This window comes from Apus apus, chromosome 1, assembly GCF_020740795.1.
Source record: "Apus apus isolate bApuApu2 chromosome 1, bApuApu2.pri.cur, whole genome shotgun sequence".
NCBI lineage: Eukaryota > Metazoa > Chordata > Aves > Apodiformes > Apodidae > Apus > Apus apus.
Genome location: NC_067282.1, coordinates 17,965,893 through 18,187,693, shown reverse-complemented (window position 1 = coordinate 18,187,693; position 221,801 = coordinate 17,965,893). Strand labels below are relative to the sequence as shown.

General features: G+C 38.0%; 5 protein-coding genes across 17 annotated transcripts; 2 read left to right on the top strand and 3 right to left on the bottom strand.

The window, feature by feature from the left end:
- Positions 1-17,382: 17,382 nt before the first annotated feature.
- On the top strand, positions 17,383-81,998 carry PSPC1 (paraspeckle component 1). Of its 11 annotated transcripts, none has more exons than XR_007888503.1 (11): positions 17,399-17,880; positions 21,130-21,431; positions 23,812-23,907; positions 25,766-25,962; positions 30,875-30,959; positions 31,958-32,066; positions 50,104-50,161; positions 54,740-54,909; positions 76,804-76,908; positions 80,198-80,410; positions 81,202-81,998. XR_007888503.1 is itself a non-coding variant. In XM_051609318.1 (9 exons), the coding sequence occupies exons 1-9, from the start codon at positions 17,506-17,508 to the stop codon at positions 57,728-57,730; spliced, it is 1,578 nt and encodes a 525-aa protein (XP_051465278.1). In that variant the 5' UTR covers positions 17,383-17,505; the 3' UTR covers positions 57,731-58,019. The 11 variants fall into 11 exon arrangements, 4 of the variants coding, with proteins under 4 accessions (XP_051465278.1, XP_051465303.1, XP_051465317.1 ...); XR_007888504.1 differs by having other exon boundaries at positions 80,198-81,383; positions 81,726-81,998; XR_007888508.1 differs by lacking the exons at positions 50,104-50,161; positions 54,740-54,909; positions 80,198-80,410 and adding exons at positions 70,486-70,515; positions 73,576-73,819.
- A 1,985-nt stretch (positions 81,999-83,983) lies between these two features.
- Positions 83,984-105,542, bottom strand: MPHOSPH8 (M-phase phosphoprotein 8). The gene is made up of 16 exons (XM_051608251.1): positions 105,507-105,542; positions 104,603-104,797; positions 104,045-104,461; positions 99,502-99,657; positions 97,795-98,637; positions 95,146-95,248; positions 93,797-94,042; positions 93,221-93,346; positions 93,046-93,134; positions 91,771-91,911; positions 90,946-91,032; positions 89,215-89,369; positions 87,553-87,707; positions 85,949-86,076; positions 85,141-85,224; positions 83,984-84,301 (listed from the first exon to the last, which is right to left on the bottom strand). Exons 1-16 carry the CDS (start codon positions 105,540-105,542, stop codon positions 84,260-84,262), a joined length of 3,003 nt encoding a protein of 1,000 aa, XP_051464211.1. The 3' UTR covers positions 83,984-84,259.
- Positions 105,543-105,888: 346 nt separating this feature from the next.
- On the bottom strand, positions 105,889-155,154 carry PARP4 (poly(ADP-ribose) polymerase family member 4). Of its 3 annotated transcripts, XM_051627251.1 has the most exons (37): positions 154,936-155,154; positions 153,793-153,902; positions 151,044-151,176; positions 148,051-148,246; positions 146,973-147,084; positions 145,764-145,833; positions 145,123-145,236; positions 144,238-144,384; positions 142,887-143,024; positions 140,768-140,941; positions 138,582-138,742; positions 135,926-136,063; positions 135,398-135,496; positions 134,998-135,181; positions 134,145-134,307; positions 133,496-133,620; positions 132,970-133,101; positions 132,659-132,745; positions 132,025-132,189; positions 131,191-131,237; positions 128,991-129,072; positions 128,437-128,574; positions 126,259-126,454; positions 125,954-126,024; positions 124,268-124,455; positions 122,115-122,214; positions 121,139-121,309; positions 120,662-120,742; positions 118,794-118,874; positions 117,925-118,020; positions 114,184-114,330; positions 112,301-112,960; positions 111,826-111,921; positions 111,074-111,175; positions 109,147-109,249; positions 108,141-108,273; positions 105,889-106,772 (listed from the first exon to the last, which is right to left on the bottom strand). In XM_051627251.1, the coding sequence occupies exons 3-37, from the start codon at positions 151,167-151,169 to the stop codon at positions 106,622-106,624; spliced, it is 4,974 nt and encodes a 1,657-aa protein (XP_051483211.1). In that variant the 5' UTR covers positions 151,170-151,176; positions 153,793-153,902; positions 154,936-155,154; the 3' UTR covers positions 105,889-106,621. The 3 variants fall into 3 exon arrangements, with proteins under 3 accessions (XP_051483211.1, XP_051483222.1, XP_051483232.1); XM_051627262.1 differs by lacking the exon at positions 153,793-153,902; XM_051627272.1 differs by lacking the exons at positions 105,889-106,772; positions 109,147-109,249 and having other exon boundaries at positions 108,150-108,273.
- A 1,723-nt stretch (positions 155,155-156,877) lies between these two features.
- Positions 156,878-172,030, top strand: CENPJ (centromere protein J). The gene is made up of 16 exons (XM_051608360.1): positions 156,878-157,300; positions 159,250-159,373; positions 160,857-160,998; positions 162,446-162,551; positions 162,833-164,452; position 164,547; positions 165,876-166,008; positions 166,887-167,052; positions 167,619-167,858; positions 168,661-168,757; positions 169,718-169,818; positions 170,502-170,597; positions 170,675-170,815; positions 170,925-171,009; positions 171,104-171,224; positions 171,775-172,030. The coding sequence occupies exons 1-16, from the start codon at positions 156,878-156,880 to the stop codon at positions 171,965-171,967; spliced, it is 3,789 nt and encodes a 1,262-aa protein (XP_051464320.1). The 3' UTR covers positions 171,968-172,030.
- A 988-nt stretch (positions 172,031-173,018) lies between these two features.
- On the bottom strand, positions 173,019-220,052 carry RNF17 (ring finger protein 17). The gene is made up of 37 exons (XM_051608240.1): positions 219,979-220,052; positions 219,258-219,349; positions 217,926-218,026; positions 216,322-216,377; positions 214,970-215,069; positions 212,765-212,845; positions 211,217-211,317; positions 210,210-210,381; positions 209,345-209,421; positions 207,078-207,152; positions 205,695-205,972; positions 204,428-204,505; positions 201,855-202,016; positions 200,770-200,959; positions 200,156-200,321; positions 198,939-199,129; positions 197,773-197,890; positions 197,155-197,308; positions 196,378-196,493; positions 193,966-194,086; positions 193,127-193,241; positions 189,343-189,564; positions 188,440-188,590; positions 187,274-187,392; positions 186,482-186,572; positions 185,373-185,488; positions 184,750-185,057; positions 183,380-183,543; positions 182,466-182,585; positions 181,402-181,482; positions 180,540-180,662; positions 179,052-179,162; positions 177,040-177,196; positions 175,851-175,986; positions 174,409-174,598; positions 173,956-174,057; positions 173,019-173,200 (listed from the first exon to the last, which is right to left on the bottom strand). The coding sequence occupies exons 1-36, from the start codon at positions 220,050-220,052 to the stop codon at positions 173,959-173,961; spliced, it is 4,806 nt and encodes a 1,601-aa protein (XP_051464200.1). The 3' UTR covers positions 173,019-173,200; positions 173,956-173,958.
- Positions 220,053-221,801: the final 1,749 nt, after the last annotated feature.

Below are 221,801 nucleotides of genomic sequence, written 5' to 3'. Positions count from 1 at the left end.
GTTGCAATGATTCCAGTGCCATATAAGGTGGAATTATTTCCTGTGTCTTACAGACTGAATTCTTGTTTATCCACCTGGTAGATTTTTTTAACACCATTTTATGTTGGTTAATACAGCAGGAGTCCCACATCTTTCTTTGTAAAACAGTCACCTTAGCACTCAGTTTTTCTCCATCCTACATTCAATTTTTTTTTTGCCCAAAGGTAGCATCTTGCACTTTTCCCTGTTGAGTTATTTATTTATTTATTTATTTATTTATTTATTTCCTACCACCCCCCAGGTTATTTATTTATCTAGTTTACTAATTTAAATTCTAATTCTGACTAAACATGCTAAAAATCTCTCCCATTTTTTGTGTCATCTGCAAAGCTGAATTTTCTATTTAACTACTCAGGTACCTTTTCAAATAGTGAACAATACTGGACCCTGCTTCTGCAGGACTATAGTCAATATACTCTCTACTCTCCCACTTGGACAGAGAACAATCAATAACAACTCTATTAGTACAGTTTTGCATTGCAGTATTTTCATCTAGGTCATCTTTCTCTAGGTTATTTATTAGACTTTCACATACAGGAATATCAAACCCAAATCTAAAATCAGTATACAAAAACATCACCTGGTTCTTCATCTCTAAGACCCATATACCTGACATCATAGAAAACAATTAAATGAGCTTGGTATGGTCTGCTTTATGCTGGATGTAACTTTTGTTCTTTCTGATTCTTATAAGTAGTTTGTTCCAATATTTTTACAGGAAAAGGCATTAGGCTGACTAGATTAAAATTCCCTGATTTCTCTTTTTCCCCCTTTTAAATAGAAGTATGATGTTTTCCCTTTTCTAATCTCTCACTACTGAGGTTCCTTGGGTTCAGACAATTTAATAATACACAATTCTAAATATTTTTTAATCTGTTCTTTCTTATTCTACTCTGAGTATTTAGTCCTTTAACTATGGCATGGTGCTACCATCTGATTGAAACTGACCTTGGTGATGGAAGCTGATCCAAAAAAGGCATTAAACTGTTAGATCTATTGATAACTTTCTTATGAACTAATCAGTGGGTGAATGCTTTTCTTAACATTCATGTTATTGGTAATGTACTTAAATATATATGTGGTCTTGGTTCACTGCCTCCTTTTTGTATGTGTGGGTCTTGGCCTCTCCAAATTTTGTACGTCTGTACTTCTGTTATATTTTTCATTTTGTCCTTGGTTACTTGACCTATTTTGCACTTTCTCTGTGTTTTTCTGTTGTTAATAAAAATGGAGAACACATTGTTTAAACAGGTTGGTCTTTTTGTACGTTTACTGTCTTTCCTACACAATGAAACAGTTAATCTTGTCTCCAATTTCTGCCTGTTCTTATTTTCCTAAGGATCTTGAATTCCCGTTTCCTAGTCCCTCCTTCCTAGGTGTTCTCCTAACTTTCCATTTTCAATCAGTTCTTCAGTTGGTTAAAAATCTGTCTTGTAGAAGCTTCCTTCAAGGTGCTTTCCCCAGCTGCATCACAAAGTTTTCATCAGAGCATTGTGGGACCTTATTGGACAGTCTTTGTCCCCCTATGTTCTTTTCCCAACAAATAATAAGTCTAATTAATAATCTACATTACTATCAAATAGCTGCTGTGAATCACTTGTCTACTTGTCCACAAGTAGTTACAGTTTTTGTTTTGCTGATCTGTAGTAGGTTCCCACAGTGGCAACACCCATATGTATTTCCTTTATTCTGTGTCAGAAAATCTTCAGCAGAAGATGTCCCTCTACCATCTAAAACACATAGCAAAAGTAAGTATTTCCTTATTTCCTTATCTGTCTTTCTAAAACAGCTTTTACCCCATTAGTATTCTAGTTCTCTGAAAAATAATACAGTCTGTTATACCAATTTGATCATAACTTGGACTTTAGGCACAGCCATTTGGAACTCTCTTCTGTTTAAGTGGAGGCATGAGGGAATGTGGTGTTCATCTTCTGAGCATCAGGTGAAGGCTGAAGATTCGTGACTGCTCATACTATCCATAAATACTCAAGGCTTCTGGTTATTTTAAGATATCCTGATCATCCAGTAAATTTCTACACTGCAAAGACCCAGAGGCTCCACTACTCTTTTGTATTCTACAGTTGGGATCAGCAAGTTCTCAGCATAAAAGGCCTTCATCACAAATTCTGGTTATGCTATCCTTACATTTTTGGGGCACCTTCTCCTAGCCCTTGAAGTAGTCTATGAGCGAGCTCAGGTGTATCACGACATGAGGTTTCCATTAGCATTTCTGTGGCTACTCTACTGGAGCAGTGCTGGCAGATGTTGCCTTCCCCACCATGCTGGCAAGAACAGTGGCACAGACTCTGTTATCTACTCTCAGACAGGCCTCAGGGGATGGCTCCTCTCTGGAACAAAGAAGTCAGTACAGGAATCCTCACCTCCCTTCAGAGAAGAAGCAGGAACAGGAAGAGGTATGCATAGATAGCACTTCTCTGTAGCCAAGCTATGCATGTGTGTGAAAGAAGCCATCTGTGCCTTCTTTGTTCACATAGTTCTTTCACTAAGTGCTAGTTGCAGCTCACACTTCTTATTTGGACTAGGAGATTAAACACCCTGAATCAGTCATACCTAGTCTATGACCTTCCTTCACAACCAGGAGACTGGAAGTTTGCTTTTTAAATTTTCAACACAAGTCAGAGATTTTTATGTAAGTACATTGTTCCAGGAGGTAGTCAGTGGGGACTGGGATATAATATCTATGCTTTAATCCTACCATAGTTAAAGTTAGCTGTCAATGTCCTAGAAAAACTCTAAAATGCATTATTCAGATGAGGTAGATCATCTATGATGTCATTTGGTAGGCTAAGAGTAAGATAGTAAGGTAGACATTGAATAAGCAACTGTATTTTCAAAAGTGACACCTGATAGTTCTGAATGAACTTACTGGTAGCTGTTGATTCCTATTGCCCCAAACCAATCTATGTATTTAGAAAACAAAATACAAAGAGAAGATGCAAATTCTAGACTTCCATTAGAAAACTGATAATTTTTTGAAGATCTGTCATATAACTGTACAATCAGTTTTTCGGTTTACACACCAAAAAACTACTTCTGCACTCTGAGATGAATCAATGGGCTTTCCATGTGACATATTGTATTGAGAATGAAAAATTACTTTAAAATGTCCCTTTAAAAGTGATTTTCCCGGTGCACTAGCTCAGAATAATTCTCGTTAGTAATCTTCATACAGTGCAGCTGAAATTGATACTCAGGTGCTTTAATAAATAAATAAATAAATAAATAAATATCCTGTAGATGGTTTCTGAGGACACTTTTCCTCTGCTTGATTGATAGGAACAGACCATAAGGCCACAGTTTCACAAGGTTGTCAATCTCTTTTAGGAAATCTAGTAGTAATGGATTAAAAAGAATGGTGGTCACAAGATGCAAAGTCCTGAGCTCATACAAACTCACCATGAAGTTAAAATGTATATAAAAATGTGAAGGTAAACTCTGTCCTAGAGTATTTGGTATTGGATCAGGTATTATCCAATAAGCTACTTTTGACTTCTTGCTGAATCAAACATCTTTCATCTTCCTCTAGGTAGTATGAAAAAGGACAGCCATCATAAAAGAGGCATAAAGACTGTATCAAGAGCTCTGATAGTGTGATGGAAATGCAGTGCTGTATTCAGGCTTGATCTGGATTAAATCTGTACTGAAAGATGATCCAGCATGCACAGATTTGGACCAGGTCCTAAGGCTTCTCCTGATCAAGAGAAGTATTCCAGTAAATGATCATGATGCTTTTTTGCACTCATTATACATTATTATTATTATTTATTATGTCTATTTTTACTTAATTACAACCTCTGATAAAGAAAAACATCCCATTCATTATTTTTGCAGGAGTTTTAAGAGTAGAAGGCAAGTTAAAATAGTAATAGATCATTTTGAACTAGTGGATCATAAGCTCCAGATCCTACAAGGTATTTGGCTATGAGACTGTAGGGGCTATCATTCCATATAACTTGAGTAATTTTAGTTGAAGCAATTTTAAAACACATGTCAATGTTGCACAGTATGAAGATTTTATTTCTTCATCATCTGGAATTCAGAAAGAGTCCATTCAACTTCTTAAGTGAAACAAATTTACTAAAATAAAACAAGACAGGACTAAAGACAGAATTTAGATGGAAGATTAGTTGTGCTGACAACAGTTCTACAGTAGCAGTACAGTTTCTATAGGTAGGATTGAACTAATTGAGTTGTATATTTAACTACAGTGAAAACCAATGTATGCTAGTGAAATAATCAGGAAATCACGAGACATGTCCCAGCTTCAGTTGAGTAAGTGGAGATCTAACATTCTGCCACTTAACAGTCAATAAAATAACCACAGTTACTTTTTACTTTACAGTTGCTCCCAGTCTGTCTCTGGGAGGAGAGTAGAAATAGATTTGTAATTCTAACTAGGAAGAAACGTGTAACTTTAAAAACCATGTTGTCTGGAACACGTGTTATTTGGGTACTAGGCATGTATACCAGAGTGTCTTTGTAGGTTTGTGAGCAGTTCCCAAACAGCTATGTAAATCTTTAAACCTGCTGAATGCAGACAAATGCAAAGGCAGGACACCTGCTCCTATAACAACGTTGACTGGTGGCAGCTCGAGTCCCCAAGAGCAGCAGCTAAGCAGGCTGATGGATGTTCTTCCTTCATCATTATTTCACTGTGTAGCACAACTAGCTGACTGTGTAGTGATGATCTCTGAGCCACTTTTCACTGTAATTCCTGTAATTCTATATCAAATAACTTTGCATAATCTGCCTAGGTATTTCTTCACTGAGACTTCATTCAAGCTTGATCTCTCTATGCCTTTCATCCACTCATTTAAGCTACTTGAAGAGCAAGTTTCACAGTTCTGTCTCTTTCGGTGAGTTTAGAGAGCCTTTTCCATACTTCTACAATGTGCTTGGTTTTCCTTTTTGTTCTGTCTGCTACTCTGATCCTCAAGTATTTCTTCTGGGAGAAGTAAGAAATTCATACCAGAATATGGAATATATTTTTTTAATTCTTGATTAACCAAAACTTTTATCACACTCTCAAAATGATTTGCAACTGTGGATGCTGAGATAGGCTCCCTTGAAGTGATTTTGAAACACACAAAGAATGTTTTATAACAGTAAATACAGTGCTTCTCACAGGCAGCTCTTCTCTAGGTTAAACATTCACACTGTCTGGATGGACTGCAGTCTGTGTTCACAGATTTATGTGTATTTTTAAAATACAGTATCACCCATTTTGCACAGTATGGTCTTCTGAAAGTTCACTTGGCAAGAAACAGTTCTTGCTAAGTATGAAGTGTGAAATCTGGCATAAAATTTTAAGTCAAACCCAGCATTTTTCAGCCTCCGTCCTGGCAATTGCTACCTTGCTAAAAAGTAGCAATTTCTAGACAGTATTGTGTGTTGCAGCATAAGAGGGTGTAACTGAATGTTCATCTTTCTGCATTTATTAATATGAACATTTGTTTTATAAGTTATAAGATCTCATAATGCAATCTTGTATTGGTAACAGATTATTTACGTAATGTAATGTTTTAATTTCCGTTACTTAAGAGTATCACTTAGCCCCACTGCATTCATAACTTTATAAACATCTTAATACCTCTTCCAAATTATTTACGTTTTAAGTATGTTCAGTTTAACTTTATACAGTCTTAACATACTAACTAATATCGGGCTTAAAAGGAGTTCCATGACATCAATCAATACCTGCTGTAAAGTATACTTCAATTATAGTTTTAAAATTAATGAAATTATAGAAATTGTCTAAAAGAAAGTGTGTATATTCATGTAATATCTGACTTAGGCTTCAGAAAGAAGAAATTAGTTGAAGATATATATGTATTTACCCAAAACATTGCACTTCAGCTTCCCCAAGATCCACATTGCTTTTCTCCTCCACTCTCAGAATTAGCTTGAGGCAATCTTAAAAAAAAAAAGGACAGCATAAAGTTCCCATTAGCTATTTGGGTGAATATTCCTAAGGAACATTTAATGTATTTCTTTTTCAGACTTTTGAAAAATCAGTATGTGCTATAATAGTTTTTCAAATATAGGTATTGTTTTTAATCTATCCCTTACTTCAAAACATCACTTTAAATAGTGTAATTAGATAACAACGAATTAAATACTGAACTTTTAGCACATTAGGATTTATATTTGTTTTGGAACTTTAGGAATTGCAATAGCTTGTATTATCTTCTATTTTTAAAATTGCTGTACAATTTATGCAAGAGTTTCAACAAGTAAGCCAGAAATACAAGCCCTTCTGATGGATCAGTCAGTGGAACCTAAAAACTGTAGCTGTTGAAAGCCCAGTCTGCAAGTGCCTTTATTTGTTAAACCTTGATCCTACGCTTGCCTTTAGAAGTTGTTCTGACTCAGTTGTGCTCAGCGTACTTCCAAGAAGTATTTTTAAATTAAAAAAATAAATTACTTGTTTCATCCTTCTACCTCTGACCATAACGGTCATGCAGTCCAAACCCTCCGCAATAAGCAACTTCAACTAGATCAGGTCGCTCAGAGCCCCATCCAACCTGACCTTGAATGTTTTCAGAGCTGGGGCATCATCCAGCACCTGAGAATAAATACGTGCTGGGGAGTCCCAGCCCAGTCACCGCCAAGGTAAGCGTTCTGCCGGCTGAGAGGATCCAGTGTCGGGAGACATCCCTGATGTTTCCAGGCATGAACAGACATATTGGCATCGAGTCAACTTCTTTACAATATATAAAACAATAGAGAAGATACTTGTGAGTATTCCAGTGCTCTTTTCTTCAGTACCAAGTCAGTTATAGGATTGTGTAAACCAATTACTTAGCCTAGAAGTTAAAACTGATTATATCTATAGTTTTCTGTACTGTGTATATGCTTACTCTCCCAAATATTGTCCTAATATGGAAACAAGGTGGATCTTTCAGATTCCAACACTGTTGAAAACCACTGGGACCTCAATGGTCGCAGTGTTCCAGCCGGGGCTGCTCTCGGTTGACGACCCTTTCTCCGTGTCCCCAGGTGCAAATGTCCACCCTCCACCGGGGCCGGAGGCTCCACCAGCGCCCGCTTTAAAAATAGTGGCCAATCCACCGTGTTCTCGACCAGAGTGAAGCTACCGTCACCTCAGGCCTCTGTGTTGAGAGCGGAGGCTCGGTGGCCGGCGGGAACAACGGCTCGGGCCTGGAAAGCGGGAGAAGAAAGCCCATCAGCCTGTGACCTCGGCCCCGCCGGGAAGAATGGTAGCGTGGGTATTGTGGAAGGGATTGGTTATTCATGAGGTTTCTCACAGACGACTGCGCGCCAGGCTCTGCTGGCGGATAAGCCTCCAGTTGTAGGGGGGAAAAAACCTAATATTTTAAAAAAGGAATTAGACCATCAGAGCTCAGTAAGTATTTTAAAAGGCAATGTGTGGTAGGGAGCACATTTATGAAAAAAGATGTTAAGAGATTAAAATAAAAAATGTGCAATCCTATGCAAAGCTAGATGGATGTAAAGGAGATAATTACAATATATGTAAAAAAAAATGCATGTGCTTTGTAACATACACAGAATAACTGCATGAAAATAATTCACACTTCAAAACCAAAACTGACCATTTACTGCAAGAACAGCTAGATCTATTGCTGCCTGCATAGCCCAGCTCCTTCCCCAAGGTCTTTCTGCTGCCCACTCTACCTCCGATTTTTGTGCCAGTTGTGTCGTATTTTCCTTTTAACACTGTTAATTCTTCTGGCTGGCGTAGAAACATTCACTGCTTTCTGGGCTGGAGGGTAGTTGAGTACAGCCTGTGCCAGAGATCATAGCTTCAACCCTTGATGTGTTTTGGTATTTTGAGCAACTGTCTTGGCATTCTCCAAGTACTCTCTTGGGCATCTCCCACTAGCAGCAGAAACACAGAGAGGGTGATGTTCCTGTTTCATCCTTTCAGTGCACTTGCTCTGCAGTTTGTCTCATGCTAGCTCCTTAGATTGGTCATGCACCTTTTTTCTGCTTTCCTTCCATGTCAGGGCAGATTATGTTGCATTTGGTTCTCTGTCATCCATGTTCTAGACTTAGCCTTATCTGTCTTGAAAGGTGGGCTGGATGCCACTGTTCTCCAGTTATTTTCCATTTTTTCCATTTATCTATACTTTTCTCCTATGATTCATACGGCATTGCAGCTTGGTAAGATGCCTTTTGCCACTCTTCAATGTAACAAAGTGATGATTTACTGTAATAATATCAAGTCTTTGTCTCTGATTATACTAGGTGGTCTCTTTTGCCTTCTCTTAATACAAACATGCTATTCAAGGTTCTTTTGCTTTTCTTACTGAAAACAGAGTATCCTGCTCTGTAGCCAGTCCACTGATTACCAAATCAAAGCTGTAGTGCCTGAAAGGATGCATGGTTCAAAATTACCTAGCAGCACTCCAGTTCTCTACTTAGCTTTTGATATTCAGTCACACAGCTGTCTTTATGGCCAGTATCACCTGTGCTCAAATTCTATTCAGTGCAAAACTATTTAAGTTCTGCTGCAATGCAGCAAGGTAAGTACCTTGTTTGAGTGTGGCCACCAGCCATGTTTCGGTGACCTAGTCCAGGATCAGGTCACATAAAGATCCCATCTGGTCATGTGAGAAAGCAAAAGTAAAAATAAACACAAGGAGATGATTGTTTCTTAATTTCTTTTGTGTCATGACAAATACTGAGAAAGAAAATATTTTTGCCACAGAGAGCTCAGGCAGGAGTCATCATTGGAAGCCAAATAAAGCAAGCTCCTCTCACCAGACCTATTTTTCATACATGGGCTCAGAGATAGCAATATCCCTTCACACCTGGACCCCAGCCAGTCTATTCTCCCTCCCCACCAACAGACTTGGCCTCTCCTTTTTAGGGCTTTGCTGAAGTCTGACATATCTTAGAAAGCATGTGCAGATGTCTGAAGAGGCTCTCCTCACTGTATTCTGCATCTCATCACTCTCAGCATAATATGTCAGGATTGGGCTAGTTTGAGAAAGAGTATCTCCTGTGTTCTGGTCACAGTTCTCCCTTGAGTATCCACCAAAAAAAGTTCATCTGCAAAAAGCTGAATTAGTGACTTTTTGTGACTGTATAATTCCAGTTTGGTTTGACTATATCCAGAGGAATTGGACACAGGATATTCGACATTTCCAGATCCTGGAATGTCACTGGGCTCCAATGGTGCTTCTGGATCATGGCATGTTTTTCAAACCTCACAGTATTTCCCATACACACGAAACAAGGTATTTACCCCTAGGCAGGCTTAGGCACGTGCGCATCCTACTGTGCAAATGCTGTGGGTTGTTGGTTTTGCATGTGGGCTGCTTTTTACATTGTACACGGCAGTGTAGGTTGCATTGAAGATGCCTCTTTGTGATGCATCAGGTGACCACATGAGCTGATTTGCGGAGTTGGAGCAGGGGTATCCAGCTTTTTTTTTTTTTTTTTTCCCCTAATTCTTTCTAGTCCTGTTCCTACAAGAAGTACTTTCTGTCCTGATAAATAAATGACCACAGTGTCCCGGTTTTTCTCAGATTGGGAACACCTAATGAACATCACTTGCTTTGGGGATTTGTCCTGATCACATTTCTGCCATAGGATAACTGGGATTCTGTGTGTGATAATACACTATTAATCTTGGGGATTTATATGTGAACAGTTCTTTTTCATATGAGGACTCAGAGTACTTAGAAGTTAATTCACATTACATTACCCTTGTGAAGCAAGTAAACATTTCCCACAGTGCAGAAATGGACATATTAAGAAGATCAAGACTTTGTAGACTGTAAGTCTTGTAAACACCTATATGCAAATGCAAAATGGTCTTATTTTGAAGGTAGTAAGTACTTATGGCTTCCACGGATCTTAGCCTTTAGCTTTTATCACCTGCTTTTGAAGACACTGGCTTAAGTAAATTGCCGTGGGTCACAAAGTAATGTGTTAAATGTGTTCACAGGAAGTATCTGCCTTTGCTTGGTCTGACATTCAAACAGAAACCTTATTTTAACTCACTTTAGTCTAGTACTAGGAAAAAAACATATCCAAAAAAACAAACAAAAAACCCCCCAAAGACAAGCTAATATATGCAGTCTTATCTAGAAGCTGGCAAAATATGATGTTATGTCTTAAATGTCTATATGAGGCAGTATAATTCCTAACAGATTTCTTCATTGCTGGGCAATGAAGAAATCTTGCTGTTCTGCAGGTTTAACCACTAACTAGCAGTTAACTGTCTAAGTAGCACCACGAGGACCAGTAGGAGCAGTTTATTCTACCCTGTAACTAATCAGCCCACTGGTGCAGGGAAGCACTCAGGGAAACAATTCTCTGCTAGTAGGCTTAAACTGGATCCCAACAGAAGTAAGAGCTGGCTGGCTACAGGAATGTTGTCTTTAGGTGCAAGAGGCTTTCTCTGAGACCAGGCTATGACTCTAAGGCTGCCTGACCTGCAGGCATGAATCGTAGTTTATTGTATTTGTTTGTTGAATGAGCTAAACTGCCCTTTATTTTGGGATTAAAGCTTGCTTGAGAGATTAACTGGTGAGCCTGTGGCCTTCTTTATTCTCTATGAACTATACAGGACTATTACATGGACTGTAACTTTGGCGGTGGAAAGCAGACCTACATTTAATGTTTTCACTAGGCTAAAAGTTTATGGTTAATTTTACTGTCATGATTTTGTGTGTTACATTTCTCAGCTGCCCTCCTGACAGCTGAGCTACCTCCTTGCCAAGATAATTTTACCTTAATCCCAAGAAGAGCTGGGAGCAAGAAATATCTCTCATTTGTTGCAGTTCAGCCTACTATTTCTGCTCAAGTCCACTTCGATGAGGAGTGTACCAGAAAGCTGGCAAGACTTGGAAGATAGATGGCTGACACAGGGATAGAAAGATTTTAAAATGCAGCAGGATCTGCTAGGATTCCTTCTCAAATTCCTGAAATGGTTGTTACAAGAACAGTCTTTGTCATGCTCACGCACATGAATGCTTGTAAATTATGGATATCTAAGGAGATGGTACTTTAGGAAGTATTTCTTCCCTCCTCTCAGGGAAGATGAAGCCTCTAACAGATGCTGTTTGAGACTAGAATGAAATGTGGTCTACATTCATTCAGTTTAAACTCCTTCCCTTGCCAAAAACAAAATCCAATTCTAGACCTAGAAAGGAAAAAAGAAGACCACAGACATATGTCTTATACTTTTCCAGATCATAGTCACTGTCTATTGCAAGGGCTCTTAAATTGTTCAGATTACAGAACATTTTCAGCCCCAGTGGCATTGTGGAAGAGTAAATCAATTTACAGAGGAATATTTTTATGCCCCAATTTGAAATGAATATCAAAAGAAGAAAATAGAGTACAGGGATGAACCATGCAAAAAAATTTACAGAAGATATTAGCTTGATCAGAGACGATACAAGTAATCAAATACAAGAAAGGGATTTTTCTACAGATTGTAAGAGAGATCATTTGGACTAAAAGACAACCAACTGTTGGCCATATACCACCTCTTACTGGACATGAAGTGATTCGTCCCTGAAATGAAAGGAAGTCTTTAAAAGCCACATAGTTCTCTCTGTAGCGCTACCTGCCGGCTGGCTCACAGAATCACAGAATCACTTAGGTTGGAAAAGACTTCCAAGCTCATCAAGCCCGGCTATTAGCCCTTCTCTACCAAGTCCAGCTCTAAGCCATATTCTCAAGCATCACATCTAGATGACTTTTAAACACATCCAGGGAAGGTGACTCAACCACCTCCCTGGGCAGCATGTTCCAATGTCTGACAACCCTTTCAGTGAATAAGCTTTTCCTAATGTCTAGTCTAACCCTCCCCTGGTGCAGCTTGACGCCATTTCCTCTTGTTCTACTACCGGTTACTTGTGAGAAGAGACCAGCACCTACCTCTTTACAAGGTCCTTTAGCTGAAAAAACTTTCAGGTAGTTGTACAGGGATGATGAGGTCTCCCTTCAGCCTCCTTTTCTTCAAACTAAACAGCCCCAGTTCCCTCAGCCACTCCTCATAAGTCTTGTTCTCAAGGCCCTTCACCAGCTTTGTTGCCCTTCTTTGTGTACACTTCAGCACCTCAATGTCTTTCTTGTATTGAAGAGACCAAAACTGGACACAGTATTCAAGGAATCATAGAATTATAGAATGGTTAGAATTGGAAGGGACCTTAAATATCATTGAGTTCAAACCCCCATGCATGGGCAGGGACACCTCCCATTTGAGGTGTGACCTCACCATTGCCGAGTACAGAGGGACGATCACCTCCTTGGTCCTGCTGGACACACTATTTTTATTTTTATTACTGATGATCTCGATAAGGACACAGAGTGTATTATCAATAAGTTTGCAGATGGCACCAAGCTAGGCGGGAGTGTTGATCTGCGTGAGGACAGGGAGGCTCTACAGAGAGCCTTGGATAGATTGGATCATTGGGCTGATGTTAATGGTCTGGGCTTCAACAAGGCCAAGTGCTGGGTCCTGCACTTGGGCCACAACAACCCCAGGCAACACTCCAGGCTTGGGGAAGTGTGGCTGGAAAGTGTCTGGCAGAAAAGGACCTGGTGGTTCTGATTGACAAGCAGCTGAATATGAGCCAGCAGTGTGCCCAGGTGGCCAAGAAAGTCAATGGCATCCTGGCTTGTATTAGAAATAGTGTGACCAGCAGAAGAAGAGAGGTGATTGTGCCCCTGTCCTCAGCACTGGTGAGACCACACCTGGAGTGTTGTGTCCAGTTTTGGGCACCTCAATTCAAGAGAGATATCGAGGTGCTGGAGCGAGTACAGAGGAGGGCAACAAAGCTGGTGAAGGGCCTAGAGAATAAATCTTATGAAGAACGCTTGAAGGAGCTGGGAGTGTTTAGTTTGAGGAAGAGGAGGCTGAGGGGAGACCTCATCAGTCTCTACAACTACCTGAAAGGTCATTGGAGAGAGGTTGGTGCTGGTCTCTTTTCACAAGTAATCAGTGACAGAACAAGAGGGAATGGCTTCAAGCTGCAACAGAGGAGGTTTAGATTGGACATTAGGAAAAATTTTTTCACAGAAAGAGTGGTTAGACACTGGAATAGGCTGCTCAGGGAGGTGGTTGAGTCACCATCCCTGGATGTGTTTAAGGGTCGTTTAGATGTGGCATTGGTGGAGATGGTTTAGGGGAGAACTTTGTAGGGTAGGGATGATGGTTGGACTCGGTGATCCCAAGGGGCTTTTCCAACCTGAGTGTTTCTGTGATTCTATGATTCTACAGAATAGGCAAAGACAGTTTGCCGGAAAATAATAAAAATTAACTGCATTGTATGCAGTGCTTATATTATTGGGGAAAGTAGCTTTGGAGAAGTTAGGTAAACTGCGTCAAATCTAAATGTCCATCTGACAAATACATTTTCACAAACAAATATATTTTCCTATATTTTCAGTCCTCGTTTCCTTGAGAACAGTTTTGTTTTAAGGAATAATTCTGTCTTCTCATACTCGGATAATTCTGAAATACTGGTTTTCACTCACATAAAAAAATCTATTAATATTGCAGGCATATAAATTATTACTAACCATATTAGGTTAGGTTTTACAGATTATTATATATACATGATTCACATACATTTCTCTCCATGTAAAATCAATAAATGTATCTTATTAAATAATGCTAATATTGAGGAGAACAGTGAAAGGACGCCTGCACACTAGGTTTAAAAATAGAAAATCCAAGTCATCCCCTTCATCTGGGACCGGAAAGATAATTCTATTGTAGGTTTCCCATCTTTATTTCCGCTTACTCAAGTTCTAGTGATAATTCCAGTATTTGTCACCAGGTGGCACTGCAATGACGTTACCTTGTACCCACTCAATGCCCGAGTAGTAGCTTAATGAGGTCGTCACCAGATAATCGCAAAGTATGCAGCACTTCAGATTGCATTGAGTACTTACTTCTCCACACTGTTATATTATATCACCAGGCTTGCTGGCACAGCTATGACAGCTACCGTTTTTAATATTCTTAGTCAATTTAACCTCGTAAGAAAAACTCAGTAGTGGAGACCAAAACCTACCCTAAGTTTCATTTGTCCTGATGCCATGAGTAATACTGCAGGCAAACTCTGTCTGTAATGGCAAGAAATGAAGAGCAGCAGCAGCAGCTCCCACCTGTGTCAGGTCACACCTCAGTTCCCTGACCCTGCACGTCTGAACAGAATCCCAACATCGGGTCGTTAACCACTGCCTACTGCCTTCCCTGCTTTTTCGGTGCAGGATGTAATGCTTTCCCTTGTTTTTCTCCTCCTCCCAAATGGAGCATCCCCCTCCATGCCCTAAGTTACCTCTCAGCTCTAGGGCTCCCTAACATCTGGCTGGAACAGCCTAGCAGAACTCCCCCCATTATATGAGTTGCAATTGGTAAATAATAAAAAATTAAATGGATGTTTATAACAGAAGGAAAACATTAGAACAAATACTTCAAGGCATCTGTTTTGTCTCCTTTCAAAACTTTTTATTTTTTTAAAATGGTATCACTGGCAATTGACAAAGATTCTGGGCGGTTAGGTAGGAGATGAACTGTCTAGGGTTGTCCTGATGAAGGAGTAAAATATGAAATAACATATTGCAAATTAAGGTGAGGAAGTGACTGAGCACAGCAGCTATCAGGTTCTTTTTGTATATAACCCTAAAATGTTTGGCCAATATGTAAATTGCTCCTCTCAACAAAGTTTAAAAACAGTGCAAGTACACCCATTATGTTTACACCATGACTCTGACTAATGAAGGTAGCTATGAATGTGTTAGCATACTAAATAAATATTTATCTTTTTTTTTTTTTAAAGATATAATAGTAATTTTCTTTTTCTCTGGAAGTTGGAATTTTATTGATCTATTTTACTGGACTATTATTTACCACTGAGATGTTACTACAGCTAAGAAAAGGTAAGAAAAAATATAGGATTCATAGACACTCCTTGCTGCCTCTATTGACTTTTTCATAGTACACAGGAAATCACGGTTGTATATTTGAATGGTTGTAGCTTTTATTACTAACCTGATTTGAAAAGCTGTGTCTGAAAGCCATGGCAATTTTATTACACAGCATTGACAATAACTTAACAAGCAGAATACTACACATCTGCTTTTTCCCACCTACTGAGCTTTTGCTCTCTGCAATGTACAGTCACATCATGTCTAACATATATTGTAGTCCTTTTACATGGCTACTAGTTTTAAAAAGCTCTTAGTTTGCTGTAGGTCATTCATTCCTTTTTCGTCTTAACACGTGTTACTGAATCCTAAATATACCACAAACCATAGCTCTTTTGACAGTCAAGGTGATTAAGCTTTATGGATCCTATACTGCTAATACCTCCCTCATGTTCCTACACTGCCTGATTTCTGCCTTTGCTATGAGTAGATACTTTTCCTTCACTACCAGTATTTTCTGATTTTCAAAGGTTTAAATCTGGGTTTAGTTCAATGTCCTAACAATAGGATGGTAAGTTATTACATGTTGTCTGGGAGTTCATGTTTTCTCCAGATCCTGGTCCAAGCTCAGATACAGAAGGAAAGGGACTGAAATCTTTATTGTGCCTCAAAAAACAAAACAAGACAGAGGAACTTAAAATACTCCCTGATGGACATGGAAATCCCTGAGCACTGGATTCATGCCTGTTGTAGAAGTAACTTTTTCTTGAATACCATGCTTGATACTGCTTTTTCAAAAGAGCAGTAGATGCCATGCATTAGCTGAAGTAACTGTTAAACCCATGAGTTTATCTGGACTTTTCCCATGATATAGTTGTATTAATAAAACAAAGAAGACAGTTAATTTCTCCTGAAGTCTTACTCTGTTTTCTTGGAATTCCCTTGCATGATGCAAAGCTACTTGGGCACCTGAAGCACTCAGGCTACCACAGTAATGAGTCAAGAACTGGTTATTACTATGTGTAGCAGGACACTCCATCTCGGTGTGCCTGCCTCAGTTTCCCTTTGTGATTCAATTGCTCTCTGTCTCTTTTTACAGGCCCGAGCCTGAAGTGGAAAGATTCCCACAGGAAAGGAGAGGGCCTAGCAAACTCTGAGCTGGTAACAACTTTTGAAATACAAATGGAAGGCCAAGTTGATGTCTGTAACTCCAGCTACTCTCGTGTCAAAGAACACGGAGCTCAGCCTAGCCACAGCTAGGCCAGAGACAAAACAAGAATGAATAGTTGGTTCAGTTGTTGAGACCCCAGTGCTGTTTGTAATAAATCTTGTTTTGTGCATGTACATCTCACCTGCTGTCTCGTCCCAGCTGGGACAGCAGGCTTTCTGTGAGGCCCCAGGCAGACTGATGAGCTCTTTGTCTGAGGAACCACGTTCCAGTTCCATTACTGGCTGAAGCACACCGATCAAACTGAGCATCTGGCAGGTGAGGAGAAAACCGCAGTCTCGTGCTGCAGATGACAGATACTGGTCCCCAAGGAAGGAAACGTTTACACCTCTCCAAAGTGATTACCTCTATAACGAAAAGAAGTCGTTCTATGAGCAGCAGACGTAGCAAGGCCTCTCTCCACTCAGACTTGTCTCCCACATCTAACTTGGTGAATGTTTTACCCTGCGCTGTCGGCAGGTCCTCCCTCTCATCTCTGCCATCCTGCAGTGCCCGGGTGTTCCCCTGCAGGCTCAGCAACTCCCGCGTTACGCCTGCTTCCCCCTCCCGCCCCAAGACACCCCACCGGGCACCCCGTCCGCCCGCCTTTCCCTCAGGACGGGCTCTGCCTGCGGACGGACCGTCGCAAACCTCACGGGTTGTTTGCTGCTTGCTCTCCGTGCGGGCGAAATCGGGCACCGAGGGAGCGGAGCTAGCAAGGAGCAACAGGGAAGCCTTCGAGGGGTTATCCTCTCAGGCAGCGCAGCCCGCGGGTACGCGGCTGTCTCTGCGGTTTGAGTAAGGCTCGCGAGCACACCAGAGCTGAGAAGGAGGCCCAACACCCGAAAGCTGGGGACACCCCGCGCACACAGACCCCCCGGGGCACACAGACCCCCCCGGGCACAGAGACCCCCCCCGGGCACACACAGACCCCCCCGGGCACACAGACCCCCCCGCGCGCACACAGACCCCCCGGGCACACAGACCCCCCGGGGCACACACAGACCCCCCGGGGCACACAGACCCCCCCGGGCACACACAGACCCCCGCGCAAACAGACCCTCCCGCGCACACAGGACCCCCGGGGCACACAGACCCCCCGCGCACACAGACCCCGGGGCACACAGACCCCCCCGCCCCGCAGCCCCCGCCCCGCAGCCCGCGGCCGGCAGGGAGGCGGGGCAGCGGCGGGGCAGGCGGCGCGGGCCGCGCAGGGCGGGGCTTTCCTCAGGGACGTTACAACTCGTCGGGGTTGGCGGCGGCGCCATTTTGAATGGGCTGAGGGTCGGCGGCGGCGGTTGCCGAGCAGGGCTCCGTGTCCCCTGAGAAAGCCAGCGGGAAAGGCGTGAGGTCTGAATATGGCAGCGAATAGGAACCTGAAGCAAGTGCGGATCGAGAATAGCTCCCCAGCGGCTCCGCTGAGCTTGGTGGGGGGTGGTGGCGGCAACCTGAAGGGATTGCGGGGCCTAGAAGCGGAGAGTGAGGCAGCGGCGGCCATGGCGCTAGTGCCGAGCAAAGAAGGTGGAGATGAAGAGCAGGAGGGTGGATTCACCATCGATATCAAAAGCTTTCTCAAGCCTGGCGAGAAGAGCTACACGCAGCGCTGCCGGCTTTTCGTGGGGAACCTGCCAACTGATATCACCGAGGAAGATTTCAAGCGCCTTTTCGAGCGCTATGGGGAGCCTAGCGAAGTCTTCATCAATCGGGACCGTGGCTTTGGCTTCATTCGCCTGGTGAGGGTTCGCGTCAGCCTCGGTGGCTGCCCCGTTTAGCCCCGGGGTTGGGAGCGGGATACCTGCCCACCGATGTCTCCTGCCACCCCCCTCCCCTCCTACCCCCCCAGCGTTTGCGGTCTTGTCGGGCGGGGGTGAAAAGAGGCAGTAGCTGCCCTTCATTCTCTCTCCGTGTCGCTAGCGCTGTTCCCTCGGCTTCCTCATTCTTCTCCCCCTCCCCTGTTTGCCTCCATACACGCAAGCCAGAGGCCGGCATTGTGAGCAGCCTTCTGGCCCCTCCACCTGCCTCTGCGCGGTGCTCCGCTGCTTTCAGGGCCGCTCCGCCAGGCACCGCTTCACGTGCTGCTGCCGCGGGAGCTTGTGCAGCCTGGTAGTTCTTCAGCGAGTGGCAGATGTGGCTGCGCGGTCTGCTTTGTTCGTGTAATACCTGTGTAAAGGCTTTCTGTGTTTAACTGGGAGAATTTATCGTGCTTTAGGACTAGAGAAAACACTTGCGGAACAGCAAATTTCAGCCTGTGCTGGTCATTATGAGTATGGGTTTGCTGTATGAAAACATAGTTAATTAAAAAAAACTGGACAGGATTATTTCAAAATACCACTGCTCTCACGTCGTGAAAACAACATGTAATCTCAGAACTGTAAAGAATCACAAAGAAACGGAACCTTGGATGGTTTAAATTGCTCGTGTCCAGATAAGACTACATTTTTTTAGGGATAATACTCTATCGGATATGCTCAAATGAGCACCCAAAAAAGGAATCGGATTGAAAAGCTTATGATACTGTATTTAGACGTCAATTTAATGTGCAGGATTAGTTTTCATGATTGCCATGGCTAAAATGCACTGGTTTACATCATTCTAGGAATAGCTTCAGAGTGCTTTGGGTGCCTCTAGTTACGATTTTTCCATTTATTTTACTGGTTAGGAATTTTGACTTTTTGCTTGTCATCTTAAAGATAAGTTTCTGCCCTACGTCTTTTTTCCTGAGAATAGCCTGAATTAGCAATTTTCTGGAGGAAGTGTGGTAGATATATATGTCATTACTCAGTTTTGTATGTGGTATAGATTAGATACAGCTTTTATCTGAACTTCCCTTTTCTGTTATGTTTAGGGAATATGTTAATTTTTAACAGTTTATCTAGTCAGTTGAAATGTGGACAAAATGGCTACGATGTACAGAACAATTTCTTTAAATGTGAGAGATTGCAGGTGTCAGACTTAGTGAAAATCTCTGATATGAGATAAAAGGCAGTTGTTGATGCAGTCTGTCTCATGGGTGTGGGTACAGAAAGCTTATGAATGTCAGAAGAATGAATACATGAGCAAATACGATAATTTTATCATTTGTAAACCGGGTGTCACGAGTGGTCTGACAGTCTGGTGAGGTTCCTGCTGATTGGAAAAAAAGGGAATGTAGCCCCTATTTTTAAAAAGGGAAAAAGGAAGAGCCAGGGAACTACAGGCTGGTCAGTCTCACCTCTGTGCCCCGCAAGATCATGGAGCACATCCTCCTGGAAAGTCTGCTAAGGCACATGGAAAATAAAGAGGTGATTGGTGACAGCCAACATGGCTTCACTAAGGGCAAGGCATGCCTGGCCAATCTGATGGCCTTCTGCAACAAGGCTACAGAGATGGTGCATGGTGGCAGAGCAACTGACATCATCTACCTGGATTTGTGCAAGGCATTTGACACTGTCCCACATGACATGCTGGTCTCCAAACCAGGAGGCAGGTGACAAGTGGTGTCCCTCAGGGATCAGTACTGGGACTAGAGCTGTTTAACATCTTTGTTGGAGACATGGACAGTGGGATTGAGTGTATCCACAGCAAGTTTGCTGATGATACCAAGCTGTGTGCTGTGGTTGACACCCTAGAGGGAAGGGATGCCATCCAGAGGGACCTTGACAGGCTGGAGAGGTGGGCTAGTGCCAACCTCATGAAGTTCAACAAGGCCAAGCGCAGGGTCCTGCACCTGGGTCGGCACAACCCCAGACATAAATACAGCCTGGGGAGAGAATGGCTGGAGAGCAGTCCTGAGGAGAAGGGCGTGGGGGTGGTAGTAGATGAGAAGCTCGACATGAGCTGCCAGTGTGTGCTGGAGCCAGCTGCATCCTGGGCTGCATCAGAAGTGTGGCCAGCAGGGCTAGGGAGGTGATTCTGCTCTGATGAGACTCCACCTGGAGTATAGCGTACAGTTCTGGTGCCCTCAACACAAGAAAGATACGGACCTGTTGGAGAGGGTCCAGAGAAGGGCCACCAAGATGATCAAAGGCCTGGAGCAGCTCTGCTATGAAGACAGGCTGAGGGACTTGGGGCTGTTCAGCTTAGAGAAGAGAAGGCTCCGGGGAGACCTTATAGCACCTTCCAGTACTTGAAAGGGGCTACAGGAAAGCTGGGGAGGGGCTCTTCCTCAGAGAAGATAGTGATAGGACAAGGGGTAATGGTTTTAAACAGAGAGAGGGGAGATTTAGGCTAGATATTAGGAAGAAATTCTTCACTACAGGGGTGGTGAGGAACTGGAATGTGTTTCCCAGGGAGGTTGTTGGTGCCCCATCCCTGGAGGTTTTTAAGGCCAGGTTGGATGAGGTTTTGTGCAACCTGGTCTAGTGGTAGGTTTCCCTGCTCATGGCAGGGGGGTTGGAGTTGGAACTTGATGATCTTTAAGGTCCTTTCCAACCTTAATGATTCTATGATTTATTGATGAAATTAGAACTGGGTATCCATTGAGAGTTTATCTAATAATGGAAATGAACAAGTGTGATGCTTTTTGGTTATTTTTAAAAGAACAATCAAACAAAAACAAAAAAATAAACACCCCAACAAATGAAAACATCTTAGATACAGTAGTGTAATCTCTGAAAATAATGTTTTGTCCTATATGGAACTAGGGATGCAGAATATAAACATCTGAGTAGGTAAATGTGAAAAAGCATTAAGTTTTCAACTTTGCTGAAAGCCTTTGCAGAGCGGCGCAAATATAAAATGAGAATTTGTTAATTTCTGTAATGTGCAACACATTTCTTCTCCTCCATAATTTTTTAGACTAAATCATAGGGAATGGCCAAGGCATTTATTTATTTTTCAATCAGTACACAGGAAGTTTGGGTGTTATTTTTTTTTGGAAAAAAAAAAAGTCTAATGATCCTTAGTGTGATCAGATATGGGGAAAAATTGCTGCTGTGTGTGTAAACGAAAGTGATACTGTCTTTGAAACTAAAATATATAAAATATTTTATATCTTGAAAAAGGAATCTAGGACACTGGCTGAAATAGCAAAGGCTGAACTTGATGGTACTATTTTGAAGAGCAGACCACTTCGAATTCGATTTGCTACACATGGAGCTGCCCTAACAGTGAAGAATCTTTCACCTGTGGTTTCTAATGAGCTGCTGGAACAAGCATTCTCTCAATTTGGGCCAGTGGAAAGAGCTGTTGTTGTAGTAGATGATCGTGGCAGAGCTACAGGAAAAGGTTTCGTAGAGTTTGCAGCAAAACCTCCAGCACGGAAAGCTCTAGAAAGATGCAGTGATGGAGCATTCTTGCTAACAACGTAAGTGCACAGGCTTTTGTTTGAATTTATGTGAGTGTATGTTTCTGATGTGGAGGAAAACTACATTAAAGAGTATTCCCTAGTTCTTATTTTCAAATTATGAAAGCCATGAGGTGAGAAATGCACAAATACCCTAAATACTCTTAATTTTTTCCCTTTTTTCTGAGGAAGAGAATATTCTGCTTACTTTTTGGAAGACTTGTAATTACTGTATGAAAGTCTGATAGCAACGTTTTGCTTTTCCTTGTCTGTATGCAATATTACTTTTCCTTCTCTGTCTGGTAGAGCTTTTTATAGTGGCACTTGATTTTCATTGGTTGCACTCTTCCTGGTCACAGTAACACAGTGACAACATATTTAGCAAAACACTATGCCACATAATTGCTTCTATTTCTGTAAATTCAGGAAAGTCTTCTGGTGTTGTTTTTTTCTCAAAAGTTTTATTTGTAACTTGAAAGGCCCTCTTTTTTTAAAATTAAGTCTTAGATTCTGCAGAAGTTTGTGGCAATGGTATCTGGAAAACTGTTTCAGGGGCAAGCAAGCGTGCAAATTACAGCACTTCTCCCTTACATCTCTATTTCTGTACTTGCTGAAAAGAGTTGTTAACTGCTGTGCTTTGACACATTTACTAGTGACATTTTCAAATGCTTTCTTAAGGACTGTGTGAAATGATAGATACTCAGGATTCTTTTTTAGTTTTTATTTTTCTGTTTCTCATTTGAGATGATAAGGCTGTGGTTCTACAGTATAGAAGCTTTCTGGGTAAATTTTTTCTCTTTCTGCCCTGGAAAGCTGTGCTGTTGGTCTTTGATACTTCCATAAGCCAGTTATGTTTGCTAAAACAACAGAAAAATATACAGCTATTTTTGTTGAGTTCACTGGTTAAGCATGTGAGGGTGCTTTCCAGCATGGGTGCTATGAACATAAGGTCCAGCAGAGGATAGTAAGGCAGGAGAAAATGTTGTCAGGGGGATGTTGAAGGTGGGAAAGGGGTCTGGAACGTATCTTTCTCATGATAATCTCATAAATCATATATACCATGGAACTGACTTGGTGGCTATGAAGTAAATTAAATCTGAGTAGGTCTTTATTGTTATCAGGAGGTGCCAGCAATTTGTTCTTGTCCACTGGGTTTTCTTGGCATTAGTATGTGAATAGAAGCACAGTGAGGCAAACCAGGGTGCTAATCTAGTTCAGTGTTACATGCATGCTATTCTTGGCATGAGAGATGTGGCAGGGAAAAAGAAGCTGGCTTATAAAGGCGAGTATTCTTGTTTTACCAGCTGGATAGATTTGTTGGATTGATAATAAGCATCTAACCATGGCCTGAGTAAACAAAAAGCACTTGGATCTTTATCTTGCTTAGATGGCTGATGTGTTCCCTGATGTACAGTTGCAAAGATAATTAGCATGAATCTACTGCCATGATGTTTTTGATGTTTTGTTCCAGAATTTAAGATTTTACATCTTTAGCTGAAAAATTACTGTCTGATGAGAAGAAAATGAATTAGTGACCTAAATATATCAAAATTTGGCATTTGAAACATTAATGTAGAGATTTTAAAATGTTGTTTTAAATCATAACTTGTTAACATAACCGTTCTGTTGCATTTAAATAGCAGAGCTTCCAGCAATTGGACTTATTTTCATTCTGCACTCAATGCCCAATTTTCTTTTTCAGCTATTGATGTTGTTAAAATACATTGATTTTTTTTTTCTATGAAAAGATCTGTAAAGTGAAATAAAAGTTTGAATGAATAAATAAACACTGATATTTTGAAAACTATGTTTCTAGCTCTAGGTGTGCATTACAGGGTATTCTCCCAAGACTGGTGCAGAAAGGTTTTTACACAGTTCAGGATCCTTATACTGCTATCCTTGGCACTAGTGGCTAATCCTTGCCTCTCATTAATACAGATAATGAGAATTCAAGAAAGATATTTTCAAAGATACAGTAGTAAAATATGAATAGTTTGTATTGCTTCATTTTGGGTTTGTTTGGTACTTTCTTAATATAATCATGGCTCTTGTGTTGCCTTACTGATGAAAAGAAAAAGATAGTTCCTTCCTAAATAGTTTGTAATTGTTTGTAGATGGTTTTGAGATTTTTTTTTTTTGCAATCTTTAAATGCTTTATAGGAAACAGAACTGCATCGAGTAACTGGTTTCTAGGCAGAAGAACAATTTTGGGTGTAGAAACAGTTATTTCCAAAGATAATTCTTAAAATTAGAATTCCCTGAAATTCGATAATTGTAAGAATTTGCAAGACACAGGAACTACAGCTAACATGTTAACTTTCTGGAGTGTTTATCAAAATACTAAAATAACTTTTAATTGTTTCATTTATGATTGAATTATTCAATTGAAACTGTCTTCCAGAACACCTCGACCTGTTGTTGTGGAACCAATGGAGCAATTTGATGATGAAGATGGGCTCCCAGAGAAGCTAATGCAAAAAACACAACAGTATCACAAGTAAGTTTTATTTAGCTTTATTTTCTAAAATATTATTTGTTACTTAGTTTGGTAAGTAGGTGATTTTTTTTTGAGTTTGTGTAAAAAAAGTATTATTTTGTATATTGTGCTGTTTTGCATCAAAGGAATAATAGAACTTTGCCAAGAATTTCTAATCACAATAAAATAAATTGTTGTTTAACATTTTGTGCATTTACGTAGATTCCTGGTCTAGGCTGAAATCAGCTGGAGCTTGTTGCCAGCCAGGCTGTTGTCTTTTAGGGATTAAGGGAGTGCTCTAATTCTGCAGAGCCTTGTATACCCACTGATTTTTTTTTCTTGTTCTCTGAATAGTCCCTTAACTGTTTGTAAAGTCAGTGGGATATAAATCTTTGCAGCTTCTATGGTTCAGATAAAACTTTAGAGTGTGACAGGAGAAAGTGAGTCTTGATCGTGAGGTGGAAGAGAAGTCAGAATCACCTCCCTCAACCTACTGGCCATGCTTCTTTTGATGGAGCTCAGGACACAGTTGGCTTTCTGGGCTGCAGGCACACACTGCCAGCTTATATTGAGCTTTTCATCAACCAGCACCTGCAGATCCTTCTTTTCAGGGCGGTTCTCAATGGGGATTTTCTTTCCCCTTTTCCAGTCAGTGGGAACTTCACCACAGTGCCATGATTTCTGAAATAAGATGGATAGTGGCTTAGCATCTTCATCTGGCAGTTCACTCAGGTCCCATGAGCTTGTGCACCTTCAGGTTCCTTAGGTGGTCTTGAGCCTCATCTACCCCTACCATGCATGGTTCATCGTTTTCCCAGTTTCTGCCTTTGCCTGGTGTAGCTTGAGCCCTTGCTGGGGAAGACTGAGGCAAAAAAGTCATTCAGTACTTTAGCCATGTCCATATCATGGGTAGCCAGTTGTCCTGTTTCCTTCCTGACATGCCCACATTCTCCCTAGTCTTTGTTTTATCACCGATGTGCCTATAGAAGCTTTTCTTGTTACTCTTGACCTCCCTGGCCAGATTTAATTCTACCATGACTTTAGCTTTCCTAACCTGGTCCTTGTCTGCTCAGAAAATTTCTCTGTTTTCTTCCCAAGCTACTTGTCCTTGCTTCCACCCTCTGTAGGCTCCCTTTTTGTGTTTTAGTTTGTCAGGGAGCTCTTTGTTCATCCATGCAGGCCTCCTTTTTTTGCCTGACTTTATTTTTGTTGGGATGCATTGCTCCTGGGCTTGGAGGAGGTAATCCTTGAATATTAACCAGCTTTTTTGCTTTGTTGGGCTCCTCTTCCCTCCAGGGCTTTGTTCCATGGTACTTTACTGATCAGGTCCATGAAGAAGCCAAAGTCTGCTCTCTTGAAGTCAAGGGTAGTGAGCTCACTGTGCATCCTTCTCACTGTCTTAAGGATCTTGAGCTCCACCATTTTGTGGTCACTGTAGCCAAGGCTGCCCTTTATGCATCATTGTTAGTTACAGTGTTAGTGTTAGAATTTTTAATGTTTAGAGGTTCTGACTAATATTCTGAAGTGTCTAGTAAACTTCAGTATTTTTTAAAATAACTGCTTTAATGAATTGATTGCTAGCTTTAAAAGGCTGAACACAGTTATTGTAGTGTTGCAGTGTAGTCTTTTTACTGATTTAAATAAGAATTTTTACAATAAATTTATATAAATAGAACAGATTTTTATTTGGACAATTTTGCTGATCATTTTACTTCTATAAACAGCTGGTTTAAGCTTTGACTGGTTTAGAATATAGTCATCTTACAGGTTGATTTAAAGTGAGATCTACACTTCAGTGTTTGTTTATAACTTCTTGGGCTGTTACAGTGTTGATCTAAATGTGTTCTTCTGTGCATTTTAACTGCAAAATTTTTATTAGGGAAAGAGAACAGCCTCCACGTTTTGCTCAGCCTGGAACATTTGAGTTTGAGTATGCTTCACGGTGGAAGGCTCTTGATGAGATGGAAAAGCAACAGCGTGAACAGGTTGACAGGAACATTAGAGAAGCCAAAGAGAAACTAGAGGCAGAAATGGAAGCAGCTAGACATGAGCATCAGCTAATGTTGATGAGGCAAGGTAAAATTGGATCATCTACTAGTATTACATTTGTTTTGTTACAGATTTTCATTGTGTAGCATGTTGAGCTGCATGTTAAACTTAGAGATTTTACCAGACACTGTTTAATTAAATGCATTGAACTGAGAAAAAAGAAATAATATTTCTCTTTATACATATTCCTTGGTGATTTGCAGAGATGTATTAAGAAACTGAGAAAGGAGTGATTGTCTAGGTCTGTTTTTTTCTCTGCTTAAGTTTGTTAGCGTAAGCAGTTAATGTAGCAAAATTAAATGGTAGCTTCACAAATCAGTAAAATTATTTTCCATTTTTTGTTTTGCTTATGGTAGGAATAAATCCTGTTTGTGGGCTATGTGCAGGAAAAAATATTATACCTTCTACTTTTTTTGATCTTTGCACCTCTGGTATGATTTTAAATGTTACAGTGGCTAATTTTACTTTTTTTTTCCTTTGAAACTCGGCTGAGAAATCTGATACGTGTATATAGCATTTAGAGTTGCTAGGTACATGTAATAACTCATTAATAATAACTCATTAATTTCAGTTCTTGAAATTTTAAGATCATGTTTTCCCTCTTTTTTTATAATTGTTTGACCATCTTGTATTTTGCTAGTGTTGGGGGAAAAAAATTTTCTCCAGCAATTACTTTCAAGCCCTATAATTAAGGAGCTGGGTGGAGCCTGTGATTTTCAGAGTGGGCAGTAGCAGAGCGAATGATACTTGCTCCTTGTTAGCCTTCTCCCCAAACCACGTTTTTACTAAAGTATTCTGGACATGCAGTCACTGCTTTTGAGCTCAGAACTATTGAACTACTACTTGACTTTTAGTTTCCTCTCTATGACTGCTAAATTGCAAGACTTGAGTAGATAAAATTTAAATGTATTGCAAGTCTGTTGGAAATAATATCAAGGTTTGTTGCATGAAAGAAACACTGAGGTTTTTTAATACTTTTTAATTTAAGACAGATTGTGGCTACCTAAAACAATCTTACCGGAAGAGTGTTAGATCATCAGACAGTGTAATAACTAGCTTGATAGGCTCAATAAGAGTGCCCTGTCATTTTAAAAGGGATTTGAACTTGAGATTTGAAGTAGTGAATGCATTTCAAAACTTAAACCCAGGCAACTCATACAAGTTGTCTGCTGCAATTAATACTTACTCTTAAGAAAGGGCATTTTTGTTGGTAGTATGACATCCCTGTGTGAGACTGGGTTATTGTGAGTGTTTTTGCTGACTTAAATGATGTGTTGAAAGTATCTGTATCAACTGGATTAGAGCATTCACTAGATTAGTGGAATAAAGCACCTAAGTGCTTGGACATACTGAATGTAAACACACAGTCTTGAAACATTTTCATAACTGGAAAAATACATATTAAAGGAGCATTTTTTTATATTATGTTCTTCAGTCTACTGCAACTGGAAGTTGTTATTAGGAAAAACTTAATGTAGCCTGTTTTTTCTTAATAGGTGTGCTTGCTTTTAGTGTGAAACCGTACTGTTTATATCTTGTACTGAAATATCGAGCATAATAAAAGAAACTGTTTCAAAATGCCAAATAGTTACTGCAGCACCTGGAATGGCAACTGTCAAGTTGTTTCTTGGTTTATTTCCCAAGCAAAAAATGTTAAAGCATTTGATTTGCATGTAAGCATACGTATATCTTACAGTTGCAGAATGTGAATGTTAATGTGATATCACAGCAATACTTTTAATACACAGCACAGCCCTCCCTTTTCAATTAGACACACATTTAAACTTATCTGTGAATGTATGACTGATATTGGTAAACATTTTCAGTGCTGAAGACACAGTTTAGATAAATTTACCGTTGTCTTAACTGTTAACATCTGACAGGTAGTGATCCTGTTATAGAACTTACACTCTTTAATATTTAAATTTTTTTTAGCATTTATCTATCTGTTGCCTATATTTGATGGCAAGGTTAGGGATTACTTTTTCCTAAATTACAATGCCTTAATTGTCTTTTAAACTGAGACAAGAAGGCAGTGGCCTGTTCAGTAAAATGGAAAAGAACCTGATGGTAAAACGTGGGAGGAGAGCTTAGGTGTGTTCTGTGGATATTAGTGTTTCTTTTAAGGACTCTGTTAAGGAAAAAAAATTTCTTTTTTTTTTTTAGTATCTGTTAAGCTACGCTATTATATAGAAAAGGAAAATAATTACTCCTCCTTTTGAAGAGCCACTAGAATATGAATGCTTTTGGTGTTTGTATTCCAGTGAGGAAACATGCTTTTTGTTAGTGTGGGAAGAGCGTTTTTTTGTTCTCTGTTTAACAGGGTACCTCTCTTTGGTACCAAATAACTGGGAATGTTGTTCAGATAATTAGATTTCTGCATACTCACCTGCAGATGTTTAGTTAGTCAGGCTCTATGGGTCAATAACATTACTTCTGTCTATCTTGTCAACTGTCGAGCTTCAGTATGTATGAAAATAAGGTATTTTGGGTTTTTTTATTGTATTTATTTTCAGACATGAACTGTTTTTAAATCTTGTTCATCTGGACAGCATTTCTGGGTGTAGGTTCAGACCATACCAAGAATATTAGTTACATTAATGAGATGGTATCACAGGGTTTTAAAGAAAGATGCAGTGAAACTTTTGAGACATCAGAACCCAGTATATTATTTTTGTATACCTGAGGTACACACCACAGATTTACAAGTGTATTGAAATAGTTATTCTGAAATAGGAAATGCAGTTGATTGTCAGGAGCTAAAAAGATTCAAAGGGTGAGCTTACTAGAGTCTGTATATTGCAGGTGAAGGTTTTTTTAGAAATTGCTTTATAAGAGCTGGTAGGACTTGAACTAGAACATGTTGGCTTTAAGTACTCAGGCTTTCTGATGTGTTATTAATACTGAAGGTATAATTGATTCTTATGATACATATAATTTTTTACTTTCAAGTGTCATGTTTTGACAGATTGAGTCAGAAGTAATTTGTAAAGCAGAATACATGTTTCCACGTGTAAGTAAATTGGCATGATGAAATGTAACCAGAAGTTTCACTCTTTAACAGGTTATGTGGAAGCTGGGCATTTGTTTTCCATTTTTAGAACGCGAAAAATCAGCAGCCAGAACAACTTAAAAATCTTTTTGAACTTGGTATTCCTGCTTGTAGGATTAATTTCTTTGTTGAGAGTACACATTCACCTTTGGTCCTCTGCTCTGCAGAAGGTTGAGGATAAAATGAAGATCTTGCCCTTTTTTAAGCACAAGAAAGTGCAAAAGCTAGTAATAGGCTTTGTAATTTTTTTTTTCTTCACAGCTGCTTTATTGCAGGTTTTTTGTATTCAGAGAAAGGGTCTGTGTCCAACAGAAGTCAGTCCAGAATTACCAAAATTGCAGATCTTTTAATATGAGTGGCTCTATGCAGAGCCCAAACCTCTAGATATTTATTTTCATCTGGCTAGTAAGGGGCTTCGTGCCAAGATCATGTAATTGCCAAATAATACTGGATCTTAAATTCGTGTGTTGAACTTTAAAACACTAATAATTTCAGGAAAGGCAATAATCCAAACTGTGCTGTGGAAAAAAAAATAAGAGGACACTGGGAAAAATAAGTCTACATCTTAAGAATAAAGGGGAGAAAATAATAAAATTTGTAGCAGTTAGTGGTCAAAAGTAGCAAATCCTATGCTAGTCTAGTAACACAAAAAGGGAATGCTAAATAAATTTGGAAGAACAAAAAACTGGCAAGGAAACTGGCCTTCAAGCTTTGTGACTTAAATTAATCTTTAATGTAATAATGTTTTATTGAAGTGTGAAATGTGTTAATTTTGCAAAAGAGGTAGGAAAAGTAAGCCAGCAAAATGTTCTTGAGACAGGACTTCTAATGTCAATAAGGATGCTGTGAGAGTAAAAATCTGCTGATCATCTTTGTTAGAAATAAATGTGTGATACTTTGGTTAAATGTGCTCATCATTTTAGTTGTTTCTGGATATTAAAGGAAAAGGTTAAGTTGTAATAATATATGCTGGCGTAAATTTGAGGAAAGTGATTTGCATAGCTTGAAAGGTACTTCAATTAGTATAGTGAAGAAAGGCATAGAGAAGTGTGTGGAGCATAAAAGGCATATAATAAGTGGCATAGTGGAAGGTTCCTCATGGTTACAAATCCTGTTATGTGTCCAGTAGCCTCTGAAGATAGAAAAGGCAGACAGCTGCATTCTGACAAAAAGCAGAATGAATATTCATTGAGGAGAGCATGAATTTCCATGCAGAAATCAGTAACGTGACTGGTCAGAAGCTAGTACAGCAAAAAAAATTAATTGAACCATGCTTTTAAAGAGTATTTTAAGAAGACATGGCTGTTCCTCTCTGGAACTGTTAAAGAGTAATAATTTGTAAGTTGCTGCAAGCAGAGTCATGTGATAAATCTGCATGGAGGCTCAGATTATGTGCATGTGAAGGTCGTATCACTTTTTTTCTGATGTGTGCCATGCAGTGGTCTGCAATAGGTACTGGAGTGTATATGCTCATGTACAGTGTACTAGTTTTCTTGTTTGTGTGACTTTAGTGATATACAGCATGGTGAGAAAATTGATCCCTTGCTATATGTGTAAAACAGGAGTATGATTTAAGAGGTTCGGAGGTTTCCTCCTCCTTTTATTTGTTTGAGGACTTGAGATTTCTGTTTCCATAACCTGCTTCAGAGGCTTTCACAGTCCTTTGTCTTTCTGTCTTTCTGTGAGCTGTGGATCTAGTCTGTTTTTTCATATACTAAACTTGTCTTGGTGGGAAGAAACTAATTAAATTGTAAATGATAATTAAAAAGTGAGAAATTTCTTTAAAAAGGGAATATTTAAACTGTGATCTGACAGTAATAGCACTTTTTTATGTTGCCATATGGTTGATTTTTAGCTATTACCTTTGTTACATTTTAATCCTGTTAGATCTCATGAGACGTCAGGAAGAGTTGAGGCGTTTGGAAGAACTTCGAAATCAAGAACTTCAAAAACGCAAGCAGATACAATTAAGGTATTTTGTTTTCTACTGTGCAAAGGTGTGGCATGCAGCTGCTCTAGGCCTGCATGAATTTAGATACTTCAGCTTGTAGAGCGTGCTTTTGATAGCAAATAAAAATGTTTCTGCTTCTAAAAAGCTGCTTATGAGAAGCGTAATATGGGATGTTTCTGTTAATGTTGTTGAACATAAAAGGGATCACTTATGCTACCATAAAAGAATGGTTTCAAGAATTTATTGATTTTTTTTTTTTTTTTCCCCGTTTATTCCACTTCCGCTAAATCTTTTGTAAATTTTGGAGCTTTCTAAATAGTGTGGAAATGTCTTCACTTTTTTTTGTTGTTGTTTCATATTATTTTTTTAAATTTGTGACTGAACCATAGCAGTAGTAGATACCAACATGCTTCTAAGATTTATGGGAAGGTAATTGCCTGTGTAAAAGTAGCATTGCAAATTTATAGTCTGACATGAGATTTTTGAGGCTATTTTCATTTGATATTCTGGTATCTTGCAAACAGTTTTTCCTTTAAGATCTGATTAATACAAATACTTGTTTTTATGTCTCTGCTAAAATTCAAGAAAGTAGACCTAATATTGTCATCTTGATTGAGTTTTAAAATTTTTGATAAATATCAAAAGAAATGTAGATAAGAAAAAAGAACAAAACACAAACAGCTTGCAGAGTTAAAATACGTCTTTTGACAGTATTTAAATATTGTAATCCATAGTGGTTTGTTAAAAACTGAAGTATTTTAACCTGCTTACCAATATGTAGCCAGAAGAAGAGTTATGGAATGTACTGGTATTGTAATTGCCTGTATTCCAGTTAAAAACAACAATAACAAAACCATAAATAATACTCAAACCCATCAGATGGAATAGATTAGTGCTTTACACTATAATTGAAATAATTGCCAGTTTTGTTAGCATGCTTGATCTTGTCTCCTGAGACTGAATACAAGCCTGAACAGGTCAGGAGTCTATGTTGACATAATTTTTGAAAAATATTCTAGACATGAAGAAGAGCATCGACGTCGTGAAGAAGAGATGCTACGCCAGAGGGAGCAGGAAGAATTACGACGGCAGCAGGAGGGAGGATTTAAGCCAAATTTCATGGATAATGTAAGTAAAATTCTATTCCAAAACTCCAAATCGTGAAACTTTTTAAAATTAAAAGTTGTAATATATTTGTTTGCTGTTTTTCCTTCAGTATTCCATTGTTCTTGTGCGTGGATTGGTACAAATGTAGCAGTGCAGTTATTCTCTTGTACAATGGCACCACTTTTCATACAAGCTAGTGATGTAACACTTCAGCTAAGTGAAGGTGTTCAGATGATAATTTGACTTTTTTATTTGGGAAATTAATTTTCCCAATAAAATAATAGAATTTTTACAACTGAGAGGTCATGGGAATAAGTTTCCATGAAGAGGTGGCCTAGTTTGACTGAAGGTTTAAATTTTAAACCAGTTCAGGCTTTTAAGCATGTTTGAATTGCTTGTTTTGTTTTTTGCTTAACTTACTAAGATTAATATACTGCAGAAAAAATATGGGCAGTATTAACTTCATATAGAGCCTAAAATCACTCTCCCCCTTTATCCTAATGTAAAACTAGATGAGGAAAACATTGAAAATATTTACTAAAGGACTCTGAATGCAACCTTATTGTGAATGCTTTGGTGTTATGTGAGAAAGATACCTTTTACTGCTACAGCTCTTCTTAGTGAGGAAGCAATGAATAAGCAATTCACACAATACTCATTTACATTATCAAAACAACTATAGAGTACAGGATGGAATTTTACCTCTCTTTACAGGTAGAATTTGATACATGAATCAAAAATAATCTGCTGCTTTCAAAGCTACTTTCTGAAGTAGATAACTGTTTTACATTCTATACCATAACATTTTCCGCTGGGTTGAGAAGGATATATGTATTTCTTGAGACATCCTAAGAGAAGTTAGAAAATAAGATTTCCTGTTCTCAGCAAGACGTATTTTTCCCATCCTCTGTCCCTTAGCATTTTTAGCAAGGATGGGAGGAAGCAAAATTGTTCCTTTGATATTACTAACAGGTATCATTTGATTTTGCTGATTGTGTTTTGAGAAACTTGCAGCAGAAAGCAACTGATCATTTATTTCCATATGTGCTCACACTGTGAAAGGAAACTGCTTTCAGCATATCTTTTCTTTGGGCTGACGAAGATCAGGAATTCAAAACTCAGTGTTCTTTCGTGTGTTCCCACATAGTATTAAACATACTTTGTGAACTAGCACATAACAATTGTCTGATGTAATTTAGAAATAGCACTTATTGATTGTGACTTCTGTAGCGCCAACTACGAAATTTCATTTCACCTTCATGTCTTCACGTAGCATCTTTTGGGGTGGCCTGACTTCCTGACCCCATAAGCTACCTGTCAAAGTCCTCCTGTGGCTGATCTCTGAGACCCATGCTGCTTATTGCAGAGAACTGCAGGAAGAGGAAGCTGGGGAGCTGACCTACAAGCTTCAGATGATGGTAGCTCCCTCAGATTCCTTTTCTGTTAAAAGATTATGGCCTGTACCCTGCATCTTGGGGTGCTGGGAAAGCTAGATAATGTTGGTCACAGTAAACTGTGCTGGTTTTCTTGTTCCAGCTGCCTTGAGATGTAATTTAGCTTTTGTGCTTGAATTGCCTGCCACAGTGTGGCCAATCCTCGTGCTTATCTGCATCTTTAAATTCCGCCGAAACCTGTGTGAATAGAAACTGTTCAAGTTGGTGTGGATGTGGCGAAAATGTAGTGCAAGAGGGAAGAGGAATGGTTCAAATGGAAGGCACTTCAATCATGATGCTTAATTTTTGCGAGTTTTATACAATGAAATTTTTGGGGGGTGAAGGTGAAAGAATACTTTGAAGAGTGTAGTTTTCCCATGGAGTTGTGTTTCTGGAATTGTGTATTCATCTGGAACTGATTAATACACCGCAAGAATATATAGATGTAGCTGTGCAGTGACATTACGAAAAATGATTTAAATTATATAAATTAATATATAGTACAGGTGGTGTCTTTTTCATATCATACGAAGTCGAAGTGGCATATACAGTGGTTTAAAACAAATGTTGTCTGTAATTGTCAGACTACTCTTTAGTATTCTGGTCATGTGTTCACTTTTTTACTTCTACTGAACTTTAGAAGAGGAATTGAAACAAAATTGAAAGTGATGAATTTACATTCTTTAGCAACTCTTTCTAATAAGAGCAGCTATGTAACTTTCTAAGCATGGCCTCTCATTTTATAGGTGTTCATTATAACATATCTTTAAATAGCTGTACTTAAGTTGCATAGTGTGAATGGGTGTTTGGAAAAGCCTTTGCATTTTGCAGCAGAAAAGAACTGTAAACCATTTCTGGAGATGGCAAAATCATGTATCAAATCTTTTTTCAATTTAGTAGAATTTCTTATGAGACTAATTTTTAAAATTTATTCTTATTAATAGTTGTTTCCTGTGAACAAACTCCATTTGGTAATTACTTCTAGTCTCAGATTACCATTGTACCTGCATTGAAAAAAGTTATTCTCTGCTTTAAGAACTTAAAAGTTGCCTCTTGGTGAAAATTGCATTTCATGATACTGGTAGATAGTTTGTACTATATCAGATCTTGATAAACACTTTTGGTATAATCCTTATATTAAAATATTCTGCCAACCATGTATTTAGAAGGAAAATAATAGTTGTTTCTAATCTTTGTTTTTGTTTCTTGAAAGCTTTGAAAAGTAAGTTTCCTTCACTTTTATCCTATGCCTTTTTACTGTTCAGTATAAAAGAAGGACATAAATGGTAAGTGCAATGACAACCAGAATTGGAATCTTTCATAAAAGGCTGCAGTGTTAGGCTTTCCTGTTTAAAGTTTCTTTCTGTATCTTTTCCCTAACTTGATAACCTTTGATTTTTTCAGTGTGACTACTTTTGAAAAACATCTTGTGATCAAGTTTAATGCAGTTACCTTTTACTTGATTTAATTACAGAGAAAAATGTTTTCTGTGTGAGGAATACTCGTTCTGAAAGATTCTTTTCATGGTGATGTTGTACATTAAAAATTTGGTTGCATTGATTTTTAATCTAATGTACAGCCTAGTGATTCCTAAATAATTGATTACTCTAGTTGTGTGATCTCTATTAGAGAAGTTATGGATAAGCACTTGGAGGGCTTTTCCCACGTCCTCTAAAAGTTGAAAATCTGCTGGTGCAACTCAGTATAAATGTGCAGTAATTTTGTGATAGCTCAATCAGGACATGTGTTTGCCTGCAATATTCTACTGATTTTAATTTTGTATACATAATTCTTTCTAAAAGATGACCTTACTGATGCTGATTGGAAGCAATATTTTATTTCTCAGCAGCACAAATATTTTTTTTAAAATATAGTACTTCTAAGGACTAGTAATATGTTAATAATACAAACTGTGCAATTGTTACTATCCTACTGTGAATGGCTTGCATAGATTTACATTGTTACATCTCCATCAGAGCCTTCTTACTAAATAATTCTAGTTCCATGAACTGCTTTTATTCATGTCATCAACATAGAAGCATGAAAAGAGCGTGATTTGGATTTAGTTTATTAAAATAGCTTTCATGTGTCTACCAAAATACATAGTAGTCTTAGTTTTATGGTACACAGATTTAAATCTGTAGTAGCACTGCAAAATAGTGTAAAGTGGGTATGGTACTTCTGAAAAAATAGCTGTGATACTGGCATACAGCTTGTTTAAAGAGGGCATTGAGATTTTTGGGTGTCCTTGTCCCCTTCCCTCCAAGATAATTCTGTTCTTCAGGTTTAACATGAACATGTAAGGAGCTGTTTCTGTGTTTCAACACTTTCAACTTCTAAATGCTTACTATTCTTTCATGTAAGATTGTATATTAAATATTTAACTCTTTTTTAATGTCCTAGTCTTTTCAATAATTGATTCTAGGTGTTGTTTTGCTTTCCTTTAATTTTTCTTACACTGAAGTTCTGCTGCTCAACTGTGTTTTGTAAGTATCAGCATAAAGTGGCAGCTGCTAAACCAGTGGAGATTGCTTCAACAGCAAGAGATTGTAGTGGATTTCAGTTAAAAGCTGTAAGACAGATGAAAGCAAGGTGGTAAAAAAGCACGTTCCAAAACAACAAAGTTCATAGATTCAGGAGTTCCAGAAACTAAATAAAAAAATTAATCTTTCTTATGTGACTTTTGTTCTTTTTTGTAGCAGTTTAGAAATACACCTTCCTGTTTCCTTATTTTGAGCTTAATGAGGCATATTGTATTCTTCACTTCCACGTTGCAAGTTAATTGGTAGACATTTTTGAAAGGAAGACTATCAGTTAGGTTTCCTAGAATTCTGTAATTTAAGAACAGTTTTTTTGCAGTTCTTGGCTCTTAAGTGACTAGAACTGCATGTGTCTTTTTCTGTCTTGTGGTGCCATTATGCTCAAAAGGCCCAATTCACTGAATGCAGACTTGTTTCCCATCTTACTCAAAAGTAAAGTAAGCTAAGGCAGATTTCCACTAATAAATGAATTAATATTTTTTTCCAATGATCTTTTCAAATTTGATCTGTTTCCTACTAATAATACATTTTGGTTATTTTATCTTGACATCCTAGTGTACTTAATTAAGCGGATGGCAGTGAAGTTTGGTGAGGTTGTACGAATATAGTTACTGTTTCTTAACAAACTGCTATAAAGCTAAGCTTTATAAAAGCTCTTTTGTAGAGTTTGGTTGGGAGAGAGGAATTAGCTCCTTGTTGCAATCCAGCATGCACTCACAGAGAAAGTAAGCAGTTCATGTTTCACACCTTAAAAGTCTTTTAAGGTAAAATTAACTTGAAGAAATGCAGATCATCAAATGTAGAACTGAAATTGAAACAAACAAACAAAAACAACCAACCTGTCAAAACATTCCTGCTTTCTTGGCAGTGGTTTTATTTCAGTGATTGAATTTCTTCCTGTGCATAAAGTAGCATAGGATAGGCCTTTGAACAAGCAGTTTATAAATACACAATTTGTGCTTTTGTGGGTGGTCTTAGTTCTGGCTGAACAAATTTTTTTTTTTCCTTTTCCAGGATTGCAGTGATATGTATAAGTAGAGAGGTGCTTAAATCTTGCAATTCTTCTCTTTCCTCTAACAGTGTTTTTGATAGAGAATTTGGTGGTTTAGGCAAGAATAATAGTGCCTAAACAGGCCTTAAAATATCCACGTTGTATTATTATCAGAAACTAAAAAAAAAGTCCTTCCAACACTTAATTACTCTACAAGGTATCAAAACTATTTTAACTGTCATGTATGCTTTTAGTATGAAAAGACATTGCCTAAAATTCAGAGCAGAACTTCAGCCATCTTTTTGTAGTTTATTATGTGTTTGTATCCATAAACCAAAGCTTTTTGTGGAGTAAGGTAGTTTTTAGTTGTATTTCATGACCATTTAAGGATGATTCAAAATTGACTTTCTAGATTGTTTTTACATGTATGAAGGATGCTACTAAGGTAATTTTTCAGTAATGAAGCAAATAATAATTACATTTAATGTATAACTTTGTATTTAATTGTGTGTGAACTATGAATATTTAGCCTGATGTGATAAATTTTCATTGCGTTATGTTATATATATTTATAGATATTTAGGAGCCTAAAATCTTTGTTGCCATGGTTTCCCAATGATTGCACAAAATGCTTTAGAACATAATATTTCATGTGAACTTGCAAACAGAACAAGTGACCATTCATACATAATGTACAGTCAAAAGTGCTTAGTTTTCCAGTACAAATTTAGGTGTTGTAGTACTACTTTAAGCATTCACAGGTTTGTTCTCTTTACAGTAACTGATAAAGAATTTTTTGTCTGTTATTTAGATTGTGTTTTTGCTTATATCTTAATTTTCTTTCAGTAAGACTAATGGATCAAGAAACTAAAAGAAAACTTTTTTAAAGATACTTAATGTGAGATTGCAAAACGACATCAGTCTTTGCCAGTCTTGGTATTTCATGAAGCCTCAGATTCTGCAGATGCCATTTTTGTTCAATTATTAACAGAAAGACGTAAAATGCATCTGGTGTGCTCGTTTATAGAATACTCCATTGGTGTAATTAGCTTCTCCTATTTCATTAATTTTAGAGACTAAGAAATAATTCTATTAAAGAGCAAATGTAATAAGTCTATATTTTTAATTTATGAAAATTTTTACTGCTCACAAGTTAAAAAAACCGTAACTTGAGTTCTCTAAATAGTGAATTCTTCAATTTTCCGTCTTCTGACAAGTAAAAATATGGTGTTTATAAACAGTTTGGAAAAATAATTTGTTAATGTAATTGTTTGATAAATGCCCTATATATTTTGAAGAAGCTAAAATTACTGTTTGCTCTAATAATTTTCATTTTTTCTTCCTCAGCTACTGGAGTTAAGTTTGACTTGGAGTTTGTACACGTATTTATCCAGACTAAGAAGAGATATACTTTCAGTTTCAGTTGTCTGCTTGGTACCTGTTTTGGACTCATCCACCTTTCTAAATCCTGAGATCTTACTTGGTGGCATTGAGACTTGCAGCTAAAATAAGTTCCTTTGGTTAGAAAAGTTTGTCTTTATTCAAAGGGTCTGTTTAATGAAAGAAGAAAACACCCCAAAAGCAATAAGTGAGTCTGTAGACAGAGAATTTTTGATGTGACGAAACCTGTTAATGGATCTGTTACTTAATGTGAGGAAAGCTTATTTATGAATCTAGTTTCTCTCTCAAGAGCAGTGCCTTTTGAGTAGTTTTTTTCTCAGTTTAAATAGTAAGCCTCTGACCTTTTGCTTTAGTAACTCTCATGGAGTGAAAAATTTCATTAGTGGTAATTCAGTAAACTGAGACATAGAAATTAAGTTGTCTTAATGTGCCTGCCTGTCTTTTGATACCAGGCTAAATGCTGGGGGTTTTTGTTCAATTAAAATATTTGGGGTTTTTCTCATTCATATTTCCCCAGCCTCCTTTCTGTAGTGTAGGCGTGAGGTAGGTTTATATCTTACTAGAACTAATGCTTGTTTTTGGTTAAGTCTTCTATGAGGAACAAGGAATTTAAGTCTGATGTTTCTGTATTCCATCAGGTCTTTCTTTATGTTCCACTTCAATGTGCCAGAAATTAGGTGTAGATTGTTAGAAGAATTAGCATTTTTAAAAAGTATGGTCTTTTTTAAAAAAAAAACGACAGAAAAGAAAAAAAAAGAGTTTCTGTTGAGCTGTTTTTTAACTGTTCAGGTGGGGACTGCTTAATAGAAACTAATATTTAAAGAGTCAATTAGATTTATTTAAGGTTTGCAATTTAAAGATGTTTTTCCCAAACATTATTATTTTTTACAGTGAGTAATGGCTCACTCTTTCACGTGTAGGGTTATGTAGGATGAAAGAGTATTTGGATTAGTTTTGGTTTGTATATGACTTAAAGCACACTGCTTTTACTAGTGTTGTTGAATATAGGTTTGTTGATACGCTTGAGGCAGGTTAGCTTCTTAATTGTCTTTCCTAAATGTATTCATACAAAAGGTGTTAAAAAGTATGTAAAAACTAGTGCTAATTTTTATAATCCTTTAAAAATTTGCTGATCTTCTGGAGTCTTTGTGTGTCTTCTCCCTTGCCCTTTCTGAATTATGAAACATTTGTTAATCCATAGGAGAATTTTTATGTCCTTCAGGTAAGAGCTATATATTTTTGTTTATCCCCATTTATTGCTATTATATCCCTAACATGATTCTGACCTTGGAGTCTATACCACATATATGTAATAGATTTGGTTAGGGATCTTTTGATGGAAGTGGACAATGTAGCTTAAGAGTTTCTGTGTGTGGACTTGGGTCAGGGTATTCAACTAGAAAAGAGGTTTTCTAAATCCATGTGGATTTTTTTCAGTTGACCAGTTTCTTAAACTTTTGATTAAAATACTAGAATTCTTTAGTACAATATGTGTTGATTTTCTTCAGTATTTATTCAAATGATAAGTATCTATATTTGTTCAAGCCTACATCATCTTGGTCCTGTTTCACATTAAATAACCTCCGGGTTGTATAAAACTACTACCTGGAAAACTATGGAGAACTGGAAAGCTGTGGAGGCTGATTACATGCTGGGAAGTTTAATTGATGCTTTTTTATTAATGTTTTGTGTTTTTTAAGTGCTGTATGTGTGGGCAGGTCAGATGTTTTGGAAATAATAAACATTGAACTATTCTGATTGTAAGCAACATTCATAACATTCATAACAAGTATTATAGACTGTATATGTATCTTAGAAGTTTCTCCTACAGGACTCCTTTGTAGTGATGAAAGTAAGCTTTAATCTTGGTTTAAAACTTCAGGTTTCAGCTTCATTTTTGCAAATACTTGCATATTTTACTCAGTTGGCAGCTCAGATCAGTTTTGGGATAGCAATTACAATTGGACTTTGTCGTGCTACAATTTAGTCAGCATATGTCATATCTATTTGGAGAGGAAAGTTGTTAGTAAACCAGTCAGGAGATGAGTCATACTTAGTGTACTGTGGCTATAACTAGTGCTGCTTTTAAAGTGTTTTAGGTTGATTTTGCAATGTTATATTTGAAATTCCAATTAAAAAGTAGTTAGATTTTTACGTGAACACCTAATGATAAAGGATATTCTTGGCTGGTTAACTTTTGTTCTAAGAAAACACTGATGACTTTCAATTCATCTCATCCTTAATCTTGCAGCTGGGCAAAATGATTATTTTGAATCAGTCCAGTGTTCACTCTTTTTGAATATGTGCCTAGATTTGTTTCATGTGCAAGGAAAATGTACCATTTTGGAAACCTAAAATTCAGCTTTGTTTATAACACCTAATTTTCAGTTAAATATTTTAGTGTATATCTGCATAATACTACAGTTAGCCCAAACTTTGTTACCAGTTAAGCAGCTCTTCAACTCTATGCCCACCTGGGGGAATTTTTGAGTGCATCTTAATTTATTTACAGCTTGTTCTGTGAAAGTAAGATATCCTCTATGGTTTTATGGGTGTCTGTTTTGATGCTTTAATTCTAAGCTGCAGCATAAATTCTCTAATATGCATCTGAAGATGTGAATATATTATGAATGCTGTATGATTATACTAGGTGTATCAGTTGTGAATGTGGAGGATTTATGGTGGATATTGCTTTCAGAAAGTAATTTTGCAGGTAAGTAAACAACTAAGTGCCTTAAATTGATTACAAATGAAAAAAAAAGTGTTATGTTCCGCTGTTGAACTACATTCAGGTGATATTTTTAATATCATTACTGCCATTCAAAAACTGAAGCTAATAGAAGAGAGAAAGTGTTTTTATATATTGGTTCCATGGACCTAAAGAGGCTCTTCACTCCAATGGAACAAAATTAATTAACAGAATGTTGTAATGGGGAAATTGCAATCAAGAGAGTTAATATATAGATATCACCCTTTTTTTTTTTTCTCTTCAAAAAAGGATTTCCAGATCTGTTGTAGTGGTCACCTTCTCAAGCACCCTTGTCTTGTGAAAAGTTTACCTTAAAATATTTGAGAAGCAGATTTTTGTGTTCACTGTGAGTATTAGTTGTTAGATCAAGGAGAAATTCTGACAATACATTTCTGTTCTTGTTTGCTCTCAAATGGTCAACAGCAATGGCATTTGGAAAAAAAAAAATTAAAAGTCCATCTTTATATCTCAGTTACACCCTCACAGAGTGCTTCATCTCTGTAGCCCTATCCAGTGAAGGGACAAGGTAGGATTTTTCTTTACCTGAACAGATGACATGGAAAGGGATTTAATAGAGGAATGGAATTGAAGTCTTTGGATTTTATGCCTAGCTACTGTTCATATGCAGTTCATTTGGGGACAGATTTTGCTATCTATATATATTAATTTTTTAACTAGTGAATAACATTTTCCACAGAATGTCAGAAAATGAGGAACTATAGTTAACTTGCCTTTTCCGTGAGTTTTATTCTGTAGGTGTTATATACACAATTTTTACTATATTACAGCAAATGAAAGTGGGAGAGATGGGAAGAAAACTCAGGAAATAATGATCTATCAATGCAGTGTTTTAAATGCAGTATTAACATTCAGAGAAGCAGCAAGTAACTAAAAGACAGAACAGTGAAGCAGAAAAGATATAAATCTTAATATGGAGCAAAATTCTATAATCAGCAGGTAGGCTTCTGGAAAAGTTTAGTGTCTAAGGTCACTAGATAGAGCCATTCAGAAAAATCTCTGTAGGCACATAGACAACTTCTGCAGTAGTGGTGGTCAGTTTTTAATACTGGAGGTGAGTGAATATCTCTGCATACAAATCAGTGACTGAATTCTCAGTTGTCTCTGTGATAAAGTGTCTATTCATGAATGTCTTAAAAAAAATATGTTAAACTTAATTTTCTGGCTCAGACAATAACTATTCCTTTGTTCACTTGTTCTGAGATGAAAACCAATAATGATTATTCACATTATTTTAACATAATTTTGAATTTTCTTTGTCTTTTCTAGTTTGTTTGCCTTATTCCTGTAGTTCAGAGCAGTGGTTATTTTCTGCTTCTCATGATACAGAAGTGAGAAAACATCTCCATTGTTTAACAGTTGAAAGCATTTTGTTTTCCTAATCTAGTTTACTTTCTATGCCAATCTCAAAATTTTGGAAAAAAAAAATAAATAAATTGACAGTACTTTTAACAGTTTGCTGAGGGTGACACTCTCCCACAGACAGTTTTAACTCTTAAGGTATTAGTCGTTTTCAGTTGACTCTTTCTCGAAACAGGTTCAACCAGCTCTTAACTTGCCTTCTTCCTTCAGTATTTTTCCACAAGATTTTTTACTTCTCTGTTTGCTAATTTTGAGGTAGTAGCTGAAACATTTCCAGGCTGGAACAAGCCCTGTCTGCCATATGGAGGTTGGTGAATAGCAGGAGCGTTTGGGAGTCTTTTGTGTTGTGAAAAATCAATCTACTTTCCTCTTTGAGTGGTGGTGGTTTGGTCCACGTTTTATGAAAAGAAAAAGATTTTTTTTGAGCCAGTTTTATATTTTTATGTATGTACTCATGTTCTACAGGATGTCATGGGTTGCTCTTACATGGTGGAAGTAATTAGAAAAATGTTGAATAAAAAAATCAAATAAGTGAAAGGGACCTGGGAAATGTAGATAAAATCTGATAGATTACAAATGAAAGAAGAGCATTGGAGTGCTGTCTCAAACATCAGTTGTATTTGGAAAGTATAAAATAACCATTTTTCTTGGTCAGATTCAAGAACACTAAATATATTAATATACTCAGCTGTTCTTTTCCTCAGGCTTTGAGAAAAACTTAGTCTTTCAAGTCATGTTGAAATGAGTCTTAAGAAAAAAAATTACCTGTAGCAAAATCTTTTGAGATTGTAATGGTTGTTCATATTTTAATGTTTTTTTCTTTGTAATCAGATTGCATTAATATATATGGCTTTGCAGCTGCTAGAAATGACAGTCTTTTTGAGAGCTAACAGGTAAAATGAGATTTACAGTATAGTGCTAAGTAAAAATGCAATTTCTGGGATCTTTCAGTCTGATGCTCAAAAATTTGAGAGGCCTCCAGGTGATGTGTGGGCTTACCTCTTTTAGATTAAGCCCAGTGGCTGTCTCTTCTGTATTAAATGCTGCTTTCTTTCAGGGGATTATTAAATGTTGCTTTTTAGTGATATGTCCCCTAAATGTCTTTGTAATATGACTAATATTAAAGCAATTCAGCTTCTTTCTCTTCCAAAACTGCCAGTGTAGACCTGACTGAAATATCATGTGAGAATTGATGTGTTGAATGGAAGGCAGCTTTTCTTCAGATTGGGTTTTGCATCTAGCTGTAAGAGGATGACTTAAAAAAACAAAGCATACTGGGAGGATCAGAGTTATTTAGTACTGCACTCTTCCCCCCCCAAAAAAAAACCAGCTTGCATTTTTTGGAAAGTAGAAGCTAGTTTTACCTAAATGAAGGAGGGTCTTTCATTGTCTTCCATCTTGTAAAGATCAGAAATGGCTTGTATTAAAATAAAGGTGAATTTAAGAGAATATGTAACTTTATTCTTGAAAAGTTTTTTTTTTCTAAGTCTGTAAGGTGTAAGTGTTCAGTGTGTGTTCTCTTTCACACATAAAACTGCAACCCATTTCTGTCTTTTCCAGTGTTAATGTGTTAAGTGATGCACTGAGATGCTTTTCAATACTTAGTTAATGAAGTTGTCTAATGGAGTACTGTTGTACCCATTTTTTTGTTGATCCTGTGTAAAGTATACTAGTATGTGCTACAAGGCATTTTTCATATACTATGGTAGCTGTCTGGCACAGTAATACAAATTTAGTATTTTTTTATTACAATATATCTGTGTTTTTAAAACATTGTTCAAGGTAAATTTTGTGTGTTTTGAAGAGTAGATTCAGCTTAGAGTAGCAGTGTTTTTGTCCTGTTTTAACTGCCTGTGGTGTTTCTTCTGTGGGATTTAGGTGTTGAGGACTATCCTCAGCAACTGAGTGCTCTCCGAAAGATAGATAAGGGAAATGAAGAAAGGCCCCACAGCTAAAACCTTTCTTGTTGGTTCTCAGAACAAAAAGAGAACAAAGATCCTAATGTATGGAAGTTTTTCTCAAATACATTCCTATACTTTTGCAGTTAATTAGTTTTAAAAGAATTTCCCCTATTGTAATAACATTGATACTTCCTTGACAATATTATTGAAATAATGGAATTATTTAGGAGATGCACTGGATTAATAATAAATCTTTTTTGCATTATGGATTTTTTTTTTGTCAACAGTTATAATTAACATTGTTACTACAATTAGGAATGTTTTTTCAACTTGTAGCATTTACTGCAATTAATGTATCTGCATATTATGCAGTGTGTATTCCTTTTTTTTGCTGATGTGATAGCTGTTTTTAGTGTATAGTTTTTTAATAGTGTAACTTAGTCATCTCCATCAACTTTATTAATGACTTGAGACACCAGAGAGGAAATTGACTTTAACTATCTGCTCTATCCCTGTTATAGTGCTTTTCTCAAAGACCAAGTTCTGTTGACAGCTATAAAACCTGATAAACATTCTTGTCATTAGTTCTCCTATTTAAAAATAGAGTTGTGTAGTTTCCTGTGTTCTACAAATTTTATAGCTACGTTTTCTTTAGCTGTTACTTAGTTTAACGTATTGTGTAACTTTGTGTGAGGTAAGAGAGCTTTATTTTTCAAACTCCTGGATGGGGTCTGTCATGCAGTTAGTAGACTTCTTGAGTAGTTTAAGCTGGAAGAGATCTCTGGATGAGAGATCTAGATCATCATCTAGTATGATGCCCAACTCAGAGGAGGGATTAGCTCTGGATTTAGGTTGCAGTGCTCAGGAGCACACGGCAATTTTGCATTTTGAAAGAAGAGCAGTATTTTTATTTAAAATTATTTAATGTTACTGGATGTAATTTAGTAAATTGACCTGTTTTGGGATAATGTAACTTTCAGATCATATATACAGATGAATTAATGGATAAACCACTGGCAGCTTAACTTCCTAGTTAAGAGTGAGCTAGCCATTGGTTCAAAGTAGTAGAATATTCTGAGGAAAATAATAACACAAGCAAAAGCATCCCCCAAATTCAAGTTTACAGTGCCAAACTATCAGCTTTAACCACTTTTATGGTTTATGTGTTATAATATAGGCATCTTCCAGTCAATTACAATTTTGTGTAAGGTTTAAGGGACTTAACACCTCCTGAAGAGACATTTGGAAATAATTTTCCTTTACCTGGAGGGACCTTAATGAAATACACCACTGTAGAAGGGAGTGGTGAATTCTAGTACAGAAATTTCTTACCATTTTGGACAAATATAAGGTCTGCTAGAGAATTGAATTCAGTTTCCTTGTTAATGAAAACAGGTGAGAGTCATCAACACTGTGAATTACATTTTGCGCTAGAAGTTAGAAAAGTTACTAATTAAGTCATTGATTTTTAATATGCAAGGGTAAGTTTATAGGGCAACTGCTCTCTTTTATATATATAATTTTATAGGGGATTTTTTTAATGCCATGTCTTAACATTATTTTGGCCATCATTCCTTAGCTGAAGTTGAATGAGTAGTCCTGTTAATGGAGATACCCATCTCCTGGCCACAAACAGTTGAAGAATGTCTGATCTGTCATCTTAATATTTCTGTTCATATCTTGCTTTTTGCTTCTAAAATATTCAGTGCTGTATTTATTCCATACTATAATTTTTGGACAGTTTTGTTACCATGAAAATTGCATAATTTTCATTTTCTTCAGGCTGCTGCAATTGCAAGGCAAAAAAAAAAAGGACTTTTAGTTAAGAAGAAATGAAACAGTTCTAAATCAACTTGCATTTTTATTTTCAGTCTGAGAAGGGAATTGCATCCAATACCTCCTCCTGTATCAATTCTTAGGTATCTTCTCAAAACAGTTTGCTTCATGGTTTTATAGAGTAAATTTAAAATTATACTATTATATTTTAAAAAAACAGAAGAGTTATCTTGGCACTTCTCTGTATACTGGTATCAGTGGTGATTGAGGTGTAACAATGTTGCACATGATATACCTCAAATGCTCAAGAAATCTGGTTTATAATACTTGTAAAAATGGGATAATCTGTACTATATTAAATACACAGCGTATATATAATTTGAAAATGGCTGACTTCAATACTTTTCTGTAGATCTACTTTTTGCAGTCGACATTAAAAGGAGCTAGAATTGGGAGGAAATCTCATTTTTAATGCTTGTATCTAAAGTAATTAGCAAGTATAATGCTATAGTAGCCATTATAGCAGGTTTCCTAAAAGCAGATTACTCAGATGAATCACAGCTGCTTGAGGTTTTTTAGCGTTATTGAGTTCTGAAGTATTTTACAAGTATCCTGCAACAGAATTTATTTGGAAAGCTTTTGAGTTGTGTGTAAAGAACTATCTTTTTACAATATGATTATATTATTTCTTGTTTCCCTTTGTTTTTGAGTTGTGTGTTGTTTGCTCTAATTTTCCCAAAGCTTAAATCGCACTTTACTGCACAGCCTTTTTCGTACTGCTTTCTTTTCCCCTTATAATTGCCAATCACCCATTTTTCTTCTTCTCTTCCAGTTTAAGTTATTTTTCCCAGGTACCAGGTGACTTCAGAGGTTCTTAATTGCCTCCCTAATATTTCTGTAGTAAAAGTGTAGCCCTCCTGTCTCGCTGCTCAGTTTTAATGCCCTGGTAATGGGTAGTTATGAGTGGCTTCTGGGCAGCTGCTACTCATTGGAAGAATGAGCAGCTGTATAGTGAGGAAAAGAAGCTCTGAGAAGATAATGTGATCATTGCTATGTTCTGCAGAGGGTTTGAGTATCCAACAATGAAGCTTTCAGGTGGGCTAAGAATATAAACCAGCACTGGTTTGGCCACTCATGACTGCCTGTTGGTATTCCTTTCTCTGTCATATTTTGGGCAAAACCCTCTGCAATAACTTCTTACTCTCATGTAGTGAATAACTGTCTAGGATATGAAGTTTGTGGGATAGGAGTGAATTTTTGTTACCATCTGAACTCCGGCAAATACAGGTTTTGGCAAATTATCTAAGTACGTGTTTTTATAGTTCATACCTGAGGCATTTAATTGCATTGTTGATGTATGCTGTTTGTTAACTTTTTCAATCAAGTGTTTTCTATGATGCTAATTCCATGTTAACTACAGAGATGAATTTCCTCATGCTGAAAATTCAAAAGAATGTGATGAGTTATGAATGTGCAACAGTAGGAATAGTAATAATTCTTGTAGGCATGTGGATAGATAAACAGGCAGCAGAGATAATAAGGCACATTTATGGATCTTGAGTCCATAACTGAAATGTTTTTTAAAATATTAATATTTCAACACCAAATTTTAAGCTACAAAATGGCAAATAATTGCTTAATGTTTTTGTTAAGTTTGAAGGTTTAGATTAGACTAATAAAAAAGAGTAGAAATTACATGTTATACACCTCTTTCTTGTTGCACTTATTAGTAACTAAAGACACGTAGCATTTCAGACTGAAAAAAATAGTGGTTTGTTGCTAGAAGGAAGTGTAGTTTACTTTTTAAAAGAAGTATATGTTACAGCTTGCCAATGCTTCTATCATTTGCTAAAACAACCCCAGATTAAGTTCTAGTAACCAGTACAGATTTATAGCTCTGTATTTAACATCCTTATCTAGCTGATGTTGCACTTGGCCCTGCCTTATATGGCATGTTTCACATGAAAAAAATTCACCCACCGACAGTTGGACCTGAGATACTTCAACTAAGTTATGTGAAGTAATTAAAAATCTGCTACTTTCTCTTGCACTAAAGAGTGTCTTGTTGTTTGTAGCATATCCTGTTGTCTCACAGGCAGATACACACGTGCACACACAGTCTGACTGACATAAACTGAGACCCACAATGTGTTTCTAGTATGTTGGGCTAGGGATTGACATTAGGGATGGCATACTGCTTTTCCTTCTGCTTCTTCATGTCAAGGCTGAAGTGTAAAAGCAGACTAATACCAACAAGGTTACAAACTGCTGATTTTGTGACTGACTCATTGGTATCCGTTTGTGGGTATGATTGATCCTAACAGGGCTGCTGATTTTACTTGAAGGGTCAGTTGACATTACTGTGAGAGGTCTGACAAAGTGGTTGCATCTTCTGTTATAAGGGTTGAACTTGGGTTCTAGAACCAGAAGAAAAGGTCCTTCTTTGTGTTCATCAGCAGCCCTTCCTATCTGGATGTTAAAACTGTCTTTGAGTTGTGAAGCCTTACTTTTCCTCTCCACACTAAATCATATTATTTAAAAACAGTGGGTAATCATCTTAGGTTAAGTTCATTTTATCGGTATGAGAAACAAATTTATTGAGCCTTTTGTCATGTATCTTAGGACAATTTTGCATACCAGAATATTTTACAAAACTATTGACTATTCTGTCAAATGCTGGTGTCTGCTTTACATGTGTGAAGACGGAAGACTCAGTTTGGAATCCCAAACATGACTGAACAGGAGTTTTGTTAAACCATACATATACTGTGAATATATTTTGATTTGATTAATATTTCAGTTCCAAGGTTGCTTTTAGTAAGACTGATTCAGTTGCCTAGTATATGGAATTGTTTTCTAAGTTCACCTGAACTTATACTCTTAAATGACAAATGGAATGATTTTCAGAGTCAGGTAAATTTTTTTGCATATGCTTATTGTCTGCATGTGTTCACTCAAGAATGGAATGTGCATTAACATTCTTGCAGAAAATGGAGAAAAATGTTTTGGTGTAAGTGTCATTAGTTTTCATTTTGAACTGCGAATTTGTTTCTATTTCATCCTTTTGATGTTAACAGCAATACTAAAATCCCTTGGCATTATCTGTGATGTGCTTTGTTTTCCCCTAAGTGTTGATTTTTGCCACTCTGGGTACTATCTTGAATATTGTTTCACATCAGGCTGTGGTTCATGATCAGTAATGTCAGAACTCTTTTGCTGTTGGATGACTGAGCATTGATTGAATCTGGATCAATTTGACATGTTATTTGTCTCTTCAGTGTAAATGTTATATAGTTCATGTTGATACTCCATTTTTATGCTGGTTTCAAAAGAATGGTCAATATTTGAACGCATGATTTAATTTATCAAAAGAATGCACCAGCACCAAGTTAAGTCAAAACTATTTGAACAAAGATGAACTGGCAGATTGAGTTTATATACCATAATATAACACACCAGAACTTGGTTTCCAACCAACAAAAGTATTTTTGAGTTGTAAAGCCAGATGAACTGTATTATTTGAACCACAGCCTTTAGGCAATTCTGTAATAAGACCTATTTACAGTTAAAATGTAAATGTATTCCTTCTTAATAATGAAAAACACTGCGTGAAGATGAATTCATTTGCAGTTGATCACAGAACTATGTGGGAACTTTAGACTGCTGCATCTGATAATTCAGCTTATGATATTTAACCTGCCATATTGAAGTAACCATTCCATTTTATTTTGTAAGAACAGGGGAGTATAGTTTACTTTATTCCTTGTGCATTTTTGTAATCAGTGGAAAATTTTGAAACTTGAAAATTTTTATTTTCATTGAATAAATGGGAATGTTTTAAGTTCTAAGAATAATAGGTTGACCATGAAAAATATGTTTACTTTCAGAGAGAACAGGAAATGAGAATGGGTGATATGGGTCCTCGTGGAGCAATAAACATGGGAGGTAGGGATCTGAAGGATAAAGGCTTCTGTAATGTAACATTTATTTTTCTTTGGGACTGTACATGTTACTCAAGCACTAATAATTAGTGACAGCTACTGGCAAAAAGGAGTAAACAGTATTAGGAAATTTAAAAAATTGACATATTTTGCTTCCAAATAGCTGTTTTTTTCCCCAGTGCCTGTTTTATTGTTTGACTACCTGTGGGAGGAAAATATGATGTTCAAATTAACAGAAGCAGTAAAGGCAGGGAAGTGTAGTGGTCTAGGAATAATCTGGTACAAAAAGGAATTTTCTAGTCAGAAAGTAATTGGCATTCTCTTGAAAGGACTACCTATTCAGAGAAGTTGCATGCAGTGAAATGATGTAGAGCTTAAAATCATAGAATGGTTTTGATAACCTGTTGTTAAAAGTTCTTGTACCTGACAAAAGATTAATTATGTTGTTGGTGTTCTGCTAATTTACTGCAAGTCTATATTTGCAAGTATTCTTAGTTCACTTCTGTGAATTAAAATATTGTCACTGCTATAAACCTCTACTGTGAAGTCTAGAAAAGTACATTCTTAAGAATTAGTCACTGCTTCATATATGCAAACTGAAACAGTTTAGAATCCTATATAACCAGAAAATCTGCTTTTAAACAAGCAAACAAAACAGAATACTTCTTAAAAACAAACTTACTAAACTGTAGTAATCTCTTGGAAGCTTTCTGATGTTCATTTAAGTAAATTAACATTATTACTTTAAGAAAAGTTAATACTATTTTTGCATATTTTAAATTTGAAAATACAAGCAAAATTTAGTAAACACTGTCACTTGACCTTTTGAGTAATGTGAATTTGTAGGCTGATGAATCTACTCTGTCCAGGTCTTAAAATGCATTATTCACCATTTCCGTATAAATTGAGACACATTTATAGCCGCAAAATAGAAATAGGCACTTTCTTTCAGTGTAGATATGAAGAGCTTTAAAAAGAATTATAAAAAAAGACATTATGAAGTTACTTAAAACTAATGAGGTGAAATATACATTTTTACCTTATAGTTGTACTTCTGCATATTATTGCAGTCTACTTGAAAATTTTGTTTAATTAGGAGGCTTTGTAAATATTGATATTGTGAAAACTAGTAACGCCAGTTGTCCAGATCCTCAAGATACATGTTTTATGTACAGATTTTAAATGTTTATTTATAGCAATCAGTAAACAGCCCTTTTCTTGTCGGATTTATAAATGCTTAAGAGTGACATTCATTGTCTCACTTGTAAACTTTGTGCTATGATTTTGCTTTTAATCTTAATACAAATGATTTCAGAAATAAATATGTAGTTCCAAAAGAAGCTAGTAACAAAAGTAACAGTGAACTACTATAAAAGGCAAAAAATATGCATAGCAAATAGGTACGTACATACAGTGTTTGTTTCTACAGTAGCTGGATTTTAGGTTAGGTCACTGTAGAGATTATTTTCTTCCTCCAGCCCATTAACAACCCCACCAATACAACAAAAAAAACACAACAACTGATCCCCAAAACCTATAGTAGACCTTTAATTGCTGGTTTTAGCATCTTTTCTCAACATTTCTGTTGTAATTCCAACTTTATTTTTAACTAGTCTTTATCTGCCATTTGTGGCTTTTCATCATGTGGGACACTGGAGTGCTGGAGTATCTTCAGTAATGGTAATAACCTGCATGATAATGTTATTAGAAAGCAAAGTACCTTAGCAACAGATTGGGCTGACTTGTGCAGGACCACTCATTTTTACATTGTTTTCTGTGACAAATGAATTCTGAGAAAATCTTCCTCACTGTAGCGCTTAGCTGGACCTGTAATGCTGGGTGCAGCCGAGCTTTTCAGTATGGGGGAAGACTTTTTTGAGAACTGTCTCTGCACTGATGAGGATGATTGACTGTGATTTGTTGCTACCTCTGCCCAAACCTTAGCAGACATTAGGACACTGGGAGAGTGCTTTTTCAGCCCTCCAGATTGCAGAAAAAGACTTTTCTATTTTTTCAATGTCTGCATTGTGGCATGAACAGTGGATGACTACTTTCCATTTGTTACTGGACCTGGTCCAGGGAATTACCTGCTAACATCAGTGTCCCACATAAAATAATGGGTAATCAAGTGGTTAGCTCTTAGGGTCTCCTAGGAGGACCTCTGAGACATAGCTAAAATTCCATAGTGGAGTCTTGCTGAAACTGTGCAGGGCCTCTTTCTCACCTTTGCTGAACACTGTCCAGTTGTCCTCTCCTGTCAGAGCTGACTCTGCCTGAAACTGGCGTCATAATATAGAATTTTGATAATCTAGGTCACTATGCATCACTCTAGAAGCAGTATCAGAGAATCATATGGTTTGGGTTGGAAGGGTCCTTAAAGATCATGCAGTTTCAACCCCCCTGGATGGGCAGGGACACCTTTCACTAGAACAGGTTGTTCAAAGCCCCATCCAACCTAGCCATTAACACTTCCAAGGAAATTTCTACAACTTTCCTGGACAAAGCTGTTTAACCCTCGCAGTGAAGAATTCCTTCGTAATGTCTAACCTAAATCTACACTCTTCCAGTTTAAAGCCATTGCCCCATGTCCTATCACCGCTATGTGCCCTTGTAAAAAGTCTTTCTTCAGCTTTCCTTTAGGCCCCCTTCAGGTAGTGGAAGGATGCTGTAAGGTCTCCCCAGAGCCTTCTCCAGGGTGACCAACTCCAGCATTCCCAGTCTGTTTTCGTAGGAGATGTGCTCTAGCCCTCTGATCACCTTCATGTGGGTGTGTGTGTATGATATAGAGGTTAAGAACTTTGTTGCAGTTGAAGGATAAGTGAACACCATCTGAGTGTGGCCAACTGGCTAAGTTTAATTAGAAGGCTAAGTAAACCAGTAAGAGATAATAGAGCATTGGTTGCTTTTGGTTGATGGCATTACTACTAGCACTACCATCATGATAGTCCTGCAGACTATTTCTAGCCTCTGAAAAGAAATGTTTCTCCTCATATCGGCAGTTTAGACTTCTCCATTTCCTTCCATATTTAGCCACCAAATGGATGACACTAAAAAAACCAAACAGTTTCAGTGCATTTTCAACTGTAATTCTCTTGAATTGTAGCACAGTCTTCTACTTGCTACATGAACTGATAATGCTTGTGAGTAGGTGAGAAGCATCCAACTTGTGTATACCTTTGTTATAGCTCAGTGTCGTATGGAGAGGCGTGGGAGTTTCTCATTACTAAGCTCAAATGAGTTCTGCTTTTCAAAATAAGAATATTTTTCTGTATTGCTTCTAATAATCTTGTAGCATGTTGCATGGGTTGTTTTGGATAAGCAATTTGCAGTTGGCATAATGAGTGTGATCAAGCCCAGCTCTGCAATTTTAGCATCAGTATCTTGGATGCTTAAGTGCTGTGATATTTGTACTCAGGGCAGGTAATAAAGATGTAACTTTGCATACCTGCATGTAGTCATGGTACTTTATTTGTGCTAAATGGCCTGTTTACAGTGATGTACATTTATATATTAAATACTAAAGAAGTTACAATTCTGATGAGAGGTTGATTTTTGAAAGAAAGTTTATTAGTCTAGCAACATCTCAGATTTCATTATATTCTTGGATGTTTTCATGACTTAAAACATAGGCTAGATTCCAAATGCATGTCTTCTTCCATTATCAAATTTTGGATGCACACTTCTGTCTGAAAAGGGTAGAATATCGTTGGGAGGGCAGGGCAGAATGCATCACCACCAGTCTTAAAGTTGATATTTCATAATAGCAGATGTGATGTTAAAATCACTTTTTTCTTTCCTTTAGCAGCATGAGAAAATGTTATTAAGGCAATTTTAACTGCCTGTTGAGTATGCTAGTGGGTAGTGGCAGAGTGATGTTTCCTAGCTCAGTATTACAGCTAAATGATCTCCTCTAAAGATGTCTTTAAGCTTTTCTTCTACCTCTTACTGTGAATCAGAATTTTGGAGGAGACTGTTCTGTCACTTTCAGTTCTAACAAAACTTCACTTAGCTTCCTGGTACTTATACTGTAATAAATTACATTAAATGCAAGATTTATTTATGCCATATTACAAATAATTTATTGTAAATTTGAGTGCTGTCTTTTGTGTTGCTTTTAGACACTGGAATAATTTACTCTTAACACTGTATACAGTTAACCTAATACTGGTACAACAGTTCTTGCAAATGTGTCCTTAATATCTTACGATCCCTGAAGAGCCAAGTTGCCTTACAGCTGCCAATTACTTCAAAATCACTTGAGATTTTGCTATTTCTTGGTGTGCATAATGCATATATATGCTATATGAACACTTTCTGCACAGAAACTGTACACCTGTATTTGGCTGTGTAGTTCAGGATTTTCAACTACACAAGGTAGATTATGTAATGCAAAATGATAGAGATCAATGAAAATCCGTTTAAAGTCAAATGATTGAGATAAATGTACAGTCTCAAAGAATTTTTTATTTTTATTTCAAGTATTGGAAGTCTTGTACCTTTGGCTTTTTAAATACTGTAAATTGCTTGTTTATTCTTGTAAAATTCAGATAGGACAGCTCTAAGTATAGATTGTTTTGCATAGATGCGTTTAGCCCAGCACCTGCTGGTAACCAAGGCCCTCCTCCAATGATGGGTATGAATATGAACAACAGAGGAACTTTACCTGGCCCTGCAATGGGTCCTGGTCCTTCCATGGGACCAGAAGGAGCAGCAAATATGGGAACACCAATGATGCCAGATAATGGAACAGTGGTAACGTATCACAAATTTAATTACTTTGAATAGCTTTCATGTCTCATGGCCCATTTTTGTTACCAAAGATATTTTCACACCAAATAAGAATATGTTGCATGTTTTGAATCTGTTTAAAAAATAATTGATAAAATTTGTTAATGCAAATAATTTTCAACACAGAAGGGGAATCTTTTATTTGATATTACTGTGAAGGTCCTACTTCCCTTAGGAATGGGGTGAGGTAACCAGACTTGAAATTGAAGTTAGAATATACAGCACAACCTGTCATGAAAATCTCATTGATAGGAGGAAAACACTTCTGTAAAATGAAGAAGAAACAGCATACCATAGTATTCTGTAAACTCAGGAATTTGCTGGTTTTGTGTTTTGGTGTTTTGGTTTTTTTGTAAAACTAAATTCTGTGTATTGGTTTGTTTGGGTTTTTGATGAATAGTTAAATGTTGGAAGCTATGTAGTGTGAAGATATCTTTGTGTAAACAATTTAATTTTTTTAAAGCAATAGTGTTTTTTGTATTTCCTTTCTAACAGTGTTGAAAGCATGAGATTATGACACTAAATTATGCCACTTAAAAATTGTGTGCCAACAGCTATTGGGTATAACTGTTATATCAATATAGGGAAAACAATATTGCCCAGTAGCCAAAGGTAGTAAGGAATGTCTTGAATACATCCTGGAATATTTTATCAGTACCAGATAATCCACTGGGATGCAGTTAAAGCAGTAGCTATTTTTGCTCTGTTCTCATAGCCAGTCACACTTCCTAGCTATAATGTCTTACGAAGGGAAACAACTATACAATTTTAAATCTGATTTTTACGTATTTTTCAGTATTATTCTGTAAATAGATATTTTAAATGTTCTAGTTGTGGTGTGAGAGAAATATTCCATTATAGTCTTAATAGAAGTCAGAAGTATTTTGTAGCTGTATTTTATTTATATATATGCCTTCTGAACAGTATCTGTGATTGAGCAATCTGTAGAATGAAGTTTGGACAAAATCCTTTGTTCCTTAGAGGCAAATGAGATTTTGATTGAGCACAATATACATGATGACTCTGGTCTTTACCAGTTAAAGAAGAGGGTCTGATTTCACATTGTACAAGCCAGCTCATTCTATCCCTCACAAAATGTAGGGATACTTTTCATAAAATACTGTTTTCAGAGATGCTTTTGCTGGAGACTAGTGTGTTACTGGTCACTTCTGGAACATTCTCTTGTGATTATATGGACACTTAAAAAAAGTTGTAAGGAAAAGAACACGTATCCTAAATCAAGGTATCTATCTCAAACTGTTGGTTTTCTAATAAAGTCATTCCAGGCATGGAAATGTAGAGAACATGCTGACACTTAGAAATGCATGTTTTAAAAAAAATTATATATATATTTTTCTTCTATTTTATTCTACATGCTACTGAAGGACAAATTAGATGCCCTTTTTTGTTTCTTTTCCATTTTGGACTGTGAAGATTTTTAATTTGGGGGAACAGGCCCCTTACTGTATTTTTGCTACTGTTGGAAAGACACTTTAAAGATCATTTGAGGATTCTCTCCTAAAACACTGTAAGAGTTAATTTCAGTTTCCACTGAGAGAATTGGACAATATGTTTTATAGATCAGAAATACAGGTTTTGTTTTCTTTAAATTGGATGATTTTTTGAAGTCTTTCTGGAGACATTTGGAGCAATCTTCTTTTTGTTTTACTGCAGTCTTTTCAAACATTATCTTTGAACATAAGATTTTAAAAATAGCTTTAACCCATAAACCTAGTATATGTTATGCTGAGTTACTGTTTTAAATGTCATCATGTGGGGTTCTTTTTTTAAACACTTGAATAAATACTGAACTATAAGTGCTCAGATGCATATTTTAGGTTTTAATTGCTATAGCCAAATCTGTGTAAACATGTATATCTTTATTAATATTGATCACAGAACTACAGAAAATAAATATGGAACATTAACTGGATTATCATTTTACATTGATATTTCTGGTTAAGCTTTATATATATATGTAGGGTTTTTTTAAACTGGGCATAGTCCAGTTATGCATTTTAACACTAGTTGTGTCAGTTTATCTGGACTGGATTTTAACTCCTGAAGTGCCATACAAAAGGCTGATGCCAGGTAGCACAGCCTGAAATACACTTTATACACAGATATGTGGGTATATAAGTTAATTTTGCTATTAAAAAAATGAACTTGCAGTCTCTAGAAATACAAAAGTGTTGGTTTTTTTTTTTTCCTAGATTGGCAATATTTGTGTGTCTAAAGGAGAAGCATTGTAGTTGGTATGTAAGGCAGAATAGGGCTCAGGTATAAAATTGTTTGCTGTTTCTTCTGTTACATAGAGAATATGTATTGCTTCAGATGTGTTTGGAAGGATGAAGTCAGATTCAGCATGAGGGTTGGTCTTAGTACTTAAGTTTTAAATTTTTAGTTTACAAAGTTGGAGCCTAACATTAGCACTCTTTAATTTCCAGCTCTTTTTCCATAATAACTAATTGAATTGCTCCTTTCTTCCCTCTATGTGTGATCCTGATTCTGCTGGACTATCTGCTGAACTCCATGACAACTTCACTTGTGGTTTTTGTTGTAACTCACATTTGGCGTATTCCAAATGGACTTGTATTAGCATAATGAGAGATTCCCTCAAGGAGGTCCATCACAGATGGGTTCACCTCTGGTTAGTAGAACGGGCTCTGAAACTCCTCAGCCGCCAATGAGTGGTGTAGGTGCCGTGAGTGGTGGACCTGGTGGCTTTGGTAGAGGAAACCCAGGGGGCAACTTTGAAGGACCTAACAAGCGTCGCAGATACTAAAACTTATTTCATTCCTTACTGTTTAGAAATTCCAGTAAAAATATACAGTGATATGCCTTTATAATTTTAGCTGTTATCTGGAAATGGTTTTATTGTTATTGTAGTCTTTAAAACAGTTTCTTTTGTAAAACTTTTTTTGTATTCAGTTGTAGGCTTTGTAGTATAGAGGAGAAATTATGCAGATCATTATGTAAGGCAATGTGTTTGTGACTAGCAAAATACAATGTGTGACTATGCTGTAAAACATGCAGTTATCTGATTAAAATAAAATACAAAAATCACCAGAAAGAATTTTGGGAATGTTATTACTGATAACGGGTGAGAATAATGTTGCACTTAATTAAAAGGGCATCATTTTCATTCTTACGTAGTTTTTTCTGTGTGTCTGTGATGAATCTGTTTAGCTAATCTGCATGTTGCAGTACATGCTGTGAATTATTTATATCAAAACTGCTTTTGTTTGTTTGTTCTTTTGAAGAGCATAAATTGTCCTGATACCTTAGTCTCCCTTTGCAAACTTAGTCATGATAGGCTTATCAACAGAGTATTATCTGTTACTCAAATTATTGGAAAATTTAACTTGGGCCATAGAGGGGTGGGGAACTTCGGAAAAGGAAATCTGTATTGCGCTTTATTCATAACAATATGAATGAATTTACCTAAACCATGCTTCTGCAGGAGGAAAGTTGTTGTGACATCCATGCATTCTGCTGATCACTAAACTATCTTGCCGCTGCAAGAAAGGAGACATTGGGCAAGCTGGTTTAAAGCCTTCTACTGTGTAATGCATCATTATAAGCATGCATTTCCCCCAGTGGTTGGTTTGAATAGAACCAAGTTTGTTATCAATTATTAACTGTTTAATAAGCAGGCAGACACGTTTTCCAGTTAAACTTATTGTTCACTTCTAGTAGACTAATATGTATTTAGAAGGGATTGCACATGAGTATTCTTGATAATTGTTTTACAGTGGTGAATATGAAAAATATCTATTTTCAGCAAAACTCAGGCTAGATTTGCTGATGGAGTCTTGAAATAAAACTGGTGATAATGCGACTAAAAAGCTTAATATTTTGTAAGCTTAAGATTCTGTAATATGATTCAGATTTTTTTGGTCATGGAAGATGATGGAAAAGACCTATTGGTTCTATTCCTGTATGGCAAGAAAGTAGATGATATTTTTGGTTACTGTTGCTTTTTTACTGTGCAAAATAGTTGTAAAATATTAGTGTTTCTTTTTTTATCATTTCACTCTCTTTTTCAGAAATAGAAATTACTAAAATTTCTCTGCATGAATAGTGATACTAAATGGACTAAAACCAGGTTTGTGATAACATGGTCCCCTAATTAAATCAGAATGCTGTGTATGTGGCTCAAAGCACAGGGTGCAAGAAGCAGAGAGCCCATGCATGTGTTACCTAATATAGCAGTGATGGTCTTGGTGAATTGAATTGTGAGCAAATGGTAACAGGAGAATTGAGGCATTGTTGGCATTCTAGAAGTACCCCGTTATTTAAATTGCCAGTATATATGGCTTTAAGATATTATTTCTTACAGTTCAGGAGTTATCACATGTGTACCTCCTTTAACTGTTGAGCATTTTCCTTTAGACTTGTCTTTAATGTTGCCATTTTTTGCTCGAGATACATGCCACACTTAATGGTTAGTAACGCAATACCAAGTTAGGTTTAAAGTCTGTAGTTCTCTTTCTCCTGCTTGATCCATGCTTCAAGCTTCATTCTTAAAAAAAACAAAACACCTTGCAACTTGTTTGGGTTAGCACGTTATTCCTAAAACTCAACATTTGGGAAAATCGCTCGGTTTTCACTAGGTGTGAACTAGTTTGTGCATATAGCAACTACTGAAATTCTCTGCTTTGGTCTGCTGCATTCAGTTTAAAATGCAGTTTACATCAGTGTCTAGTAAGGTGATTAGATGACTTCTATCTCATCTTTTCTGCCCTTGTACATGGCATTTTTTTATGGTGATTGATAAAGTACTGGTGTGAGCTGGTAATTCTAAACTGTAAGGCCATAAGGGGAACATGTTCTAATACAGTTTGAATTGGATTCAAGAGGTCTGTTCCGTTTTTCAAATGAAAAGACTGTGTCATTCAGGCCTGCTGGCTAACTTCTGTGTATTTCTTTAGGTATATAGACCATCACCCTGTTGTAGTACCTGAGTATGTTTCACAGAAGTACGTTAAACATACCAAGTCTGCAATAAGTCATTTATTCTTTTGCCAGCCTCATGCTATTTTAAATGCTTTTGTTACACTGTGTTTTTGCTACCAAGCAGCATTATGTATGTATTTGAAAATTACTGTGGATTTTAATTGTTATTAGTGATTGTTATTCCACAGTTTTGAGCTACTCTTTCTGTAAAACTCTTCACTCAGAGGGCTCTGCTGCATGGTAGCAGTGGGTTTGTCTGCTGTCCTTATTGCAGAAAGTCATCTAATCTCTTCTTAAATATTTATGAACCAAGCCTTAAATACTGAAATGTTGAATTTGGCCACACTTTGGCCACAAAGACTTAATGAAGAATTTTTGTAGCTGATGACAGGCTGTCAAATTCAGCTCTTCATAACTTTAGTTGTAGGGCTGCCTGGCCATGACTGTGTTCATCTCAGTGCTAAAGGCAGTGATTTTCATTTTGTCAAATAAGGTAGTAACTGACTCTAGCTAAACAATCAACACATAATTTTGTTAGGAAAGGTATAATCCCAGTTTAGTTCCTAAAAATTGCATATAGAGGCAAGATTATTGATTAAAAGTACTGCCCATGTGCTGGAAGTAATTGATCTTTCTTGTTCCTTATCTGGCCGATCAGTTTATATTTTTTTCTGTGTACACATGTACTTAAGTTTTTAATGGCCTTTGTTCTGTTAGACTAGAAAGCAAAGTGAAGTCCTGACTCTCTCTGCTATGAGCTATGATAAAACATAAGCTTGGAAAGGATATAAAGTTAACAACTACAGTGCACTCATTTTTAGGTTGTGCTGAGTTTTTAATTATTCCCAAAATGTCAGTCTAAACTGCTTAGTTTTGATGTGAGATACAATTTTAATACTTAAAGATAACAAAGCTTTTCTATTCCATTTAAGTAAAAAAAAAAAATCACACAACTAGAAGCCAATTTGTCTAACTGCATTTGCATTTGTCACCTCAGCCATTTGAAGGGGAGGTATTTGGCACTTGAAAAAATTAAATTCATTTTGGTTGGTTGTGAGTTAATTTCGTTGTAGTTCTGTCCAGCATGCTCATTAGATAAAGCACTAGATAAATTAGATAAAGCTTGGCAAGCTTGGTGCCGATTCAGATTCAGTTAACTGTGTTTCTTTCCTTAGAAAATACTTAAAAATTGCTATGGATTTCTAAGTAAGAAAATTCCTCACCTTAAGTTGCTTTATCATTGTCCACATCTGTTTTATCCAATTGGACATAAATGTACAATGAACTGGAGACTTTCATTAGAACAAAAGGTTTACATAGATGGTAAGAAGACAGTATGAACTAAATGTTACATTAATTTTAACTGTAATCCAACAGAATTTTATCTGTATATGTATGCATCCTTTGAGGAGCATTCTGATCTAAAGTGTGCTGTCATATTTTAAAATGTTATACCAAGCTATTTTTCCCCTTCTCCATCTTTGATTTTGGATTTTTTAACTTGAAAAATAAATTAATCTGTAATTACAAATTCTTTTGACATATACTAAATACAAATGCATTGACTTTTGTGAAGTACGGATTGTTAAACAGTCACAGCCTGCCTCAAAATAACTTGGCTCAGAAATGACAAAATGACTTGATCTAAAGGAAGATTCTCAAGTGAAAAACAAAACCCAGTGGGGTTTTTGAAGGGGGAGGATATGCTTTGAGCTGAGATGTTCAGCAAATGAGTGGTGTGCTTTCATGGCATGAAGCTCATTTAACATAAATACGTTGTGGAAGCTGATTTCTTTGTATACTTAGTATATAATTTTTGTATAATAAGTTGGATTGTAGTTCTTAGTGAAGACAAGTTAAAGTAAACTGTAATTGAACTACTAAAATGGTAGGGAGGGCTGGGTAGCAACGAATGGAATCAGTTAATATTAGACTGCAATATAAATGGATTCTCAGTCCCATTCCTGAGACTTGAAGTTGTGGTATATCATAGGTAGTTTTACAGAGTGCATCCAGCATCTCTTGTTAGCTTGTGCTTGGGACCAAGACTGGGGAACTTGGGAGAGCACACATTTAAAATGGAATTTGTCTTCTCAAGAGTCCTGAATTTATTAATTTGGGCACTGTGCTATCCTAAAATGCAGAACCATGTTGGGATTTGATGCTTTTCATGGGCTGTTAGCTCACTCCTAGCATGAGGGAATATCTATCCAAACTTCCCTGATTCTTGAATAGTGAAGAGAGAGGGAGTGTGGCCTATGGAAAATACAGAGGCTGGACATTACTCCTTTAGATTATTGGCTATTCAGTGATAGTTTAGTGGCAAATGGTCCTCTGCATTATCCCAGAAGCCTTTGTTTTCTTAAGAATCCATTCAATGAAATGTGACAACTTGTCAATAGAAGGGTTGATTGAAAGCTTGCAGGTAAAATCTTTTTCCATTGGTTTGGCTTTTTGTTGTCTTTTGGGATATACTGTAAAAATCTACTTAGTCTCAGTAGGTGGTCTCACAAATCTGGTGGTCTGCTGTTATGAAGAAATCTGTCTTGTTAATAGTTTTGGGGTTTTCACAATAAAACACTTTAAAAATCATAGCTGTAGGCATTTCAGGTTTGTTTTCACAGTAATCCATGGAATACCGACGTTTATAAAAATGAAGTTTTATGTCTGAAATGTAAGTTGTAGAATAGATAAACTGAACATTGAATTTTCATGAAAACAATACTTCTAATGTTTTTAAACGCATGGAAACAAGCCCTCAGTGTGTTTAAGTTAGTTTTCAGACATTTAATAGGTCTTTTCCATCTTGAACTTCCTTGAGCAACTATGAAAAGTAATATAATTTAAATGTGACGGTAGGCGTATTAATGACTTCAGCCTGACTTCTGAAAGCAGTAAGAGATGTGTTTCCTCAGGAAAGCAGTTTAGAACAACAACCAATTTTTCCTAATTGAAGGAACTATTCCGAAAACTTTAAAGTTCAGAGATAAGCATAACATACTTTACAGGTAAAGCCAATTTAAAAAATTGCTTTCATATGATGATTGTTTCAAAAAATATTAAAAGAAAAAAGTACCTGGGTAGATGTGGGTAAAAGCTTAACTGGTTTTTATGTAGTTACTCAAATAGAGGACAAAATGCTCATAATAAGAGGTATGAGATTCAAAAGGAACTTAACTGTGTTACTGCATCCAAGTGTTGATACGTTTTTTCCATTTGTTTTGGTAAATGGTTTGTCTAGAGTGGCTGTTGTTCCTAGCTTTAGTAGTGTGCTTTTATATCTTAATTTCTGTAGAGTAAAGCATAGCTGTATAATTTGAATTTACATGCTTAACTGTATGTGGGATGTGAAGTGCTTGACTGGGAAGAAGCACAGTGAGAATAAAGATACTGTTCTTGCCTTTTGATTTCTCAGTAAAATAGAACCTTGAGCAGGAATAAGTGTGAAGAGTCCTGTATGTAAATTGAAAGAAGATGGGGAGAGGGGAATAAAGTAACATAATGAAAATGGGAGAAATGTGGTTTAATGTTATATCTGCAGATTCACAAAAATAAAATTTGTTATATATGAAAACCACAAACTAAATAATTTTTAATGGAAAAGATGGAAATACCAGTTACATTAATGCCTTGGATTTTTTTGAAACTTCGGAGTTTAGTGCTGTGCAGATGGCCAAGGAATATCCGACAAACTGGAATGAATTGATGGTCTGAAACATTTTAATATTCATGGGACATGGGATGGGGTCACTGCAGTTGGATGTATTTCTTCTGTGTTGTTATGAAGTTGTTCTGTAGGACTTGACTTTTGTGGCTAAATACAGCAACTGTCTCATGTTGTTGTAAGTATGAAACGACTGATTTTCACATTGTTAGCCTCTCATCAAACCAGTCAGAACCCGAACTTACACGTGTGTCTTAGCCAGAGAAGCACCAAACAGAAGATGGTGTAAAGGAAGTAAAGTAGTGAATATTTAATAGTAATTATGGGATAGGATTAAGAACTTTTCATTAGGTTTTCTGCCTTAATTTCACTGTCATATTTTTTATATATGTGAAAGTAATCTTATTTCTAAGTGAGTGTTTGAAAGAAACACCAAAACACCCCTCCCAAAAAATCAAAACTAGCCTAATGCCTAACCCTCTCCAAGCAAAACAGGTTTTAGTTCTTTACTACATATACTTAAGCAAGATTGAAAAGGAAATGTAATAAATCTAAAAAGATGTAACAATCATCACAAGGATTTATTTGAATTCTTTTTGCAGCTGTTTTCTGTAGGTGTTTCAGGCATTTTAATGTGTTTTTCATTTTAAGAGCTCTATTAGTGTTCACCATTTGCTGTTAAAGGATTTACTCTGCAGCAACGTAACTAAGCTTTCAATATTTAAATCTAGTGTAAAGTTACAGGAAAAATCTCTGCATAAACCAGGTATTACTGTACTGTAGAATGCAATCTTTGAAGTGCCAGCTGGGAATGGTCTTTCAAGCTGCTTATGAATGTTTTAAATATTTTTATGCTAATGGGAAATTAGAGATCTTTGTGTGCATATTTAGAACAAAAAAGGAGTACATGGATTGCTGCAGATAGGAATAGCCCTTTGACTTCCTTGCTGCTTTGTCCTGCTTCCTGCCTACCTTGTGCCAACTTGCATCTCTGCCCATGCAGTGAGCAGGGTAAAAGAAACCCAGTGAAAATTACAGACTCTGCTTAGTTCAGTGTGGAAGGAAAGAACAGCAAGGAGTGGGCAGCAGAGCAAGACTCTTCTTAACTCTGTTGGCATAGGTTAGTTTGTGCTGATCTACATACCATGTAGAGAATGTAGTTCATATGTGTTCTCGTTCAGTGAGTTTGGATGGCTTTTCAGTGCTTCTAAGACAGAACAAATAGGTAAGAATATGTTGAGGCTTTAGTTAAATTTGTAGTGATAGTTGGCCCAAGAGGGGCAAGTATTTGAAATAATGAAGACAAAAAATGTAAACTAAAATGCTGAGCCAAATGATACCTGAGCTTTTGATCACTTTCTGCAGTTGCCAAGAAGGTTTACATGCAAGTCAGTAAAATATGGAAAATTGTGCTAATGATTTCTTTGGAAAAGATTATATACACAGTTGCTTTAGAAAGCAAGACTATTTATGTGTATTTCTTTCTTAGAAGAAAATACGTAAACTGCAGTTACAAAGATGGGAAATTCTGTCTTTTAAAGTGCTGATGTTCTTAATTCTTTGATATGATAGCACTACATTTTTCCATATATTATGGTACAATTTCAAGGAACAGAGCATGTTTCACTCAACTTCAAAAAGCTTTTTCCAGAAGGCACAGAAAGAAAACTTTAATAATGAAATGGTAGTTAATTTTTGTTCTGTTATGAACATTGTGCTTCTATAACTTCCAGCATTGCATCAGTAGCAAATGGCTGAGGACATCTGACATTTTCAGAACCAGAGCTGTGTCAAATAATATAAATAAAGTTTCTGCCTTAGTGTGTGAAGAGTGCAATTACTAGATTTAAAAAACTCACTGCTGAGAGTTTTGAAAGAAAATGTATGAAATAATTGTCATCTATCAAATTCCTCATTTAAAATGGCAGTGGGGATGGCTGTTCTTCTAGAACCATTTTGGTATATGTGCCAGTTTATTGTTGCCATGTTATCATTTGTGTAGTTTTTGTACCATCACTTAATGCATGTTCAGCATCATTCTCACATCATAGTCATGTATAGTTTCATACATTTTTCACACTGCTGAATGCAAATGTCTGTAGAAGGGGGGTACTAGAGCACTTGTTAATTATGTAATATTTAGGGTTTTTTTTTCATTTCAAAGCTTGCTTTCTCTTTTGTGTTCACTCTATGTTTTGTGCAAAATATACTTTTTCTATTGCATATGGGGAAGAAGTAGCAAGTCATGAAAATGTGCTTATTAGGAAAGTAAATGGAAGTCCTGGATGCCTCTACTGCTTCTAAAATGACAGCTGGCTCAGGAGAATAAAATCACTTGGTATACTATCATGCATGACTACATCTAGATTTTTTCCTGCTTACAGCCCACTTGACTTAAAGATAAAAAAAAAAAATTGCTGAGTTTAGTTTCCACAGATAATCTGGTCTTAATCATAAGCATGTGTACAAGCCAGTTAATTACAAATGACTTGATGTTTGCTCTGAATAGTACTGTAACTCCCCAAGTTGTATTAAACATAAAAAGTAGTTTGAGTTTCATAATTTTTAAAGTGAAACTTCAGAATTGTGTGAGCATAAGTCAATTCACTGGAGCAAGGGGGAAAGTACAAATCTGTGAAGAAATCATGCTCTTGTTTTGAGTTGCAGTATGTTACTGGACGTGCATTGTTTTACTCTTGAAATTGGGACCATTACACAAAACTGTTTGTTATAAAGACTGAATCAGTAATAAAATTTATCTTATTTTACCCAGTTACAGGTATTAATTAATTACTTCCATCTTAGTAGTGGTTCAGTTAGGCACATGTAATTTATTGGAGATAGTAGCATGGGTATTTCTGAATATCAGAAATAGAATAATTCAAGTGATAGTAGTTACCAAAGACTGATAATATGTTGTGTTTTTAAGCCTAGTGGGATAAAATCAGATCTTGAGCATTATTCATACTACCTTTGAAATGAATTATTTCATATATCTTCTTCTTGCAGTGAACCATAAACCTGAATTTCCCAGGTGTATGATATTTTGGGGAAATGCCCAGAACTATGATACTGAATTTGCATTTCTGCTTTATTGCTGTAGTAGTCACAGAAGTACTTACAGGTTTGAAAGTGTTCATCTAGATTTTTGGGAGAGGGTAAGGGATTGCTTATGGTATGTGGCTTGATTCTTGAGATTTCCGGTGAGAAAACTGGTAATTTAGAATCTTCTTAATATTTTATTTTTTATTAAAAAATAGTTTGAGAATCTGGTACCCTCAAAATCTGCCCAGTGTCAAGGAAGCTGAATGGTATGTCTTTAAAGGCGATGGAAAACTTTATTTACTAGAGGTCTTACATATTCAAGAAGTATTTGAACTCTAAATCTTTGACTGTGCTGACACTGAGGACATGGTGACTCATCCCTAACTTTCTGTTAGTGTTATGGTGAAAATTCTTCAGTCTTCTGCAAAGCTTTAGCAGTGATGTCAGAATGTATTGTGACATACACTATGGGACTTGGTTAAATAATTAATCTTTCAAGATTGTCATTGGCCTGATCTGGGTATCCTTACCCATTTCATGTAGGACTTGGTTTCCTATTCTGTATTCCAGGTTTTCCTGTATTACAAAAAAGCTTTAACTTTTTGTGGTGCTGTGGAAGATGTGAGCTGTATAAAACTTTATTTGGGGATTGTAATACTGAACTTGATGGAAATGAGTTGAAGGAAATAATCAAATGTCAGATGCACAGTAAGCACAGTTCTTTATGTGATTTAGCAAGTCATTACATATCTCTCCATATGTGTTTTGTTATTATATGAATATCATGTATGTATTCTTAACCTGTTCTGTTGTTTAAAAGGATTTATGCTCTTCCTGAGGGGTGGGGAAAAAAAACCAACTTTTGATCTGGATTAATTTAAAGTTAAAGCTTCTCTTTTGTGTAAATCAGTACACAATAAGTGACATAATATGTGACAACTTTAAAAAGTAGAGAAGTACCCTTTCTTGACTCATAGGTGTGTGGAAATACTAATATGGAAAAGTAAAAGTAGGTAAGTGCTCTTCATTGATTTACAGATGGGGGAGATAGTAATGTGGAAAAGCATGAAGATGTGATTTGACCTCATCTTTGTTTCTTCTAAAAATTTGGAAGCTTTCAAATTATAATTAAAATAGAATTAAAAAACCCTAAATAGGATTCTTGATAAACTTAATCTAAAATTCTTACGTGTTTTAAGAGTTCTGGTATAAAAAAAACTAGTTCAGTGTAAACATGGAAAAAGAACACGAGCTTTAATTGACAAAATAAGTTTGAAAGCCTGTGTTTCAATAAGATATGGAGAGGAGTAATATTACTGGGGCATGGGCTTAATTATGTTATATTTTTAGCTTTTGTCTATGTCACCTTAAAGGAACAGAGGTGGAACTTTATTGACATGCAGGGAAATGCTAAAATATACAAGACAAAATTGTGCTGGGGAAGGACTAAAGTTCAAATAGAGTACTGATGCTTCCAATAGAGAGCTTCTAGTACAAATTTAGAGAGCTCCTGATTATAAACAAATGTTGCCCAAATCTGGTCCTGCTCTTATTGCAGGAAAATGTCATTTTTGCCTTGATTGTCACAAAGCAATAATAGGACTACCAGGATTGAAGTTTATGGAGTACATAATTATCTTGCCACAGTGATAAATCTGGGCAGTTGAACAGTCTGGACCTGATGTAGCCTATCTGCTGATGGGTCCATGTACAGCTACACGACTCTTGCAGCCTTCCCAGGCTTTAGCTATGGTAGTGACTTCAGTTGTTTCAGCAGTTGCTTCACCTGACTCAGTTAATTAAGCTCTTTTATGGCTACAAGGATGCTTGTCGAAGTCTTCATCTCTTCTCCTGAGCAAATTTCAGTCACACAGTGGCAGCTACTGTAGTTGGTGGTTGAAGGTGTAGTCATGGAGTGCTTAAACCAGCATTTGTTCTTGCCAGCCACAGTCTTGATTACATGCTTTCAGTCATTGCAGTGTGCTTTCAAGTGTAACCTTTCATGAATTATAAATGTGTTTTTTTCATTGAGGTATTGGTCTGAGCAAGCTTGAGTAGAGACTTAAGAAATATTATAAACAGTTTTTTTAAAAAAATAGGAACAGGTTACACTTGTATTGTCAATGGCACAAATTCTTTTGATAATTCAAGGTGTGTTACAGAAGATAAATCTGTTGGATGATTACTTCAGACTGATTACCTAATTTTGTAATAAAGATGCAATGACCTGGGTTCTGCATTCAGGTGCTGAGGTTCATCTTTAAACTATTTGGATAGCTGCACTTAGTTTACAAAGTGTGGTGTAAACTAGAGTCTCTCAATATTTATGCACAAATGTACCCTGCAGAGCACACTCAGCAATCAGATGCTGATCAGATGTGAGATTTTGCAGAACTCAGAACGAAAATAAATTGACCTAAATAGGTTGTTAAAGAAGAAGATGGAAATAAAATTACAAGAAGGCAAGAACAAGGCTGAGCAGAATAGGAGAGTAAACTGTGAAATTTTTGAAGATGGTCTGTAAAAATTAGTGGAAGAGTCTGATAACAGGTAAATGTTCTGTTAACCTTTCAAAGACAGTAATGAATCAGTACGCCGAGCTTTGCTTTGAAATGCGGACTTCGCTGGAGAAGCTGCTGCTTGCTTGTGTGGAGTTGCTTTTTTCCAAGACATAGCAAATGGTGCTTGTAGGGTGTTAGAAGGATGTGTTTTCCTTGTGTACATCAAAAGTCACAAACAGGTAATTGACATAACTTCTGTGTTATAGTCCGTGTTCATAACCATTTTCTTGTTACTTGTTGATAGTTACAAATTTGTCACCTGACAGGATTTTGATAATTTATTTTTAAATGTCAATTTTTAATGTGAGAATAATAGTATGAGCTTGCATCTTGAAATTCTAATGAGCCATGATGAAAAATAGTGCCAACAGTCAAGCTCTTAAATTAAAAATATTTTAGTCCTTAATATTGTGCCGACTGCCTGTATGTAAGATGAGAACAAAAGGAAGTTCCCTGTTTCTTACCAAATGGTCTTTGCTTAGTCCTGTGGAAATGTGGTTCCATCACTTTAAGGCCTTTGTATTTTTTTGTTCTCAAGTGAAGAAAGTGGTAGCCAACTGGGGTGTCTTTTAAGGGGGGTATATGGTAGAAGGGTAAATTTTAATAGTATTCCTAACACATGCTGAGATGCCTCATAGTTAAATCTGTTACTCAAACTTGAAATTACTCCTAACATTGTGCTTTTCAGTCCCTTCATTACATGTTTGCAGGTACTTCCTTATCTCTATGTATATGAAAGCTGAGGCTTAATGTTTTTTTTAAAAATAACTTTATCTTACAGGTAGTAGCTGGTTTGCTAAAATAAGGACAGAAAAAAGGTAACGGGAAGTTGAGATAAATCATAGTGCAGCATCGGGTATATGCCCAGTGGTGCAAGTGAAGGACAAAAAGCCAGGTTTGAATCCCAGCTTGCCAGATGATGAATCTTGTACAACAGTAGCAAGTAGAGAATCTCTGCTCTTCAGTTTTACATGGTTGAGTTCACTGCTTACTCTGCCTTAAAAGTTTTTGGAGGTTACTGGGTGGAGTTGGGCACAATTTTCGGCCCAGGTCTGAATAGTAATTGCTTAAACTGGACAAGTGCAGGCTTGGTTTGTTGCAAGGACTAGTTTCATATTGAAACAGATCTGTAAATGCCTTCATCTCTACAAAACAAGTTTTCATGAGAAATGGCACCTTTATTCAACACTTCTGTTTTTTTTTTTCATAAACAGGTAAGTTTTTGTCAGTGGATGAGTATGTGATAGAGCATTTGCAGGATAATCTTGCCGTTTCTTAATGCTGTTCTGTTGTGTTTGTCTCAAAATACAGATTCCGTTTCCTGAGTATTTCAAATCTAATGTAAGATTTTATTTTTTCTACCTATTATGGCTTTATTATGGTGGAAGCTGGAAGTTGGTGTTCTGTATTGGTTACCAAGTAATCAGAGATAAAAATTGTCAGGCAGAAGAGTTATCACAGGAAGGAAATGACTTAATGGCACAGTGAATTACCAAGTCCTTTGACAAGACCAGAGACTATGGGCACAAACTGAAACACAGGAGGCTGCCTCTGAAAATCAGGAAACACATTTTTAAGTGAGGGTGACTGAGCAGTGGCACAGAATGCCCAGGGAGGTTGTGGAGTCTCCACCTGTGGAGATATTCAAAAGCCATCTGGACATGGGGCTCTGGGTGGCCCTGATTAAGCAGGGGGGTTGGACCAGATGGCATGCAGAGATCCCTTCCAACATTAACCCTTCTGTGATTCTGTCACTGAAATAAAGCTTTGACTTTACTGAACTTTTTATGAATTAAGATTAAAATCCTATGACGTGCTCATGTATTTGAATGCTTCCTTACTAGGTTTTATTTCAATTTAGATGGATGTATTGCTTAATACTAAATTTTACATTTTTAACTGAAGCACAGCAAAGATGAAAGCTCTTTGAATGAATCTTGAGTTGTTGCTCTTTATAAGGACCATGCGACCACAGTTTGCCCTGCCCTTTCCCCCAGCACAGTTCTATGGCTTCAGACATTTTAGTCCCACAAAGATAATCAATTCTGCTGTCAATATTTTGGAGGAGGAGGTTAGGTCATTGGCCTAACTTGGCACCTGCTGCAAAAATGACAGGTAAGGAATCCCTACCTATCTGAGGGAATGGGGAGTGTTGTGTGAAGTTGTGTAAAGCAGAAGTGAACACTTCAGAAGTAAATGTGCTGTTGATGGGTGAATTTCACAATTCCTTGGGAATTATGTTGTGGTTTTCGTTGGTTTTTTTACATTAGAGTAAGTTGGATTATGCACAATCTAGGAAGTTTCCCTAGAAAGTAGATTCCCCACTAGTTTTTGGAAGATCCAAAATATCCTCAAACTAGTGAGGTCATCAAGTCTCAATGATACATGAGTATTTTTCTATAATGCAGAGTCTTAAAACTCTGAGAAAACTTTCTCAGGCTTTGCCTATACTATTTTTTGCTACTTTTAAACAACTTAAAGTAATTTGAAATCTAAGTAAATATTAATACAACTGCCTGTTTAAATGTCTCTAAAATTTTCTTAGTGATTCTCTCAGGTTGCATAACCATAAACCATTTTGCACAGTGTGTGTTCAATGAAATCCTGACTTCTGCTGAAGTAGAGCAATACCGATGCTGCTTCTCACTAGCTGGGCTACTTCAGCTATATCTAGTTTACAGCAAACTTCTCTACATAAATAAGCCATAAGTATCTGTCATAGCTGAACTCACTCAGAATCTCTAGAACCTAACATAAAACAAGCTCATTAAATGTTAACTGTAACTTCCAATGCTGAGTGATGCAATGGCTTCAGATGCTTTTGATCTGCCAGGTTTCTTAAGTTTTCTTTATTAATTGGTGAAGTCACATCTATACATCATTATTTCTAGGCGAAAGAGATGATGAGGGTCAAAGGTTATTCCCTTGCTCCTTCCAACAGTTTTGTACTTCTTAGCTGTTCCTGGTAAGGTAAAGTATAAAAAAATACTCAGGAACTTCCCATCTCTGTAAGGGGGCCTGTGAGTTTTGAATGGAGAAAGTTACACTGTTACTTGGATGGTTTTCCAAGCTGCTCAGCATGAACACAGTCATTAAAAGTAGAAATACGAATATCTGAAGGCATTTCTGCTGCATTAATGACAACATATGTAGAATGGATGATTATGAAAATCACTGATGAGCCAGCTCTTCTGGTGTTACAGATTCCTCAGCTTGACACGGCAACGTTTAGTGAGCACTGCGGGGGAGGAGACTGTGTTAAAAATAGGGGACTGAGTTGCTGTTTCACAAAGGATTATTTTAATGGTTTTGCACGACTAGAGTCTCACAGTTCACAACATTTTTCAAAAATTCAGTGTATATGTATAATATATATATAAAATATAACACACATTTACCCTGTGCAATAGAAGCCTGAGTAATGTTAAATCAAAGACTTAATTCCCTTCTGCTGATCAAATCTAAACTTCTTTGAAATGGTAGGGAATATTTTTTTTTAAAAAAAAAGGTTAAGTATATGATCTTACTTGTAGGAACAAACTGACTTGCAAATGGACAATTTGTATTAAATTTACAAAATACTTGTAAATTTCACTGTCTTCAAATTCAGATCTTGTTTAAGCCACACAGATTAAATCTTTGTCCTTTCTATTTAAATGTTTTCAGACATGCTCATCATTTCCCAAATACTGAAGAAATAATTCAACTTCTGTATGAGTGAAGTTTTGCAATCCAGGCAAAACAAAAAAATGAATGTCCCTTGATCATAGTGCTGTCACTCGTACTGGTTTATTACCTAGCCATTAGTCACTGCCACCTTTTGTTTGTTTTTAAATCTGGTTCCAGAAGAGGAATATTACTACATTCACATTCCTCATTCTGTGTAACATACTGACTTCAGATAACCTGTAGCTTATCAACTGAAAATAGTGAGCTAGATATAAAATGGCGAGGAAATGTAATGCCTCGCTGGGTCAGTACAAGTGGTTATTTGCTGTTCCATTTCTAGGAACTTTCCTTTTGAGCCTTCATTTGGTAATGTTCACTTTTTCCCATAAATGCTTGCTTCTTAGCTGTCTGCAAGCTCTCAGGGAGAATTTGAGGAACGTAAGATTGGGAAATGTTGTGGTTTCTTTCCTGTAATCCCTGGCAGCTACTCAGTGATGCCCAGGTGACAACTGATTTACTTTCTGATGTTTTTTTTTCTGCAAATGTGTGCTTGTGACCTCAGCAGAGGCTACTCATGATTAAGGTGAGCAGGTTAGTCCAGACTTGACTGAAAACTCAGAGAAGAATCATAGAATGAGGAGGAAAGGATTGCTTGACCATTAAAAATGTCTAGCACTGTATCTTCTGTTAGTACGTCAGTAGCCAACGTTGTTATCTGTTACCTTTTGATAGGTAAATCTCAACAAATGCAAACATGAACACAGCTCTGCGGATCATCTCGGGTTCCCTTTGGAAACCCCAAATAAATGGCCACAAGGGATTGTGTGTTTTCCTGAGAACAGCTCGGCATTGGAGTTCTTCCTTTCTGTGTGATGGATAGTGGCTCTGCTACTCTCAAAATGATACCTATGCCTGCTGGTGCAAAATGTCCTATGGTCCACTTCAGTGGAAGTCAAATGCTGTTCTGTGTTGCTAGGTAATTTTTAAAGTAGATGTAAAATAAAGGGGGAAATGGAGGGACATAGAGGGGGGAAGCTCTTTGTTACAGTAGCCACCAAAAAGCGTGTTAAAAAAATATAATTAAAAAACCCAGCCATTTCTGTCAGTCCAGCCAGTGGAGCTGCATAGCAGCAGCGTGCAAAGAAAATGTCAAATGTCCTTTGTGTTGTGGGTTGTCACAGCTGTTTGACAGCTCTGGCAGCTCGGAGCTTGTCTTGCACAGCAGCTGTGTATTGGAAAGGCTGCAGTGAGAGTACTTTTAAGCTGGAATATGTGTTACTTGAGATAGGTTGTACTAGGAGCGGGTTTTCCATTTTCCTTGATAATGGCACAATCTATGCACAGTATCAGTCAGTCTGAGCATGATGGATCTGTTCAGAATAGGCACATTTATCCTGCCATTAGCCTTTTAGGGTGTCTCAGGTTCATTTTGCTTGGCACCATACCCACTTTGAGCTTCAAGAAAAGCTTTTATCATAGCAATGAAGAGGATTCAGAGTCTGTTACATTGAAAATTAATATTTGCTGTGTTCCTGCTCACTACAAATACCTTTTTTTTTTTTTTTTTTTTCTGCATTAGCTGCTAGGATACATTCAGGTCTAAAAAAGTAGTTACTGTTAATCATAAGCAGGAGGGTAGAGAGGTTGGAATGATCTTCATTTCTTCTAGAGATACAATCCTGAAAAAATAGTGCAGAGTCAGAGACATACTGTTTAAAAAGACCCCACACACTATATAATCACTTTGTAAGTATTGGAGTTACAGTAAATTATTAATTTGTAGCTACCATATGGTCTTGCTGGCTGGTTTAGGGGTTGTCTTCAAAACCTACCAGATTTACTTGGCTACAGTTTTGTCACTAGTATCTACTGGTTGCCACGAAGCTGCTTTCTCTTCAGTACATCCAGGGGGCCAAGGAGAAGGTAATATACACTGGCTGCTATGGAAACTGGAGAGACTGTGTCAGGCCTTTGGAGGTCTTAGCCTCGCTCTTTGTAGATAGGGGGAAAATGAAGAAAAGCCTAGTTATTATGTTTTTTCGTAATATTAAAATACAGACTGAAAGGTGGGCAGTTTGCAATTGTAGCTTTAGCTGAATTAGTTTCACCATGAGGAGGTCATGTCCCAGGACACTGATATTTGTCCAGGTGACAATTCCAGCCTGGTCCCCAAGGCTGACAGTCATTTCTGTGGCCGTTACTGTATTTGACCTGCTCAGCACTTTTAATACTAGCACTTGCAAAATGGCACTTCTGGTTGCAAAGGGTTAGTTGGCTGTGCTCTGGCACATCATCGTTAGGAAGAAAATATCCATCAAAACAGAACTTTGGAAGTTGGGTATATAGCAACTGCACCATGGGGGGAAGAGATGAAAAGTAAGCAAATGGAAGAAGGGCTGAATTAACAGCACTTTTAATAGGACTCAGATGTTGAATTGTGCCAACTTTGAAATTGTACTAATTCTGAGCTGCTACTCAGCTGTTGTTGAGCTGTATCTGATAAGGTGTTACCTTTAATGTAAATATTTGTGGGTGTGTGTTGTAATTGACACATGTAACTTCTAAGTTGCTTTTTGGGGCTGCTCGTGAAGTGAAGCTAGCTGGAAGGTGCAATTTGTGTGTGGCCTTCCAGATGAATTCTTTCTGCAACATTGCGGGGTGTGCTAAGTTTTATGCTCACCAAACAGAACCTCAAGATGTTGGTAAATAGTTTTGGGAGGTCTTGATCTGAGTGCACCCAGAGCTCCTCATCCTCTTGCACTGCTACAGTTGGGGGGATTTCCAGTCTTCATCTGGAGAGATTTCTTGAGGGCTCTGTGGCTCTGCAACATGTTTCTATGTCTGCTTCCCCAGCCTGAGTAATGAGTTACCTTAAACTTGCAGTACTCGTTATCTAAAAGCAGAGGTGTTTGTGAAGAAGAGGTGATTTTAACTGGGGACAAAGGAGGGGGGAATGTACATCTGGGTAAGAGCTGTTTGGAAGCCTAAATGGCTGGGGCAGGGAGCTGTTGGATCATTATTTTAAGTGTGGAATCTAGGAGAAGACACACAGAGTTCAGGGTACCCTTATTAACCCTTTTTGTTATTATTTAGGCATTTTTGAACATAATTAAAATTAATTATGAATAAATGTAACAGGAATAAAATTATACTCTGACTTGCTCTTCTTTCAAATACACTTACTGCAAATGCAAGCAGATCTATTGCAGAAGCTTTTAAATTACAGGTGTCTTAAACTTCTGCAACAATTTCTAATGCTTTTAGTATTAAAAGGTATTTTAATGAAACTTGTGTGCAGTTCAGTTCTGAGTTGTTATTATAAAGTAGGACATTGTACTCTAGTTCAGTTGTATTAATTTCATATATAGCTCTGCTCCTTTTCAGTATCTGTTAGATGTCTGTACCACAGCAGGCTGCAGAACAAGGAGAAAACTATTTCTGCTTCCATACCCTCAGTACAGCTACAGTGAGAACAGTTCTCAAGTTTCATTAATATTCTGTGTTTGTGCAGGGATCCTAATTATTCTAGAGGCAGTCATAAGGGAAGGATGAAATGTCACTTTGGCCACATGTGTTGGCAGGTGCAGAAGATGAGTGTTGTGTTTGGTATGTGTGTGTTTTAAAAACCCTCCAAAGAGAAATGACTTGGGGCACTTTGGAGCAGAACTGCATTTAATCCAAGCAGAAGTATGATAATCCAGAAGCTTCTTAATGTTCTTGGAACAGTTGCTTTTAACTGCTAAGGTAGTAAAATTAAAATCTTTAGAGAAATCTGTGTAGTAACAACAAAGTGGTAAGAATAGGTAGAGAATAAATGGATATTTTTTTCTGGTAATGTGAAGTTTTATTATGGTTTATTTATGGTTTATATTATACTTACGGGTATTTGAAAGAGAAGCTACTGTATTTTCTAGCTTGTTTGAAGTGTCACATTTATTCACTGTCTCTTTTATTTTTTAGGTTACTATTAAAATGCTAAAATGCAGCTGAAGACTGGCTTGTGTAGAGTCCTTCTGCTATATTACGCATACAGAAGAAAATCCTAAATCAAGTGTTGGGATGAAGGTGAGTATTAGGATATTTGGCTTTATTATGTAGTTATTGAAATTGGGGGCCCTCTTTTTGTTTACATGTGAGGTTAGATGTGGAGTAGTTCTGCTTCTGTGCTTCAACTAATACTTGCTTTCAGATAATATAATGCCTTGTATAATTCCTGTCGTATGTTAACATGTTTCTAAGCAGCTTGATGTGCACAACCTCCTGCAAACAGCTCCACGTCTGACTAGCCAGAATGTGTCTTGTATCCAAGACCAGAGTGCCACGTTAATTCTGTGTCTGAGCTGCTGGGTGTTACTGACACATTGCACTCAGAGCTGGCTTGTACAATTGACTCTGGAGCTTCTGATTCTGAACAGACCTTGGGGTTACCTGCTAGGCTTTGCTCTGAAAGGCTGTATCCATGTATTCTCTAAAACATGGGTAGGATTTTACCTACCTTCCCAGAGCCTGTAGTTCCCTGGGTCCTCCTTCCTGCCCTGGTTGAAGACTGGAGTGATGTCTGCTTTCACAGAATCACTTAGGTTGGAAAAGACCTTTAAGATCACTGAGTCCAACCATTAACCCTACTCTGCTAAGTCCAGCTCTAAGCCATATTCCCCAAGCATCACATCTAGATGACTTTTAAACACATCCAGGGAAGGTGACTCAACCACCTCCCTGGGCATCACGTTCCAATGTCTGACAGCTCTTTCAGTGAAGAAGTTCTTTCTAATGTCTAGTCTAACACCTCCCCTGGTGCAGCTTTAAGCCATTTCCTTTTGTTTTATCACTAGTTACTTGTGAGAAGAGACCAGCACCTACCTCTTCACAGCATCCTTTCAGGTGGTTGTACAGGGGGGATGATGAGGTCTCCCTTCAGCCTCCTTTTCTTCAAACTAAACAGCCCCAGTTCCTTCAGCCACTCCTCATAAGACTTGTTCCCAAGGCCCTTCAGCAGCTTTGTTGCCCTTCTTTGGACACACTTCAGCACCTTGATGTCTTTCTTGTACTGAGGTGCCCAAAACTGGACAAAGTATTTGAGGTGTGGCCTCACCAAGGCCAAGTACAGAGGGGTGATCATTGCCTGGTCCTGCTAGCCACACTATTTCTAATACAAGCCAGGATGCTATTGGCTGCCTTGGCCACCTGTGCACACTGCTGGCTCATATTTAGCTGCAAATTGATCAGAACCCTATAGTCCCTCTCTGCTGGGCAGCTTTCCAGCCTCTCTTCCTCAGCCTGTAGTGTTGCATGGGGTTGTGGCCAAGTGCAGGACCCAACACTTGGCCTTGTTGAACTTCATACATTTTGCCTCAGCCCATCAATCTAGTCTGTCTAAGTCCCTCTGTAGAGCCTCCCTAACCTCAAGCAGATCAACACTGCCTCCCAACTTGGTGTCATCTGCAAACTTACTGAGGGTGCACTCTCTACCCTTATCGAGGTCATTGATTAAAATGTTAAACACAAGTGGTCCCAACACTGAGCCCTGAGGGACCCAGCCAGTGACCGGCCAGCAGCTGGTTTAGCTGCGTTCACCACCACTCTCTGGGCCCAGCTGTCCAGCCAGTGTTTTATCCAACAGAGAGCATGTCCATCCGAGCCATGAGCAGCCAGTTTTTTCATCAGAATGCTGTGGGAGACAGTGTCAAGGCTTTAGGGAAGTCCAGGTAGACAATATCCACAGCCATCCACTGGGTGGGTCGTCTTGTCATAGAAGGAGATCAGGTTCATCAAGCAGGACCTTCACGTGCTGAGTGGACCTGATCACCTGGTTGTTCTGTTTCCTCTAGTCCTGGCACACCTCTCCCAGTTGCTGTGCCCTTTCAGCAAGAGCAGGCTCCTGATGCTAGTGAGCATCTCTCTCAGCACTCCTGGCTGCCTCACATCAGGACCAGCACATATAACTTGTCTCCAGAGAAAGTGTTCCCGATCCTGGACCTTGTTACATGTTTGATGCTGAGGCAGAGCTGAGGAAGTCGGATGTCTGATATGCACCTTGTTTTGTGGTTCTGCCCTTTACTAAGGAGTTCCCTGTTATTTTCTAGTTGTAAAATCACAAAAAATAGTAACATAAAAATAATCACACAATAATGTGTAAGATACACCAGGCTATGGAAACAGGGAAGCTATGAGCTACTCATCAAATCTAAAAAGGACAATACAGGTAAAACTTTATCAGAAAAATAGTAGTAACCAAAAAAACATTTAATTATTTTACGTTTGACTTTAAAAGAAATTTTTCTGTCCACGTCTTGACCACATAGTTGTTGAGAATTCAGCTGCCTTGCTTGTCCTGATGTATCAGCTACCCCTGTGCACAAGAGCCACTCAGGAACCTCAGTGTTTGGCAGGTTTCCCAGGCGCCTCAGAATTTTTTCTGTCTTCAGGGTTTCCTTCCTGTGAAGGGAAGAGTGGATGGCCAAGGCTCCTTGGACATACAAGTGTTTCTTTGGCTAAATAATGACTCCTATTCACAGTGGAGTGATAAAATCCCTTCTTTCTCTTTCCCCACTATTCATTTGTGTGTGCACGCTTCAGACTGCAGTGTGAACCTGGATGACACAGCCTAATGGCCTATTTAAATGGCATTAAAAATGGAGGGTAGATAAAAAATGTATGTGAATTGCATTGTATTTGGGGCAGAGTGTGCAACAGCAAACTGGGAAAAAGTTGCAGGCTATTCTGGGGAGTGAGCCATATCAGTCACATAAAAAAAATGACACCTGCTCAGTTTGATCTTCCTTAACTCATTGCTGAGCAGTTATCTGTAGAGACAAAAGCTGGCCCTGCTGTGGCATCATGTTCTCTTCGTCAGTGCCAAAATAAACTTGCACAGGGTTTTGTTACACCAGGAGATGCACTGGGCTGTGATTACATAGTTCTGCTGTTCTTTGATTACAAAAGTACGTTTTCAAGGAAGTTACCACTGAGGTGTCTCCTCTTAATCCTCAACCTGAATCATATTTATTTCCTGAAAACCCCTCGTGGCTGAAGATGGCTTTCTGCTGCACTGTGAAGATGCTGCTCTTTGAGTTGGAATTCCAGGGACCATCAGGGATGAGGATATAATCATGTTGTCACTCATTAGAGCACTTTAACAGTGGTTGTGACTTTAGTCACATCCTCAGTTTCCTTTGTTCTTGGTTGTCAGTCCCTTTGTATTATTTCTGCTCTTAATACGTGCTCTTTTCTTCTGCATTGCTCTCTGTGCTCTTGGGCACAAGAATAACACTGTTATCCTACAAAATAGTGATGAAGTCTATGGAGAGGGATGAATTGACTACTCTAACTTAAGTTGTCTTCTTTCTGCATGCAGACAGGTCTGCCCTGCAAGGCCTGAGGGAACAGGGACATCTGAAATGAGGGGAGGAGGCCCAGCATGGAGGTGGTGTGTCCCCCACCAGCTCCTCAGATGGAAACAGACACATCTAATACAATGTCTGCTTGCAACTTCAATATGCCTTTTCCTGTACAAGGAGATGACTTCCAGCTTTCCTGATGTGCTGGTCCTCAGCCTCCTCCAGAGAAGGTGGTTTCCAGTGTTGAGCAAAATCAAGCATCAGTAAAGCTGATGTTGCCCAACTCTGACATGTGCCCAAGGCCTCGACTCTTCTTGTATCTAAACTGTACCTGAAAGCAGATTTTCTCTCTGTTTCTCTAATACTAGTGCTGGGAAATGGTGTTGATAAAATGATTAAAGTTTGTATGTGCTACAACAGGCATCAGAGTAATTGAGACATTAAAAGGCTGCTCCTTGGTTAAGTGATTGGGTTTGGATTTAAAAAAAGACTTAGGAGCTCAATGAAATGAGGTAAAAATATTTTCAAGCACTCATCTGTGACAAAAGATCAGAAAGTGGTGCATTTTATATTTAAAGAAAAAACCATAGTGGGAATTCTGTTTAAGTTGCAGTAGAGTTTAAAAGAGCACAGAAGTATTAATTACCTAGAGAAAATGGTATAAGCCAGAGACAGCTGAAAGGAGCTAGAATGGGTCCGACCCGTCTACTATAAATGGCTCTGTGCCACCTACAACTGACCAGAGGAGTTCCTCACCATTCAAACCATCTAAGAAGTGTTACAGAAATCCTGGGAGAAAAAAAGTTCAGTTGTAGCTATCCTGCATGACAGAGACTGTGCCGTAAAGCAAAAGTTGCCTTGACATCAAAAAAGAACCATCTTCTGCCTGCTCCCTTGCTCCTGGCTGCTGTACTTCAGATGCTCAAGATTTATTTAAGATACCTTTTTCTAACCATAATTTTTATTGCTGCCTCAGTCCTGCTCAAACTTTTATTTCATGCTGTCTTTTGTCTACTTTTAGGTGTGTCCCCCCACAGCTTTTGCCTTTGTTCAGAACCTGAAAAATATTTTCACCGTTTATGTGGGACAGGGAAAAGCTGAGGAGCTTTCAAGTGTGAGGACTCAGGGATGGGCAGGCAGTGCCCCTGCTGCACCTGCAGCCTAGAAGAGGTGGCCATTACAGTTCCCTTGCATTCCTGGAAGGTGAGACTCCATTGCATCTCCACATCACAGAACTTCAACAAAAGGAAATCCCAGCCTGATGCTTTCCTCTAGCTCCCATCCTGCTGGACTGCAGTGGCTCTGACTGACTGACCAAGGGAGAAAGATTTGACACTGACTGTTTTCCAGCACTGTCTGGGAAGGCAAATAGCGATGACAAAATTATAGCAGGTACAGGCTGACCATTTCAGGACAGCCCTCAGGCAGCCTGAGCAACCCTTGCTGGCTAAGATGGCAGCTGCACTCTGCACTGTCCCTTCCACACACTGCAACAGCTTTTCTTCTAGCCAGGCTCATAAAAAACATCTCATTTTTGAAAAACAGGTGCAGAAAGCACAGGAGACCTGTGAGTAGTCAGCTGCATCACCCACCAACCTTCAGTACCTGTGAGAGAGGCTGGGAACACAAACACTGATGGTGCAGCAGTGAAAGATGTTGAACCCAAACCATCAGAACAATTTATTGCCAGTGAGGTTGATAGTAACTGCAGCTGCTTGGCCTTGCTGACAGTGGCAAGAAGAAACTGAGCAAGTATGTCCAAGGTATTTCTCCACAGAGCCTAAAGAAGTGATTTTTATTGTAGCTACTTTCTCCTAATCTTTCATTTACCTAAACTTTTTTCTTAGCAACTGGATAATCACCATACAATAAAAATCAGACAAAAAACAACTTCAAACATCTTTTCATATGCCTTTTATGCATCTTCAGTAGGGATTTTTAATTTATATCACCAACTAGAAGAGAAAGATGGCTACAAAATCCATCCCTCAATAAAAGCAGCATGAACCCAAATTTTATTCCCATGTCCTGTAAAACTCCTCCCTCTCTCCCCAGTGCCTCAAGGGAAAAAAAACAACAAACAAAACCAAACCCTGACCAAAACAAATCCTCAAAGTCAACAGCCTTTGACCAACTACTTACTATGCCAACTCTCAGAGCATTAGTAGACATTTTTAGGTTAGACTGTACAACAGTTTCTAAATATCATCTATATTATATGGACATTTGTTCAAAACCATGTTGTCCCCCAACATTTAACTCCAACATTTAGCACTGCTGTGCTGTACAGAGCCCCTCACACACACACACACCACACGGTTAGGCAGGTGTGCATTGCAGGAGTAACTGAGGAAGGGGCAGCCACATACATGAAACTGTCACTTCACCAGAAAGCACAAACATCCCCTTTCCTTACTCATCTTCCTTGGCTACGTAGAGTGACTGAGCAGCAGCACAGCTACACCAAATCCCCAGTGCTGGCAGTGACAAACACCCTTCTCAGCCACTGCTTCTTGTGCACCTCAGGTGTTCACACTTGGCAAAACAAAGTATCCAACATGTTTCAGAGAGGTGGAGGTACCAAGTCTGTTCAAAACCCAGACTTAGGAACATCTCATCAATACCGTTTGCAAAAAGACAGGCAACTACTCTAAATCAAACCAGAAACGAGTATTTCTATCTCATGTTGCTGTTCTAGTTTTCTATAGCTTAATGGAACATTCCACAAAATTGAAATAGTGTGTTTTGTTACTTACTCATTTGGCATCTCTTAAATATGAAAGTTTTAAACTTTCAAGAACCAAAAATTAAAAACAGGTTAATTGAACTTTATAATAAAAAGTCACAGTTCTTAATAGGATCCATCTGCACCATTTTGATGGTGAGCACTCAAATAATTAAGAATTTATCTACAATAGTCTTGCTAACAATATAGGCACAAAGTGGCATGTAAACTACATGTGGCACCCAGAACTGCAAAGGCACAATCTGGATTTTTACCTTTTTTTTTACTTTGCTAGAGGTTGGGTAATTTACAAAGAAAAATACTCTATACTTCATGCAGAAGTATTACATTTGTCTTTTATAGCAGAGAACTGTTACAGAACCCCTGTCACCTGATAAAGTGGATCATGTAAATAAAAAAAAATAGCAGCTCTTTGCACTGAGGAACTGAATTTCTGAATGAAAGGGCAGTACATGTTCTCATCTGTCAGGTTAAGAATATCTGAAATCCTCTTATGTTTGTCTTCCTGTCTACAAAAAGCACTGCCTGTGCATTTAAGGTAGTTACTAGTTTTCTGGTTTGTTATTTTCACCTTGTATTTGTTTTCCCATATGTCACTTGGCCAAGAACTCAAAAGTTAAGATGTCTGTAGAACTCTCAGTTGCTTCTCTATTACAGAAGTAGTTTCAAAACACAGATGTAACTAGGCACCCAACTGCAATGCCCTAAGCACGGAGCCTGCCCAGATGCCTGTGGCCGAACCCCTCCCTGTTCAGAGGGAATCACTGAGCAAAGCTGCCTTCTCGTCGGGAGGAGCAGCAGGAACAGTTTCAAACCAGAACACAGCCCTCAGCAACTCATCTAATGCAGTGACTCTGAAGAGTCGTGGCTCCAACAATATGACACTTCTGCATTTTACATAGAAACATTACAGTTAAAGCAAGTAAAAAATTGTAGTTTACAAATGGAAAAGATCTTTCTATCAAAAAAGACATTTCACGTAGTTACCTTAAATAGTTCTTATGCGCACCGTTCCACACTGTGGAAAAGCTGAAATATGCAGTCTGGACTCCACAAGTTGAAGAAAAACAGAAGTATGTGTATTGGCACAAATACTTACAGCTACATCTGTACAAAGTAAAAACCAGCTGACAACCCTTGTGCCACCAGAGCAGCATCCTGAGCTGCTCTCCAACACACACCTTCCTCTGTGGCTGCCAGCAAGTGACAGCAAGATGGGAACAGGCTCTGAAGAGTGTGGTGCCCAAAGCTCCAAACTGCTTGGTCAGTCTCTAGAGAGGAATCGGCAGCAGATCCAAGGGAGCACCAGCCCGCCCGGCCCTGCCCTGTGAGCTCACTGCAGCTGCACCCGGTAGGCGCTGATCAGCAGCTTCACCTGCAACAGCAAACACAGGGCAGGCATTACTGCTGTGCCGGGCGCTGCTCATGCAAGAGCAGCACGAGGAAAGGCACACAAACTGCTAGTGACTAAAAGAAAAAACAAAGGAATTTACAGTCTATTTAATAAAATCAGTTCATAGCAGCCCTGCTGAAATGGCTTGTAAAAGGACTGTTAGAATACTACTGCATTACATGGTGTTTAAACAAGTTAGCCCTGAATCTAAAGTAAAAAAAACAAAACAAACAAACAAACAAAAAAACCCACACAAAAGAACATATAAGAGTGTAAGTTTTAAATCAGAAAATCTAGAAAATTCTCTGGTACATCTTCCCAGGATAAAACCAAATGCTACCAGAACAGGTTCTGTCACTCATCTTGCAGCAGGCAGCAGGACTACTGCCCAAGCCACCTGGAAAATACAACAAGGTACACAGACTATTTAAACCTAGACTGCATATCCTAGTAAATACTTCCAAGTTCTCCGAAACCCACAAGCAAAAAAATAACTGACATTCCATGTACCAGTTACTCACTAAACTCACACTATAGATGGAGAAAATGTTTAGCTGTAACAATACTTTAACCTGCTGTGTGAATTATTCTGACTGCAGCAGAGAAACATTTAATTCTGACAGAACTAACACCCTTGGCAAAGTTCCTAAGTCCTGGCAATGTCACAAGATGGAACTGTAACTGATGGGAACTGGGATGAAGAGACAGTGAGAAATCCTTAGTTTTACACTGGCAACATTCAACTGGGAAGCATTTAGACTGTGGCTGAGTTACTGTACAAGAAATTAACATACACATTTCATTTTCAGAGTATTTTGTACCTTGGCAGTAGGAGCGTCTGCCAACCGTATAAAAAGCTTGTTAAGGCCTGCAGTAGGGCTGAAGGAATAAATAAAGTGACTATCCTAAAAGAAAAAAAAAAAAAAATGGACAAAGTTAATGGCAGGATATGGCTGAAAGTGCTAACAAACTAAGAGAGCAACATTTTAACTATTTTTTTTAAATGAACTTGTGTACACACTGCCAAGAACCTTTGGTGCAACCACAGAGAAAACAAGAGGACTTGAAAAAGTGTGCATAGTGATGCACTTACTAGATGTTTAATTAAAAAAAATATAAATCAATCATTACAAATACGAGATAGGTTGTTAAAAGCAGGTGAAGTAGTTATATTTAAAACTATTTAAAAACTTACTGGGGTCAAAAATTTGGAGAGGTTAGGTGAACCTGGGAAGTGAAACAGCTTTAAATTCAGAATTCTCACCTGCCTGCTCCAACCCTCAGTTCTGAAGTTACAAAATCACAGAAGGGTTGAGGTTGGAAGGGACATCTCCCAAGCCTCTGCTCATGCAGGGCCATGTAGGAACAGGATGTCCAGCACCAGATCCCTGCCTTTCAAGGCATAAGTTTTTATGGATTCTAATATACACAAGGTTTGTAATTCTCTCCAAACAACAACAACAACAACAAAAAACTAAGTCCCATTTAAAAAACCCCACCCTGTAATGATTAAAAAAATGCTTCATCACAACACTCAAAATCCAAATTAAGGAACTAGTATTTCCCAGGCTACTCCATAACGACTATTTTATAAAACAATTTTACAGTCAAACATATGAAAAGATTTACCAAAAATACAGGGAGCTGAAACTTGTCATTTAAAACCACAGCTTGTACACTGCACGGCCCACAGAGCCGGGCAATGACGTCTTTGCCGAAGAAATTTGCATGGAAAACAAAGAGAAGAATTCCAGATCCTGAAAGGAAAGGCAATTGAGTCACATCAATTTGTAACAAGATTCGTCATTTATAACAAATGCAGACACTGAACATCTGAAGACAGTTAGGCACAAATACATATAAATGCTATACAGCATAAATCACAGTGGAGTATCAAAGCAAGATGCAGAAATACAATCTCCCAAGCCAGTGGATCCCAGCACAGAGCACAACTGACCTGGCCACTGAGTCAAGGTCTTTTGGCAGCAGAAATAATTTTTTTGGCTATTAGAAAGGAAAGTAAGATGGATACTGCAATCCTCTGCATGGTTCATCTCTTGTGGTTTTAGGTTTACGTGAGGAGAGTTGTAGAAGTATTTTGTGTTGTCTGTTCTCTTGGTAGGGACAACAGAGCCCAATTACAGGTCTTTATGAACTCCACTGAAAGGCAGTATGTAACAGCCTTCAGTACCCACAAATGCCTCATTTTAATACATAAACTTATACATACACACTACATATTTCCTCATTCTATAAAGGATACCTATGATCAAGAACTGGAAGACTTCTATAACAGCTCTTAACAACCAGAAAACCAGGCAGACACAACCACTTCCAGTCTCAGTTTAATCAGGTATTTCCCTGATATACTCAAAAGGTGAATAAAAATTACTCTGCTAAGCCAAGTACCAGAGATTAGTATCTGGATTCCTGAATTACTGGAAGAACCGTGAAGCATTACCAAGTACACTGGGAATTTGATTCCCATCTTTTCCTAAGAATTTAGGGGCAAAGAGAGTGAAACGATGCTGGTTTCTTTTCTGTGGTGTTTCTAGACTGCATTCGCACAATGGTGCTGTGACTGTTCTTCAAGACTCCAGTGCTTTGAGTCCTGTCAACAAATCAAGACAGAACCATAGACTTGTTTTGGTTGGAAAAGACCCTTAAGATCAGAGTCCAACTGTTAGCCCAGCACTGCCAAGTCCAGCACTAAACCATGTCCCTGGGCACCACAGCTACCATCTTTCAAACACCTACAACTCTTCCCTGGGCAGCCTCCGCCAGTGCCTGACAACTCTTACAGTAACACTAATATCCAATCTCTCCTGGCACAACCTGAGGCCACTTCCTCTTGTATGTTCTTAGATTAAAGCTTTTAAAAATTATTAATTCTAAGGTAATCCACTCCTTTCCTGGAGCACCTGCCCTTAGCTAATGTGGCCCTTACAGAGCTCACCTAACCAATGAACAGAAGAAAGAAGCTGCAAATGTGACAATAAAATCTCTTTCTAAGAGACCAACCTGACCCTCACATCAAAACATTGCTGCCTCCCTGTACTGCATCATCAGAGCTGCCTTAATATAATGTAAGGCAATATAGTAAGAAACACAAAAATAATTGTGCATAGCAGATACTTTAAGACATACTTAAAATGCAGTTTCTTAACACGCTGCTGCACCTTTAAAAAAAATATCCCAAACCAAACACCCCACCATAACAAGAAGCCCCCTACCTTCTGGCACATGTTGTGGGGGTTTGTAGTTAAAATCCGTAGAAAAGTCTGGCCCCTCACAGAGACGATGACACGCGATTGGAAAGACCGGCTCCAGCAAGGCCAGGCGAGCTTCAAAGTAATCCCTGATGGTGTCTTCTGCTACTCTTGAGAGCCTGAAAGACCAAGCAAGTGAGGCCTGTACTTCAGAGTAAAATTACTTTACTAGACAGACTTAATGAGGGCTGATGCCAAACAGGATTCCAGATTACCTTCCTGGATTCCCAGTTTTCAGGATTGAATGTCTTCATCACTAGCGTTTACGCACAGATGAACCCCAAGTCTATTTCTTTCTTAATAAAACATTTTATCGGTGACCTTTTCAGCAGTGATCAGTGACTAGAAACAGGGCTATGGGCACAAACTGAAACACATGAGGTTCCCTTTGAACATCAGGGGACACATTTTTACTGTGAGTGTGATGGAGATCTGGCACAGGTTGCCCAGAGGGATTATGAGGTCTCCATCCTTGGAGATATTAAAATCCATCTGGATATGGGGCTCTAGGTGGCCCTAGTGGAGTGCAGGGGTTGGACCAGATGACCTGCAAAGAACTCTTCCAACCTCAGCCATTCTATGTCGCTGTGATCCTGTAACTGAGTTCCTTTAGAGATCACAGACAAATACAACCGTGCCCTGGAAATGGATTTGTGTTTTACTGGTCTGCACTTAAACATTTTTTTACCTGACATTTCACTGTGCTTATGTTCCACAGATTTCTCTGCCTTAGAGAAGGACCACCTAACCTCCTCTGTGGCCGCTACTGCAATGGTCACATAGGAATGTTTGCTTATAGATCTTACTTTTTAGACTTAGTATCTTAAACTTAGTATTTAATAAGGATTTAAAGGAAAGAGAACTCAGAACTACTTGAAACAGAGTAAGAATGTGGTACTATTACAGCACAGATCAGCAAACATTACAAGGCAGTTTCTGTTAAGGTAGATTCCAAACTGATACTGCAAGAGTTTGCTCCTCTTTGTATCCATTTAGCATCCGTATTGATCAGCTCAGTGTATTTTTCCATGTCCATATGACATGTTACTTCACATAACACATATGCTGCACTGCTCTTCATTCTGCTGCATGATGATTTTCATTTCCATCATTCACTGGCATGAAAGCTTTACCCCTGGCACTCCCAGCTCACAGCTGATGGTTAAGGGTCCCACACTCTAACTATCTGCACTGACTTCATGGTGGTTTTGTTTGGTGTTGTTTGGGTTTTTTTTTTTTGTTGGTTTTTTTTTTTCTTATTTCTTTTTTTTTTTAGTTATTTTTATTTGAGCAAGGTGTTTCATTTAGCATGCACAAATAAACAGTTGATATTCAACTGCCCATATACACTTGTTTTCCCAATTGTTATATTTCTAGTTTAAGGAATCTTTCACTTCTAGTAATTCCCTTTTACTCCTTTTGATCTTTTTACTGAAGTGTTTCAGCAAGTGTCTGCTGCCTCTGTTAGCTCACATTATTTCCATTTCACATGACTGGTTCGCTTTCTGCCCAAAGCAGCTTTTTTCTTTCTTGAAATCTCCCGTTTCCCCTAGACTTAAACCAAAACCAGGCCATCCCAGTACTGCAAACTTTACCAGAACAAGCTTCAAAGTACAGTTTACTCACGTTTCCAAATGACTCTTGAGCTGCTCATACACCAGCACATTATTACATAGTTTAGCAAAATGCAGCGCACTGTTCTGATGCTTTGACAGGATGTTACAGTCTGCTCCACTTTCAATCATAAGCCGCACTATGTCAGAGTTCCCTCTTTTACAAGCCTGTGCAGAGAGTGAAGATGGAAGAACAGACAACAAAGACAAATCTCTCGTTAGAGCATAAAACTGAAGTAAGAAGAACTGCAGAAATGAATTAAAATCCAAAATTAGCTACAATTCAGAAAACAAGTTCAGGTACGTGCTCTGAATGCTAACACAGCTCCAAACTCAGGATCACACTCCAGTAACTTTTCATCTCTATCTAGGCAACACTACACAACTGATCCCAGAGAAGCAGCAGCACACAAGGTTACCAAATTGACTTAATTAGGAAAAAAACGCACAAACAAACCCCAACTGATAAAACAAACGTCAAAAGTTCTGTGAAAACACCTCATCTGCTGGGGTTCAGCAACTGTAAACTTTCTTGCAATTGTTTACCTGAATCAATGGATTTCTGTAGAAACATTCAGAATGGCACTTGGAAGTGTCTGTTTCTAGGAATCTCAGTTCAAATGGTACTCCAGGTGTGCAGTAAATTAACAGAATTTGCCCCAAATTGTTATTTAGCTGTGTTAGAGGGTCGCTGTTATCAACTGCCAAAGTGTGCAAGGCTGTTCAATGTCATTTACAGCAAGAATTTCAGGGCACGTGGGCTCAAGACAAAAGTACAGGACATTCTAAAGAACGTTTCCCTTTGCAGAATGCAAACACATGCTCTTGGATACTTGTTTTCAAACACTTCACTCAGACAAATTAGGGAAAGGCAAGAGAGACATATATTTATATCCTCATTAGGTCTTTCAGAAGTTAACTTCTTAAAATTGTCCCAGGTCTCAAATTTCACCCGTGCTTTCAATGCATAATCTCCCATTAATAATAAACCCACCTGCCCCCCAAATAAAAAACACAAGTCTGTTAGGATTTTCTTTATAGAAAATGTGGATACTCCACACTTACTAACCCTTGCAGAGGACAGAAGAGAAAAAATAGCACACTATTTTGAACAGAAAAGCTTTGGTAATCTCTTCTGCAAAAAAGCTGCCTTAAAGAGTCTACACATAAGTATAGTTTATCAGGAAGGGGAATTTTGGCAAAATTACTTTTATATAAGAAAAAAAATACTAAGAAGAACACATTTTATGAGTCTTAGAATTTTCTCATTAAAGCAAAAAAAAAATAATTAAAATTTCCTTTGTGATGGGCAGGAGTAAAGGTGCAGAACAGCCAGTGGGAAGGAGACTGCAAACTGGTTATTTTATTTCTGGCCTTCGATAAAATGACAAAAGTCAATCACAGCAACACATAAGTGAAAGATTCTCCTTTCTGGATTTTTTCTGTTGACAATCAGGTTATCTCAGTTTTAACACCATATCCACATTTCTTTGAGCCAAGCAATGGAAGAGGATTATGAGCCACATCTAGCACTGTATGCTTATGGCATCTGTATTTATTGCGTGGATGTAATAGTACATTAACAAAATGGATTAAAACACTGCCTGGAATAACCAAGAGTAGTATTTATATTTCAAATACAGTTAATGGTCCCTAAATCTACTCTACAAATACGCTTTTATATTTTATTAGTTTGCCAAAAGTATTTACTATTAAATCATGTCAGGACAAACACTGACTTTACCTTCATTAAAGCAGTCTCACCACTGCTCTGCTGCATGTTCACATATGCCCCAGCTTCCAGAAGAATAGCTACTGTTGTTAGAAAATTCTGAAAAAAACATGCCAAAACCACAAGACAAGTAAGTAGAAAATATTCTGGTTCTTTTTCAGAATATAAAGTGACATTTATTTTAAATCTATCAGTAAAATCCAAAGCATAAGGCATGACACTCAGGCAAGTGGACAGCCATGAGTATTCCCAACTTTCTTTTCTTTAAATCTTGCAATAGTGATCACCATGGGAAGAAAACTATGTCGGCATTAATCACTAAACTGGAATCAAGCTCCCTTTTGCCTTGTATCTACTGTACACAGAAAAACACATGAACCAACTTGAACAAAGGAGCCCACCCACGATACATGCTCTAGCTTACTTGTTTAGCTGCTTTTAGTTTGGGGAGATCTTGCCACTGTCTCCATCTCCCAACTCTCAGACAGTAAACCCCGCTTAATCAGAGATTTGCTCTGTGTCCCCAGTTTGGATTCTGGGTAGCCAAAGATCTTAACAAGCAATTTTAACACATGAACTTCAGCCCCCATGACAGACGAACTGAGAGATATCCTTTGCCTCCTCTTTCCCCTAGCTCACCCTATGATATTCTCTACTCAGGGCAGGGTTTGTGATCAGAACTTATTTACAAATTGTGCAGTTAAGGTCACACTGCTATATCCTGAACTACTTTTTAGGCATCACTCACAGGGGGGGGGGCGGGGCGGAAAAGGTGTCCCACTGTGAAACATAAGTAAAAGAGCCAAGAACCACAAATACGACAATAATCAAGCCAACCTTCTCAGCTGCGTGTATCAACGCTGTTGTCCCATTCTTCTGTCTACCATTAACTTTAGCTCCTTTCCTGATTAGGACCCGGAGAAGGTCATCGTGCCCACCAGCAGCAGCAAGCATTACTAGGGTCATTCCACTTGAGTCCTGCAACAAGAATCATTGCCATTAAAAAAAAATAAATACTAAAAATAATAAAAATCAAATACTTTAAGATAAATCAAAGCTGTGACAGAAAAACTGCAAGTGCATCAACAGGTTTCACAAAAATTCCCCTCTCCAGCAGATGAATTCACACGTACATGGCTGCCAGATGCTAACAAGCTATCACATCCCACTTCTTTCATTGACACAATCTGCAAATCACATTAACATTCTGAGGACCAGAACAAGAAGGAAAACCAGAATGAACCAGGAAGAAAGGCAGCAAGGTATCTGAGGGTGGGGAAGGCAGCAAAACAGTGGAAAAAGAAATCAGGGGTCACTGGAGGAAAAACACAGTGGCTCAAGTCAGCTGCTACTCCAACACTGCTTTTTGGGTTTTATCAGAGTATGAAGAAACTTCTGTGAGCAGCCAGTCTTCTCACTCATTCTTGTGTTTTCACACAGACACTACAATTCAAAGAACGCATGCTGGCCTCAGTAGTTAATTTGGCAACTTTTCTATTACACTACACAAGTTTCAGTGCAATGTAGAGTTCTCAAGATGCTACATAATACAACTATGCAAGATCAGCAGTAGAAAATACTGATACCAAAGATTTTAATCCTCAGAAATGGAACCACAGCACTATTCAACAGGAAAACAGATCATTGACAGAAAACATAGTAAGAGCACAGCTGATGAACTGGCAGGAAAATACTTATTCATGGAGTGAAGTGGTCCCAGCCTGTCAAACAGAACATTCAGATTTTTTTGCATGTGTAGATATTTTACATAGTTTAGCCACTTCACCTGATGGATATTGTTATTTCTTATACCATATAAAGTTCTGTGTGTAATACCCAGTTAAATGCAATGGGCAAATTTGCTACAAATCCAGCTGCTGGGATGCTTCTATCAAACCTACTCCAGTATCAAATTTGATTTTTTCTTTGGAAGAAACGGATAAAAAATATTAAAGCCTCAACTTCTGTTCTCCCTTTTCTCACATTGTGCCTTTTTTCAAAGGTGAGGGAGAAAGCTGCTACAAGCAAGATAGGAAAACTTAAAAAAAAAAAATCCAAATATGTCCTTTTCCCTCACACCTCCCTCCAATACTTTTACTGCAGAAAAATTACCTCTTGATCCAGATTATAGTCCTCGTTTGAAGAAAGTGCCATCTTTACTGTCATATAATCTCCACTTTTAACAGCATCCCTCAGAAGAGCTATAAAATAAATTCAATGCAGTTATAGGGTATTTCAGCTTGAAACACCAGCTAAGAAATGCCCCCTTCTCTCAGCAACTACTCACTATTTGATATTGGTTCTGTTAACACGTGGTTCTCATCTTCCCCATCAAGATGCTTCTGAAAGTCTTCTAGTGTCAGCCATTCTAACTGCATGTCCATACCCAAACTCAAGACTTGTTGCTTGCCATCTATCATGTGTTTGATTTTATGGAAGAAAAAAAACATAAAACAAGTAGTAAGTAATTTATAAATTCCCATCACTTCTTGCGATTGCTTCAACGATCAGCAGCTTAACATTTTAGCACTTTCCATTCAAAAGAACCTGGAATTCAGCGTGGAATGGTTCCAAACAATGAAGGCTATGTTCCAAGACTACATGAAATGCTTTTACTTGAAAGAAACTGCTTATGTGTTGCTATAAATTAGCCTGAAGTGGTAAGAGATGGTGAGCACTCCATTACAGTAACAGCAGAAACACACACTGGAAGCACACTGAACAGTTTTAAGTTTCAAAAGAAAACATCATTTCAGTCTCCTTGAGAGGTTAAGAATTGGAGCACTAAAAGATGCAAGCAGGAATGGAGAAAATATTAATTGCCAGTGCTAAACTTGCCCCTGCATTTGTTTCTACTGCTCACCAGAGCTCTCCATTTGACACACATCCATTACTTCTCCATCACCTTCTGCAGCAATGCGAGTCCATGTGTCTGTCTCATCTAGGTTCTTCCGCTCCTTGTACACCTTGCTGCCTTTTGATTTTAATTCTTCTATGAATTTATATTCTAACGAAGATTCTTCTCTTTTGCAGTTATTCTCAGAATATTCCCTTTTTTCTTCTGAAGCTACATTAAACAAGTCAAATACACTTTTGATGTCCTTAAAGCCTAGAATATTAAGACAGTTACCAAGAGTGACTAGTTGAGCCACTAAAGACTATTACATAACCAAATTTAAGTGCATGACCAGAGTCCATCTAGAAAAGGTCTGATTCTCTTCTCTTTCCATAAGTTAGTAATTGCTGAGGCATAGGAGCAAGCTTAACAATATAAGCCAAAAATTAGGGAGAGCTAGTTCACCTCCAGCTACCCTGGCAAATCTGAATTCTGACTGCTTTCAACATGGTACCATCCTGTTTTTAATGCAATTTAGAATTAAGTGTAAATTACTACTTGGAAAATATAGTTCAATATCTGTGATGAACAGACGAAGGACTGTGCTGTATAAAGACCAGTAATTCTGTTTGTTACTATTTTCCTTAAACATTGTAAGCATCTATGCAATTTCAGTGAAAGATACTCTCTAGCAACAGCTACCTGAAGCATCATAGCTTCTCCTATATCCATTCATGACTATCAAAGGTGGAGCTGTCTAATTTTTCTCAATTAATCCTCATCAGAGTAGTGAGGACATTTATCCTGAAAAAAACCAACAAAAATTTTACTGAGATCTAGAGTGGTAACATTATTTCTCCATTATACTCTTAAGAATAGAAATAAAACCTAGACATTTTTCTCCATGCATCAATTCAGCCAGCTCTGGTGATATTCTAAGGGTCATATATTGTAACTCGTCGTGATGGTTAAAGCAAGAGGCAAGAAGTTTGTCTGATGGGAACCTCTACTAATTTTTCTAAACACAGGAAATGTGTATTCATAGTATCATCAGAACAGCTCTGGAAATAGCCAAAAGTGTGATGAATTGCTCTAAAAAACCCATTACTGTTACATGCTACATAAGTAAAGTTGACAGTATTAGAGGAAAAAGGGGCAAAATCTCGACTTGTCATACATGGCAGTACCTAGAACTCTCCCATGAAGTATATAGTAGCAAAGCCATTAAACAGCAGACTTTTACTTCCTAAAATAAAAGCAAAAATTCTTGTTAGTGGCATCTGTTACAAAACTATATGACATCCACTCTTGTAGAAATAAGAGGAGAATGTCCTGAAGGGTCTCTCCATTCTCTCTTTTAAGGAGTAAGCACTTACTTTTTAGGCCCTTTTGTTCTTTTCTGCTCTTTTCTTCTTTTTCAGACTCTTTTTTTGGAGATTTTTCTTTTGTTTCAACTTTCTTTACTTCTTTCTCCTGATACTGAGAAGATGAAATTAAAGTGGTAGAGGAGAAATTGAATATAAATTTTTACCATCCCAACAATGAAATATATTTAAAATTAATACTACTGAAATATGTATACAACAGACTTGTGGATATTCCTAAGAAAACAATTAAACACGTGAGTCAGGAGTTAAGTCTGTGAAGGCTTCCTCTGCAAGCGATGTGAGATTTCCAAAATAAAAAACTTCAGCTCAGATTTTTCCTGCATCCTAGCCATGCAAGATGCTTTATGGCATGAGGTGCAGATATGTCAAAACTAGCACTTTGGAGGAAATTAAAAATTATAAACTTTTCATTTGTTCCAAATACTGAACCTGAATATAATGTAAATATCTCACAGTATTTAACACATTTGTAGCACCATATTCAAAGCAGATATGACAGCACTGATGTGAACCTCAGCTGAGAAAACCTGACATTTGTATATAGAAGGTTCAAAGTTTTCCAATTTACATCTACAGGATGTTAAGGCTAGAGTAATTTGTGAAAAACAGACATTCAGAAAAGTCCACCCAAGCCCACTATATCCACCTAGAAGACTGAGATTAGTAATATCCAGCATCACAGAAGAAATTTATGGTAGATGTAAATATATAATATTCACCAGAACAGACTTCAACCACCTTCACCAAAGGTTGCCTTTCTCCTCCTGTAATCCTCTCTCTCCATTAAGCCAGCAAATTCCAAACTGCAGATAGGTGGGACAAAGCTCCTTGGAATGGCTTTGTATCAGCCCTGACACTAACCAGAGACATGGAGTAGCACCGGCTTTCTGAAAAACTGTCCCAGAAAGTGACCCTACAAGACATCCAGACTGAATTTATCCTTAAATGATACCATGTCTTTAACACAGGAAAAACTTAAAATAGATTAATTTGGTGTATCACAGTATATTAGCAGAGCTGAGACATTTAATGGCCTTTCTCACCTTCCCCTCAACCTCAGCTTTTGATCACTTATGTAAGTAACCAGTAGCACTGACCGTTTTTAATGCCAGCAGATGGTCAGTATTTGGGAGACAACCTGTAATTTACTGAAGAGATTATCAGGTATCTGCTACACAGAGGGGCTGTTAAAATCAGTAATCCTGAATTCTATTCCAGATTCCCAATACTTATCAGATGCACAACATACAGTGCACATTTATTTTTGGAGATAAATTGAATGGAAAGAATGGCCCTGCATGCAAACTGACTCCAAACAGAGAATAAATACCTTATCATGAACTGACAGGGCAGTGTTCTGCTCTCAGGACTGCCTAAGGAAAGACAGGCAGCTGACACATATGCAATGATTATATTTGAAAAGAATTATCTGCTTGGGCCAACAATGCAGTGAAGCCAAAAAACCTCCAGAACTCTCCATCAAACCCACCCATATAAGAAGTCCACAGCTGCTCTGAAGAATAATTAATCAGTTACAGAAAATATTGCTTAAGCCTTCTAGAGTAAAAAAAAAAACAACAAAAAGTCTTCCTTGCTTCCTCAGTGCCTTGAAGCATGGCCTTCCATGGAGCACGACCATGAGAAAGGCATGCAGACAACTTATTGAGAGTTGCTGTCTGAAGAGACAAAAGCAAACCAACTTATCTGCTGTTGGTTTCATGTTTCAGGTGACCAGAGTTTTATACTACTAGCAAATAAAACAGAATTCCAAAGATTTATCTGATTAGGTACTGTGAGCTGCCAAAGTTTTATGAACCACAAACTGTATCAGAACAGCCTGCAGCACATGAAAGAAATTATATTTGCAGAAACCCTGCAGAAATACTGGAAGGTTTTTTTTCCATCTTTTTCTTCCACCTTTACCATCCTTCTTTTCTTAAAACACTACTGTATTAAATAAGGAAAAATATATATTCCAGTACTTGCTTAGCTCGTTTCTTAGAACAGACACAGCATTAGTAATTAATAGGAAACTATGTCATAAAACTAAGCATTTTCTGTAAGCATGCCAGGAATTCTACTAAGACCAGTCAGCTGCACAATTATCTGGGAGGCTTGGGTGGAGAAGTGATTTCAGCATCCCAGTTCTCAGGTAGGTGCTAAGGCCTGTAAGGTACAACAGCTGGCTTTTGAGAGACATCAAGTGTGTGTTTTAGCTCAGAAGTGCACTTCATTGTGCAGTGCTGGATGGATGGATAGTTGCTCAAGGCTGAATGTCTTACTACAGAAGAAGAACAGAGTCAAACCTCAGCAACTGTTGAAGATGGGGGAAATAAAGTTAACATGACAGGATGCTTTGGAAGAACAGTAAATTTCATTCTAAGCAAGCACACATAACAAACAGGAGAAATCCACACTTTCACATTTAAGGACACTCTTCTCTCCTGAAGTGTTCCCTCCTTTACAGGGTTCAGAATACAGAAATTTTTCTGTTTCTCCTATACATTGTGCAGTGGGCCCTTCTTTAGCTTAACCCAGCTCACTAACTTTGCCCTCCTAACAGTAACTTTTTGAAATATCTATACCCCAAATATGTTAACTACCCAGCACTCGCCCCAGTGCCTTAACATGGCTTACCTCCCCAGCTGAATCGGTGGACTTGCGCCCTCTTTCATCAGTGCTCAATTTCAAACCCTTCTGAACTAGTGAAGGAGCAGGTGATGCCTTCTCCAACTCACTTTGTATCATTTTTCCTTTTTCTTGACCTTTTTGCTTTTTCTCCATGCTTTGCTTCTCTAAATAGGTATCCTGAGTTTCCACTATTCTACCTTCTTCTTTATAATCTTCAGCTTTCTGAATTTTTTTCTTCTTTCTTTCAATCTTAACATCAATACTATCATCATCTTTACCTCCTGATCCATCAAGATGCCTATCAGCAACAGACTCTTTCTCAGTAATTTCTTGTTCTAATCTCTCTTCTCCACTTACTACCTTTTGTTTCTCATCTTTGTTTTCAGAATTTAAGTCTGAATTTTCATTATCAGTTCCTTGAGAAAACACATAATCTAAAGTACTTGATTCCAAGTCAATCTGAGCATCTCTATGCTTCTCCTTCCATGATTTTTTGTCTTCTCTAGATTTTATTTTTAAATCTTTAACCTCTCCCTTTTTTTTCTTGATTTCTTTAGTATCTTCCTTCCTTTGCTTCTTTGAGTCTTTTGAATCCTCCCTGGCTTCCGAAGTCCTTTTTTTCCCTTTTGAATCCAAACTCACAGTATCTGAAGAGTTTTCACATTCTGTTTTGGGTTTTTCTTTGACTTTTGCAGACTTAGACTTTTTCTTCTTCAGATCATCCAGACTTTTATCCTCTCCATCTTTTGACTTCTTCTTTTTCTTCTTTGGTGAAACATCATCTTTTGTTTCACTTTGCCAGTCACTGTCAGACTCTGCTTCAAATACATCATCATTTAGAGATAGTTTCTAAAAAATAAGAGAAAAAAAGAAAATATTCATTTCCTCATTAAACTGTATCACTCTGGTGTAAGCCACACAAAAATGCTAGTGGTGGTGCTTGGGAAAAGTCAATTTTTAAACACTTAAAACTTTTTATATCTGCAAACACCACCCCCATTGCCAGACTGTAAAATCTGTAAATACTTTTCTAGCTTCTTAGTTACCTAAATTACAGTACCAACTGCTTGGATGAGAATCAATACATAAACAAGTCCAGTAAACCAATCAGATATTCAACAACCAGCTTCCAGATCAGAACTAAACCTGAACTATTTTTCATCACAATTAACCTGCTTTTCTAAAATTTACATACAGATTTCCCAGAAGGTACCAGTTTTTTTAAAAAAGATTCTCATGTTTCGTTTTCATACTGACTGAGCACTTCAAAAAGAAGTCACATGCTGCCTTCTTGCAGTTAATTTTTCTGGATTCCTATCTTAGCAAATTAAATGGTTAACATGCAAAATTTTAACAATCTGCTACAAAGCAAGAGGGTGAACTGAGCAGTGCCCAGCTTCACTGACAAGACAATATGTATGTGGGTAGGAAAAAACAAACTAAAATCACCACACATCATTTATATAGTCCCATCAAAAACTGAAATAAAATTTAGATGGATTTAGAGTCCAAAATGAAACTTTTCAATTAAAAAAAAATTCCCTAACCAGAGAAAAGCAACAATATTCAGTTTTACACGAAACCAAACACTTTTAGATGGAAGAGATTCTTTAACTCTTTTTAATTTCATATTCCAAATGTCTTCCCTTCTCTCTCCTCCCATTAGCAGAGCCTAGATAGGGCTCAGTGTAACTACTGGAAGGTGAAACTCACCTGTATGTCTTTTTTAACAGGTTTAGGCTTATTGTCCACAATTTTTTTTCTGAATTCGAGCAGCACTTCTTTGCAGTCTTCTAAATGAACCTCTGGCTCCCAGGTATCATCATCAGAGGTGTATCCTTTCCACCGGACTTTGTAGAAAATTTCACCCTGTAAGAAAAAAAACCAACAATAAACATTTAATATAACACAGCATAGTATTGCAGCATGTACTCAATTCTTGGGGATCTCAGTGGATATTAAATCTTGTGTATACAGAAATGAATATAATGGGCAGTTCAACCCACTGTCAACATAAGAATTCCCAGAATTATTTCTGTGTGCATCACATACTGAGCTAAGCAGGCTGCAAACCAGGCTGTTTTAGTAGCTGGAGTGGTTTTCTCCAGAATATTTTGTAGTATCTAAAATTTGTTCATAACCACAGCTATAATGTACACAGTTATAAATTCCCAGTCATTTTACTGAAATGAATTATCTGACAGTAATGAAACCGATTTTTTTTACATTTTAGTATTTCTTCTATAAAAATTTCAAGCTTTAATTATTTCTCCATGCTGAAGAAGCTGATGTAAAACCATAAAACTTAAAATGCATTAACGCTATTCACCTAGTTCTCTACTGGAATTCATAACTTATGAGAGATTTGTAATCAGTGCTACTTTTGATAAATTGAAACACAGAAAAAATCCCAAACCAAACCCCCAGTGAGATAAATGCAGACAAAATGTGAGTGTGTGCATCTCAATGGAACTGGTTACAAAGATTTTGGTAAAAGGTTACATACAAAAGCCCTAAACCAAGTGTTTCAACAGTATTTAACTTCATCATAGGATGAAATTGCATCTTTTAGTGTCTATGTTGTTTTTTCACTAGATCAGAAAGTCTTTCACCATTAAAAAAAAAGCAGCTTTCACCAAATTATCTCTTGCCTTTCTCCTAAATTTATTAAGAAGTCTGAATCCTTACGTTTCTCAAGAATCCTTTTCTTGCTGAGAAGAAGCTTATTAGCTTGGAATCAGCATGTTGCTGATATAGCCTGACAAGTGGCAAACTCAGTGCCTCCTGCACCAAGATGAAAAGAGAGACCTGTCCTATGAAACCAATGTGATCACCTTCGTGGATTAAACGTGTAGTATGTTTAAACAGATGTATGACAAAAGCCAGCAGCAAACTTAAGAAAATACATTGTCCATATAAAAAAACGAATGCCAAGAAACATGGCCATTCCTGAACTCCTTAAGTAATAATTTGAAAAAAAATATTAGCCAATGTACTACAGAAAGCAACTTTGGAGAGGCAAAATAATAGTATCCATTTATTTCAAAAATGGATTGATAATGTCATAAAAGATCCTACACTGCTAACCAAGCCTGGAGAAGGAAAGCTCCAAAAGAACTGCCATTTGACAATTGCACTAATATCCATAAACTTACATTTTTGCCTGAGCACCATTAACCTTTTAACAAGTGTGTATATATATATATGCCATTAAACTTTAGCAATCAACTCACCTTACAATCTTTCACATTTTGCTTCACAGACATATAAATAAATAGCCTATATTCAGGTACATTGGTGTAGTGTATCTCAGAATTTAGTTTAACTATGCACTCTTGATTCAGGAATTACTTTTCAGAATCACGTTCACCTGTCCCTCTTTCCTTCTTCTAATGGGTTATTCACACAGTACGCCACTAGTAACCATCTTCTTACAATCACACAGTAGTTTTGGTTATAAGGGATCTCCAGGACTAAAATGTAAAACGCCCTGCTCAGAGCAGAACCAACTAGATCAGGCTGCTCAGAAATCTGCCAAGTGAAGCTGCAGCTATTCAGATTTCCCTGTGTTCCAGCTTGTGTCCACTGCCTCTCTTATCCTGTCATTGTGCAACTCTGAGAACGATCTGACTCTGTCCTCTCTACACACTCCCATCTCCCTGATTCTTCTCTTCTTATGGCAGAGCAAACCTAGCTCTGTCAGCCTCCTGTGCTCCAGCTCCCCTCATAATCCTTCACTCCAGTATGTCCATGTCTCTTCCATCCTGAGGAACTCAGAACTTGACACAGTATTCCACATACATCTCAGCAGCACTGAAAAGAGAGGAAGAAGCATCTCTTGTGACCTGCTGGCCACACTCTCGCCTGCTGTTGTCATTCTTAGCTGCAAGAACTGCTGACTCATGGTCAACTCACTTGTCCGTGGGGACTCCCAGCTCCTTTCCCACAAAGCTGCTTCCTAGCCAGCTGGCCTCTCACCTGTCTGGTGGTACAGTGTTATACCATTTCAGATGCAGGATTTCAATTAGCTGCACAGTTACTGCTACATCCTTCTAAAGTTGGTGCAAAACAAGTTACAAGTCCTTTTTTAATTAACTGAGAAAGCTGGATAAATTCTACTGTAAACGTAAGAATATTTGACTGCCGAGTGATTCTATATCCAGTACACAGACAATGATACAGAAATGCAGCTTAAGTGAAGACAGAAGAATAATCATCATACTAAGGATACACACACAGCCTTATACTCTCCTGTCAATATTATTTTAGTCAACATTGTTATTTCTTTCTTCTGTATCGCTTACAAAAAAAAAGACCACTTCCAAACATTTTTATACTGCTGTAGCTTCTATGAGAACTAGTGATGGGCTAGAAACAAATCCTATGAAAAGGGGTATCACCATGTCATTTAACAGCAGAGTTAAGGTTACCCATCTCCACTGGGGAATGTCATTATTTGCAATGGAACCTCTTGTTTCAGAAGAACTTCAGTGTAGTATGATAGGCTTTCTAGATATTCTTACAGGAAACATGTCCAAACTTTAACATCTCCTACTTAAGAGAGCAATAATGTTCTATTTATCTGCAGGTCTAACTCCCTAGCCAATCCTATCCCAAGAATGCCATGTCTCTCTCTTGCTGCCACTCCTACCAGCTCAGGCGACATCAGGACTGCAAATGACAAGAGCTTCTCTGTGCAGTGCTCTCCAGCTTCTGCAGCTGTGACACAGGAACACACTGACTGGCTGGACAGTGGCCGACTCAGTGCACCTGCCTGGACTTTGTATCGGAGTCGAAAATCTGCAAGTTGGGAACCACTAGTATAAAGCAGGACTACTTAAAATATAGTTCACAGAATATAACACAGATTTTTTCAGCCATTTTGGAAGTTAGGACTGCATATCTGTCTTTGAGTATCTGTCTTGCCCTGTATTTTTGAAGCACAGGAGCATGGCCCTCACTTAAGAGCAATGGAAAGGTGACCTTGTGCAACTGGAGCAAATGCCACGGAGCCACAAGCAACATGCCCTGGGAGAGGCACATCCATACAGCAGAGCTCACTGCAGTGACAGCCTGGAAATCTAAAGTGCATACAGCTCAGAACCTGCTGCAGAATGTGCTGCTTGAAGGAGAAGGACGATGATAAAAGGAGAGGGCATAAGACACCAGAACAGACCAAAGACATTTTTAAGGTGTGGTACTCGGCATACCCTCCTATCCCTTGCAAGGGCGTGGAAGGTGTGGCTCTCCCTCTGTAACACTCTTAAGCCATCAAGATACTTCAACTTAATCATGACACCATCATAAATACGTAAGAAATTACTGATCTAAAGGGTCTCCAAGCCTGATGTTTTAGACTAAACAGGCAAAATTCTATACCATCATGTACCTGACTGAAGCCTAAACCAAAACCCATAGATTAATTAAAATAAACAATGTTTGGAAACAAAAGAATAAAAAAACCACACAGACTATATTAATTTTTTTGTATTTCAGGTTTAGAAAACTACAGAACTTCAACCAGTCTAGGCTGCTTTCAAAGAAAGAAACGAAGATATATCTGTCTAAGGAGCACTACAGCTAGTTATTTTATTGGAAGATAAGCTGCTTTTATTTTAAGCATGTTTTATATTCACGTTTTACAAGCCAGTAAACATAGTCTCTCTGAACATACCCTGAAACCATCTCCGAGTTCTCCGTCATAAATCCTGCCCATTGCTACACTCACTTTACATCAACAAACTCCTGCAATTCAGCCATAAGAGCAGTTTCACAACGCACACAAAATAGTTTAGTAAAGGTACTCCAGATTTAGTCTTTAGTCAGAACTGTAAGACACGAAAAGCTTGCCTGCAAAATTACACACGCCGTGCTTTAAACGACAATTATAACGGAATTACTGTTTCTGCACGGTTCTTGGCCAGGCAGACACGAACCGCGCAGGAAAACCTTCCCCTGCAGCAGCCTGTGCCCGCAGGACTCCGGCGAGGGAGCAGCAGCGGCCGGCCCAGCGCCCTGGGGCCAGCGCAGGGCTGAGCACCGCTCCCGGCCGGGCTGCGGAGCCTCCCCGGGGAGCAGCGAAACGCGGCACGGGGCAGCCCCCAGGCACGGGGCAGCCCCCGGGCACGGGGCAGCCCCAGGCACGGGGCAGCCGGCCCCGCCGCCGCCGGCCCCGCCGCCGCCCTGCAGGCCCCGCCGCGGAGCCAGGAGAGCGGCCGGGGCCGCCGCACTGCCAGCCGCCGCGCCGCGCACTCACCCCCTCGGTCTTCACGTCGAGGATCTTCTCCACTTCGAACACGTCCTCCTCCTCATCCTCCTCCTCTTCGCTCTCACCGCCGCCGCCGACCTCCCCGCCAGCCGCTGCCGCCTTGCCAGCCCCGCCGCCGCCGGCCTCCCCGTCCTCCTCATCCTCCCCCGCCACGGCCGCCGCCTCCTCCTCCTCCTCCCCCGCCCCCCCCGGCCTGCCCGCCGCCGCCTCAGCCCCGCTCCCGCCCGCCGCCGCCGCCGCCATCTTGGGCCGGATTTCAAACGACGACGGGGAACGGCGGCTGCGACATCCGCGGCCGCGCGAGGCGGGCGCGAGGCGGCGCCGCAGCCAATCGGCGCTCGGCCAGCCCGTGACGTAAGGGGGCGGGGCCTCAGCCCGCAGCCTCCGTGCCCGCAGCGGGAGGGGCTGGCGGCGCGCGCCGCGTCAGGCCGTGCGGGGCCTGGTCAGGGGCGTGCGGGGCCTGGTCAGGGGCGTGCGGGGCCTGGTCATGGGGCGTGCGGGGCCTGGTCAGGGGCGTGCGGGGCCTGGTCAGGGGGCGTGCGGGGCCTGGTCAGGGGGCGTGCGGGGCCGCGTCAGGCCGTGCAGGGTCTGGTCAGGGGCGTGCGGGGCCTGGTCAGGGGGCCTGAAGGCAGTGGCGTGCGGGGACTGGAGCCCCCGAGGCCGTTGACGCGGTGCCCAGGCGGGCTCGGCTTTCCCACGTGCAAGGAAGGTGCGGAATACCCGGGTACGAAGTGCCCTCAGCTGGGTGAGATTTAGGGGAAACGCAGAGGTAGGATGTACATGGACCCCCCTGGACGAGTCCCCGCTGGGGTTTCTCGTTAGGAAAAAAAATCCTTGTAAATTTCATAGAATTTGTATGTTAAGAAACTCGCCTGTAGGCAAGCACAGCTCCTCTTACAGAACATGCAGGAGATAAGAAGAATAAACCCCACCCAACTGGCCTATTTAATTGCCTTTGCTAGAGCCACAGTATTAATTCATTGTATCTTAGAAAGGATTTCTTAAAGAATTCAAATCTCAGGTTTTAGTGTGAATGTGTAATCACTGCACATACCTGTATGGGGGTAGGTACACTGTTTCACAACAGTGAAAACACAATTTTTATAGTTCACTTTTTATATAGTTACATATTTTATGGCATAATTAACTGCAGTGAAAAAAAAATAAATTGTTTCTTTTAATCATATTTTTTGCCAGCACTTACTTTCTAAGGTAACTCTAGTAATGCAGCCATTGACCTTACAAAGACTTCAACAGCAGATTCAGAAGCTCCTTTATCACTGTACATTAAGGAGTCTCTTTAGTTCTTAAGAAACCCACATCCTAGCTCTTTTCAAGCAGGAAATGTAGTACAAATCTTTCCTTTGTATTATTTACTAAAAAGAGCCAGTATTACTGCACACATGAAGACTGGGATTCGGAGCCCTTTGGAAACAGGACCTCAGGATACCTGTCGTAGCAACCTCCTCTGCAAGATCCACTGCATCTACTCCATCCTTGGGAGATGCTTGCTTAAAATTATCAGGAAAACATTTACGAAAGAAATTCCAGAATTTTCCTTAGTAACCTCTTCCAACCCTTCCCTGTAACTGCTGGGGAGTATTGTTTTCAAGGGCAGTGTAACACATTCCCTCTGCTGGCTGTGGAACTTCCTGCTTCCCAGTGTTTCCATTGGCTGGACAAACCAGCGTAGAGCATGTTCTGTGCACACGGGATCCCACCTCAGTGCAGTCCTGCTACCTCTCAAGCTACATTGCCTCACATCACCAAGTACCAAAGCATGATTCTGTGCAGCTCCTTCATTTAGAAGAGATAATGTGTGAAAAAGCCCATTAAATTGAAATAAATCCCTTTTAATCTGGTTTTGTTTATAGGTTTCAGTGTTTGGCCCAGTATACAATAAAACTTATCACTTAGGTTGTCAGAATGAAATCAGAATACAGAGTAATAGGAAAAAAAACCCACACAAAACAACTCATTCCTTGTAACAAAACTGACCTATGTCTTCACAAATTGACCGATGACTGATAACAAAAGCAGTGCAGGAGATAATAGTTTTGCTGTTTGCGTTTTAAGGCACAATGTAAGAATTACAAAACCATCCACTGATATGAAGACATTTATTAGTTCTTTGTTGATCACATTCTTTTATCTGACAACACATCTGCAATATTTAACTGCATTACTGAAGTATGCTTGCTTTGCCGTTTAAAAAGTACGTAAGATTTTTAGGAGAAATCAAAACACAGATATTATAAAAGTACTTTTGTGATACGCAGTCAACCAAAGTGATTCATGTAAAAAACCCTGAACTATTAAGGTATTTTTAAGAGAGTTACAGGTAAGTAAAATAGTACATATATGTAAAATCAAGACTTACTTAACTACAAGGCCCTTTATTTCCATACCTTTAAGTCTGTGACTATCAGAATTATTATTCAGTAATAATACAAAATCAATTGTCATAAATTTCAACTTTTTATGGAAAACTGCAAGGAAAGCTAACTCTGCCATTATCTTAAAGAATTATGTGAGAAAATATTTTAAGTAGAAAGATAATTAATGTTAGATAAACTTGATACCCAGTATCTTCTTGGTGGCAGAATCCCAGTTTTCCCCAAGTTCAAGTCGATAGCAAATAGATGGAAATTGTTTTTCAGCTCTTCTTACCCACTCTGTTGCTTTTGTGATCAACTCAAAGGCCCAATGAACACCACTGTATGTAGAAACAAAATTTTATTATTATAATAAAACCTTGTAAATCTACCAACGGAGCTAGAAGAAAATAACTCCTTCTAATGATACTTCTTTGACAGATTAATTTTTCTATACTACTATGATCCAGATTGTATAAAATATTATCTAATGCAGAAAACATCACCATCTGCCCTGTCTTTTTAGAATCTTCCAGATGGGAAGTATATGAACTCATAACTATTACTTGCATTTATTTGCACTATTCCAGTCACCAAAGTGAAGGTCTATGCATTTCATAAAGGTCAACTTGACTCCTCCTTTGTACATTCACATATGGTAGAATTGCTTTCATCCAGCAGCCTGCAATTTCATTTGTATTCCTGACTAGAGCAGCCAAAATTATAGAAGCAGTTTTTCCCTCTGTCAAGGAATTTCAGAAGAGGGAGGAAGATTTCCAGGGCTTTCCTTACTGTTTCTTTATCCTTTATGCCCTGTAAAGTATGAAGTGTGTAAAGCTTCCCATTTTGGCACAAGCAATCAGTTGGTGGCTGGGGCAATCCAGATTGACTGGAGGCCTGTTCCTTCACCCTTCTTTTTAAGACCTTTGTCTTTCTTCCTGCCAGCTGATAATTGTTCACTTCACTCCCCAAAAAAGGGAATTTCCAGATGCAGGGACCTTATATTCAAAAGACCATAGAGAATAGGGACATGGAGAAGTGAGGGGGGCAGGGTTCAGAATAATCCAGAACCTGCATTCCCAATGGTTAAAGGATAAGGTAGAAGTTGGGCTGTAAAGAATCATCTGCTCTACTGATTTCAAGAGTTTGTCCAGAATATTTTATGGTGTAAGCTTGTGAAGAATACCAAGCCATAAATATAATCCTATAAAAGGGTGCAGGCCAACAGGCACAGGTGTCGTGAAGGAAAAATCCAACAGATTTTGTTTTCCTAATTTCTAAACTAAGTGCAATTAGACACTGGCAAAGGCTGGCTGTAAAAAGTTGAGGCTGACGAATCTCCATCCTTAAAGATGGTTAAAACTCAGCTGGGCAAGATCCTGAACAATTTAGCCACCATATGAATTGGCCCTGATTTAAGAAAGAGATGGGCTCCAGAGTTCATATCCAACCTGAATTATTCAATGATTCTAATAAGAAGTATAAAATATCTTTTACTACTTTCTGTAATTCTCAATTTTTGTATCATATTTTGCAAAGCACTCCTTCTCCCTCCATCCTCTTACAAGAAAACACATTCCACCAATATTACTACTTTCCATTCCCTCTTTTACAACCATATCCTGACTCTACATAACAAAACTGATCTTCTGTTTGTTGAGAAGGTTTATATTGCTACATTACACTCTAAGATATTATTAAAAGCACACCTTGAATTAGATGAGCCATCCAGTTTCATCAGTGTTTTGAAAACTATTCCTTTCAGTTCCTTTCTGCACCGTATGAACTGTAGCACAAGAAGAGTGGCAATCAGCTGCAGCAGCTTTTCTTTTCTGTTTGCACCTACAAAGAAGAAAAGTGGTGTTACTGATGAAATGATTTGTCAACAACAGAAAAGGCACTTTCTGCAATGCATTCCATATCCCTTTAAAACATCAGTTCTCCTAATGCTATTGAGTTGTTTCACCTTATAGTCACTACTGTCAAGAGTGTTCACAGGAGTGATTTGACCAACATGCTCCTGGCTTTCAAACTTGAACTTGCTAACACTTTGTTGGGATTTCTGCAGTTTGTGTTTGCTTGGGTCCTAATCTACTTTGATTTTAATACATGCAGTACTGGAAAACTTGTCAGATTTTCATCCTTTGACGAAGGATTGCACCTTCTAATGATTTAGAAAGAAGGAACTGTCTTTTTTCCCAAAAGTTTTCTGCTCTGCTGCCAGCAAAGTGCACCAACTGACAGAATCAAACAGCAAAGTCTCTACAGGAATGCACACTGAATGCTGCAGGCAGTGTGTTTGTAGGGAAAAATTAGATAAATACTATTCACATTATTTGAAATGTGAAAAGCAGAAGTGATCTCTGCCTCTCTCCTAGGAGAGACTTTTCTTCCTTTTTTTTTTTTTTCTTTAGTAGATATTAATATAGCAGATACAATAATTGAGATAAAAGAACCCCTATTCCTACTCCAACTATCTCACAACCTCCACACATTTTTCCAGGAAATGTGCTTAGCAATCAGGACACTATATTGTGAGAGAATTTTTTAAAAAACTGTATTATTAAAATCAGGCACTTTTGAAAACTTTTAAGAGATCAAATTAAATTCTAAGCATTTCTTAGTGAGAGTTCCAATAGACATATAGTGTAGAAACACACATGGATAGGAAATATATCACAATGTACTGCTTTTTAATGACAGAAAAATATTTACCAAGTGACTGAATGCCTTTTCTAATAAGGAAATTGTTAATTAAATTATCAACATCAAATTTCAAGATTTTTCCCAACTGTGGACTGAGATTCCAAGAGCCATCCTACAGAATAAAGAAAGATAGGTATAAGCCAAAGATCCAGGATATTGAAAATGTACTTGGCAAGAACAAAATAGGCACAGGAGAATTACTTTAAATATTTTTTTAAAAAGCTCTCATAAACTCAAAAACTGAAACCCACATAATCCATATAGGTGATTCAAATATTAAACTTCAAAAATCCTTTATATACCATCAAATATCTGTAATTGACCCAGAATGTTGTAGTTGGCCTACCTGGTAAAAAAACCCTTTTACAGTAAGAACAATGTCACTTTTAAATCACTCTAATATAAAATATACACACTGACAACGTAGCCTTTGCAAATTTATTTCAAAAAAATTCCTTCTGAAAATTAGTTTTAAAGGTGCTAAGAAATAAGCATTCTCCTTACTCAAAAGAAACAATACAGGATTCCTCTCCTCTGCTGAAAATGCAGTCTCTATACAATTATTAAGTTTAATATATATGTTGTTAAATGCGATATTAACAAAACCAATCCTATTCCGTTATTGTTTTAATTAGAGAACTCATGAGTAAAATTATCTGCCAAATGGTCCAATCTGCCAATTACCCTCAGGTCAGATGGAAGACAAGCTTTCAACAGGATGTTTAAATACTTATCTTCAATATTTAAATATACTTTTGAAGCTTTACCCATCCTTGCAGCTTTATGTCTTAGAAAACTGTAACCATGGGCACAAATTTATAATCATTTGTTGTAATTTAGAATATATGACTTAAAGGGGAAGTTTAGATAGTAAATTATCCAAATTATGTGAAAAATTGAATATTAAGTTCAATTAGCATAAAAAAACCTGAGAAACTTTTGGTTTTAAAATTCAAGAAGTGGCAATTCTGCTGAAAAAGAAAATACCTTGAACGGCACTTTGAAAGTAAATTCCCACAGAAGTAAATCACAATCATAAATCACACACAGAATGATGCAATAGTAAGAGAGTCATGAGGGTGCAAATACTAGGTGGACTCTGCTGCACAAAGGAACATGAAGCTGGGACATCTGGAAGACTTACTGAGTCTATTGTACAGGATGTACTCCAGGGGAAAGGGAATTCAACATTTCACCAGGCTGAATGGCCACTTTGTCAATTAATGAGAGGAGTTTCCACTGGGGACATTCCACAGTGGCTTCTTCATTTGGATCATGTAATACTCTTGAAAAAACCTCCATCAGTTTACCACTTACAGATACTGACTGTGACACTCACAATCTGATTGTTGATCATGACCTCACTCCTTAAGCTGGTAAGCTCACCAAACTGTGGGACAGGGACTTTTCCCACCACACAGGACATACCAAAAACAACAAGAGTAAACATTTTCCTGCAGGATTCTTGGACATTACAGTTTCCTTCAGTTTCCCTAGCAATTGGTCTGACACTCCAGTGGAAGTTCCTGCTGCAACATCTCTCTCCTCTAAAACCCAACTACTTTTTATTTTCTTGCATAATGTGCATTACTTGCATCCACTTCTTCCACTTAGCTTCCCCTGTATGTTTTTATACTTGTCCCAGTAAGTCCTTAAGCTGCAGACTGATGGAGGCTGTAAAACAAGGTTCTGGAGATGCATTTCTACCTGTTGGTCTTGATTTTATACTGTTCTTCACATACCCATTGCTGAGTTGCCCATGAAATGAATAAAAACATAGTATGACTGATGTCATCATACACTTGTAAAACCTGTTTATAAACATTTTAGAAATGTACTTTGCTTTTTCTCAGAACAGGATTAAAGTAAAAATATTTTTTTCCTTCTATTTATGTTGTCTTTTTAGTAATACACAAATAGCCTCTGCATACTGTACCTGATTTTGGAGTGCAAAAATTTCTTTCCAGTTTACAGAAGTCAACTCACGTCTCTGTTGAATCCTTTCTTTATCTGGTGTTATAAAGCACCTTGATTGTTCCTGGAGAGGATAATGTTAATTAAGACCCTTACCACCATTACCTATGCAGCTATTACATCATGACACAAAGTAATTGCATTTAAAAGTTTATAAACCACTCCTCTTTTTTTTTTAAAAAAAACCTCCTTCTGGTTGAAAAAGGTTCTTCCTCTTTCACTTAGGAAAGCATTTGCACAAACATCAGTCACGGCTGGAGAAAGTTCCTGTTTAGCAAAATTACAAGGAATGAAATAATTCCAGAGTTAGTGAGACATTTTTTCTCTTTTTAATCAAAGCTGTATGTCTTCTGGTATTATGCACATTATCATTATACTGCCATTTGTATGTTAAAATTAAAATTAAAATGTATTGTTCAAAATTAAAATTTCTTACCCTGTTCTGCCTTATACTGGGCAAATCTAGAGTAAACTTTCTCTGGAGATGTTATCACCACTTGTTGGGTCTGATTTTATACTGTTTCTTAAGCATGATGGATTGCCCATGAAAGGAACAAAAACAGCATGACTTTGATGTCATCATTCTCTTTATAAAATCAGTTAAAAGCAAAAAAAAACCCAAATAATGTACACAATGTTTGTCTCCAAAGATAATTTCTCCTTCTGCTTAGATTTTATTTTTAGCAATGCATGAATAGAGGATGGGTACTGCACCTGATCTTGGAGTTCAGGAATTTCATTCCTATTTACCAAACGGCGTCGACAAAGTGGCCGAAACGTAGGACTTGGCATAGAATGGCAAAACTGTTCCTGAACAAACAGAATAATGCTCATTAAGAATCTCATTCTACCACAAAGACTCATATAGCTACTATTTCATGGTACAAAGTAATTCCATTTAGAAGTTGCCTATTAAAGTAGTAAGGAATAAGAGGCAGAATTCAGAGTATCAGATTTATCACTTTGAAAAAGGTAACTGAAACCCAAACAAACAAAAAAGAATGCTTTCTGCATTGCAGGTTCAGATTTCTTGAATTGGAAAGCAGCCTCATTACCACTCCTACCATGTTCTTTTCAGGCTGTGCACCCCCGAACCTCGAAACACAAATCTTTAAGGGAGCTTTCATCAGCTGAAAGCAGCTTGGATTTCAGCATGACATTTGTAGCATCCTACAGATGAAATACTCACCCCAGCACTAAAGCCCCCAGTAAATCCTTCTTCAGGAGTTGGATCATTACAGGTTGGAACTGACTTTTTCTTTGCCAGTCGCACTACTGCTGTTGCTGATCTATCACCTTTAAAAACACTGAATTCGGGAGTGACTTGGTTTTCAACATTAGTCTTTTCAGAATTTGCGCATGTGGGGGTAGGTGAACCAAACAATGCTGAACCCACCATTGGAGGAGGAACACAAGGAGAATAAAGTGGTTTCATGCCTCCCACCAATTCTAGAAAAGAAGAGCAAAGGGGAGAAGCAGGAGGAGAAGCAGGTTTAGGAACATCCATGAAAACACCAGATTTTCTAAGTGCAGGTGCCTGAAGTGAATTGTGTTGAGTCAGAGCAGTTCCTAACGAGGGAAGTTCAGTATCTTCCAGCAGATGCAAGCAATGTGGTGAAGGAGACCTTGTTCCAGATGTCTCTATTGTGGTATCTCCATCCAAACTGGAATCTGATTTGAGGCTGTCAACATCACTTTCAAGATCAGAAACACTGGCAAAGCTCTGTGCCCTGTTTTTTGATGAGATGCTCTTTTGACTAACAGGAACGCCTGAAGACTGAAACTGGAAGCCTGCAGGTTCACCTTGGAAATCAGCTGAACAAAAATGTTGTACAGATGAGGAACATGCCTGTTCAGTAAAATTACAAGGAAACAAGATTATTCCAGAATTAGTAATCAAAACAGTACTTCTTCTAATATAGTGTGGAGTATCATTATACTGTCATTCATATGTTCAAAATGAAAGTAATATATCAGTTAAACTAAACATTTCTTACCCTATTCTATCGTATACCAGGCAAATTCAGAGGAATTGTGATAAAATATGAGCAGAGAGGTATTTTACATTATTAAGATTCAAATTATTAATATAATTATGAGGCAAGGAAGTTCTGCTGTAAAATACTGTTGTACATACACAGAAGAAGGATCTACACAAAATGAAGTGTGGATTCTGCTTCTGCTGCAATTCTGGCACATGTATCAGCTGAGATCCAGTAGCTGCTGCATTCAAACTAGTCAGCCTGGGCTATACTGCCACCACACATCAACATGTATGTTTGGTACTCTTCTGCCTAGGAATTCTTGGGCCAAAGGATCAGGAAAATGGCTTTATATGAGTTGACTTAAGTTACACAACACACACCCAATTATAATTCTAAATAGCTCACAATCTTAATATGTTACAGACTACAGGCTGAGATGATGCTCCTGAGTTGTATTAAATGTTTATCATGGTCATGCGTAACATAATTTAATGGACAAATAATTATTTTCTTGTGTCCCCTACACAATTTGGAGATATAAAGCTTTAATCAGTTAAGACTTCACAGACTGACAGAATTACACCTGCTGGCTAATTGATGCAGGCATCTCTTGTAGTTTCCAAAGTCAAGAGAGAGCTACCATAACCAGCAAACATCCAATGTCACTTGTGCAGGTTTCTCTCATTGCTCCCTCCTCATTCCAGAGATTGTCCCATTGCATGCCAGCAATATGACTTCTTCCAGTCATGCTTATCCCCATTCCCCATAGTCTCTCTGCTTTGCCTGTACCTCTCTGCTAGTGAAGACTTTCTTATGGATAAATACCTGGATTTTCCTTGAAACTCCCCTCCTCTCCCTCTCAGTTTCTCAGAGCTGAATGTAAAGCTCCATCTACACTAGGATATTCTTAGGAGAGAATGCTCTAACAGGTGTTTGATTCTTCTGGAAGGGAGAAGAAGGCTGTAGTATCAAGTTGTCTCTCAAAACTTCTGCTGCACTCATGATATTTTTGGGTCAGGTTCCTCCAAAGTTACCACAATTGGCTAGTATACTTAGCAAGCTAGCAATAAGAACATAGGTTAGTTACCGGGGTATAGCTAACTCCTCCAGCAAATATGAAGCCATAATCCATTGCCTTTCCATCCCAGTCCATGTAAGGTAAAAAATCTACATCTTCTTGAGCTATAATTTCCAGGATGTTTGGAGCATCAGCAGCAGAAGTTTCAGCAGCATCCTAAATAAAAATGCATCACAGTTACAAACCTGAAAAGGGCCTTCCAACCCAAACCATTCAATGATTCTGTGATTCTAGAGACTGCATTTTTCTTTGTGAGTTTGAAATGTATAGAAAACGGGGGATAAACAGATAATGCAGCACATTAAAAATACACAGTATATACAAAAAACCCAGTAAATGTAATGTCACATTTTTTACTATATTGAGGGACATTGTGTTGTCACTAAATAAATTCACATGAAATATAAAGGTGGACAGTATATATTTGTATGTATAAGTTGTTCAAATGCCCAGAATCAAAACAAAATCCAAATCTTAGGCAGTTTTTTTGGTCAGAATCCTATTGCTGTCCTTTAAAGGAAAGCAAACATAAGCATTATTATTAACGTGCTTAAAATACATTGCATTCTGCAGAATCATGTTAAGAAGACAAATTACAAAGGGTAATACAGTGTCAAGCTGAATGGGATGCTTTGGGTATTTTGCATGGTACTGCATTGTGTTGTGTAGGTGCTTTTGCCTTAAAATGTCTGCAATGTTTTGTTCCACTGGGTCAAAAAAGTCATCCTAGACTGGAAATGACATTAAAGCTATGATATTTACAGACATAATTAAAACATAACATTCTAGCAGTCTGTGTCCTCAGAGGGGAAAGTGAAGCCTTTGAAGAACTGCAAAAACAGATCCATAAAAATGAGAATGAGAGACAAGAATCTGTTGACACCCTTGGTAAACAACCAGTTTATGAAATCACACAGGTGTTCCCTTGCTACTCTGCAATATACTGCTTCTGTTATGTACCAGATGGAGTATTCAGGTGCATTACAGAAAGATACTAATATTGACTCAGTTGAGTGATCTTATATTGAAAAGTAGTCCTTGAGCTGGGAATTTCTAATAACTTCATATAATTGCATTTTATAATTGCTTTTTGATTAGATGTTTTTAGGAATGTATACCTATCTTTTGATCTTTGATTGCAAATGTTGCAGTTGTTACTCAGGAAAGGGTTATTTCCAGAAAAATCTAACTCTTCTAATGTACCTGTGCTACTGGTATTGTTTTTCATAGTACTGTAGACATCAAAATGAAACAGTAACAATAGGAAAAGGTATGCTTGTTTTATTCAGCATCTCCACTGAATTCTTCATGCAGATCTACTTTTATTTATATTTATATACCATGTGAAACAGTGAATTGTGATGATGAAAGAACCATTTTGGACACTGTAAAAAGCTGTAAAAGTTCTCCTTTTTGAACTTCATGAGGTTCCTGTCAGCCCATTTCTCCAGCCCATTGAGATACTTCTGGTTGGCAACATGACCCTCTGGTGCATCAGCCACTCTTCTCAGTTTTGTATCATGTCCTATTTTAAGCCAGGATGAAGCCACTTTTACTGATTTTTTTTTTCCTTCTGTAGGGAAGACTGGTAACACTGGAATGTTTATGTTATTGTTGGGACTCCAAGGTCACATCTTTGCCCTGCTGGCTCAGACACTACCAGGAGATTTGTGACTTCTCCGTAGGAGGCTGAGTTAGACAGACAGCAAAATTGGCCAGAGATATTCCATTCCATATATCTACGTAAGCTCAGAGGAAGGTCAGAGATCATAGAAAACAACTTCGTTCCTGCTTCTTCTTCCCTTCTCTCCCATCCATGGCAGGTGTCCAGGGAGGACTCCGTCCATCCATCACCACCAACCCCCAGGCTGGAGCTCTCCTGACCCTCCTCACTCTGCGCTCTCTCCGGCAGCTCCGGCACTTGTTGGGGCTGTTCACAGCTCAGGAGATGCTGGGGGTGGGGGGAGGCAATAGGGGTTTGCTCATTCCTGAACATATTTGTATATAATTGTATGTATTTTCTTTCATCATTAGTGTTTAATTAAAGCTGTGTAGTTTAGTTTTCAATCCAGCCAAGTCTCTCTCTTTTTCTCTCTCTCCTTCTCTACCTGGATGGGAGGGGGAGGGGATCAAGAGCGTTGTTATCGACCCTGAGTGAAACCATGACAACCACTAACAACTTGCTGAAGATACAACTCTGTCTCATCATCCAGAACATTAATTAATATTTTGAGCAGGACAGGCTCCACTGTTGGCCCCTGGGGTACATTGGTACTGGTTTTCACTGGTTTTCAACTGGACTTTGTGCCACTGATCATGACCCTGTGGGCCTTGCCATTCAGCCAGTTTTTCAATTCACCTCACTGTCTGCTCATCCAGCCCATAATTTCATCAGCTTCTGTATGAGCATCCTATGGGAGACAGTGTCAAAGACCTTACTGAAGTCAAGAGAGACATTATCCATTGCTTTCCCCTTGTCTACTGAATCAGTCATTACATTTTCAAAGTTTATCAAGTTGGTCAAGTATGACTTCCCCATGGTGAATCCTTGTTGTCTACTCCTGACTGCTTAATTATTCACCTTCCCAGGGATTAAGGTCAGACTGACCAGCCTGTAGTTGCTTTCCTAATGATGTCTCAGCATGCTCAGATAGCTGTCACTGTTAGTATACTTTCCTTTTATGTTTGAGTTTTTCCAGAAGTTCTTTGTTCGTCCATGTTTATGCCAGGCCTCCTGGCATTTTTGCCTGACTTCTGTTCATTGGGATAGACTGTTCTTGAGATTGGAGGAGGTGATCCTTGAATCTGAAACAGTGACTACAGGTAACACCTATAATCAGTGCTGAGAAAAAGACCCTGATAAAATTATTCTGTACAGGTTTAGGTATTTAACTTCAGGATAAGATGAATCAAGCTCTAGAAATATATCTATTTATTTCTATTCACCATGAGAGGAAGGCAAACATGACTTGCTGCTAAATGTACACACGTGTTTGGTCAGATTAATTCCCATTCTCTGTGCCCCACCTAATACTTAATCCAATTGATATAATCTTGTTTATCATGATACAGCCTTCCATTTGAACACTCTTACTGACTCTTGAATTTCAAGGCTGTAATTTATAAGCATTTATTTCCATTTTCTGCAAAGCTTTTGTTTCTCCTACAACTGTTCTAATACTGAAAACAAATGAAAAAGTTCCATAGTGTACTGCAATATTAAAGAGAGACTTTTCAAGTTTTACTTTCCTTGTGTTTCCTTTACTTTCCTTTACTCTCCCACCTGACACAGACTCCCTTAGCATGACTTTTGCTAATACAAAGTCCATCATTGCAGCAGTCCATGGCTAGAGTGGCCAGTTTGCTATAGTTTGGAATCCTTACATTTTATGAGAAAGGGTCCCGTGGCTTATGCACCAAGGATTCAGGAGTACTCTTCAGCTGGGATTGACTTGTCTGGCTCCCAGAACACTATCAGGAATTACAAACCCTTGTAGGAAATCACAACGGGAACACACAGACTGACAAACTTTGATTGTAAAGACAAGCAGTGTAAGAGACAGACAAGGAAATACCTTGCAATACTGCAGAAGAAACCAAAATAATGGAAGAAATCATAGTTTTAGCTCTACTGTAAAAGAATAATAATTGTTAAGCAAAAGGAAGACTGGTTTTGGTATGCACAAGGTTACAGAATTTAGAATCTTCTGACAGACAAGCTAGTGGGAACAAGATATATAGAAAACATACCCGTTTCTCAACTGCAACGAAGCTTGTAAACTGGCTTATAATTGAGTTCTCCAAGCTGAGATGAATAATCATGTTTTTCAAGGTTTGTTTCTTCATCTAGATTGTTAAGTATTAACAAATGGAACAGGGAGAAAAAATATGATCAGCTGAAAGAAATGTTGATGTCAAAACTGAACACATATCTATAAACACAGGCACTCTAAATAGGGACATGCAAAAGGAAGAGCTCATGTGAATACACTAGCCTGCCTGTCTGCTCCCTTCTATCCTTTTCTACTCCCTCACTCAGCTTTGGGCAGGGACATGAATCTCCTCTAGTTAGACTTCTTTTGTTTCTATCCTCCTTCTAGTGTAAGAAGCAGCTGTATTTTATAAGAAGAATTGGTCTAAAGTCTCAAACAAGCCAAGATGGCAATATTTTTTTTTAATACCTAAAAGTAATTTTTTAACAGATCAACAGATCATTAAGTCTGTGTCTAAAACACAGGTCATTATCTTCCACCATATCCTGTACAAATGCTGCAAACTTTAGCTGGACTAATATGTATTGATCTTCACAAAACTAAAATTGTACATGTTACAGGAAAAGAAGAATCACCAGTGGCCTACAATGACAGGGTATAGATTAGGAAAAATATGTACCTAGTATGCCAGTAGAGGACATTCTTGTCATGAAGGAGAAAAGGCTGTCCCAAAATTTTTCAAAATCTTATCTGGGAAGATATTACTATATGGTGACTTTAATGTTAAAATTATATTAGGATTGCAACCCTCTAGTTATGTTTAACAAAGCAAGAATTTTTTTCTGTTCTATTGAAGTTTGCTATTTAGCATTTTAAATAGATAGTTTTTATTTCAGATTATCAAACCTCATGTTCTGTTTCATTCTCGTGAAGAATCCCATCTTCATAGTCATTAATGAAAGCTCTTGCTGCAAGTTTGTGCAGCACCTAGACAGAAAACAAAACTGATCATAAAAATAGCAGTACCTTTTTAAAAAAATTAATATTTTCCTCCTCTCATTTATGGGGTACAGCTTCAAAAAATAAGCTTCCATATTTACACAGAATCCCATTCTCTAAGGAAGGGTCAAGCTAAATTTTCATTTTAAGAGCAATCACCACCTGCACCTAATGTACATTTTTATTTCACTTAATTAATTAAAAAATCCCCAGGCTTACTTGTTGTGCCCATTCCTTAGAGTCAAGGGAGAGAGAAAAAAAGGCAGGCATGTAAGCAAAAAGAAAAACTCCACAAGGCAATTAATCCCAATTTGAAACAGCCAACTAAAACAGGTAAAATGCCCCTTCTGTATGTACACATTTTTCTCCAATGACTGTAAACAGAGCCTGGACACCTATGTCAGATTTAAAGAACAGTATCTACATAAGTGAAGTTTGGTAAATTAATCCTGTCCATAAAAATACAGAATTTGGGGGGAAATTAAAGTGAGTCTAGAGTGTTCAACTTTAAAAAAATCAGTACATCTAGCATAATCAACCAGTTCTTGACCTGAGGGGTTGTATGCAGAAAAGGGAAATATAGAACTAAGCCAGTCTTTTATAGAAAATAAAAACAATTTTGGTGTCTTCAATATGTTAAAGCTAACAAAAAGAGGAACCTTTGCAGGGAAAATGTGGTAAAATCCAGCTGTATTCCAGTTCCAATTGCCAAAACATTCCCACTGACTCATTTTTGGAAGAATATGATAGATGCCAAAGAGCCATTTCTGAAGAAAATCCCTTAAGCAAATAATTACTTTTTCAGCTGAGGTAAACTGGCAAAAGAAACAGGTTGGAATCCCCAGAGTTGATCTAAAGCATCTATAAATAATAATTTGTTTCAAATTTTGACCCTCTTTTTATAATTCTGCCATTTCAGTTTACACCTTTAAAAACTTTTTTATAACTTCATCTGGAATTTGAATTACAGGTATTTTTATATAAGTAAAAATTCATTATGGTAAGCAAATACATTGCATCTACTTGCCAGTTTTATTTGCCTGGAGAAGGACATGTTCCTGGAAACTAACTGTCCTTATGGAAATCAATACAACCAATATATCCATGAACACCAATCCACAGTAGTAGCTTTCAAAGTAGATTACACTAAGCAGGGAACAAATTGAAAACAAATCAGCTTCCCCTAGTGGGGAAGGGGTAACAGTCATATGAGAATTATTACTGAAAGTTGGCTTTCGTTTTGATTATTTAAGTGTAGACATCTGTTAGATTTAATAAACGGTTCTTTTTAGCTTGTTTTCCTTTTCAAGATGGGTGCTATGCTTTCCTCTACATAAAGACTCCTCACTTCATTGTTAATGAAGCAGAGGAAAGGCCAGTAACACTTTACTGTCTCTTCTCTACATTTCTAGAGATGACAGACTGGTGATCAGATGTTCCACACAGGAACAGTTTACAACAAGAAAGAGAATGCTGCAGCAGCTTCTTCACAGAGGTCACCTGAAGAACAGGCAACCCAAGGATAAAGCTAAAGCCCAACGCTTAAGTTTTGTGTTAGAAAACACAGAGAAAGGTGACACTTCTGTGTAAAACAGTTTCCCTTTAAAAGTCTGAAAACTGAAAGTCTGCGTTAAAACACCAGAAGCAAAAATAAAAGTGCAAGAGCTGCTGAAAACAGGCATTTCAATTCCATCAAAAGAGCGTGAAGCAGCAAGTGGCTGTTTAAAGTAGTTTGTCTGACTCTGGCATGTACAAATCATGTTGGCCAAACTCACTGTTCCTGTTGTCTTCTGTAGCTCCGTAGTTGACACCACAGTCTGTAGTTCTTCGTCATTTACTATTGCTCTTAAGGTGGCCTAAAAGAAAAAAAACAACACAAAAATACTGTTTCTTTCTCTCTCATGGTGTATTACCAGCACACATACATACTGTTCTGTCTCCCAAATACAACTCAAATCTTTTTGCCTATCTAGGTTTATACATATTTCCCCTTACAAGGGGACATTCACAAGTAAAGGAATCTTGTATTTATCAAAACACAGTGACAGAACATTAAACTAGGTAACTTTTTCCTTTCTACTTCTTAGAGGAAAGACTAATAATGAGAATTGAACAGTAACTTAATTCTATTTAGCCATGAAAAAGAAGATACGTGTATGCTGTGTAGAGGATATATAGTAGAATGTATGTCCTTTGTGATTGTTTTGCATGTGAATTTCTATCATGTAGTGCATGCATATGCCAGACTTTACCTGAGTACAGTGAGGGATGAATCCATAGACGAGAAGCCTCTCATTGTTAAATAAAGACTGTATTTGGGCAGGAGCCTGCATTGGCTCTGGTGCACCTCTGTCAAACTGTTGCCATTTAATAGAAATTGATCTGCATTCTGGAGAAAATATTCTAGATATTTGGCTCTGTATCTGTGTAAAGAAGCAAAACAAATTAGCTCTGTTTGTTAGTATGCTTTCAAAGGAAAACTTATTAGAAAATAACATATTTCCCATATGAATGGAACTAATTTTTTAACAACTGAAACAAGACACATACTATTCCTGATAAAAAAATTAACCTAGTGTTTGGAGGTAATAAGGAGAATCATTCACTCATTATTGTTCCAACTTCTGGAATAATATATTTCTTTTAACTGAAAGTTGAAATTGAGAGTAAAGCTTCTGTTCACCAGGGTTGCCAAACAGGCTAGGGAATATGGCATGCTACACTTAGCACCATCTCCTACACGTGAACTCTGAGATATGTGAACAGTTCTGCACAACTCCATAGCTTGCTCTGTATAGTTCTGCATATATCACTCAAATGACAGCCTGAACAGCAAGAGAGGAAATCTATGCTCTTATCAATTTCCTCAGGAAAAAATATGCCAGATATCAACCTTGCTGTATCAGCTTCTCTACTGTCATAGTGCTGTAGACACGTAACACATATATGGAAATGGAAGAGCACACATGGGGTCCTGGATTGCCTGAAACTTCTAGATGTGCTGGAAGTCCAAAGTCACAGAGTACAATTACTACAGGCCTCATGGCTATAGAAAGGACAACGTTATAGATGGACTGTGTCCTGTGTCAGAAGTAAAGCCATGTTTTGCCACTCAGGGGCAATTATAGTAGTAATTCCCATTTTGAGATACTGAAGTTAGGCAATAGCAGATATTGATATAGCAGAAAATTATCACATACCAAGTATATTAAAGATTTATAAATGTACCTTTGCCTCCCAGTTACACTTTGATTTTGAGTCAAAGTATTCAAATGCTCCAGCACCATATTGGGACAGAGATCTCAGCATGTGTCGATTTGCTGTGGAACTAACAAATAAAATTATTTATGTAATTGTTGAATTAAATTATTCTATTAAATATTTCTAAATATTTTGCTTCCAATTAATACTGCAAGCTTTTTGAATCTGAATTTTTAAAATGTTACCCCTTTATCAGGAGACAGGCGAACTGAAAGCAACTGAGCCAATGACTGTGCTGCTTTAGTAGAGATTTCAAACATTTGAGGAAATTACATGGTACATGAGTTTTTACATATCCCAGTGGTGAGCTGTGCAGAGAAATCAACTTAAGTTCAAACACCAGTGAGGCTGCATCAATGATCCTGATCATGAACTACTTGACATAAATCTCAGAGCTACTTTGCATGGACACAGCTATCTTACAGCTACCTCCAGCATCAGCTGGGAAATGCTACTATCTGAACAACATGGATATAACCAATATGTATTCAAGGTCAGGCTTGATGGGGCTCTGAGCTATCTGTTCTGGTGTGAGATGTCCCTGCATATTGTAGGGGGGTTGGACTAGATGACCTTTAGAGGTCTCTTCCAACCCAAGACATTCTATGGTTATATGGTAACACTTATTAGCCCGATGGAACAGCAGGCTCTGCTCACTAACAGTCTGACTACTGTGAAGCTATTTCATAGGCATATATATAAATGAGAGCTTTATAGAGGATTAAAGGAGAAAAATTAAGCAGATGAGAATTCTTTTGGGTGAGGAAAGCCTTGAATATCTTTGTTGGACAGAAAGTAGACTCATTCCTCCTCACCGCCATACCACAGTCTTAGTGACCTAGTGAATCCTCACCAAAACCCCTCAAGTCAATATTAAGTAGTACAATTGTATCTATGCTAAGAACATGTAACAACTTGGGTTTAAGGTTAGGCAAATGTTAGTGGTGTAGAGGAAGCAATAAAAGGCATGCCCTCTCAGACTAGCAGAACTGAGGTCATCCATTTCTAGGCCTAGTTCCATTATACCAATAACCAATAATCAGTGAATGTAAATACGCTGAACATGAACATAGCAGGAATGTAAATACATTTAAAATTGTGTCAGTGTGCAGCTAATGGACACATACTGTCTGTTCTTTATTGTGAGTTGATGCAACACACCATCATAACATAAGATCACTCTGGAAAAGCACTGGGATGTCTGGTATGGGGCCTGAAGGGTGTGCTTGCCCAGTGCTAGGACAGGGCCCACGGCTGTGAGATATGGGAAATGTTGCAGGAGCTATGGTGAAGGTGTCATTAAAAAGAAAATAGTCCTAGAAGAACATGACCCTCGGCACTGCTCTTTATTTTGATGTATCCTTGCCAGCTCTCCCACAATAGGGTAAGAATTTAACACCTCCCTGACCCTTTCCCATTTATGCCTTGCAACCTGAAGAATGTAACTGTAACCCTTTAAATTTTTTTTTTAAAGTAATTTCAGTCATCCATGTATCTTTCTACTTTGTTGTTACTGAAAACAGTCAAACTACATTGCAGTGAATTTCAGTGAGGTTTTGCCTGTTCTTTTGATAATTGAGAAGTTTAGTGGTTACTTTGCATTTAAGTAGTTACCTTACAAAACAAATTACAATTAAATAATAAAAAAATACAACTACTAGTGTAGTTGTACTGATATACTGATAGCATATCAGTAGAATGGCTAGGGGTGGAAGACACCTCCAAGATAATCTAGTTCCAAACTCCTTGCATGTGCAGGGACACCTTCCACTCAAAGCCCCATCCAACCTGGCCTTGAACACTTCCAGGGAGGAGGCATCCACAACCTCCCTGGGCAACCTGTGCCAGTGCCTCACCACCCTTACACTAAAGACATTCCTCCTAATGTCTAACCTAAATCTCCCCTCTTCCAGCTTAAAACCATTACCCCTCAACTTCTCACTACACACCCTGGTAAAAAGTCCCTTCCTGGCTTTTCTGTAGCCCCTTCAGGCAGTGGAAGGCTGCTATTAAGACAGTACACTCAGGCATCTGACAGTTCTCAGCTTATTAACCTCTCACTTGGAATAAATTATCAGTAGTTTTAAACAAATGAAATTGCTAGCCAACTTTGTACTTACCCTACACCACATGTAAATAACCTCGTGTAGTGGACATTATCTTTCACAATCTGGAAGGTCACACTCTCATTCTGAATGTGTCCATCCGATATAAAAACAACGTTACGACATCCTTGAGAAGGCAACAGCAGGCGTAAGTAACGCAGGGCCTTCCATAAGTCAGTGTTTCCCAGTGTTGCAGTGGCAGACTGAAAAGTATCACAGGTCGAATTTAGTTCACTTTTTCCTAAAATAACATACAATGTATCATTTAATCTCGATTTTATTATACATGACTCCTGGTTTCCAAATATGAATAATTAATTCTTACATTTTATTTGTTCTTGCTCTCCTATAATTACTGTTAAAGATAGAGCTTAAGGTCCATCTAGTAACTTCTGTATCTTCTCTGGCTTAAGCATAAGGCACAAGCAAAATTGTTCAGAAAAATGGTAAATTCTACTCCTACCCTGTTTTCAGAGCTTTCATTAATCAGGGGTTTTGGGATTTACTGAACTGGTGTTTTCATCTAAACTACTGTATCTAAAACCCCATTTTCTGAATTTAATTGCAGGTTAGCCTCAACATAAAGCACGACAAGACATGAAGCTATTCATTATGCATCAGAAAGACCGTTTGGTTTTTGTTGGTCTTTGTTTTGTTATAAATCTGCTGATTGCTCATTTTGCTGGGTGTCCTGTGATTGTTAAGATGTGAGAAATGGCAAGTAATCATCCCTAGTCCGATCTTCTGTTTATTCTGGAAAAGAGATGACTATGTGAGGATTCAAGAGGTTAAAAATAAATGAGGACTAGTCCTCTCCTTGTACAGCAAGACATCCGTGTATCTGGCAACCTTTGTTTTCCATTTCTCTTGCTCTTCTCTTTGAGATGGAGTAACCAGAAGCACACACACTCCTCACGATGCCATAGTCATACAGATTTATACAGCTACCTAAGTGTTTAGCTTTCTGACAGCTGCTGAACACTGGGCTATTGTTTGACAAGGATTATTCACAATGGCTCCAGCATCTCTTTTCTGGGTGCAGCCCAACATTGTACCGTTATAGTTAGTGTTGTTTTCCACTTTTGCATTACTCTGCATTGATCACCATTTGCATCTTACCATCCCATTCTCAAGACATCCATGATATCAGTAACTTACATGTTATGCCAGCATCAAGAAGCTTTAGTTACAGATGAGAAGCCTCCTACTGGTACTGACAAGATATGGTACTAATCAAAACCTGTTGGCCTAAGAAGTCTACATCTGATTTTTGGTGCCAAAAGGATTTTCCTTTTCACTGTAAGTCCTTTGGCCTAAGTGCTGCCTTCACTCACAAATTATAGATATCCAGGAGAAAGTCAATAATTTCCTCTCTTTTTGCTGTAAGCAGGCAGTGAGAGGTATGAAACTCCAGAAGATAAATCTAGGAGGAAACACTGAAAAATGTCCTAGCACTGATAGCTACTCAGCTTCAAAATAATAATCTAAGAAATCACTTAAAACCAAACTGGAATTAATATTTAGATGTGGCTGTGCTTGTTACTAGAGAAAATAGACTTCAAATAGACTAAATTACAGAAAAATCTCAGAAGTTGGCCTAAAGAAAAAGAAAAAAGAGGAAAAGTCATGTAACACTTTGCAAAGATAAACATCCTATCCAAAGCAGCATTTTTTAGAAGACAAGCAAACTGATTTACTTACTGTAATAAACTCCTTCAGAGATTCCAAATCATTTATGATGTTCATTGGAAAAGAAGAAAATTCTGTGAAATCTGTGAATAAAGCATATTAAAAGCATTAAAATATTAAGCATGTAGCAACATATGGAAACACAAGTTTAAGTTTTATGACTGCAATATCAAAGTAGAAATATTCCATACTGCTGCATGATCTTGGTTGCACTTCAGTGTGTTGTGCTGGCCTGCTAATAATGACATGCATAAAATTAAGCCAGGACAAGAAGGTAAAAGGTGGCTGTCAGGTAAAAAGGAAATAGAAAAACTCACTTGTGCCAATTTTTATTACATTCACTCTTTGTCTGAAAGCAGTTAGTTCCAAAACACGTAAAGCAATCTGCTTTGCTTGGTGCAGAGCTGATCCTGCCATAGAATTTGAGCAATCTAATAAAATAACAACTTCACTGGACAGCTGCACTTCTTCAAGTGCTGTTGCAAATTCTGGCTGGAATACAAGCATGCAAGCCTGTCGAGGAAGAAACAAAATCATCAGTGCACTGGACAAATACTATTCCATTACAAGTGAAGCCAACCATCTTCATTTTTCTTATGGAATGGAAGCAGAATATAGCCATATTTCAAAGTTTTATCAAACATGCATAATTTACTCTTAATGCCTGAAAAGTGCAATTTCTCTGTCCTTTTCTTATATCCCAGGTCTCACTTGAGAAACTGAAAAAGGAACTTTATGGGTTCATGTTCCTATCTAATTCACTCTTTTGTAAATAACACAGGATTCTCTTCTACTAGTTAAGGAAAATAAAAAACCCCACAGACATAATGTTTTACAGTCATCATTGCCACCATCAGTTTGTGAGAAGTACCAGAATTAAAAAAAAAAAAGTAAACTAGAAGAGCATTCTGTTCTTGGTAGGAACAGATATGCTATAAAAACCAAAGGTTTCCAAAAGTGGAACAATGAAATGCTTGAAGGAGTGAAAGTGTTTCCAGTAGGGAAGGAAAAGTTTGCAGTTTGGAAACACAAATAGGCATCTTTTTCTTTCTCTTTTCCTTAGAGGAATATCAGTATTACTGCAGTCATCAGAAATAAATCCCTTAACTAATGCATTTAAACTAGGCAACTCTGATTAAAAGGAAGAAAAATAAAATACATTATTGTCTGAAGGAAAACTATCTTAGCTGTCATTTTACTTATCTTAATCAATTTCAAAACTGATTTGACAGATTGGTAACAGCAAGACCTTACATTTCAGCTCTGTAGCATTTTATCTTATTTAAGAAAAAAAAACAGAAAACAGAGCTGAAAATGACTAAAAGTGCCAGAGACTTCACAAGAAATGTGGGAGACTGAAACAGCTTCTAATATCCTCCAAACACATTTTTTAAGTTTTAAATGTAATTCTCAGGCAAGGAGTTATTGTGGGTGAAGGTAAGAGGGGTTTAACTGGTCCTTCCTTTCCTAGCTAACTTTTTATTAATGTTTTTTTTTAATGAACTCTTCTGTGACACAGCCACAGCTGGGTTCTGTTTATGTGTGATCCAGAGTGTTAGAAGAGCTGGCTGTGTACTTTTCACTTATTAGTGAAAAAGAAAAGATTCAAATGCCTTTGGGAACAATCACTGCAGCAGTAATAACTACAACAGAATGCAAAATCTAGAAAGGCCAGATGCCTTAAAATAAAACACTGACAGATTCTATAAATATTTGTGTGTAAGCTGTAAATACAGCCCTTTAGAGTCAGCATGACCCTGAAGTTACTCAGTTCCAGCTTCAGCCATCAGATATTTTTTCACTTCCACTGCTCCAAATGCAACATCTTTATCAAACACTGTAGTCACATATCTGTGAAACATGAACAGCAACACAATTGTTAGAAAAAAGTGTTTTGACAGAAATAATTGGGCACTGTGTTGAAACTTTTACCTCCTTACGAGGCAAAGGATAAAACAAATGCAACAAGATGGCCTGAAGGCATGCCAGGGGAGGTTTAGACCATATATTAGGAAGAATTTCTTTACTGGAAGAGTAGTTAGGCACTGGAACAAGCAGCCCAGGGAGGTGGTTGAGTCACCATCCCTGGAGGTATTCAAGAAAAGTGTAGATGTGGCACTCCAGGGCATGCTCTAGTGGGCATGATAGGTTTTTTGTGGGTTGTGTGATGGTGTTGGTTTTGTGGGGTGTGTGGTTGTGGGAGTTTTTTTGTTGTTATTGTTTGTTTGGGTGGGTCCTGTTGTTCCCCCACCTCTGGGTGGACGGTTGGACAAAGTGATCTTAGAGGTCTTTTCCAACAGTGACAATTCTTTGATTCTACGCAACTGAAAAGAAAACTCCTTTCTGGAAAATACTCAGCTTAATAAAACACATCAAATTGACCACTGTCCATGGCGTGACGTTTTTCTTAATCTTTTACCCATCAAAACTAAACTGTGTCTGCATTGTGTTTTAGCATATTCACTACCTCATGAGCAGTACAAGTTATGCAGTACCTCACTCTTTTTGTTGGGATGCTTCTCTACCCACATTCGAGGCAGGTAGACCTGTGAAATCCAGATATCTAGAACAAAGCCACTAACATCCAAGGAGCTGTTCTCCACAGTCTGAATTACAGCCTTGCATTCTGTTTTCTAGAAGATGAGAAAAACAGGCATTTAAAAATTTATTTATTGACAGTAGTGAGTATTATTTATTTTGTAAGAACAGGGAATAATGACAGCAAATTTAACAGGGGTGGTCCCAGAGCTTTTTGCCAAAAAGGCTATAGAAAGTTTACAAGGTACAGTTTCTATTTACATACTACAATCTTTAAAATATCATTCACTTTCCTGAATGTTTTTTAGATAAGAAGACAATTAAAACAGAAAGGCTTCAAGCAGAACAGAAATTTTTATCCAAAAGAAACAGAGGACCAAGCTGTTTGCAGAATGAGCAGGGCACAAAGCCAGACAGATCTAGCACAATTGTTTTCTGGAATAAAAATTTCATTTAAACTATACAGCAGAACTGCCAAAGCAGAGGCATAGTTACAGTGGAATTAATTTACCTTTATTTTAAGTTTATGTGTCCAACTATGTATGCGTTCAATACTAGATGGCATCTCAATAGACATATCCACAGAAAATACACTAAATAAAAAGAAAAGAGAAAAAAACACCTGAATGACACTCCAAGGCATGCTATGACATCCCCTTGAGAATGAGCTGTTCCCTGACCTTTTTAACTCTTTGGTTGAAAGTGGAGAATACTGAACTAGTTAGACAAGCTTCTGTCTCTAGAATACCCAAAGAATAAACAGCTGTTTCACCATGGGTATTCACAGTGAAAAAGTGTTAGAAGGAATCAAGAGGCCGTATGACATGATCTCTGCAAGACATTACACAACATTTTACCCAATTATCTCTTCATTTAACATGATGCTTTACTTTCTAAAGTAAAGCTTCATAATGGACAGCCAAACAGGATTTCAGAGAAGGCAAGTTTGTAATTTTCCCTGGCTAACCATTCCAAACCTCACTGCTAAAACTGCATGTCATTTTTTCTTATTCAGCTTTAATTTCCCATCTTTGCTTCTTATTTTATTTCTGTAATTACATTAAAAAGCATTTTGATAGGTACAATCATACAATACAAGATACATAAAAGACAAAGATACCATACAATGTCATGGAATCACCTCCCAATTTGCAGACAGAGGTCAGTGTGTGTGTCCTTGAGGCTGGGGTTATTGTGTTGTTGTGTTTGGTTTTGAGTTTTTTATGTTTCTGTTTGCTTTATTTTTTTTTTTAAGGTCTTCACCTTGGCATTTTGCCAATTTCAGTCAGTCTTGCCTGACAAAGTAAAATAATCTTGTCTCTTCACCACTTCTTGGTTTGTATATTTTAAGACTGCATTCACCATTTCTGCCACAGTATCACAGGCTGTTCATTCCACCTTCATTACTTATTGGGTGAGTAATAAACCCTGATTTATCAGTAGTTGCTGTATTCCAGGTTATCATCTTCCAAGATGCAGAAGCACAGGGCTGCAATCATTTCATCTAAGCGTAACCTTGCATTTCAGCACTTTGGTTACAGGGGCCCATTTCAATAAATATTCTTGACTATTCTGAGTCCTAATCTCAATTCTTATTCATATACCATGAATCTGCATATCCTCTGCATATCTTATGAGAAATTATTTTCTCTTTATAGCCACATATCCATTATCCTTAAGATGCTTGTGGATAAAACATGCAATACATACGCCCCAAAATATCTGCAGAGGGAATGAGCCTGCAGCCACAAAAATGTATTATGTTAATATATATTTTCAGCTAACTTGGATGTCTTTGTGCTACTCCCTCTAGAACTTGAAACTGGAAAGAATGAGACAGAGATACCTGATCTCCATCCTCCCACAATATTCTTTTTCCAATTCTTATTCACATTATCTATTTTTTTTTTAAATTTAGAATATGAATTGTATTATATTTTCAACTGTATGTGCAGTGTATGAACTTGTTAATTTATTCTTGATATATGGCAAAACCAGCATCAAATCTTTAGCTAACCAGTACAGTATTTCTACTAACCAACAGTAACTTTACTGAATAAAAGCAAGTCAATAATAGGAAACACTATTTCAAGATTAAATATAACTTTAGAAAATCATAACAGATGTAGTTTTGTGTAGACAAAACAGAGGGGAAACTAGGACATACTCATGAAAAGCACTTTTTTTTATATGGAAATATGAATAGCATTAAGTTTTTGTACATTTACTGCCACTATCACCTGCATTGCTTGTTATTTTGGTTGAGAACGGCCATATGCAGAAATGTCACCAGGAATAAAGCTATAAAACTCAGTTTCTAAGAAGTCTTAATTTACCAAGTACATCACAGTTTCAGATAATTACAAATTTTTATCTAAAATGCAAATGCTAAGAAAGGCAAAAATATTAAATACAACAATATTGAAAAAGATTAACATCATGGTCCTGAGTTCTATGACTTGGGAATTTATCTGAAACAAAAGGAAGTATTTAGCAATGAAAAAGTATAATAATTAGAAGCTATTCCTCAATTATATTACCTATCTAAGCTTAACAACAGATCAGAGTGAAAGGCAAAATTAGACTAAATAATGCAACTTACCAACAAATATTTCTTGTAAATAGAAAAATGTTAATTTAAATTTTTTAACTTAATAATTTAAGGTATTGATAAATTAAACCAGACAACAATAGTAATGAAAGCAACTTACTTTTTCTGTGGTTTTACTTGTTTAACACAAACTTTTTTTATTGTATCCTACAAAGAAAAAAAAAACATTTTTAACTGCACCAGTTACGAAATATTTGTATGTCCCTCCTGACACTTTAATTGCCTTGGAAATCCTTTCTCTTATTAAGTCCCTAAGTTGGGATTACATGGAACTCCATTTAATCATATAGCTTTGTTATCTGAGCATCACAGTAGCTAAAATTCAGAATAACCGCTGCATGTTTCTCTCCTAAGGACACAGTGAACTTCAAAACTCAGTGCTACATGATTTCACAGAGACTAGGACCACAAGGACCATTTCTGGCTCTTTGCCAGCATTTTAACACAGAGATGACCTTCCTTCCCACCTGGAGAATTCAGAAGCCATCAAGGGAATCCAAACAAGGTGGGCAACCTTGTTCCTGAAGCAGAGAAGGATAATAATGGCACAATGTTCAGCAAACGCTTGGCTGCCATTTCATGATGGAGATAATACAATGCCTTTGCAAGCCAAAGAGGAATAGCAGCACACAAACAGCAGGTAACTCAAAAGATGAGATCTAACATGTGCCAACTCAAGTTAACTTTTTAAGTCCTGCAGGAGCAAATGCATCCTCAGACACAGAGGTTTTCTACCAGCCACAGCATTCCTAAGTGCATGTTCACATTGCCTCATAACAGGAGTGGTTACAATTACCTTCTAACAAAAGAAAATAAATGAAAATTGGAAAAATCATAAACTTCCTGAAGCCTCTTGTGTAACTACAATCCTACAGATACAGAACTTCTGCTTCAAAACAAGAAGATGGTATTTTAAGACAGTATTTTAACAAACCTGTGTGTTTTCATTTAATGCTTTGTCCTGTTGCCATGGTGACACAGAAGCAGGCATATGAAAGGTGATAGAACCATGTTGAAAACTCAGTTCAGTGATATACGTGATTTTGATCACAACTGTAGAACTTGGAGGTAAGTTTCCAACACTTATTACAAAAACATCCTAAAAACCAAAAACCACAAACTAGCTTTAATGACATAATTAAAGTTTATGCTTTCTAAAACAATAATACAATTTAGGTATTTAGGTATTTAGGCACACTGAGAACAAATGCTAATACAGAAACGACTATTTGGCTCTGGTGAAGTATAGGGAAAGATGGGGCTATGATATGAAATGTCAAACTTCCAATAATTCCTTCATTTCTGGCAAAAACAGACCAATAGTAAGTGAAAAATTCAAACTTAAAAAAATAAAGGGGGGGAACCACCTGAAAGAGAGGTATCTGTTTTATTTAAGCCACAGCACATATTAAACAAACAATAATTGCCTTTAAAAATTATCAAATGTGTGGTTCAAATGAGTTCTAGTAAAAAGGAGTTTCCCGATAAAGGCACGATTCAGCAAAGAATCTGTAATTGGACAACTGCAGAATTTTCAAGCAGGTACTAAACCACAGTATTCAACATACCGGTGCATCCTGGTCCATTAGATAAGCTCCATCACCCTGACTGATGGCTTCCCGATACTCCCTGTGTGCTTTTTTCTTTTCTTTAACCTATGAAAGATTGTTCCAAAATAAGTCACTTCATTTCTAAAGACAGAAAACTTAATCAATATTCTCTTAAATGACATGACTACCTTGAAATCCAGTCAAGCGCTAACAACAAAGGACAGGAGAGAAACCAAAATTAGTGTTGCATATTTTCATCACTAATTAAGTGCTTTCAGATCTTGACATTGAAGTAGTTACATCAAAGGCAAAGTACAATAGCATTTTACCTGTCCAATTACGTGTTTTCCATTGATAAAAGCTTCAAATCCACAAACAGCAGCTTTGTCATCCAAAGGAAAGACATATTTAGCTTCAATTGGTTTACTGTTATGATTGGTGTAGGTCTGAAACATTACTACCTAGAAAGAATATTTATTGCATGACTGTAATGTTAAAGTGTGATTAAAACATCAGTACTTTAAGTGTAACAGCATAACTGCTTGGCACTGCAAAACATCAAGAATTCTGCGACATCCTGAACTTCTATTTGTACCTTAGAAATGAAGGTATAACATTCATCAGTGCTTGACAAATGGTTATCTCCAGAAACATGCAAGGAGCTGTAGAACTTTTAATTTCTAAAATATTAACATAATCTTTTCCAGAAAAAGAGTAAATAATAGTAAATAAATAATAGTATTTTGTCTAAATAGTATTTTGACTAAACAGTATTTTGACTAAAACACTATTAAACAAACAGATTAATTTTTCAGGGCTGAGTTATGGAAAAGGACAATAAATAGCATACTCTACCTGTGCTACAAAGTCTATTATCCTCCCCTTGATATAAACACCTTCCAGAGGGATCGGATTTCCCAATCTGTCCTGAAGACCAGTTTTTTCAGGATTCAAAGGATTTGCACTTGGCAATGCATAGCCTAAACAAAGAGTTTATGAAAGATTAAACAGATCTTTTTTGAAATATACATTTGGGAAACATGATTTAAACTAATCCTCTATCAATGGCCCATTTTTATTTATGCAATTCACACACAAAAGTACCACTCATTTTCTGTTATGAATGCTTGAGTTGCATTGCTGATCTGTAGGCTGTCTAAGAGATCATCAGTTCACAATAGCTCCTTACGGTCTTACAAGGTCTTTGTTTAGAATCTTGCATTTGAATTATTTAAAGACCATATGATGATTTATGCAAAAGTGCTTCTTTTGAAACACACTGTGACAGGAGGAGTTGCAACTGCTCTTGGTAATTACACCTAGAGGAAATCTGTTAAACAGATGCTACACAGATGACACATAACACTAATTCGGTAACATCTGCAAATAAACTACAAATTATTCTTTATGATGTTATCTTCATACAAGTACTCCAGGAAGGGTTCTGATAAGTATTAGGAAACTCTGGAAGCAAGTCAATATACAAACAAAAACCATCTCTTACTCTCATGCTGTAAATGACATGGCGACTCCGGCTCATTGGTATCTTGCTCCAGTTCCATCCCAACTGCAGGCTGAAACGGTTTGATTTGATCTTCAGCAAGGCAAAACTTAACAACATATCTAATTTTAACCTGACAGGTTTTATACACAACAAATTCATCATCCTGGTAGAAACAAAGAAAAGTATGTTACAATAAGAACACAGCTGTAGATAAAAGCTAAAACAATGCAAATTGATAAAGAGGTGAACCTCAATGACACGTAATTTTAGACATATCACTTGCATCTGTTATCGTCTTAGTTTGCATTCTCCACATTCCATCAAGCACAATGATACCTCAAAATAACTAAAACCAAAAAAGTAAAAATCTGTTGGATATTTAGAGAGCAACTGTACCTGTTACTGTGCCACTACAGCTATAATCCCTCCCTTACAGTACCAAATCAAGAGGACAGGGATTTTTATCCACTGGGTTCATTTCTAAAACAATGAACTTCCCATGATAGTGATTTCTTATTCCATACAGAATAGAATATTGGTCCCAAATAGTAAGTTAAATATCACAGACCACAGATTTATACAATGATTCAGTTATAATAAAATATAATATTTACATCTTTCTTTTAAGTACCATTTTCTTGCAAGAATTCTTTACAAATAACAGTGTAGAGGCTTATAATTTTTATATGCACTTTAGGGGATACAAGGGACACAAAAGTGATTTTACTCATGACTGTCTAATGATTTAGTGTCTCGACTGAACTGCAGGTTACTCTCATTCATTATCTATCAGCAGTATAATAAATCCAAAATGTGGTGCCTTTTCCAGTGCCCAGTCCTGCGGGGTCAGTACCTCGAAGTCTGAAGAGGTGCCTGCTGTTCTGCGGACTCCGTGCACACTGTCATACCCTGAGGGTGCCTGGTTTAACGAATAATCTCGTTCAACCAAATCTAAGCAGGATCCAAGTGCAACATCACAAACTGCCAGAAGCCGGGATCCGTCCATTTCACTGGGTAAAGAATACTTAATACTGGCACTAGATGTAAAGAAAGATCATATACATTTTGTTAACATGACATTTTATGTTAAACATCATAGCAGGCTAAGGATACACAAGTACTTCTGAGCAGATGGACAGGAATAAACTTCATCATTATATTACCTTAAACGTATGAAGCATTTATCTACTTAACTTGAAAAGTAAAAAGAATACACAAACGATAAAGTAAAGAGATATTGTCGTTACTCAGACCTAACAGAATCACTGAAGTAAATGCCACTGCCCAGATTCCCAGCGTCAGTTCTTTCCACACCATGATCTTCAACAACCACTTTTGGCATCAGGAGTCCTCTAGAGAAAAAGAAGGTCACACAATGAATGAAGTACAAGACCTATCTAGATAGGAAAGAAGACATCATCGATGCAATTTTTTCATAAAACCAAATAAACTTTCCACAAAGCCATTGCTTTCCTACTCTTTCCACTTTCTCATCTTTCATCTGGATTTAAACCACACGATTCATCATCATATCCAAATAGCTGCATCTCAAGCCTAATCTACCTGGAGAGTAATTAAATTTATCATTACAGGAGATTGATTTTCCTTCCAGATGTCTGTGGAAGTGTATGGATGTTCATATGAATGTTAACAGTAAAAACCAGGCTAAACATAATGCAAAAAAAACTTCATAAAAATAAATACATTTAGAAGCCAAAATATATTTAAGAACATAGCTAAGCCTGATTCATTGTCACAAAAAAGGGAATGTAAATTTTTACCTGGAAAGAATTCCCATGAAGTTGCACACAGATGATGCATGGAATAAGGACTGAATATTTCCAAGGCTGCTCAGAAATTCTGCTGTTTCACTTATTCTGCCAACCCTATAAACTTGCAAAATTCTCACTGGACAGTTACTGCAAGAAATTTGAAACCATTTTTGAGACCTCATGACTTGGAAAGTGCATTAAAGATCAATCCACTTCTAAAAGAGAAAGTCTTATTCCAAATCTCAAAGTAACGTTCAGCTTGTTTGTTGAACATACAAACATACAAGAACAATCACCAGAGAGATTAAAAACTAACTTCAAGACCTATTTGTTGATGTTGAAGGAGAATTAAAAAATGTGTTTTCATGTCTAAAGTCATATGAAATGATCTTGACATTTTGGGATCTAAATTCAAAGATGTGTCACATAAAACCCCATATAATTCTATGCAGCTCAGAGTCTGTAAGTATTTAAATTATTGCCAGCAAATTTATCTTGTACTAAAAATTCTTTTAATGAGAAAACTCAGAGCCCTCACTGTCTTGGCTGAACTACAAATATCACAGTTCAGGCTATCTGGAGGTAATAGCTCCCAATTAAGAAAGACTTCCCAATTAAGAAATACGCTTGAGAGGAGGAAAACTTGGGCTGCAATCACACCTCCAGCAAGATTCGTGTGTTTTACATACAATAGTTACTGGACAGATCTGTCACCAAGATTCATGTCCTTCCTTTCTAGTAATTACACAAACCAAAAGATTCAGATTCCCTCCTTATTGCTTCTTACTTTTATCCTTGCTAGCTGAATGCTCTACTTAATTATTGTGTAAAGGTCTGAGTGAAGAACAGAATGCTCCACACCTTCCCTCAGCTTAAGCACATGCTCAGAATATTTTTCCTCAGATAACAGGCTCTGGACTAAGGACTGAGCTCTTAGCAGTGTAAAGACAGTGATTGCCTATGAAATACCCAGAAGATACCTCAGACTTCTAGCATTCCTGACTGTCACACAGTGAGGGACCTCATGATTTACAAAGTAATGGAGAAGAGGACTTAAAGATCATAATTTCCCATTCAGATACTTCAAGTATATAGTACCCGGATGGTGAAAGCATAAAGACCCATTTACAAATCAAACATTCATGCTTTCAAGATTTAATAAACTTCAGTCAAGCTCTAAGTTCCTAAATGCTAAAATAATAGTGGTAAATAGGACTTAGCCTCTTTTGTAATTTTGAACACTTTACTTCAACTGTGTGGTTTCTTTATTTGAGGATTAGAGAGACATCCTAATTTATGAAGCTGCTCTATGAACTTTTTATTTGAAGGGGTTTGTTTTGGTTTTGTTTGTTTGCTTGTTTTTGTGTGTGTGAAGTTGTTTTTTTTCTTCTTCTTTTTAAGAACTTTATTTGGACTCTGATCTTTCAACATGCTCCTACTGCAGCCGAAGTTTTTTAAAATTATTTTTTGATTAAAAACTAAGATTGCAAATGCAGAGACTGAAAGGGACTAAATGTGTTCTACTTTTTGCAATGTCATAGGCTTACCTATTGTGTAAGAGTAGAGCCAAAATTTTTTGGGGAAAATCCTGTGCTTATAATGAATTAGTTTATTAATCAGTATATAGGCTCTAACATAAATAACTGCTGTCTACCAAGAACAGTCCCATTAATTCAGCTAACAGCAAATTCCCCAAAACTTTACTCAGTTGTTTCTATCACAAAGAACTATAGTGCAGAACTGAGTGCCACAAACCATTGTTCTATTAATTTTAAATTACTTTAAAAAAATTAGACAAAATGTCAATTGGAAGTCCACTACTGAACTCTGCTGAAGACAAAGGGAAGTTTCCATGTTCCAGGCACAATACTCCTTCCATACCTGGGCAATATATACTTGGATACAACCACTTGGTAACGAGTAGTTGCTGGTTTAGACCTTAGCTGCATATTCACTCGGTAAAAACAAATTTGGAGTGACTATCTATGTGTAACTGAAGCCCACTTCATTCTTCCCTGTATTAATGATTTAACCACAGATGATCCCATTTCTAGTACCACCCTCTCTTTAGTTTCTCTATATTTACCCATTTTAAATTTTTTTTTCATCAAAAGAGACAGGGTGCCCAGTTAGAAGCCAATGTCAAGAACATTAGATAGAATGATAGTCAAATCTGCAGAGTAACTTCCCAGAAATACATTGTTTTCACACAACTGAAAGGGAACTAGAAAAGGATGGCAAGTTCTGTACATAAAAAAAAAGGTGACCAGGTATTCCCTCCCATACCTATAATGCTTATTAATGCAGAAAAAAATTATTTGTTTTTCTCAATAAATACTGAGAAGCAGAGTAAACAAGACTAGACTGCATATATCTTATTTTAATAGCTCTTATGGACAGCTTTTCACAATTAAAAACAAACAAACAAAAAAAAACAGAAAAAAAGAAGTTGAACCATATTATAATTTTCAGGTTTGGTTTTTTTTTTAATTTACCTCCCTTTCATTCTAGCATAGGGTATGGTAAATATGCCAGCTTTGCAATCCCATTAGCACAATCAACACTGCACAGTAACAGAACCTGGTAATTCAGTCCTCTTCAGAGTTATTTTGGGCACTATACCTTGAATGTTACTGGAATAATTGCATAACTATTAAACACTCACTTGTAATTGTTTTTTAACACTTGTTGTTGAATGTTGAGGAATTCATGACTTGTTGAGTCAACAGCTTCGATCCTGCACCTCAGAGCTCGGTACTTGGCCAAAGATGATGGGTTTGGGCACGACATACTTGTTTCACATATATTAAGCATGTCTCTGATTAGCTAGAAAATACAGACAAAAAATTATGAGTAAGTGATATATTTTAGTTAAGGAAACACGCAAACCAAACGGAATTATATAAAGAAATCGTTTTGTAACAATTAAATAGAGTATCCAAAATAACATTTCCACTTGTTAGACACCATTTAGAACAAGAGCAAACAGCTGTAGAACGTACTGAAAACAATTCAGAAGGAAAAGGTATATGAGAAATAGAGTTCAACTTCTTCTCTACAGCTCCAAATCAAGCTTTTAATGGAGTCTGCTCATAACAGCTCCACCAACCAGTATTTGTACTTGGTTACCGTTTTGATTTTACTTATGAGGCAATCCCTACTTGTCAGAATCTTCCATACTGTCCCTGACGTCACTATCCAGCCAGGGCAGTAGCACAAACCACCCATGTAATTTTCTTAGAGTGGGAGAAAGGAGGATGAAAAGATTGTACAGTTCGCTAAGTCATGAGAGAGCTTTAGGAGACATAGGTATTTTTCTTACATCAGAAACAGCAAAAGGTTTTAATTAACAATACTATGAACATTTGTTCTTTTAGAACAGTAAGGCACCTCCTCACCTCTCTCACCTTTATATTTTGTGGCTTACAGAAGACTGACTTCTGGGTATCTTTTGCCAACAGAAAGAGGCATCTTTGGCAGAATCTATGGAATTTTAATTATAATTGCAATACAAGGAGGAAATGGGAGTTTGCTTTAGAGTTACAAGAGTGATGTAGCTGTGAGAGCTCTGAGTGCTTCTCACCTCCCCAGAGGGCTGGCTGCTTGGGCTCAGGGCCAGCTCTGACAGTGCAGTTGTGGAACCTTGAAAGAGCTGTGAGAAGACTCAGACAATTCCTGCCCCTCCTTCGCTCAAGAGATGCCTGTTAGCTTAGGCTCTTGCTCTTGGTCTCTTGGCTGAGCTATGTTGCTAACATGCCTGCATCCAGCCTCCCATCTCCCTGGTTCTGACCCAGATCCTGTGGACTCAAGTTGCTGGTTTGGCTTTGGACCTGTCATACAAGCCATAATGAGGAGGCAACTTGGACTGACCCTGGCTACTGTCACCAGCAGTCACTCTCACCTGCCCTGCTCTTCCTGTTTGGGTACTGTGGGACTAGAGGCACTGCCAGTGGTATAACTGCCCTAGCCTTTCACCCCCAGCCCCATCTGCTTGCCCTTAAAGAGCAGCCAGCCTGTAAGGGCTGAATCTGTGTGCACTCCCAGCACACCTCATTGGCAATCAGCCCAGCAGGCTCACAGTTTCCCAACTAGTTTCTGCAACGATGAGACAATGGACTGACTGACAGTACAGTAACTGAACTCCTGATTGACTGAACTCCTAGCCAGATTCAAAATGAAGGAACTGACTAATTAACACAGGAGCTCAGGGGGACATCTGGGGAGTAGATCCTTGAAGATCCCCCTAGGCAGGCCAGCTGTGCCTAGACAAACTGATAGATGTTATCAGTTTAAATGTGCTAACTTCTTGCACTAAACAATCCAGGTAGTCCAGGGATCTCCCCCAGGCAGTTTCTGCTGTAGAATTAGGAACAGACCAAGATGTACATTGATTGGTAATTGTAAATAATCTCTGGAAACTGTTCCTGCAGACGCAAGAAAGGAAAGGGTACACAAAACAGTCACAGTATATAGTTAAAATAGCTTAGATATATGTTGTATATAATTCAAGGTAATCAATAGAAAGCGATTATATATATGCTGAAGTAGTTGCAAGGATCAGCTGGACGCTAACAGTTCTGTGATTCTCTTTTGATTCACCTGAAGAGGCCATCACAACAATGATTGCAGTAGTAACTCATCACCATCTGGACAGCAACTAGTCTTCCTGTTCAACCCACTGCATTCCCCTCCTGAGCATTACTCTACTCACAAGATTCCAACAAATAATTTTTTTAACTGACAGCCTGTAACTAGCTAGGCAAACTATCCTGTCAATTTATCTAGTGACCATGTTCAAAACTGTTGTAGCACAGTGCAGATCAGAGCTTCCTAGCAATCTGAGAAAGTTACCTGACACAGGTCCTGTTTTCTAGATAGCAACTTTTTGGAAACTGTGTAGTCTATTTCAGTTTTGTGACGTATAACTCGATAGAATTCCATCATCATCTCTCGCAGTGCCGCCTCGCCAGCTCCCTCATCCAGTGCATTCTTTACTTGGAGTAAAATACCTTCTGCTTTGCTCACCTTTAAAATAAGAGATTATTGAACTGAAAGCTATTGCAGAAAGAGCACAGAACAATAAATAGAGATAATGCATAATTTAATTCCACACTGAAATACAACTTTAACTCTTGTTAGTGCGATACCCACAAAGTATTTTCTTGCAGCTGGTATATGAGAACAGTATTTAAAAGCTGGATATTATGCTGCTCTTATACTGGGCTACTTGTGAAGTACCTCAAGCAGAGCTAAGAGACAGTAAAATAACCTCCCTGAAATAAAACAGAATATGAATCTGATTGAAATATAATGTTCCTTAAAATCTTATTAATTCAGCTTTAATGCATGGATGAAGTGCACTAATTAGTCCTAAAATACATAAAGCAGAGTCAAAGTCCTAATTATAAAGTGCAATCTACAAATAAAACAGAAGTACTGACATACAGGACATAAGATTTGCCTGTATCTGTATATTCCTTCTCAATTGGAAATTTTTCACAGACTATATTATTTTGTCTTTTCAATGCAAGAGGAAAAAGGCAAAATGCTTTATAATTTACATGAACCACAGGCAATATCTAGTAAAATGTTGACATTAGAGGCTGTACAGCAATGTCTTACTGCAGTTCAGTACTGATCCAAGACTGGTTTCTGTCTCTGCCTTTGAAAAAAATAGAGGATTAATCTAACTGAATAGCCACACACTTAACTATTGTCTTTCAAAAATCCAAAGATTTTATTTCTTTCAATACAAATGCTATTTCGCTTGCAATTTGATTATACATGGGCAAAGTTAGGGAAAACAGTTTTATCATATTCTTGCAGATTGATGCATTGAGATACAGAATTTTTTAAGCCTATGGTTCAGCTCTTGCAAAAGATTCCAGTGACTGAATGTTGTTTATAAAATTATTATCAAATTTCACCTACCTGAAATATGTTAGGAATTTTAATATCCAAACAACTGCACCTCATAAAAAGCACTTACCATAAACAGCATTTAGTTTACGTCTGCTGATTTATGCAGTGCACTCACTACTGTCTCTGAGTACATGTATACAATATTAATAATGTACTGCTTAGTCACCAGAACCTACATAAATGTGTACTATTTCTGCATCAAAAAGTGAAAGCAATATTCTTCTACCATACATCAACTGAAGAGCATCAAAAGTGAGTTTCATGTAATAAGACTAGGGCAAAGTAATTTCAGAATTGGGGACCTTCTACTGGCAATGGTCTTCCAATTTAAAACTAACATAATCTTCAGGTAACTTTGCCTTCAGTGATAAGAGAGATGAAAAACACTTTTGTCTTAAACAGACATTTTGTTGGCCATTTGTGAAGTTATATGAACCTAAATTGGATGAATAAACATTATCCTCTTAAACGTCTCGGGAGCAAAGCAAAAGAATTGAGGTATGTGGGAAAGTGGGATTTAACAAGCCATATTGTTAACAAAGGGGGTGGATATGCAGTTACCCTTGTTAACAGCTGTAAAATCCAAAGGCCTTCAAGAGTAGCTGTGTGATAATTACATGTGCCATCTGATAATGCAGACAAGGACTATAATTAGAACTATTTTTTCATTGCAAGAGAATGGCTGACTGAAGCATGGTTACACGAAAGATGGCAGGAGACAGCCACCTGCTATTATGCAATGTCTTCTATGAATACCTTCTTATGTGACCTGACTTATCTCATTGAAGGGATACTCCCATGGGAATTGTGTAAATTGCTATAAAATGGAAAAGACAGGCATCTGGCCTAAGAATTACAGCATTTTTCTAGTGACATGATTCTAAAACAAAATTTGAAACAAAAATTTCTGAAGCACAGATTTGTTGAAGTGCAGAAGTATCAAAAGTGTAATTACAATCTGAAACACAACATACACATTTGCTGGGAAAAAAATACTTCTAACAGCATTTATGTATTCTTCCTCACAGAACAGTAAGAATTAACTTACATCATTTAGGCTTATGTTGTTCACTGATTCAAGCAGTAAACTATCCAGATGGCCAACAGTTTCTGCCCAGATCAGTTCCACAAAGTCACTCACTTCCTCACATATAACACTTGAATGGATGGCTTCTTCTAGAAGTAACTGTAGTAAAATAAACACAATCCAGTGAAAAGACGAAGATGGAAGTAATAGCAGCGATGTTCTCGCACAGATAACTGAACTATATTATTATCATAAAAAATACAGTGTTAATTCATGTTTAGTATAATTTCTTTGGTCCCATTGAGCTCAAGGAAGGTTTGCTTTTATAAATTCTTCCCAGTGGACAGCACAGCAGGCAGGTGGCCATGACCTCTCTTGAAAATTGAGACATGAAGTCTTGAAGAAGACAGAAGTATATGGAAATAATAGCCTGCAGACCCCAGCCATTTCCTTTTTTGCACAGCTGGTGAAAGAACAGATGGTTCAAAATGGCCAGTGTTTTCTAACACCTCTCAGATGACACCAGGTCTCTTTCAGAGAGCTCTGGTGGGAAAGACATTATTTCCATGAAAATAAAAAATAGGAGCAGCAAAGTTACGGGAGAACAGAAAGGCCATGAAAACCAGTTAAATTCATACGTCATAGAGAGTTGTGACAACAGATTTTCTTATGTTCTTCTGAGAAACATTGTTTAAAAATTGACTTGAGCTTTTCCTCAGTGTTCTACAACTCCAGAAACTGCCATTAAACTTGATGCCATTGTACAATTCTCATGCAAGTTTGGATATTCTACATTACTTGTTTATATGGCATTAACCACAAGGCTTATGAGATCACTGGTGGACATATGTGGGCCTTTCAACATTGCTGGATATAATCTAAGTGCCAGCTGTGCCCTATAATAGAAGCCAACCATGGTGGAAGAGAGAAGCAGGTAAAGTACAATGAGAAAAAAATTCTGTCACACTACAACCATTTTAAAAAGCAGTAAAACATTGTCTGCAGTGTATTTTAGGGAGCAGAATCTATCTGCTATTGTCATTGAGGGCAGTCCTGTTACTGATTCCAATACTATCTACATCAAGCCTATGACATCTGTATAGTGTGCAGAATAATTCTGACAAAGTCATACATCACACAACAATTCTGTTTGCTATATCAGCACATCACTTTTTATGTATCACATTGATTGAATTAGTACTTCATTCAATATTCTGAAAAAAAATTAATTCCAAAACTTGACATGTAAACAGTTTATCTTAACCTATGGCTGCATCATGGTAATCTATACAACGTTTACCACATTCAGAAAACTTGAAACAAAACCAAATTGTAAAGGAAAGAAAAGTGTAAACACGCAAGTTGTACAGGCCTTTTGCAACTTTGTAGAACCTAAAGATTCTGCTTCTGGTGGAAAAGTTTCTCTGAGCAGAAAATCCTGGCTCTTCAGGTCTGCAATAAAAGTACAGTACTTTTCTCTGATTTCTTCAGCAGTACCAGTTAGGAATTGTTTATGATTCTGTAAATTGAAAGAGTAAAATTAGTCAAAGAAACTAAATAGTGACTTAAAGAATCCATTTTACCAGGCCTTGCTCTAACAGCTGACAATCCACACTTAACCTTCTGGGTTGTGATTTGTTTACAGCAAGGCAGTGCTTTCGTAAGGGTTCATGGGACACAAAGAACAAGCACAGTGCTCCATATACTAACCCCACAGTGACAACATAGGTTCATCTAAATGTGTGCTGGAAGAACTTGTTCTATCAATTGAACTATTCGAAATTCATCCCTGGTACAGCTCCTTTGACTTGAATATAATGTTAAAGTGACACAGACTGCAAGTGCTATCCTGGAGTGGACATGTAACTTGTATGCTAAGAAACATTCGGGCTGCCCTAAAGACAAGCTTTTCTCTCACTAACATGTCCAGAGTTTCACTTGTTACAGCATTTCAGCATGTAAACATGTCATTATACAGTTTAGATACTGCTAGGAAGATACGTGTGAGTATGAGGCAGGTGCATCCAAGACCATGCTGTGTTGCAGCCAAGTCCCAAAAGACTTATTTTGAGCAAGTTGTAAGCAAACACAGAATAGAGGAGCCAACTATAAACGCAGAGCCTAACAGAATGACCTCCTATTATCTATACCCACAGACTAGCCTGTAAAGAAGGATGAAAAGCATCTGAAGCTCTGGAGTGGGTACACTCAGCACGCACAAAGAAACAAACAGGTAACATCAATGAGTGGTTCATACCTCAGCTCCATCTGATGTACTGAAGTGTGCATATAGTCGAAATGGAAACGCACAAGGCTCTAGGGCACACTGTAACTCAATAACTACAAAATCCTTGCTTTCACTGGAGTTAACCTAAATGGAGAGATAAATAAAGCCCCCAACCCCAAATTTATTGCCTAAGTATGTTTCATTCACATGATATTGCGCCAAGTACTTTCCCTTGTCCTACTTATCTTTTCTCCTTGTTTAGAACCACACACACTGGCTAAGAAGAGAAGCAGAATGAGTCATTAATTGTATCATAGTAACAAGCAAAAGCTCCTCTCAGGGCTTCACTGTATTGGTTGCTGAACACTTCAATAATTTTTGTGTTTGGAAAGAATTTTAATAGAAAAGTTAAAAATTTAAATTCAATTTAACACATAACAGCCATGATAACGTATCTTGTCAGAAGCAAACAGCAGTAATAGCAAAGTTTTATGTGGGTAGAATTAGGCTGCACTGAAAGACATAAAGCATTGAAGTACTTTTCAGTACTTCTCTTTGCATTGCAGTATGGGATGACATAGAAGAGTTATTGCTAATGTGTTTAAAACTGTAAACCTTTTATTCAACTACTGATCCCCCTACAATTCTCTCACAATAACAGAAGGGCTTACTTTTTCAAGGACACTGTATTTTGCAACTTCAAAATCTTGGGGAAAAAAAGGAGTATCTTGATCATTTTCACTGTAAGATATGAAACAGAATCAGAGCAATTAAAATAATGTATGCCCAGTAAATACCATGCTGTAATAGGCTGCAACTTCATACTAAAGTAAGAACTAATGTAAAAAGACAGAACTATTTTTCAGCAGCAAAATAACAACTAAAAAAAGTTTGACATGTGAAATCCCACTTGGATAAGCTGCTGCATGAACAGGCCAGAATGTCTAGTGTAGAGCTGAAAACTAGATTTCAATCTTCATACTTTAAAAAAAACTATGTAAACAACATGATAAATGCATTTTCATTGCTTGGTTACATGTTAATTTTTTAATAGCTTAATCAGCTGCTTGTACTGTCTGAAGCTAACTCCTCCCTTATTTCTGAGCTCCACATGAGGATTTATACGTGTAATTGCATCCCTTAGCATCAGGACATTTAGACAAAGTGTAATTTCCAGTGCATTCCTACAGAGGAGCCAAATACCTACCCTATGACTGAACAGCAGTCTCTAAAAGTGAAAACTGCATCTTGTTAATACATTTAAGAGTGTGGGAGCTGGTTTTGTTGTCTTAACTCATTAAGTAGAAACAGTTAAAACAACTCTGCTTCCCTATCAGCTAAAAGCAGTCTCAGTTATCTTCATTTTCAGGTCTTCCAAGAATTTTCAAGAGAAACACAGATGCTCAGCACTTCTAAAAACAATGAATCAGACTGGATTACAAAAACTCATGTGAATCAAGAAAAAACTGTGATGATAAGCAGATGTCCAATCATAAAACTTGAATCATATTAATGCCTACAGAATTGGTAGCTTTGCATGTATCAGGGAGCTGGACTGTAGGTGTACACTGAGACACTGAGAAGGAAAAATGTAAAATAAATTTCCACCATCAGATCTGAAGGTCAAAAAGAAAAAAAAAAAAAAGAGAAACAAGTAAAAAAAAATAAAAAAGAAGCCATTATAAATTCATCTACACAGAATACAGAACATGAATAAAGAACAATTTTATCTTCAACTACATTGTTTAGATAACAAGAGCTGTCTCCAGAAGTCACTGAAACAGACTGGGAAGTGGAGGTTTGTTTTGGTTTTGGGTTTTTTTCAATTTATAGAAATATCAACACAGATGTATCAAAATGCATATTTTATTTTACTTTACCTTTCAGATTCATTTCTGCTCTCACTATCTTCAAAAAAAGTAGGGTTGTAATTGTTGTTTTCATTTTTCTTTGTGGCACTTCTATTTTTAGAAGATGACAGGTCTTCCACAGCTGCAAGCAAAACATTTATTCACTTAGTATAGTAGCTGTTTTCTCTAATTTAACTTACAAATGGTTAATCAAACAAATACTACCACTTCATATTCATGAACATTTTAAATGTTGAAGCAAGTTATAGCTTTTAAGGTCACAGTGTGTTCAGCCATATAACTGGCAGGACACAGAGTCAAGTACTGAAGGGCAACTGCCCTTCAGTAGTACATCCCTGGACTATGTTAGTGCTTATTCCTACCACCCTGACTTCTATGACAGGAACGGGAAAAAGAATTAGTGCATGGAGCTGAGAGCTGCACTTCTTCACTTGACCACAGAGCCTGAGAATTATTCTTCCATGGCTAATGTTGGTATTGGGGAGTTTGTGTGGTTGGTTGCTTGGTTTCCTTTGCTTTTCTCTCTCTTCCTTTTTTTTTTAAGTTGCATAGATACAGTGTATGAATGCAGTTTTACTTTTAGCTTGAAACTATTTAGGATTGGTACTGAATGGATCTACCCAGCTTCAGCCATGCTCTGCAAAACCAGATTTATCCAACAGACTCAATGACACAGCAAAGGCACAAATGCAGGGGTCTTGAATCTTATTATTATATGTAGTTCTGAAACTTATAATGATTCACATCAGAGTATTCATAAAATAAAGTGAAGACCCACTGAAGACCCACTTTGTTCTGTTAAAATAAAAAAAAATTTAAGAAGGAGTCAGATAAAGACAGTCGTTGGAGTAGTTTCTTTGTTATTTTCAATTTTTTATCCACAATTACATCTTGAAGTCTTATTTGAAGTTTCATTAAAAGAAAGAAAAAAAAATAAATGGAAAGAAGCCACAAAATGGAACAAGAATTATTTTCTGAAAAACTGATATTCTTTAATCAACTTTATTGCAAGTTTACATATTCATCTTCTAAAACATTGTTTCCCAAAGAAACTGATGGATGAATAAACTACGTCACTTATACCTACCCTGTCTGCCAGGCCTTTGGTCAGAAGTGTCATCATGTGATTTGTTAACCTTATATGAATCAATCTCTAAAAGCTTCCCCTTTTCAATTGATTTCCAAATGAAATCTGCATATAAAACAGGAACCTGGTACTTCTGAATATTTTCTAGATCACGACAGCTCAAGACATCAGCAGTATCCACAAGAACGTATGTACTCTGAAAGACAGATTACAATTAAAGTTGCTATGCACACATAATTACAATATTAATAAAAATACTGTTATTTGAAATTCATACTGATACAAGCCTTGAGTCCTAATGAAACATTTAAAACCAGACAGCCCATCTGGACTGCATTTTAATTGAAACATCTGATTTAGAAACACTTCATAGAATCACAGAATCATTAAGGTTGGAAAGGACCTTAAAGATCATCAAGTTCCAACCCCCTGCCATGAGCAGGGAACCCTACGACTAGACCAGGTTGCACAAAACCTCATCCAACCTGGCCTTAAGAACCTCCAGGGATGGGGCATCAACAACCTCCCTGGGAAACCCATTTCAGTTCCTCACCACCCTTATAGTGAAGAATTTCTTCCTAATATCTAACCTAAATCTCCCCTCTGTTTAAAACCATTGTCCCTATACTCTCTGATCACTATTTTCTCTGATGAAAACCCCTCCTCAGCTTTCCTGTAGCCCCTTTCAAGTCCTGGAAGGTGCTATAAGGTCCCCCTGGAGCCTTCTCCTCTCCAGGCTGAACAGCCCCAACTCTCTCAGCTTGTCTTCATAGCAGAGGTGCTCCAGGCCTTGGATCATCTTGGTGGCCCTTCTCTGGACCCTTTCCAACAGGTCCATATATTTCTTGTGCTGAGGGCACCAGAACTGTACACAGTATTCCAGGTGGGGTCTGACCAGAGCAGAGCAGAGGGGCAGAATCCCTTCCCTGGCCCTGCTGGACACATTTCTTTTCACAGAATCACAGAATCTTAAGGGTTGGGAGGGACCTCAAAAGATCATCTAGTCCAACCCCCTGTCAGGCAGGGTCACCTAGAGCACATCACACAGGAACAGTCTCCAGAGAAGGAGACTCCACAATCTCTCTGGGCAGCCTGTTCCAGTGCTCTGTCACTCTCACAGTAAATTTTCTGATGTTTACGTGGAACCTCCTATGCTCCACTTTGCACCCATTGCCCCTTGTCCTATCACTGGACGTCACTGAAAAAAGCCTGGCTCTGTCCTCCTGACACTCGCCCTTAACATATTTGTAAACATTGATGAGGTCACCCCTCAGTCTCCTCCAAGATAAAGAGACCCAGCTCCCTCAGCCTTTCCTCATAACGGAGATGTTCCACTCCCTTAATCATCTTTGTGGCTCTGCACTGGACTCTTTCAAGCAACTCCCTGTCCTTCTGGAACTGAGGGACCCAGAACTGGACACAATATTCCAGATGCAGCCTCACCAAGGCAGAATGGAGGGGGAGGAGAACCTCCCCTGACCTACTAACCACACCCTTTCTAATACACCCCAGGACACCACTGGCCTTCTTGCAGCTTCGGCTCTGCAGAAGGAGTCCACCAGCACAATCCCTTGCTCTGGTGTTCCTCGCCTCAGTGGCTTCACCGAAGGACATATCCCAGCATCCTAGAGATCACAAATTTTAGGTGCTGCAGTATCTTTCTCACTGTACTGAATTATTCAAAATACAGATTTCAATTAATATACATTTGTACTGCATTAACTCTTAGTTTATTTGCTATTGTTTTGCTATTTTTAATAGGTTTTTTTTAGCAAAGTTTATTGTTTCTATGACGGAATTTCCCTGACTTTTTCCCCCAAAATCATATCCGGAGATCAGCAGTTTGATGGGATAAATGTGAGCCTTAATTATTGTCCACTCATTGCTTCTTTACAAGATCACAGCCACTGCAAAGAGGTGTGTCAACATGTCTTAGAGAATCCTGAAATTACAGTGCAAAGAACTCTATCACACCTTTGAATTGCTCTTGCTAGACCTTGATGTTATTCTTCAACTCTTCACTTTCCCTCCTAAAGAGATGCGCATTGTCAGAGTCACCAGGAAACATCTGGGCTCTGAACAAGACAATAATGTACCTGCAATATTCCTTTTCTTAACACTTCTTTTTCCTTCAATGCCAACACCTTATGTTATGCACAATGTAAACTAGCGACACTTGAGGGCAGTGTATACAAGTTTTGATGTTTGTAAAATGACAGTCACCTATGGGAATTATATGTAACAGTAGGATTTGAAGTAATTGACCCAATGTTATATCGGGAAATGCTATGCAAGATAGAGAAGGAGAAATTAACTCACTTAATTCTCAAAATTAAAAAAACTATATACAGAGACAACAAAAAATTGAAATGCATTACCTTCTCCCCAAAGTGGATTAGAAGGAAGCACTCTAACATGACAGTATTTATGAGCTTGCTCTAATTACTAGCAATGGGAAGGAGGAAATAAATGTCACTGTCAAGTGGCAGAAGTAACAAGTTATTAAGCCTTCACTATGAAGTTAGATTTATCCATGCTACATGTTCAATATATATTCAAAATATAATGCAGGATTTAAACAAAACCCAGCAGTATCACTGACCTCTAACTCTACAACCATCTTCTCCTGAGTAATCAAATAATTGCACTAGCAATAACATAACCAAAACCCAATTCAGTGATGCATCTCCTAATTCAGAGATTCCCCTCTTTGTTGAAGAGAGAAAAACAGCATGGCAATTTTATCCAGGAAAAAAACCCTCCCTGGTTCTCTTGTGGAGGGAGAATATTACTCTTGATTTTTTATGTGACATTTCAGTACTACAGAGCCAGATGCATTAAGAATGTAAACTGAATATTTCAGTTTAAGTATTGAACAGAGACATAATCTCTACAGATCTTACTTCTCTCCATATGGCAAGATTAACACTCTACGACACTTGCACCACTTGATATTTTCCTACTGAGATCTCAGAAATAAATCTAGAACTTACCTTGTGATTAAGCACAAAATTAATTACTCCACCATTTTCTTGTATGGATGCTTTCAGCCTGCTCCTCTCCTGAATGGTTAAGTATTTAACTTTAATAAAGAATATGCAGTTTGCAAAGATTGCCATTTCCCTCCTGTTAAAAGAGAAAATAATTTTTTTTTTGGCTGAGAAAACTTTCATTTCCACTATGTACCCAAGTAGTCTCTCACCAAAGACATTCTTCACAACTCTAACTTATATAGCATATGAGTTTCTCAGTGTGGTGTGGGTTTTTCTAGGGTTTCAGAGCCCTTCAGTGGCAAATGAGTGTTAAGTGCAAGCCAGAGAGTCTTATGACTGGGTGAGCTCAGACAGAGGCCAAAACCAATGCCACATCAAGCTTACCTGAAGTAAAGCACCCAGCTTACTTTTCTCTGAAAGGCATTCAGGTGGTACACCTCAACACTGTTTTGAGAACTTAATCAACACAAGGCTGCTCTTGACAACCGAAAGATTTTGCTTAAAATTGCATCTCTGCTTCAAGCCAAACTGCTAATGCAGACACACTATTAAATGCTACACTAACTGCCATGCTCATTTTTGTAAAACAAAACATTCAGGTCATTTATTTTTTTTTAACCTGTGATTCTTTGGATCTCAGTACACCATGTCCGTATCTCATCCAGAGGGTTGTTCACTGGTAAAAAACTTGTTTTTACTTAACTATTTGTATGGAAAACCTACCTGAAGATGTAAATGTTTCATCAGGGACACAAGGCCAAATAATTTTGTAAGATAACTGGACAAAGTTATCATACTTGGCCTCTCCCAGTCCATTCTGGACTCACAGAAGGAGGCAGAACAAACAAGAAATTGCATGTTTGAAAGTAAATGTGAAAGGAAAGCAGTTCTTGTGTTAGCCAAAGATGTCTGGTGTTAAGTGCCCTCTATCTTAGGGAGACCATCTGGAGCAAAAATTAGCTTTCTCCAAGTTAATGACAGCTCCTACCTAGGCTGCAAATTTTGATTGAGCACCTATCCTCTTACTTCTATGAACAACATCTACATTAGAGACTGCAAAAAGGAGAGCAGACACCATTTCAACTACTTACGTTCATTTACCACTTCACATTTTTCTGCACTACGAATGACAAATTAAGGCTACATTTATTAGAATAGTTTCTTCACAAGGTCTAAAAGCAAAGAATTTAAATACCCTATTGGTTCTTCTGGCTTAAAAAATTAGTATTGGTCAAATTGCACCAAAGCTTTTCAAGGTCAACAAAACCTTTACATCAGCCCTGCAGAAAGATTCCACTGCAGTGTGGAGAGAGAATAAACCAAAATACAGTAACAATGCAGAAGAAATGTTTAAGTGGCTCTGACAACAGCACTTCATAATCTAAGATTATTGTTTGATGAATTTATTGTGGACCCAAGTCTAGAGCAGATGATTACAATAAGGCTTCAGATTAAAACAAAACAAAACACAGTAGCCTGAGGTAATTTTGGGATGGGATTTAGATTACATTACCTATGATACATTTAAGGAACGTTTATTTTCTTATTCTATGGCCTACTGGCTTTTCAGTGTATGCAAGTACAGTTGTTCTTCAGTGCAGTAAAAAAGGAATCAGATGACCAGCTACCATGGAATAACTCCAATTATTTGCTAAAAAATAAGTAGTTAGTCCATGAGAGAGAGCAACGTAATTCCTTTGAATTTGGGGTTTCATGAAAACCTGGGAAATCAACACTATGAGACACAATGTTATACATGCCTATATAATTTAATCTCAGAAACGTAATCTATAGGAAAGGCCAAATCTACTACTACACTATGAACCTGATAGAACTCATTACCCTGTAATGGTAATATGTGCACTTAGGTCAGGCAGACAGCAGATCAAAGCGCACATCAGGTAACACATACTTGTATTTTCTGGCTCGTTTTTGCTTTTTATTAACATTACTGTTTTTGACAAAAAAGTACTCTTTGCACACACAAAAAAACAACTCTCCATGTTTTAACTGAGAGATTTTCATGGGATACTATGCTATCTGAGGTGTTTTACAATGCAGCCTTGTTCCAACTAATTTCTGTGGAAAACTGTACCTTTAAGAAGCTGTAGTTTGTGGTATAAAATCTTATTTTAAGATCCTTTTACCAACTTTATTTTGAATCTTGTCACAAATAAGACAGATTAATTTGAGGCATATATAAGGGCAAATGTGCCACTGCCAAAGGCTTCCTTTAGTAACCATTGTATAGATCTGGACACTGCCTCCCTCTTCACTAGAGTTCTGTGTGCACTCATTCTCTCAATATATTCTCTAAAGCAGATTCTGGATACTGCAAAAGTATCACCAGAGGTTGTGTCCTGAGGAAATAATGAACTCTATTTGCACAGCCAAAACAAGAAGTTTATTAGAAAGTAATGAAATACAACCAATTGCAAGCACCAGCCCTGCCTCCACGTTCATCTTTTATCTGGAAAACAACAGAAGCAACCCAAATTGGTAGGTGCGTGTGGTACAAAACCCTACAAAAGTATTTGATATTACATTTTCCTATGAAAATCAAGCTGCTAAGATCTGAGAAAAAAACATATTGCTAGAACTGCTCTGTAAATAAACCGCAGGTCAGCCAGTACAGTAAGCAGAAAGGAATGCGGAAGCTTGAGGGATTCATTTCCTCCGAGTCTGAGAGGCATTAAATGACCCCTGATCCCACTCCTCTTCTGTGAGGGAGCCAAGTATTTACACTCACCTGCTTAGGAAGCTGCCTTCCCTGAAAGGTCTTCTCCCCCAACAGCATGAGGCACAAGTGGAAAGCCGGGGCGTTGCAGGTAGGAGGGGCTAGGACGCACTCCCGCCTTCCTGTGAAACGCCCGAAGGGACACACCAAAGCGTCAGAGAAATGAACCAAGCAAAGAGCTGCAGAGTGAGGAGCTCTGACCCTCACTGCACTGGGGAGGAGGAGGAAACAGCCACTCTTAAAGCTCAAGTGAACTTTGGAATACCTGACAGCAGGAGCTAAAATCTGTTCAAAGTCTGTTCGCAGCAGTTTTTCTCTCCCTTGAGTGAAGATTTTATTCCCTTTCATTGTTGATGAATAACGCTACCACTGAACACTAGCCCCTCCTCCCCCATTTTCCTAGAGAACCAAACTTCTCAAGGAATTTTAGCAGTGTTCGGCTTTACTCTTTTCAAATGGATAAACTTCCAGAATTCAAAATCAGAAAACTATTGTATTTCAGCGGTGTGTGGAGAATTAACTGACTCCTGATAAACACTTTTATAACTGGAATACCATGTTGTTGCAGCACCGGATAAGGAAGTTATGCAAAACAGGAACTGCTGACAACTATCACTAGTTTAATTCTTACAGTTTTATGTTGGTGGACATCTGTAAGGCCCCAATAGCCTCACAGGCTATATGGATTACATTTTTAGCACAGAGGTGGAGCAAAAAATATATTTTTTTACTGCCCAACAACTGACAACGAACAATCTGTAGTACTGTAAGGCCTCCGGTGTGTAGATAAACTGAAAACAAACCTCTGCTGCGTCTTCCTACTAACGATGTCAAAGGGACTAAATGTGATGCTTTAAAAAAGCAGCCATACAAATAGTTTTATTTCCTAGCGCGGCAGCTTCCCACTGCTAAGGCAGAATCCAGTCAGAGGAAAATAATGTAGACGATATATTAATAATGACAAAAGAAAAGTGCTGGAGAGATGGTTGGCAGTTTAGCAGAAAAGAGCCTGGTTGAACCACAAACATACCTGAAATTAAAACTAGCAGCAGGCAAATGAAAGGGCTGCCCTGGGTTTACACAACTGCAGGTATTTAAGAATTACAAGGGTGCAAGCGGCCGCGATAAAAGCGGGGAAGAAGCCCAAAGCCTCACCCCAGCAGACACCCGCACGCCCTGAGGGGACAGCTCACGGCTCCGGAACCTCCGCGCGCCGAGACGGCCCTTCCAGCTCCGACAGCAACGGCGCCGCCCGACGAGAAACGCCGGCCCCGGGAGCCACCCTCGGAGCCGCGGGAACCCCCGGGAGCCGCCTCCAGCAGCCCCGCACCGCGGGACAGCCCCAGCTGCCGCAGGGAACCGCTCCCCCGCCACCGCCGCCCTTCCCGCCCCTAACGCGCGGGGCCTGCGGGCGCGCTTCCTGCCCGGCAACGGCCCTTTCGCCGCTGAGCCTCTTGGGAGCTGTAGTTCCAGCGGCCAGGAGCGCCCCGCAGCCGGGCGGGAACGGCGGCGGGTCGGGACTACAGCGGCCAGCATGCCCCGCGGCGGGGCGGTGCCGGCCCGCGGCGCCGGGAGGCCGCGCGGTGGCGGCAGGTTTGTAATCGCAGGAGCGGGGCGGCAGCGGCAGCGGCCTGGGCGGCGGTGTGGGTGCCTCGGGCTGGGGCTGGGCGGGAGCCGCGGGTCCGGGCTGTGCGGTGCGGGTGCCTCGGGCCGGGGCTGGGCGAGAGCCGGGGGCGTACGTGGGGTGTTCGTGCCCGGGGGGCTGTTCGTTCGTGCCCGGGAGGGGAGGGACGTGCCGGGCCTGACCCCGCGGGTTGGCCGAGGAGCTCGTCTCCCCGCCGGCGGCCTCTGGGAGGGCCCCCTTGGTCTCTCCTGGCCTCCCCGAGAGGGGTGGGCTGCAGCCCTGCCAGCTCTTTCGGCTGGCACGAAAGCGGAAGGGAAGCTTTAAACTGGCAGGCTGCTTGGAAGGGGTCTCGAAAAGGTGACAGGACAACCCGGTCGGCTTGAATTTGCCCGTAGCTGGCCTGTGCAGCACCCCGAACCGCGCTGGGAAGCTTCCCGTGGCGTCTCGAAACAAGGCAGTTGAATTAACATTTTCCTGAGGGAATTTCAGCTTCTCCTACTCAGAGTTTCAAACTTAGTTTTACAGTGAGAAAATTAAGTGAGAGCTGGCAGAAACTGATCTCTAGGGCTTTAGGAAGTTACTTCCTTATCAACAGGACTGTTGAACCTGGGCTGCTGTGGTTCTCTGTCTCTTGACAGGGGCCTCTTTCTTGTGTCCCCCTGACATTCCTAATGGGAGTTAATTGTCCTGGGACTGCCTGGAGGTGGCAAGGCTGAGCGGTCAGGCTCTTGGCACATCGTAATGGACAGCAGTTCTGTCTTTTTTCCTTCCCGAGTGAAAAAATCACTTTGGGTCTCCTACCTGCCTTCATTCATATTTTATGGTACTTGCAGGGATTTGGTTATCACTGAAACTTCTGCAGTCTTCAAACTTTTTTTCTAGTGGGTTTAAAAAAAGAAGCTGGTTGGGAGGAAGAAGCAAACAGGCAGCATGGTTGTAGAGCTTCCACAAGAAACTTAAGTACAGCACGAAAAATATGAGTGCTGCAATGAAATATTTGCAGTTTAAGTTGTATTTAGATAGATATATTTGAAACTTTGCATTAATATGAAGGTCCTGTGTGGAAAGTCTTTCAGCTTCTCAAATCACCTCTCTTCTTTTGTTGCAGGCTTTTAAAGAAAATTCTTTACTACTGAAGAGAATATTATACACAGCTTTATAATTTTTGAGGTATTAGCTCCACTCAAATAAATCATAAAAGTTTGATTGTATTGACTTCCTGCACAGAAATTATTTGTTACGTGTCCAAATAGTTTCTATTACCAAGGGGAAAGCAGGTTGTGACATATTTGTATAAATAGAGTAGGCTGGTTATAAGAGAGTAACTTTATTTTACTGGGAATCTGTTATTGTGAATTTCTCATTTTGTTTATCTGCTTAATTTCTAGGTGTTAAAAGCAGATAACCATCCATACCAAATACCTGGAACTTTGAAACTTTTACTGTCCTAGTACTACATAACGTAATATTGTTATGTTAATGCTACATCAGCAAATACATGGGAATACAATCTACAAGATGCCCACTGTTGAAGATCCGAGCAGTGAACAGAACCTCATTGCACAATGGATGTCCAACAGTTCCCGTGCTGGAGTTCTATTAGATCCTGCTTTTGCTGGTTTGAAAGTCAATAAAGAAAATCAGTTACCTGGACCAGAAAACATCACAGCTTTTGCTGCTGAAGTGTTGCATCTTTCGGATAGCTGTTCTCTAAGTGATGACTCCTTGTGTGAAGAGGCTGGCAGCCCTTGTACACTCCAGGAATATGTCACCGAAACATCTCTTCCAGCAGCAACATGTAACATAGAAACCTCTGAAACAGACTTTGTCCATGGTGAAGTGCATAGTCAGAATAAATCTGATCACAGTGATCCACTCTTACAAAAGCTTGAACAGGTAAAAATTCTAGAATTCCTTGACATACATCAATTAGGATATATTTTGTTCCTGCATATGATTTGTCATACCTGAAGTAAGCAAACTCTTTTCTATGTATAGATCACAGCAAGCTTAAACAACAAGTCCTAAGTCAGTTATGTGTGCATAAAAGTTGGTGTCCTCTTCCTGATTATTTCCAGCTACCACAGGTTCCAGTTTAAAATGCACCTGCATTCAATGGCAGTTTATTGTTCTCAAAATCTTTTTACCTGGAAAGATGCATGTGGATTTACTATGTTCTGTTATTTCTTTACTTGAAGCTGTGGAAATAGGGTGCTGGTCATTACAGTTGTAGTACTTAATCACAGATGTTCACAACATGGTGAAATTGTGTGTTCTTGTGTTTGTAGCAACATCTTCTGTTAGTTCTCAAGGTAGGTATGTACTCCCATAGACCTAGTTTTGTTAGATGAATAGAGATTTTAGTCTTGAATATGGTGAAGTATCCTAGACTTTGGGACAAAAAGGCCTGAAATTACAATGCTGTGATGTAACTGTTGTCAGTTAATCCAGTGTAACTGGCTATATGTTTGCTCATAGCTCTTCCCAATTACTAGATGTAAACTGTATTAGCTGAAAGTGTTCATAGGCACTTCAGTAGATCTTTCTGTTAAGGATTAAGAACTCACCTCCTTGTCCTCTTTGCTAGCAGCTACCTCAGCACAAATCTTGTCTGTTCACTCAATTGGAGAAAGGAAGAGTGTGTGCGTGTGTCTCTAGAGAGAATTCCACAACTTGTCTGGTGCTATAAAAGTTTTCTCCTGTATTTTACATGATAGAAAAATATTTACTCACTTTTTAGTATTGTCAGTAGTATCAAACAGTGACTAAATGACAGATACTACCCGCTTTAGTGGTATCTTAAGAAGAGTTATTAAATCAGTCTTGGAAAGTTATTGACAATGTAATATATAAAAAATATCTGATGCTTGTAATGTTGAATGTAGTTTTGGATCTATGAGATTTTTTCAGTTTGGGGTTTCTGAGGATATTATTAACAGAACAGGTAGAGTTATGATTTCTTTAACAAATGAAGTGAAGGGTTTGGAGATGAGGGTTAGGTGATCTTTGGATCTTGATCATTAGCTCACAGCTTCTGCTTGCATAGTGCCTTACTTCTGTTTTCACTGGAATTTTAAGAGACTGCACGGGAAGTTCAAGGGAATTTTTTCTTACCTGTTGGATGACAGGTATGGCCCAATTGATCCATGGAAAGATTTAATCAGGCCTCCTGTCTTTCATTTGGAGGAGCTGGAACCAGCATATATGTGTGTGTTGGAGATGCAGAGGTGGACATGGAGGCCCACTACCCATTTCTGTGGTTTGGTAGGATACAGAATGCCTTGCCTTCACATGGCCCTCCAGGCTGGTCTTGAGGCAGGACTAGGGCCTCCTGCTACACAATGAAGGTTGGATTACTGAATTTCACCTTTTTTTTTTTTTTTTTTTTTTTTTTTTCCAGGCAGGTTGATCCTCTCTTTGTCCTTTGTGTCAGGACTGTTCGCTGTAACTCAGATCTTGGGGGGAAGGAAAAAAAAAATCCCACACACTTTTTCTGAAGTTTAAATTATTATGAAGTATTTTCACATTTTAATAAAAACACAGCATAGAGGAAGTTAACATTAAAAGAGGAGAATTTGAATGCTTTTGCCATGCAGTAGAAATGAGTGTTCTGATTCCTGTTGTTTGCAGAATAGTCAATTAAAGACTAGTGGAACTGCTAATTGGGCAAACTGGGAATTGCATGTGCATTCATAGATTAAAAAAATATTAATTTCCTTAATGTTACAGTCACATAATGGAATATCTTGAAAACAAGAAATGCCTCTTGTCTTTATGACACTAATACTGTGGTATGTCCTAAGTAAACCTAGCCTCTAATACATTAATTTTTTTTGTTTGAAAAGCTGAAGGAATTGCAACAACAGAAACAGGAACAGCTGAAGAAACAACAGATGGAGCAACTTCAAAGGCTAATGGAAGAGCAGCAGAAGCTACTTAGCATGGTGTCTGGCCAGACAGCAGTTCTTGGTAAGTTGAGAAAGCAAGTGTGTGATAGACTTGGAGTAAACTGAAGAATCTAATCTCATTTTCCAGTTAAAATTTGAAAGTATATTTAGTGTTCTTCATCTTAAGACTACTTGGTTAGTCAAAGATAAATGCTGCATCCCTTCAGTGCCTGCAAGTTGAGTGATACTACAGAAGGAACACTATTAAGTTTTTATAAAATGCCAGCTGTAACTTGGTCAATATGTGCCATGATAGGAGCCCTCATTCTGAATAACATATTTGAAGTAGAAGAGAGTGTAAAACAGTTGCTTTCCTTTCTGATTAGCTGTTTCTCACAATACTTTTGATTGGTTGAAACTGTCAGTGTATCCAAATGAAGTGGTCCCTCCTTGTTTGTGCTCACACAGCACAGATTTGTTCAGGTGTTGAACTGAACTAGACTAAATGGATGTTGCTTGTCTGTATTGAAAAACAACTTGTAACCTGGATCAGTTTTCCAGTCTTGTTTGCTGTGTGCAAAGGGAGAAGGCAGTGCTGGTCTGAAAAAAGCTTTTAGAGAGGGGTATTTTCTCCTGCTGGCAGTATCAGTCCAACCTGACTTCAATTATTATTTTTCTTTCTCTCTGCCTACCTGAGAAAATGAACTTAGGGCTTAGCCTTAGGAGAGCAGAATTCAGATTGCTTAATCACTTATCCTTGGTCAGTAAGGTAAGGATGGAGGCTGGGTGATCAGCCTTGCACCTCAGTGCCATTTCTTTTCTGCTGTGTGGTGTTGGCACAGTGGCACAAATACAATGACACAGCCATTTTTTCCCTTGCAATTTCAAGGCTATACTCTTAATAACTCAAAGTCAAAAGCTAAGACCTGGGCATTCAGCCGACTTAACAACTTTACAGCAGTTGCTCTCATCTGGGTGTCAGAATTGCTTTGAAGACACAGCTTTTGCTTCAGTTGTTTCTCCACATACACAAGACTGGTTTTTTACAAAGTTTAACAGCATTCTTTCAGGACTGTCTGCTTGTGAGAAACAAAGTCGAGGTGTGCCTCTGAAAATGCAGAGCTGTTTGTAACATGGGGAAGATATTACTGGTTAGTCATTTATAAAAAAATAACTTGGTGTATGGTAGGTTTTTTTTTTCCCTCTTGTAGTTATTGGATGTAATTTTCTACTACTTAATGTGAAGCTTTTATAAGTGTTTTACTTGATTTTTACTTGACATATAGTTTTTAAACCATACATTAACAATAGTGAAGAAGATGAACAATCAGAATGGGTTATTTAAGATCTGTGGAAAAATTTTAATACATAATTGGATGTTGCTTTAAAAAGAAAGTTCCAATTAAAAAAATAATTAGTGGAAACTTAGGACTTCATATAGGAATTCAGACTACATTACTGTGAAGATCCCTTCTGTTTTCAATCTGATCTGAATGCTGCTTAAAGTATGACCTGAAAACTGATTTGTGGTTGAGGACGAAAAATAATTTAAATTAATTTTGTAGGAAAACACATGTGGTGTCCAGAACAAAAGATGGAAATAAGTGACAGTGAAGATCATCTCATGGATCCTTTATGTGAAGAAAGTGCAGATCTCTTGGAAAATTCCAGCAGAGAAAAACATTTGTGTACTAATACAGAGGAAAGGTAATTCAGACCATTGTTATGTAATTTTTGTCAAATAAGTAATGAGTTTTTAAATTCTGAGTCCTGATTGAAAGAGTCTGATATTCTCCATTTGTGTGGGGACCTGTAGCAAGAGAGGCTCAGGCTTGAAATTGCTTATGCTGTGAAAGAAGCACATTTTAGTATAGGCTTATAATATTAGCAGTTATAATTACTGTGCCAAATTCATTTATTACAGCCTCCTATCCACTGTTAGGTAGCAGAAGTAGTAATGTTAAGGAGGAGTGTAAAGCTGTGACCTTTATTTTATTGCTTCTTAGCCATATACAGATGTTTAAACAAATATAACTCCTGGTAATAACAGTGGCTTGTAGCAGAAAGCTTCTCATGTATGGTAAAGGCTTCGTTTATGGAGTTGATGGAGTAAAGGTAATGGTTGGCGTTGTTGTAAAGCTCTGCTTTGTCTGCTGGGTCGTCGCAAAAGCAAGAAGTACTTGTTCCAGGCTGTGGTGGATTGAGCCCAGCCAACAACTCAGCACCTACCCAGTCGCTTGCTCACTCTCTCTCCCAGAGCAGAATGGGAGAGGGTTTCAGAGGAGTGAACTGGAGAAAACAGTTGAGATAAAAAAGGTTTGATAAGTAGCAGGGGGGGGAGGAAATCCAAGTGACTCAAAGGCTGTCACTCGTGACCTCCCTCAAGCGGACCAGTGCCCACTTGGTCTCTGAACAACAGCTACTTTTGGAAGACCAAGGCCCCAGTTTTTACTCCTGATCATGTTATATGGCATGGTGTGTCCCTTTGGTTAATTCAGGTTGACTGTTCTGGCTGGTCCCCTCTCAGCCTCTTGCCCAGCCTCAGCCTTATTGCTTGGAGCAGAAAGCAGCATGAAAAAGCAAATAAAAGGCTCTGGTGCTGTGCAAAGAACTGTTCAGTAATAACAGAAACACTACTGTGTTACCAACACTGTTGTAGTCAAAACCAAAATGCAGCAACATCAGCTGCTATGAAGAAAGCTTATGGCAACCCAGCCAGAGCTGGTACAAGGCTCTGAAGGAGGAGGAGGAGTACCAATGGGAGAGAGAAGGAAGAAGATCTCTGTAGCATCATTGAGTGGGAAGGTGATACTGAAGAAACGGGCAGTATGAATAAAATACAAGTGAAAGTTTGGTAGTCTGGGCAGAAGAAAGGGTCATTGAGAAAGCACTGAAAGAAGAAATAGCAAAACCTCCATACACTATCTTTTAGATTTATATTAACTATAGCAGGGATTTGGTAATTTTTCAGGAAGTAAATGGTGGTATAATGCATTGCTCAGATTAACTTTGACACTTAATGACCAAAGTATCTAATTATTTGTCATCTTTTAATTATGTAGTTACACCTTAGGTCTTTGAATAGCAGTGACATTAACCACAACTATTTTATACAGAAATGTGAGACTTGACTTTTGTTTTAAATTTACACTAGACCTATTAAAGCTGCGATTCAGGGGAAGAAACAGACATTTGAAGAATTCCTGGAAATACAGATACAACTGGAAGAGCAACGTCTGGAGCAAAATCAGAAGTTACAGGTTATTATTTTTTTTTTAACTTTATTATTCTTTATATATTGTGCCAAGATGATATAGGTGCTTTAAAAATGTACAAGATTCTAGCATCAAAAGCTAACACTGAATGCAAGATTCACATTCTTAAAAATAAAACATTAAGTCCCCTAAATTTAACTTGTCTAAGATGTCTTTAGAAATTCAGTAGAAATATACCATATAAATTTCTACTTGTGTCTGGGGTTTATTTGAAGAAATCTTCAAGCTGTGTAAGGGGCATTTGCATTTTTACTTTTCCTTTTCAGGAAACAAATGGATCAGCCATTCAAAAACCAGTGATCAAACGACCCTTCCTGAAAAGAGGAGAAGGCTTAAGAAGATTCACTAATGCCAAATCTAAAATGACAAAACCTGGAGAAAACACCCCAAAGCTTCAACAGAGGGCTTCAGATGACAGAAATATTATCAAAGTGGACAGATCACAAATACAGAAGAAAATTATGCCTCCTGGCAAAGAACTGGTTCCCGAGAACCGTTTTGCACCATGTCAGAAATATAACCACTCTGATAAAGCAAAACATTGTCCTATTCAGAAGACTCCAGCACTCAGGAATCACAACAGAAAAAATATCTTGCCATTAGAAACAAGAATGCAACCAGGAAAAAATCATGATGGACAGATGAGGGATTCCTTTCCATCAGAAATTAACAACAAAATAGAAAATAAAGAGAATGTAGTAGAATTTGCTAAGTCTAACACCGGTAAAATTGGAAACAAATTATCTGGCACAGAAAAGCCTCAGTTATCTCATGAGCTGGCCAGTGCCTTTTCTAATTCTAAATGTCCTGTAGGTCAACCTGTTAAAGACCCAGAACTGTCTTTTGACGTTTCATTTCAAAATAAGCTGGAAAACTGGGAAAAAGAAAAAGAAAAGGAGAATTTAGAATTAGATGAATTTCTTTTTCTAGAACAAGCTGCAGATGAAATATCTTTCTCAAGTAATTCCTCATTTGTGCAAAGGATTTTAGATCAAGATCAGCAAACTTTAAAAGGCCGTAGAATGTCTTCTACCCCTGTCAAGGCAAAGCAGCAACAAGTAAAGGAGCTGGCTGTTGAATTTATAAGTAAGATAAATAAAAAAGCAGATTGCATGATACAGGGAAATAAAAATGATAGAGCAGTTACGCATACAGTCTCAAATTCTGGAACAGCTGTTAGAATGAAGGATCCATTGAATAAGATGGACAATGCAATATTTTCAGCTTCCACAACAGCAGCTCCTGCTTTAAGAAGTAGTCAGTGGATTGTAAATGAAGATAAGGATGAGGGCAGTGGTGATACTACTACAGATTCTGAGAGTGAATTTGAGACCACGTTAAAATATGAAAATGAAGATGCTAAGACATCTTTTATGAGCCATAGAGAAAGTGATCCAGATTTTTTTGATTATGGACGTTCTGTTCCAGACATCACCAAAGAAGGCAAAAATGGAGGTGCTGACTTTGGCTTTTCAGACCAAGATTGCAATGCACTGTCAAAACAAAAGACTAGAAAAGCTTCAGACCATCAGAGAAGCATGTCTTGTCTAAGTAGAAGTAAGTTTGAGTTTGATGATGAAAGAACATGGAGCGATCTTGATGAAAATTACGTTAGCAGTGATTTACCTGAAAAATATACTAAAATACCTTTACAGACAGACTTTTCCAGTAAGAATGATACAACTCTACCAGATAAAACAATAAAGAGAAAAGTTGCCTCAAAGAGGGGAGATGAAATGTCCAAAGAGTCTGCAGCAGACAGTGATTCAAATGGTCCTCCTGTATCAAACCTGATGATGAAGCTGTTTCCGTCACTGAAACCGAAGCAGAAGGCAGGCTGCCCTTCAGAGCGGGAAGCCAAACCCCACGTGGAACAGGAGCCAGGAGTGGAGAAAACAACAACTGGTAGGAAATGTTGAAGATGATGTGTATTACAAATCTTTCTTTCTAACTAGGCTGCCAGCTGACATGACCCCAAAGGGTGTAAGTATAGACATCTGCTGCAGGGAATGGCCCTATCCTCACCTTTCATTTCCTCTCCTGGTTGCATGTCTGATGTCAGATCTAACAATTATGCAGCTTGCAGAATGAGTACAATCAGTTAGATTTTTTTTTTTTTTTTTTTTTCCTGGAGGCTAGTTTTCTATCAGATCAGCTCACTGAACTAACTTGATCTGGAGCTGCTTAATCCCTGTTTCCAAATCAAGGGAAGTGTCAAAGGCATGCTGAAAATGAAGTGTTACGTCCCTTTCCAGTGACAGTGTGCATTTACACCACAGTAGGGTAATGCTGTGCAATAAGGAGGTGTTAGCCCTGTCTGTATTTTCTGACAGCAGTATACTATCTAGAGCATTTATGTGGAATATGGGAAACCTGGGTGCATTTTTTCTGCTTTGCCCAAGTTGATTTTGACCTTACGATTATATTCTGGGGAAGGAATGCCTCTTAAAGCTCCTGTTGAAGTTGTTGCACTTACATGAGATCATGAAAAATGCAGTTTTTCAGTGAAAGCATAATGGCATAGCCTAGTATTTGAATCTCTTCTCCGTAAGGCAGTGGGATCCTGGTTTCAAGCTCTGCTCCAGTGAATGTTTAGGATTTTAAGTTTTTGTGAGAACTTCATATAAAAGCTGCTACTTTTGCATAGTGTTTTGTGGAGAACTGGTTTGGTAGGGTTGTCTAAGGATGCTTGTGAGATGTTTGTGGGAAGAGGGGTAGGGCTTTTTAATTGAATCTCACAGCATTTAAGGGGGTGAGTAAGATAACTTACTGTGAGTAGGTGAGTAAGGTAACCTACACTGCAACATCAGTTTTTAGGCTTTTCTCTTGAATGCTCAGAATAGGACTGTTCAAACACTGGGAGTGCTAAATAGTGACTGAACAGGAAACTAGGATGTCAGAAAAGCCCCAAATCCTATCGGTGCCCTCAGCAATAGACGGGTGATGGGTGTGAGCCGACTTTGCTGTGAATGAAACTTGGAAAAACTTAAAACTGTGAACTTCCCTGTTTGATGCTTGGTCCTTCGACCTTTATTTGATTTCTCTAGCTTGACATGAAGCCCTTCACATCCTCATTCCTAATATACATTTACAAAGATAATAGATACTCTCAGTATTTGATGTAGTTGAATAAATAGTGCAGAATGCTTTAAAATGCAAATTTCAATAGTAGGACTTTTTTGTAGAATTACTATCAGAAGTAGCATCACTTGGATTATTTATTTATTTATTAACTGCTGTGCAATAATTGTTTACTTCAGTCTTATGGATGCTTCTTAGATAACTTGCATCTGACTGTTCTTTTAACAGGGAACACTGTTCCATCCCAAGTACTGAGAGAGAGACTCGCTGAATTGGAAACTGAAATAGAGAGGTTCAGAGCTGAAAACACAACTCTAACTAAACTCCGTGAAGAAAGAGAGCATGCCTTAGCAAGTATCAGGTAACTTTTCATTGAAACATTTTGCTGTGTTCACTTACATAGGATGTTCCAGACTATCACATTGCTCAGTTACCAACAGCACAGGTAAATAATTGGTGTTTCAGTTACAGTGGAGAACATCGGTCAAGAAATCGGTTGTTGCTCTGTGTATATTTTAAGCTGCAATTATTACTCGCACATGAATTATAACACTAAGAATCTCTGCTAATTTAGTATAATATCCTTAAAGGCTGTACTTGGAAGGATTTGTATACTTCTGCTCTGAGCAATTATAGACTCCTAAATTGGTCTTGTAAAACTGATCTTTATGCTAATGTGACTGATGCTCTTCCTTTGGGTTGGATGTTTGTGTGTACCAAGAATGTTTTCATTTGAATTGGGGGACTTCTAATTGACATATAGAGCTGAATAATTATCTCTTATCACTTAAATGTGGCACACATGTTCCTAACAAAGTCACTTTAGTTTTGTTTGGAAACATCATCATGTCGGTGGCTAAGGTCCCTTCCAACCCAAACCATTCTGTGATGTTTAATTTTTGACTTCCTGCTGCTAGCAGATTCGTTTCCCCAGTGCTGTTGAGGGAATGGTGTTCTACTGCTTTGAAGAATGTTGAAAGATTTTAGCCTAAACTTTGTTAAATTCAGTATAACTTGTGACTAGAAGATATAAAAATAGAAATTGTTGGACTTCAAACACTAGCTGTGTGACAATTCTTACTTCTTTCATAAAAGTAATACCATATATAGGTAAGTCTTCATCTCTAACAGATGCTAGATTGGAATCAGTGACCACAAATTCAGTCTAAATTTTCTTCCTTAAAATCTAGATTTGAAGTAGTTTTGGGCTAAAGCGACAACTTTGTTTCGTAATTATAGGAAAGAAATTGCAGACTTTCAACAGCAGAAAGCCCAAGAACTGGCTGAAATAGAAGAATATAAAAAAAAGGAATTGAAAAAACTGCAAAGGGAGCGTAAAGTTTTTGAAAAATATGCCACAGAAGCCAGAGCAATTCCAGATAAAAAAGAACGTGATGAAATTCAGGTATAAAAATATATTATAATTCTAGTCCACACAGGAACACTTAAATTCATTTAAAGGCAGTGGAGAACTAAATTCTAACTTAAGACTTATTTGTTCCTTCATGTGTATGGTACATGCCATGTACAGATAAGTTGTATTAAACATCACACGTGGATTTCCCTCCCTACAGGTTTTCTTTACCTAACTTTAACAGCTTGCAGCAACATTTGCTAACTGGCTAGGCAGAGTCACTTGTGTTTTCTGTCACTGTGTCCTCCCTGTTTTTTTGTGCCAAGATTTTTGAAGGGCCCTCTCAAGGGTAGCTTTATGTTTTCATGTTTCTTTGCAAAGGATGCCAAGAGGGCATTAAGGACACTTCCTGAGGTTGATGTTGAGCCTATCAAGTTGGTAGTCTAAAGTAAACAGTATCTTTCAGAAAGAAAATTTCCACCTTTCACCCTCTGCCCCATTAAGCTGATCTTTTTGCCACTCTTGTGCTTGAATTTTTATTAGAATATTAAAATATTTTAATATATTAAAAAAAAAAAAAGAAAGCTCTTTCATTTGTAAACATGAATTTTTCTAAGGCTTTGAAACAGCAGATTGCAGAGTTACAGGAAGATTTAAAACGAAAAGAGGCAAAATGGTCAACCACCCACCGCCGCCTGAAAGATCAAATAGAAGCTTTAGTAAATGAGAATATGGAGCTAAAAGAGGAAATAAAAATTATGGAGAGGTTTCGTCTAGAAGCCTGGAAGAAAGTAGAAGCTGCTGGAAGCAAGAGGAAAATAGAAGATTCTGGGATGACTCTAAAAAGAGCAGAATCTGTAAGTTATTAATCTCAGCATTTTAAATTAATTTGTGTGAATACTCTTGCATTTTGGATCATAAACTTGAAATCCAGTATCTTCAAGTTCTATGTTTAATTTACTAATCTTAGGACTTGGTGGTGACAGACACAGAATCTTGCTAATCATGCATTCTCTCCAAATGTGAATGTTCACAATGTGCAGCATCCATTCTGTTGAGGAACTCATCTTAGAATTCAGTATGATGCAATTATAAATGAAGAATTGTAGATGGGATCAAACCTGTGAGCCTCTGCATCTTAAGGATCAGCCAGGCAAACCAGGCAGTTCATCATTGTCTAAAGCAGTTAAATTTAGTTTTGAAACTGTAACTGTATTCAGGGCTGCTTGCCAATTTAACATTGTGCAGTTGTTGGTAGGCAGGAAGCAGAACAAGGAAAATGTCTGAAGTGTAGCTTGGGCCACCTCACACAAGCCCTTCTTACAAAAGCAGCCAACTCATAGAATTATTTAGGTTGGAAAAGACCTTTAAGATCATCCAGTCCAACTATTAACCCAGCACTGACAAGGCCACCACTAAACCATGTCCCTCAGCCTGACATCTACCTGGCTTTGAGATCTGTCCAGGGATGGTGACTCCACCACTGCTCTGGGCAGCCTGTGCCAGGGCCTGACACCCCTGTTGACTAAATCTCAAAAATATGTAGTTTGTGCAAAAAGTTTCCAGTAAATTTCATGTCACACAGTGTATAAATTTTGTTGCTGGTGAATGAACAGTTGCAAATAAATGTCACATAAACCACAAATAACTTTGTTTTAGTGTCTACCAAACAGAGGCCTAAAAAGTCAAACTTCATCTCTACTTCCAGCACAGAAGTGCAGCAAGATAAATGGCCAAAGTTATTCACAGGTAAAAGGTATGTTTGATCAGAGAATTATTTTAATTATTTCAAAGAAAAGTAATGCTTTTGCTTTTATTAAGAAGAGTGCATCACCACCTCAAAAGTAGATATAGAATAGTTGTAATGGACTTGAGAATACAGATGAATGCCCCCCAGGGTGAGATTCTGGAGAAAGCTGTGACCACACTCAGAGTGAAGATGCCTCTGGGCATGTTTGGTGATCTGGAGCATACTAGAAGCTGTGTCCTGTCATCCAAAATGGCATTTGTTGTTGATGTTCTCCAGGCTGTGGATGTTGATTAGATGACTATGTTGATAGCATCAGAACTGCTGTCTCTCTTCAGAATCTTCTGTTACGAGGATCTGTAATCACATGGGTAATGCCATTCCTTGTTCACATCTAGGAGCAAAAAGGTGTTGGCAGCTGTACCCTTTCCTGATGAATAATCACATAGGGCAAGTAACCGGAGGGTGCTTTTTTGACATCTCTGATTGCTCAAGCAACCATTATGTTATCTATTAGAGGAGTGCATTCCAGAACTGAAGCCCTTGCTGGGTTTATATTGGCAATCTTTCTGCTAATCTAGTTATCTAGTCTGCTAATAATTTCTGGTTAAGAGGTTACATTAGTCTTCCTTTATTCATTATAAGGCATAACTAATAATCCTTACAGGATTATTTTCCCTAGGGTGAAAAAAGAAATCCTTTATAAATCTACAGAAATGAAATAGGAGACAAAGTGCAAATGTTATGACTGTTGCAGCAATTCTTTGGTTGTACCTTCTTGCTGACACATGAAGGAATGACATACCTGAGGGAGCTGGTTTATGCTGAATCTTCTAACAAATATGCTGCTTCCAGTTTCTACTGCACTTAAATGCCTGTGTCCTGTACAACTTGACACCATATATGATTGTAACACTTGAACTGCACTTTAATTTTACTGCCCAAATTAACTTTATTCCGTGTATCCAGTCGGAAAGCTTTCTAGAACACCTGTACCCGTGCCTGGTAGTGACAGAAGCAACTCTGAGGCAGTGATGGCACTAGAGGATTCTTCTAGGACTTTTATGGTAGTAAGTCCTGTGTCTTGGTTTGGTTTTTAAGGGGGAAGAAAAAGCCTCAAATAAAACAAGTTACTTGTACTTAAATGAGTATCTGGAGGCTGGCTGGTGTCGTGTACTTTAGCTGCAGTTTTATTGTCGTACCAGAAGATGGCTGTGCAGTACTCAGGGCAGGGTTCTACTTGTGTCTAGTAATTGCAGCATTCTTTGATTGAAGAAATAAAATGAAATCATAGTAACCTGCCCCCTTCAATTTTGCAAAATGTTTTACCTTTTGAGGGAGGGGAAAAAGATGGATGTTAATATGCTGGATGTTTATATGTAGGGCAACTGTGCAAGCATCTTGGAAACAGCTGAATTAATTCCTATATTAATTGCTGTATGTAGCATTCAGGTTTTATGAAGCTTTATCAACTGTTTCATACCTTCCTACATGGATGTCTTAAGGCAGTTGAGCACCATGCTGCAACACTGACCATAGACAACCAATTATTGCTAAGTCTCAGGCTATCTTACCACTGGAGTTATACTAGGGGTTGCATAAAACCTAGACTGTGTTTATACCTTCCTATACTTCTCTTCCTCTCCTGATGCTCCTTGTTTCTTAAACTGTCAGTCTAAGGAAAAAAACAACAAACATGTATAAAAACAAAGCTTGATTTGAGTTTGTGGTCAGATTATTGTTGTCATTTTAGGACACATCTCATGAAGCTCATGTGTCTCTGCCATCTGGATCTGCATATACAGACAATGAAGAGGTACAGAGAGAAACTTCTTACCCTGATGGAAAGGTAAATGAGAGCTTGGCACTCTGAAATTCCAGCTGTTGTGTTGGCTCAATACTGACCTCTCTGTAATGTATTCCTAGGTTGAAAAGGTGTTGAAAAATGGCTGTCACCTCATATTTTTCCCCAATGGGACGTGTAAAAAAGTGGGTTCTGATGGGAAGACTGTGACTATAACCTTCTTCAATGGGGATGTGAAGCAGATTTTGCCCGATCAAACGGTGGTTTGTATCCTACATCTTCTGCACTTTGCTATAAAAACTTATTTATGCACACGTACCGTGCACATACAATTTCTCACTAGTTATGTTAAATCTCAACCATTTTCTGCAGATTTATTATTATGCTGATGCCAAGACTACACATACTACATACTCTGATGGCTTAGAGGTCTTGCAGTTTTCGAATGGACAAATAGGTAAAGAAATCCAACCCAACCAACCCTCAGAAATGCTGCCTGTAAATATACCTGTATTTTGGTAATAAGCATATTGCCTCTCAATACATTTCAGAGAAGCATTATCCTGATGGCAAGAAAGAAATTACTTTCCCTGATCAAACTATCAAAAATTTATTTACGGATGGTCAAGAAGAAAGCATCTTCCCAGACGGGACCGTTGTCCGCGTTCAGCAGTAAGTGTTGCCTGTTGATGGGACAGGGGTGCTCGGTGGTGACAGACCTGCTTTCTAGAGGCTTATGTTTGAATACACCGTGCTGTGAGCCTGCATCTGCTGTTGGAAATCTTGGCTTTTTTTTTTAATAGCTTGGAGGAGACACAAGGACTGAATACCTGTGTGTTTTACTATACCCTGACAAATCAGATTTTTCTGATTTGTGCAGAATTCTAGAGTATGTGAGAGAACCCAGCTGGTGTGGTGAACTGGTCTGACTGACACCTGAGAGCACTCAGGATGTCATGTTTTAAACTTTTCTTGACTGTTGCAGCAAGAGATTTAGTGCAGACAAAGTGTGGTAGAGGCTCTCAAGTAAACAGAAGTTACCAGTTTTGCAGAAACAGGTTTTTGAGTACCAACCAGATGGGATGATATTTAACAAAACAAGCTTTTCACAAGTACTGTTGTGGTTTTTTTTTTTAAGTTCTTCCTTCACTTAGGCTTGCATATTTAATGTTTGTTCTGAAATTAGTATTTTAAAAAAAATTCTTACATTTATTTAATGCAGCGATGGAAGCAAAACTATAGAGTTTAATAATGGCCAGAGAGAACTGCACACATCCCAGTTCAAGAGACGGGAATATCCAGATGGAACTGTCAAGACTGTGTACATGAATGGACAGCAGGAAACAAAGTATGTCTCTGGCAGAGTGAGAGTAAAGGACAAGGATGGCAATATTATCATGGACACCAAGTTATAGAGAATGCCAGCTGCTGGTGGTGTTAGCACATCAACAAAAATGATGTACAGTCCTGTAAACAAGAAACCCCTTTGAGTTTGTTGTATGTATATATTGTTTATAGTTCTTCTGAAAAAAAATATTTTTCAGTGGCTGTTACTACATCAGAACTTTTTCTATTTTTTTCCCATTTCTACTTTTAAGCCACCATGTATTGATTCAGTGTTCTGTCATGTGTGGTTTAAAGGGTGTTTTTTAGATCAGCTGCCAGTGAAAAACTCATCAAACAGATGTGTGTTACCTTGTGTTAGACACCTAAGAGAAGATTTTTCAATCCAAGGTAAAAAGTTGTGCTGCTGGAACTCCTGCTGTGGTGAAATACAGAGGGTGGCCACATTTAAGAGTCTGGGTGTCACCTTACTTACTGCTTGACTTAAAAAGAGGAAAGGATGGCACTATTCCTTTTCAGTTAGCCTTAGTCCTCTTAATTTTTTATCTCACAGTTAGGAGGTAACAGTATGAGCAGACCCCAAACTGTGTTTTGTAAACTGCTCCTCTATTCATAAGGCTTGGATAGGTGACACTGGGACAGGTTAAAGCTCCAAGCTACTCAGAAGTGTGGGAGGAAACACTAGAAATCAACAAAGGTCATCTCACCCAGTTCTTGCATCACACAGGCATTTTTAGGCTGACTGTAGATACTGCAGAATTTAAAAACCAAAGTGATACTGCTACAGTATCTGATCTAACTTTCCAGTGTAGTGGATGCTGAAAAATTTCATTCCCTTGCACAGCAAAATGTACTTTCTTCCCCTTGTGTCCTCTGCTTCCCCCACCTTTCTCCTCAAGGAAAACAAGGTCTGTAGTTACTCGGTTAATGTGGAATGCTTTTCATGCATGTTCTTTGCATCCTAGTGCAGACAAAATTCTATGGGTGGAGATGAAAAGGGCTGAGAGTTAAGTGTAAAGGATATACTACACCAGTACAATAGAGACATCCAAAGAGACCTTAAATACTAGGGCAGTAAAGGAAAACAAGTTACAAATGCATGCTGAGCAAGCTCCTGTTTATTCCAACGCTTTCAAACAAACACTGCAGCTCCAGGAGTATGAAGGAGGTGCAAGGACACCCAAAACAGGAAACAGCAGCAATGCAAACATGTTCCAGAACAAAGACAGTAATACTCCTCCACCCTCAACTGTTTGCCCAATCTACCACTCTCTGGTACTGGAGAAGTCTGTCACCAAATATGCCTGAAACATAAAGCAAGAGTTACATCACAGTAATAAAACTATCACCTTCCCTCCAAGTCTTCTAACAAGAAAATACAACAGTATCAGCTTTTAATCTGTTTCTTTACTACTATGCATTAATTCCATCTACTCTTATGAAACAAACAGGTATGTCAAAAAAGATTGAGTGAATACATAGTTTCACTATTTCAAGATTCAACATTACCTGTAAACATTTATTAGAAGAGTGCTTATTACGTGGGAGGGAAAAGGACTACATAACATTGAGCTGGCCAAGAAATTTGAAAATTCATCTCCAGTATTCTCTGTAGACAACACATACTGTAAAGCTTTTCATATAAAAGATTCCATGTCTGACTAGATGTATGGCCATCCTGATGTGCTCATGGATCTGTCTGAAAACCACTGGCATCATTAATTTTGATTTTTTGGGCAGAGTAAACTGCCACACATCTGCGTGTTACCTTCTTCAGTTACTAGCAGCAAAAGCCCCTTCTGTTATATTGCCCTGGGGTTCTTTGTTTCAATAACTGTTAGTTCTTAAAACTACACTGTGGGCTACAGTAATGCATGTGTAATGAAATCCAATTTTTTTAACAGCTTTTACTTTATTAAAAGACAGGACAGAAGGATTTTTCTTAAAAAAAACAAACACGTAGTTGTCAACATTACTGACAGTTTAGACTTTGTTTACAACTTCTGAAATCATACCTGTGTAATGGTATGAATTTGTAGTTCATATTCATGGTACTTACATGTCACTCATCCAAATCTGCAAGTCCCATTTCTACCAGTTTCATATGAACTAGATTTTTGTCATCATCATACAAAGAAATGGTGACCTCTGGTGTAAGAGCCTGAAAACCAGAAGGTGACAAATTTTTTGACAGTAACAAATTTAAATCTCAAGCTAACCAATAGTAACAGTTATTTTAATGGTTTTACTTGCTGCCTAAATGGAACTATGACTACAGAAAGAATATTTATGGTTTTAAGTAAAGGAAACTGCTTTTAAAATAACAGGAATGCTCAGAAACTTGTTTGCAGGATTAAAAAGAGTGATTTTCTCCCTTCATCAGCATTCCTTCATGGTCAGTGGTTCACAATTTTAAATTATGAGGGTTCACAGTAGAACAAATAACAAATTAGAGTGCTAGTAAGGATTTTAGGCTGAGCAAAAAATAGGAGAAAATAAAAGTGTTTCTCACAAGTATGGAAGCAGAGAGCTGTTTTCCTTCCACACAGTCCATCATAGCCCACAGTGTTTCCATACTCCATTCTGGGCAGTAAGGAATTCTTTCCACATTTTCTTCATATATAGCGGGTTTAAATCCAGACACCAGAGCTCGGACTGACTGAACAGGATACTTCAGCAGATGATAAGGTATTTGACGCAATCTAAAATGAAAAATGTTTGCCTGCAACAATCCACCTGTCCAGCTCCACTGTCAGTACGGACACAAGGTAGCTAATGGCTCATGTGGTAGATTTACAGTGTGGAAACTGGGATCGCAGTCCCTGCCTGACAAGAACATGGCTGTGTCAGACTGAACAATTCATCAGGCAGGGCCAGGCCCTCTGAAGGACTCCAGCACAGTAAGTGTCAATAAGCAGCCCAGTGTCACACAGCCCACCAGGCTCACTGACTCCCTGTTACAGTGCCTGGGGAGGAGCCTCAAGTGCCTAACACAGGGAAGAGCACAGGAACACAAGCATAACTCATCACAATGCAGGCTCCAAATCTGGTGCATCCAGAAAATGACGCAGACCTTTGTGTTCTGAAGTGCTTCACACCTGGTTATGCTCCAGCCACAGTACTGGAAATAAGTACTTTGGTTTTATATTATCAGCTCCCCACTCTTCTTTCTATGCCAGCAGCAAAGGAATGGGGAAGCCAAGCAGGAAGTATAACCCTGAAATAAAACACACACTCTGCCATGACCCTAACAGTCCATGACACAGGAAATCTGTGCAAATCCCCACTTTGTCCCATCTTACACAAGGAACTGTAGAAGCCCCACTGAGCTCAAGAGTGAGTCAATATGGTTAAGCAAAATATCTATGAAGTGAAAGTACTTCGAGAAAAATCAGACAAGCTTAGGGGACCCTGAAAGCTTGGAGGTGTTTGAGACATGTCTGTGTCAGCACAGAAGTCCCTGCAGTGGCTCAGCACTCGGCAGAAGAGGAAATTGAACTCTCAATTTCCACACAAGCATCACAAGGTGTCTCCCACTCAGATACTCCATTATCTGACTCCCCAGCTGTTTTCTGTGCAAATTGCAGTGGCACAGGATCAGAGGATTTGTTCGGATACCTGCAGGGCTCAGTCCCTGTTTTGTGAAAGCTTCTTGGGTGCAAAAGTAATTCTAAACCTGAGCCTACTTCACAGGTTAAGTAACCTAAATATAATGGAGAAATCTGACATCATGATGGACTTCTCAGAACAACCTGGGAAAGAGAAACCTGCTCAACTCTATACTCTGCAAGCAGAAGTTATTTAACCAGTCAACCAACTTTATCTCCAACTGATATCTCAGGCTAAATTATTATAAAAAATAGATATTAATATAAACAATAATAAATATTTTATAAGTGTATCCATACATACACATGCAGGCATTTTACATGCACTTTTTTTTGAGATATTTACCTGCTTGTTGGGACAACTGAAAAACTACCATAGTCAACAAACTGAACCAGAATCTTAACAGGGTTAAATTCTTCAATGGAGAGGATCTTTGCTCTGTACCATAAACCATCCTGGTATTCTGCTAGGCAAGGCACATCTATAAAAAGACAAAAAACACAACACACTCCAATGTACTCAGAAATTAACTGAACTTGAAAATTAATTTTATTTTGTGATTGAGATTCAGTTTTTTCTTCTCTAATTCATGCTACTATTTTGTTCTGTGCATCCTCCAATTCTCTCTGAACTCCAATTCACAATCATTACTGAGATTTAAGTCAGGTTTCTCTATCTCACACGGCAATGACAAGAATTAACAGAAAATTGCTTTGTTAATGTAGTGATCCAAAGTTTTATCTAAACAGAGAAATCCAGAATGAAAGTGAAGCGATGCTCTTTAGGGTTCACTTACTTTTTGGTAAGATGATATTCTGTACATAACTTGTGTCTTTTGAATATTTAAAAGTGAAATTTTCAGTTATAGCTCCAGTGACAGTCACCTTTAGGGAAAAGATTTATTTTTGCCATATGCAATCTAAACTCTGTTCATCAGCTTTAACAGGCATCAGAAGTCTGAGTTCTGTCCATCTTTTCCAGAGGAGCAGAATTACACAGAAGTACCAATTTAATGAAAAATAAAAACATATTATTATAGAGTAAAGGAATAATTTTCTTTGGAGATCATCAAGTCCAGCTGTTAACCTAGCACACTGCCAAGTCCAGCACTGAATGACATCCTAAGCACCACATCTACACGTCTTTGAGATACCTGCAGGGGTGGTGACTCCACCACCTCCCTAGGCAGCCTGTTCCAGTCCCTGACAACCCTTTCAGTGAAGAAATTTTTCCTAATATCCAATCTAAACCTCCCCTGGCACAATATGAGGCCAACCTGGGAGAAGAGACCAACATCTACCTCCCTGTAACCTCCTTTCAGGTAGCTGTAGAGAGTGACAAGGTTTCCTCCAAGCCTCCTTTTTTACACTCCTGATTACAGTGTACCGTAAGATTATCCCATAGTGTTACTCCTTACTCTCCAGAAGTTTTAATTAAAGATACATAGAAATGTAATTATACCTATTCTTCAGAAATTAGTTCAGGCTTTTTCTATGTCCACATGCAACGACAGAAAATAAACACACTGATATACCTATTTGGTATTGTGTTACAAGAGGGAAAGACTCCACACTTTTATTGCACCATTTCAGGGCTTCATCAAGGTTCTCCATCTCTGAGTCACAGTTGGGATGTCCCTCTGTGGTAGACTGCTTCATAAGGTTCTTGGAAGGATCAAGGCAAATATATACCTACTCAAAGAAAAGGTTCTCATATTACTATTTTTTGCAGATGACCTCAACATTCAAATTCAATCAGTGATCAAAGATTATTAGAAGATTACTTGTTCCCATCTTCAAAAGGTTGAGCACATCCTTGGTCACTTCCTTTCCTCAATTTATGAATAATTTAATATTTACACAAGATTTTTTTTTTTTTTTTCCCAAGAGAAGAGTCATGAGTGATTAACACCACTTTTCAATGTTACAATGTAAGAATGAAGGAACTCACTCATTAGATAATATACACCTGGAAGATTCCACAGCTGTGTCTCACTAGGATTCCTCCCTCCTGCTACTCAGCAAGTAATCTCACTTCAGAATATAAAACTATAACATTTGGTTAACAAAAACGAAGAACTTTGGAAATGCTGATTTATTTGCCATGGAAATATATTCCATGCACCTAATGCACTATTGGATCTTCAGCATAATGCTGTAGGTCAAAGAAATGAAAGTTTAAACAACATGCACAGGCTGATTAAAATCTACACAACAGCTTCCAACTGAAATGTCTTTTTTTCTTTTTTTTTTTTTTTATAAACAGAGCCATTTCAGAACATTATGGTATTTTACTGATAACCTAGTCATTAACTTGTTTGGATTATTATTTTTTTCTAATCTACAGGAGCAGGATCTATTGTTTATAATTATATACAACGTTCAAAAGCAAGAGCTCATATCATTTGCACAGAATGAACAACAAAAAAATTATGTTTCTCATGTTATTGTCATCCTTCCTTACAGAATTCAAGAAAAGCCCTTTTCTAAGACATCCAGACAATTCCACCTTTTATTTAGTCAAAACAGTTTTTATGTATACTCAAGTGAATTAATGGGGTGAACTTATATTAGATCTTGATGCTCAATTTAAAGCAATCACTTCAGTACTATAAGAACTTTCCCGGTCTAAAGATTTACCAAAACAATGAACATAAGCACTTCAGTACAAATCAATCCACTAAGAAGATGTTAGATTTCTGTAACACAATCACCTTCTCACTGCTTCCTGTTATCCTATTTCATCATTCAACATTCAAAGTCCACACAGGAATCTATTATTCGATCAATGAACAACTCATTCTGTCTTTTGCCTGGGAGACTACTAAAGGGAAGTTGTGTGGGTTTACACAAAAATCAATGATCAATCATCAACTAAAGGCAGAAAATACAACTGTAACAGCCAGAAAAATGTTATTATACAACATTCCAGTAATTCAATTTTTGAAGAACAGAATCATGGAATGGTTTGAGTTGGAAGGGACCAAAGATCACCCAGATCCAATGCCCTGCATGGACAGAGACGCCTTCCACTAGACCAGGCTGCTCAAAGCCGCATCCAACCTGGCCTTAAACACTTCCAGGGAAAAGCATCCATAAGCTCCCTGGGCAACCTGTGCCAATGTCTCACCACCCTCAAAGTACAGAATTTCTTCCTAACATCTCATTTAAATCCACCCTCTTTCAGGAAGAGAGCAGAATAAGAAGAGAGAAGTAACCATTGTTCTTCCAAGTTAAAATCCAATTACCAAATTCTTATTATACATGACAAGTACCAGACTGCAGTATTGTAATTCTTAAAATTCCATTTTTTTTAGGGAAATGGTTAGTATTTATTTCTCTTCCCTCACCCAAAAGGGTATTTCAAGTAGGATTTCATTCAGACAGTTGCACTGCACAACCATCTGTATCAATAACTCAGTAGCATTTTGCAACCTTAGTAATGTTTTTATTATGTAAAATTGTTAGCCATGATTTCCTCTTCACCAGCATCATGAGACTGCAACATTTCCATCTGCAACATATATGAGATGTTTACAAAAATTACCTCCTTAGGGGACACTAAATGGGTAACTCTGACAGGAAAGGTATCTCCTGGAACAGGCAGTGGTGGCAATGGGTATGAAGGTAAAACAGGAATGTCTCCTTGAAGTAGCTCCTAGAACATGACAGATTTAGGCAAGCATATTTATTAACAAAATGCAAACCAGCTTTTGTACAAATGCTGTTTCAAAGGAGTTATCTAATAATCTAAACAGCATGTCCTTAATGAATAAAATAACAATTAACATTTAATTTCAATCCTTATTAGATTTTTAAAAAAAGCTTTAGCTAAAAGGTAACAGAAAAGAACCAGGTAATTATCAACACTTTAAATATAAAGAACATATCTTTGAAATGGTCCTAGCACACTGACTTGTTAACTTGATTGCCGTTAATTCAAAACTTGCATTAAATATGGAATTCCCTTTAAAGAGATAAAATACTTAGAAAGAAAAACCTAAAATAGAATAGAATAATAGAATCATCCTGGTTGGCAGGGACCTTGAAGATCATCAAGCCTAACCATAACCTAATTTACCCATTCAGTGCTTAAATCATGTCGCTAAGCACAGTATCTACATTTCTTTTAAATACTTCCAGGGATGGTGACTCCACCACCTCTCTGGGCAGCCTGTTCCAGTGCTCCGTCACCCTCACCGTGCCCCTTGTCCTGTCACAGGACACAAGTGAAAAGAGCTTGTCCCTGCCTCCTAATGCCCAGCCCTCATGTATTTATAGACATCCAGAAACAAATTTTCAATACAGAGTTTACTTACTTAATTTTTTTTTTTAAGACAATGAAGTTGGGTGAAAATTTCAACATCAGATGAACATCCCAGACACTTGGAATGAAGAAGCTAGGTAACACCCTTACACATCAATAGGTTTATGCTGAACTATTTGATCAAATTTATTTTTTAGTATCTCCACCATTGGAGCATATTTCTATGATTGACTAATCCCTTCAAGAGATAAAAATACTACCCTATTCCTATGAAGTTTTAGAGGAACAAAAAAACTAATTTGACTTCAAACATAAAAAAACTCTTTTCAGAAAGGAGTCCAAGAAAAAATTCTTGGCAATTTTCTATTCACAGAATCATGGAATGGTTTGGGTTGGAAGGGACCTTAAAGCTCATCTAGTTACAACACTCCTGCATGGGCAGGGACACCTCCCACTAGACCAGGCTGCTCAAAATCCCATCCAACCTGTCATTGAGCACTTCCAGGGATGGGGAATCCACAATCTCCCTGGGCAACCTGTACCAGTGTCTCACTACCCTCACAGTGAATATTCCACACAATTTTATCAACACAACATATCTGCACTTGTTTATACAACAGAGCTGTGTACTTATTCTTACTGCTGTTTACATCACAAAACTGTACAGAAATATAAAAAGAAGTAACAAATCAGCAGAAGTCACAACAAGCAACTGAGTAATTTTTAATGTCAGATTAACAGCAAAAGACACACACAAAATCTCACCACCTCTGGGATGTCCAGACAATCTTCAGCAACACAGTACTTGTGGTATGCCATGAAGGAAGAAAGTGATACTCCACCAAAATACAGGCTGATGGACAACTTGCCCCATGGGTTATCTGGTAACTCCTACTTTCACAAGACAAACTAAGATTATAACAGCAATAGTGTTACCAGGAAATTCAAACCTATCATTCCTAAATGCATTATACTCATTCCTCAAAGATCCAAAACCCAGATAGCTATTACATCAGTTGTGACACAAACAGGAATATATCTATCTTTAGAAAGGCAGCACTGACTACTCAGTGTAACACTGAAACATTATCCTATGTTTGCTCACTCAACAGTAAACCTCTCTCTTTCACAATTTACCATTAGAAATAAAACTATCTGAAATTGCAGGTTTTCAGACAATACAGATTTTGTGTTACCCTATAATGTTAATATATAAACTTAAGCATGTCCATACTTAATTATCATAAAATAAAAAAATCACAGGATCACAGAATAGCTTGGGGTGGAAGGGACCTTAAAGATCATCTAGTTCCAACCCTGCTGCCAGGCAAAATTTTAATTACTTATAACTGGATTTAGAAGAATTTATGCTGTCGGTAGGGAGGCTGCTTGTCAATAACAGAGAATAGAAACAGACCAAAAACTGTTGTCTTCTAAAGGACACATTTAAGGCCTGAAAACTAATAAAAGGTCAAGTAATAACAGAATTAACCTTAGCTTTGGAATTTGTTTTGTCTAAGATATGTATTTACTGCCACACTCCTTCACCTATTGTTCTTAATACAAGTTAAAAGAAAAAAAAATAAGAGCACAAAAAGTCAGTCCACTTCTATGAACAGATTTAAGTTACCTGAACATGTACTTCAACCTCTTCATTTGTAAGCAGCTCTTGAAGGCAATCTACTGCATCCTGCTGCCAAAAATTTCCAATCTATTTGACAAAAAGCAAAAAACCCCCTCACATTAAGATGCTGACAAGTAATCCTCTTACTATTCTTAACAAAGTAAGATGGAAATATGTGCCTAGCATTGAAAACACACATAATTAGTTTGAAAATTAGCTGCTACTTGGTACACTAAAACTTACTGTGTGATAAAGCCAACCAGCAGTTTTCAAATCTCGAAGTGGCTTAGGAAGAGATACTGCTTGCCTAAACTGTACTATATACATAGCTGTTTATGTGTGCACATATAACAGAAACATAACCCAGAAGTAATACACTCAAAGATAACACACAACAGAAAACACAGGATACTTTAAATAACATATTTTATTTCTTGCAGTATCTATTTGCCTTCCAATCTGCAGGCTTATAAACCTGTCTTAACCACTCAGATGAACTGCTTCCAGAAATAAAGGCTTTCTTTAAAATTCACATTTGCGAAACGCACAATTCAAATTGAGTGAGATGTGATTTGGGAAGATGTTGTTTATGTATCAATTACTTAATAAGAAAACCCCCTAAAACAATTCACTTATATTAGTTTAGCCTAACAGACTGTTTCCTGCACAGCAAAGTTCGGAGTGACAGGAACACTTTTGCAGGCCTTGCAGATTTCCAATTTTCTGCCCATTTTGCATTAAAAAAATTCAGGGCTTACTACCTGTTGATGCTATTGTAAATGTAAAATGAACTACCATTTCAGAGTATCATCCTGCCAGCTACTGCAATGTCCTGTTTCACAAAGATTTAATTCCAATGACAGCTGCTTTTAAAGCATAGTCACTTCATAAAGCAATCTGGAATTTTCTGATAGAAGGCTGCCTTGCTGAAACAATTCTCATTAGCTATTCTCCGAATACCAGTAGGCAAGAAAAAATACCAGCAAGTAGTCTCAACTTTTGTAGGACTAAACAGCATATCAATTTGAGTAACTACCTACCAAAACATCTTCCAATCTTTCATTACTCACTGGTACTGTCTTGTAGAGCTGACATGGTATGCAAAATGGAGGAACAGCAGTATACAATGTAGTTGGATACAGATGACAATGAGGAATCCTCTCTGTGCAACCATGGTCTATGTAATGTACCTATATGAAAACAACAGTTTTCCTGAAATAACTCCTAGTTTTTAAGTCAAGTTTGATAAAATAAAACGTCTATGTACAGCATTCTCATTTCTGGAGGAAAAAGCAACTGTTTGGTGGTAAGCAAGTGATATGGCAAAGTGGGAATGAAAGAAAGGATTAAAAAAACCTGGTATGGCACATTAGAAGTTCAGTTTCTAAACGTGTTGCAAGATATTCTACCTTTTATGTAATTACATACTGTAGTTTAAAAGTGAAAGAAATAAAAAGAATTGTGAACTACCATAGTGTCAGACTTGCACATCTACATTCAGAACACGTGAGCAGGCTCAAGAGTTTAGGTAAGATTAACTGTTAATTAGAAAATGTAACTCTATACCTGTCCAGCAGAAAGAATTAAAAACAGACAGCCACTGCTTTTTGGGTGGGGACAAGGTGGGAGGAATCTAAAACTATGTATTGTTAAAGCATTACACATAAGATAACAGAAAAAAGAAAAATCCTAAAAGGGATTAATTACAGGTGATGAAGGCTAACTTTTTACTTAAGAACATTTATAATCACCAGGAAAACTATGGGAAAAATTGTGATTACGGACATAAGCAGAAAGAAATAATCTTTAAAATAAATAAAAACCCCAGGACAGCTGTCACACTTCTAAACCAGAACAAGTATCCGGGCAGCCAGGTCAGCTGAACGAAAAAAGGGGTGATCATAAATTTCTTTTAGAAGATTACTGGCTTTTTTAACATGTGTGCAGATGTTCATAAACACACAAGACGTACAATCACACTTACCTGGAGGGCACCACCACCGAGTTCTACAACTTTACCTCGATACCACATGGTATCTGATCCTCTTACAACACAAGGCTCTCCCTTTTTCCAGCAGTAGGGTTCCAGAAGACCAAGGCATTTGAAGTTACTTTGTATTTCAGCCATCAATTTGTTTAGTTCAGTTTCTGGGGGCATGGGGGAGAGCAAATAATAAATAATAAATACATTCAAAGTTGTCTGTAACACGTTAACAAAAATTATTTCACAATCACTAAACACAAGTAGATTCAGATGAAGACATGTATAAACACAAAACACATGTGCTCCAAATAATGTTTTCCAACACTGATACAATATGTATGTTCAGCATGTAGCATATGCAAACAAGTTAATACTTGAACAAAAAATAAAAACTGTATTTCTGATTGTGAAGCCATTAGTAATTTAGGATTCCAATCTTGGAGAAGAAAGGTCTATAAATTTTGCAAATGACACCTTGGCAGCAGCATTAGAAGAGCTGCTCCATGAACAAGACACACTTCCCAGAGGCAGTGGTAGGACACCATAAAATGATACAAAACAGGTGGCCAGAAGACCCTCTTCAACTACGGGTACAGACTACAGCACCAACTGCAAGAAGAATATGGTCTTGGGTAAGTGGGGTTACTATGCTTTGAATTTCAAAGTTTTATGATATGATCTAACAGTTAAATGTAATTGTAGAATTAAAAAAAATATTAAAAATAGTTTCTCATACAGCAGCTCTTCTGAAAACTACAATATACTACACCATGGTTCTTAAGACCTACACTGCATTTGTCAGGCAAAAATGTACCACTTTTAAATAGTACAAACAGAAAACTAAGATATAGAGAATTTATCACAGTACAAATAAAGACCGCAAGAAAACTGGGTACTGAGCTCACACTGAAGGAAAAAAAAAAAATGATCCTGCAATAATCCAGGCTAACTTCTGAGAATTTTTAGGACTGTATTTTAATTACTATTAGCAAAACGTATCACAATCTCCACATTACAAAGCAAAGCACTGGCTGCTTTACCCAACACTGTCTAGAAGAGAGGCAGGGAACCTGTCCGTGCGAGGCCTCGGGGTCTGGGGGCTCCCTGGGCGGCAGGATGGGAGAGCACATTGTGATGGGCTTGAGGACAGGTCGCCAGCTGCTGGGCAGGTGGGCTCCTGCCCTGGGAAGCTGCGGGACCCGCACGCACCCCTCGCCCCCTGCCAAAGGCCGCAATCCTCCCCAACAGGAATCCTCCGGGACCGTGTTCTGACCCACAACACGTCCACCAGAAAACCTATCTCGTATTTTGATACACCAAAGCTATGCAGATTCATAGACGTAAACGTATTTTCTTCCGTGTCATCTTACCGTAAGATTTTGGTATTATATAAATAGTTCCATCATGTCCAACGCAACTCACTACAGCTTGAAAAACCTTTTCTTCAGGTATAAGGGGAGGTTTATATATCTCATCCATTCCTGAATGAAGCAGTGCCTTGTACGTTTCACTTGATTTTTGTTCACTCTCTGAAACAGTGATGTTTTGCTCCGGAGCAGCACTGGTTTTTGCACATGCAGTCACTGAATTGCAACCATCCAGTCGTGTGCTCTCCTGCTTTAACTGCACTTTAAGATGTTCCTTGGAGATTGAGCAAGCCACATCAGCTTTATCAATTCTATCAATCAAATCACACAGACATGTTAACTGATGAAGAACTTTAAAAGTGCGAAAGAATAAAACAGAAGTAAAAAACCAAAACACACAGAGATGGCACATGCTTGTTAGAATATTGTCAAGTATCTCATATATCAACTTAAGAGAGCTGAGAAGTGTAATGGATACAATGAATAACGTTATACTCAGGTAAGTTCACTAGAGATGGAGTTCTCTTGCTACATATTATGTAGAAGACAAGCCAAATTTTTATTGTGCTTATTAGCTTATCACAATGTGAATATGAGAGTCTAAAAGAATATAAAAGTATCCAAACCTTCTGTTTCTAAAAGCCAATCCCTTCTGAATAAGGTGTTCTGAAACATCCATCACTTCTCCCGTTTCACCTCTGCAAAAAATTTTCACAGGCAATGCACAAGCCACGTCACTTTCCTGGAAAAAAATGAGAGCTGGACAACACATTCCAACATGCATTTCCTGTGAACTACTGGCATATTTTTCACTTTACTGCTACTGACTGCAAATCAGACACTGTTGAACAACTGATGCCTGCATCAGAAGACACAAGATTTATTTAATCTATGTCACAGTCCCCATAATTTACCAACTCTCCTAAACATAGTACAAAAAAGTAGCAGAAAAAACCCTTGCTTTTTTAATTTTTTTTTTTTTAATGAACTGCCAAATACTTGTTTAAATCACTGAACTGTCATGTTAGAAAGGACCCCTGAAATCATCAAGTACAGCCATCAGCAGAAAAAAATTCCAACCAACCACAGCCAACGACACACTCCACCACCCACAAAAAACCCCACAACCTTGGCCACCAGAGCATGCCCTGAAGTGCCTACATCTGCATGTTTTAAAGCTCTTGTTAGAGGAAAAGACACTCAAATCACTGTGCTCATCAGCACTTTTATTTCCAGACATACTGTAAAACCTCACTGGCAGCTGCTAAATTAATAGACACTAAAGTAATAAATACCTTGTAATAGTTCAGTTTTAACCAGTGCTAGAAGTCAATCATTAATGATGTAAAGCACTGGACTAGTTCTTTCTGCTCCTGAGGCTTGAAAACTAATACAGCAGCTGCTGAAATTATTCTCATCAAAAACATGTGCCTCTTACTCACCTAGCAATAAAAGCTGTCAACATCTATTAAATCCCAAAGATACATTCTTCTTCACTAACTAAATATATCTAAGACTGTGTTCATTCTAGGTGGCCAAACTGCTCTAATACCCCAGTAAAAAAATAAAATAAAGCAGAAAAAAAGAAAAAGCATCTTTTTCCCTACAGCAAACATCAATTTAAGTAGGTTTCACTCAGGACTTTTTTGAAGAGTGAAAATATTAGGGGAAAAAAATTAAACTAACAGACAAGCTGACAAAAGTTTCACAAATACCACTGGTTTTGATTACGAACCTGTACGATCACTTTTACTTGTGCCCCAGTTAGGTAATAGGATAAGCATTCACACACTGTTGCTGTCCACTGCGTGCTTCCACCTGTTGGCCTAACAGAACAAATTATGATCTCCTTTAGTACAAGAGAAGTTCTCATCTCTTGAGCTTTAGCACAAACCTTTCCCTTTACTGATTTTTTTTGAATGCTTGAACCATCAGGGAAAAAACAATCTCCATTACAGTTAAAGAGTAAAAATAAATGGTCATCCATCTCTGGATCTATATGACAGGAAGAATTAAAGAATATAACCCCAAAACTTCAAAACTTAGGAGGATCATGTGTTCCAGAATTATGACACCTGTCTTAGCAGAGTAAGGGCAATTCCATACTTTGTCTGCAAATTGCACTTTCTATATTAATTCAGGCAATAGGTATTACAAACATGATTATTTTTTCCTCACAGTATAGACAGCACACCAACAAATGCATGGGAGAATCCCCCGATTCTCTCTTTTTTACAGTCTAGAAAAGAGAGGTCTTCAGTGAAATCAGAAAAACCTCTATCATCTGTTCAGTATTTTATAACTCATCCTTTCTTTCTATAGCACAGTTTTCTTCTTTACTGGTACGTAATGTAACTCTTAGAAAAAAACTCCTTATAAAACTAATCACAGTTGCCATCCCATTTATTCTTTATTCAAAAAGCAAACTCTATGCAAATCTTACATTATCAGTGCTAACACAGGAAAATATTAAGTTATGTCATGATCAGGTTTCTAATACTACTAGTCAGTATAATGAAAAGGCTACCTTATATCTGCCAAGAAACATTCTACTCCCAATGTCCTAATTTTCTTCATATTTTCCTGAAGTTTTCTTAGACAGCTGATATCCACTGTTTTTTCAGCTCCAGAATCATAAAGTAGCACCTGTTACAGACAAGAAACACAATGAAGCAGGAAAAACTCCACCTTCTTAGTTTTATCTGTAACAAATGATAATTCAAAGCATGGCTGAATATTCAAGCAAATGTTACCAGCATTTGACCTACTCCATGGCTGGAGGCAAATGACCGCCAGAGTGTGCCAAGAGGACAAAACACACAGATGTGCTCAAAAGTGACTAAACAACTTCACAGAGGCTGCTACTTGAGTAAGAACATTTATTTCCTCCTGCTTCAGTTATGTCTGCAAACCCAGAAATGGCAAAATAGCTCCCCTCCCCCCTTGCTTTTTATTCTGACATGGTTAAATAGGTGTTTGAGGGCTCTTAGCCTTAGAAGGCAGACAATGCAAATCAGAAGTATAGAATATCCTGCTTCTGCTTCCTACTGAGACCCATGGGCATAACCTGATGGTGGATAGAACTCATGATAAACCAGTTGAGGGTTATCTGTATGATTTTTAAAAAGACACACTTGCGGTAAGTAGTTATCTATCCACAAAATGCCTTTTTGCTTTTTTCAAATGAGTACAAAACAGACGTTCAAAGCATCACAGTATGAGAAACTACTGTGGAAAATGTTACACCTACATAGCACAGGGCATCATCACCAGTTTAAGGTTCAAACAACAGAATGACTACATATGTTCCTGTGCCACTGCACCCAGTACAACCAGCTCCATCTTCTAGAAAGGATCATTAGGTTTGAATTAACACGACCCTCAGGTACACACAGCTGCTGGAATCTCAGCTGAACTGTTAGGTTATAGCTTGAGAATCTGTGCTATGTTCAAAAGTGTAGTGTAAACATACACAAAGTCACCCTCAGGAACCTTCATCAAAAGGTTCCCTGCTGAAAGCAAGTGAGCTTTAGGACATCTTGCAGCAATGTACAACGTAACTGCAACTCAACAAAAGCAAAAGGCTCTAAGAATAAATACTAACACAGAAGAACCAAAGACTTGACATTATTTTCAACAGTGAATGCTTACAAATATTTTTAAGTATGAACCCTCTTACGATAACAGGTTTACCTCTGCACTTCTTTCAGAGACAATCTTGCTTATTTGACCTCTCTGCCACTGTTCCAAATCATGTATATAAACAGCACAGTGCATTCCACTTTCCCACTTCACGGACTGTGGCTGGGATTTGTTGTAGATGGCAGCCATCTTCTTCTGTAAACTAACATTAAGAAAAAACACTTTTCTATTGGTAAAATTTTATCCCATGAAGAAAGTGTTTATTTAGTCCATTACTGCTTAATTAGCATATAGTAAAGTTTTATCAACTGTTTTAACAGACACGTGGTATTGCAGCTCTTCTTCATGACATGTTAGATATACGTTAAATGAAGCTTCAAGACACATACACTGATTAAAACTCTGTAAGACTGTAATGTGTTCTTAAATAGAACTAATCTGAGCAATCCTGACCCTTCTGCATAGCACTATTTGAAAGCTACACTATTTTTTCTCAAAAATATAACAGTATGGTACTTTTGGTGTCATGACCAATTCAATGGGTGCCTAGGCAGCTACATGCAAGAAGGTACAAAAATGAAAGGAGAAAAGAGCACAAATAAGCAACCTGCACTAAGCAATGATATTTCCACTTAGCTGTCTTCAAACAGTACGTACCATTACCTAAACGTTACCTATATAACTACCAAAGGAAGGCTGACACACTATGGCTAGAAATTGCCTTTAAACTTTTCTAACAGCATGTTAGAATAACATTGAAAAAAATGACTTGAAGTTCCATGACTTAGGATACCCGTATTATTTACCAAGATCACTAATGAACGAATGGGGATAAGAAAGAACAGAAAGACCTTTCTGGACACTGTTGCATTCATCAGGCCTCGATCAGTTTGTTCTAACCATACTTCATCAGTTTATAATAAAAATGCCTTAACTCAAGAAAAGTTTTAGTACCTTTTCAGTGTACTTTCTGATGACAGCCACTGAATAAAAATTTTACCAGGAGACACAACGTGACTAACTCTTCCTTCTAGTTCTTTTTTATGAAGTGATTTGACATCTCCTTCATCCACAGATTCCACGCCTGTAGGTTCTGAAGTTTCGGAGGTTTCAGGAATTTGTTCTAGAGGAGCATCCCATATTTCATTAGGCCTTAAAACAGCACTTCCAATGTATCTGTAAAGAGCATAAAGCAATCAGAATGAAAAGTTTAAACACATGGCAAACAACGTGAAAAAGAGCTCAATAATCACAGTTCAACATGACAGGAATCCATGTGAAGACTGAAAAATAATAACTTAGAAAAGCAGAAAAAATTCCAAACAAACGAAAAACATTTCTAAATGCTACTACCAAGACACTCAAGATAGTAACTTAACTGTATTCTCCTTCAGAAGGTTAACCTTGCACGTTCTACCAACAAATGAAAGCACTGCACAGTATCGGCTGCCAGCAGAAAAGCAAGCCTGACACAAATGGACTACTGAACGTTAATGTTCATGTTTGGCTTAAAAGACCATTAAATTACTAAAATCATGCTTCTGGAAATCAATGTTGGCTCTGAGTGAAAGCTGCAACATTCAACTTCTGAGATGTGTAAATATTTCTTTCAGAAGTAAAGAATATTAACATTAGTGAAACATTTACCCTCCTAGCCTAAAGAACAAATACAAGACAACTAAAGCTAGGACTTTCTTAAGTAGTGTACTGAATCAAGTACAGTCACTAGAATACCTTGATGAAACTTGTTTAAATTGTGTGAACTGGATACAATGAACTCCAACAACAATCAAGAGTTGGCTGGTGTGCATTCTGAGCCACAGCCCAGCTTAATACAAGTGTGTGTGAACTGTGCCAACTAGAGACCTAAGAGACTGCAGCTTGGAAAAAAATCGTGTCAATGTAAAAGAACTGGATTCTTGTAAACAACACTTGCAACATTTAAAGAAAGATGGGGACAAACTATTTGCCAGGGTCTGTTGTGACAGGACAAGGAGTAATAGTTTTAAACTAAAAGAAGGTAGATTCAGACAAAATATAAGGAAAACTTTTTTACAGTGATGGTGGTGAAACACTGGGACAGGCTGCCCACAGAGGTGGTTGATACCTCATCCCTGGAAACATTTATGGCCAGGTTAGATGGGGCTCTGAGCAACCTGATACAGTTGAAGATGGCCTGGGTCATTGCAGGAGGGTTGGACTAGATGACCTTTAAAGGTTCCTTTCAACCCAAACTACCTATTACTCTGTGATTGCTGACTGAAGCAGACAGCAAGTGTGAGTTTAACAGCTGACCATTTCTGGGCCTCCATGAAGAAACTCTTTTCTATTTTCAGAGATCTATCACCTATCTTCTCCTTCCTGACAAGGACACAAAATGTTCTGTCAGAGAAAATCCTGTCAAGTGTTGAATCATCCACTACCTACTGATACACAATTATTTTGCAAGCTTTCCTGATGCAGGTATTTGGAAACTGCTGGGTAGAACAGCTAACTTGTAGAACCAAGAAAGAAACGAACGCAATAGCTTATAAACATGCCTACCCTGCATACAACTAGTCTGGACTATGAAATGGACAGAGCCAATCTGCCAGGGAGGGACATGTTACACTTCTTCCCACCCCCTCTCTAGTAACTCCAGGATAGCATTATCACTGCAGATCCATCAGAAAAAACAACTGATTTAGAAGGAACTTCAGACTAAAGGTTTCTTCCAAGCAAGTATGGACTACTTCCTATCCCAATGCAAGAGTACTCTGATGTTTGCTTGTCAAAAAGTCACCTTCAGTGGAGTGCTGTGCTCTCCTGCTTACACTGTCTTAGACTGCAGTTTAGAGCTGGCCCGGGTAGCCCTGAACAGCATTAAAAATGAAAAAATAATCATAACCCAAATGTGATTCTAAATGACCCGAAGAAAGTTTTAAATTATTCACCAATCTCTTGCCTTTTTGCAGACAGTCATCTTCTCAAATAAGAAATTCAGTGAGAAAAAGAAATTTTGACCAAAGAGTTCCGGAGGGTTAAAGAGGTATGTGCACTGGAAAACAAAGCAAGCCAAAACTCCTTAAGACCCCCCACAAAACAAGCCCCTTGGTCCCCCTCAAAATGGAAACATCATCATTCCAACTGAAAGACACAGTGCACTGGGTATGAATGGCAAGTTTTTGGTAGCTGGGCAGAGGGGCTGCAGGAGTGACCTCTGAGACAAGAGGCTCCAGGTGCTGACCTGTGGCAGACACAGCCTGTTTCAGCCACCTCTGCAGAAGACCCTCCACAAGACATGGGTGAGCCCTTCACTGAAGCCAGTGGCACCCCTAATTTAATGAAGAGCAGAACACACCAGGAAGAGGAGGGAACTGAAGAGAAATGGCAGTTATTTTGGAGCAGATGGTATTTTATGGAGGAAGAGGCACACTCCTGAAGGTCCTGAGGCCTGCAGAGGGACCATGCTGGAACACAGGAAGTAATACAGGAAGAAGCAGCATCGAGTATTGCTGCGTCCTCATCCCAACCAGCTGCGTTCCTCTCTGCCTCACTGAAGGGACCAAGTGTAACTGGAGGGTGGAAAGAGGAGGAGAGGTGCCTGGAGTGAAGTTGAACTTTGAAAACAGGGAGGATAGGAACTATTAATGTTAGTCTTTTGTGTCCAAATACCTGAATCAGTAATTAAATATTTATGCTAACTAGTAATGAAGCAATTTAAATGCAGTCTGTTTTGCCCACAACAGTACTTAGTAAGTGATTTAATTGTCTTTATTTTGACCCATGAGTTTTCTTGCTTGTATTTCCTCTGTTTTCTTCCCAGTCCAAGTAAAGAAGGTGGAGTAAGTGAGCAACTGAAAAATCCATCTTAGTACAGTTACACAGCAACTTATATCAATGTAAAGTATCCACTTGTTTGCAGGTCATAAGCAGGCATCTAAGTGTATCTGCAACCCAACAAAATGCCCTACTGACAGTGACAAAATAATTCAGCTTTAAATAGGTTTAAATAAAGCTCCTTAACTATACAAAAATCCTATTAAAAATTGTGGCTGGTACCAGAGAAGTGTTACTAGGGTTTTGCTGTATTTCTGAGCAAAGAAATGAAAATCCACTTATTTGCCTTCTCCTGAAAAAGCCAATTCAGAAATTCCCTTTTGGAATCAACACCTTCTATTTAACAATATTTTAATTAGTATTCAAAAATAATTCATGAAAGAATAATCATTGTTTTCCATTAATAAAGCCCATGATGACCTTTCTTAAAAGCTAACAAATTAAATGCAGCAGTGTCATCTCAGCAGCCTCTGCTCACACTGCAGGCTTCCCAATTCTTCTGTCACAGCTACTTATTTATTTATTTTCTAGGAACAGACCTTCCAAAGACATGACTTACCTTAGGTGCAAGTTAAACATACAGTGTTTATTTCTTTTCTTACTAGAAGGGAATGAGAACCTTCATGATAACCAGTTTGGGAAGATTTGGCACTCAAGCACATTACAAGCAAGATGCAAAATTTCATCTCCAACCTTTGAATCAATTTCAGTAATTTGCGTTAGTTAAGATTTAGCTTGAGAATTCAACTATGCCAAACTGCAGAGTTACACTCTGTAACTGACTTGATTAATCTGATTTGTAATGAATTTATCACAAATGTGGTAAATTCCAGCCACTGGAGACATACTAAAGCCAGTAATTTTATTATACAAATTCAAGTATTTCTAAATACTTTTAAGTTATTCACAGTGTATTTACCCATGTGTGTAGGATGCTAGGTCTTCTTTAACTAGTTGGCAATTAATACTACGGCTTCCTCCATGAACAGCAGAGTCAAAGAGTTCAACAGATACAATGTTATTATCTAAAATTTCTGTGAATAAATAATATAAACATAATTAGTGCCCATCAATGACAATATAAAGGCTATTTGCAGTTTTGCAGACATGGCAAATGGTAGCAAGGGACAGAATTCTGTAAAATTACATTTGATTTATAAAATAATGTTGTCTAACCTCAGCAATACGTAGAGGCCCAGCATTGCACATATCTATAGATTAACATATAATGCATAAACTATTACAAAATATTTTTGTACAAAGAACCCAACTGCTACATGTAATTTCATTTATTAGATGGGTTCCAAATCAGCATTCCACAGGTGTAGAAAAATAACTAACTAGCTACACACTAATAATAAATGGTATTGAGAAAAATCCTACAACTCATGTATGTGTTATCTGATTTCTTTTTGTAGTTTTTGCAATGTTTTACAGAAGCAACAATCACCCTCCCAGCTACCAATGAAGTTAGGAAGAGTCAAGGACAGCTAGTGCTTTTGGAAACAAGCCCATCTTAATAAACCAGGATGTTTACATTATCTAGGGCTGGTGTAAGAGAAGACATAAACAGAGTTTCTGTCTGTTATCTATTGTATCTCCTCCAATTAGTTCATGTTTAGATATTCTTACTCCAGTCAAAAGTATGAACATATGCATTTCAAATAAATACTATTTAAAATACAAAAGTGCATGTTTCTACGTTTTAGTTTATTTAGTAATATTTAAATATAAAGTAATACACTCTTGATAACTTACCAACAACTGAACACAGCATAAATTTATCTTCAGTCATTTCTTCAAATCTTGCCTTGGCTTTTCTGCTCCACTCATTTGCCTCCTTATAAGGTCTGATGCGAGCCAGCTTGCACCTGATGGCCTAAAGAAAAACTCAAATGACAATACTACGACACCTGTCAAGCCCTTCTCATTATAGCCACATTCTAGCCTTTGTTTTGCACTCTTGCAGGACAGCAAGACAGCTTCTGGTTCCACATTATCACTGTTTGATTTTATTTAAGATGTCCCCCCCTCCCCACTGGTAGCTGAGCATGAAGCTCAAACAGATACATCCTTGCTGAAGCAGGAGCTTCTCTTTGCCTCCCTTTAGGGTTAGGCACAGAAGTGGCTGCAGAGATCAGGAAAGGTTACTGCAGAGAGGTAATAAAGCTTGCTTATCATGATGTAGTAACCCAGATTCAAAGTCTCTTATATTAACATGACTTCACCATTGTAGCAGTTTGAAGGACTAAACACAGAGATATTAGAGTACCACAGCGCCTGTGTCAGAAAATTCCTCCCAGATTTTTGAAAGATATTAATTAGGCGACACACAGGAAATCAGATTAAATAAAGTACTTTGATGAAAACAATTTTTGTTTAGCATCTTTACTGCAAACTTTGGTGACTGCTATGGCTCAATTTTAAATTAACTGTGAATGTTATTGCTTCCTCCTTCTTGTTTATCACACCAAAGAAAGACAAGTAACACAGGTGGGGGAAAGGTAGAGAAAGGAAATAAAGACAACAGAAATAAAAATAGTTCATGCAGATATTCTTAGGATACAGGCAGTCAGGAATATGAAAATATGACTGACTGGTTAAATAACCATTAAAATAAAGGGCTGCAGATGACAAAACCAACAATAATTACTGCTCATTCTAGTCTTAGCCAACACTTCTGTAGCACCCAAGTCTATTAAAATGCCTGCAAACTGTATTAACAGGCTGAAAAAAGTCCAATGTTCCTTGTAACAGCCTAAGTCAAATCTCTTAAACAACCAACTTACATTTGAGGCAGTGCAGTATGTGGTGATCGTGAGTGAAGACTTACCAGTGCTTACATGCAACAGGATAGATCTGCACAATCAACTGCACTCCAATACTCTTAGCTTCCAAACACTTGGTTTTACAATCTTGTGTTAATTCATATTTCAAAGAACTTTTAATCCTTAGAATTTCTTTTAAATGGAAAAGGCTTGAAACTGTAGCACCACAGAAACAGCCTCCTGACCTATTGCTTGCATTAAAACTAATAGCCACAGAAAGTTGTTATTTCTGACCTAAACTTCAAGTGTAAACATCTTGCCAGTGTTTCACCATCACCTTTATACAGCATAAGAATGCTGAAATTGGAGAATAACTGACAGGGTCAATCTTTTTTAGACCATTCTTTAGTGGTCATATACCCATCTGTATCCATATCTCTTTAGCCCCTTCTGCTTTGTGATCCAAGTGAGGAAACCTAGTGGTATGTGCTCAAGAGCTGACAAACTCCTAATGGATTTTTCAGAGGATTTGTATTTTGTCAGTAACAAGCAATCAATTGCAACAATGGGGTAACACACCTCAAAAATCCCTACACACTTATTCACCCGTAGCCACTCTGATCTGATTAAGACACTGCAACAGCAATAGCATGTTGCCATTTTAGAATGGTTCCCCTCCATTGCTGTCAAAACAGGCTCAATTTTCTGGCTGAAACTTTTCCCAGAAACACTTGCTAAAAATATAACCAATTAAATCCTATTTCCAGGAAAAGATGCTGGCTGTAGCTAAAATAATCACTATTTCTGGTGCCTACAACTAGCTAAAAAAAACCCTATCAACATAAGAAAACTTCTAGTATCATTATGGTTGGCAACTGGAACTACTGAATGAAGAGCTGAAGAAAAATAATTATTTTTTACTGATGTGCATTTTTTTTATTCGACAAAAATACCTTGCCATTGCCTTTCCCAGTCAGTTTTTCTCCTTGTCAGAAGGGAAAAAATCCTACAATACCCAAAGTTAGGAAAACACCAAACTTCAAATGCCACAAGCCAAACAAAAATAGAATTTTTAAAAAAGACAGTTATTAGATCATCATTTGAAAATGAAGGAATGTAAAAATTAATTTAGCTTACTATGGTGTGAAAGAAGGTATCTGAATTAAACACACACAATGCATGTCCACCTCCTCACTGCAAGGTAATATTAGATTTAATTTATAACGGAATGATAAAAAAAAATAAATACAGAGTTTTCGATGTGCACCCAAACGTCATATCACAAACCCATGTGAAAGGAACTTGCTTAACATTTTATTTACTTCAGCACATTAACAATCCTCTCTTTCCCCTTTCATTCATTGAGATTCCATTAATTTAATCCAGGCAAGCACTAATTTACCTGTTCTGGAAAGCTGAGAAACTCCTTTTTTATTCTGCGTATGTCTTTAAGAGTTAAGTTAGCAACATTTCCAAAGTCAACATATTTTACCATAACTTCTTGATGACTTGGCAGCCCTTCAAGAAAAATAACCCAAGTTATTAAAACAAAAAATGATTATCTGATGTAGATTATCTGAAGTACCAACATTTCAGAGCAAAACACATTTACACCATATAATCATAAAATACCACATTTTCAAATGTTCCATAACCCAACTCAAAAACCGTGTTCTTTTAAGATCCTTCTATTCCAAGTTCCTGAAATTACAGTTAGCATTTTGGTCCCTTTCCATCTAATCACTTTATGAGACACTGGCACATTAAATATATGCCAAGTAGACATGTCAGTATACAGGCATGCTACACTGTCCATACAGGCAACACAGAGGTCAGCTCCATCCCCTTCAGATGGGCGGTTATTGACCCACAAGAGTTACACTTGGAGGCTGGCTATAACAGACAAATCTATAGTTCAAACTGTAATATTGAAACATTAAGTGAAAATTATATAATAGAATTTCAATAATATATATAACATTAAGTATACAGTTTATCTTTATTTAAAAAAACCCAAACAAACAAAAACCACTCAATTAATAGCCAAAGACTATAACATTAGCAATGCCTACTAAAAATATTAGCTGTTTGTTACTATTCACATTCACTGCATGACGCTGACCTAGCACCACCTCCGATTATGCAACCTAGCTTTGGAGTGGAACAATCAATACCTCACCTATAATCTGAGCTCTGTACCAATTCCCATCTTCCTGTTTTGCAATACAGGCTTGGCCTTCTACGGGGCAGACAATTTCCAGGTTTTTCCCATACTCATTTTTATATACCTCCTGAATTTTCTTTGGCAGATCTAAAGAATCCAGGCTCTCTCTCTAAAATAAGGAAAACAAAACATACATACATACTAGGGGTTCTTTTTTAAAAAGTATATCGGCTCTTTCAAAGGACATTTTTCTAGCAATGTACTTCTGACCTTCCCCCTCCAAATTAAACAGTGGTTAGGAACACAAAGTGAATTAAAGAGCTAAGAATCGATGAGTATTGCCCTGTTCAATCACCACTCTAAACAGTAAAACACTACAAACCCACACAGGAATAAACCACGTAACAAAACTGACAAAAACCGTTAACTTTCTGGAATTCCAAGAATTCCTGGAATTAATCTAGGATTAATCTAGGACTGTAGGAATTTATCTCATCTATTAAGTCTAGGAATCCTAAAACAAGTGACAGAAGTTAACAGAAATTGTAGCTTACTTACTGTGGACTACAAGTAACTGAACAGGAAAATGTTACTGCAGATTTTTATTTAAATAGATGTTATTTCTTAACTTACCAACTGGAGGTAGAAATCACTTGGACTATTAATGTGACAAACTACAACAAAGACTTCTTCTGCTTCTTGTGGTATCCTGGGTGGACTATACTGCATACCGGGAATCTGTAATCTAAACCTAAGGTAAACAAAATGAAATTCTGAATAAGTTTTGTCAAAATTAAGTGAGAAGAAACCCTTTTATATTAAAATATCAAGTTTCCTCATGAAAAATGCAAAATGGTCTCATAAAAATAGCTTTATTTATGTTTGCAGGAATAGCCTGAACTTTCCTTTTTGTAGTTGGTGCAGCCAATTCTCTCTAATGCTTCTCTTGTCACAAATGTAACACATGAAGAATGATATATTGCATCTGGTCCCTAAAAAGATACCATTATTTGGCATGCAATAACATAAATTTTAATTGTTAAAAAAAATATTAAATGAAAGGCTAGAAACTACCACACATTAACAGTTTTCTTTTACATCTCCTTTTCCTCTCTTATGAGAAAAAGCAATTACCTGAAGAACGATGCAGTAAAAAATTATCTCCCACTGTCTTCACCACGGTAACTAGTTATGCTCAAATATAAACACAGACCTTTCTCTGTGCAGCAAAATGAACTATGATTTCCTAGAGATTTGCATGACATAACCCTGTACCCAGACACCAAAATGCCTCTTCCACTGCTCTCTCCAAAGCAGCTCTCCTCTGCCCTAATGCAAACATCAAGCTCCCCCTTAAGCCCGACTGTTGTTTCTCCTATGTATTGTGCTATTTGCATCACTGTTCTGTGGCTGGTTGAGATGTGCTGGCCAGCCTGTCACCGCCTACCAGCCAAAGCAAACAAATAAAAGGCTGATTTCTGTATGGCTTTCTCTCCCTGGTAGACACTAAGAGCTACTCCTTTCACCCCCTTGTTATTCAAATTTGTACAGAAATTTAAATTTTGTTATTTTCTAAAATAAAGTTCATGATCAAATAAAGCCCTGACTAGTGCAAATGAGTATGGCACAGTGCTTATTAGTGAAGGTGAAAAAATCAGGAGATATTGCCTAAGATTTAATGCATCACACCATAACACATCAAACACTGCAAAAACAATTTGCTTGGTAAACTTCACTTAAATGATAACAGCATAATGCTTACAATGTCACAAGAGCATTGAACAAAGGAAAACACATACCTTGCCAAGTCTAAGAAAACTAATGCATCCGTGAGAGACACTGGCATGTTACTACTTATTTTATTAAATGGAGGTTTTTTCAAATCCACAATGAGAACACCATCTTCTTCTCTAAATACGACCATTAAAGCAACCTTATTATTTACCATTTCCAAAAATTTTGTCTTTGCTTCCTCTTCCCAACCTTTGCTCTGTGTTAGGAAGAAAGAAAAAATTACTGAAGATGTCAGAGATTGTTAAAACAAAAAAAACAAACAGTAATTAAAAAGAATATAAAATAAAATAGAAGCAAGAAAGGGAGCACGGATGCATCTAAACAGATTAAATACTGAATACGCTGTTACACTGTCTAATCTTTAGCCAGGACAGCACTACAGAGTATTTTTCTAGGACAGATTTGTAAGTGGTTTTAACTGTGTAAAAGTGATTCAGAACACAGGGCTGCAGTTTCCACCACGTTTCTTTTAGATTCAAGATTTCATTCCTGCTGATTCTTGTGATATACAAACCAGAACTATCATACGCTGTTTCATCTCATGACTTACATTTTTGCTCTCCCAATTAGTTTCAAAATTTATACTTATATTTTTGTGTGTTTATACAAAGTTTTGGGCAATTTACACATTCTTCCTCTCCACAATATCTTTCTTGATGTTTTATCTACTTCGAAAAAGCCTATTTGAATTAATTCTTTTTGGTCAAGTTTATGTGTTTCTCATTCATACCGCAAATCTGTGATTTTTAGGCATGAAAAAAATGAAAGAACATGCAAGGAAGGCATTTTACCCACACTCATGAAAGCTGTTGCAGATCTTTCCTATTTAAAGCTATTTCAGAGAAGATCAGACTGATACAGAAATCCAAAACCAACCAGCATTTATACTGTCAGAAATGCACAGCTGCACTGGGTACAGTTCATTCCCATTTAATGTTGCAAAAACATAGCAAGCCTAATAAGAAGTGAATATTGATGAAAATAATGCTGCAATACATGTCCTTATTCTAAGGGAGTAAAGGTTTCCCATGAAAGCAATGCAACCCTCTTGAGAATAGATCATTTAACTTAAAAAAAATTATAATCCCATGTATTCCTCTTGAACTTCCTTTTGTTTATGCTGAAATAAGATAATTACAAATTATGTGTTTAAGTTCTCTACTATTATAATCTTAGAAATAAAAACAAATCTTATGGAATAGTACAAATGGATTTTACTTACTGCATTTTTGGGAACAACATCCTTCAATGAACACCGTACTGCTAAAGGAGGAACAGTTGCAAGTTCTGCCTCAATATGCTGATCAGGCTTCCTTACAAACAAACTAATGTCATCATTTTCAATAGTTTGCAGAGGATAAGGTTCAGGCTTTTCAGCAGGAACATATCTATTGTCAATAGGAATAAATGCATTACTGACTTAATGAAAAGCAAAAAAACCCACCAACCAAACACCAGAAAAACCCCAGACCAATCCTCAGACTTAAACTAAAGGTTGTTATTGCAATAACTGGCATAATGTCATGTCATTGAAACAAAACTAGAAAATCTCAATGAAAGGCATTTTTTATTAATAAAATTTTAATAACCGTTTCTAATAAATGTTCTCTTTTGAAATGCAAGTCTAAGTTAAACACTGTAATGTGTAAAGGCTTGTACACTTGCGTACTTACAAACACTACCACATTTCCTCTGGGAAACATGTACATACAGTGTCATTTGGTTATCCAGCCATCTGCTTGTGTGAACCTGATGGAGGACTTGTTAATCAAAAAGCATTTCCACTAAGAAACAGCTCTCAAGGACAATTGTAGACAAAAGCCTCTGTAAACATACCCCGAGAAAATCAGAGCTACAGAGCTCCCAATATCAATCAGAAATACTTTCAGCAGTGCAAGATCACAAACTTTGTATCTTACTGGACCACAAAGCTTCCTCTCATTTTTACTATTTAGGGGAATTAGTTCAGTGATAGTTCCACGGCACCACATTCCAGTTTCTTTATTCTTAATAAAAGTTCTAGCACCTATATGGAAGGAAATAAAAAAACAGAAAGACTGAATTCAGTATTTGTACGTATTTCACATTGCAAGTATGACAGCCTGCATAATGTTCAACTGTGCCTATCTTCCTCACAGGTACTACAAGTGCTACTGCCAAAACCAAGACACAAAGACATGAAAAAACTTGTTTCAGTAGCCACCTGAAGTTTTCACCCCACACTGGCTTCTGGTCTGTGAGGCTAGGAGGAGTTTAGCTTGTACCGAGATGTAATTTCTATGAAGTTGAGAGCTACTCCATACTTTTTCATCAGTTTTAACACTTTTCAAAAGTGAGTAATATCGTCAATGTGAGGGGCTAGAAAATAATTTTAATGATTTAGCAATGTATTATTATCTTACATTTTTATTTCTAGAATGTTTTCTATTCAGTTAGTTGTCTTTAAAAAAAAAATAAATCTATCCACTCAAAGGAAATGTTGGTTGCAGAGAGAAAGCTGATTTACTTAAGTAAAGAAAGAACTAGGCTAGACATCAAAATCTGTATACTGAAAAAGAATTACCAGTTAACAATTACCACCTTATGTTGGAAAACATGAAATTTACAGCCAGGTGTTTCAACTGCTGGTTACTCTAAGCACTCCACTATTTGAGGTTGAGAAGAACTGCAGAGTCTTTTTTACTTCTACCATTTGCATTTGTATGATTTGCTCTTACATAAACAGAAGTCTACTTTACCAAACAATGTGTACAATGTTTCCCCAAAAGCATTAATTGTAAATTGCAGAACATATAAGGACTATTTTACTATGTACAGGAGAGGCAGGGAGGGAGGAAGGAGAAGAGGAAAAAAATTACACTAAGACATATTGCAAGATAGTATTTTAATTTAATGTAGACCTTTGGAAATTAATAATTTACCTATTTCCAAAACGTCTGAAGGCAAGAGGTAAGAACTCCTATTACAGCAAAAGGTTTTCAATTTCTTCTCCAAAACCATTACTTCTTTCTTCTGTGAGTATCTCTGAACATAGAAGTGGCATGGATTTATAACATGGCTTACAAACACTAGCTCTGCTGAACCTGAGTAAGACATAAAATAGATTATCAAACACTCTCCAAGTGACTCCAACTGATATTATTAGATGTAATCAGGCTTATGTTGCATTAATCATAACGTTACCTAAAATAGCTTCTCATCTGACTAGTCTGCTCACACTTTTTTCACATTAGTTTGTTCACTTTCCGATTAAATCCAGTTATTTGGAATTACCTCCCTTGAACTACACTGTGAAACAAAAGGCTGTCTGCTTACAAAGTAGTCCCCTGAATTAAAGTAGTTATTTCAGGCTTTGCATTCCCTCTGTTTAACATAGAAATGGGAAGCTTCTAGTAAGTAAATTAGAGACTGACATGATAAGCACTTCCATATAGCTACTCAGTGATAATGCATGAAAATCAAGGAATGGCCTAGAGCTAGCCAAGACATGACCCTACCTAAGGCAGTACTTCTGCATCCATAACCTTTGTATTTTGGATTTAGAATCCAAAATGCAGGTTTCGCTTTCTGAAGCTACTCACCAAAGGTAGCAGATGGGTCAGAAAGTTTTAGAAGCCCAGCAACTCAATTCCTTGAGAGTATTTTACAGCACAAAACTTCTGGCAAAGATCAGATAGCCTCATCTAGATCCAATGCCACCTGTGTGACTGACATGGGCAGTCAGAGCAGACAGAGATACTTGCAGCATCCTAGAGCACTGCCATCTCTGTGTCCATCTTTGAACTACAACTGATCATGGACAGAAGATGGTACAAAGAATCTGACACTCGAAACATTCTAAGCGCATCTACTGGCCTGCGCTTGGAAGTTTAGCAAACGCTGTGTCCAGAACAGGTGCAAGATTCTTTTTTGGCATTTCTAGTGGAAAAGATGGTATCTGAGTAAAAAGTCGGAATGACTGGGAAGATTTCAGCTATATGTACACTTAATCTTCTGTATCACATATGGATACCATCTCCAATGACCTGATGAGTCAGCTACCTTGTCTTAAGTAGACCAGGAAAAGCATGTATTAATCATGACTACACTGGATCAGTGAAGGCTGATACCTCAAGCCAAAAACAGAACAGGAGCTGGGCCGGTTCTGGATCACTGGAGCCAGACAATGATCCAGAAGAGATGCCTTTAAACTGAGAATGTTTCTTAAACTAAATTCAATAAAAGAATCCCAACAAACCACATCTACATGAAAAGAATTTGAGATATTTATTAAGTATTATCCATGTGATAACTAACCTGACTAGAATTAAAAACTCATAGCAAAGTTGTATTTCCCATAATCAAAAAAATCCACTATTGTACAAAATACATACTTTAGCATACTACTAAACAAACATGCACATCAAGTAACTCTATGATCATGTAATCTCTTAAGATCTTGTCTCTCTGAGTGTATTTGCGAGAGATACTCGAGTGCCTGGGAAGGCTCAAATATGGCAGGACTGTGACAGCTGTGAGGTGTTCCTCAATGCAAGTTCTTTGACATCTTACCACACCACACTACTTTTAGTATGGGCATCAGGAGATTTCTCTGCTAACTACTTATTTCCACAGAATTTGTTATGGACTTAAAGCGCTCAAATTCTATAATACTCTGTTAAGTCACATTAAGAGCAGACAGTGAATTCTCTAGTTATTGAACAGGAAACTGTCAAGAGAAAGCAAGTTTTATGACTCGGACGTTAAAAAAATCACAAACCAACAAAGAAAAAAAACCAAAAACCAACCAAAGACCCAAACAATTAAAAAAGCAAATTTCTTTGCTAATATTATTTTGTGTCCATCTTTTGCAGCAGTATTTTCCACATCTGCTTCTTGCTTAGTCAACTTCTTAGGTCAGTTTCTTTCTCTCCCAATGCTGCAACCCCTACTCTTCTCTTTTTATTCTCACTTACACTCAACAGTGAACAAAGCTCAAAGCAGTGTACAAGCTGTGCCTACAGACAGAATTACTGACCTAAGAAATGGGTCTCAATATTCACAGCAAGCACTGCTATTGATACGTGAAACACCTCCCAGGTGTTAGGAAACACTGCCAGTGTTGAATTTCTGGAAGCTGCTTGGGACTTCTTGTGTTTTCCAGCTAAGCTGTTTTATGGCAAATCTTAAAAAGATGGTACAGTCTTTACATTATTACCAAGGACAGCAGACCAGGAAGTGTTTTTGCAAAGCAAAGCTGCTGGTGCTAATGACATCTGCACTGTAAGCACCTCCCAGACTAGTTTTAACTGGAAGAAAACGAATGAATGTGCCCCAAGTCTGCTCTTACATGTGAACAAACACACGGTAAGGTCTCTTAGTACATTCCTGATCTCAACTAGAATGCTAACACATGTCCAACTCTCCAACAAATTCCAACGTCTGCTCTCACTGTTTAGAGGATGGGATCCCTTCTAGCAAACAGAACCATTCACCAGATAGGGAAACCACTAACCAGCTTTGTGTTGAAAAGGGGTTTCCCTCTTGAAGAGTTTCTTCCTCTGTTCATCAGCATGATATTCTGTAGGACACTCTGTTGTTTTAGCAGAAAAATTCAATGAATTAGGTTAGTTTTCGTACGTATGTAGTAAAGCAGCAAACACAGTAAAGAGAAATTACATGTATTGCAAGGGTACTGCAAAAACAAAATTCTCCTATCCAATGTGCCTGAAATAGACGGACACACAGTAAATATCTGCACATAGTCAGCCCACATGCTAATTCCAAAACTACAAAACAATTTTTTTATTTATTTTTTTAATTCAGGACGTGCAATACTCTGAACACTGCAGCTTGAAGGAATTATGTTCTGAAAAGAGCTTTATGAAGTTCAACAGGATTCTGGAATATGTTATTTCAAACAGTTGTACCCCAGCTCCAAAATTTATTTCACCCTCATCACAGGTATATGCTACCACAGTTACTTTCATACACCATCCCTACTGTCCCTCATCCTCCCCCAGCATTACTAACCACAGGGATTTTCTAGGTATGCTGTGGGCATTGAACACCCCAAAGCTGGGTATCTTAATTACTCTGTGGGATGTATCTGCCTACCCGCCCCTATTATCTAAATGGAATTTCCATGTTCCAAACACCTTCAGCCCAAGTCCTGAGAACCTACCTCCTGGACACCAGCCCGGTAGCATCTATCTGCTAGACTTGCTCCAGTATGATAGTGACTTTGATTACTCCAGGCTCCAAAACTGGGCACACTACTCCAGATTCAGATTCACAAGAGCCTAACAGAGGAGAAGGATCACTTCTCCTGGACCTGTCAGCTATGCTCTTACTAATCAAGCCCAGGGAAAACCTGACAACCTGAAGAACCTAGTCATTATTGACAGTTAGCTTAGGACACTGCCCTAGGAGAAGATTCAGGAAGCCAACAGAACTGCCAGAAAAGCATCCTCCAGAAGCCAATGTCAGAAACTCCCAGGATGGCCATAATAACTAAGAATCAAAGAGAATCATCCAGGCAGACACAGGAACTTATCATCCCTCTTTGAGAGAACTTGTGACAAGTCTTTCACTCAGATAAGCTGGAAGGGGGGAAAAAAACCACAACAGTACTAGCTCAAAGGAAGATAAAAGTGAAATTCAGACATTGTTAAAGAATTCATATAAGCAGAGTATACAAACACACAAAGTAATACAAAACACATAAATAACATCATGCTCAACAATGAAATACTGAAAGCATCAGGTATTAAGAAACTTACTTTCCATGTCATCTTCAAATATCTCTTCTATTATGACATCAGGGCTGGCTGGAAACTTGCGTAGTGCAGGAATTCTCTGGTGACATACCATAGGAAGTGTTTCTTCTACTTGCCTATTTTTCACTTCTTTGTGAACACCAGGTTTATTTGCAAGCACCTGTGTTTTTCCTTCTCTGCTAAGTGCTGGAAATACATTCTCTACAGATGACTGAATATGGCAGCCTGGCATTTTCTCTTTGTCATCAAAAGTAAGATTATGTTGTTGTCCATCACCTTCACTATATTTGAGAAAATATTTATTTGGAGTCAAATTAATATAATACAATCTGTTTTCAGAAAAGCACACACGTCAAAGCAGAGGTTTTATTAAGAGCATAGCATGATGTTAAGAAAACACTTCACAAAAGCTGGCTGAAATAAACTGGTTTTGAATACCAAGACAACAAAAACAGTAACATGATTTCTGAACCCTACAACTTGGACACAGCTCGGTACAAGAGCTGCCACTGCTTAAATGGTCAGAGACCACAGGTTCAGATACAACCTATTTGAAAAAAAATGATAATAATGTGACAGACAACTCATGTTAAAAACAAAAGGCTTCTGTTCTAACTGCTACTCTTCACTGTAGTCTGCAGGATTTTCAAATATTAAGGTGTGCAACAACCCATCCTAACTAAAATGTCCCTAACAGCAACTCCTTTCCATTTTCTTGCTTTCGTCAAAGACTGGGAGGAAAATTAAATAAAAGGAATTAACAACAAAAAAAGGCAATTACAATTTTTAAAATGAAAGTTAAGGTTTTTTTCTGGTTCAAGTTCATCTCAAGTAATTTCTTCAGGCATTTGACACAACCAGTATTTAGACTGTTAAGTGGAAATACTGTAAATTTCAGTATTTGCTCTTGATTTTAAGAGATATACTTACACTTTAACATAAAGTAATATTCTCATGCTGAAATTGTAAACATCTCTAATACTTGTACCATGGACGTCTTGATGTGGTGCTCAGTAGTAGCCTTGGCAATGATAGCTTTACAGCTCTTTTCCAACCTAAATGGTTGGAATGACTGTATCATTAAAAGCCAGCCACAACTGAAAAAACACATAGTATGAAAGAATCTTGACAATTTGTGTGATAGTATGAAATATAGTTGGGTGAAATACAAGTACAATGGAAATGTCAGAACTGAAAAACTAACTGGATTAACTGGAGTGCTCATTGAAATACCAGCATCTAAAGTGTTGCTTTGTTTCATTATACTCCCAGAAACCCGTAAGCATACGGATTTTTTTTTTAATCTTTGTATATCCAAAAATATTTAACCATTAGAAAAAACAGGTAAGTTCCTGTGCCTATCCTCTTTACTGAATAAATACTTACTGCCCTGTTGTTCCCCATTCAATCTTGCCCAGATTTTTAAACAAAGATGTAATCTCATCCATGTCTAGGAAGAACCTTAAGAGAAGAGAAAAAAATATTACAGAAGGTGACACGAATACCTAAATCACTCCAAAAGTTTGAGATGTATTTTTCAGCACAATATTAATGAAGGGGTAAAGAGACTAATCCACCCACTCCAGTTTCAATCTTCCACTCCTATTAATAGATCTGGTTACTCATTTACCTTCACATTCCTACTTAAAAACTCTGGCCTGTTGCTCTCTCTCATGCACAGAGTACTCCATAATTCTCTTAGTGAATTTTCACACCTATACTCAGTTTAGTTCAACTACTTCACATGAAGAAAAAGAATTCTCCAACAGTCCTGAAGAACAAAACCATAACTGAAGTCCAAAATGTATATTATTTTTATTTATTGTTACATTAATAAACAGCTGTTGCCTTTCCCAATGTAAGCTAGCCCATCTTTTCTCCCGTCCCGTTTCTTCAGGAATCTCCCTTTCATTCTACAGTATTCTATGAACATGCCTCAATTCCTAAACAGTTTCTAGCTGTGCTATTTCACAGTCAGTGTTATTTTAGAGTAGAAACAGCATGTGAGGCCTTTCTACACAACCTTCATCAGTACTCCTTTTCCCCCTCTTCGGTTCAAGTCCTTAAGAAGGCTTAAGAAGTCTTCCCATGTAACCAAATTTGATTTTTTAATATTTCAGCTTTTATGTTTTATCACGTTTTTGCCATTGCGCATTTAAAGAGGCTTCTCTGAAATTCTCATTCTCCACTGACATTATCTGCAAAACAGGCCCTACCTACCAATTCACCGAGTTTACTAAAATCTGATGTTATGGGTTCCTTTATCCATATTCTAGTGTCTCAACCAACATATGAGAGGAGTCATAATTTATTTGTCATGCATTGGAACAGGCTGTCCAGGGAAGTGGTTGAGTCACCATCCCTGGAGACATGTGGCTGAACTGGGGTTGTTCAGCCTGGAAAACAGAAGGCTCTAGGGAGACCTTACTAACGCCTTTCAACACTTAAAGGTGGCTTCTAAGAGAAGGACAGACTTTTTAATAGGGCCTGTTATGAAAAGACAATGGGTTATAGTTTTAAACTAGAGGAGGGTACATTCAGACTAGATATAAGGAAGAAATATTTTACACTGAGGGTGGTGGAACACTGGCACAGGTTGCCCAAAGAGGTGGTAGGAGCCCCATCCCTGGAAACATTTAAGATCAAGTCGGACAGGGGCCTGAGCCACCTGGTAAACTAGTTGAAGATGTTCCTGTTCAATGCAGAGGGGTTGGACTAGATGACCTTTAAAGGTCTCTTCAAACCCAAACCATTCTGTGATTTAAAAGACACACAGACATGGCCCTTGAGGACACAGTTTAGTGGTGGACCTGGTTGTGTTAGGTTAACGGTTGTATTCAAGATCTTAAGTGTCTTTTCCAAACTGAATGATTTTATGGTAATTTTTCACACTTTGCATACAAGTGACCAACGTTGAGCTTCATTTCTCCGTGCCAGTCACAAGCTGATGGCACACCACCACTCCATCCCCCAGACTAGTTCCACGTCCTGAAATAAAACAGGATGCCTAGATATTCCAACCTAACCCTGTCTTCATTCTGTACTTCCTTTATTGTTCCTGAATGAGGCCTTTATACATAAGGAATACAGTACTCTGACCAGCCTTATGACCAAGCTGCATAGTCAGCTGTACCGCAGCCATGACACATTTTCTTGCTCACTTCTGGTATAGAAACTGCATTTGTCATTTCCTATTAGGGAACTATGATAACTGGGATTTTCCAAAACTTCCCCTTAAGTCATCAGTGCCTCAAAAAGCATTTAAGTCTTTCCTGAAGGTGAGAAATGGATAATTAAAAAAAAAAAAAGTTTTTTTTTTTTAAAAAAAGGTAATTCTTTCCTTAATTTATTTCTACCTTTAAAGGAAGGAGAGAAATTTTAAAAGTGGCAGAAGCCTGACTAGAATTTTTAAATGTTTATATATTTATTGAGATAGCGCACACAATTTTCTTCTTCTCCCTGGTGGCTCAGATGAAGACTTGTGTGCATGTTTAGTGATGAGTTTATACACGTCCGAAATAACACGTTTTCAGTATAATACAAGAGAAGCAGCTTGATTTCTGCTGTTTAACTGTTACATGAAAACTTCTTGTAATTAAGATAACCAGTGCATCCATTTGCCTCCCAATATACCTCCTGCTTCAGTCATTTACCTTGGAGATATTTCTTCCTTCAAAGTATTCACTGTTGAGAGCTGAGCATCAACTGGCAACTTTAAATTATACATAACCTGAAATAAAGAAGTAGAGCCTTAGACTCTATTCTATAATAAAGTGTATTATACAGGCCCCTGTTATTTACAATATGACAAAGCCAGAGTATAAAATCTCTAATTTTATAGGAAAAGCCCCAAGAGTTTACTCATTAACAGCCAACAGCCAATTCTCAATGCCTTCTTAGATTGCTAAGACCTAATGACTGGAGATTTTGTAATGTAAACAGAAGCAGGAACCAGATTTTCCTTTTGTACAAACAGCTACTGAGAAGGTGGTATAGTTCAGCGAGATGGCCGGAGAGCTCTGGACTCAGAAAGGCTTGAGAGACTTCCAAAGTGCTGAAATGTGGGGGGCTCCATCCCTGGAGGTGTTCAAGGGGAAGCTGGATGGGGCTCTGAGCAGCCTGTTCTAGTGGGAGGTGTCCTGCCCCCACAGAGGAGTTGGAACTCAATGATCTTTGAGGTCCCTTCTAACTCCAAAAATTCTGTGATAACACTGCTATTTCATTGATTAGTAGTACCATGCCACTGTTTTCCTGTCCTCCACCTGCATTTGCTGTTTCAGAAGAAAGCTCTTCAAGGCAAGGACCATCTTTTCTTTTTTCATGTCAGCCACTAGACCCTCATTTGTGACCAAGCCCAAATACAAACTGGGTGCGTGTGTGTGGAAGTGGGACAAGAATGCTTTACTGCAGAAGTCTCACTACTGAAGTCAGCAAACTGAAAGACAGATCACAGAAACTTTCAATACAAATTTGAATGTACAGATTAAAATTATTTCCACAGTGCAAGAATATAACTACCTGAGCAAGATCACAATAGGTTCTTACAAAAGGTGCAATTTTTATTTCTTTTGCAATCCTAATGGCACCAATCAAGCACTTTTTCTTCTCTTCAATGACTTCCTTAGCTTTTGCAATACTAGTGCTGTAGGCTTCGATGCTCTTCACTAACTCTGCACACAACTTCTTTTTCCTGTATGAAAAAATTACTTATCTGAATTTAATAATCACTTAGCCACAGAGATTCATACTTCAAATATAACACACAACTACTATACCACAATACAAAGTGGATGCATCTCACAAAGAACATTTTTCTCAAATAGTGAAAAGCATGGAAAAGACACTTAATAATTGGAGGAACCTCAAAAGTTAGAGTTCACACTAAAAAGCCACTTATTTTGGAGAAACATATCTCTATGAAGTGTTTAAAGAGCTCTTCCATTCAAGCCTTTCAAGCCTTCTGATTTCCCCATACACATCCAACTAAAAGCTTAACAGTTGGATTTTACAATTCAGTCTAAGATACCACGTCTCCTTCTCAGAGGCTTTTCTGGAATCCTAAGCTTTGACACCTCCTGCTCCCTAAATCTGAAGATATCAGTATTTTTGAAAATTAAGAAATAAAGCATCCTCGGGCTTCTATCAGCTTGAAAATTTGCAGAAAGAAAATAAATTTAAAAAAAAAGTCATTCTTGCTGCTGAACTGATCATCCACTAGTGACAATATAAAAAAACACGTATAATTTAGCTAATTCAGAAAACTGTCTGCATTAGGACTATTCTAAGTTGAGTTTTAATTTGTTTTTTTAATGAGCAGAGGCTGCATATGCTAGAGTTTTCCAACCTTGCAAACCAGCTCCAAGATACCACTATGAAAGGACAAAAATACTGCACAAAAATTAAAAGTATTAAGAAGCACTGCTACAAGGAAGGCTGCAATTTTATCTAGAATTCTTTAATCTGAACTAGAAACAACTTCTTGATAAAAACAATTTGTCCCCCCATCCTAGAAACCAGATTACTACCTTGACAGTAGAGAACTAATAAGTTCATAAAACATTCCATCTACAGTTTCTGCAACTTTGTCTCCTTCCTGCTTCACTTTCAATTCCAAGTGGTTCAGCACCTATTCAATTCAGAATTGAATCAACATACATTTAGTATTTAATTACTCATTATTATTATTCCATTACTCCCACATTATTTTTCTTCTTACTTCAGAACAGAAGCAAGGGACAGTAAGCAATCAATAGGCTAGCAGAAAATGACAGTAAACCACACTGCAGTTGGTATTAAAAAAAAAGTAAAAAAGAAAAAAAGCAGATTGGAGGATAACTACATAATACAATGAAGGAAAAAACCTAGCCCTTTGTTCTCTCTAACTTCTGCTCAGCTTGCATTGTCTGGATCCTCATAGCAACTGAAGTCTTTAGGTCTATGAGGCAAAAACACATCTTGGCCCCAGTACCTCACTTTCCTTACTTGACATTCACAGACAACTAGAACACTGATTTCATTTTCTTAACTACTTGTGAGCATAAAGTAAAACAATAAAGCTTCTTCCTCTGGCTAAGCATCAGTTTTGTCACTATAGTTACATTTAATGAAAAGACTATGGAAAAAAAAATATCTCAGTAATGTAACACTGCTTTGGCAGTCTTTGCTGAAAAGTTGTTGGAAGACCAGGGCTGACTGCTCGAGTTCTTACATAAGAGCTGCTGAAAGGCTAGGTTTTCGCATGGTGCTGTTCACTTACTAATCAGGTATTTAACAAAGCTTTGCTTAACTGACAGATCAGTCACAGCAACAAAATAAGTTAGAAAGGGAATGAAAAAGAGGTTTTAAGGACACTTCACACCACACTTACTAGAATGAATTTGCTTTAAGCTTTTGGATCACTAAACACTTCTCTGGCTATCTTGGAATACATACAAAATATAAATTAATGGCAAAGACAGAAGTGCAAGCTTTTGCACAGCATATTTAATAGGAGTTAAAGTTTAAATAAAATAATTATTATCATTTATGAAGTTCACAGGTTTCTCAGTAAAACCTATAACAGCATTATCCAGTGTTTTAGGATTCTTCACCTTCTTCATACCATGCATAAAAATGCATTACTAGATTTACATATTTTGCATATTGTTTTCTGTAGCCCAGATAATTTCTCTTCCATCTTTAAATCCAGGGAAAGGAAAGTGGAAACTAGAAACCTAGCATAGTTGCTAGAACAAAAGCAAATGCTGAATTTTACCCTGATCCAAGTAAACACAAGCTTAGTACTTGAAGACTGGCTTATACATGGTTCTGCTAAATACATGGATTGACCTAGTAATTTTAATTTATGCATAGGCTCATGTACTCCTTTACAGAATTTAGTCTGCAAACTCCACATTATAACCTGGAGTTTAAACCTGTATACTTACAGAAACAAGCACAAACAGTTCAAGAACTGAAGAGATGCCCCAAAAAAGGCAGTAAAAGCATGTTTAAATAGCATGTTACTGTACAAAAAGAACCCAACAAACAAAAAGCTTCAATCAAGGATTTTAATATTTCGTATTTTCACCCACCTCATCTGCATCATGTAAGTGGCCAAGATTACAAGCAGCTATGCTCAAAGTTTCATCAATATCTTCCATAGTTTTGCTGTCCTGAGGAAAGATTTGTCAATTAATATATAGTTGCTAATATGACCAGAAAACAAAGATGTGATACAGTCATTTGCCATTTTTATAAAGAGGCACTTGATGTGGGTAACTGATCATTTATGTAAGAATCTGAGCAGCTCTATTGATGCAACCAGACCCAAAATACTTAGCTCAACTGAGTTATGCTGAGAACATTTACACCCTAGTATCCCTGAAACAGGGATTCTAATTTTTTTTGTCAGATCCATGCAATTTACTTGCACACACACATACACAAAAATAACATATGAAAAAACAGTACACGAAGGAAAAGCAAAATAAACAGAGGAAAGAAAACATGTAAGATTGAAGAATGGAAATACTGCAACGTAGATAAAATATTTAGGAACATCATTTGGGGAAAACCAACAGAAATGAAAACAATGCAATAAACTCCCAGCATTACGCTAATGCAAGAAAATATAACAAAATTGGTACAAAAGCAAATACATTTACAGAATGTCTCATTTTGTTACTGGCACTACTAAAGCTAGTGTTAAAGTACTGGTATTTTGCTAAAAGCAAAATGCGAACATAATCAGATGGGGATCCCCAAAAACTCAGGGATGGTGCTGTGTAAGTCTATCACTATTAGGCAACCAGTTTACCCTGCCACAAAAGCAACTTAACACACAAACATCTCTAATCTAAAGGGTTTCTCACTAGTGTGAGGAGAACAAACACAAACTAGAGAGAAATTAAAGCTTAAGAGTTAAAAAACCTGAAATAGTTCCACCTCTGACCTGGTATAAGTGAAAAGGAAGTGCTGTCCACACTCTGGGAGAGAACTACTAGTTCAACACATCACTATGGAGATAATTAAGGATGCTTGCTGTCACCTTCATCTCTAGAACAATTTTTCAATTAATATATCTGAACATCTCAGACCAATTATGTCTCCTTCCTAGGAGCACAAAAAGGGAAAAAAAGCTTCTATAATGACTTGGATGTTAACTTTGTTAGGAGTACTTCCCCATGCCAACTATTCCCACTCAATTTTGAGTGGATGCTAGGAGACATAACAGGTAAAAATGTAATGGAATTTACACTGTGCCCTCTTGACTCTGGGGTTTTCTGTATCATCTATGACACAGTAATAAAAATCCTTCCAAAACTCAAGGCATGGATATACTCTGGCAATATTGCATCACTGAATCGGATCTAGTCATCACCAACCAGAAAATAAAGGAGTCTGAAAAAAAACTTATGAAACAAAAGTAGCAGTTAGACTAGGAAGTCAAAAGATGTGGGTTTTCACATGACCTCATTCTCAACAACTTTCTCCAAAAAAAGAAATTATTCTGTCAACAGAAGAAGTGACTATCATCAAAATATTACTTATGACCTCAAACTCAAGATACTTCAAAGACATCTTCAGGCTATTTCCTGTAGTATTTCTTCACTGGTAATTTATTAAAGTTTAATATAACATCATATAGCTTTATTTCAAAAACCCCTTCAAAGAAAACCATTTTCAAACCTCAGTGTGCACTGAACAAAACTACGTAAAAAGCGAAGACTGACATTTGCAAGTTATGGTTCTTTAAAGGTAACTACAGGACAATCTCCATAGAAGAAAACAGGACTGGCACAGAATGTTATCTTTCATTTCCACTTTATTCTGTCCTTTTAAAATATCCACATTAGTTCACCTTTGCAAAGCTCCTTTAAAATACCAGGTCAGAAAACTTTCTAAAATGTTTCAACAGAAATCCACTTGCCCAGCAACCCTGTTGCCCCGAGTTGAGGGCAGCCTTGCAGCTGTCTCAAATTAAAAAAAAAAAAAAAAATAGAAAAGCCCCAAACCCAAATATTGTGAAGCCTCAGGTGTTTTTTTAAAAAAGCTAAATTAAAATCACATAGTTTTACAGCCAGGAGAATACACTAGCCCTCCTCATCTATTATCTGGTTGGGTTTGAGCTTCATTCACTTTAACAAGTTATTTTCTTAAAACTGTAGCTGCGTGAGTCCTGTGATAAGATGGAATAACAGCACATAACTACCATGGTGCAAACTTTTCTGTTTTAAGAAGTATTAACTATGCAAAGGAATGAGTGAGAATATAAGGAAAAATCCATATTGACACACCATGTCTGCTGATGGCGGTAAAGTTGGCTTCTCTCTCAGCCCTCTGTTTGAAGAAACTGGGTGTGCAACCTTTTTCTCTTCAGTATTGTGACTGAAATGCCTGCAAAACAAAGCTTTAAGAAAAAAACCTACACATTTTAATTACTATCAAGCTTCCCACAAATACTTTAGACACAATTAGAGTATTTCAAAATCTGTCATTAAATGCATACACAGACCTATTTTTAAGATGCCAGAATTCACACTGTGATATTCTACAGACACCTCATGTTTCAAAAAGTTTCCTTTCTACTACCATTATCTTAAAATTCATCTTTAGCAAGGCTGAACAGAACCTTAGTAGATGGTGGTGATTTGTAGCCTCAATGCAAGAAAAACGCATGACCATTAACATTCCAGGAAGAATTTTTCATTTGTTGCCCAAATATTCTCCTTCATATAGACATCAAGAAAGCTGTTAAAATCTTTAGAATACGTGACTGATTATACTGAAACCATCTACTGACAACCTGTTAGGAAGGCTCTTAAATTCTGTTCTATGGTCACCCATCCCTGTTGTTCTGCAAAGTACACATGGATCTAAACAGTAGTCAAGACTCTCAAAAACAGTCTGCATAAGCCAGCCTATTTACAGGAAAGCAGCACTGTGGTGTTCTTCCTGTGATCAGTTTGCTGCTTCTGATGGACTAAGAGGATTTTGAGAACACTGCTGCAGAGTCTGACAACCTTATATTAAATAAGGAGTTTCTATTTTACCTTGGGCAATGTTAGTAAAGCACATGCACCCACCTCAGAAAATAAAATTTACCTCCCTTACGGAACAGGTATGTATAGAACAGATTCCTTAATGTAACATGTATTTAACAATTGTCTGGGCCTATTCTCATTTGTATAAACATGAATCTCCACAACAACAGCACTGGGGGTAAGACACCCACTTTATACCATGGGACACTGCTGCCATCTGATCTTTATAGCTGTGACTGGTTATCTAAACAAAAAGCACAAAGTGGGGTGGGGAGAGGCCAGAGGAGGCACTTCTCATACCTCAGCCTGGCATTTCAGCATTCTCCCTCTGAGCCCTTATCAGGGAGTTACCACAGCACTTAAAACTTGGAGTTCCAAACATTTTCAAGCACACCAATCTGTTTTTTACTGCCTTTCAACAAAATGTTATTTGACTGAAGTGTGAATAAAGTTGTGATCTGACAGTACTAACCAGCCATACCGAGAATATATTACAAAAAAACAACTCAGCTCAAGAAAAGCAGCTGGAACTGCTTGCTCAGCCAAGTCCTTCCCCAGACTGGCATCTAAACACATAAAAAACATTTGAAATTACAAACGTTTACCTTGCTAGCCTTTGTGTGTTGCCACCACACACCCCAGGTTTATCATCAGTTTTGATCTAAATTCAAAAGGAAAAGGTGGAACAAGTTCAAACAGAGGGTTAAATCCAAATCTCAGTAAAAAATGTTCAATAAGCCTGTTTTCATCTTCAGTATCCACCCAACTCACTTCAATGAGACCAAGCTTCAAAGCTAGTGCTGCTGAACTGAGCAACCAGACATGCAAGAAAACAGCTTTGAAGCCAAAGCTCTATAGCCATCAGTGTACCTTTGTGATAAATGACAAGTGCTCCTAGTAAAAGAATTCCTGATTTTCTGTTTGCTCTTAGTATTTTCCCACTATTATGCAAAACTTCTAACAGATTAGAATTATAGAACTGTTTTGGTTGGAAAAGACCTTTAAGCCACTTTCCATCATTTATCAGCAGAACTGGGTAAACAGGGAGGTCCCAGAACACTGGAGATTGGTAAACAGGACCCTCATCTACAGACCTCCCCTGGCACTACTTGAGACCATTTTCTCTTGTTCTATTGCTGGTACCTGTAGAGAGCTGTAAGGTCTCTTCTGAGCCCTTTTCTCCACACTAAATAACCGCAGTTCCCTCAGCCACTCCTTATAAGGCTTGTTTTCTAGACCCTTCACCAGCTTGGTTGCCCTTCTCTGAACTCACTCTGGCAACTCAATGTCTTTCATATACTGAGGGGCCCAAAACTGAACACAGCACTTGAGCTGCAGCCTCACTAGTGCTGAGTAGAGCGGAAGAACTGCTGCCCTAGTCCTGCTGGCCACACCATTCCTGATACAGGCCAGGATGACACTGGTCTTCTAGGCCATCTGGGCACACTGCTGTCTCACTGGTGAGCTAGCTGTCATTGAGCACCCCCAGGTCCTGACTGCATTGGTAAACCTGATTACCACTTATTTTTTTAAATGAAGTCAAATGACATGGCTTAATTTGAAATATGACTTATTTGTCCTTTGAAATAAATGCTGAATCTTAATTTCATAACAGAAAAAACAGAATAGCCACATCCTATCTTCTGCATTTTTTTTTTTTTTTAAAGCATGTAATGTTTTTCCAAAATATGGATTTCTGTGAAACAAACAGAATGTCATAAAAAATAAAATACTCAGAAGTGGAGCATTTTAAAAAAAATGCAGAAACAGAAATATTTAAGATATTCACAACTGTGCAAAGTGAGGGTTTTTTTTTTTTTTTAATAATAATATTTGAAGTCCTTTTATTTGGGAGCTGACAGGGGAAGTTTGCTTTGTTGTTTTTTTTTTTTAAAGACATACTTGCAAGTGTTTGCACTTACATGAAAGACAAGAGGGTGGAACAGAACAGACAACATGGGGCAATAATGAGAAACGTAAACTAAGCTTTCCTAAAACAAGACTTGGGACATCAGAGGCACACTGTGTAGCTATTTTGCTTAACAAGCCAGCAAAGATTTGCTGGGGAGCATATAAAGTGCAGGCCTTCATCTGAGAGGGTACCTGAACTTGCTTTAAGAACTTTCAACAAAAATACAAAAGATTCTATAATATCACTATTTCAGACCACCATAGCAAATACTGAACAGAAAGCTTTGGGTCAACTTACATCTGCAGAAAAACCGAATAAATCAGTGTCTTCATCCTTCACATCATCATGAAACGCCGTAGCAGCAAGTGTAGAAAACACTTGGCTGCGAATATTATTTCCTGGAAGGCATTAGTCAATGAAACAAAGAGAAATACATGAAGTCTTCTACATAAAACCATTTAGGTTGGAAAAGATCTTCAAGATAAAGCCTAACCATCAACCTAGCTCTGTCACATTCACCACCAAACCACGTACTTAAGAACTACATCTACGTATCTTTTCACCACCTCCAGGGATGATGACTCCACCACTTCCCTGGGCAGGCTGTTCCAGTGCCTGACAACCCTTTTGGTGAAGAAATATTTCCTAACATCCAATCTAAACCTCTCCTGGCACAACTTGAGGCCATTTTCTCTTGTTTCACTGCTTGTAACTTGGGAGAAGAGACCAACACCCACCTCAGTACAACCTCCTTTCAGGTAGCTGTAGATAGTGATAAGGTCTCCTCTGAGCCCTCTTCCCCAGGCTAAACAACCCCAGTTCCCTCAGCCAGTCCTTATAAGACTTGTGCTTCAGGTTCTTCAGCAACTTTATTGCCTTTCTCTGCACTTGCTCCAGCATCTCAATGTCCTTTTTGTAGTGAGGGGCCCAAAACTTAACACAAGGTTCAAGGTGCAGCCTCACCAGTGCCAAACACAGGGGGATAACCTCTTCTGTAGACCTGGTGGCCACACTGTTTCTGATACAAGCCAGGCTCCTGTTGGCAGCCTTGGCCATCTAGGCACAATGCTGGCTCATGCACAGTATTCATGAAGTCAGTAGGAATTTGGACACCAACATTTGTAATGCCAGAACTTGAAAACTAGGAATGGAAGTCCAGATTAACAGATATGGAAGTTTTCTGGGGATTACAAAAACTTACTCTCATGTAACGATTAGGGCATTAACTGCATGATTAACTGTATGTGGTTGCTGCTACATTCAGGACAGGCTGAAGGGAAGGCAAAAAGGTGAAAGAAAACACATTCAACCTTTAGTACAGGAAATTGGTTTTTTTTCATAAAGCATTCATAATTACTATATACTCCACAGAAATTTAGAACTTGTGAAAAAAAAAGGAGGGCTTTTTTTTAAACTAACTTTTCAGTAGCTTTTTCAAGAAAAACAGCAGAAAAGAGAAAGGTATTAGGCATTCTTACTGAGTGCTGGATATACAGTAAATAAAAAATGCAATAATCAAATCTGGCAGCCCACCTACTGTCTCAATACACAACATAAACCATAAATTAACAGTGAATACTGCACACCACCAAAATTATGGGAATAAAAGTCAAGATCCAAAAGCCTTACCTCTCACTTTCATAGCTTTTGATATATGACAGAAATCACTGCGTCTCTGTTTTGGTTCTGTAAAATCCTCTTCTAGTATCTGAAGACATTGCCTTCATAAGCAAAAGTAAAGTTTTAAGATCATAGGGATATAAACCAAACATGAATTCTGACTTCCAGCTCTCTTGGAACTGAGCTTGGTCACTTTTTACCAAATGACATTCTGTAGAAGGTGGTGCAGGTAATTAAACACACACACAAAAATTCTGTTATCCTCCTATAACTGAAAAGTTCCACGATCCATCATCCATAAAGGTGGTGCTAGAGCTTTTAGGTATGCAGAAGCACCATTTAAGGTAACTAGAATCTGCATTAACAGATTGTTACATAATCAATTTTAATCACATTAACTCTAAAGTTATTTAACTAAAGACATATTTAATAGATCAACAGTGATTTATTTACTTGTAAAATATATGTAGACATAAGATACTGGTAGTCTTGTAACTGTATTTCAGAACATGTCAAGATGCATCTAAAATGTCTTTTTCCCTGAACCTCCTCCAAATACTAACTTTCCACAGAATGCAGATTTTACCCACATACATAACATATAAAAATGGACTCACTTACAACACAGCAGAATACAAACAGTATTTTCTACATTTCCTCAACCCTACTTCCTGACAATTATACTGTCAGAACTAAAAAAAAAAAGTTACTGATCTCGAAATTCACCTACCTTATAGCGTTCATTTTTCTCCTGTTAAACTCTCCATAACTGTCATCCACCAAGAACTCCTTCTTTCCACTCATGGTGTCTGAGTGGAAAAAACGGAACAGCTATGACACGTTTCATCACTTGAGCAAATACAAGCTACTGCATCATTTGATAAAGAGCAAAATGAAGACACAAAATTCATAGAGAGCGGATACCCATCTTTTCCTTTCCAAGTATCTCAAAAGCCGCAGAACACTGACCTGTTTTACTTCACCCCCAACGTTAGCACTAGGGGCCCTCAGGATACCTTCCTGATCACATACTGCCGTGACGATTATTTCCCTTTTTTGCAGTTATCTCAATGCCGTAGCTCCACACCCGGCCTGCAGCCCGCCCCAACACCTTTCCTTAGGCTCTCCTTAGGGCCTGCTACCGAGCTGTTTTGATTTCCCTCAGGTAATTTGCCTATGCAGATTAACCTCCCCTCCTAGTTTGTTGGTTGGTTGGTTGGTGTGTGTGTGTGTGTTTGTCCCCCTAGCCGCTGGAGAGCAGAGGTGCTGTCTCCTCCCAGCCGGCGCCCGGAGCCCACATCCGCAGCACGCACCTCGCCGCCGCCGCAGCAGGCTCCCGCAGCAGGCTCCCGCCCCGCTCCCGCCCCGCTCCCGCCGCCTCTCGCCCCAGCGGGCAGGCCCGACCGCCGCCTCGTGCAGACGGCGCGCGCCGCTACCGCCGCCGCCAATCAGCGCGCGCGTCGTCACTCCCGTTCCCGTCGCAGCCAATCAGGGAGGGGCGGGCGCGGGGGGCGCGGCTGTTGCTGTGGCCGGCGCGGGCAGGCGCCGCCGCCATGTTGTGCCGCCCGGGGCGCGGGGCCGCCGGCGTCAGGCGGGCGGTGTCTGCGCTGCCCCTTCCCGCCCCTGCCTGGGAAGGAGGGGCCCTCCGTTGAAGATAGGGTGTTTTCCGGGCTAGGAGCTTTTAAGTTCATGCTTTGGGGTTTCTTTATTCTACGTGCATTCTCATTATTTGCAGAACAAGAGATTTTTTTTTTTTTTTTCTTTTTAACCACTCCTGTTTCGGCTGTCGTAAATGCAGCAATAATACTCTCCAGATTTCTGTTTTGAGTCACCTCTAGCAAAGTACAGTTAAATTTTAAAACGAAAAATACAATAATTTTCCCCTACAACTTCAGACGCTTGCCAAATCACGAACTGGGCTGGCTTTCCAAGAGGCAATGTTCCTAACAAAACTGGCCTGTTCATGTTTTTACACTGCTCACACAGTAAAACTAGGTCCTACCCTGAGCTTTCCAGTTTATATGTACTAAGTGAGTGTTTGTTAGGCTGGGGTTTTGACTCGCATAAGAAGGCAAAGTTCAGCAGGTCACACAAACCCAACTCTAGGTTTTCTTAACAATAGGGAGTACTGCAGTTGTGTGGCCAAGGCAAACAGTGACTGTTCTGAAGAGCCAAAGGACAAGACGACAGTTCTGTCTGCTGAAAGGGCAGGAGAGTTTAAGGAGTAATGGAGAAGAAAGCACAAAGAGAGGAACAGTAAAGTTAAAAAACGAGTCAATTCTATGGAGCTAGGTCCTCACCTCCTTTTTGGTAAAACACCCATAATGAGGCAAGATTGCATTGGTTTTGTTCAGCTACACTGGAATATGCATGATCTGGCTGTGAGGGGCAGAACTTGCCAGAAGTTATCTTTACACTGGTTCAGCTTGTAAATACTTTTCCTCAGAAGCCCTCACTGTTAACCAATACCTGATTAGACTCAACTTTGTATAGAATCCTTGTAGAGATCTGTTGTCAGATTTTACACTTGTGCTTCATTGCCCAGTCTGGTTC

What these genes read in the sequence shown, in the direction of transcription:
- PSPC1 (XM_051609318.1), top strand. Translation starts at nt 17,506, where the DNA reads ATGGCAGCGAATAGGAACCTGAAGCAAGTGCGGATCGAGAATAGCTCC. An exon ending in GCTAATGTTGATGAGGCAAG is followed by an intron (nt 25,963 to 30,874) that starts GTAAAATTGGAT and finishes TAATCCTGTTAG; the next exon opens with ATCTCATGAGACGTCAGGAA. An exon ending in TGGAGCAATAAACATGGGAG is followed by an intron (nt 50,162 to 54,739) that starts GTAGGGATCTGA and finishes TGTTTTGCATAG; the next exon opens with ATGCGTTTAGCCCAGCACCT.
- MPHOSPH8 (XM_051608251.1), bottom strand. Translation starts at nt 105,542, where the DNA reads ATGCAGTGGATCTTGCAGAGGAGGTTGCTACGACAG. An exon ending in AGAACAAAAGGGCCTAAAAA is followed by an intron (nt 94,043 to 95,145) that starts GTAAGTGCTTAC and finishes TTAATATTCTAG; the next exon opens with GCTTTAAGGACATCAAAAGT. An exon ending in CTCAAGAGTCATTTGGAAAC is followed by an intron (nt 87,708 to 89,214) that starts GTGAGTAAACTG and finishes TTGGTCTTTCAG; the next exon opens with GCTCTCAAGAGTAGCAGAAG.
- PARP4 (XM_051627251.1), bottom strand. Translation starts at nt 151,169, where the DNA reads ATGGCAATCTTTGCAAACTGCATATTCTTTATTAAAGTTAAATACTTA. An exon ending in CATTAAATGAAAACACACAG is followed by an intron (nt 131,238 to 132,024) that starts GTTTGTTAAAAT and finishes TTTTCTTTGTAG; the next exon opens with GATACAATAAAAAAAGTTTG. An exon ending in GATGGCTCATCTAATTCAAG is followed by an intron (nt 106,773 to 108,140) that starts GTGTGCTTTTAA and finishes TTCTACATACAG; the next exon opens with TGGTGTTCATTGGGCCTTTG.
- CENPJ (XM_051608360.1), top strand. Translation starts at nt 156,878, where the DNA reads ATGTTAATGCTACATCAGCAAATACATGGGAATACAATCTACAAGATG. An exon ending in TGGCCAGACAGCAGTTCTTG is followed by an intron (nt 159,374 to 160,856) that starts GTAAGTTGAGAA and finishes TTAATTTTGTAG; the next exon opens with GAAAACACATGTGGTGTCCA. An exon ending in TGTACTAATACAGAGGAAAG is followed by an intron (nt 160,999 to 162,445) that starts GTAATTCAGACC and finishes AATTTACACTAG; the next exon opens with ACCTATTAAAGCTGCGATTC.
- RNF17 (XM_051608240.1), bottom strand. Translation starts at nt 220,052, where the DNA reads ATGAGTGGAAAGAAGGAGTTCTTGGTGGATGACAGTTATGGAGAGTTT. An exon ending in TTCAGACGTTTTGGAAATAG is followed by an intron (nt 200,960 to 201,854) that starts GTAAATTATTAA and finishes CCTTCCATATAG; the next exon opens with GTGCTAGAACTTTTATTAAG. An exon ending in TGTTTCTTGGCAGATATAAG is followed by an intron (nt 186,573 to 187,273) that starts GTAGCCTTTTCA and finishes TTGTTCTGTTAG; the next exon opens with GCCAACAGGTGGAAGCACGC.